We start from the raw sequence: 288,358 nt of genomic DNA on the forward strand, positions 1-288,358 counted from the left end.
GATCGCACACTCCATCATTAAAAAGATTTGCAGCACACCCCCTGCACATTTTTATTTTTTAATGTTATATATGTTTACTGTTGTACTATTATGCACACTCTAAGGCACGCACAAAAACAGAGATTAAAAAAGGATGGGATTAAGATAAATTTTGAGGAGGTTTTCTAAAATCTCTTTTATTAACAATACAAAAAATGTTTTCCCCCAGAATCTGAAAACGAGGACTTTTCTGTGCATGCTCCCCACTTTGGAGACTGGTGACCTTGTGAATCAGTTCAGGCACTTTAGAAAACTAACCCTGCAAAACAGGTAGATTGATTATTTCTGTATGAAATCTCTGAACAATCTTTCTAAGAGCTTACAAGAGACCTGGGGGATCAGGACACACCACATTAGAAACACAGAGGCGTGATCATCCCAATTGCAGCAGCTATGTCATCAGAGCCAGAGCATCATCCCCTGCAGGATGCTGCAGGAGCCCAGAGTCCCAGGCTCACTTCCATGTTTTTCTCATTTGCAAACTGGTTGAATTAATCCTTCTTGGGACAAAATTACCTGTATGGAACCCTATGTTTATGATTATTGAAGTCCTAGTCCTTGAATCCTGAAGGAAGCTTGAACTGCAGATTTTCAGGCGCTTCAAAAACTGGAATTTACCCTGAGAATAATAAAGGATAGCTTTATGTACTGAACTCTCTAAGAAAAAAAAGTGCATTACAGACAAGCTTTAAAAGCATAAAATAAACATTTTCTATCAAGGTAAAGGTTAAGAACATCATTAGTTATTGTAAAACTAGAGTCTAGGTAGACTCATTTGTCTTGTCTCTATCATCTTTATTTTCATCTTCCTGCACAGAGAAGCAGACAGCTCTATATATCATCACTGAAGCCAGAGCTCCTCTTTCCCTTCTCCCTGTACTTGCATGAGCTTTCTGCCCAGCCCCAGCAGTCAGGGACAGAGACATCACAAAGAAATTACCAGGACATGGCATCTCCTCACAGTAGCACATCACGTTTAGCATACCTCCACAAGAGCACTACCTGGTGTCACAGCTCCTGCTGCCCTCACACCAGGGAAAGCAGCTTAGATCTACAGGAGGGTTTAGCACTCACAGCACTGGATGTTGCAACATCTTTTTTTTGTCACATGCCTCAAAGAAATTTATAGAAAAATTCATCATGGTGATTTAGGAACCACCTATACTTCCATATGGCACATTAAGATTTCAGTCAGGAAATACTGAAGACAGTGATACCTGGAAACTTGCTGCTACCATATTCGAAAAGAATAATTGCAAGAGCTGCCAGTGAGATGAACTCAGACATTCATTTAAACTAAGTGAATCTGTTTCATTTGGGCAAAAGCAAATAACGAAGAAAGGAACCTCTGCCTTTGGGAACTGACACTACCCACAGTCTAATTCTTCTTCCTGACCTGCAATAAGACATATCTGTTCTTACTGCCTATCTACACTGAAATAATACAATGTTTCCCACGGAGACAAAACTCTGTTTTTCATGGACTAGAAAAGATAGTGGTGAAATGGAAGTACTAACAGTGAAAACACAGAAAGACAACTTGATCTGGACACTTACAAATATTCTATCTGAACCCTTTTTGATGAAACAGATCTCTGCCAGCTGATCATACCTCTTTGATTCTGCAGTCATAAAAGAATGCCCTTGTTCTGATATTTCAGCTTCCTGTCACAGCTCATCCTTTTCAGATTCATTTGGATTGAGAAAGTTATCAATCCTGTGGTAATCAATGTACACTACTCCTTACATCTGTCAGTGCTACCTGAAGTGAGTCTCATGCATATTAATGCTGAAATTTTATTAAAGCTTTTGTACAGATAACATGATACCTGGTGGGACCCTAAGTAAGAGAATATGAGACATCAAGACTTATAAGGAAGAGTGGTGCAAATGACAGAATGATAGTGAAAGTCCTTTATTCATTGTTCAATTTCTGTTTCTTGGTGGAGAAATAACAGCACCAAAAGCAACCTCCAAAAACAAGACCCGAAAAACCCCAAAACCTCAAGCTTGTGAATAACTTCAGCATCTCTTCAATAAATTATTACCAATTTGATATTTCCCTCTTTAATTGCTAATGAATCATATAAAATATTAATTACTGCTCTTGTATCTTAGGATGGACATCTGTGAGTCCATTACAAACATGCTGCTGCAACATTTGATACTGCAGTGAGATTATGGTCATTTTGAAAAGCAGTCTCTGGGGATTCAGAAAAACTGCTGGTAAATTGGAGAAGACAGAAATTAGAGTGATTTCATTGGTTAGGTCAGCAGAGAGAGGTGGCTCGCAGGCTGCACACTAATGTCTATGCTGCCTTCAGGTCTGTCAGCTAAAATTAATGATTCACTGCAAACTAGAAAGGACTGTTTTCTGTGAGCTGCTGGGGGATAAAACAGCTTTGCAAGGTCACATTCTGTGCACATTGTTCCTCATTAACCTCCGCCTGGCCTAATCACCAGTGAAAACCAAAATCCCCATGTAGACATATGATAAAAGGCAGTAATACTGATTATATTTGGGAGACCAACAGGAGGTCGGAGAGCTTACTCTATGAACAATGTATTTAGCTAGATAAGACCTGGCAGAGCAAACCTGGGTTTTAGTGGAATTAATGGAAATAAAACATTACTATATTTCATATCTAAGAACAGAGTATGGTCCTACAATATTCACTTTATTATATGCATTTCTTGTTGTAAAAATGCATATTTTGTATGCATTTCAGCTTGCTTTCTTAATTTTCCACTGTTCATCAATATTAGCATCAAAGAAATATTTTCTGTATCTAAAGTGATAGATATCTAAATTACCTAAACCATTAAAACTACCTTTTTTTTTTTCTTTTTTTCCTTTTTTTTTTTTTTCTATTGAGATTGCTACAAGAGAGTTTGTAGTAAGAGAGAGGAGAGAAAAAGATGGTGGCAGAGACTTTAAATTCTTTGCCAGAAAAGAGTATATTTTGACCTTTAGCCAGGATACTCATCCCAAACCAAATGCTGTATTCAAAAAAATGGACACATTCTGACTTCATGTCTTCCAGAAATTTAGACATGGTGTTATAGACCTTCAGATATGAAAGTAATTGTGTGTCCTTCAAGGAACTGAGAAGAAAGCACATAAAGCAAACTTAAAAAAAAATCCATAAATATTTTAGAACTAGAGATGTTGAAGACTTAAAAAAAAGCCCAAATAAAGCTAAAATAATCAAGAACTATTTCAAATAATAGCACATGCTTAGTCAAAACAGTCAAAAACATATACTGTTCACACTATAAATTGAAATAATGATATTTCACATACCACATCCTTAGCCAACAAACTAGAAAATGTACACAGTTCACATGATACACATTGCTATAATGATGTTGCCCAGTTTTCAGCAAATTAAGCCAGGCACTGTACACACAGTAACAGCCCATTTTCCAGTGAACTCAGCAGCAAAGCGGCCACATTTTGGCAGCCCCTTGGAACTGCTATCTTTCCCAGAAAGGAGGAACCTGCTGAGAGCTCCTCAGGAACTTCTGGCTTTCTCAGTTCACAGCCTCTCTAGTGGGATGCTCTGGGGTCTAAATACATTTTGAGTATGCTGATGGGATTTTTTCTATTTGACCCATTGTATCTTATAAAACAGACATCATCATTCTCTCCAGAAAAGTAATGAGAATCTGATATTTAGTATGATGTGTAAGAGCAATGCTTCCCTTTTTTTTTTACACTCTTTTTAAGATTTCCATAAAGCATTACTTAAGATAGTGAATTACAAGACCTCCCTTATATCTTTGTAATATAGGTATGAGTTAGAGAAAGAATCTGCCACTCTTTCTATCACAGTGGAAAGGATAAAACACACTCGGTGAACTTTATTGTTGTTCCGAAATTGAAATATAAGGAGCCATTTTGTTGCAATGTATCATAATAAGTGAAAGCATAGCAAACAGTGGTTTTCTGCATATATTATATATGTTACATATTTATGCTTTTGTACAATTCTTGCGCTTGTCTGATGCTTCATTAACTGTTCTGGAAGGTCATGTCTTTTGTACTGGCACAGCACACTATGAACTAACATGGTTGACAACAGTGAGTTATAATGTTGGAATAGCACAGTGATGTTATTCACAGTGATTCTAATAGGATCTGACAGGGAAAGTGTGTGAAGGCTGTGCAGAAGGTGATTATCTGAAAACTGCTACTCCATGGAACATTTGCAAGGATGTTTGCACAGATTGGCTGCTCACAGAGTGTTTCTTTTGAATAAAGTCTGTGATGATTGAAAACAGTTGTGGAAACAAACAGAGCCTTGCCAGGGAAAAAGAGATCTATACCTTTTGCAACTGATATAGATCAATGTTTCAAGCACTGCATCCTTGTCCTTCCTTGTTGAAAAAAGCCAGTGAAGAAGAGGTGGTCCAGATTCATCCTGGTGCTATCTCCCAGTATTTTACTGTGATGCTGAACCAGGGGGAGTCCTTTAGCTCGGGATGCTTCACAGACAGAGGGCGGTTTTATGGCTCTGTTAACTCTTAGTTGCTACTGGACACATCTCTCTCTCTCTCTCTCTCTTCATGAAATCCAGATGGAGGAGGATAAATTAATGTCTAAGCTGGGAAGCTGACTGAAGTGCCCAGCAGTAGGATAGAAAATGTCAGGTCTGAGAATCCACTGCTGTTCCTCCCTACCCTCCCACTCGCTTCTCAGTAACATTGCTGCCTTTGGTCTCACGCTTCCCTGTCATCTGTCAGCTGACAGAAGCAGCACTGTCTCTTGCAGTTTAAAACAAAACAAAATAGTTCAGAAACGTAAGTAATTTAATTCTTTGAACAGAAAGCAGTCCTGTCTCCTGTGATGTACATCTTGCCAAATGCTGGCAGAAAGAAAACTGACTGATAAAGTTGATGCAGACATTTAGGAATATTACCTAATTCTCAGATAGAAAATAGTAACATTCCTTAGAAGCTTCAGGAATGAGAATGATGGGCACACTAGCAGTGTCTTTGCTGTCAGAAGGCTCAGCGGAGTGCCTCTGACTGGTGTTCAGGGAACCCCTGTGTTTAGGGTATCCCTCTGCTCAGTCCATCCCTGTGCGGCCGCCGCTCTCGAGTCTCTGGGCACTGCGGGGCTCTGCGGACCGACAGCAGCGCGTCCCAAACCTGCAAACAACGGGGACAAAGTGACACCTTCCGGCCAAAGGGAAGATTTGCAAGACGCCCAAACACTCCTGTAGCTCGGATGCTGCGGGAGTGAAGAGAGACTAATTATTGTCTCCCCTGCAGTCTCTGTTTTCTTTTAAAATATTGATAGCTAATTGTTTTCTACCGATATCACTCCACCGCCTAATGCTGCCAATCCTAATACTGCACTGCTGGTATTTGGCCAGTGATATTTTAGGATTGGGCTGAACTAAATAAATCAACGCCGACCATTTTTTTTAATCCCTTATGAATATTGGTTTAAAACCTAATGAATATTCTCTACCTAAGGAAACGGAGGATGTGAAGCTCTCTAGAGATGCGTGGTGATGGTGTCATCATTACCCGGTCCCAGTGCTACGTGGCAGGCACAGAAGTGCTCCATGTGACACACACTGAACTTCTCAAGCAACGTGGGGTTGCACAGACTGTGACACAGGTGCCAAACACCAACACCCAATTTCTTTCAGAATCTAAAAATGGATGGGTGGTAAGGCTGCTGAGTGTCTGGAGCATTCCAGGATCAGCTAGTAACAAAAACTTTATATTATTCTTTCTACGTACTGATTTTGCTAGAAGTGTTTAGAAAGTCTGCCCTTGATTGAAATGCTGCCTATCATCCTGGCCATTGATGAATAGAATTGGTGGTGAGAGCAGCAGGAAAAGGGCAAGATGAGGTTTTGGTTGGTTGGCTTAGCTGTGTCAGTTCTGTACCTTTACACCAAGTGAGAGCTTATGAACTGCTGTAATGGAAAAATACCAGTCTTTGAAACATGATCTGGAACTTAGTAAGTCAGCCAAATGGCTTTAACTGGACTTGTAAAAAGTCAAGGGGGGAAATGAAATAGACTAGTACCTCATTTTCTTCTAACTTGTGTAGTTGGGCAGGTCAATGGTTAAAAAAATATTTCCCCAAAGCAAGCAATCAATCTATGTTAGTAGTGTATTGATAACCAAGTAAGAGCCCATGATCATGTTCTGATTCAATATATAGGTGCTTTGCCATTGCCCATAATTTTACCCAGGTATACCTTATAGATCTTTCCCTTTGGGGATCTCCAATTATTCACCAAGCCACTGTATGGCAATCTCACTTCTACTTACAGGACTTTTTCCAGATGCTATGTTAATGTTGTCTGCTTGCAGAAATCTCTTCTGTTATATTCTTTTCAGCAGCAACCTCTGTCTGCAGTCATACCATAAAACCACTGCACCATGTCTCATCCTAGGCTGCATTTTTGCCTTCTAATCATCCTTCTGTGATCCATTCTGTGATGATAATGAGTAACTCTATAACTAAGGGATACTGGATGGTTTCAGTAAGAAATTGAATGACAGTATGTGCTATCAGCTATTTCTTCGTTGTCATTTGAGCTACAGCACTGACAAAGACGCAGTATTTTTACTTCAGTTATCAGGTCTTGATAAACAGGATGTAGCATTTCTTTCACTGGTACTTTTTGCTTAATTGCACAGTAGTTTAAATATCCTGACAAATTCACATCAAGCATCACATAATGTTTCCTGACTGGAAACATATAATGTTTCCTCCCTGTTAAAATAACTTCCCAGCTGGCTCACTTGGTCCCTGTGTTTTGGGGCACAGTTTATCATATACTCTTCTGTATCTTTCAGTATTTTGCTACAAAAATCTCCTTTTCAGAGGCTGGTAATCCTGTTACTCAGGCTCCTGGTGAGCAGGAGAAAGGAATTTTTGTGACCTTTATACTATTGCAGAAACAGTTCTTCCAGTTCTCCATAAGAACATCAAGGGTTTTTTTTTTTTTTTTTCTGAATAAATTAATTTAAATATAGGTTACATTGGTCAATGAAATTATTGGATTGACAAATGAGTCAGCAGAGGTACACCACTCTGACACAGGTACAGTGATTCAATTCTGAATCAGTTTTTTGATGTCCAGGTTCTAATCACCAATGATAAAACACATTGCCTTTAGGTGCCTTTACTCTGATCTAACTCTAATCACATAGGGTATAAATATATACTACTTACAAGGTATGCCTTCAAAGCACTGTGCAATGTGAGGTAATTTGCTTTCACAAATAATTTTATTAAAGGAAATTATAATCTTGAATTCCTATTTGTGGAGTACAAAATTATGAGTAGTTTATTTTGCTTGATTTCCTCCCACATATGTAGATAATTATTTAGCACTTTTTTGTGCAGTTTTAGCACTTTTTTATTAATAGAGAGATAATTATGAATTTTTACACCATATGAGAGACTAAGGATCAATATCCCAGCTGGATCTTAAAGTAGAAGATTAGATTTCATCTTCTGCTAAGATTTGTGGAAGAGAGATGAAAAATCAAATAACAGCCTTGAAACTGACTATATTGCTGCTTCATCTTGCATGAAAAGTCTTTACTTCCAGAAACACCTCAAATCTTGATAATTACCAGTGGCAAATACGGATTATTTGAAAAGCTGTAAAATCCCAGAATAAGTATATTTGCCTTACCTATTGCCAACTGTTGAAGGATATATGCCTTAAAGAATGATATATTTTGCATTCAATATTTTCAGTGGAACTGGAGAAATTGTATTGCTTAAATAGTTGTTCTCATTACTTAGGCCTCTGCCTTTTTGACTCCTGCTAGAAATTTACAGTCAATTAACTCAGTGGGCAAGAAGTTTGATAAGTTTATGGCAATTGTATAGGAAAAAGAGAGATTTTATATTTTGCTTTAGGCCAGCAAAGAAAGAAGAAAAGAGAAGAAAGCACATAAAGCAAACTTTAGGAAAAAAACCCCATAAATATTTTAGAACTAGAGAGGTTGAAGACTTAAAAAAGCCCAAATAAAGCTAAAATTATCAAGAATTATTTCAAATAATAACACATGCTTAGTCAACAGTAGAAAACATATACTGTTCACACTATAAATGGAAATAATGATATTGGTATAATGTTGGTGTACTGGGTCTGGATGGGATGAGTCAATGTCCTTCAGTGCAGCCCATACAGTGCTTGCTTCAAAAGTGTGGCTGAGTGGCAAAACAATGTTGATAACACAGCAGTGTTTTGGGCACAGCTGAACAAAACTTGCACAATGTCAAGGGTTTCTCTTTTGTGCTCTGACTCCCCAGAGAGTAAATCCAGGGTGGGCAGGCATTAGAAGGCCATCTAGTCAGGACAACTCTCTAACTGACCAAAGGAATTTCCACCCCACAGAGCATCCCTCTCTCCAACAAAGGCTCAGAGAAAGTAGGAGATATGACATAGGATACAATATCTGTCCTCTCAAGCAGCTGTTACACATGCTGAGGCCCTGGTTCCTGGAAAGAATTTGGACATCTGCCCACCAATGGCAGGTAGCAAATGAATTCCTGTTTTTGCTTCATTTGCACAGCCTTTGCTTCCCTACTAAAGTGTCACTGTCTTGTTGCCAGAGTGGTTTTGCCTGCCTTCTGTTTCCTCTGTGTCTCACAGGAAGCAGAGAGAGTGAGCAGCTGTGGGAGTTTTTGGGTGTTGGCCAGGGTCAAACCATCCCCACAGCCAGCTACCCAACAACAGAAGCATAGACCTGTGGGGCATGTACCCCATACAGCTCTTCCAACACAAAAAATACAACCAAGGAAAAGAAAATCAATAGCATTTCAACTGTCTCTTCTGAAATATTTACTATTTCTCCTCATATGAAGAACCACAAAGCACACAGCAATACAGGTGAAGAATCACACACTAGTAAAAACACTGGTGTGTTATTAAGGTATATAAATCTTTTCTAGATGGCATTTTTCATTGGGAAAAAAATACAAAATGGACAAACTGTACCTTAGCTTTTTTTGATCTAAAGAGTCTTTTAGTCCTAAGTGGTGACAAGCAATCCTGAAAAAAAGGAAATATGTATTATGCAGTTTTTCTAGAATTACTGCGGCATTAACCCTGAAGTAAGGGAACATGCAAAAATTCAGCATGTTTCTGCTGCCCTTAGCATATCATCAGAAAGGGTATGAGGGTATGTCAGCACACAGTGCTATACTTCAGGGATATCTGCCACGATTAGACCCATCCTTGAATTAGACTGTCCTTGAGACAAAGGCTCTAATCAGTACTTAATATTGGCAGACTTTTCATTTGTGAATTTACATAATTACTTTTTAAGCTTGTCTAAGCTTTGATATTCATAATATGCTGCACTAGTTCTCAGTTTAATGACATCTCATGGGAAAACTAGAACCTAACAATCTGTTACATAAACTAGCTATTTTGTTTTATCAACTTCTGTTATCTGCCACCTAATCTTGCTTAAAATGTTTTTCTTCTGCAACTCTGAGAACTCATTTTCAGATCAGCTCACAAAGCACCCTTCTTGCTTTTATTATGTTGAACATCATGGATCTTGGTGTTGACCTCTGCACATTATTCAAATTTTTCTGTTTCTTGTTAAGTCAATTGTACAATAGGTCTGTTGTTTTTCCCCTTGTATTTTCAGACACTGCTAGTACAGCATCTTGTAAAAAAAAAATTTGGAAGCTGAACACACCACTTCATTGTTTTCTTGAGTTTCCTTGGAACAAATCCTATTCCTTTGTCTGGTGACACTACTCCTATACTGACTTTTCATCAGTGTACCATCTATACTCATGTCTGCCGATTTTAATTTTTACTGATGTATCAACAAATCTAAGCATGAACACTGGTCTTTAATCTGATAAGATTTCTTACCAGATGCTTTCCAAACTTTAATTAATAATGAAGAGGGCAGGCTCTGATCTGAAGGAAAGGTTTTTCCAGATGTCTTACCTGGTTTATTCGTTCTAGCATTTCTGTGGTTCTTTGGTATGGAAGATGCTGTTCTGAAAGAACTGTTTTAAAGTGTGCTTGAATTCACCCTTGTGAAGTGAAAAAAAAGTGTTAGCTTTTGCTATTCATCTCCCTTGAAATCTATCAAAACCCTGCAATTTCTTTGGCACATGTCTTTAGCCGGTTCTCACTGGCTCTCCTTTCTGAAGTCCTGTCACTTCTGCCTCTCTGCTCACTCATGATGTTCTGAGGGTGACATCAATTTTCCTCACTTTTCCTGCAGGTTATGCTCTCCTGCTTGCCCTACATAGCTGCTGAATCAATGGCCAGCCACACGGCTCATTTGTAGTGTGGTTTGTCCATGCCGTGATGGATTAGCGCCACAGAGTATTTTAACTTACCTTTTTTTGGGAGAGGTCACTAGGAGGACATGATCAAAAGCACATCATCCAACTTTTGTAAAGGGTATCTGTGACCTTGCAAAAGCATACATAAAACTCTCTAGATTCAAAGGAAAATTCCAATGATACACAGTTGTTTTGTTTGCTTTTCTGTCACTCAACATACATATTATGACCATGATCTTAGAAAAGGCCATTATGTTGTGAAAAGACAGCTTCTCCCAGTGCATTCTTTTAACTGTCACCTAATGCATATTGTTACTGTACGTGTAAGACGGGGCAGAAAAATAAATTGTCCTGTTATTAAAATTTGGCATCTGTTTTATCCAGTAATAAACTGTCATGTCTTCTGCATTAAAAATTTTCACAGGGGTGACTACTGCACAGCACTTGAGAGCAAGTTCTCCCTTCTCTATAAAGCCACAATTCTTCCCCTTGTTCCACCATTTACCAGGACCTTTTACTTTGCATGCAGTAAGGTAAGAGTGCCCTAAGGTAGCCTGCAGGTAACTGGACACCACCTGTGTTCCTGCAGAACAAAGTGAGCATGTCATCCCTAGGATCTTCGATCTGACGTGCCCCATTATCATTTCAAGCTGAAATAAGCAGCTGATGTCATTTTTTCCAAAACGTGAGTTAGGACAAAGCCTGCCCTTCTCTTCTTTGCATATTTTTCTTACTAGCAGTACCAGAAAGGCAGAAACAATATGAAACGCTTCCGAAGGCAGAGAACTGTGAAGGGTTACAGGAAACAAAACTCTGACATTAATTCATATGTCTGCACTGTCAAAATCTGAGGCACGGCAGAAGTGAAAATCACCTGAACAGCTTTTAAGCATTTTATCTTATTTCCTCATATCTCAGAGCATACAGACATGTGCAGATCCTTGACTAGCTTGATGTAACAAATTGATCCCACAGCTCAACTTCCCCAGTTAACAGACATGACAGAAATGCTTTTATTTGCTTCTCCAAAAGCTGGCTATGCTTTTGCATTGCGTTTCTTAGGTGCCTAAACACACATGGATGGAAAAAGCCCAGTAAGAACTTTTTCATACACTCAACATATGGTTTAAAAGGGTTAAAGATTCGATGAAGAAGAAGGAATAGTTTTTCTCAAAGTGACCTTGCAGCTGGGAATGCTGAAATTGCCAGTGTGGGAAAACTCCCATTTCCTATGCCTATTGTTGCTCATCCTTTGAGAAGCAGAAATCATACAGATTTCCAGAAATGTGCAAAGCCTTTTGTTATACAGGTGAAGGGAGTAGGGCACCCCAACTGTCCACTAGGATGAGTGGAGCCTGATGGGGCCTGTGGCCCTGCATGTCTCTACTGCCTGGCCTTGTTAGCATGGTAATGAGATAAATCTGCTCTCTGCTTTTTGTCAGTGATTTTTGTCTTTGAGTACTTGTGTTGATTCACACACTCAGCTTTCTGAATGGGTGGTTTTACCTTCTGGGATTTGGATTTCTTTCTTACCGTTTCTTTCCTTGATTTCTGAGTCATAAAAGTTAGCGGTTACAGAGACGTGTGTGAACTCTCTGACCAGAACCACTGAACCTGAGCCTGCAAGTTCTGATGAAAAAATTGCATGCAATGCCTGATTTATGCATCAAATTGAGATCAGCTCACCAATGGAAATACATCACTATTAAAAAAGAATCCTAATTCTCAAGTTTCGAAGGGTAATTGCATAACCTAATTTTGTCTGACACTCTTAGAGGGAACTGCAAGTAATGTAGAGGTTAATGTATTTTAGAATGTCAGACACGAGTACCAGCTCTTCATCCACAAAGAGAATGCAGAACAGTTGTGCTGCAATATGGAAAGGCTATTGCTATTTTACTTGCACTGGGGAGATGTTTTCTTTCCAATCCATGGTATGTATTTGAGCTGTCAAGTTGGTGTTTTTAAACAATACTGTTTTGCATGTTTTCCTTTATGTTTTTTGGAAGTATTCATGCATTTAGAAGACTCACAACCCTTAACAGCAAAGGATACAAACTCCTTTATTCCCCTTTTTCAGAAGAACTCCAAGCTTTTTCTCCTTCTGCTATTATTCTCCATTTTCTACAGTGCCTTTTAAATAGTAGACTTAAAAAAAAAGATAATATAGAAGTATTTGGTACTAAAACCACACAGATTCACTTTTACTCTATTGCAATTAACTTGTCCACCAAGTGGTCTTGGCTGCATGTCCTACATCTGCTTAGGATGTGACCATTTATTGGATGTGATTAGCCTCAGTCTTTCCTATTTTTGTACAGACTCGTCCCTCCGTAGGGCAAACTCCAAATGGCAGAAATACAGGTAAGGGTACTCAATCCTCTTCCTAAGGTCTGCCTGTCCTCTGCTAGGGGGGAACAAGCTCACAAGTATTCAAAACAGCTGCCAAAGAGGGAGTACCAAATACACATTTGCTGCTGTGCAGTTTACTTATCTCATTTGTGCTTTTTTGGGAAAGACAGCAATGAGCAAGGATGTGTTACTTCGTACATACAGTGTATGTACTAACAAAATGTCCTATTATGCCTTTATGATCATAGAAGGCAAACTAATGAAATGCTCTTAGGTTTTCCTTCAACTGGTAACTGGAAAGAAAAAAAAACCAAAAAAACAGTGTTTGCTTCAATTTCCAAAGCAAGTGCAGAGATTTATCTTCATGAGACAACAAACACCATGTAAATGTGTTTTGGTATCTTGTGCTTTTTAACAAAATTAGGACTCATGCATAGTGATATTTACCCTGTTTAATGCAGATTCTCTTTAGGCTGCTCTTTTCTGCTGGAAGATACCCTTTAGCAACACCTCCTATTAGCAGTGACTTACTAGATGCAGCTTCCTAACTTGTATGTCCAAGTTAACACAGGACAAATCTAGGCCAGATGCAGTGTGTGCATTTAAAAAAGAATTATGTGGATTTTACTTCATTTCTGGGAATTTCCATCTAGAAGGTTACACATCTAAGTGAAGACAGTAGGGTAAGCATCCAAATGAGCATGCTAAAGATCTGAGCATCTAAAGATCTGAGGGTACAGAGAAATTAAAAAAAAAATCGAAAAGAGGGAGTTTGATTTTGCGTCTCTTAAGACACCAGGCATAAGATCACCATCACTTTATGGTTAAATTTATTGAAATTATTTCTAAGTAAACACATCAATTCACACTACTCATAACTATCATTCTTATTATCTGATATAAATCAAACAAACAGGGCATTTCTGCTTGCTTAAGAAGTACAACGAAACAGTTGAGTGAGCACGGAGTGTGAAATCAGAATGTAAAATAAGGCAAGCATGAAAAAAGCATGAGGCTTAGTAGTCTTTTACTAGAAAAACGTATTTTGATGTCAAGTTTCAGAGCAAAACTTTTAAGAAACATATTGCAAAAGAGAAAACCAAAATTAACTATGGTAAGCAAATTTCTTCCTTCAAGGCATTGTTAACTTTTAATGTCAATCTAAAAATAATTCAGCAAGTCAGTTGATAGAAAAATTAGAAGTAATAAAAAATCCCCCAAATCTCTTTGGTTAAATATAAAGCTGAACACAAAAACAAAGCAGATGAAGCTTCTATAAGGAAGTAATTTTGTACATGGCAGAACATTATACAACCGCAAAAATGAACTCAACTGCCAACAGTAAATTTTGACAAATAAGACCTTCAGTTACAAGTTGTAAAGTTTGGAACTTGGGTTATTTTTTCACTAAGAATTATGTATGCACATTCTAGCATAATGAAGTAGCAAGACTATAAAACTGTTAAACTAGCAGAGAAATATTTTCTAAGTAACTTCTAGTTCTCTTATGAGACATTTCATCTGTCCCAGTGTCCAGCAATGGCAGATTGTCTTCAGCTGCTGTACAGAACTTCCTACACAATCTGAGTGGTACAACTGAAAACATGTTTTCTCCTACAGATTTGCATTCAGTCTTCCCCACATATGTCTAACTGCAAGTTATCTCAGCTTCTGCTGTCTCTCAGGACCCCTAGAGAACACCAACATGAAGTTCCTTCCCATGTCCCTACAACATTCTCAACTGCTTGCTTCCTCACCTGCCTGTTTCAGGGGAGCTTCCATCAAATGGCTAACTGTGGTCAGACAACACATGCTGGGTAGCTCAATAATTAGGGTACCACTTGTCTCAAAATCCTCCCCTACCCTTAAAGTACCCATCAGCTTATTTTCATTTTTCATTGCTCAGCAGTTAGTGCTCAAAAGTTCTGAGGCACAATTTAAAGGCAGAATATAAACCTCACTTCCTCTGGCTGAAAAAGTGAGTTAGAGGCACATGCATGCTGATTCTAGTAGCAACATCAGTACTGATGCATCTTCCCTCTCTTCCTCAGGACTATGTTTGTCAAAGGGGCTACAGCTAATCAATTTTCTTGAACAACTGCAATGTAATGCTTAGGTCTCCATACTAAAGCAATATAAATACAGTTCTATTTGAACCCCCAGTTTGGAAGCTCTTCTAATATTTGTCCATCTTCACTAGGAATTTGGTCTCAGAGCTGCTTGTGTCTACTTTGGACCTAAGGGCAGGAAGAATTAGCAGTGAAGCAGCTTGAAGCATTAGAAAACAGCCCTTCAGGATTCTTTTGCAGATTTCAATCTTCTCCTCTAAGAAACAGGTAAGGGTTTTTTTTTTTGCTGGTCTAAAATCCAGTAAAATATCCCATCTTGCAAGAAATGGTTTTCATCTTAGAGGATAAGATTTGCAAACAGTTGTAATTATTAACATTGGATCTATTCACATAAATCAGTTATTATAGATTAATGTTTTGTTATTAAAACTAATTTTGTGGATCCTTACACTCGGCTCCAACTGCTGTTTAAAGGAAATTTCACAATTGTTTTGGATCTTATTTAGTATCTCCTGGCTTGAATGTAGTAGAAAAAAAAAAGCCATCACAGCCTGGAATTTTGGGGTGTTTTGAAGTTAAAAAGTTTTTGTTCCATTCAATGCTAAGATCATAAAGCAACTGCAATGGGAATGTTTTGAACATACGCAACACATACTTCTCAAAAGATAAATTTCAAGACTTCCAGAGCTCTTGGACCAAGAAAAGTAGAGTTTATGCCTTTGAAGTTGACCATTAATTATGCCAATTACTTAATATTTACCATTTAATATTATTTGCTATTCCCCTCCACAGAGCAGACCAAAAGGATTTAAGTCTAGCAGAACATGCATAGAATAAAACCACTTATAATAATGAAAAAGCTACCCACCAACCTAAAAATAAACACCAAATCCCTCAGACAAAGCAAGGAGAACATGCTAGATGTAGGCCAAGACAACGCTATAGCTTCAGCAGCCAGTCTGACCAAGCCAATATAGTCCTGATAGATCTAAAATGTGTTGCTTCTAAAAATCCATGCTTAATCCAGGTTTTCCCTGCTAATGCCAAAAAACTATCTATTTGTATGACTTGCCTATGTTAGCCAAGAATTCATAGCCCAACTGCAAGATCAGGTAAGAATGCTAAGTGAAGGCAGAAAGATTGTTACTGTTGCTGATTAAGCAGCAGGATTTTTCCAGACAGTACCTAGCCTCACTTCTATTGCAAAATATATTAATGCTTGCTTTATTCGGAATATAATTGTTAGATCTCTAAGTAAGACTACGTTTTTTACTATTGAACTACCTACAAGAAACAAATTACTACAAACTCTGAAGTGTGCCAAACAGTATACAGAAGTAAATGTTTAAAAACTGTCCATACTTAGTTGCTGCAATAAAAATATCAATTATATCAATGAGAAATTTATATAAAAAACTGTAAATGCATTCTGGTTTTAACAGTGCATAGAAACTCCAAGGCAAAATACAATAAACACAGTATCTAAGCAAGGGGAATCTTTATCAGTGTTCACTGCTTAGAGTCATTCATCCAGTACTTTTGAAGTTCTCATTTGGACCTTAACTTGTAGTTCTTCAAACTGGGAAACAAATTATGAAAAACAAAAAAGCACACATGAAACTGGATTTTGTCTCCCATTTCCAACAAAAGAGCCAATGCTAGGATTTCTGATATTTTTCAAACCCATAAGAACACTAAAATAGAAAACAAAGGAAGGGAATTAAATCTGTTTTATCTATTTGGTTTTTTATACATTCCTTTATGTTCAATGGAAAATTACAATTACAAAGAAGTTCTGTGTATTTTTTTCTTCTTCTTTCACTTTCTTATAGAGTCTACAAATGCTGTGTTTTTCCTTACATTTTTATGGAGAAAAAAAGATTTTCGGAAGACTCTTACTTCTTCCTCTCAAAACTGAAGTTTTAATTATTTGAAACAAAAGCAACTGATGCAACCGTTTTCTTATTATCTGAACATTTTTCAATTGGTGAATGTAACTAAATGATATTATGGCAACTCACTCTTCTAAAGCAGTACTACAAGTCATTAACAGCAGTGTTGAATTTTTAATGTAAGAGAAATAGTGGTATTCATGCTGCTTTATCCTATTATCCTGAGAATTTTAGCTGCTCAAGACCCACTCTGTGCTTTGCAAGGTGTATAAGAAACAACAGTGTGCTGAAAGAAGCAGAAGTACCAACTAGACAGTATGTATCATCAGAAACATATACACATATTCCTAAAAATTCAGCATATCACATAAATTATAATAACCAAACTGGCTTTGCAGGCCCAGAGTGCAGTATGTTTTTCAAGCATAAGGAATTATTGCAGCCATAGTCTGAGAAGGTACTGTATCCCCAATACTTCTTTCATCTGCTCTGAAATATCTGAGCCCTAAGGTGTCTAAATGTTTACCCTACTAAGGACCACAATGTAACAGAACTGAGAATGAAGCTAAGAAGAGTTATAATGAAGACATTTTACTATTCAGAGTAAATCACAACTCCCTTAATGCTTCATTTAAGTCCTGATAAAGATTCCCCTTTCACCATTTCTTTGGTAAAAATGGCTATATCACATTTGCTTCATCAGCTAGTAAAAGCCATTTTCTTTGGTGGAAATACTTTTTTGATCTTATGTGTCCAGTTTTATAACACTCAGATAATATGCCTACTCTATATTAACAATTTATTCAGTGAATACAACACCAATTCAGTTTGGCAGATAAAAATCAAACAGAACAATCATAAACCAACAGTAAGCCTAATTACATTAAAAAACACCTGCTAGTAGTAAAATGTTACATATAAAGGTCTAAATACAATGTATCATATCATCTGTATAAAATGAGTACTTTCAGAGCTATTTCAAAAGCATCTTATTACTCAATTGTAGAAGACTACTTCAAAAGACAGCAAATGTTTAAAATGTATAGTTGCATACATCTTCTGTAGCTGTGATAATTCGCACTTCTGTTGGCTTAAATCTCCTGCAATAAAAAAGAATAAACATATTTTATCATAATATGAATTGTTATTTTGCCACTTAGTAGTTTCCCATATTTGTTTGAAAATAAACTTTATTCTAATCAATACATAATTTTTTTGTACATTCCAATTTGCAAATCAAATCACAGAGTCATTTAGATTACTAGAAAAGACCTCTAAGACCATCAAAGTCCAGCCCTTAACTCGGCACCATCACATTTACCCTAAGTGCCATATCCTCACACCTTCTGATGTGGGTTGCCCCGGGTTGATGATTCCATCACTTCCCCGGGCAACCTGTTCCAATGCCTGACCACCCTGTCCGTGAAGAAAGCTTTCCTAACAGCCAATCTCAATCTCTCCTGATACAACTGAAGGCCATTTCCTCCTGTTCCACCACCTGTTACTTGGAAGAAGAGACTGATCCTCACTTTGCTACAGAGTTATAGAGAGCAACTGACATTTATCCCGTTAAGACATTAAAACTTCAGACACTGTATATGAAGACAAAGCAAGTGAATATCAGAAGAATCCTTATTTATTAACTGAGTGCTATGTGTCAAAAAAACTTTAAGAATGGAACCTCAGATCCAATGTGAGATAAATCCTTGACCAGAATAAAGTTATTTTTTTTTCTACAGCACGTGGTATAGGGCTAGGTTTGGATTTGTGCTGGAAACAGCAGTGATAGCAAAGGAATGTTTTAGGTACTGCTCATCAGTCCTTGCACAGTCACAAGGCCTTGTCCTCTCCCTCACCAGCAAGGAGGCTGGGAGAACACAAGGAGTTGGGAGGTGACACAGCCAGAGCACTTGCCCCCAGTCAATCACAGGGATTCTCCATGCCCCAGGGCATCATGCTCAGCATGTAAAGCCAGGGAAAGAAGGAGAAATGGGGAGGGGACACACATTCAGAGTCACAGCATTTGTTTTCCTAATTAACCCAAGCAGCTACTACACATGTTCGAGAATGATGATGCCCTTCTTTCCTGGAGATAGCTGAACACCTGCCTGCCCATAAGAAATAGCAAATGAATCCTTCCTTTTGCTTTTGTGTTCAACTTTTGCTTTCTTCTGTTAATCTATCTGTATCTCAGCCCCTGAGCTCACCCATTTCTACTGATCTGATTCTCTCCTCCATCCCACCAGCAAGAGCAAAACAGTGGCTGGATGGGGCTGAGCTGCTATCTAAGAGAAACAGAGACCATGTAATCTTGGAAAGTATTAACTCTGGGTAATTTTCTGACTTGTTGCGCTCATTATGTGAGCTCTACCTGACATGTTTCCTTCTGTTCTTTACAATAAAGGGTATGGCAACAATCTTTACTTGGCTAGATGGCTTGTGGTGAGGATGAACTAGCAGTGGCATGAATGCAAAGCCACTCACACTACTCATCTACAGATCTGAGATTGAGATGCTAGATGCAGAAGAAAAACAAGCGTGTGTAGGATTGGTTCTCAAGTGACAGACCATCCTCTGACAGCCATTTCCAGATGGCATAAGCAGAAACAGCCTATAATCCGACTGTAAAGAGGGTAGAGAATCAGGAAGTTCATTATATAGCTTTCATGGGACTACATACACTCTGGTTCCTTATTGCACAACTAGTCCTTTCACTTTCATCTATTAAGCCCTGTCTTCTTTCCCAGACTACTCTACATCTCTCCAGTACTGTCATGTTCCCCACATGCTACTATGCAGGATTGTTCCTCCGTAAACTCACTTGAAAACCAAAATACAGCTGGAAAAAGTGGGATTTTGAACACAGCAGCACCTCTTATGCATCTCAGCAACTACTCTGCCATTCACTGGATTCTTTCATGATCAGGAGTCAAGCAGATTAACCTGGGTCCCACTTAAAAGACTGAATGGGTTAGCAGAACTAGGAACGATAACACAATTGACAAAACAATTTGGACTTGATTTCTTGTTCAATTGTATCTTACTTTACCTAAACAATGATTTAATCACTATGTTGCTCCCACATAGAAAAAAAAAGAAAAAAGAGATTGGGATGGCAAAGTGGACTTCTTTGTCCTAGCATTAGGCTGCTCAAGAGAAAAGCAAACTCTGGTATCTTTCATCTCCTTACCTTTCAAGGAACCTCTTACTTACTTTTTCAAGGTTAACTTCTCTGCCTAGAACTACTTGCGTCTGCTAGTACTGTCATCTTCTGATTTACTACAAGAAAAAAAGGGTAAATTCCAAAACTGAAGTAAGATAGCACAGTCCTTTCCAGTCTCCTTCTGGAGTAACTGCAACTTGAAGAAATGAATTTGAAGTTCTCTTGCCTGTGATTCACTAGGCTCCCACCTAAACACACTGTTGGATGTGGTATTTAACTGTAGCCTCATCAACTGAATACAGCTGTATTAGTCACCCCCTGACATAACAGACCAGTCGTGTTCCTTTGGAGCCACTTTCTGGTACACAAATCCATCTTCTAAACAGCTAATAGTTGAAATAACTCTCAGTTTTTGAATTGGGGAAGTAAATAGTTGAATAAATTTTCCACATGTGTTTATCTAAGAATTACACAATAAAGATTAAGCAGCTGTACAGAACCACATCCCACAAGGACAAAATTGTTTAGTGCACTACTCTGTGTTACCACCCTGGTATTTTCAGCATGTTTATGAAAAGTGGGCTGTGCAATAAAGGCAGTTTTTCAATTTTCAACCCAAGACATCCCCAAACATTCAGCAGTATAATAGTATATTATATTCCCAAGACATACTCCCACTTTATTCCGTAATTGAATTAGAGTTTTAAGTCTGTTCAGATAAGTGGAAAAGCACCACAATGTATTTTCAGCACTGAAAAATGGAATGAGAAAGTGCATACAACAAAGGAAAACAAAGAAGGTCACTGCAGAAAAAAAAATTCAAGGAGGGAAAGAGAGCTACTCAGAATAAAAAGGGAGACAAACACAGCAGGAGAGAAGGGATCAAGAGGATAAAAACTAGAGTTGACTGGACACATCTGAAGTGAGGACCACGGCCAATATATCAAGCAGCAATTTAATAATTAATTAATTAACATGGTAAAGTGTGAGCAAAGAGGCAGCGCTGGGTACAGTGGCAGGGGTTTTCCCTTCCAACTGCACACCCATTGCTGGTTTGATGGTATTTTATACATATTCATAAGCTTTCTCAGCAGTTTCTATTTCTAGTCTTAACGTCACAATTCAATACCTAACAGCCATAAATCTATAGATTGTCCTGTATAATTCTATGGACTATTGTGATCTATTCTGATATTTCAATACTCCAGGATGTACTTCCAGGATATGTTTTTCTAGGTGGTGGGATCTGGCTTCCAGATGTGGGGTCCCATCTCTATTTTCAAGCCCATCAATCTCTAAGCTGATGTCCAGTTTTCCTCTCCAGGAGCCATAAATCAGTGAGCTGAAGTCATATCTTCATGTCCAGGATGTTTTCCCACCTTGTGTGAGGCTTGAGCCCCCTCCTTATTTCCTTCTTTTGTCTAAAAAAACCTTTTTGCACTCTAAAACTACAGTTTAAAATTCTTTAATACAAAGCAAGCTTCTAAAGTTATAATTAAAGAATACTAATTGCAGAATAGCTTGAGACTTATAATAGATAATTGCAAGCAAAAGATTTATTCAAAAACTTCCTTCCATGCTTTCCTCAGCTATTTATTAGAACTCATCTTTATAACTGTCCCATGGCTGTGTTCCATCACTATGATTACACAGATTTTCTTCATTTCCCTGACACGAAACATAACTTTGTATTTCACAGTCCCCACTCTGCTTGTATAAATTTTTATTTATCTTGCTTATTCGTGTCTGGGTTTCGAACCTGGCCAAAACTTTAGCAACTTTTCCCTCTTCATCTTTCTTCTTTAATTTCATTATTTTGGATATTTTAGATGTTTTCCCAAAATGGCCAAATTCCCCTGTAGCTAGTTCAGGGTCTACTGGCATCACAGCGACCTGCATACCTTGTATTACAGAGTGGATAAGCCGAACAAAGCATGGAATTAAGCAAGGTAAAAACAACAATCCAGTCAATGAACATAATATTATAAATACTATTTTCTTCCACTAAGCCCCTCTTCCAAACAACTGGTCTCACCATGAAGCTTGAAGGATAGAATTCTATTGTTGAACAGGCACTTGTTTGTTACTTAAATATCCTTCAGGGTTTTGTGGCTACCACTGATTTTAGAGAAATTTGTGGTATACATTTTCCTGCAAGGGGTTTCCCCTACCTTTGTCCCAAAAGCTTTCCCTTTCTTGGCTATGCATTCTTGGCCTATCACTACATTTGTCAATACCCATCCTTCTGTCCGTTCTTCAGGTTTTGTAATTCCTGTTCGCTTCTACTTTAAAATTTGTGCTACTTCTAACCCTTCTCCTCTCTAAGGCTATTGCCCTGTCATTTGGGTCTCACCACAAATCCAGCACTTGGAAATATTTAATTCTATTACAATTCATTGCATTAAATCCATAAACAAATTCTCCAGAAGTGGAAAGGTCTAACTCTGGCAGCTGTTTCCTTAATCTATCATACAAATTTGGGGAAGCAACTTTAGATTCAGAGTGGGTTTTCAACCCTTCTACTGCTTTCTGCACTAAATTCTCCCTATATTGAACTCTTTCCCCATCAGTGTATCCCCACATACTTGCTTTGGTAAAACATATATATTCTTCTCTTCTTGGACATGTCTGGTAATTACAGCCAGCTCCTCTTCTTGCTCTTAAATTCTTTTACATCTAAAACTCCCTTGCTCTTCACAAACACTTAACTGACTTTCATCATAACTACCTTTGTTTATATGGGTGTGACCAACAAAGGATACCGTTGTGACTCCTCTCCATTTCACTGACTGGTGACATGGGTGACAATTGTCAATTGCCGTGGCAGTGCTTACACACATGATCAGGTATATAATGAGAGGTCTAGTATGACATGCCTTTCTACCCCTCCAACCTATTGGGTTGCTGCCAACAGTTGGGAATTTCATCTTCTTGGTGGCAAAGGCAGAGGTCAATCTGGTCTTGCCCTCTATTTATTCTTACCTGTGAATTGTTGCCAGGCTCACTGAAGCTTAGCTCTGTGCTACTCCCTTATTTCAATTTGGTATCCGTCTGGTATCTAATTGTTGTAATCACACTCAATTCTTTCCAATTTTGCCTTTGCTTCTTCCTGCAGATCGATCTCAGCCCGTGTCCCGTGCAACCAGGTCTCCTACCAATCCTTATCACCTACTTTGATGTATCTTTTCTCTACTGCAGCCCTTAGTGTTCTATCTGTCTCTTTCTCTGTCTCATCCCTACAATTCCAGCAAAGGGTATTAGGGATCTTTGCCCCCACCAAGTTTGTATACCACAATTTCTGACACTCAATGCACCTGAAACAACCCCAAGGAAAACATTCACAATTTTGGTTAGGACATTTCACTTCTCTTGGAAGGTTTTGATTCTGAAACCTCAGGTACAAGAGTTTCTGAAACATGCATCAATCCTTTTTAAGTCTTATTTTCAGTTCTCTTAGGAGCAGAGGAGATGTTCCACTGAAGCTCGGCCGGTGCCTCTGTTGGTGGTCCCACTGGTCCTTTAATCGTGATGTGTGGGTCCAGCCTTTCTCTGCAGTCTGGATGGCTGTATCAGTGGTTAAGGGGTTAAATATGGGCCTTCCTATTTAGAAGATAAGGTCTCCTCTTTGCAATTTGCAGCTTTTAACTAGCACTCAATCACTTGGTTTTATTTTATGTATGCCAAATCCTAGAGGGGTAGATTGAGCTAATATTCCTTTTTCTCTCAACTCTAATACATGTTGTCTAATTGTTTGGATATATTTTCTGAATAGTCATATCTTTAACTATTACTGATGTTTGGGGTATCTCCTGGGAATATGGCATGCCATAAAGCATTTCGTATGCTGATAGCCCAGTATCTGCATTAGGAAGTATTCTTATATTAAGCAATGCTAAAGGTAAACATTTTACCCAGGACATTCTGGTTTCAATCATTAATTTGGTTAAATGCTGTTTTATAGTTTGGTCCTTCTTTTCTACCTTCACAGAGCTCTGAGGGTGCCAAGGGGGTATGGTGTTCTCAGGAAATACCCATGGCTTGTGTTACTCTTTTGATGACACTAGAGGTAAAATGGGAGCCTTGATCAGAATCAATGGCTCGAATAACCCCAAATCGGGGAATAATTTGTTCTAGTAGTATTTTAATTACAAATTTGGCCGTGGCCCTTACAGCTGGGTAAGCTTCTACCCAGCGAATTAGTTGATCTACTACTACTAACAGATACTTCCACTTACTGACTTTTGGAAGCTCAGCATAATCTACCTGAACTCTTTCAAGAGGTTCATAGGCTATTTTCTTACCGCCTCCCCCCGCTGAAGTTTGCCTCATTACCTTTTTGTTGACTCTCTGACAAGTAACACGCCTCTGTGTTGCTTGCTTTGCTATTTCAAAAAAATCCCAATACACCCATCATATTTTTAAAAAATGATCACACAAGGCTCTGGTTCTTCAATGAGTATGCTGATGTAATTGGCTCAAAATCTTTTGTGCATAGGCTTTGGACAAAATTTCCCACCTATCTAAGAGTACTCCTTTTCTTTGTTCTTTCTTAGTATCTAATTTCTTTATAGCTTCTTGGGAGCTAAAAAATTTTTTTGGACTTCTCTTTGAACTTTTGTTATAATATTCAACTGAATTGTTTCTTTCAATTCAAAAGCTGCCTCTTTTTGCAGCTTGGTCAGCTATGTTATTTCTTCTTGCTAAATAGTTTGTGTTTCTTTGGTGACCTTTTACATGTGTAACAGCTATTTTTTCTGGTCTTTTTAATGATTCAAACACTTTAAGTATTAATTCTTGATAGATCAACTATTTTCTTTGGGTATTGATCAAACTTCTCTCTTTCCAAATCTTCCTAAAAGTATGTACAATTCTAAAAGTATACTTTGTATAAATAGACTCTACTTTGTCTTTTAACAGTTCTAAAGCCTGGTATAAGGCATATAACTCCCGGGCTTGTGCGGGCCAGCTGGAACTTAACCATTTCCTTTCTACTATCAACATGTTTCCTCCCTTTACAATTGCATATCCTGACTTCTGCTTCCTTTCTAATACTTTGGAGGAGCTATTGATGAAATATTTCTCCCCTTCAGATAATTTTTTTTTTTTTTTTTTTTATTTCAGTTAAATCTGGTCTTACTTTAGTTTGTAATTCAATTAACTCTACAAAATCATGAATCTGTTCTCCAGTTAACTTCTGATATAAAAATTTTGCTTTTTGACTATACTTTTTTATCTACTGCCTACAATACTTTAATAGCTTTACCAGCTGTATTATCTCTCCCTTTGTTCTGGGAGAAGGTAAGGCAAGTATGCCCGATACTCATTCGGGGTCCAGTTTCTTTGTTCTTTTACTTAACTAATGACCCAAATACTTCATTTGTGCTTCTGCAAATTGCAACTTGGACATTGAAGCTTTTAAACCCTTTTTCTCTAAGAAGTTTAATAGCTTAATTGTGACTTCTTGGGCCCCAGGAACTGATCTAGTTTATCAGACATCCTCATTTCCTTTTTAAGGGCTCTCACATCCCCAGTGTTCAGTGGTACTGATACATATCTAATAGCTGTCCTCCCCTTCCCCCCTTGGTATCTTGCTATCAGTACCTTCCTTAATGGATCTAACTGGCCCCTTTTGCTCTCATCATCACTGTCCTTGCGCCTTTCTGCCCGAACTGTCTCCCTGCTTCTATGTGCAGGTGGTGAATCTGGAGGACGAGGCAGAGCCACAGGGGCTTGAGGTGCAAGCAGTGCCATAGGGGCTTGAGGTGCTGGGGGTGCTGGATTAGGCACCTCTGGTGGGGCAGCTGGTTGTGGTAGATAAGGGGGGAGGTTGTGTAAGTGGCCTCATGGATTCTTCTCCTTTTTTGGTTTTTAAAGCATACAGGGGAGAAGGCCAGGACTTCTGCTATAAAGCAGCATAATCGCTCTCTTGGTTAATTGGATCCTTTTTATTTACACAGGCATTCAGGGCCTGACAGATCCACTCCTCAGATGACCTGTACATTGGCCAGTACAAATTATCAGGTCGTGTCATTTCTTTAGTCCATTCTATCATACAGTATTTTATCATTTTCTCTTTACTTTTTCCTTTCCTGGATTTACATTCATCCTAAAATTTTAACATTAACCCCAGGGGACTGTCCTGTGGTAAAAAGCTCCCTCCTTTCCCAGTACCTTTAGTACTTCTATTTGCCTGTTGGTTTATACCAACCCCTGGGTCCTTGCCTTGGCATTGACCCACCCTAAGAAACGGGTATTCCCTCACTTGCCTCGACCACACTCTTTCTGACTTCAGTAATGAAAGGCCTTCCTATTTTCTCACTTGTCTAGGATTTCTTTAATAAAAAGTCCCTTCAACCAATACCGCTTCCCGCCTCCGATTTACTGTAAAGAAATCCCCCCCAGCTATTGCTGCATCCCGCCCCCGACCTTTTTATATGAAAGAATTCCCTTTACCAACACTCGCTTTGTTCCTTCACCTGCCGCTCCCCTCGCGGAGACACGGAACCGAGGTTAGAAGAACTCCACAATCACTTCGTGGTCAGACCACGTCTCACACACACACCACTCACACTCTCACACGTGTGTACCCGTTCTTAGCCCACCTAACCAAGCGATACTTACAGCCTCCTTTTCTCGCCTGGGTCTCTGTGCACGAGTTATTACAGGTGAATTTCACTGCAGCTTTATCCGGGAGCTCAAAATCCTTTGCTCACAATTTACCTCGAGGATCTCCTTCTCCCTGAAAGATTCCCCAGTCACTCAGGGCCACCTGAGGCAAAAGCCTGCAAGGTGGGGCGCCTCCCCGAGATCAGGGGCCTCCCTCAATGGATTGGAGATGCCCGCATTCTCCACCAAATTGTTAAAAATGAGACGCTTGACACGGCCAATATATCAAGCAGCAATTTAATAATTAATTAATTAACATGGTAAAGTGTGAGCAAAGAGGCAGCGCTGGGTACAGTGGCAGGGGTTTTCCCTTCCAACTGCACACCCATTGCTGGTTTGATGGTATTTTATACATATTCATAAGCTTTCTCAGCAGTTTCTATTTCTAGTTTTAACGTCACAATTCAATACCTAACAGCCATAAATCTATAGATTGTCCTGTATAATTCTATGGACCATTGTGATCTATTCTGATATTTCAATACTCCAGGATGTACTTCCAGGATATGTTTTTCCAGGTGGTGGGATCTGGCTTCCAGATGTGGGGTCCCATCTCTATTTTCAAGCCCATCAATCTCCAAGCTGATGTCCAGTTTTCCTCTCCAGGAGCCATAAATCAGTGAGCTGAAGTCATATCTTCATGTCCAGGATGTTTTCCCACCTTGTGTGAGGCTTGAGCCCCCTCCTTATTTCCTTCTTTTGTCTAAAAAAACCTTTTTGCACTCTAAAACTACAGTTTAAAATTCTTTAATACAAAGCAAGCTTCTAAAGTTATAATTAAAGAATACTAATTGCAGAATAGCTTGAGACTTATAATAGATAATTGCAAGCAAAAGATTTATTCAAAAACTTCCTTCCATGCTTTCCTCAGCTATTTATTAGAACTCATCTTTATAACTGTCCCATGGCTGTGTTCCATCACTATGATTACACAGATTTTCTTCATTTCCCTGACACGAAACATAACTTTGTATTTCACAACCTGTTATGCAACTTTCCTCTTGTTTTAAGACGTACACAGGCTAGATAAGGGGACCAGGCTTCAGAGGACAGGCAGAGAGACAACTATAGCATAATTTAGCAAGAAAGCCTAAAGCTTCCCTAAGGACAGGGACGCCAGCACGGAGCAGAGACTGTGGAACAGCAGAACAGCAACAGGAGTGTCTAAACCTGCTCTGTTGGTTACAGCAGCACAGCCCAGGAAGCTCAAGCTACCGGCACAGTGTAAAATCTCCTGAGAGGTTGGAGTTAGCTCCCAAAACAGCCAACAATGCCAGCTCCCAACACTCCAGCAACTACAGGCTTAGCTATGAGAGTTAGTGTTTTGACCACATGCAAAGGAGAGAAATGTATGTTAACATGAACAACTATACTTTGAAAAAAAAAAAAATCAGAGCTATTTCTGTTACACTTTCACTTGGAAGTTATTTCCATGCACTTACAGTCTTCTAGAATGATCTTATAATGAGAACACATGGTGCTTGCACAGGAAAACCAAAACAACCCTCAAACCAACACAAAACAAACAAAAAACACCAAAAAAATTTCCTAATTTCAAAATCAAGTTCCAGGTAGAAAACAGTGTTCGGCTCACTCTAGAATTAGGAAGTCTTAAGAAAAAAGAATAAACTGTTCTTTCACATTGACCGTCATCCCCCTTACCAATGGGCTCAACAACAAGGTATAATTTTGTACAACATAAAAACACATAAAAACAAATATTGAATTACAGTATAGGAACATTTTTGCTTACAGTTGCTCAATTTGGTCAAACTCTTTTTCACCTCCTGCAGAAAAAAAGAAGTACTATATAGAAGTATCCATTTAATAAACAATAGAAAATTTGTTTAGTACATTTAGTAATTGTTCAATCAGAACAAAATGTTATTTTTTTATTTTGTTAGTTTTCTTAAATATGTATTTCAAATTACCTTGCTTATCTATTCAAAGAAATTATCTCCAAATTGGTGAAAATGCTGATTTTGATAGTTTCATTATTCTGATTTTAATACAAATCATCTTATATATAGGCTTATACATTTCTGTATTATTTTAAAATATAGATAACGTGCATTTATGTCTGTATTAGACACATGCATTTCTCCTTCTTATGTCTTTAAAGAAATTTCTCCCATCAAGGCTACCAAGAATTGCTTCCATTCCTAACCACTCTCCCAGAAATGATAACCCCAGAATTCTCTTGTATTGCAAGGAAAAAAAAACACCCAGGACTACATCAAAAAATGTTATGGGTAAGTACTGCTTAGTGAAAGCTCTTTTCATTGCAGTACTTTAGATGAAGGAATTTTATCAGAAATACAGATGTGAAAACTACCTGTCTTCATATATGATGCACTATGAGTCATACTTTTCTACCTTTGACTGCAATTTCAACAGAGAACTAGAAATTAATTAAAGAAACCAAAACAAACCAACCAACCAGAAACTTACTTTTTTCCTTCCTTTTTGAATACATCTCATAGAGGACAATAGTAGTTACAAGAATAGCAACTTCAGCCACAACTGCTATGAAGGGCTTGAGAGGTTCTGCGATGGACAGAACTCTAACTTCAAACCTCGATTTACTGGGCCCTAAATCAAAGGCAGCTTCACACCAATATACACCATGATCTTCCTTGGTGAGCCTGAGTATCTCTAGACGGCTTACACTGGCAGATTGTCTCATAATTTGAAACTTGCCTGCAGGCAAAATCTTATCAATGGAAACCTGAAAAAAAAAAGTTTCAAGTCTTAATAATGTAATGAGAATATATTTAAATAAACAGTATCATCAACATTCATTTCTGTATAGATATGTACAAGTCAGGAACAAAAGGCATTTATGAAGCATGATTACCCCACCTTAAAGAGAAGGATTTGTTTTAGCTGGACACCCTAGTTTCTTCTAGACCACTGGAGGGAAATACAAAGTTTCAGTGGGCAAGTTGTCTGACCTGTTTTAGTTCATTTAAAACCAGGTAAGAGGCACCTTTGGCTCTATTGACTCTCCAATGACAAAAGCATCCTTGGCTGCCAGATCTAATGCATGGGTTTCACTAGAGCAGAAAACATGAACTTTCAAGGAAGTGGAAGAGGGAGCTCTCCTTCACTGGGAAACATACTGATACTCTTAAAAGTCAGTGCTGATCTCCAGTTGTATAAAGGAGACCAATCTGTTTACCTCCTCTCAGCTGATAGTGCTGCCCTCAGAAGAGGGCCAAACAAAGTGTTTCAGGAAGCTGTGCTTTCTAGATAGGTCATAAGGCTAAGAAATAGAATTACTTGTATCTGGAGGAAGTTAAGGGTCATACAACATCTTACAGGTAAAAGCATATCCCGCTGTAGGATTTTTTTTGTATCCAGTAGCAAGATTTGAGTAGTATAACCAATATAAATATAATAAAAACAAATCTCTCAAGACTCACCTTACTTGGGAGTATGGCAGGGCCTTTTTGAAAAAGAAGTATACAAACCAGAACAAAAAATTACATCCCTGTAACAATGAGTACTTGTAAATATTAAAGATTTTTTTCCGTTTCCATAAAGAGATTTCTGTTACAGTTAATGGAAATGCAATTTGTAGAGCTTGCAGTAAAGTACAAAATTTCTGCACTTATTTCCTGTCACACTGTGGTGCTTGGCCAACAGAGGGAGACCTTACCAGCTCAGTTCCATTGGTCATGTACCAGGTCCAATTCTTGGGATTATACCCAATTTTACAAACCATTACAGCTTTATCTCCTTCGTAAGTGATTAAGGGTCTTTCTTTTCTTTCAATCTTTGGTACTAAGAACAAGGAGAAAAGAACTCATCAGCTGAGAGATACAGGTCTTTATTAAACAAAAACATTCATGTTACAAAGAACATATTTAGGTATTTCATTTATGCTCTATTCACTTTTTCTCTTAAAACCCTCATGCTTCTATCATTCATGACATGGTGTAAATGAGGAGTCATTTCAGGCTGCTAATCCAGATATATAATCTGTGCAGAAGACTAGGGGAATCCTGTTTTCAGTTGCCATGTGATCTTGAAAGGTGCCAATTAATACCAAAAGTCAAGTGAAAAAAAAAAATCAGACTGCGATTCCTACCCTTGCCCATTTCCTCTTTCCCTTCCTTGGTAGCTGCAAGCTACACGTTTCAGTTCTAGTACAGTAGAAACAAATACAATTTTCCTGCAATTTCACTCAATCTGCAGAAACTGCTAGAAGTCTATTTCAGCCACAGTGTGACTACATAATGATTTCTGACAAGTTATACATAGAGAGAGTGTTTCTGTAACTAATAAAAACACTGCAGATTGATGGAGATTTGTAGTTACAAACATTTTCCAAGCTGAAACAATGACTTTTGGGTGCATGCCAATAAAAAAAGACTTCTGGTCCAATCTTGCTGAGGACAGAATACAGTCAACAAGAAACAAGACATCAGTTTTACTTTAGAGCTCCTTATCCTAGCCATCATAACTTCTTGTGCCCCACAAGCTTCCAAAAGCATGTGCCCAGAAAGGCTATTGAATGTATAGATACTATCCCAGAGGTACTCTCAGAGTTTAGCAAATGCATTATGCTCAAGTATGTATTTCCTCTTCATTAGGATGTTTACCAATATGTTTTCCTCAGATCCACTAATTTTGAATTTTACTTCAAGTTTGATTGTTCTACTTTTTAAGTACAGATCCAGTACATACTTTAGGTTTTACTGATCACACATGTCTAAACAGGCCAAGTATTTGCTTTCAGCAGATACAATGAACAATTTGATACAAGCTAAAATCGTTCTTGTCTCCTCTCCTTCTTGACTGGTGAACATAAATTATTTTTTCCCCAAAAAAGTCAGCTGCTCATGTATTCAAATGTAAGTTTCCTATACAAAAACATATACGAAACCAGTTTGTTAATAAGAACGCTCTTTTTAGTCTCAGAATTTGCTGCATTATAAATCAAGACTACTAGTGAAGTTCTCATATTCCAATGTATATGTTTTAATCATTAAACACTATCCTTTTAAAGAGTACTGGCAGAGTCTGCTGTCATTAAAATGGATGACCTTACTAATCACTGCTGTAATCTCCCTTGCAATTTAGAGATGAGGACACACAAGCAGGTTGGGATAAAAAACTCTGTATACCCAGCACAACAAGCTTACATGACAGTCAGATTTAGCCACACTGAGTGGCAAAGCTCAGCTATTGGCATGCCACGAATACATGTGACCACATTAGCCATGATTAAGGATATGAATATCCATCACAAACTCTTGGATCTGGCTCTGTAACAGGTAATCCTTGAATACATGCAAGGCTTGTCACAGGTATTTTTGCACTTATGGATCACACCAAATTTGGTGACACAATGCTTCTGCTGCACAGACAAAGCCAACTTTTGAAGAAATAGACAGGTGTCAGCACCAGCATGTACACTAGCCAGATATCCACACTGTTTCAAAAAACAGAGCTATTTCATGGTGCACATACCTCAACTGCTGCTTAATTATCCCTGAACAAAGGGCAAAGAAGTTAATCTATTCTATCCTTTTAGATGTTAGCAGCATTCACAACACTTCATAATACCCATGAATATCCTCCGTGTTTATTAACTTTAACTTCCTGTAAATATCTCATTGTTTTCTGCAAACCTAGTATAAACATAACTCCTCAAAATCTGAGGGGTTATGCCAGGCCAGGAATCAGGGGGGAAGGAGAAGAGAGGTAACACACCCAATAATCCCAAACTGCCTTGTGGAAAAGCTACTGCAGTTAGTTACAGCAGTGATGACTTAAGCCACTGAGTCTATACCAACACATCACTCATCTTTCAGTTTGAAAATTGTTCTCCCTGCATTATTGACTGGAAGATTCAAGGACTTCTCTTTCCCATTTCCTCCACTATTGCATTAATCTTAAAAAGCATCAAGCCAGTACTTTTTATGGCATCAGAAGTGGCAGCATTCAACCATCGTGCAGCAATTCTCTGATCTTCTTACAATAAATCAACCAGTCCTATGCAATGTTCTGGAAAAGATGACTTTCCTATTGAGTCATTCCTGCCCTAAATGTAATAGTTATCATGTAGCTACAGAAAAAAAATAAGGTCTCCTTGGACTTTTTTCCATCTACGCCGACTTGGTTAGCCATTAAACTAAACCTTACCCACATGCTGACAAGAAAAGTACATAATTATTTTTTAGAGATTAAAAAGCCTGAATAAACTATAACTTTGTCTTTGTTCAGCAGTACAAGCTAGTTTCTCCCAGCTGAAGGTCTGAAAGCATGTTTCTGTATTTGATATTTGAACCCACAGAAGTTTCCTCAAGTCCTATTACTGGACATCCCACTGAACAAAGGCAGCTTGCAGCTGAAGAAATTAGGGAGCCCCACTGCTTAGTTTAGCTGAGGTTAGGGTAATGATTTGAATAGTTAGGTTTCTCAGAGACTGTGTTTAGGGAAAATCTCTCCTGTATCAGCCTTCGCAGAGGAAATGCTGGCTTTGCACTTTGCAAAATGTGGATGGTACTAACAGAGAAAGGAGTAACTCCCATTAGAATTGTTCATCAGCTCAGCAGCTTGTATTATCATTTCCATGCACCCTCAATGCAACTGAATTTCACCTACTACTTCCAGGGTAACATTATTGGAGAAGAAAACACAAAAAAGAAGAAAGGGCACTCATACTGCCCAATGAAGCACACTAATTTTTCATCTAAGTACTGTTCTGATACTATTATAGAATAAAAGAAGCACTAAAGCAATAATGCAATGTTTCAGAAATACAAACAAAATTTTAAAAATCCTGCCTCCATTTTACCAATCATTACTTCACTTTTAATACCAAACCTCAGCTACAACCTGCAAATTACTGGCTCTGTTTTTTGAAGAAATTTATCTGAGACAACATCCTTTATTCTCATGCCCCAGAAAGGGAAGTGTATTCACATCTACTGTAGAGACGGAGAGGGAAGGGGATATCATTTAGTCAAGACGAGTAAAAAACAGACTTGCACATTCTTTTGGTTATTGGAATTTTTTTTTAAGGCTTTTAGTTTTTGGTTCAATATTCTTCAATCCATGGTACAGAAATTACTTTGACAGTTATTCTCACTTATCCTGACTGTATTAGCCATTACTTATCAAATCATATTGCAATTTGCATACTATCCAGAAAGAATACTAATAGAGCTTTGCAGTGGTCAGCTGAAACAAAAATTTAAAATAAATACAAATTAATTAAATTACCTTGCAAACGAAATATACCACTGACTTCTTTATCACCTTTCAGAATACAAGTGTAATTTCCCAGATGACTGCTGTCTGAGATGGTCAATCTTAAAAAAAAAATCACAGAATTGGGGAGCTTTTTTAATACTTTCTTTTTGTACCACCACAAGTGACCGCTAATTAGCATTCTAAAGAATACAGTAAGGATTAGTAATGGAATAGAGAACATACCATCACTGCAACACTGGGATTCAGGTTTAGTGCAATGCAGAAGCAGTGTAATGTTTTCAAGAAAATGGAAGAGCACAAGCACACTTCGGATCATAACCACCATTTTCACCCTTCATGCTGACAGTAGGCTTATGCAGCATTATCCACAGATTATGAATTAGACATGTGAACTATGAAGCATCTCCTATGTAGGGCTTTAGGAAGAACAAACTATTTAAGTAATCTCTTCAACACAAAAAATAGTTTCACAGAGCTTTCATCTAATGAAGTCTGGCATCCTCTCCACTGGCAAACTATACATTTTACTGTCACTTTGAAATATCTACATATCTGTGTATATGGAGTATCAGGAAAGTGACAGTTATACTCTCATCATATTTTCTAACAATAGAAATTTTATATAAGCATTACTGTTCTTAAAGCTATACAGAAATCAACTGGAGACCAATGAGTTAAAATGTGTAACTGGCCTAATTCTAACGAACAACAATAAATTGTATCTACAACATTTTTTAAGTTTCTGTGGAGGTCTGAAAGACTTAGGAAAACCTTCAAAATATCTTTACTGTAAAATCTCACTTCTACCTTTTCTTAACCATGAAGGAAAGAAAATGACCACTGATGCCTTCCAGACTCTTGCAAAGCAGCAATGAGGTGAAAAAGTGCATGTGGAAAATGAGGGAGTGGAAAGAGAAATCACTAGAATATTTTAACGAGACTGATTATTATTTCATTTACTGAACAGAATTATTGGACTTCAAGGAACTGTTTCCTTATTCTATGTTCTTTTTTCAAAAAAAATCTTTGTTTTTCATGCACTAGAGGAAAAACAGGGGCTCCTCCTCCAGGCCTGAGGTACCTGCAACCTTTCTCCTTTCCAGCAGCTTCAGTATGTTGATTAATCTTTGCATTTGTCTCCGTTCCAATACACACATTACTAGTATTGGGCACTGTATATAACATGATAACTCATCAGAATCCACAAATCACAGTGTAAAGAATGCTACTTACTCGATGCTCCAGCTGTTCGCAGTTTTAGTGGTGTGACTGACTGTTTCACTTCCCTTTTTCCAAGTCACCTGAGGATTTTTCAAATTGGAATTCTCATCTAATTTGCATGTAAGTTCAACTTTAGTTGGACTGGGCAAAGAGATATTTTTTTCCACTGGAGCACCAGGCACACCTATAAGAAGTTTTCACAATATTTAATGAAAAAGTATATTTCCTCATTCTAGCTGAAAAAACTTCAGAGACTGTGTTCACATATACAGGATTACAGGTGGACACAGGTGCTGTTTATACTCTCCAGGGCAAAAAAGACCCTGAAAACTCATAGCTTCAGAGTAAGTTTCTTAAGTCACAACTGAGTTAAAATACTTATCCCCTTTCCAAAAATCACACACTCCCATTTTGTATGTAAGCTTCCTAGAAGGCTCTAATACAGAAGCATAGATATTCATTTATCATGCACACTGAGAGCAAGATAGACTTAAGCTTTTCCATTATTTAATCCAAACACAAAACATTAAGTATTTAATATATATAAAAATGATATTATTAATTAGAAGAGTTAAGACACAAGCAACTATAACAATCTGGATTTCAGCCAGTTGCAGATTTGTATGATACAGTGAGATCACAGATATATCCTACTGCTAGAAAAGTTATAGACTGCAACCTTAACATTGGATCATGCCTTTCATGCTACAGTTACTCAAGCTGATATCAAATCCTCTTCAAACACATTTAGGGCTGCCTTTGCCCTCCTGGCAAGTCAGTAGAATTACAGTGGGAAAATATTCCAATACAGTAGAAAAACTTGTCAGTTTTTTTGCTTTTCATGAGCATAGTTTCATGAGCATAAAATAAGCATACCCAAAACATAGATAATAACAGTAAGTATCTTCTCTGATCCAGAGAAATAGTCTTTTATAAGAAAACACTTTAGATGTTGTACCCATTAGCACTGACATTTTATTTCATAACTGGCCTTTTCTTTCCTGCTTTCTAGATAGAAGTGTGGGTAGTCATCCAAATACTCAAAAAAATTTATTCATGCCTCACTTCAATTCTAGATGTATCCTGCAGTATTTGGTGGTCAAAAAAGAGTAGGTGTATCACACAGCTCACATTCTTTCCAAGAGAAAATGAAGTTTTAAGGTACAGCTCACTGACTTACTAATGCAAGCCATAGCTATGCAGCAGCAAGGTCTCACTGGAGTCATAGCACCAGAGCCAGAGTAAGTGAACTTTAGTGGGTCTAGCAGAGACACTTACAACATGAAGAACAGCATATCCAGAACTGCAAAATACAGCTAAAATACTTCAGATCTGTTCATCTGGAGATGAACTTACAAGTGCAACAGCTTAGTCTTGCATTGCAGAGAAACATCAGTTACTGAAATTCATTTATTAGAGCAATTAGCCTGAATAAATGAGCCACGCATAACTCAGCTTGTTGGGGTTGTTTGTAATTAAAGTAATTTTAAACCAGAATTGGTTTCACAGCAGCAAAAGTTTTACAGTCAGACTAATTACACCAGCCGAAAATACTATCCCTTATGAAATTATTTTAAAATTAAATCCATCCTTTGAATGAATGAAACATAAAACTGATGATGTTGAAGGTTAACCAATAGCAAGACTGATGTCTGGGGCATCCCTGTACTAAGAGTACAGATACTAGAACAGGAAAAGGACAGTATTTAAAGCTTCCTGCTAGAAGAAAATGCAGCATAAATGCTGCAAAATTACACCCTTACAATATTGTGCCAGTATTTTGCAAATCTTCTAGAGATACTTCAGTTAGATCAGCTTCTCTAGCTGTCCAAGAAATTAATTCTAGAATATTATTTGGCAGCTAGGAACCTCATATGTACTTTTGAAACACATTTATTTTTGCTGTTCTCCATGCTTTGACTCCTGCAATGTTATTAAACTAACATCTGCTGCTCAGCAAGTACCCTAGCTTAAGCTTCACTTAGGTGGAGTCACTAGTGCAAAACACCTAAAATTTTAACTGATTTGGAGGAATAGAGTTATGAATTAGTTTTGGTTTTAATGAATGTAGGAATTTAATTCTTCACTGCAAAATAGTTATTATTAGAACAGTGAAGTTAATAACAGCAAAAATGTACTTACATTTTACTGGGCTCATGACATGCTCACTGAGAACACCATTTTATCAAAAACTTGCCATTCTAGATGCTTCTACAACTCCTATGAAAGTTTGTGTGTTCTCATATTCAATATGAAATAACTAGAAGACAAAAAATAACATACCTGATAGGAGTATCTCATATTCTGTGACATTTGTGTTCGCCTTGCTTGCTGGCTTGAGCTTTTCTGTAGCAGGATCTAGACCTAACAAGGTTTGGGTGGGAACAAAATTAAGTTATTCTATATAAGTAACCACACAGTAGTGTCAATATGGTTTGGCAATTATTAATTATAACAATCTGAAAAGGAGAAAACAGATCTTGCCAAATGCTGACTACTGTGGAGATCCTTTTATAGACCTGTGTTAGTAGCCACAACCTTAAAGAAGCAGTGCTGTAGGGTTGCTGTTATAGCAATTACACTGTTAGATAATGGTTTCTAGCTTTATTGTAACATTGCAATTATGAATGCCAATATCTAAAAATGTTATAGCTACTTTACAGCCTGACTCAAAAAGACACCTACAGCTTACATACAGGGCTACATCAATGCTTAAATAGTCTTGAAAAAGTAGTATGCTTTAGAAAAATTTTAAAAACCCAACCAACCAACCCACCCCACCCAACAAAAAAACCCAGAACAACTGAATGCTGCCATTCCCAAAGCTACTACAATCTAACAGCACAGCCAGGAAGTCAGAGGCAGACAATCATTAAAGGCTGCTTTAACGAATGTAGAGGCAAGAACACCCTGTGGTCCATTACAAAATGGCCAGAGATCCTCACTGCTCCCCAAAACTTCTGATATACACCAGGCAATGCCCTTCTACAAAGAAAGGATACCAATATCAACCATCATATGCCTGACCTAAAAATCTCCTCCTTTTCTGAGGAAAATCAACATTTACAAGGTGTATGGTCACCAAAATGCCTTTTTGCTACGGCTATGAATCACATACCCTTCAGAGAGTCTCAGATCTTTCATAAAGCTCTTACTAAGCTTGATACAGCAACTATTAGCACAGTCTGTTTCCATCGCTTGTTCTCATACCCATCAAGAACAAAGAAAGAAAGTAAATTTTTAAGCTGCAGCTCTAACAGATGTAACCCAGCTACAATAATCTTCTCTTAATTAAGGTGATGAAAAGAAAGAAATGGATTCCACCACCACCCTGGAAGATACACTAAATTTTTTACGCCACACATGCTTTTATATGCTTGGAAAGTAACTTCATTGTCAAATATTTCATAATGCATTGCAGAAATATATGAACAGAAATTAAAGACTGACTCTGCCTAGTCACACAGCATTAAAAATCATTCTGGTTTTTGCAGAAGGAAAGGGGCTTGATTACATCTCCTGTTCATGGATTGTAAAGATTCCCAATCACAACTGAGAAGATAGAGGACTTGGGCTACAGCTTTAGCTTTCCCACTGAGAGATTCATTGGGTGCATCACTCTGCAGTGGAAATAGCACCTCTGAAAGCCTACATCTCATCAGAACTACTCCTTCTCTTCCCTTGCATGAAATACTGAACTCTCAGGTAAAGCTCTTAAATGCATGCCTCTGTGCTACAGTTGGGAGGATCTGGCTGTGCTGAAAGAGGGTCCTGCTAGTGGTTTGCAGCTGAAGGCACAAGCAGAGGTGCATCTGCCTTTTCAACTTGCTGGCCAGTTTCAGAAAACATACTGTCAAGCTCACAGCACAAGGAATTCTGTGCCACAGGCAATCAACCTTCCGCTTGGGTTGCTCCATCTGCATTTTCATACTTTCCTTCAAGCTTCAATCAGTTTAAGTAAAAATAAACCTGTATACTATGGTGGTTGGAAAGGAAGAACAGAACTTCAGGCTATTTCTTTTGGTTGTTGACAGCAGATGGTTGTCAATCTCAACTGATAGGAGAAAAATGACTTTTTAAGCAGAGAAATCAAAGCTGTCTTTAGCAGCAGACAATAGTCCTGTTGGGTTTAAACAGGAATACAACAAGCCTTGATCTCTGCCCTATGGAGAAATAAACTAGTCCCTGTGTTTACCCAGGAAATAATATCAAGGGTGAAAAGTTCTGGCAGATCTTAGCCTGCCTGTGTGTGCAAACACTCAGACAGCATGCCAGGGTTGTCATGGATCACTCAAATTTATGTCAGTCCAGTACCTGCATCACCTGCTTTATTACTGAAATCCCTCACAACAACATGTTCAGAAGGCACCAATGCTACTTCATATGGTAGATCCAGCCACAAAAACCTAGATAGCCTTTAAAGTATCTTGCAACAATCAGGATTTTCATATTGACTTTCTTCCTCAACTCACATATCAAGTGAAAATATTCAGATGAGGTCCTATTATATGAAACACTTTCTATGTTTAATATATGTATGTAGAGAGTTATTGAATCTATTAGCTATTGCACTCCTAGTTCTCACATTGTGCTAAAAAGCTCTGAAGATGAACACAGATAAATACCACTATCTCAAAAAACCCCCCAACTTTAGGTGAAATAACTTGCCAGAACTCAATTGAGTTCACACAGAAATATAACTCAGCTCATGTCTGACTTGCACTAATCAACTGATGAGGATGCAGCTGAGGATGAATTTCAGGACAGCACTGAAATTCTGATTCCCTGATCTTTATGGAGAAAGAAGTAGAAACAACAATCACTAGTTTATTGTCCTGCATGGAATTTTTTCTCAGCTCTCCACTAAAAATAAAGTTGAAGTCTAAGAGACAGACAGTTTTGATACAGCCATAATTAAGAAAGGTTAAGCTAGCAGGCACAGTGATACAAGGGCATTTTTATATCTTTCACACGGGCATAAGGGCATTTTTATACCTTTCACATTTTTGTATTAAAAACTGTCATGGCTAAAGGCTAGAACACAAACTCCCTAACAGTGGTACTAGTTTGGGTACTGCCCGACCTACAGGGTCATTGCCTGCTTTTAAGGCATTTATTCCTAAGGGCAGTATGTTATGAAATTGGCAGTCGTATAGCTTTTTCCAGTTTTGGAGATACTTAAAACACTCAAGCCCCTTGCAGTGACCTTAAGTGACCTAGGTGCTATATCTACTTCTGTTTCTTCCAAAAAATCATAATCTTATTTCAAGAGACTTAAGTGTGAAAATATAAATTCTGTAAGACAAATGATTATCAATAGGAAAAAGGACTACAGTTTTAAGTGTACTGAAATAAAACAATTACCAGATGATTCATGTCCAGATTGCATCTTAGTCACGGAATTCACCTCAGTCTGATTGGAATCCTGTGTTGTCATAGCTGGATCTAAAAAAACCCAAACAAAACATTAGAAAAAGTTAAAGGAAACTTTGAGTTAGAAAAAGCTAATTCATGAAAATAATTCCAGCAGAACATCCTCACCTCACCCTTTCTCCCCCATTTTTCCCCCAAGTTCTGAGCATAAGCATTAAAAAATGCGCAAGAACTGTTTTTCATTAGTTGTTTCGCTCACTTTAGGCAAGAAAAGACTAAAGAATGGAGGCAATATTTATTTGATCTCTTATTTCTGTATAGAGTTCTTTTCTTGCAGTTGGTTTATAGCCAAGTAAATCCATTCCTCAGAATGTTCCAGCAACTTTTTCAGCTGTATTCACATCCTTTTTGTTCATGGGCTTCAAACACCACTTATGTCACTGAGACTGGTCAATTACTTTTAACACAGATTAGCAGATTTTCTAATAGATAAGGACTTCATTACAACCTTACAGATTTAGTCTGATGAACAAGCCATTAAAATAGCTCCTTTGCTCCACTACCACCTCAGTAAGCAAAAGACATCTTTATCAAACATTAACTTCAACACCTAATACTAACAATTATTTTCAATTTTCCTCAGTACCACTGCAAGTCTGATCCTCCTCCTACAATACAAGTTTTTACAAGAAACAGTTAAGACTACAGTTTGCTTTATGGTCTTGACTGGAAAAAGAACAGCAATGGTAGAGGCAAAGGACTTGGTTAGTAGTTGTGTCACTCTTAAGAATGCAAGGTATCTAGATGATCTGGAAGAATGGAAATGTCTCCTCATTCCTTTATTTCCACATTTGGGTGACACAACTAGTGTTTATTTTGTACTATCTTCACTGACAAAGGTATTCCAGGTGATATTCTAGTGCCACAGCACTCAGAGAAGGTGATTCAGCCACACGAGGAAAATAGCACATGTATTTTGCATTTGTAATTAAAGTATTTGGAGGGAGGTGGAATTGGGATCATGCACTCTTCTGGACATCCAAGACAGCAACGAACATGCCCAGATCACAAAATCACAGAATACTCTGAAGTAAGGGAGCCACAAGGATCCAGTCCAACTCTTAGGTGAACACTGAAAAGATACATCGTATTTTAAATGCATTCAGACTTGAGAACCACATACTTTCAGCAGAAAGTGAAGTCAGTACTCTGCCATTTCCTACAAATGAACATTACTAACACTTCTACCCCAGTTCAGCACCAATAGGCACAGACAACCTGTAAGATTCTCCACTGGCACCTCCAGCACGCAGTTACTCCACCACAGCCACGTTCTGCTTATTACACTCTGCTGTCTCAATCTGCCCATTATACTTCAAGTTTGAATCAAGAGTAAAACACGGTAGACAAAAGATATGATTAAAAGAATTAAGCATTAGTGGTTCTTAACAGCATTTTTTATCAGTCAACTGGTCCCACAGCCAGCTGTTCCCTCCCAGCCCTTCAGCTAAGAACTTGAACCTGCTCTGAGGATATCCTGGCTTATAAACCAGACAATACGAAGACTGAGTCTTATTCTTTGCCTGACAGAGGTACTGAGCAGGGAGAGCTATTAATTTTCTGATATTCATAGCACAACTGAAGAAAGGTCCATGAATTTTTATATCTGCAGCATCTTGAGGTGTGCTAAGTATGTCATGGATCACCTGCACATTAATTAAAATCCCCAAAGATGATAAATTTAGAAGGTGACAGTGCCAAGCTGTACAGCAGCTCTGTTATCTCTCTGCAATGAAGGCACATAACCTGCAATGTGGTTTGCATACTAACAGGGTTCTCATCTTGACTTTCTTCCTTGATTCATGTATCAAGTGAAAGAAGTCAAGTAGTGTTATTTTTGTCACCCCTGCTTCTAGATCTTACATCTTATCTGTCAAACTACACAGAACAGAGATAACACTGCACCACTCTCTTCCTCTCACACTCAGCAAGTATTTGCTAAATAGCACTGGAAATCAAGATGGGCCAGCACTGCATCATTAGTGTCATCCAGCCAGGCAATGATGTAAGCAAGTCAGTGGAGTAATTTCTCAAACTATTGAGTCATAGCTCCCTGCTTCAGCCTATGACTGTTTTGTATTAGATTTAATCAATAGTGTGGTAGCTTGTACTCATTTCCCTGATTTCCATGCAGGAAGGAATACGCAAGAGTATGATACAATGAATTTCGTTTTTTACATCATCTCTGTTTCACATGGCAGTCAGTATTTTGGGGGGGGGGGAAAGTATGGACATATCATTCTTACTATTATCAGAGTAATTTCAGGCTTAAAAATTTACTTGCTCTCTTTCAGCCAGAAAAGCAGCTGAGCAAGAAAAGGTTGAAATACAATTTGATTTAATTTAACATCTTTATTTTACTGTTTAATCCGTTTTACTGTTTAGTATCAATCCCATACTTTTTAAGTTCACATGCATTCAGTAGCATCTAAAACCACCCACCAGAACCTCCTAATGCCCCAGAGACATAAGAGAATCAACATTAAGGCCTTCCAAATACCCCGATAAAAGCCGTTCTCTGAGGTCAAACCAGGAAAGCCCACATTGGAAGCAACATTTGCAAGGAATGAGGTATATTCTACGCTCACAGCTCCTTGAATTCTTCAGGACCAGAAAATTAAAGATGAGATGTGATGGGATTGCTTTTCCTAAATCAATCTGGCAGCACTTAATGCAACCAAATTAAATAACCACAAAGGTAACCAAACAAAGCAGCAAGCTCTAAAAAAAAAAGTGCTCTGACACTTAACTAGAAATTACTCTTAACTCAATGCAAAATAAAAGTAATAGCTTAGATTTTTCCAAAACAATTAACATTACATGTCTAAAATAAGAGTAACAAAATAAATACCTTCTTCAAGATATTATCTCAAAATAAAAATCTAATAGGGTTTTTGGCGCATCTGCCTGACCAGCTGCAGACTATGTAACCCAGTCCTTGTGTAGTAAGTGCTCCCTCTGCTTACTTTTACTGCAAGCATTTCTTTTGGTTGCAGAACCCCCACATCTCCAAAACAAACACAGTTTCTGGACTTCACTGGAAAACAGTTTTAAGTTCTTCTCCCTTCAGGTGACATGAACCTCCCTTTATTCCAGCTGTATAGATAGTCCTTGTGCTTGACTAGCTTCATACACATTTAGTTTACAACCAATGAAAGAGTAAACTACCATTTCTCTTTTAAATCATCACAGAAGTCAGAATATGATGCCTCCCTATCTAGCTCACAGAGCTAAAAAAACATTTAATGGAAGTCTGGAAAACAGCAGCTTCACTCTATACAGATGAAAAGTACTAAAGCTAGGGACTTATTTCTGATGCCTGCTCTAAACCACACCATACCCACCAGTTGAGGAAGACGGTAGATTTATGAAATTTTTGGAAACACAAAGGTTGTGCTGTTTGATTCACTTGTGTTGTTATTTTTTTTCTTGTGAGAGGCTATCATTTCACCAATGGCTTTACATAAACTTAAAATGGCTTCAGCCACCATCAGGTACGATTTTTGGCATTAATGGCTATAAAAAATAAATATCTTATGGCAATTAGCCACATCCTGGTTGACTCACACATTCCTACAAATATCAGACTATTTGCACTCAAATTCTCAATTAAACAAACTGTTAGAAAGGACTTCAATTTCTGTGTATAGATAAATCCACATGTATTTTAAAGAAGACTTAACTACAAAGTAATTTTTTGTCTGTGTACACACTTAAATACACATTTCAAACAAGACTTTAGAAGCGCAAATTATGTTTCCTTCCACATTATGTGAAACTACTAGAAATTTTACAGAAGGTAGCATCACCTAGCAAGCAGACTGGTCCTCTCAGTACTAGGAAGTGAAACAAGACAGGAGAAAACATAACTATGTGTATTCCCACATTGGAAATGCAGCTAAGCCACAATGAATTCGAGTCACACACTGATGTTCACATACAGATATGTGTATGCACACATATACAGGACAGAGCTCTTGGCCTTCGCAAGACCTACTCCAAGAGAATCCCACCCTGCACTACAAACACCAGAAATGTGGTAATTCCTACTACAAACATTCTCAACTACTCTGCGGTGCCTAAAAAAAAAAATTTAAAAAAAAAAAAAAATATATATATAAAAACAGAAATCCTCTAGTTTTAGAAAGACCGTATTTCCTGAGAAGCAGCTGGCCTGCTCCTGAACTGCTGAAAGCCTCTAGAGGAGGAACAGGGCGCAGAAGGCTCAAGTCCCTCCCTCTTCATGGATTTTAAATGCGACATTCAAAAACACAGTACAAATCCCGAGGAGCATCCTCATGACCCATTAGGCACACTGATATCTCAGTAATGTAATCTATCGATCTGTGTAGAGCTTTTGGTTGTTTTGCGGTTTTTTTCAGCATTTAAGCGCTTTACTCAGTAAGGACAGGACAGAAACAAGACACAACACCACACCTTCCCAATTCTGCACCTGTGAGCTAACAAACCCTTCGGTAACTGCGGGAGAGGGTGCCGAGGCTACGGGACGGCTGACGGCCGATGCGGCTCTGCCCCTCTGCCGCCGCCCACCACCCCGCGGTGGACAGCGAGAGCCGACCCCCGCTGTCCCACGAGAACCCCGAACGCTGAGAGACAGAGGTCGGACAGGGTCGGAGCCACTGAGAAAAAGAAACGCCTCAGGCACTCCCACAGGCAAGGCCGAAGGGCAGCTGCCCTACGAGGGTAGCGCTACGTTCCCCGGAGAGCCGGGGGGATGCTGCGGGGCACGGAGGACCTTTGCTCCCAGGCAGTGTTCCGGTCCACCTAACTCCGGCCCGCCCGACACGGAGGGGGCCCGGCCCGGGGAGAGTTTACATTTACCTGGAGGCCTCTCGCCCGAGACCCTGTCGCAGAGCAGCAGCAGCAGCAGGCCCCCCAGGCACAGCCCGGAGAAGGTGGCAGGCATGGTGCCCCCGCCGCGCTCCCCTGCCTCGGCGCGGATCCGCACCCCGCCGGCTGCACCACCTGAGAAAGCCTCAAGCGGGCCGGAGCGGCTCTGCGGGAGAGCTTGCTATTCTAGCAACGACGGGGACCAAACGCAAAGCAAAGTTGCCCCAAATTCTCAGGAAGGAAGAGGCAGGAGGCCAGAATAACCACCGAGGAGGCGCGGGGACACCAGCAGTTCCCTCTGAGGGAGGATGTGCTCTGGAGGACCCGCGCTTTAAGTGGCGGCGGGAGGGCGGGGGCGCGCACCGGAGCCTAATTGGGCCGAGGCCGCCCGGAGACTCCCGGGGCAGCCGCAGGCTGGCGGGGCAGGTACGGAGGGGCACGGGTCGGGACGTATTTGTGGCCCAAAGGAGCAGTGGCTGCAGGAACACCTGGACAGGAGCAACCCTCGGCGGCGAAAAGCTCCGTCCGGCAGGGCTTGCCCGGAGAAGGCTGTCTCGGGCAGAGCCTGTCTGTCCCTGCCCCTTCGGCTGGCGATCTTCTGCGGGGCCCAGCTTCGAGGGTCACTGGCTCTAGGACAGCTGGGTTATACTGTATAGGAGCTGCGACTCTTTCGCATTCCTTTTTCTAAATCTCTAAGCTTAAGCAGCAGTGTCCAGGTAGCAAAGTTTCTAGCAAAAGCTCCTCAGGTTTTTGATTATGGCTAAGCAAAATTGTCTACACTCTTTTTTTTTTTTCTGTATATATGCGTGCTTAGCTAGTAAGCCCACTCATATGTGTGTGTATATATATATATGCACTATATGCATTTCTGTTTGTTGCTTGGTAAATAACTGAATTCTGATGGTGCAAAATGGTCTCTAGCAAGGTGGCATTCTCTGAAAGAATAACTTTGTGATGAGGTACTTCCTGCTTCTTCCTTCTTGCTAGCTTCAGCTAATGCAGAGGTTGTATAAGAGGTTTGTATCAATGATGCAAAAAGGTCACTGCAAAAAAGCCTTTACATTATCTTAGCTTACCATGCTCAGAGCTGTAGGAGTTTATGCAGAGTAAATACCCTGTATGTTGATTTTCCAGCACTAGACATGTTCATGCTTCCATCCATATTTTCCAATACTAGTACAGTGACCTTCAAAATAAAACTTTCATTCATAAAAACTTCTAGTAAATACAGCTAATGGCAAAAGAGTGGGAACAGGACTGTTTTGTTAAGCCCTTTGCCATGTGTTCAGGAGTACTCACAATGCAATGAGCTGCAAGGAGAGATTTATTTGTTAATCTGCCAGCATGCTAAAACTGCAGAGAGCGATGGGGTTCAGAGAGAGAATCCAATTCAGATAAAGCTGTTTAGGAATGGTAGATGATCTTCAGCCTTTAATAGGAAAAAAATTGGCTAGCACTTGGAAGGTGTTTTATCTGAACAGGTTAGGACTGACAAGACTTATCTCATGGTAGTGGCGAAGGATGAGGGAAAGGAGAGAGACGGGGAGGAGGACAGGTAGAGGAGAGAGGAGTTCAACCACCTAAAGATATGAAAGGACTGGTTTATAGTTCCAGTTAGCTTTCCCTGGAATGGGTGAAAAGAAAACTTTGTATTAACTTTATTTAGCTGTTGGTTATACAGCACTTTTTGGTAAGACAGATTTTATCCACCTGGAATCAACATGGATTGGTTGGTAGAAATGTATGACTAAACATTGGCAGCTGGCACAAACGGATCTGCTAGGGCAGTCCCAACTAGGACCTAGCTGTACCTTTGTTAGCTCTTGCTCAGTGGAACTGCAGAGGTTCTGATCGAGACAATTTGAGTGACTTAGTGTTTAGTCCCGTATAGGACTGGCTTTGATCTTTTCCACCAAGTTAACTTTGGTGAGCAGTCAGAAGATGTGATCAGCATCTTTGCAGGATTCCATCTCAGCTCTTGTCATCTGAAATGGTACATCCCACACTTATTTAATGCTGAATTGAAAGAAAGCAATTACTGAACTGCTGCTGAGGAAGCTGTTTTTCCTATGCTCATAGTATGAGATACAGAAGTCCAAATGGAACAGTATGAGAATACAATAATAAAGAAAAGGCAAGAGGAAGGATGACAGAAAGAAGGCAAGGAAGAAGCAGAATTTAGAGGAACTGGTCAAGCAAACCAAACAGCCCTTTAAGGATTTCCATGCTCCAGAGTTCACCTTATCATTATAATATGCTGTTAGATTATTTCCTAAGAACTACAGCTGTATTTGGTAAGATCAATGAAGGAGTGAGAGGCTTCAGAAATTAGAAGGTTAATGATAACAATGATAAAGTAGAAAAGTTGGAATATTAAAACAAAAATCAACTATTAGCTTGCATTTGGAAACATTGTCTGGTGAGTAATTAGAAATTTCAGGAAAAATATTTAAATTTTACATACCAAGTTCTCATCTATACCACTTATTATTCTCCAGAATAGTTTCCTCTTCTCTCACTTCCATAGAAAAACTTGACTTATTCTCACGTGGTAGTTGCTTGGCAAATATGGCAATTGTTTTGGAACAAGAATGCACCATAACCTGGCTTATAAAACCTCTTATATTTAATACAACCTCTGACACAGGGAAATTTCTGGTTTATTCAGGTGATTCAGGAAGAACTTTGCTGAAATTTTTCACAGCAAAAGTAAAGTAAATGAAACTCCAAATACTGATATATGTTGGTTATTGGCTGAATAAAAATGTGGATTGTAACTTGTACTTTTACAGCTCCTTTTCAGTAACAACCAAATCCTGTGTTCTCAAAGCCCAGTCTTTGGCATTCATTTATATCTGTTAAAAACTAAAACAGTAATAACCAAAGGACATGTGATCCAGGAGTTTTCTTGGCTGGAGGTTTGATTTTTATAAAATACACTCAGCTTGTGAAAAGGTAAATGTGTATGTGAGCAGAACTGTGAAAGTGAGGGAAATGCGCAAAATGAACTGAAAACCATTTAAGGTGGAAGTTGACTTCAGGGATGGTGCTTAGCAGATATCAATATCTGAAGCTGAATCATCAAGACCTTAGCAGGCTTTAGCTAGATTTCACTTTTTTTTTTTATGGCCATGAAATTTTTAATTGTAAAAGCATGAAAATAAACAGTAGTAAATAGGAGACACAATTTCAAATTACTTTAGAAATAAGTCTTCCAAACTGTCCAGGAAATAATTTTTCACAGCCAGGACATAATGTGTTACTAAACTGTGGATCATTATCAAAAGGATGTGCTGAAATAGATGTTATGCAACACATGCATTGGGAAATGATTTCTCCGTTCTGTGGTAACAGTCAGGTTATAATAAAATTTTTAGAAAACAATGCAAAATGTGCATTCTTCTGAGAGCCAAAGTAATATACTGCATGCTAGTACAAGACTAAACCCCAGGATTTTATTGTCACCTTCAAGCATTTATCGTCTGCTTGCTCTCTTTTAAGGATTTAACTAAACAGAAGTCTTGTCTGGTTTTAAAATTACAGGCCAGGTTATGCAATCTGCATATTCTGCAGTTGCCTTCTCTGCATTATCTGCATCCTGCTGAGTGGCTGTAAATCCAAATATCTACTTCTACCTCCTTGAAGACAATTTGCAAGATTAAGCATATAATCTCCACTGAGAACTCTGCCATTTATCAAATGTTTAATGTTGTATTCTAAGATCAGAGCTGTATGTGGAACAAAAATTTGGGCTACAGTGCTTTAGAATCATATTTTTTGAAAATTTTAGATTGTTGCCAGTACAAATTACTGAGATTGTTGATCCTGATTATCAATACTCTCAATACTCAGTTGTTACTGTGCAAGATTGCAGATTATGCAGTAAAGGCTTTATTATTTACTGGAAAACACTCTATCATAAGGAACTTGCATCCAAAAATTCAAGCAAGATTTTTGGCAAATAATTCTTTCTGCCCACCAGTCCCCTGCTTTCTGATGTCTGAACAAAAATTAATTTTTAAAATGGAAAATATAATGGAAAAAAAACAGTACTTTGTTAAAAACAACTTAAATTGCAGCCTTATGCAGAGATAAGAAATGTCTACAATCTGTTGGTTTAATGTAGAATTAAAGTTCACTGTAATACAAATGGATACCACATCATCACAGGGTTTGCTTTGCAAGCTGTGCTTCAAGATTTGCAGAAGATATTTTAAATGACTCAAACAGGACCAGACTTCAAGGGAGGAAGGAAGGCAGTATCCTTCTTTGCAGTAATATACCTGCAAAAAGTAAGGCAGACTCTGATCTGAATACAATTTGAGAACAATTATTCTAAATCTGAATGCAAATTAAGAACAATTATTCTAATTGTAATTATGATGAAGGCACACAAGTGAGTCCCACCTGCTGCTTTAATATCAGCAGGAAGATCACCCTTGATAAGTCTTTCCTTTTTCACAAATTCTCAGTCTTCCAACCTTTCAGACTTATAAAACAGCCTCTCTTTTGTGGCAACGATAAAAAATCATGAAAATTTTATATATAATATAAATGATAAATGAAGTTATCCTCCATTCTGCTGCAGTACTTGCTTGATTATTACCAATAAGCAGGAGCACTCAATTGTCTGAAGAACCAGGCCTTACTTATGTAATTCAATTTTGGCTACTTAGGGTTCTGTTCTGGGGTAGTCAACATGTGAATGCTTTCTGTTTCTTGTGGGTATGGTGACAGAATGTAGACTTTTTCTCATCCAGATTATATGGTTTATGGTTTTTCTGGGGTGGGGGGTTTTGTAGTTTATTTGGGGGATTTTTTTTTTGGGGGGGGGTAGTTGACAGAAGCTTAGTTTCATAATTTTTTTTTTTTAATTTGGAAATATGTTTGTAATTCTGAAGATAAAACTTGAAGAAAAGACAGCATAAAATAAGTAACAAGTTAAGAGGCGTAAGCCTTCCCTGGCAGAGGGAAGTAATCAAGTTAAATGCCACTCCATTTATTTATGAGCAAACTTCAATAAACTTTAAAAAGTCTGACAGCATCCTTTTGTTTTGAACATTTTTTTCCTTCAGTCTTTATGTATTACTTTGGAAGGGGAAAAGAGGGCTTCAGTGAAAAAAAAGTGGACAAAGCTATGTAACTAAAAGTGTTATCAGTAATTTCAAAATCCTGAGTCTTTAAACTGCTTTTTTTAGTCTTTTGCCATTTGAATCTTTTGTCTCTTATACGGAAGCTAAAAGTTTTGGGTTTTTTCCCTAATGACGGGACTCCTACTCCCAATGAGGGAGCAGAAATAAGAAAGATGAAAAAGGTTGCAAAACCATAACCCAATCTTCAGCACTTTTACTGATTACAGAGCCATCATAACCAAAAGTAAGGAACTGAAGTGGAAGGAACTATGCTGTCATTTGGTCACATTAAAACTTTGCAGAAGGCAATCAAGATATGCCCCTGTCCTCATCAGCAGAGAGGCACAGACCTCAGTCTGTGTGCATTGGACATACCTAACAGTAGAGAGTCTGAATTAATGTCCATATTCACTCTCCTAAATTTTAAGAATACATACGCCTGTTGGTAGAACAACACCATCTAAGACAGCACAAACAAATGCACCCTGGAATTTCCATGTTACAGGAATGTATCCATGCTTATTGTACCATACTCTTCCTGTTAAAGAGAAAATTCAGTTTCAAGGCGAAATTAAAATGGTAGTTCAGCTAGTTTTTAATTCATCCAGATTCAACATCTATGTCACAGATTTGAACAGTTTAAATACTCACCGAAATTATGCATACTTAGAACTGAATAGCTTAGTACTTTAATTAAAAAGAAGTATGTTGGTTCAGAGAGAGGTCTTGGGTAATTGTCTTCATGTGTGAAGGAAAACACTATTTTAACACAGTACAGTCTGCAAACATTTCCACTTCTTTGCATATGGAAGGGCTGTTTTCCAGTCTGCAAATACTTTGTTTGGAGAAGTGGAAAAATATCAGGCAGCAAAGTTCAGACAAAGGAAGGAAAGCCTTAATATTAAGGAAATTACTTGCTTCTACCATAAGAGTGATTATCAGGACTCAGGTTTTGCATGCCAAGAATCTGTGGAATACTAATTTTTCCCTTGTTTGCTTTTTCAGGCTGAATATGCATCATAATCCTACTGTTTTTCTGGTTCCTAAAGTGATATGTGCTCTGTACTTCTGCATGGAAATAATTTTCATCCAGAGGTGTAAACCACTTCGTTAGAAGTATCCAGTGGGATCAATGAGAGAAGCTCCTGTGCTATGAGTCATCTCATGTATCTTTTTAGTCTTGTAAGTACATAAATTTTGACACTGGTAACAATAGAGATAAAATGACTTTTTCAAGTGAGATTATGTCACACCAGAGGAGTTCAAAGATGAACTTCTGAGTGTGTCTTTCTAACAGCAGATTTGTTCTGCAACACATTTCCACAAAAGATTCATCAGGGTTATATTACAACTTGGGTAATATTTCCAGAGGCAAAACACATTTAGAAGTGAAAGTATCACAAAATATATTGGTGTATAGAATGTGACTTTCAAAGTGAAAAAGAATAATCACTAGTAGTTTTTAATTTTAGGTGTGATTCAGCAATTTTGAATATATTTCCAAATACTTCTGGTCTTGGTAAGATGTGGGAGGATTATACAAAGATAACTTATTTTAATTGAATTTTTTCTTTCAATATAAAAAATAATTTAAAATATTAATGAAGAGAAGAATGTGTGCAGCATATCAGTAGTGAAAAATCTACAGAGCTAATATAAAATTTTTCCAACAGTAACTCTTACCAACTTATCCTGGCTGATCTATGAATTTTATTTCCAGTTTTGTAAACCTCAGAAATGCCATGGGAAAAAAAGGCATATTTTCCTTTTTTCATTGCTCCAGCTTCCTCTGTAGTGTGTTTTGCCTTCTTTCAGTTGTGAGAGTTACTGGAACCAATATTTAAGTGTATTGTAGCATTTCAATTACTAGTGTAAGATTTAATTTACTGTTATTATTGAATTTTGATTGATTTAGCCACAAATTAGAGTTAGTACCACTAAGACAGTCTTTTATAAGAATAAAACAATTGTATTTGGTTTTTAAATAGCTCATATAAGGAGAAAAATAAATTGTATCTGACAGTGGAAGGGCTTAGAAAACATAGTGCTAAGGGTTGTTTAGCTATTTACTAAAATAAATTATTGAAAATTATTGTAAATTTATATTTAATTGTATTGATATTTATATTTAATATCAATAATAGATTAATCTATAAATAGATATTAATATTTATAATTTAATTTATGTTTAATTGTATTGAAAATCACGTTTCAGACAAAACTGCTAAACATTCTACTTCGATGATATTGGGTCATTCTGACTATTTTGTTTACTTATATTCCTCAATATGACTCACAGGGTTTGAAGCAAGTCTGTCAGAGGGAAATGTGATCTTTCCATGAGGACCCTGTTCCCATGCTTGACAACATTTAACGTGTTTGTCCTCACATCAGCCTCGTGGGCAGTGTTAAGTCCAGTGAAATGCAAAGTGGCTCACCCGAGATAACCCAGAAGAAGGGTTATGTTTAACTATTCTTTCCTAGCTTTTTCTGCCCTATGCCAGGTTCTTTTTTGATTCCAAGGACAAAGCTGAGTAGATAGAAAAGCCTACTTAGGGTGCACTGAAAAAGTCAGAGGCATTCCCTGCTGACCTTTATTACTCCTCTTTCTTTTAGGAGAGAGCAAACCATGGCTTTCGTACAGACAGCATGCTTGGGCTTTGCTTGGGAAAAATGAGAGTTGCAGTCTGTAGCACACAGCACAGATTGCAGGTGACCATCTGAGGCAGCAGACAGCTCTGTGAACACAGTCATTTTGATGAAAACAAATGTTGAGCACTTCTGGCATTGTTGGATATTAGATTTCAAGTGTGAGTGACCCAAAAACTGCTGTTCCAAGTTCTTTTATCTTCTAGGCCCTCTGCAAAGGATTTGATTGTTTGTAGATCTCTAGGAGCTTCATGGTTACAGATCTTCTTGATTTGTAGCTGGTGTATCAACTACGAAAACTGCTTTCCTGTTAAGGCAAAGCTTTTTACAGAGATGTCTTTTCTAGGTTTTCAAAAAATACTGTCCAGCTTTACTGTAAAAGTGATGTGCTCATTTCTACATTTGAACTGTCTTGGGATTTTCAAACCAGAAATGAAATTTCAGTTATAGTTTTGTATTGATACACACTTCTTTTAAACATGCTTTAAAGTTTCATTAAATTATTTTAAGCTTCTCATAAAGCTGTAAAGACAAAGCTTTTAAATTCTAGATTACATTGAGTCTTTTCTTCTCTCAGTTATACACTCTTGAGGATGGTGGAGCTTCACTAGTATGATGCATCAAGCCAGGGGCAGTGCAGGTGTTAATTACATTTTTAAATGTAATAATTAAATAGTTTTCTCTACACAGAGACCATGAACTCCATGCAGTAAATTAATTGAATTTAGGAGTAGAAAAATAAGAGAATAAATTTAGATTGCAGAAGGCACTGCCAGAAATCTGTGACTAGAGTGGTTGGAAAATAAATTATACTCTTTTCACACACCTTTCTTAGTCACTGTTTCATTTAATCTTGATAAGGGAGGTTGGACTAGATGTCCTTTTAAAATTCTCTTCCAACCCAGTCCATTTTGTGATGATTCTATATAGGCATGGACAAGCTGCCTGCATCATCTAGTACATAACAGTTTTATCAGTGCAGTATAATTCATCACTATTTCTACAGCTCCTCTGCAGCCTCATCCTTGAGCAGTGAAAGAGAAAACAGTTCTCAGGCAGTTCTCATGACAGTGCACTAATTTTTCCAGCTGTTGTGTACTGCAGAAGGTGCTCTGCCCACTGAAACTTTGTGAATCATATATTTCCTTCCAAGTAGGGAAAAAAAAGGCCCATCCATTGCCCATGAAAACCTTTGCACTATTTAACAGACCCTCAGAGCATGTTGTGTGATGTCTGATGTAGAAGCAGTACAGGTGTTACTACTGGAGAAACAGAGAACCTTGCAAGAAAATCTCTGTATAGGATTGTGACAAGGAATATAATGTGGTCCATAAGACAGTTTTATCCCATGTGCTGAATGCGTGATGAATGTGCTGGCTTTGACTCCAATAAAGTTAAATTTTTCACAGTAGATGGTATGGGACTGTGTTTCCAATTTGCTGAAAACAGTACTGATAATACACAGATGTTTTACATAGTGCTGAGCGGGGCTTATACATCATTAAGGTGTTTCTGCACCTCACCCCATCCCACCAGCCATCCTAGGGATGGCTGAACATCTATCTGCCTGCCAATGGAAAGTGGTGAATGAAGTGTTGTTTTGTTGTTCTTGTCCTTTGTTGTGATGTGCATGGCTTTTGCTTTCCCTATTAAACTACTTTTATCTTGAGCCATGAGTTTTCTCACTTGTATTCCTCTGATCCACTCCCCCATTCCACCGTCGGGGGAGGAATGAGCAAGCATCTGGAGAGGACCATGACGCGACCTCTCAGCTACCTTATTTCCCTTTCTTTTTTTCTTTTTTTTTTTTTTTTTTTTTAATCATTCTCTTTTCAAGTACTTTCTTTTACAATACTAATTGATATCAGAATAAAGGAGGAGGTTTTTATTTACATTTTCCTAAAACGCATACTGTGTAATGCTGTGAACACTCAAAAAATTGACACTCGGAGATTTTCAGAAGAGAAACTTTGCAAAAGAGACAGGATCTTGTACTGGCAACCTGAAATCAACTGAAGCCAGAAGCAACACACTTTCCAATTCTTTGCCTGCCAGGTATACAGCTTATCTGATCCACAGTATGACTGTCCACATTTAGTCCTAAACAGAAATCCACTGTAGTTCAAAAAAAAATTAAAATTCTGGGCATTGAAAAAAGGAAGCAAAGTACAAAAGGGAGATCTCTCATAAAGGGGCTGAATTTCTCTGGGAACTGAGCAAGTATTTCTCCAGAATATTCCTATTGAGAACATCAGGACTATCAAGTAGCACTTTTATGTCTCTTATTCAGATAAGGCCTTTGTTCAGTGTTTGCTACATTTTCCCTCTTACAACAGAAGTTAGAGAAGGTTTCTAAACTGTACATTTGTTGATTTCTCTCTTGGTGTTACCTATCTGCAATAGCTTTTGCCATTTTTTATGTGTGTGCATGTGGATATTATCTGAATGAATAAGTACAGTCATCAGTTGAAGTTCTTATTGGAAAAAAATAGATAGGGAATGTGAATATCATCCCTAATGCTAGGTTTATACTTTGGGTTTTTTTTTTAATCAGTCTTCTTCCTTTATAGACTTAGAAGGAAAATGCTGTCTGTAAAATACATTTAGAAAGTGAACTACAGGCATAAAAAAATCTCTTTTTGGAAACATCCACTGTTTTTCACAGTTTGAGGTAGCAGTTTTACTGTCAGTAGGCACTGATTAGAGAGCAGGCAGGAATGTGCTTGGGGTCATACTGAACAGTGGTGTGTCATTTGCTCTCCTATTAGCAATAGTTGAGTCTTGCCTAGAGTCCATGTACTTCTGGCATGGATGAACTTTGACTTGTGTGCAGGTTTGGGTCTGTAACTGGAAAACAGTGCAGACATATCTAAACTAGTCACATTTAGATATGTCTGCACTGTTTTCCAGATACAGACACAACAAATATGCAAATCAGGCTAAAATTGAAACAAAGATCAATTTAAGCTCACAACGAATATGCAAATCAGGCTTAAATTGAAACAAAAATCCTTTATCCAATGCAAGATTAACTTTTTGAATGACAATGACAAATCATTAGTTTTCTTTCACAGATACCATTAACTGCCCTGGGGCACAACTCTGCAGGAAAGAAAACCTCCTTTTTTCAGGTTTTCCCTTGTTATCTCTAGATAACTTCACTGCTGATAGGATAGGATATACTGACATACATGCAAGCATGCAGGATTCAGTGACAAGAGAGTAGATGAGTGGTGACAGCTATTTTATTTTGGGAAGGAAGGTAATCTCAACTCACCTGGAAGATAAATTGACTTTTATCACAGTCTCTGTCTTCCACTAAACATATTTTTAAACAGTCTCTGTTTTTAAATTCAGTAAGCTCTGTTAACAAATTTACATATCTGCAGTGAATCAGAGGTGGGTTAAATTTGTGTATAACAGAAATCACTGATACATACTAAGAAGAAGCTTTCTCTTTCAAAAGCCAAGAATAACATGTATCTTAAAAACGTACCGAATCTGCCCTTCTCTGAGTTCCCACCAAATCTTGTTACAAATGTTTTTTATTAGAAAATAATAAATTAGAAAATAAAGTCAGAATTGTTTTGACCATTTCCCCGCTTTGTGTTTCACTTTATGTAGGGCACAGTTACACTTTCTGGCTAAACAAATGCATTTCTGCACCTTAGCTCTGTCTAATGAGCTAGCAGACTATCCTATTCATAGCATAACAGACTTCTTCAGGTTGGAAAAGACCTCTGAGATCATCATGTCAAATCCTTGACTGCTCTCCGCATTGTCAACTAGGGTGTGGCACTAACTGACACTTCCAGTCATTTGCTGAACACCTCCAGGCATGATCACTCCACCACCTCCCTGAGCAGTCCGTTCCAATGTTTAACAACCGTCTCCATGAAGAAATTTCTTTTAATGTCTCAATTCCTTTTGATGTCCAAAACTGTCACACCATCATTTTCCCTCTATTTTAGACACAAATCCATATTGGAAAGGAGTCAGCCCACTTGGGATAATTTGATCTATTGCTGATACTCCCAAATTGTGTCTCTCCTGAATTCCAGCTCTGAAAAACAGCACATCCTGATTTTTGCCTGATTGCAAACATCCCTACAGCTAGGCTATGTTTGGACACCACATATCAGCAGCTTAGCATCCAATGCACTTGTAGCTGGTTGGTCCATGGTTACTAGGCACTGGGAACATACTTTTAAACTGCAGTTCCCTTGTCTGTGTTTGTCTTTGAAACAGAAGAGAAATTCCTGGGACTACAATGTATGGTACTGTTTCAACAGATGAAACTCTGATGGCATTACAATAAATAATGTACTTTTTGTGTGTAGTTTTCAACCAGGTTTAGCATCCTAGTTTTGTTATTACATTGGACATTCACATATTTACTCAATGCATCCTTTCATTCTAAAAGCTATCTTCCTCCAGAAACAGATTTTAAAGGCATCCTTCTTCAAAAACAGATCAGCAGCCCATGCTAGTTTTATTTTTTCTGAGCTATTTCTTTTAGGTGGGACATGACTAAAAGTAAGTATTCCAGTTGTTTTTAAAAGTGCTAAAATTATCCCTATAAACTGCAATGTGCTTGCACTCCATATACTGCAATAAAGTTTTGGTAAAAAGGCTCAGAATGCAACAAGAATTTATAGTGCTCTGTATAAAGTACTGAATACTTTCATGACAGTAAAAGCATTCAGTCATTGCTTAGACAAGTTCATTTTGACTGTTGACCAGTAAGATGAAGAGAGGTCCTGATTCTTTGATGACACCTAAAAATCTGTGTAGTTTCAAAAGTAAAGAAGTATTCTTGATCCTTGCTGGAAGATACTATATGTTTGTGGTTTTTTGAAGATCAATTTTTTTGAGTGGAAGATTTACCACTGGTTGAGGTAAATTTAGTAAAATGCCATAGTCATAACGCAACAGTGTTCCTAGTAACTGAACTTTACTGACAATTTTGAATCATAGAATGGTTTGGGTTGGAAAGGACCTTACAGATCACCTAGTTCCAAACCTGTCCTGGGTAGGGACACCTTGCTCTAAACCAAAGCCCGATCCAGCCTGGCCTTGAACACTTCCAGACATAGGGAGTCCACAACTTCTCTACCCAATCTGTTCCAGTGCCTTCTCACCCTCACAGTAAAAATTTTCTCCCTAACATCCAATCTGAACGGACTCTGTTTCGTTTGAAGCCATTCACCCTTGTTCTGTCACTGCACACCCTTGTCAAAAGTCCCTCACCAGCTGTCTTGGATGCCCTCATCAGGTACTGAAAGACCACAGTAAGGTTTCCCCAGAACTTTCCTGTTTCCAAGCTGAATGACCCCAACTCTTGGCCTGTCTTCATAGGAGAGGGGCTCCAGCAGACTGATAACCTTGGTGCCTCTCCTCTGCTCTCACTCCAGCAGGTCTACATCCTTTGTGTGCTGTGGACCCTTGTCATGGGCTGACCACTGAAAGCCGCAGATGCTCTTCAGGGTGCCGTGACCTTCCTTGACAATTTTGTCTTTAAAATTACGCCCTTTGTCTCAGGGACACCAGCACACCTAGGTGACAGTCAGCTCTCTTGTGATGGTTTCCTAGGCAACCGAGCACAAAGGCTCTCAGTGATTTCAGGGGCAGAGCAGTTGGGTCAGTTCAGCCAGGCAGCTTCCTCAGGGGCAGCTCCTTCCAGGCGGTGCAGGAAAGAAGACAGAAGGCCAGGACATCCTCCGGAGCCCTCCTTTATTCTCAGCAACCAAAGGATCCTGAAGTCTTTAGATGCCTTGGTTATATAGGAAACTGAGGGGGCGGCTTTTGCCACATGGGCCAATGGGAGCAGGGAATGGGGAACAACCAGTTGGGTGAAGGATCCAAATTGAACTAATGAGGGAACAGAAAAGCCAGGAAATGTGAATTAAACCAGTGGGCGCTGAGGGATTTACATGCTGGCAAGTGCTCACTGGTTTTTGCTGCAGTTTACTCACCCTAACCAGCGGTTATGTGTCTCTAAGAGACTCCTAAGGAGAAGTCCTATTGCTTCATACCTTGCTTTTCCTCCACGGAAGGGCACACCTTCCTGTGGGGCCCTCAGGGTCTCCTACAACTTCCCTTTTTTTATTTATTATGAATGCTTCAGCAACAGCTTTCTTAAAACCCATCATCAAACATGAAAACACTAGTTAAACCCATAATAACAACAACAATCCAAACTAACTGATTCAACAACAAAGCAACCCAACCTTTAAATCCAAAGTGTCCAAATAGGTTCTCGAACCACTCTGGATCCTTTTCAGTTTTTAGTCCTTAACTCCTTCCTTTGGCAGTTGGATGCTCTTTGAGATGGATTCACTGTGGTAGGACAAGTTAAAACAACACAAGCTCTCAAAGTTTTGCCAGCCGTGTCCATGGACTGAAAGCAGGAAGTCTATTGCTGCTCTGTTTTGAAGTGTTGCATGCCTGGTGGTCTCCTCATCCCTCAGGTCGCTCAGCGCTTTGGATGTCCTGCTGGCCTGCTTACTCAGCCAGCACTCCAAATGGTGAAGTTCACCTGAGCTTTTTGCGGCTGCCACCCATGGTAAAAATATTGAAATTGCCATTGTCTTACCCTTGAGCCAATCAAAAAGGGTGGCATCACAATTTTCATCGAATTGAGCGTAAGATCTTTTGGGACCTGCCAATTTATTATTGTTTTGTTTCCATTCTTGTAAGAGAGTGATATTTGGGGTGAGAGTCATAAGCTTGCCAAACGTACAAGGAACTCCTCAAATGCGGGAAGAGATTCCTGCCCATGCCCAATCACTGCAAATCAGGAATATGCCTTTGGGAAGTGTCCTGGGAATAAGAAAGACAGAGGTATCAAATGGAATTTTCGTTGTGTAATTCCACCAGTTGACTGAAGTATAAATTTTATTTAGAAGGTTGACATTAATTTTATATCTAGAGGCTGTATTTTAGAAGTAAAAATTAAAACAATAGCTGGCTTTTGCCAAGCCAAGTAGGTTGAGTTCCTATGGCTTGAGGTCTGCTGCTGGCCTTCCTTCATGGGTGTCAGGCGCAGCTTTAGATATTATTATGACCCATTTTTTCCATGCTTCCCGGGCTGGTCCCTTTCCTGCAGTGGGCAGGGCAGGCCATTTTCCTGCAAAAGGATGTGGTGGTGAGAGTTCATTGATCTTAAACCGGATTCCCACCAGGCACAACAACAGTGGACTGTTGATTGAGTCCATGGACAGTCATAGGTTTTCTTGCTTGAGGGACTTGGCTAGTGTCACCCACACATTTTCCGGGGGTTGTCCGACCTTCCATGCCTTGATGTTTGGGAACACAAGGAGCATCCATATCACGATAACACTATAATTGCTTTCCATTCCAGAGTGGCTTTTGGGGGTTTGCTTCAAAAAAAAAAGGAAAAACTGATTTAGACCATCAGCATCAATTCTGTATCAGGTTTGTGAACTGGGGTGTTTTCAGGGAAAGGGATAAGGAAAACGGGTATTTAGGGAAGTTTTGAGATAGGCAAAATGAAAGAAAGCTTAAACTTTGCTGTCTCTCCAAGGGGGGATGTATCTAACTGGTTGTCTGGATCTTCATTTGATCCTTTACTGTTCATTTCCAGCTCACTCTCCTCTCCCTGTTGTAAAACTTTTGTTCTGCGACTTTGTTTTCATCTTTGCATCCAGAATCAGTTACTTGAGGCTTTGGGGTGGTTCTTTCAATCTTTCTCGGACCCGGAGTGCTAACTGGGGAGTCGCTCACTTGGCATTTGCCACTTATCATTTGTATTGTATTCTTCCATGGTGTATTAAGCACCACAAAACTACACATATTATATTTATCTTCCTGTTTTAACTTCAACACAATGGTATATCTGATTCCTCCCACAATTTGCTTTTCTACCTTGATAATCTTTATGATTTGGCTTGAGAGTGAATGATGATTACGTTTATTGTGTTGAGTGACAGCAAACTGCAGCATCTTTTGTATGGTGGAGTCCATCTCCAGGAGGTCCACAGTCTGGTGACTCTTGCTTTTCATCGTGTTTTGGATGATGATGAGTATGATGATCAGCAGAAGTGTTTATTTTGTCATCTTGATCTGGCTCTAATCACAGGTGGGTAAGTTGATATTCTATATCAATAAAAGATAACAACTGAATAAACTGATAAACAAAAAGAACACTTTTTTACCCCCTTAACTCGAATTTATGGTAGGGTTAGGGTAAAGGATATAGGGTAAAAATCTATGGGATGAGGTAGGGAAAAAGCGGTAAGGAATCAGGGATAGGGAAAGAAATTCTCAAGTCACTCCCTCATCTGGTGGGTTTTGACTGCTTTGTTTGTTGAATGGTCACAGGGAGGCGTGCCCTCTTCTGCAGAAATGATCATCTTCATCTCCTCTTCCAGGCAGCTGTCCTTTGTACTTCTGGTCACCCTGCATTTTGCTCAGAAGTGATGGTATTAGAGTCTGTGGATCCCAGCTAAGACTTAATGTTTTTTGCAGGAATCCACTTGAGGCCTGTTGGCTTGGATACACATGCGTACCCTCTACCCCAGACAATCCACGAGTGCCTGACATCTGGTGTGTCTCTGGGTCCTTGATCAACACAGGCAGCTTCTCATCGAGCTTAGCTCGGGCCGAATTTGAGAAGTGCCTGATGACAGGGGGGTGAGGCTCAGTACTTGAACAATTTAGGAAATTAATCACATAAAGTGCCTTACAGAGCCCCTCAATGGGAGGAAGTGTCTCTGTTCCTCCCTGCTGTTGATGAAGGACTCTCTTAAGAGTTTGATGTGTCCTCTCAATGATTGATTGACCCGTGGTATGGTATCCCTAAATTATGTTGGCTACTTCAATCTTGAAAGAATGCTTTCAGTTGTTTTGAGGCATAAGTGGGACCATTGCCAGTCTTAGCTTTCTGGGGTACCCCCAGTGTAGTAAAGGCCAGTAAAAAATGTCTCTTGACAAAGTGGATATTTTCATCAGCATGCGCTGATGCAAAGACTGCACTGGAAAACCTATCTACAGATATGTGTGCATATTTTTGTCTGCCGAAGGATGCGACATGCATAGCATCTGTCTGCCATAATTCGTTCTATTAAGTCCACATGGGTTGACACCTCTATCTAGAAATGGCACCTGATAGGACTGGCACTGCGGACATGATCCCACCACAGCCTTCGCTTGCTCCCGGGTGAGGTGGAACATCCTCACTAGGGCTGGGACATTCTGGCGATAAAACTGATGGGAGAGCTTGGCTTACTGGAAAGTGTCCAAGAGGGTTGGTAGTTGTGCTGCCATTGCCAATGTGTCTGCTCTCCTGTTATGTTCCACGACAGCACCTGGAAGGTCGGTTTGTGACCTCACATGCATGACATGGTATGGTTGCTTTCTGTGGGAGATAAGATGGATCAGTTTAGAAAGCAAGTTATAAAGATTTCTTTTAGACACCTCCTTTAGAAAAGCATGTTCAGCCCTCATAGCTATTCCAGCCACATATGCCAAATCTGTAATTAGATTAAGTGGTTGATCTTTGAACCTTTTGAAGGCCCTGATGATGGCTGCTAATTCAGCAGTTTGTGAGGATCCTTCTACCACTCGGATGTCAGACTCCCACTTCTGGTCTTGGGGTCTTTCCAAGTCATAACAGACTTATGAGAAGACCCTGAGCCATCTGTAAAAACTGTCACGGCTTCGAGAGGAATTTTACTGTGGATAAATTTGGGAATCAAATGAAATTCTGCCTTGAATAATTTATGGCCAGGATAGTGAATAGAAATTTTTCCTGGATAGCTATCTAGGGCGAACTGGAGATTGTCATTGTTTTGGAGCAGGAACTCCAGCTCCTCAGTGGTTGCCAACAGCATGTAAATTCATGCAAAGTTGCACTCCGCAAGAGAGCGGAGGCAAGTCTTACCTTTCCTGATGATTGCTGCTGTAGTTTCACTGGTCACTGTCTTGGTTGGCTGGGCCTGAAGGAAGACCCCCTCAAGAATGAGTAGTTGGTCTTTCAGGTCAGCATCCCATTGGAAAATGAGTCCGCTGCAGTGTGGAACCCTAGCCAGGACTGAGAACAGGAATGGCAATGATGGTTCATACCTGTGGGCTTGTCAAGTTGACAGAGCCTCTTGAAAGCAGGTAATTGCTTCCCGTGCCTCAGAGGTCAAGATCCTAGGTGAGCTGGGTTCCCTGCTCCCCTGCAGCAAGTTGAAAAGCAGAGCAAGGTCCTCAGAAGAAATCCTGAGGAGGGGTCAAACCAAATTGATGGATCCATACAGTTGCTGTAGTTCATGGAGCGTCTTGGGGTTATTCTTGATGGCAATTTGTTGAGGTACAATGGTCTGTTCTTTGATGCACAGTCCCAGGTAGTTCCATGGGCTGGTGAGTTGGATTTTGTCTTGTTGGATTTCAAAACTCACTTCTTTGACAGAGGCAATTGTGGCTCTCAGCAGACAGTCTAAGTCCTGTGAGTCTTTAGCGCAAGAGATCATCTATTTAATGCAAAAGGACACAGTCTGGGAACCTTTTTCTGACCAGTGATAGAATCTTGGTGATGTACTATTGACAAATAGATGGGCTGGCCTTCATCCCTTGGGGGAGCACCAGCCAATGGTAATGCCACAAAGGAGCTTGACGGTTGAGCGATGGAATGCAAAAGGCAAAGCACGGAGCGTCCTTTGGATGAAGCGGAATATTGAAAAAGCAGTCCTTGATATCTATTACTGCCAGGGGCCTATTTCTTGGAAGCATTATCGGGGGTGGCATTCCAGGCTGGAGGGGGCAAAAATCCTCAATCACTGCATTCACCTTGCGGAGATCTTATAGAGCCTCCACTTATCCCTCCCCGGCTTCTTGATGACAAAGACTGGGGTGCTCCAAGGGCTGTTGGACGGTGTAATGTGGCCCTTGGTAAGCTGCTCAGCTATTAGGGATTCTAGGGCATGCAGTTTCTCCTCTGAGAGGGGCCACTGATCAACCCAGACTGGATGGTCTTTTTTCCAGCTGAGTTGAGGGACGTCGAGAGCGCGCTTCTTCTTAGTGGTCTCCACTAAAAATCCCTAGAGCTGATCTGGAGGGAGGCACCCCACTGTGACAACACGTCTCGACCCCACAAGGTGATGGGTGCCCAGATGACGAAGGTTCTCACCGTTACCACTTTCCCCTCTGCCCTGCTGATGAAAATATTCTGCTTCAACAACCATGAAGTGGAGACTCCACCAATCCCTGAGATGAGCCCTGTGAATGGCTCCAGCTCCCAATCCGAGGGCCAGTCTAATTTAGCAATCAGTGTGACTTTGGCCCCAGTGTCCAACATCCTTAACCTCCTGATTTTTTTGCCTTTGGAAAACAGGGAGCATTTCATGATGTATTTGTTGGCTCCCATCCATTGTATCCAAAAGGTGGCAGGGTTAGGGGAACAGTTCTTGGGAAGTCTTAAGCAATAGAAAAGCTTGTGCCAGTGGGACTCCAGCAGGCAGAAAATATGGATAGTCCAAACACATTACAGAAATAAAAATATCTTCACCAGGTTCAAGAGTTTGAAGCTCGAAGATCACCGCCATGGCACTTGAGGGTGCCCAATAATTAAGATATCAAAGGGTCCATTCAGGGGTGCATATTTCCCTGTGGCAATCTTGAATGCAGTAATTTTCAAATTGCACTGAAAGATCGCTTATCAACTTGTGTCGGATTCCCACCTGTACCACGGAGTAAACTGGATCTTCTTCATCTCCAGTGGTACTTTCAGTGCTGGTGTCTTCTGTCCATGTGGGAACTGGTCCTTCTCCTCTCCAGAGGCATGAGTGGCACTGTGGAAGTGAGGCGGCTGGGCATTTGTTGTTTTCACACAGTGCCGGTCTGCGCTCTGTTGAGAGTTTCCCGACCATCACCATCTGTTCAGGTTGTCAAACAGCCAATCATGGTCCCTGCGATGTCTTCAATGACTTGTTTTTGGGGGCACTCAATCATGAAGTGTCCATAATCTCCACAGTTAAAACATCTTTGATTTTATTTTGCTGCCCCAGTGGCAAATGCCCCTGACACCTCTTGAGCAATCCCTTGGACCACTGCTTGGGCCACAGTGTTTTTGGTGGAGTTATGTTTCACACAAGCTTCAATCACTTGATCTGTAGTTGGCTTAGGATCAATGGGCAGCAAGCTGTCTTTGTTTCTGAGTTAGCATTAATCATTGCCATTTTTACCAGCATTTCTTTTTGAGCCTCTTTACCTTCTATCTGCTTTTCTAGAGCAATTTTGATGCGATCAACAAATTTATAAATTACTCATCCACCCCTTGTTTAATATTTGTGAAGCTTTTTGAGGGTATGGTGTCATCAGGTGTCAGGAGTAAAGATGTCTTTGCTGCAATAGTGATGTCAAGAAGGGTAGCTTCTGGAATGGCAGTCTGATCCTGTGGTTTGAGGTGATTCCCTTCGCTGACAATCTGCTCTGATATTAAATTTGGTTTCTAGAGGGGCCCAACACAGTTACAGTATCCGGAGCGCAAGGGGAGGAGCAAGGCGCCTGCACGACAAGGGGCGCTGGAAAAGATGGTGACATAACCTGGTTGTGGCCATTTTGTGGGGACAGGGCAGGAAAACTTGGACAACGAGAAGGGAAAATGGCTGGGCTGGCCACCGTGCTGGCGCCATTTTGGGCAATGATTGAAGTTGGAAGCAGAGAACCTTGAACTTGAGGGGGAGATAAACTGGTGTATGTGGGCATTGAGAGGAGGTTGAGGGGAAGGTCAAGAAGTCTGCAGTGTGGCCATCACTGTCCTGGGAAGGGCAGAAAGAGGGTTGGGGGGTGTCCGGGAGACAGCAGCAACCTGGCGCAGGACCGCGAGAAACGCCCACGGACCCACCCTCAGGAGGGAAGAGGGTTTAGAATCACGGGGTGAGGGAAGAGGGAAAGGGGATTTCAGCTGGGGTCTCCCAACATTTCCCAAATCATTCCCAGAATTTATTCCCTCTAAAGCTTTTATTATCAATTTAAACAAAGGAAAAACTTTGCAACTGAAAGTTCCCCCTCAAACTGCACAACATTCAGCTTTTTCCCTACTTTGTCCTGAAAAGCGTCTAAATAAACATAACTCAATTTAGTATCTTGAAAACATTTAAAAATGCAATGGACAAATCTCTTTAAAAGTCCTGCACTTAACTAAAATTTTGCCCCAACAAGGATATCTTTAACTTGGACACAGAACTCCTGTTCAGATAGTGTAAGCAATGGATGGCTTATTTGATTTCCCATCCTGATTTCCACTCCCACCCCAGCAATAAAATGTAAAATGGAAGTGAAAAGACCAGATGCAATTCCAACTTACAATCTGTCTTCGCCCGATGGTGATGGTCAGCTGAGGATTGCTGGGGGGTGGCCGCCTGAGCCAATTGGTCATTGTCTACTGGTCTCGACAAGTCCTGGTCAGCACCTCTCTGGTGCCTCCTGGTAGAATACAGGAGGGTCCCTTCAAGGAAGTGGCTGACCCAAGGTCGTTTCTTCCACCAGTGGCCGGAGCAAACTGGACACGACTCGCCGAGGGGAGACCGAGGTCCACCCCACTTTGGGCACCACTTGTCATGGGCTGACCACTGAAGGTTGGAGATGCTCTTCAGGGTGCTGTGACCTTCCTTGATGAGTCATCTTTAAAACAACGCCGTTTGTTTCAGGGACACAAGCACACCTAGGTGACAGTCAGCTCTCTTGTGATGGTTTCCTAGGCAACCGAGCACAAAGGCTCTCAGTGATTTCAGGGGCAGAGCAGTTGGGTCAGCTCAGCCAGGCAGCTTCCTCAGGGGCAGCTCCTTCCAGGCGGTGCAGGAAAGAAGACAAGAGCCCAGGACATCCACCAGAGCCTTCCTTTATTCTCAGCAACCAAAGGACCCTGAACTCTTTACTTGGTTATATAGGAAACTGAGGGGGCGGGGTTTTCCACACGGGCCAATGGGAGCAGGGAATGGGGGAACTACCAGTTGGGTGAAGGATCCAAATTGAACTAATGGAGGAACAGAAAAACCAGGAAGTGTGAATTAAACCAATGGGGGCTGAGGGATTTACATGCAAGCAAGTGCTCTCTGGTTTTTGCTGCAGTTTACTCGCCCTAACCAGAGAGTGCATGTCTGTGAGAGACTCCTGAGAAGTCTCCCTGCTTTGTACCTCACTTTCCGTCCATGGAAGAGCACATTTCCCTGTGGGGGCCCCAGGGGGTATCCCAGAGTGGATGCAGTGCTCCAGGTGGGCACTTGCAAGAGCAGAGCCAAGGGCCAGAATCACTGCTCAGCCTACCAGCCACACTGCTTTTGAAGTAGCCCAGGTTGGTTTTCTGGGCTATGAATGCACATTTTCTCCTAACAGCAAGATGTAAGATGATGCACAACAGTTGTATGACTAGATCAAGAATTGTGAATGTTTTAACATGATCTGTGTGATTTTTAGCTGTTATTTCTGATTATTGTAATGAATGAGCATGGTTCGTGCTAAATTGTAACTATATATATACTCAATATCACTTAATATCAATAGGTTAGTATTGTAACTTTATATTTAATCAATATTAGCAGAATTAGTAAAACTAACTTCAGATAAAGACATAGTGTTAGAAGAGCCCCCCGCCCTTTTTCCTTGGCAAAATACTATGAGAACAGGACATGAGACCAAGGACAGTTCAGGAGTGGTGTCCTTGAAAGATGCTAAAAAGGGATTGAGAAGAGTCCAGGAACACTGAGATAAGCCCAAATGTCCAGATGTTCATTTCTTTTTTTGTTATAATGGTACTTAACTATTTAGGCACATATATATAACTAACAAGGTCATACAAAGGACATACAAGGAAGAGGAGTAGCCTTCATCACCTGCGACCACCACAAGGAGTCGAAGACCCTCAAAAACAACTGGAGCATGCGCGATGAAGAAAGTGACGCAAACTTCAAGAACTGAAACTGGGAGGAGACAATCGAAGATGGGAAGAGATGGGGTGCTGGCTACAGTATAAAAGTATTGATGAAATAGGCTTTGATTCGTACATGGGGTAGGGTCCTGAACCCTGCACATGTACCCTGGCCTGGCCAGCCAGCCTTTTGCTCATGCTTTATTGATACCAGGTCCATTTACTGTTAAATTACTTTAATAAAGAATGTAATACATTTTTATTTGAATGTATCCTTTTATTTAATTATATTAATCTCAATTAAAATTGCTGCTAAATTTTAACTTGGATGTTTTTGGGACCTCTTAATTTATAACATTATGGTTATATCAACTCAATGGTTTTGAAACCATTATTCATCTCTCTTGCTTATTACAATAGTAGGTTAGATGGTGACAGTGTTAGGTGAATTTAAAACACTTAGAAATCTCAGAGAATGCTCAATACTGAATGTAGCTAAGAGTTTTTTGTTGCAGTCAATACAAAATGAAATAGCCTTAGAAACAATGCCTTGATTCTTCCTTGTGAAGATTAAAGTGCATTATTTCCAACACTTGAATGCTACAATTAATCCTAGCATATCTACTTAAATGCTACTACTAATTACCAGATTACAGACCTTCCTGTAATCTCGTAATTAGTAAAGCAAAGCCTTAGTTATCTAATTGTAGTTGATAATTCCAGAGTTCTCATGATAATGATAAATTGTGAAAAACTTCAGTGCAGGAGCTTTTGAGAGCTTTCATTTCTTTTAAGGAGGAAAAAAATGCAAAAGTCTGTTAAAAGATGTTTAAAGTTTGCTTGGCACAGTATCTTGAAGTTCTGCATGCTTCATGTTGTATACAGCATCTAACAAAAAGAATATAGTGGGAAAGGTAGAAAAACCATTTTTGGGGAAAAAATACTTGCGTATCTCAATATTTTTTGGTGTGCCTAGTTATTTTTCTCTTTTTTATTGTTATTTTCCTTTTGCTATGTCTGCTCAAACCACCCTGAATTAAATGTTTTCTTCATGGTAAGAAAAGTGGAGACTTGAGAAAATTGTTCCTAGGATAAGACTCATGTTCTTTTCTCTGGTTTTTGCACTATGTTCTCTCTCTGTTTACAATCCAACTGTTGTTCTACATTTTGCCTCAATTGTGTATTTCATAGAAACAAGGAATTTATGTACTCCTGCACATAAACATCTGCTCATCTATCATGCCAAATTCAGTCAGCAGTTTGCCTATGTTTTTATGCTTGTAGTCTCTCATAATTTTTATCTTCTCAGGTCTCACATTCCCTCTCTCAGTAAGCGATTGTCTTTATTTTTCACTATTCCTCAAGTTAATCATAAGACTCTTTAGAACATTGTTCTTTTAATAGAGTTCTTTCTGTCCTAGGTTCAAGAATGCTTTTAATTTTGTACCAATCTGGTTTTGTGCATTTTTTCATTGTTTTGGTAGTTACGCTTGTACTGACATTTTAGTATATATTTGTTTTCTTAAGGAAAAAGCTAGAACAAACCTGGCTTCGTCTCTCTAATATGCTACTTAAAATACATAATAGATACTGCATGCTCAAGGTAAAAAATATTGATACCAACATCACAACTAAATTGCATGTTCTACTTTTATAATTAGAGCAGATACAGAGCTGTGTCCTAGGGATTGACCCTGGCCTGAGTTGGTTGATGAATGAGAAACTGTGAAATGACATCCTCTCAATGTCCAAAGTGGGATAAAATCCCAAAGTTGGATGGCACTGAAATGGTACTGTTTCTTGCACCACGTCAGGCTCCAACTCCATCCCTGTCTCTCCATCCCTTCTGAAGTAGCTTCCATGTTTGTTACAGCATAATTAAAGATTAATTGGATGAAAGAGGTAGACTGAAAAAGGGCATGAATCTGTGGCCCTGTGGTCACTGGAGAGTGACTGGAAATACTCTAAATCACATTTATGTACTTTGTTCAGTAACATTTCTTGAAAGAACATCAGTTATCAATTTTTTTATTTTATTTCATATTTCAAGTTTTACTTTTAGAGCGAAAATGTTATCAGTAGCTATCAATTCATGTGTTTCCTGTGGTGGAAACATTTTTCAGCCCTTTGATGGGAAGCAGAAGAAGCCTCATTAGCAGGGGAAGATGCTGAGCCCATGCCCCAAGGTGTTCAAGACACTCTGGGTTACTCCAGCACCACTGAGTACTCCTGTCACTACATAAGCATTTCATCTAGTGACAGTTTAATTTATTACAGACCTTGAAACACACATCAGAAGAAGGGCCTTGTGACATTAAATCTGCTTCATGTTCCTTCCAGCCCTTGAATCTCAGCTGTTGAACAGGGGCTTGGCAGCGGTGGGGAGCCCTCACCTGCGAGGTGAAACACGGGCTCAGGACCTTCACTGGGGGAGGAGAACCTGGGGCAGTGTCTGTGCCTCACAGGAGCCTCCCACCTGCTGATCCCTAACTCTGGCTCCTGGGACTCACCGCAGGGCTGTCCCCCAGCTGTCCTGCATGGAGCTAGTGTTGGCAGACTGGCTGCCCTTGGGAAGGGAGCTGGTTCTTAGCAGTGCTGAAAACCCACCCTGGAACACAGGCACGTGCAGGAGGATTATGGTGCAGTCTGACTTGGGATGCTGAGCACCTCAGTGCCATCAAAATGAATGTGTGACACACAGAGCCCTTTGGAGCGACGCCTGTCTAACGCACAGCCCGTGGCTCTTGGTGGCATTTGACTGACTGCAAAGGTAAGGTACCTGCTAAATTGTGTTTTCAGGCTGAGTAGATAATTCCTCTCTGAACACCTACATGAAGGACCTCTCTCTTCCCTGAATCTGGCCCATGTTTGTGCTAGCTGTAGTTTGATTGCTACATACCTCCTAAGGGTTACATTTTCTCTAAAGGAATCACACACTGATTTATTCAGAAAAAGTAATCTTCCATTGCCTCAATACATGCAAACTCTTTTATTATTGTCACTGTGAATCTCCTCAAAACTTAAGCACTTTTAAGTAGTTCAGTCTTTAAATATCCTCTTTTATTCTCATTCAAGAAAGTCTGGTGGTGATAACATTCAAGGATTTTAGTTTTTCATTTCTGTTTAAAAAAAAAAAGGTCCAGGGAGAAATATGGTCGTTTTTATTCCTTTAATTATGGAGGTATTTTCACTGATATAAAGCAGGGAAATCTGGCTAACAACATATAATTGAAGTAAAATAATTTTATCTTTGATTTTACTGTTTTAGTGATTCTTGAAGTAAAAATTCACCTCTGTATATGATTTTGCTCACCCACTACTTTTAAGCCTCAGTAAGAACTGCTCATTTTGTACAATAGTCAGCATTTTGCCTATATTTTTATGCATGCAATTTGTCATCAGTTTATGCCTCTTTAAAGCTTGGCAGCGATTCCTTAGAAAGTCTCTTCTAGTTGTAGTGTTCAAAAATTACTTTTTCTTCCCAAGGCTCCTTGGTAAAAGACAGAAGAAAGCATAGTGGCAGAAATATTATAAACTGAAGCAGATGGCATTTTGGTTTTGTAGAATATAATGAAGCTTGCACATAAAGTTAATTGTCCCATAATCAAGTACATTTCCTGAACTATGATGAGAATCAACCAGACATTTTCAGGAAGAAGGATTTTCACATAATTTAAAAAGTGCCAGTAAATAACATGTAAATAAATAGGATCATTCCAAGCTGGGAAGACTTGGGGAGGTAGACAAATAAGCTAATGCAAGGAGTTTAGCTGGCTGATGCTCCTGAAGATGTCTAGACCTTTCTGAAGACCATGTTTAAAATTCTCATGCAAGTCAGAAAATGTAAGTAATTCCAAGTACTGAAACATCAATATTAAGAGAAGCATTGAATGGACTCATTCCCAGTCGCCTCCTTTGGGACCTATCAGTAGAAGGATTAAATCAGATTAGACAAATATATCATAGTCATTTGAGAAGAGATTTCTCCATTGAAGGTGAAATAAGTTTTATCCACGGAAAAATTGTAAATGCCTTTTCAGATCAAAAGGTAGTTTGAGTAGGGTTTTTAAAATTATCTCTAGAGTTCTACCTCTAATAATCTCAAGACTGTTGTATTTGAACAGAGAAAACTGCTTATAGTTCACTTGAGAGAAGAAATAAAATATGTGCTGCTGTGACAGAATAAACAGTGGTGGTAAACTTATTTCTTACCATAATTGGCTGTAATTTTAGGGATGAAAAAGATGGTATTAGATCTGAGAACTTCTGAATAGGCATCAGAGACTATTAATATAAACTACAGAGGCAAAACTAGTGGTTTTAGTGTAAAACAATAAGCATACAAGATCTCCCTTGCTTGTTTTTAATTTTTTTATGTTCTTACTAGTGTCTGAACTGTCTTATCTCTTGCAGTCTTTCCCTTTTTTTTTCTGTCTACATATTCTTGGATTATAACTATTTGTCATGATACATATTTAAAACCTAGTAATTTTTTATTCATTCTTTAAGAGTGCATTACTAAATTGTATGCAACATATACCATGAACCTTATATAAAATACAGAAAGAGTTGCCAGCCATAGTTCTTGCATGTGTAAGGGGACAAAGTGTTCATATCTGATTATGCTTCATCAATATTAGTGGAACTCTCATTATAACCCAGTAGTCTACAGTCTGTATATACAGATGGGTCCTTATTAACCACAAAATAATAGTTTACAACAAACCCTCCTACTTGGTTTTGCTTAAACTACAAGTGGTCATGTTTATGTTTTTTCAAACACTCAGGATTGTATTTGAAAACTCAGGTTTTTCTTTTCCTCAGTACAGAAAGTGACACTGAGTAGTAATGATCTAATTCAGAAAGAGGAAATCTCTTGTGCATATGAGATAGTAAAGTAATATTTGGAAGATATGTACATGATCTGGAACCTATATGGGGGGGAAGAGGGGAGTTATCACAGGTGCTTCCTTACACTGAGAAATGTAATAGTACTGTTTTTTGAAAGATAATATACTTTTATCAAGGAAATGCTACTGAACTAGAATATCAGAGTTAAGCTATGATACCAACAATGGAGAGTCAGACTCCATCTGGTCCTCCACTCTCTGTAGGAGGCTTTGCTACCTTAATTTCAAAGCACAGATTTTGGCTGCAGCCATGTGGGGTATTTGTAGGTTCTTTCTGCAACAATTCATCCAGTGTATTTTCTACCAGCCTGGACATTGTGTAATCGCATAGTCTAGGCCCTTGTTTTGCTGTACACTTCAGCTGTATGAACTTCATGCCCGTGGAAGGAAATCTGTCATTGCTTTTTGTTTCCCCTCCCCTCTCTCTACTCCCACTGTTGAAGGAAATCTGCACGATGGAGTTCTGTATGACTGGTGCAGAGCTCACAGCTTGGCAGAAACAGCAACAGAAGAATGTGTGGAACTGAAGGGGTGGCAGGCAGAAACAAACAGTAGTCTGGGGACATCTCCAGCCCACAGCAGTGAAGGAAGCTCTGGGTACCTCATGACATTTGCAACTAGTCAGAAAAAGGGAATGGGTTTCAGAACTGTACTGGTTTGAAAGCAAAACCAGCGAGACTCCAAGTCAGAAATACAATTTAATAGAGAGAGAAGAACAAACAACAAAAAGAAGGTGAAAATAAGATAAATGCAATAGTACAAAGGACCACTGACAGAGTCAGAATGCAAACCTGACACCCTGTTGAAGCAGTCCGAAATAAGTTTTCCTGGAGTGACAGATGTGGCTCCATTGGAGTAGAGATGATCCTCAAGAAAGGGTCCAGTCTTCCTCTGGGAATCCAGTGGAAACAAGCTCTCTTGGTGTTTGGGATTGCTGGTTTTATGCCAGTGGAAAGGCTTTGGCTCCTCCCACTGGGTAGAGCATCTCACAATGGAATGAGGTGATGTTCTCAGTCATGTGAGAGGCCTTAAATGGCCCATTCACAGGTGATGTCCCTCAGAGGAGGATGGGTGGAGGAAGAGATAAGAAGGCACTGCCTTATCTGGTGTTATCAGGTGTCCCATTAACAAGAAGGCATCCACCCTCTTCTTCCTCTAGAGTTACAAGAGATAAAGAACAATATGTCCCAACCAGTTTCAACAGATGAAAACAGAATGCACATTTTTGGTTACATTCTTCAACCCAAGACAAGAACACAGACATGCACTTTAGCAGGACAGGCAGCTTGCCTCCAGCTATAGATTCAGTAGCTATGGGAGTCTACAGGATTAAAACTAAATTATCAGCTTCTGCTGTCCAGTTGGCTTATGTACCTACCATATTTCCTTTCTAGTTCACCTGTTGTGTTGAACCCCACACACATATTTCCCAAAGCACTGCAGTCCGCCCATGTCTTAGAAGACTCCAAGAAAAACAAAATTGTACCAATCAACCTGATGCACAGTCATCAAAGTGAAAGAATATGTATAGTCCAAACCAAATTTTTAGCTTTCAAAAATAATGAATATAAAAGGTCTCGGATATCTGACTGAATAGTTCTGATTACTTACAATTAAAGAGCTTCTTACTCAAATGTCTATTATTTGCTATGATCTCAGAGACATATATCAAGATGGGATTAAGCAAATCCTTTTACATTTTAGTAATGGGATGAAGTTATGAAGCTTTTCTACTAGTTACATCTGGATGTAAATGAGAAAGTAAACACAGGGGATAATTAGAGAAAGCTGCAAACAGCCACATAAAAAGTTTTATTCTTTGTATTCACAGTGTGAAGGTTGATGCCAATACACTGTCTTACCTGTTAAAAAATATTTCAGGATAATGTAGATAAATTGGCTAAATTCTTTAGCTGAATACTGCAGCAGTCAAAGAATGAATGCAAGTGTACAGGTCTCCACACTCATTTATTCCCAAAGAATTAAAAATGCTACATTACTTTCTTAAAATGTAATAAGGCTATAGGACAATATGTAATTTCAAAATGTGAAGAATTTAATGGGGCATATACTACTAAAGAAATTTAGTTTCTTTACTGTGATCAAATGCTTGTACAGCAAGTAACTATGCCTCTTTTCTCCTGCAATACTTCTTCTGAAGCATGTTCCTCACAAATGGTGTTTAGAACAATTTGTTGGATAGTGTTGCCACTCTGTAGGTAGCAAGACATGTGAGGGACAGCCTTAACAATGTTTGCTTCTATGGATCATCAAGTGGGAAGCTCACATAATCAAAACTGCTGGTGCCTGTTTAGGTGAGACAGTGACATTTGTTATCCAGACCACAGGGAGGCTTGACTCGAGGCTCTGTGGACTGGAACAGAGACAGAGACAGAGAACTGGAACACACAGATCTGTTCCCAGATTATCTGAAAATCAGGGACTGATATTTACATTATGAGGACCATTCCTTCCTGGTTGTTTGTGTCCTCTCCCATTTGGCAGCTGACCCATCTCCAGATTCCAGCCCTTCTGATCACCTGTGTGTTAAGGAGGTAACTGAGACAATTGCATTGTGTTACATGGCTGCCTGTTTTCTAAAATCTCACTTTTGATGAGTTACTTTGTCATCACATCAAATGTTTCAGCAGTACAGCTCAGCTAGCATTTTTTCAGGACTCCTGATGTGACGTATTCTGTGCTATTGTACTAGTAGGTTTATATTTTAGATCCTCATGTTTATGTTCTTATGCAGGGGGTAAGTAGATTGCTTGGCTCTAATTAGTGTATGCACGATGACATTTGGACTTGAGAAATGTCATGGTTTGACACTGGCCCAATGCCAGGCACCCACGAGAGTTGCTCGCTCACTCTCTCCAGCTCCAGTGGGCAGAGGAGGGAGAAGGCAAAAAAATTAACAAAGGTTTCATGAGTGATATAAGGACCGGGAGAAATATTTCAAGGGAAAAACAGGTTCAACTTCAGTTGCAAAGTGAAATTTATTACTAACAGAATCAGAGGAGGATAATGAGAAGTAAAATAAGTCCTTAAAATACCTTTTCCCCCCAGCCCCTCCCTCATTCCCACCAACAGGATACAGGATACAGTGCAGGATACAGGGTCTGGGGGCTTTGGTCAGTTCATCAGTGAGATTTTCTTCTGCTGCTCCAGGAGAGGAGTCCATCCTGTTCCAGGAGAGGAATCCTTCCCCTGTGAGGCCACGGGGTCCCTCCCACGGGAGACAGCTCTGTGTGAACTTCCCCAGCGTGGCTCCACTCTCACAAGCAGCAGCCAAACCGCACCTGCTGCAGCCTGAGTCCCCCCCACGGGCACAGAGCCCTCCCAGATCTGCTCCTGGGCAGCTCTCTCCCATGGGGTGCAGCCCTCCAGGGACAGGCTGCTCCAGCCTGGAAGCAGGGCCCCCTCTCTCCACTGGATCTCCCATGGGACACAGCCTCCTCCAGGCATCCACCCGCCCCGGCATGGGCACCTCTTCCATGGGCTGCAGGTGGATCTCTGCATCCCTGTGGATCCCCATGGGATGTGGGTAGATCTCTGCATCCCTGTGGATCCCCACAGGCTGTGGGTGGATCTCTGCAGCCCCTGTGGATCCCCACAGGCTGTGGGTGGATCTCTGCAGCCCCTGTGGATCCCCACAGGCTGTGGGTGGATCTCTGCATCCCCTGTTGATCCCCACAGGCTGCGGGTGGATCTCTGCATCCCTGTGGATCCCCACAGGCTGTGGGTGGATCTCTGCAGCCCCTGTGGATCCCCACAGGCTGTGGGTGGATCTCTGGATCCCCACAGGCTGTGGGTGGATCTCTGCATCCCTGTGGATCTCCACAGGCTGTGGGTGGATCTCTGCATCCCCTGTGGATCCCCACAGGCTGTGGGTGGATCTCTGCATCCCCGTGGATCCCCATGGGATGTGGGTGGATCTCTGCATCCCTGTGGATCCCCACAGGCTGTGGGTGGATCTCTGCATCCCCTGTTGATCCCCACAGGCTGTGCGTGGATGTCTGCATCCCCATGGATCCCCATGGGATGTGGGTGGATCTCTGCATCCCCATGGATCCCCATGGACAGTGCATGGATCTCTGCATTCCCGCAGATCCCCAGGGGCTGCAGGGGCACAGCTGCTCCACCATGGTCTCACCACAGCCTGCAGAGGAATCTCAGCTCTGGGGCCTGGAGCAGCTCCTGCCCCTCCCTCTCCACTGACCTTGGTGTGTCTTTTTTTTTTCCCTCACATGTTTTCACCTCCTCGTCTTTGACAGGAAGCAAAACCCCATGACTTTGTTCTGATTTTCTTCTTAAATGTGTCATCACTGAGGTGCTACCAGCCTCTCTCACTGGGCCAGCTTTGGCCAGCAGCATGTCCATCTTCAGAGCCAGCAGGGTTTGACTCTGCTGGACATGATGGAAGCTTCCAGCAGCTCCTCACAGGAGCCACTCCTGTGGCCTCCCTGCTGCCAAAAACCAGGCTGTGCCAAACAAGTACAGGAAACTTCTCAGGGTAGCTACAGTGGAATGGTGTGGTTTGCTCTGGTCCTGTCCTCTCTCTTGAATCAGCATGTTACTTGGCATACAGTTTTGCAAAATGCCATTTCAAGAGCTCATTTTGCTGAAAATTGCTTTTGATGTATATGTGTTTTTTGGTTCAATTCCCTGCATTAGCTCACTGTTTCCACAAGCTCAAATGGTATACATAGGCAAAGGTAGAAAATAAGTGGACTGTGGAAGCTTGAACAGCACCTGTGAAATTTTATCATCATTCCAGGGGAGGAAGTGGGGAGGGGAAGGAAGGAACTGCCTTCTATAGTATGTTGTTGTGGCTGTTGTTGACATTCACATAAAAATTCACATTCAATCTTTAGTCTGGATTTTTTTTTTCTTTTTCTTATCTGCTTATTCTTTTTTCCATGTTTGTTGTCCTGCTTGAGTGTATGCTTAAAAAATTTGTATTTTACAGAGATTTTGATTGATCACAGTTTGACCTGCTCAGTGTTCTAGTTCAGGGAATGTTGCCTTGAGAACAGTGATGACTATGTCAATTAACAAGTTTCTGAAAATTAAGGATTTCCAAACTCCAAAGGTGCTTGAATAATGACTCATTTTCCTGGACATTCTTCTTATTTCTTCTTAGTAGACTATCAGAGCGTATGAACAATCGGTCTTTTTAACAAGTAACAGAAATGTCTTCTAAGGGAGATTTTGCATTTTTTATTCTGGTTAAATGCATGTATAGGTTATTTTTTCCCAGCAGAACACAATCCTCTCCTTCACTGAATTATGTGTCTTGTGCATTCACTCCAGATATGGCAAAGTTGAACTGAGTTCCTTCCTCTTCAGGAGACAGATCTTATAGTCCTGAACAGAGTGCCATAAATACACAGCTCTCAGATGAGTGCTTTTGCTCTGTGTTTGTAAAGTTGACTCTCTTTGTCTAAACCAAAACACTGAGCAAAGGGGTCCTCCTGAGGGATTTCAAACAGTGAAGCTGAAGGTTCATTGCTTCTCATTGCTTGTCTTGATTGTTCCAATCAAGGCAGAAAGAAAACCAAACCTGGCTTCTACCAAGTATTCTAGCTAGAAGCTGATGGGATTTTCTAGAGTGGAGGTCTTTTGTTGAAGCTATTTTGCCTTCTGTAAAATATTTACATACAGGTCAAGAGGCATTCCATAAATGTGATGCATTGACATGAGGTGTACTCAGACTCTGTAATCCTGAATAAAAGAATGTTTCTTCATAGGGCAGTTTTATGAGCTTGCTTTTCCTCAAATGAGTGTCCCAACCCAAAACTTTCTGTTTTGGGCTTAAAAGATCAAATTTTTGTTAAATGGACCAGAACTTCTCTGTGTCCTATTTCAGTCTCAAGAAGAGTTGAGAAAAATACATTTAATTTGACAAAAACCAAATATGATTTTCCTTTTTTTGTTGATTCAACAGCAAAAGTCTCAGATGAAACAATCTCAGAATACCAAAAACCATTGCCCTTCCATTTAGATGAATATATGTATCACTTCTTCATTTAAACACCTTTCTGTGGACATCTGTTGAGTACTATATTGTTTGAAATTACTTCACTCTAAAATTTTTATTCATTTACTTACGGTATATTTTGTGATTATGTTACATAATACTGTGTCTTTCTAGACCATGTAAAAAGAAAATAATAATTTTCTCGTTCAATGTAAATGCTGTTACTGGTACTAGAATTATCATGTCTGCCTACTGATATCATCCAATACAACAATCATGCTGAATATTTTCTAAGATAAGCAAGTATAAGGGGTAGGATTATAGTCAAGGGAGGGATTTGTACATCTCCATGAAGATTTTTTTATACTGTTTACTCAGCTCTGCTCTTTTGGCCATGCTTAATGAAATGCATAAATCAGACCTGAGTATTTTAGAAGTCTATCCATCTGTATTTGTCTTTTAGCATTCTCTTTTCATTAGGAAATACTGCGTCAAGAGCTACATCTGTGTAGTTTACAGAATTCAGATAATTATGTAGGAAGATGAAAAACTAATAAGAGAAAAAAAAGAGCTCATAGTATAGAAATGTCCATAGTGGCATTAAAAAAATCGCAAAGACAAGAAAATGAAAGTAAATCTCCTTTTATAACATTTTATCACTGTTTTGCACAGCAGACCTAATGCAGCATATATATAGAACCCAAATAAAGACAATGATGAGCATATTAATTCAGGTGGATGCAAATGCATAAAGGAAATTTGCTGACTTATTATCAACTAATTATTTTCACCCCTGAAATATTTTACAAATGTATATGTTTTCAAGATTTGAAAGAAAAACAAAACATCGAACATAAAATGCTATATAAAAATATAAACCAACTGAAGATTACACCTAGAAATGATTAATAATGACCCAGTATCAAGTGTGGCTGCTTTTCCATACTACTTGCAAATAGCAAGAATAGTATAATTGAGTTAGTCTTTTTAGACAAGTACATACTTTATGTTGTGAATACAAGAAATCGGTCTTATTCTACACAAGCTTTAGTATAAACACACTGTAAGCTTTGTAAAACAACCTCATCAGACACAAGACAACTTGTCTACTTTTTATTATATATTTCATTAGTACTTATGGGTTTTAGATGGGACAAACTAAAGACACAGTTGAACCAAAACAGATGGAGCTACAACAGGATTTGTAAAATGGGTTACTTCACTGCTGGCAGCCTAGATCTCATTTCAGAGAAAGAATCAAAGCAGAACTGAGAAAGAAAAAGGAAAGCTGAAAAGGTCACATAGAAGATCTGAAAAACAAACTTAGTCCAGAAAAAAATTTTGCATGTTTTTCCTCAATACTTTTGTGGTTTTGAATTAATATGACACCTTGCTCTCTGAGCTAAGGTAGAGAAACTGCCTACAAGAGTGTATTTTTACTTTTAGGATATAACCTTGTTCTTAGTGCATGTTTTGTGTATCAGGGAAGTAGCAGAGAAGGTAGATAGTACTGTGAGTGCTACATCCATACACTGCTCTAGGCTTTGCTTCATTAGGGGTCATACCATGGAATCATAGAATCATAGAATGGTTTGGATTGGAAGAGACCTTAAAGTTCATCTAGATCCTACCTGCCTGCCATGGGACATCTTCCACTAGACCAGGTAGCTCAGAGCCCCATCCAGCCTGGCCTTAAACACTTTCACTCCATATTCATAACCCCCCCCCCCCTTTTCTCTTGATACTTTATTTATTTGGCTCATGCAAATGGTTCTCATTTCCAATTTTATGACAACATTTGAAATTTACTAACCTCACATTAACCGTATTTACTTGAAATTGTCAAGCTTAACATCAACCATTTTACAACATTTGATAATACAACGCAAACTCATATAGTGTCTAGTAAAACCAGCTTCTCTTAACTTGTTCTTTTTACATCTGATTATATCAACTTGGACTATACCTGGACATGTCCTAATAGTATCTGTTGATGTGATTAAGGGCGGCAAAAACCTTGGGTCTCCTTGAACAAAATGATTGATGGCCTCTGTAATAAAAGGCAAGTGACAGACAAAAACGGGGGTGACAGAGGTCTGGTATGGCTTTTACTTCCACCTACCATGCCTTATGGGGCTGCTACCCATAGCAGGTGTCTATGGTCTTCTTGGTGGCGAGTACAGAAGCTAAACCTGGTCTTGCCATCTGTCTGTTGTCACTTCTCCTGATTTTTGACACCTTTTAATTTTAGTTGCCTTTAGTACTTTTTCTATTATGGTCTTTTCCTGGGCCTCTGAGCCCTTCCCATTCAACAGACACTAGTAGTTTTTATCCACAGGGAGACATAACCACAATAATACATGTTACATACTATACTGATGTTAATACATTACACCCACTTTCTTTTGCCTAATACAATCCTGGTCCTTCTGCTGGGATCTGAAGTGTCTTTCCCTGGTGTGAAATTAAGGTCCCTCAGAGTCTTCTTTCCCATCGCTTGTGATCCTTGAAACATTCTCCAGATTATTTGGATCATCTCAATTCATTACCTCTTAATCCTTGTTTAAGAGTCAGTTTTGTATCACTTGGTTCAGAAGTTATAATCCACACCTCAGGTTCTTCTACAGGTCCTTTGACTCAGCAAGTACAGGTTCAGCAGTTCTGACAGCTCTCTCATTTGTTACTAGAACTGAAAAGGGACCTTCCCATTGTGGTATCAATGGTGGTTCATTCCAGGATTCAATTAACACCCAATCCTCAGGTTTTATGTGATGCATTTGGAAGTCTAGAAGGGTAGTTTGGGAAATCATCCCTTGTTTTCTTACCTCCTCTAGATTTTGGGCTATTGTCTTAACATATTTTATGACATTTACTTCCCCCTCCTCATAGGTCACAACTTCATGGGTTGAAGCTAAAAAGGGTAACTCAAACATCATCTCACAAGGGGATACACCTAGGTCAGACCAAGGTTGTGTTCTGATCTGAAGTAACACTAGGGGTAAACATCTTATCTAAGACATTTGAGTCTCAATCATTAACTTAGTCAAGGTTCTTTTAAGGGCCTCATTCATCCTCTCAACCCCTCTGGAACTTTTTGTATGCCACAGTGTATGTAAATCCCATTTTATTACCAGTGCTTGGACTATTGGTTGTAAAACCTCAGGAGTGAAGTGCGTCCCCCTATCTGAATCAATCCTGTTCACCATCCTATACTGAGGACTAATTTGTTCCAACAGCACATTGGAAACAGTGTTGGCCGTGGCCCTTACAGCAGGTACAACTTCCATCCAGTGAATGAAATGATTTACTGCTACCAGTACGTATTTCCATCGCTGGATCTGGGGAAGTTCGATAAGGTCCACCTGTATACTTTGAAAGGATCTTAGGGCTAATTATCCACCTTCCATGGTTACTTTTCTCATTACCTTTTGGTTCACTTTTTGACAAACTCCACTTCTACCAGTTACCTGTTTTGCTATTCTAAAGACTCCTATACATCTATATTTCTTTAAAAACTTATCACAGAGAGCTTGGGTACCTCAATGTTTTTTTTTATGTATTCTGTCTAGTACTTCTTTGGTAAGAGGCCTATTTAACATTTGCCTTCCATCTGGAAGCCTCCAGATGCCTGCATCATCCTTCTCTGCTCCTATCTTCCTCAATCTCTCCTTGTTTACTAAACCTTGGAATTCCTGATTCTTTGTCTTTTGATGTAAGGACTATCATTAGTCTCTCCTCCCCATTTTCTGCAGCATCCTTTCCTTCCCTATCAGCCAGATAATTTCCTGTGGTGGTGTGTTTTTGTTAAGTTATTCTCATGATGGTTTGTTACTGTTACCCCCCAAAATGTTTGGTTTTACCTCAGATTTTCCCCTCCCTTGTCCAGCTGTCATTCACCCCCAAGACACACCTGTTACATCATTCTCCTCATGTCAATCTTCCCTAAATCCCTACCCCTTGTACCAGAGAAATCGCTGTCAGTCCTAAACTCCACCCTGCGATTCCCCATTTCCTGGACACCCCAGTGGTGCACATGACCCTTTCCACTCCCCTTGCCTTCCCTGTTGGCTGTCAGACTGTGTCCCTTCTCACATCCCTCCCTGCTGTGTCCCTGGTTAGCTGGAAAATTGTACCTTCCCCCGTTACTACCCTGTTTAAAAGACACTGTAAGCGCAGGATATTCAGCTTTTGGTGGCACCCCTTGGGAGGAATAAACCTTTGAGATGCCCCTGAGAGACCCTCTCTCCCTGTTCCTTGTCTCGATCCACGGCGCAGCACCATCAGCTGCTGTTTGAGAGCAGCCTCGCTGCTGCAGGCCTCAGCAGCTTTGCTGTACCGCCACCCAAGCCCGAATCAGCACGGGGCAGCCCCACACGACGGCTGCTGGGGCAGTCTGAGCTAGCTGGGGTTTATCCTGCATCCATCTCCTCTGATGTCTATAGCCATTCCCTTCTGGTCACCCTTAATATGAACTAGAGCAATCCCTTCTGGTAATCTCAGGGCCTCCAAGACCTCTAGGATCAACCTTTCATGTATCAGTCCCTTCCCTCGTGAGTTAAGCAACCCTTTTTTTTCTTCATATTTCTTCAAAGGTGTGCACTACTCTAAAGGCATATTTTGAGTCAGTATACCATAACTGCTACCATAACTTTAGCTTTCACTTTCATCTTCTCTTCCCCCCTCCCAGCATAGATCTTTTTAAGTCTCTGTCAGCAGTTCACTCAATCCTTGTTCTTGCCAATCCTCAAGCTTTTGTAATTTCTTCTGAACCCAGGTTGGATCTAGATCCAACCTGCCTGCCATGGGACATCTTCCACTAGACCAGGTAGCTCAGAGCCCCATCCAGCCTGGTCTTAAACACTTTCACGAACAGGGCATCCACAGCTTCTGTGGACAACCTGTTCCAGTGTCTCACCACCCTCACAGTAAACAATTTCTTCCTAAAGTCTAACATAAACCTACTGTCTTTTTCCTGTCACTACATGCTCTTGTGAGTAGTCTCTCTACATGTTTCTTGTAGGCTCCCTTCAGGAACTGGAAGGACACATTTAAGTCACCTTCTCATCTTCAGGCTGAATATTCTCAGTTCTCTCAGCTCTTCCTAATAGGAAAGGAGCTCCATCTCTTCAACAATCTTTGTGTTCCTCCTCTGGACTTGCCCCAATGGGTCTCTGTCCCTCCTGTGCAGGGACCCCAGCTCTGGATGCAGAGCTCCAGCTGGGTCTCAGCAGAGCAGAGCAGAGGGGCAGAATCCCCTCCCTCCCCTGCTGCCCACGGGGCTCTGGATGCAGCCCAGGACACGTTTGGCTCTCTGGGCTGTGAGTGCCATGGCCGGGGCATGTCCAGCCCCTCACCCAGCAGCACCCCCAAGTCCTTCACATCCCAACACCCTTTCCAAAGATATCAATGAATCTTTACAATAAACACAGTGAATTATTTTGGAATCCTTTTCAAGAATATGTTGTACTTATGAAGGCTTGCTTTTAGTATTAATTTTAATTAGATAGATAGATTTATATAATATTACTGGAATAGACAAAGCATCACTAGATTTACAGAAAATGCCACCTTTTTAATATGTTTTTTTAAAAAAACACAACGAAGTATGGATGTGGCACAACTAAGACTTGTTAGAAACCTAATTAATAATTTAACTTTAATTCATAACTTGTCTTGCTTGCATCAGTGGGAGACTACTCATACTGAAAGCTTAGATATGCTTTGCAAAAGCAAGGCTTTCATTAATAGTTAATACCCATGGGCATTATTTTATTTAATGAGAAGCAAAAATACTGACATATCCTTTAAAAAACCCAGAGTACCTAAATATTTCTTCTCTTCCAAGTAAAATCCATCCCACTCTTTTGCATCCAGTTATTTCTTAAATTTTTATTAATTTTGTTTTTTACCTCCCCTTCTTCTCTTTCCCTTGCCACATTGTACAGTTCCTTGGTACAGATTTTTTGTTTTAAATATTGCACACTTTCTTTTACATTTGATATATTTGTGGCAATCGTGAGCATGGCTTGCAAACAAATTGTCTGCATAATTACCAAAAGACATGGTCAACGTGATGAATACTTTACATGTTTGGCTGTGTTTCCTGTCAGTTACAGAAATAAGCAAAACTCCATACAGTGCACTCTCTTCCATGATTTTAATCCTAAATACAATGTGCAAACTATTATTTATAAAGGAGAAAAAGCTATTGTAGCTCCTGCCACATGACACAACTGTTCCACCAGATGAGAAAGAACCATAAAAGGTGACCTATAAACAGTTAAAAAGATAAAACTCCTAGATGTTGAGGCACTGGATGGGAGACTGTGGGAAAGTGACCAAGGAGGACACCCTTATAGAGTGTGAAAGTTTGGCTGTTGTATATAAGATTGGGATGCTTTTGGTTAGAGTTAGATGAGACAGTTGCATACGCTCATTAATTATTATAAATGTCACCTTCTTTTAGGTTTAGTTCCTTAAGATTAAAGAGAGCCGTGGTTTAAGAAGACTGACTGAACATTGCATTAACTCCTGGTTCCAGTCTTCTGAAGGGAACAAATGCAGGCACCCAAATCTAATTATGTCTGTGAAGTTAAGCATGGTTGTGCAGCGGTGGTTGAGCAAACACTATATGACTTTGCTTGGGTACAGGAATGAGTAGAGCTGCAGCAGCACAGAGGCTAATTTTCCCTCTTCTTCAGGCTCTCATTTAGAGTTTGGCCAGAGATCAGCACACCACAGCCTGCAGAGTAAATGAGACATGGTCTACTGATGGAATTAGTCCTCAGTTTCTAAGGGTTCATCTTGCAGGGTGCTGAAGGCTTCCCACACTATCAATTCCATCTAAACAGGAATACTTTGCAATCCCTTTTAATTTGAGGTTACAGATTCTTAGTTAAGGTTAGGCACAGGCTGGCTGCAATGGAGGCTGTTACAGCAGGAAAGCATTGGTACCTGATAACAGATGGTGACTTCATGAATGATATTTACTATAGCAGAAAATGGACTAAACATTATTTTTAGCAAGGTAAGTATTTTATAGTTTGAGTACTTTCTGGCAGGACTATTTGATATTCAGAAATTGCATCTGGATAAGAGAACAGAGTATTTTGTTTTAAGGCTTTTTAACCATATGTTTGCTCAGAAATGGAGAAATTTACCATGTAGTAAGTTCAGCTGTGCTTAATAACACCAGAAATAGTACACATTTCAGGAATTGTGTACCCTTGGGCCATTCACTAAACTTCTGGGACCACGTGTTAACTGGGAGCAGTGCTTACATGTCTCAGGGTCATAAATTCAGCTGTTCTGTGCGCATAGCAAAGCCATCGAGGTTCCCTGTGAAGTGACTGGGAGCAGTAAAGCTCTTGCGAAGGTTATTTAGATGAGTTGTAAAGAGGCACAGCCTATGGCCAAGTAAGGAAAGGAGCTGAAATTCTGCCTGTCCCCTGGGCTTAGGTGCTTATCTGCATGCTGGAGACAAGTGCCTCAAACTGATGGGAAGGCTTTGTTATGCTGAGGCAGGAGGGTGGTCCTTCAGCACTGGTCATGCTTGGCCTTAGGCTGTAACTGCTAAGAGGCAGTAAGTAAGCTCAACTTAATGTCAGTCTATTATACACTCAGGACTCTCAAATTCTAGAGAAATATGTTACCTACCCTGGCGCAGACTAATTGAGAATTGAGGCTCCATCACTTCCATTAGAGAGTGTAATACATGATGTGAGATAATTTGTGTTCATATAATGTAAATGTGAAATCATTTATGTTCATGTAATATAATGTGAAATAATTCACATTTGTGATCGATAGTGTAAAATCAGCCGCGTTTTAAAAGGAATATGGTAACAGTCACTCGGCTTGGAAATAAAAATGTTCAGGAATTGCAAACACCCTTGCCCAAAACTCAGACAAGGACCACAATTTGCAACAGAAAGGAGAGTGACTCCGAGAAGAGATAAGCCCACTCCGGAGATGAACTTGATTATCGCTTGATATGGATCTAGCCTCCATTATCCGGGTGTGCATCCCAATACAAGATTTCCAGAAATCATTCTTCTCTATTTGGAAATCCAATCAACTGTCCAGTAGTGAGGAAAGGACTACACGAATATGGAAAAGAAATGGAAAGACAAAGGAAATATGAGGCAATGCCCTGTCCAGCTGAAGAAACTGTATATAAACTGACCCTGCAGAGACTGAAATTGTGAGTAGGGGAGCTCTGGTGTAATAGAGGCCAAAGCTAAGTTCACCCAGTGCCGACCCCGGGCTGGACCCTGATTTTTGCTTGTGGCTTTTTCTAAATTCTATTTTGTGAATTATTAATATTTTTTTTTATTAATCTAATTGGCTATGCATTTATAACAGAGAGCATTGCCACTGTGCAGTCTGTGGAAATAGCAAGGTTACTGGAAAGAGGCAACTCAGCTTAGGAACTGGCAGGTACTTTAGGGTTTCTCTCTGGACTTGTTTGTGACTGACATCACAAAGTTGTGTACATAGCATTTAGAAATATTCCTGCTTGCCTTTCTTTTAAAACTCCAGTTTCTGTAAAGAAAGTTCCCTTTCAGCTCTCTTAATTCGCTTTGCTTAAGAAGTGAGACACCAAGAGAGACCTGCAAGAAGGGTACTGAATGGATGCCATACACAGAAGTTCAGAGTTGAAAAGAAGGAATAATGAGATGCACTAGATAAAAAAGGGTCCTAATTGTGTAAGAGTTAGCGAGGAAAAGAAAAATAAACAGGGGAAGTGAGACAAACAAGCAAAGACTAAAAGCTGAACTGATATTAGTAAAGGAGGAAAAAGAAGAACAAGTTAAAACCATCATTACAAAGAATAATACTGAGTTACAATGAACTGTGGTGTCATTTGGAACTCTAATTGCATGCTTTACTGAACATTGCTAGGAGCATTTATCATGCCAGCAGCCATAGGTTTAGCTACTCTGGGCCTCAGTGCCATCTGGAAGGATGAGCACTCAGTCTTTAATGGAAAGTTAGAGATCATTGTCTTAGCAATTCACAACAATCCACACTACATCTGTGTGTAGCACCTATACTTGTTTGTTTTGTTTGAAGTTACTATTGCTGCTGTTTAATACATATACTTTTTTAATTTTAAAAAGTACAGTTGCTTTGGAAATTTCAACAATGAACTGAAAAAAATAAGGCTTGGTCCTCTATCACTTCAATGCTTTTTCCTTCTCTATTACTATTTAAAAAAAGTAATGTGAGAGTTTTTACGCTCTCTAGGCTATGAGACAGCTTAAAATAATTCTTTAAAACTTACTGAGGATTGGACAGCTGATATTTTAAGCTATTATTTCATATTGTAATTGAAGATATTCCTTTTTAAAATCAGAAATATTTGAAGTTTTTATTAAGAATAAACAGTATTTTAGGTCATGTTACTAATTCCATTTTAACTATTTTTAGAAGTATAGGACTTTTATCAATGGACCAGTGCTAGCTCACTCCAAAAATCAGTAAAGATGCTTTACTTACAGCGAAATTCAGTCTGAAATCTTGTTAAGTTCACCATGTTAGTGTGTTTTAAGCCAAGTAATCAAAGACTTGCAGTGATGACCCAAAGAAGTCAATATATTTATAGCTTCACCAGGAACACATCACTAAGGATTGTATGGAGTGCCATTGACTACTTGGATGGACAGTGGTAACAATTTAGAGCACAGCTGACTTTGTATCTCTCTTAAAACTTATACAGGATTAAAGAAAATTACATAAACTCTGAGCATTTATACTTGACTCTTACATCAGAATATTAGAATGTAGTTGCTAATAATGGAAGCCTAGTGAAAATTATACCAAAGATGCCATGTGTCACTTCTCTGTTAGCGTGAACAGGTAAGTATTGGTCCTACATCTCTCACACCTTCGTGCTGTGTTTTCAGGCTAATCACAGAAACAGAGAATGGGGCAGGCTGGAAGGGCCCACAGCAGGTCATCTGGTCCTCCCTGCCCAAGTAGGGCCATCCTAGACCACATGGTATAGGATTGCATCCAGATGGTTTTTTAATATCTCCAGTGAAGGAGACTCCACAACTTCTCTGGGCAATCAGAAAGAATTTCCTCCCTATGTTCAGGTGGAATTTCCTGTGCATCCCTCACTGCCCCGTTGTCTCCTGTCCTGTTGCTCAGCACCACCAGCAGAGCCTGGTCCCTCCTCTGACCCTCCCTGCAGGCACTGGCAGACACTGATGGGGTCCCCTCTTGATCATCTCTTTTTGAGGCTGCAGAGGCCCAGCTCCCACAGCCTGTCCTCAAGTTATCCCTTGTTAACTTCGTAGCCCTGAGCTGGATGTGTTGCCAGGGCTCCATGTGTCTCTTGTCCTGAGGAGCCCAGAACTGGACAAAGCTCTCCAGATGTGCTTCACCAGAGGGCAGGATCACCTGCCTCGACTGCTGGCATTGTTCTTCCTAATGCAGCCCAGGATATCACTGGCCTTCTTGGCCACAAGGGCACACTGCTGGGCTCATGGATGTCTTGCTTTGGAAATTACCGCCTCCTTTTAAAGAAGCTTACTGGAAGGGTAGCACTGTGTTCTTTCTATGCCTTAAGAGTGAAATGCTATTGACTCTTTAAATGTTCTGTCCCCAGGGGTCACCACAGACACCTCTGAGTTACCCTCTACTGGTGACTGGCAGCAATAGTCCTGGATCTTGAAGAAAAATTAGAGGTTTGGTTTGGTTTGGTTTGGTAGAGCTTTTTTTTGGAGCATACAAAAGTGGAGAAGGATTTTTGTTGTTCTTTTACAGTGTTGATGGCCGTTTTGTGGTTTGGGATTATTTTTCTAACCTCTGCCCTTTTGAGTGCTCTCCTGCACTAGAGATATTAGATAGATGCCAGATACCATTGCCCTAAGTTCTATATATTCCCTACAATGGCAAGCTTTCAAGTTTGTTTTTTTTTTTTAAGTTTTTCTTAAGACTTCTAGTGTGTGTTTATATGTCACATGAATGTGTTTAGAAAATTATATAAAGAAGAGAGCTGGGGAGAGAACAGGGTGTCCTGATGCTTACAGAAGTATTTCTATCAGCTTTACTAATAGGTGGGAAGGGGGGTTATTTCTGGCATAAAATGAAAGCAATCTGCTTAGTCTAAAAACGGCAGAACCCATTTATGAGCAGAAATTGTCTGACCTATGCATTTCCTCTCAGTCACTGTTCACACATTACTGAAACACATTCACTGTGTTGTTTCTCTTTTATTTTCCCCTGTTACATTTTGGGCCAGTCTTCTCACATAAATTTTCTAGTCATGTGCCTCCATTAATTTAATTTCTTTTCACCTCATTTGCACCTCTGTAAATATTTTCAGGTTTCCAGGAGCACAAACATGAAAGTTATTTGTGTTTCTTTTTTAATCAGTTCAGTACAATGTAACTGAGCTGAGCTGATCTTGGGACAAAACTGGAAATGACATGAACCACTTTTCAAGACTGAAAAGCAACTGGAAAGACATATCCTGAATTCACTTGAGCCATGACAGTTACTTTCAAGGCCAACTATCCTACTGTTCATGAAATTACTTGTAAAGCTCTCCAGGAAGTTTCTTCATGGCTATGTGTCTCTGCCCCAGCCAAAACCAGCACAAGGGATACATCCCCTGTAGAGGGATTAGAACATGCATACAGATACCTTCACAGTAACACTTAGGATATCTGGATGCCACCATCTTGTCAATCTTTACAAATGTAGGGATCAATTCTGTGGATTCACTTTGACTTTCCAACACCTTATGTTCAGTATTTTAATAAATCGAATGACCCCAAAGCTATGATAAAGCTTTTCCTCACTGAAATCTGCAATTCCTCCAAAACTACACTGAAGTCATCTGGTAAATCAATGGCCAAACTGACTTAAGAAAACAGGAATTGAAGAGCCATTTACAATAAATGATAATTAGTAGAATAAATAACTGTATTTGCAGACTTCTTGTTCAATTCAGTTGATGCTGTGAGGCCAAACATAGTAACTTTATTGAACATGGTGTTTTTTCTTTGTGGATGACTTTTCAATTCACTGTTACCAAGCCTGTGAAAACAGACTGAGGCTTAAAAATGCAGTCAAGAATTGTGCTAATTGACATGACACTGAAAATAACCCTGGTTAGAATAAGCTATAAGCAGAATTGTCAGCATAAATATCTGGCAACTGACTAATAACCTCCCCCTTTCCTGATCCACCTGGGAGGGATAACAGAGACCTTTCATGACAAAGTTCAGGACCAAAATCCCACCAGAATAAATCAAGTTCTGATTAAATCTTTAAACTGTGATAGAGGAGAAGGCAGCAAACATGGCTGCTGATACTCTAGTTGGAAGAGCTAGAAAAACACCTCAAGAAGCAGCACTTCTTAACCAACATTTCATCACTTGACATAATGACAGTGTCTTACCATATTATATTGTATTTGGGACTACAGTGACAATTTCTGTGTGCCTTGAAAAAGTCTTGCTGAGTAAAATTGTAGAACCATAGAATGGTTTGGCTTAGAAGGGACCTTGAAGATCATTTAATTCCAAACCTCCTGCTATGGGTTCCAGTACAACTTCCTCATATAAATCTCCTGCCGAAAAGCATTAGCCTGGTGCTCCCTGTTACCAAAGAAGAAGGAAAAAAGTATAAGCTTTTATGGAAAAAAAATCTGTTCCTAACTGTATGTAAGTTTTATCCAAGGACAGACTCACATGAAAAGCAATCTCATACAGTTTCCACACTAAAAACTCATCTGGAAGTTTCCCTTCAAGATAAATTATTTTCTTAAGAGGCAAAAAGTCTTATCATGTGATGGATTAAAAGTTCCCTTTTATCCCCACCTACAGATAAGAAAAATGATGAAGTTAATTTTTCATAAAAATACTGTTTGTCTTCTGTGTTTGAAATCAATAATCCACGATTAACACTGACTTCCTAAATGAAAAAGAAAACCTAAATGAAAAAGAAAACCACCCACTAGAATAACTGAACTCAAGAGTGGATAATCATAGGAGCTGTTTAAAACAGGGTGAATATATAAAACCTGAATTTTGTGGATATTCTTTCAATGTTGCAATCAAATCTGTTTCTACTACTTTCAGACCTGATTTTATTAACTATAACTACTGCACTTGAGTGCAAGAGTATCTGTTTTTGCGGACTTTATGTTTATTTCCAAGTTGTATTATGGTCATTGCTTATTCTGGACTAGAGCCCCAAGCCTGTAAATTGGATGAGCGCCCACTGCTAGGCACTGGACTGCCTGAGCCCTCTCCGGAAGCCCTCAGGTCTGCGAGAGTTTTGCCGGAGAATGAGGGGCAAGGAGCGCAATTAACACCACGGTGGGCACAGAGAGGCTCTAAATCCTCCTTTTACTTCTTCCACGGGCACGCACACCCGTCGACAGGTCGGAGGCTGGGCTGCCGGGCTGTCCTGCCCGGGCACGGCCGGGCACAGCCCTGCCCGCGGTACCGGCCAGGAGCGCAGCCGCCGGGGGAGCCGCAGCCCCGGCAGCGCAGCCCCGCCGCTCCCGGCGAGGGCGGCGCGGCCCGGCATTCCCGCATTCCCGCCGGGGGCTCGGAGGGGAGCGGGCCCCGCAGCCGCCCTTCTCCGCCGCCGGCCTTGCGCAGCACGGCGCTGCCCGCTTCCTCCCCGGTGCGGCCGGGGAGCCGCCCCGCCGCCCGCACATCCCACTCCTGGCGTTTCTCCCTTGCTCAGGAGGCGGCAGCAGCCTGGGCCCGGGGCCCGGGCGGGCGGAGGCGAGCGCCGGCGGCGGGGCCGGGACGATCGCGCCCGCCGCCGCCTCCCGGGCCGTCCGCACGGCTCTGTGCATCCGCCTCTTCCTCCCCCCGCGCCGCCTCCGCCGGGGGAGCCGGCGGGGGCCGTACGTGCCGGGCCGAGAGCGAGGGGAGGGTCTGCGGCTCGGCGTCGCTGCAGCAAGCGCCGGCCCCGCCGCGCCGCCAGGGACCGGGTGCGGGTGCCGCCGCCGGCTCTCCGCGCTGTGCTGCTGCTGCGCGGCGATCGCCGCTGCTGGCGGGAGGGGCAGGGATGTGAGCGGCGGCGGCCGGGTCGGCTTGGCCCCCCCGCCCTTTTTTTTTTTTTTCTTTTTTTTTTCCTCCTCCTTTTTTTTTTTTTTTTTTTCTTTTTCTCTCGCCTCCAAAAAAAGACCAAACCAGCCAACCAACCCCAAAAAACCCAGAGGGCGTGGGGGGGTGGGGGGATCCCGTGTCGCCTCCGCCACCCTTCGCTGGATCCATTGTGAGGAAATTGCTATTCGCCGGCAGCGGCGGCACATCTGGGCGGGCGCATCTGGGCAAACAACATCGGCTCCCGCCGCCTGCCTCCAACGTCCTCCAACCGGCCGAACGGATCTCACCGGGCCGCCGGGGAGGCTCCTGCTCGTCAGCCCCGGGCTCCTTCTTTCGGGCTGAATCTTAAAAAAACCCTGGCAGCGCGGGGGGTGGGGTGGGGTGGAAATAAAGGCTGCTGGTTTTTTCCCCTGGGATTTATTTCATGGGGATGTGTTCAAGACAAGAGAGGATTCAGAAGGATATTGACGTTGTGATCCAAAAGTGCAAGGCGGAGAAGGACTGCCTGTTTGCAGGTGAGTTTGTCCCCGGGCGCCAGGTTGGCGGCGCGGAGGCTCCCGTCGCCGTCGCCGCCGCCGCGCCCGCCCCGGACCGCGCTCCCGCCGTGCCGTGCCCTTCGCCGCCGTTCCCGGCCGCGGGGCCGCCCTCAGACCCCGTCTTCCTCCCCTCCTGCCGAGGGCATATGAGGGCAGAGCAGACCGGGCGCCGGCCGGGAGAGGGGCGGGCGGGGTGGGGGCCGGCATCCCGACCCGGGGAGCGCGGCGGTGGCCGCACGCAGCACCGGGAGCGCCGGGTGCGAGCCCGCCCGAGCCCGGCGCAGCCCGCGGCCGAACCGTTCGCCCGCGGCACAGAGCCTGCCCCGGTGCCCGGCCCCAGGCCGCCGGCACATCCAGCCGCCAGCGGGGCCCTGTCCGTGCCAGCAGCCCCTGCCGCCCTCCCTTGGGCGTTCGCGGCGCCCCGGCGCTGCCGGTCGCGGTGAGCCGCGGCAGGAGCCCGGCTGTCGCTGCCTGTTGCCGTGTGTGACAATGGAATTCCCTGCCGTTGCCATAGCGCCGGGCACTTGTTGCGAGGGGCTGGGGGAGATGCTGCATTTCCTCTGGCTCACCCCGACTCCCCCTCGGCCGCCCCCGCGTCGGGAGCTGAATGCTGCTCCGTAAAACCTCGGCTACTTCAGCCGAAATAAAGACAAGTTGTAATAAAGCGCCTCTTTGTCTTTCAGATTTCAGGTACTCAGACTCCACCTTTACCTTCACCTATATTGGAGGCTCCAAAAGGTACTTCTTTTACAGTAATGACTCGATTTCCTGGTGGCAGTAAAATGCAGTGGTTCAATACGGTGGCACGTTTGTTTCTTTATCTTTTGCAAAAGAAGGACGATTAAATCATCGACCTTCGAGCAAACGTAAACCGAGGAAGAGGTGTGGAGGGAGGTGATGGGAAAGGTGATCCTAGTCTTCAGAGGCTCCTTCCTCACAGTCCTGCTCTGTGAAGCTTTTTGTCTTTTTTTTTTTTTTTCTCAATTTATATAGAGATGTAGAATTCCTGCCACATGTAAATCTAAGAGACATTGCAAGGCATCAGTGTGTGGTGTAAAGTTAATTCATGTTAAAAAAAAACTAGGAAAAGTTAAGACTACAGTAACAAATAGGCCAAATTTAACATCAGCAGCTTACTTCGATGCGTGAGAGCCATATTTGGTCCCACGGCAGATGCAAGGCTGTCTGCAGTTGACCAAATTAAATTCCTGAGACATTAAATGAAATGTCAGTGTAATTTAGAAGGCTAAAAAAATGTTGCTTTGAATGTTTAAATATTATTTTAAGTGGATCCAAACTTGTATTTATGAATTGGATTGTATCGTACACCTTTTCAAAATATATTTCAGCATTTGTTGGGCTTGTCAGTTTTCAAAAGGAAATATATGGAGGAACTTGTACACATTATTTTGTTTTCCCTGATTGTTAATTAGGGATTAGGATTAATAAGGTGCTAAAAGTAAATGGTAAATTGGTCTCTTTTAGTTAGATTTTTAAAATTCGATACAGTGAGAAGTTTTGGGGGTTTTTTGGTTCCTTTTTTTTCAACAATTCAGTTTCTCTGGTATCTTTGTCAGTTATTTTTCTCTCTCAGGGTACATCACGTTAAAGTACTGCATTCTTTCGTATTCTTTGCAAGTGAACCTGTCAGCACTCCCACAGCCATCGATGGTCCCTCTGTGCATGCTTTGGGATCTGCATGTAGGACCAGACTCCCAGATGGTCCTCAGGCTTCAGGATTGCTCAGAAAAATGTTTTTCCACCTCACTAACCTACTGCTTCCTACTGAAGGAAAGACAGCTTCTGTAATTTTCAGTGAAGTAGAATATTTCACCCAGTAGCTGAGAATCAACATATTTTTAGGTTGCTCATAGTATAGTTTTGTCTGCAGTATTTTAATATATGTTGTGTTTTGTTGTGGGTTTAAGACAGTTTCAGAAGGATTGATACTGAAACACGGGCCTCACTTGACATAAGCACCTTAGCATAGGTATGAATTCACAGAACCGTAAAGGTGTGGCTGCTGTGTTTAGCTGTAATCATTTTGCAAGTAAGTCCTAGACCTGGTGGGCTAAGGTGATAGGAAGAGGCATGTTAACAGTCACAAAAGGCTAGAAAAATGCAAAGTCGTAAGTTTTAAAAGATAGAAAATGAAAGAATGTAATCAATAAAGCACAGCTATAGCAAAGCATGGTATCAGTTAGATAAATGTGATGAATATGATAGAAACTATCCACCATGTTTGTAACCCTCAGGTAATGAAACCTTACGTAAGATCCCAGCCCTTAAAACTGTACCTTTTAGATAAGTAAACAAACAAGGGCGGATCCAGAATAGTAAAAGTATAAAAGCCTGTGTAAAGTGAACCACGGTCAGACATGCATGTGGAGGTACTAACCCTGCATGTTCTCTTGCCATCCATCAATAAAGGTTTGCTTTTCTTTACAGTACCTGCTGTGGAGTAGATTCCTTTGAATCAATACAGTAAAACTATTTAACAGAGACACTATTTATCCTTTAACTAAAATGATTGAATTTGAAAGTTACTTTGAACTGTTCTCTAAACCAAATACCGCAGCAAGAAAACAGGAAGTGAAACCTGTCTATTGTTTCCATTTTCTGAGAGGAATAAAGTAAAAAGCCTGAGGGCATTACTGATGGCAAACAAACTGGTTTATCAATGTTGAAACAAAGTCTTGGCACCTGCTCAATGAGAAACGGAAGAGGGCCTTACATTCCCCAGCCTTGAATTTTAACAGGGGTCAGCATCTGCTTAGGAAACTGGTGGCTGAAAACCAGTCTCAGGACCTTAGTGATTCAAACACAATTGAGGAACAATTGTAATGCTTACAGAAATTGGTGGAAGTGGGTTGTTACTTACAGCACACTCAAATTCCACTTTCCTTTTCACATTTTAAGGACATTTAAAAAGCATCCTTTTAGAGAGAAGTTTTGTGTTCTCTGTGTTCCCTCCTTGTTTGTATTGTGATTAGGAAGTTGTTTTGTGGTATTCTTGGTGTACAGTGGTGTACTGAGTGGCAGACTTATGGCAGTAAGTTCTGATACATATAAAGTGTGTAAAATGAAAGCTATTCAGAACAAAACTTCAGCTTCTTACATCAACGGTGCCTGAGTGGTTTCTTAGAGGAGGTTGAGGAGCAGCAGCATACTGCAAGGTGTGCAGCATTTGGGCAAGGCTCCAGTGCAGGGTCAACAGCTGTGACTTACACCTGGTAACAGTTTAGGAGAGCACAAGGTCATCCTAGGACTTTCTTTTGGCCTTTGGGTGTGAGTTTTTTCTTGCTGACACTGCTGCAGCTGTGCACTTCCTGAGTGGTAACACCATTTTTTGATTATTGCACTCAGGAGTTGTGCTGAAATGATACAGCCTCTTTTAGATCATGGTCAAGGACTCATCAACCAACAGGCCTTGTTCAGTTTCTTCAGATACTCAGCCCAATGACTTTTGTTTTTCCAGTCCACAGGAGCACAAGCTTTAGAGAAATGGGCAAAAGAGTGGATGTTCACTGAATGGGTGTTCAAACCAAGGAAAGGTTTGAATGAGTAAGAGTAGAAGTGGTGTGTAAGGAAGATTACAGTACTTTAGTACTCACTATTAGCCATGCCTGGAACTAAGAGTTTTTCACGCTTTGTTTCCTTTAAATATTTTTTTTTAGGTCAGTGTATAATACGGCCTTGGTTTAGCCTTAGTGGTTACATGGAAGAGCAGAAGCCCTTGAAAGAAGGCAGCCTGTTTGATAAGTGGGAATTTTTGGCAGATGACAATACTAGCAAGTTAAATATGTCTCTGGGTTTTCCTTAGTCTACTGTAGTTGCCTCTAGTGTCCATTATGCCAGTTTATAAGTGATGTTAATTAATAAATCCAGAGCTATAGTCACAGTACATTAGGCTAAGTCCATGGAAGTCAGTGTACCAGTATTATTTCAGTTATTATGAGAACCAAAGGTTTATGTGTGTTTTTTTTTCTTCAAACTGTTAAGTTTATCTGTGTGAGATCTTTGTCTTGGGACCAGCTTCTCAGACTTTATCTGATTCTTCCCTTGTTGCTTGGATTGATTGCACAGCCTCTTCCTGCACTTTCGAATTTTTAAGGTAGTACATAAGCATGCTGCAGATCCACCCAAATAGATAAGCCTGATACAGAGGACAATTATTATTGCTTGTGTGGAGTTAACCTGTAATCCCATAGAAAAGCAGTAGTAGTTCAGACAATCCTTTTAGCCTGTATTCCTTAATGCATTGTGTTCACGCTTCCAAACTATTGGATGTTTGTCACTGCAGAGATGTGACCTGTTTCAGGAAGGTTGTAATTAGCAATTTATTAGTAAAAGCACGTTTTTGTGCAGAATGTGGGCAGTAAATAGCAGGTAGATTGTTTATCAATTTAATATTTTTTATTTGATTGTCAGAAAGAAATAAGTATGTTGATTTCTTACAAAAAGAGGTGTTCAGTTCACAGACATGTGCTGTGACTGTGCAAGATTTACTCTCCTTTAACTATATCTAGAAGGAAATTTAAAAATTACTATATTGTTAATGTTTTTTTTTTTTTTCTGAAGGATCTAAAACAGATATTAAATTGTGAACATGTAAAGTTCTCCATCTTAAAAGAATATCTAGTTTCCTTTTTCTGTCACTGTATGAAACACTGTTCCTCCAGAAACCATGCAGACTGAACAGATCTGCTGATCTGTCATCTTTCAGATAAAAATGCATGGTGCCCTGAAGTTGTTTTCACTTTATATGTCATTTGACATGCTTTACATAGAAGCAGTGCTTGGTTGTCCTGAAAAAAGATATTTTCTCTTTAGTATTTTTCTCATCCTGCCTTTTTTTTTTTTTTCCCTGAGGCTAAACGAGGACATCATACCAGTCCTGAAATAATTCTTCATCCAAATACATTCTTAGCTCTCATTGGCTGTGAAGGACAATGATGATAAGGTTGTGCCTGAGGACTAATAATGAGATCTGCAGCATATTGCAAATAAACTAGATAACACCTGAACATAGAGATTAATTTTACCAGCAAGGTTCTCATCTCCTATTCACACAGTGGACTTACATTCTTCCTTCTGTACTTCAGCACCATGATTGTAACAGTGGCAGTTCTGAAAAAGCAAGGAAATTTTAATCTGAAATATCTGTTTGTTTTTGCTTAAAATAATGACAGTTTGTTATCTTACATGGCTTTCATTTTGAATATTTGGCATTTTGTGTTTTATTCATTAGGTTATTATCACCGTGGAGGCCCAACCAGGAACACAGACTGGGGACACAGATCTGGGTGCAACAAGAGCAGCAGGGCAGAAGCCCCTGCCCTTAGTTTATTTTTCCATTATATATCTGTGGCAAGGTGACCATGGATTGGAGAAGGGTATCGCTACCTCTCCTGTCACATTGGTCCAGGAGGCTGTCATTCAACCTCCCCTTGTCTTGGAGAAAGTATTCATAACATTGCCAATATTTACAAAACATGGTCCTGTGTTTACAATTCACCAGCGTGAGAAACTGCACGTTTCTCCTTTAATATGAACGCTTAGCAAACCAGGAAAATTCATGGCAACAGGTTATTGCAGTATCAGAAGCTCTCCTGTAAAATGAGGAATTAGTTTCCACTTTGCTGTAGTAGTGAAGCATTTCACAGATGTGGAATGTCTGTGCCACCGAAAGAGTGACTAAATTGCTTGTAACTTCATAGCTAGAGATGGAATCACTATGTCCATTGTGTCCACTAGGTGTTTAAACCTCTTGACAATAAATAGGTATAGGTGACCTTTTTTTCCCCTTTCATGGTATGCTGTATTGCTGCTTCTGTGGATTTATAGAACTGCCTACATGAGAGATTCCATTTGGCGAAGAATTTTGAAATTCTGGTGTAACGTGGTAACACTGAAGTCTTTGGTACATAGAGTTGTAAAGAAAAATGTGTTTGGGGTAAATGATATGTGTTCTGATATTAATGTTCAATTTATGTAAAATACAGGAAAAAAGAAAACTGAAAAACAGCTTTTAAGCTAAAACACATTGACATCCATCAGAAAATACCTAAATGAAACATATTTGTTTGGTTGTTTTTTTTTATTTCCAAAATCATGTAATTTAAGACCAGCATGTTTTGGATTGGACTCGGCTCCTCTGTCAGTTTGGTTACATGGCAGTGTGCTTACTGGCTGTGCAAGGATTGGAAGGGGAAGGTTGGACTGTTCCTTTGGAAACAGTGGTAACTTACATAAGGTGAAAATGTTCTTGAAAATATGACTTGGGATGGTGAGAACTTGATTTTAATGGAATTCATTGCCCTGAATGGTTTTGGTTTAGATGTAATCAGTTTTATGCAGAGCTTAGGAATGGCTGGTGCACAGTGCATCTCCTGATGCCTGTGTGTAACTTTGTGTTCAGGTTATTAAGTAGGTAATTACATTCCTAAAATCTACTCATACAGTAAGAGGGATGAAAACTAGATACACAGCTTTTACCTTGCCATCTGTTTATTGCTGTTTCAATATACCTGGGAATTTTTACATCTTTCAATTTTAAATTTCCTCTCAAATATGGCTTAACATTTTTTGCTGTTACTATGCCATTTCCTATACTGTTTCCATGAGAGAAAAGTCTGTGGTATGAGATAGGAATCTAGTTTAGCTATAACATGGCAAGAATTTTAATGTTCATTTTTTCACTAAAGATTCGGTTGATAAGGTAATCTTGAATACATCCTTGGGTACTTGAAAAAAAGCAGTTTGGGGTCAGATGTTCCTAACAATTCAGTTCTAAAATCTCTCTAAGACAAGCATTTTCTGTTCTATGGGCTTCTGTAATGTACCTTCATTCTAATGTACCTTTATACTACTTCTAATATTGTCTGTGTAAAGTAAGTTCATGAAGCTTATCCATACATTCCTATAGATAGTTTTTTGGTAAATATTGCAAGAAATTCAGTAGGTGTCATTTAACAAATTACTCATCCTAGAAAGAATTCACAACAGTAAAATTGCATCATTAAGTGTAATATTAAAGGACTGTGAAAAGCAAAATCACTACCAACCATTCCACTCATGGTGTTACTGAGCTTGCCTTATTTTGCTGGTTTTTTGTCTGACAGCTCCTTCGTGCTTTGCTATTTCAAAGTCTCTCTGAAATTAACTCTGTCCCCATCACTGCATGAGGTAGAAAACCATATTCTTCAGGGAGAGCATGGTCTTGTGGAGATCCTATATAGGTCTGGTGAAGCAAGCTGCTGTCCTCTTTCAGCTGCTTACTGTACCAGTACTAAGAATGATTAAATTGTGAACCTCTTCCTTTCAGTGAGAAAAATGTGGCTTTAGGCATTTAAATTAATGGTCTAGTTTTCAGAAGTGTCAAGCTGCCACACCACCTAGCAGTCTTGGTATTAACAAGGGTTGTTTAGCACTTTTTAAAAGCATCACAATTTTTATCGCAGGTGTTTCTGCCATACAGATGTATGCACTGTTTTTTGAATGGTTTCCCAGCACAGAGTTGGGGAGAATGCTTGAATGTCTTTACAGAAAACAATTTCAGTAACTTCTTTCTCTACTTTCATTACATATTTTAACATATTAGTACCTAAAAATAAATCTGTAGGCTGTCAGTGTTAAAGTGTTAATGTGATAAGACAAATAAATTTGAAAGCAGAGTTCACTCTGCCAAAATTAATTTAGATCATTTTTCCCTACATTGGGACTAATGCCATTTCTGCCTTTTCCTGTTAGTTTCTACTAATTTCCCATATATTTCATGGCTCATAAAAAAAGAGCTGAAGATACCTATTGGCATGTTTTCTTCCGTGGATTACTTACTGTATAGAATGTGAATTCTCATTTGAGTCGGAGTCTAACCACTCTTGAGTCAAAATAGTTTCAGCACCTAGAGTGAAAATAAATCTAAGCCTCCTGAGAGAGCTCACTTAAAATTAAAACTAAGAAAGGGATGAAATATGAGTAAATCTAAAGAAAGTCCAGTGTATGATTCTGCTTTGGCATAATTAAATAAATCCTGTGGAAGAGGACAATTTATGTCCTCCTTGCTACAGGAAGGTGAAGATTTTTACAGGTATTTCATGGAATGTGCCTCATCTGAGGAAAGGGAGCTCCTTTTTAACAATGTAAAATTGACTTATAAGGGTAAACATACTGTGCTATGTAGAAGTAGCTAGAAAATCTTACTGAAAGAAGAGAGCCTGAACAAGGTACAGAATTAACATCTCCTTTCCCTGAGAGCCTTCTGCATGCCCACACAAGGTAATCATCCCATTTCTATGTCAGGAAGACCAAGGAATGGGTGCAGTTGTTTCTTTTACAAGTCAGAGCCCTCCTGGGAGTTTCACATCAGCAATTGTATTCCTGGACTGCAAGGGTGTCCAGGTAAGCCATGGTATTGCACATGCTCATGCAAGGCAGCAGGCAGAAAACAGCCTTGGTCCAGTGCTGGTGGGTGAGCACCTTCCTGTAGATTGCTTGAAGGCAGAGGATCTGTGTGAGCCTTCCTTGTCTTCTCCTGTCTGTCACAGGAAATGGTATCCTGTCCTGGCAATTAGGATGGAACTGAACTGTTCCAAGGGAGGGTCTATAGTGCTCAGTGGGAGCCCATCTGGAACTGGGCATTAAGGGCAAAGAGGAAGCTCAAACAAACTAACTAACCCTCAAACAAACCAGCCAGCCCTTGAGATGTTTCCTTCCAGCCTCAAGCCCTTGATCAGAAATAAAAAGGGCAACAGTGTGTCAAATGCACTGTTTGCCTAAACAGAGTGCAAAAAATGGTCACATACCATTTGTAGAAAGTAGTATGTAATTAAAAGAAATGTTCCTTTCAGATTGTGTAGCATTCTGCATTTCATCTTCTGTTGGTTGTTATCTTCAAATCTTGTTGCTTTAAACCAGTGTCCCATTTTAAGTTTATAGAGAAGAATTTTTCACATTAAGAGCCAAGCTAAAGACAGGATTACCTTGCACCATCAAGCTGTCATGTTTCTACCCAAAAAGCTGCAAGGTGTTTGTGACAGACACTGGTTGCTCTCAAGCATTAAAAATAGGCTATGGACACAGTATTTCAGGTCATTAGCTTTTCAGCAAAGCACATAATTTGTGTGTGTATGTGTGTGTATGTGTGTGTGTGTGTGTGTAATCCCTCACTCTTGCTTATTCCTCTTCCTTAATACTGAAAAAGTCATCTTGGATAGGGAGTTCTCACCCCGGAATACTCACATACAGTAAAGTATTAAAATAATTGGGACATTCTTCTGTCTGGCTGGAGTTGATAAAGGTGTTGAAATCAGGAAGCATCTCATTGTAGTAAAAGCACCTGTTGACAGTCAACTTCTTGATCTGATTTAGATCTAGCTCTGAGTCTAGAGTAGTTCTGATGTGATGAGGCCCACTTATGTGCACAGTGATACTACTGAATACCAGATTTCGTGCTGACTACTCCTAGTGAATGACAGTGAGTGATTTGAGTGATTTTTTTTCATCTGAGTGGGGGAAATTCTGAAGATCAGAATTCTGTTTTCTGTCATCTTTGCAGATTTTCTCATTTTTGAGTACTTTTATGGATGGTTGGAGAGCTGCAATATATCCATTGAAAAAACCTTCTGTTTCATGCATGCTTGCCAGGTTGCTGATGTTGCTGAGGGCACAGACAGATGGCCAGTTGTGAAACTTCTGCTCGTCCTCTGTCTTTTTAGCCTTAACATCTGAAAATCTGGTTGTCACAGAGTTGTCTTCTAATAATGTAATCTGCTGGGCCACATGAAAAACCTCTTCCTCTTTACTTGTCATTCAGTCAGAATCAGTATCAATTCTTAAGATGAGTCTGAAAATGGTTGAAGATGTTTTTGTAGATATAACCCATTACTTGAAAGAGAAATGATGATTTCTTCTCAAGGACTATTCAGGGAAAAACTGAAAAGATCATACTGATTTTGTCTGTATTTAAACTGTGTGAAAGCTGGTCATTTCAATTTATATTTTTGAAAAACAGTGGAAACATAGGGAAAAAAATTACAGTATTTCAGACCAAAAAAAGTGTTACCTTCAGGTATTAAAAACTTCTGGAAAACATACTTGGTTTATGCCTTAGTGCAGCAGTTACGAGCACTATCAATAGCCTTCCATTACAGGTAGGGTATTATATAAAGTAGTTTACTGTTTTAATGCAATTATATGAATATTACATGAACTCTTTCATACGTGGTTGTAGCTGTAATAGAGTTACAGCTGAAAACTGAACATACTAATTCTGTTCTTTCAAGAAAGTGTAATGTTAAGGAATTATTTTTCTGTGAAGACTTTTAACCATTCTGTAGAACAAAGCTTATTAGACTTGGCATAAAATTTCAATACTAGGGTTTTGTAGGCTCATGCTGAAGAAAGACTACTGTTTTATCAGTGGGTGACAATAACAGTGAAATTGGATATGTTTAAGTGGCAACAGGAGAACATAACCTTTGCCTTTGGTATACAGTCCTGCTTTCTGTGTGTCCTCTGTGCCAGTTTCAGCTGTTGATGGAATTTTTAGAGAAAACTTTGGTGTTGATTAAAGCATTAAGTAAAATTACATGGGGTTAGCACCTACCTAAACTATGTTTCTGTGTAATCTAAGGACATTTACAATTCCATGTTTTAGCTGTTGCATTTTATTTGGGTTTTTTTGGTACTCTATTTTTAAATAATGAGTTGTGAGTGATTCTAATACTTCTTTGGTTTTACCTAGATACAGTGAATTAGAAGAGTCACATTCTTCCTGTGAATCACAGATGGGGAGGACGCAAGTACAGGGAGACTCCAGGCTCTTTTTGTACCTGAATGTATATCTTACTCATAAGCATTTACTTGTTATGGATTGTTGTGAGGAATAATTGCTTACTATGTTGTTTCTATGTTTAAACATCAATGATTAGATACCAAAAAATATTACTTCACTAAAATGTATGCCCTTATTTAAGGGATGGAGAAACACATTCATCCTGCAGTTCAGCAGAAAACTGACCTTTGCCAAGGGCAACAAACACAAAGAGATATGTCAGGTAAATGCATTCTGCATCTAGCTCTGTCTGGCTTCAAGGCAGACATGGATGTGTGGAAGATGCTGGTCTCCCAGGGGGCTCCTGAGGATTAGGCATTTGCTGTCCATGAAGAGAGCAGGAGTTGTAGTTAAATGAGTCAGGATCAAAATTACAAAAGCTATTGGTTTTATGGAGGACCTAAATTGATCACAAATCATTTGGGGTCAAGAAAAGCTGGCTACAGTCTTTACTTATTTCACCTATTAAAAAGGTATAATCAGCCAGCAGAACAGTGAGTCAAGTCTTTGACTGGAAGCCCACTGTGAAAGGTGGACTGTCTTGTGTGGCATGGCAATTTCTAAATTTCTAAAGAACATTTCCAGCATATCTTAGTGTAAGTACATTGCAGAACTTTTGACATAAGTACTGAGAAGATCATCATAAATTACTGTTATTAATGAGCATTTTTTCCTTCTTGTGGCTGCTTACAGCATATTCTTGTCTTTATTTTGTCCCAAGTTAATTCCTCTGTTGTACTTTTTGTGATGTAACGTTATTACCATATTCTCAGCTAATTTAAATTGACAAACTGCCACAGAATTTGGTAAAGTCATGCCAACTTACAGCATTGCGGAGCTGTCTATAATTATATTCATCTTGTTAAGGAAGTTTAAATAGAGCAAAGCTAAATATAAATGCTATCTTCTTTGACTTCTAATAGAAAAGTTTAGTATATGCACAGTTAGTTACATACCAAAGTGAAATTACACATTAGTTTTGTTTGCTTTTTAGGTGACAAGAAAGGGCAAGTTTTATCGAGGCTGATGAAGAGAGATACAAAGTATGGTTTTTAGGAATGGCTTGTAATGAAGTGGGGAGGACCAAAGTGGTGCAGAGATGCTTGAAGTGATAGGGACTTGAGATGTTCTCCCACATAGTAAACAGCTGTTTTCAGCAGTGTGGCATTTGAGGCTCAGGTTTGAGTGTGGTGCAACTTGTAGGCAAAGGATGAGACACCACAGTGGTCTCTTTTTTTGTTTTCAGTGCTAAGCTGAACCTGGCAAAGCACTGACTAGTTTGTTTATAACAGTGGTGGTCCCACGGGATACCTCTGGCACAGGGAAGACCTTATCCCACAAAAATAGCACCTCTGTACTCCCCTTTGGGCCATAATGGTGACTTCAGTCTGCAGAAGTTAGAGACTAAGTTTGACACCAACTCTGGCTATTTTAATTTTGTCTGTGCCACTGGGGAGCATAGTCTCCTTGCAATTGTCTTCCTATTTCTTCCCAACTTGTCACTTTCCACCTTCTTCCTTACAGCCTTTTGTTTTCCAGAGGTGCTGTGTGTACTGATTTATTCTGACAAAAACTGCTGGTTGTTGTGTTCGTATTGTTGAAGTAGACAGATACAGAACAGTTGGTGTTGCACAGGTGTGCCATGAAGGTTAACAGCATGGAGCAGCTGTAGACCATGCATCTCCCAGTTCTTTTCAGTTTAGATACAGATTCTGAAACGCTTGTTTCTGTTCTTTGGAAGTTTCACCAGAATAATGGATGCACGTGTTCACTGCTGTGTGTCTAGGAAAAAAAAAATCACTGCTGAAATAATTGCAACTGCTGTCTGAGCTGTTTGCTGGTTTAGGTTTAAAAGTCCTTTTAAGCTGGAGTGCTTCTGTGGTTTCTGTTGTACCTAAGTAAGTACTTAAGAGATGTTCAGAAATGGTATGTATTTCAGATCTTCAACTGTAGATGCTGCACAGGTGTAAGCATGAATTTTAGCCTGAACCAGTAGAAGTTGTATGCTCTTAGCATTACAGAAAACGTAAAACAGAATGGCAAAGCAAATAAACCCAGTGTTGCCTACACAGTTGCCTGTTCTTCATATTACAGGCTTACTCTAACAAGCAACCTCTGTGGACCTTTATGAGTATCTCTCCAGTAACTATTTTTTAATTCTGTTCCCCCTAAATAAAGGAAATCTGATACCTCTATCAGTCACAATGCACGGTTCATTAGGTACATGGTGCTCTTAATTGTCTCTTTGAACACTGAGGATGTTCAGTACTCACTTTGGTGATCATGACGATGTTCTTTTCATGTATTTGGTCAGTAATAGTGCTTGATAGTGACTTTCTGCTCTCTGTAATGTTTGAGATTTTTCCTTGATTGGAGTCTGCTTTGATTTATGATAGTATAAGTCACAGATGAATTACTTGTCCTGTTAGTGGAGTCCTGATAGTGGAGTTTCACTGCTGTGAACCGGACGCCTTGGGTATGTGTGATTTTTTAAGGGTCAGGCTTGTAAACCAGATTCTCCTGTTGTGCAGATCAGCAGCCCCGAAGGCAGAGGGTGGGTGAGGTGTGCCCCTGTATTGCCCAGGAAATCTGCCGGGGGTGTGTAGCAGTAAGTACAGCTGGAGGGGGTGAGCCATGGGCAGCTGTGTAAATGGTGGGGGTGTGGAACTCCTGTGCCAGCACCCTCCCCGAAGGCTGCCCTGTCACACCCGGGTAGGGCACAGGGATCCACCTGCAGGGGCTGTCCTTTTCAGAGCTGGCAGAGCAGGACAGAGAGCTCTGCTGTCTGTGGGGCAGGGCCTGACAGTGTCCCACAGGAGCTGTGCCTCCAAGAGGCTGCCCTCCTCCATTCTGAGGGCAAGGGGGACCTGTGGCTAGCGGCAGGCTGGCAGACAGCAAAACCCTGCAGGGCAGTTCAGTGGGTCAAATAAAAGAAACATCCTAAGAAATAACACTGAGGCTGGGGGAAACCTTTTGTTGCCAGCAAAAAGCTTGCCAGGCAAATAGAAGGAATCCTGTAAGTTCAGTATTAGTGAAATCTGGGAAGAAAGGAGTTGAAGAAGGATCACAGACCTCTTTTATTGCCTCTGCTTCCCAGAGGTCTTGGGAGTCCTTCAAGTTAAGCATAAAATATTTGCTACTGAAGAGGAACTACGGAGAAAGTATACTTTGGCATTGCTAATTTTATGCAATAATCCAGCATGAACCAACCTGCAGCATATGCAGTCACTCCAGACCATATCCAGTGTGTGCACAGACATTGATTTTTGGCAAGTGGTGTCAGCTTTCATGTTAGCATTCTGTCCTTTCTCAGAGGATTTATAGATCTGAATACATCTGAGCTCTTCATAATAAGGTTTTTTTTTTCCCTTTCATTTTTTCTGGTTCAGATCTGTGTTGTTTTTTAAAGTACACATGCAAATGAGTTTTGCCCTTCACTTCCTTGTTAAGTTCTCACAGTGCCCTGAGGCTGGCAGAGGTTCTGCAGCATTGCTTAGGGTGTTGCTAGTGTGGGACTGAAGATGGAAGATCCTTGTCACAGGAAGAGGTTCACTGTTTCCTTTTTGTTGCTGCTGCTGTTGCATGAAGGACTGCAGAAGTGAAATCAGGAGGAAGTAGGGCAAAGAAAGACCACAGGTCGATATTCAGTTCTGTTACATCAGTTTAAGGTGCAAGCCTGCCTGTGTGGGGGAAGGCATCTTTATTAGAGAGATTGTGTTACACAGCAAAGACAGAGTAAGATGTACTTTCCTCTACAAGTAATATATGTTAGAAGACAATAAGGACAATGAAAAATCTGTTTTCTCATTATCTGTGTACCTCTTCTTTTCTTGGAGTTTTTTGTAATTTATTTTAATGGCAGTACATAATTCTGGCAAGAGTTTGAAGCCGGATGTGTCATGTGCTATAGTGTTATTTCCTTAAGAGATACAACACTAGGTTTTGTCTTATTTCAATCTGAAGGGCTGAGTATGACTAATACCACACTTCATTCAAATTTTCTAACCAAAATTCAAAAAGCAATAATTTATGCATCTGATTGATGTGTTGAGCTGTTCTACCCCTAATATACTTAAGTTCCTTGTTGGGTGCAGCCCATGGCTCTGCAGTGGCACATTATGCCAGTGATTGGGACATTAGCTGCTGCTGACTGAGTGAGAATCCTTTACAGCTCTCAGACTTCAGTGATTTCAATGTCTAATGATTGCAATATGCTCATGATTAACTGCATAATATACTGTACTAAAAAATGCTTGGTTGGTGAGGTGGAGTCGGCTGGGGTGATGTTGGGACTTTCATGCCTAGATTGTTTCAATTTTGAAGTCAATTGGTCAGAACTGCTAAGATTTTTATTATTGTACTTGATAAGTTTCAGGAGATTATCACAGAAACATTTTCATTTGGCTGCTGATCAGTATGTTGACTGAAACAGAATATATAAAAGATTTCTTAATTTAGCCTGATCCTCTCCACCTCTGGACTATGTAAAGTGATGAAATGACATAAGCCTAACTAATGAGAAAGCACAGTTTAGTTTCTTTTATATGGTCATTTTTTACCATTACTATTCCATTTTTTTCAGTTAAAGTTTATTGATGTAATTGAGGCAAATAATCAACTTTTGGCCAAATTTAATTTTGAAATAATCTCATTTATAGTTCAAATTGCTGTGATTAGGTCTGTACCTGCAGTCATCTGCATGAAGTTGAAGCAGTGATACTGGCTTTATTTACACTCCAGTAACCTAACCCAGTGCCTCTGCTTGGCCATCTATCTAGCTAAACTGCCATCCTAATGTTTAAGCCTAGATTTATATATAACACAAATATAATTATTAATATGATAATAGATAGATATTAATATTTAATAGTAATATATATTTATTTACAGATGCTCAAGGTACTATCTGATTCCTTCATATAGTTTTCATTAAGATTGACCAGGTCACATGGTCAATGTCATCAATAGCATTTTGAGAAGTTCAGTGTCTTGGATTGGAAAGACAGGTATCTGTCAGGGAAAACTGGAGTTTCCCTTGGAATGGAGAATGTAAAAACTCCTCCCTCCAAATTATTACAAGTTTGCAATTAGGAGCTTTCAGGCAAAAAATGTGGGAATAGGAATAACTGTTCTTTACTAGGAATATTAAAAAAAATACAAATGCGGTAGTACAAAAAAACAAGCAAACAAACAAAAGTCCTAGAAAACCCTGACAGAGTCAGAGATACGACCTGACACCCTGCTGTCAGGGTGTTGGAAGCAGTCCAAGTCAGTCTTCCTGGAGTAACAGATGTTGTTCTGTGAAGTAGAGATGATCCTGTAGAAAAAAGGGTCCAGTGCTGGTGAGATGGGTCCAGTCTTCCTCCAAGGATTCGGTGGAAAACCGGCTGCATTAGTGTTTGGGATTGCAGATTTTATCCCGGTGGAAAGGCTTTGGCTCCTCCCACTGGGTGGAGCATCTCACAGTGGGATGAGGTGATGTTATCAGTCATGTGAGAGGCCTTCAATGGCCCATTCACAGGTGATGTCCCTCCGAGGAGGATGGGTGGAGGAAGAGATAAGAAGGCACTGCCTTATCTGGTGTTATCAGGTGTCCCATTAACAGAAGGCATCTGCTCTCTTCCCTCCCTAGAGTTACAAGAGATAAAGAACAATATCTTTCAACCAGCTTCAACAGATGAAAATAGAATACACATTTTTGGTTATATTTTTCAACCCTAGACATTCAGTTTGCATTATTTCATAACCAGCTGCTTCACAGTTACATGTAGTAAAATGGCAAATGAGCCTGCAGAGGTGTCTTACAAAACAGCATGGTAGAAAGATTCACCTTTTGAAATAAAAAGTACAACTTTATTTTCCACTGACAGTGAAAATGGACGAACCTATCAAGCAAGTGGCAGTGTACTGGTAAGAAGGCAGAGGAACATTTGGGTCAGAGAAGCTTACACTTGCTGGTCTTTTGAATAATTTGCAAAATAACTGTGGAATTTACTCAGGTCTTACAGCACCTATCTCGTGAGTGTAGTGTCCTTCCTCTGGTTTCCTGTGCATGGAACTGACAGTATGGGGGCCCAGCTGTGGTGGGACTGTCAGGGGGCTGAGGAGGGGCTGTGCAGAGAGAGTGTCTTGAGGTGTCCAGTAGGAAAAGCTGCCAGGTTTGTGTCAGGACTTTGACTCCCAAGGAATTTAGGTGTCTATGTAGGTGCTTTTTGTTTCAAATTATGACTAAATGTTTTGTTCCAATGGTTCCCCTCCATTCCATGGTGTATGATCCTGCTCTTTTCCCAGGGTAGAGGTGTCAGGGTGCTCAACATGCTGCACTGGCAATGGAAACAGAGACTAAAAATTTCTTAAAACCTTTGCATTGTCAGGTCCTTTCTCATTTTTACCTTTTACCTCTTCTAAACTTTGGTCTCAGGATTCCTAAATCCTTTTGTGAGGATTTTTGGGTGTGACTAATTGCGTAGGGCTGTTTGGATGCTGGCAGCTTGGATAAATGCTTGGAAGCAGCAACATAGGTGCTTGGTGGAGACAGCTGGAGATGTCAAAGACTTCTTAATGAGCATTCAATCTTTTGTCTCCTGGGTCAGCTGAAGAGTTCTGTTGGTGAAGTGAAACTCAAGTCAGTCAACATTGGTTCTTGTAATTTTCAATGGAACTTTGCTCTAAATCCATCTTTTAATACAAAGCAGTTGTGAGCTTTGTGTCTTATGGTTGTGTTTTGAGTAAAATGAACAGTGCATGTCCAGCATACTCTCTGTGTGAGATTCAAGTGCCACTGAATTGTGACATCAGGACTTCGACATCTAAGATATATTTCCCACATCACAGATCACAGGATTTTGTGGGCTGAAAGGGGTGACCCACAAGTATCCTCAAGTCCAGCTCAGAAGTGAATGACCCATATGGGGGTTGAACCCACAACCTTGGTGTATTTAATCGTCAAAGAAAAATAACAGTTGATTTTTTGCCTCCCATGCCTGTAAAGTCTGTGCATTGTGATCTCCAAATCGATATATCTCAGTTTACAATTTCACCTCAGGCTGCCTTGGTATATAACCTGGTTTATATGAGCATGGTTTATAACCTGATTCTGCTCTTGTGTGTTCTCCTTCTCTGATGGTATGTTTAAAAAGGTTAGAGATAATGGAAGAGAAGGTCTGGATGAGATTGTCTTTCACAGCTGGGTATTGCACTGATGACATAATGTAGCTTATGAGCTCAGCCATCTATGCTGTGTGAATGCATATATTTGCATTCAGGTATTTGAAATTATGGTTAAATTTGTATCTAATGGAATGGGGAAAAGTCATGTACCCTTGCATCAGCATGAACATCTGTGGATCTTGATGAGAAGTGCTGTTCTACCAATTTTAAAACAATATGATTATGCAAGTCTTGTCCTAGTGTAGCTTTGGTGGATGTCTGATGACTCAGTGAATGCTGTTTTCTCATTCCATCATGAAATCTAGGGATGAAAAGGTTCAGTGACGTCAGGGGGTGTCCCTGACTTTACTGGAGTGCTTTGGGACACTTCAGGAATAATGAATGATCTTTCATTGTCTCGTGTCCAGTCCCACATCTTTCGGCAGCTACACATATGCAGATTAGAAATCTGACTTGGGAGCACAGCTCAGACTAGACTCACAAAACTAGTGCTCAGGTGGGTGTGCTGGAGCTGCCTTACTGATTGGGAGCCAGGGATGGGTGCACGGGAAGGGATAATCAGGAGACAGCACTGCAGAAACTGAGGGAACTGAGGGTGGCTGGGTATTAGTAGAACGGGCAGAGGGAGTGACAAAGGAGATAAACATGTGATTTGGAAGGGGAAATGGAAGGATGGCTGTGAGAGCTTGAGTTTGAGTCAGAGAGAAAATGATGGCAGTATGAGCATGTCAGGAAAGATGATGTCTCAGGGAAAAAGAAAAGTGACACTCTTGAGAAAAAAATAATGTGTTATATTCTAAGGAAATGTAGCATTCTATATTGAAATAATTAAAATAGGCTAGGAATAAAAGGAATAATAAACTTTGATGCTTTAGGGAGAAAATGGACTATACAGCAATAAAATAGAGTAAAAATTAGAATCTGTAAGTGCATATGTATTCAGTGCTGCTGTGTAGGGTAAGACAGGTTTTATCATATATTATGGACAGAAGTCTGTATGGACAGATACCTGGAATATCATCTTTCTCTTACCATCAAGTTCTTGATGTAAAGCTTGAGGCCTCCAGGTCTGGCCAATTAGTATATATTTTTTTCATGTGGTAAACAAATAGTCTTCATTAGTCTCAGTCTTAGAAATAATTGGCCCATTTTAGATTTCACTTTTTTTAAAAAAAGAAAACTAAAGATATTTTGTTGGAGGAAGTGCCCTCTAAACATTACCGTTTTATTAAATCGTAGGATATTTTTAATGGTGGCCATGATCAGATTCAAAATTGGATTTAAATGAATTTGTGTTCCTATAGCTTGTAAGTATGATTGCAAACTGTAATATAATCACTAGATCTAACTCCTGGCTGAACTAACAGTTTCCTTTCAGGCAAACAAATTAAAATTGAGTTAATTATATAAAACCATTTGGGTGTATATAGCGTAGGTTTCTTATTAAAATACTTTGCTTTCTTGTCTGCAGTTTGAAAACAAAACCCTTGCATATTTGCACACATAAAGTTGAAGCATTTGTAATGTTCGTAACATCTGTCAGTGGGATTTTAAATAAGCATTGTAATCCAGATTCACATAAATTTACTCATATAACAGGTTACTGCAGGGAACGATCAGATAACGTTCACAACGAGGCCTGCAGTGATCCATAGGATTTTAGCTTTTTTATTTTTTGTGTGTTTGTAATCCTCCAATTCTTCTGTGTATAACTCTAAAATCTATATAGTGTTAGCTACAGCTTTCCCATTTTGGTCAGACAAAATAATTCTTCTCTAGGCCTGGGAATCATGGACATCTTAGTGTCTCAGGCCCCAAGAAATGTAAACAAAAGTGAATTGGGGGGAGCAAACTTGAGGTGAATGACTTCATTAGGTGAAGCTGTAATTGGAATATTAACTCCCAATATGCAAATGGACCAGCCTTATGAAAGTATGAAAACCTGTGACCCATCATCCATTTTTGAGTATAGTCCCTGAGTGGGCTCTGTCTGCCCTAAGTGTACCTGAAGGCCCTTCAATAAATGTAAGTGCTTTTTATTATCTTAATTTTGTCTGGCCTCTGTTTTTGGTAGTCCTGAAAAGGCATCAGCAGTAGTACATAGGGACTGTGGTGAGCCACAGTAGGGTGTGGGTCTGTTGCTGGTCCTGTTACTTGTATTTTAAGAGCAGCTGTCACAGTATGCCAAAAGTAACATCTGAAACAAGACTGGCTATCATTGAAAATATGTTCTCCTTAATGGTTTTCAAAGTTCCTTCAATACTGGAGGTGCACAGTCATTCTGGGTCCTGCATGTGTTCAAGTGAAGAAGGGAGGTAAAAAGAGCACACCTGGATGTATTTGGAGTTTTACATAAGTACTTGAAGTGCTGCTATATGAAATCCAAGTTCACAGCATGTACTGTTAGGAGCATCCTCCTTCTGCTGTCCCTGGCACGGCTCTGCCAGCCACTTGCTGGTCCCAGCCAGCGCCACTTGGGCTTGACTGTGCTGGCTGTGCCCCCTCCTAGACTCTTGTCCACCCCCACTCACCTGATGCTGTATAAGCTCTGCACAGCAATGCCTAGGAGAGCCCTGTGTTACCAACCCTGGTTATCATGGAATCACAGAATGGTTTGGGTTGGAATAGACATTAAAGACCATTTGTTTCACGATGGGCAGGGACATTTCCCTCCATACCAGACTGCTCACCCAACCAGGTGTTGAACACTACCAGGAATAGGACATTCACCACCTCTCTTGGCAAGCTGTGCCAGTGCATCACCACCCTCATAGTGAAGAATTTCTTCCCAATACCTAATCTAAACCTATCTTATCATTCTCCCTTGTCCTGTCCCTATCTGCCCATGTAAAAAAAAAAAATCACATTCTGTCTTTTTTATAGGCCCCCTTCAGATACTGGAAGGCTACAGTAGGGTCTCCCCAGAGCCTTCTCTTCTCCAGGCTGACCCCTCAACTCCCTCAGCCTGTACTCAGAGGGGTGCTCCTAGCCCCGTGACAGTTTTTGTGGCCTTCTCTGGACCCACTCCAACAGGTCCACATCTTTCTTGTGCAAATGGTTCTTCAACATCTTTCCAAGCAACATGAATTGCCTTTTGATATTTTGCCATCTTCTTGTTGCAGTCTCTTTCAACGTTACATGAAAGAGTCGGACTGGCCTCTTCTGGTTACATACCCAAAACACAGCATCCTGCAATTGTGAAGAAAATTAACTTGAGCCCATCTGTGCAGTACCATACTTTCACATGTACAATTCAAGGAATAGGTAACACATAGACTAATAAGATCTGTGTCAGTCTGCACTGACACTGGTATTCCTGGGAGTTTTTCTCCCTCCAGGAAGAAGGAAATAAGTTGGTGATTATTCACAGCTCGGCAAGTCCCTTTCTGCCCTCAATAACAACATGTGAATTGTGAGCAACTTCCTTTGAAATCGATAAAATTTGAAGGAATTATAAAAAAGTAAAAAGAAGAAACTTCTTTCATCTTCTGTGCTTTCTTTCCCACATCTTAGACTGCAGATCAATGATCCTCAATTAAAACCATTGCTAGATATCTATTTTTGCATAAAATCCTAAAAATGTTTTAAAGTGCAATTAAAGCATGTTAAACAAATACTTGTATCTGTTTCTAAGATTGCCTTAATTTCTATCCTTCATGTTTCATGCAGGTCTAGCCACTAAATCTGCATGAAACTAAACTGTGGTGAAATGAGACACCAGGTGCACTTCTCTGGGTTCAGGGAAATCAGGTCAGGTCAGGACAGCATTGTGCATTTTATTCTTCAAAGGATTTGTTCATAAGACCAAGAGCTATTTTCCTGTACTGATTCACTTTAAATTATTGTGTTCGATATAGGAAATAATATGTCTGAGGGAGAATATTATTTAATTCAGGTCTTTCTTACTTCAAGACTTCTGGCAACCCAGAGATACATAGTACACCTGAAAGAAGGATGATTGACATTTTAATGTCATATATTTAATCCATAAGTGCTGAGACACTTCAGAATTAAAATATATGGTCCCATTATCTGTTTATGTTTCCTAAAAAAAAAAAAAAAAAAAAGACTGTGTGATATGCATCTGTAGAGGATCCACAGGCTGTAGATTAGAGGCAGCATCTGTGTGCTCTCTGAAGGTAGCATTGGGAATGTCAACCCCTCGGCTCTTATTCTCTGAAGAGCTTCCAGAGTTTCCTGCTTTCTGCAAGAGGAATAAATGTATGTAAATGGCTGCTGCCAGTGCTGTTTCTTAACAGCATCCCTTCCAAACTGTTAAAAATCTGCTGCTGAAATGATGTGATCAGTGAGGTCTGCAGGTAGTCACATTTGCAGGCAGAGCAGCAGCTCTGTGTTCCAGCTGTGCAGAATGCTGTATCTGGAGGGTAGGGAGGGTGTAATGGTCATGCTCTTAGTCTGCTCTTTGCTTGCTTAGGAATCCCAGATGTGTGTTTTCTGTACCACATCTTATGACTCCTAACCTTGCTCCCATTTAACCATAAGTGCTGAAATTCTGCTGGGAACGTGGCCTTTCTCTATCTGTAGATAGATATATGTTACCAAGTCTTTGGGTTTAGAAAATATTAGTAGATATTTGGCTACTCTTCCTACAGAAGCTGAGGCTGTTCTTTACAAAGCAGTTCTCAATACTGAATACTTCTCCTTTCACGGGAAGTGTTTCTACTGCCACATTTTCTGCGTAGAAGACATTTTATGTTGTAAATGTTGTTTTGTATAGGAATAGAAAATTGTGTTAGAAGGACTCTGACAGCAGTGGGTTATTGTATATCCTAGAGAGGCTCAGAATGTGGATTCAGCTGATCTTCCTTAAAGAAGGGAAGTGTTCCCAAGTTATTATTTTGTCCTTGTCTTTCATAAAGAAGCCTACCTGGTCACCCATGGTGGTTTTGAAATGCACAGTTGTCTCACCTTTGACCCAGCACTGCCTGACAGGTCTCCCTGGCTAGATCAGGATCTTTCAGAGAAACAGTTTCTCAGCCATGTGCTTTAATTCAGAAGAGGCCTTTTAGAAACAGGTCAGATGTAGTACCAGCTTCAGCTCTTGGCTGGTGTGAGTCCTCTTCCAAAAGCAAAGTGGTGGGGGTGGCAGTGAGAAAATGGTAAACCAGGGCAGTGAGTTGGATTCCAGGATACAACAAGGAAAGCTGCACAGCTGCTGTTACCTCTGCTTGGTACTGCACAGACAGTAGGAGATGGTGTTTGGGTCATATAACAGTAACTTCTGCCTTTCTTTGGGTTTTGTAGAGGCTGCCGCACTTCTTTTAAATTTCCTGTGTTCCCTGGGAATGGCCACTCTGTTGTTACCCTTCCACATTTGGAACCAGCCTGCAGCTCATGGAGCACCTGCTGATGCCTCAGACTCTGCACTGCTGAGTACCATTTGTTTCCAGACCTTCATCACTAGGGAATTTATATGCTTTAATAAGTAGCTGTCAAACGAGAGGTAAAGAAAGCAAGCAGAAGGTAGTTTCAGCATGATTTTCTTGTCTGTTTTGCTTAATTTAGCCCTTTTAGACACAGAGACTGACTGGCTTGTTTTCATTGCTGCTGTGACCATCCCATGGCCCTGAATCAGGGCAGGTTCTTTGCTGATTTATAAACCACCTTCCCAGAGTCCAAGCTGATCTTGAAACTTGAGGCCTGCTGGAAAAGCCCTACTTCAGCCTGTCTGTGGCTTGGCACTTCTGTCCTTGTATTCTTCCCCTCACTCCCCAGAGATTGCAGAATTACAACACTGGAGCCTCGAGTCTTTATGCTCTTTGCAAATTACTTTTTTCCAGACTTAACACCTTTTCCAGAGAAATCAGAAAAGCCATTTTGTGTTGAAGTAACCATGCTCATTACTTACTAGCTCTTAATTACTGTGTTGGCTATTTTTTTTCCTTGACAAATTAGTAGTTGTTATTTCTCTTCTTTTAGTGGAACAGTTCAGTATGTTGTGAGGGTGAAAAGCAGCTGTTAGACATAAAAATAGAGGCAATTCATAAAGGCAGAGCAGAATTCTTATGTTTTATGCACTCAGAATCACCAACAGCACTGCAGACAGCGTTTTCAGTTTTCACTTGTGCCATCTCCTTCCTTCCTTACAATTTTTGCCACGCTTTCAGTTTTTCGTGCATTTTTTAAAATCTGTAAAACTACAGGCTTTAGATGCCCAATGTAGATACTCTTTTTTCCTCATGCTATCTCCCTTGCATGTTGCCTCTGCTGTCTTGTGCTTCTTTGGATTTTATGTGCCTGCACGGAGACTGGGAATTTGGAGAGGGTGTACTCCTAATACTGTGCAGTGCTCATTTCCTCTAGCTGCCATCCCACACAGCAAACCACACACAGAATCACAAAGGTCCTGTGTCTGTGGGCTGAAAGGAAGGCTGAAACACTTGTTGGGGAAGATGATACCTCTGTGTAGCAGTTTTGAGGAAGGAAATGATCGGTTTCAAAGGCATACATGGGTATGACCTCATAGCGTGTTGCCAGAATTAATGTGATGAGCACAGAAGATGTGTAGTTGTTTACGTTGTGACTTCACAGCTGAGATTTGGTGGAAAGATTAGTCTATTCTAAGCAGCAGAGTCCCTGTTTTGTAGTATATGGTATTCAACCGTGTTGGTAAAATATTCTCATTTTTTGTGCCTCTCAGCTGTTATATCCCTAATCTTTGTACAGTCACAGAAAAAATGATCAGTCTGGTGAGTTCAGTTTGTTGCAGAAAATACTTGTTCTTACAGAAACAAGACTAGAGTAGATACCTGACAGCCAGAAAATAGTGTTTTAGCTATCAGTTAGTACCTCAATTTCGCCAGAATTGCATGGGAATAATTTGATTTTACCTCATAGTGGTATTCTGAGGATAATTAGTTTATTTGCCTTGTTAATGCAAAACCATGACTGTCAAACATTGTCATTGTTATGATATCTGAGGTTCAGGCAGCAAGAGCAGTTGCAGTTTCAGCACCAGATGATCTCTGCTTCTCCAACTGAAGTCTGTACTCGCCTGCTGTGGTTATTGTGAGAATTGTAAAGTAGTCCATTCATCTGTCTAGCAAACATCATTGCATTTTTATTTTCTTTCTTTGAGCAACATTTACATTTCTTTTTTGGGGGGAATAACTACGAATTACATATGCAGTTGGTATTTTTTAAATCTCTGTGGATATATATACCTTAGGACCTGACATTTCAGGGCTTAGCTTTTTGATGACTTATAAGAAGAAAATTTCACAGTTCATGCTCATGGCCATGCAAGTTATTCTCTCAGGCGTTCTGACATACCTTGATACATCTGAAAGCTTTTCGTTGCAGTTTTGATACCAGATGGGGGAAACATCTTCATAACCAGGATGGTCTCTCATGTGTACAGCTTCCCACACTGGAAAATTTAAGGCAGATAATGCAAATGCAAGGTTGAAATGAATGAAGTATTTAGGGGAACGTGGGTGCAGAGGCTGTGCAGTTCCAGAGAGTGGTTTCTCATTGTGTGTAATCCAGGCTAGCCCCTGACTGCTGCCCAAAGGCAGATTTTTCATTGCCTCCTAGTAAAGAGGAATATATGGCTATATTAATGCACTTTCACATCCACCAGTGCCTTGATTTGCTAAAGAACTGGTGATTATGGCTACACAGTTGTTAGATGCAGTACAAGGGAGAGATTAAATAGGTTGCTGGTTCTTGGGAACAGTGAGAGTGATGAGGGGAGAGGAGGGGGTGTTTCTTGTTGGTGGCAGCCCGGTGTTAAGGTCAAATTAACCACAGTACAAAACTGCTCACTTGGGTGTCTAGTATTTAGTTATCTGTGAGATCTTTTAGTAGCACTGTAACTCACTGCCCTTGCCTGCTCATCTGCCCTGTTCTGTCAGTCAGAACATTTCCTGCTCCCTCGGTTTTAGCTTGCCTTGCCTCATGTGTTGTATTTATGTATTTGCCATTGCAGACATAGCTGTATGCCGTACGCATTCTGATAGAGAAAGCCGTGAGCGTCTTGCCTTGCTCCCCTGTGGTCTGGTTTGGATTTCAGTAGGCATACACCCTCTGGTTCCTCTGATGGCAGAGACGTGATGCCTGCTGGAACATCTGCTCCTTCAGACTCGTGTCTTTATGCAGAGAGCACGTTCAGACAATCTCTCACTGTCGTGCTGCAGCAGCAGGACCGGGCGCGTCCCTGCTGCGCACAGACCCGTTAAGGATTCAGGAGCAGTTCTCACACTAAGCTCTGGTTGTAGATGTTAGGGTGAGAATTTGCCATCAGGAAATATTTGTAGCCTTAATATTAATCACTGTAGGGCAGCAGTGCTGGCATTATGACTTCCAGCTGCTTGTGTTTGTGAAGCAGGTAATTGTGGTAGCTAGATAGGCACGTGAAGAGAGAACTGGGAGAGGAGAAGGCATGTGTTACTGACGTGCTTTGGATTTGCTTGGCTGTAATACTGCTGAGATTGAGATGGGCTTCCTGAGGGTGATGTATACTGGTGAGACATCTAGCTGGATCTTTGAATGCAAGGTTGAATAGATTCTGTAACCAACTGAATCCAGCCTATTTCTGAGCAACACTTTTGTGGTAGTCCACTTGGTAAATGTATAAATCTCCAGAGAGAAATTGATGACATTGGGAGATAGTTTTAGACATCTTCCTTTTAATTATTAGATGTTTTTCCAATTTCTGACCACACTATAGGTAGTGAACCAGCATCTCTCCACTTGTTCTTGCAAAAACATATTCCTTTACATTAAACAGTTGCTCTTCCCTTTGCAATTTTGTCAGGCACAAGCTACACTTATAACTGCTTTGTTTTTGCTTGGCCTCCCTGGTTAGATCCTTGTACCTCATTTTTCAGTATGGAAATGAATTCAAAGAGCTTGCTACTTGACATCTTATTTCAGTCTGAAAAACAAACTCTGATCTTTGTCTTTGTACTTTGTATTAGTGTGTTTTTTTGCTTTGGATTATGTATTATTATGGATTTTGCTAGGGCCTGTTAAATTGGTAGTGTTTGTTAACTGCACCTTTGATGAGTGTATATGATTAAAAGAAAGAGACTTCTAAATGAGAGGGTTGTAACTGAAGGGCATAGCTTCTTGTTCATGGCTGCATTTAATTTATTCTGCTCATTTTGAAAGAATTCAGTGATTTAAAAAGTGTCAGCCATTTAATATGGCATCTTAGTGTTTGCATTTTTGTTGAACCATCCATTCTTAGTATAAGCAAATAATGTAAATGCAGGAACTCGGTGTTCCCTAACATTGTGTACCAGTCTTGTTTGTTGGACCTGGTTGTTCCATTGTAAGGGCTAATTTATAATACAGTTTAATGTATTGTAGATAGACTATTGTGGGTAGAGGTGGAAGCAACAGCCTGTGAGAGACGTTTTTCAGTACTTCAAAGAAAGTACATCTTGCACAGGATTCTGCTAATAAAAATTGGATTAAAAATCTATTGTGGTGATTAAGGGCATGGCTATCCTTTTATATAAAAAATGGAAATGTTAGGATAAAATTAAAACAAGTGTAAGTGTGTAAGAATACCTGATAATCTGCGTAGTTAGTTTTCTGACATTGGTGGAGAGTCTCAGTACATGGAGTGTAAACACAGCTCCAAAATGGCTGTGGAAGTGCTTTCTTTTCTCACAAGGCTGGCTTAAAAAAATGCTGCACTGGCATATTTTTTCTTTACATTGGTGTGTATTTTGTGCTTGCGTCTGATACACTATGCCTGATAGGCCTATACTTGAATTTATATTTACAGTTTACCAGCTTCTACTTTGCATATTAAAGAGTGCAATGTACCCAGCTGCAGGCTGGGCCCTCAGCCAAGACTCGTTTCACATGTGTGTATGTCTTTCTGCAAGGGAGTGCCTTCATTTCTCAATGCATGTCTTCAGATTAGGGTTTCTGTGTGACACAGATGTATTCTTTCTAACTTCAGCTACTTGCTTATGCAGATACTCCAGTGAGTGGAATTGATTGAAAGGTGTATTATTTAATACAACTCTCTAGATTTCTTGAATTATTATAGCATTTTATTCTTCAGTCTCATATTTGATGCTGTGATGTTGATTATGTGAACAGTGAATGTTCAAAATAAGGTGATTTTCTCCATGCATTCTCTTCTCAACTGTTCCGTTTTCGTCATGGGAAAATAACCTGTTTTCCCATCTCTCTGCATTTTAGAGAAAGCAAAGAGTTGCAAATCTCCTCTTGTGTCTTTCAGATTCCTGCTTTAAATCAATAGGTGTCCTTGCCTTTGAAATCCATGATTTCTAGACTGTTTATTGAAGTAGGACCAGTTAGACTGTTGTGCTGTATCGTATGGTGTAGTGCTATAGTTTTTCTTTCCGTTCTGCATTGCTGTAATGAAGATAATTTAGCATTGTTGACACAGTGTATACTTCTGTTTGAGTTTTGTCAATAATATATTTCCATGTGTAGAAAGATGCATTAAGAAAAGAATTTTAATAATGCATGGAGAAGCCAGGGGTTCTGCTAATGAACAGACTCCAAAGTAACAAAGGCAGTTACATAGCTAGAATCCATTTTATTGTATCTGTAAGTAGGCAAATGTTTGAGTTGTTTGGAACTCTGGAATGATCATATTAAATAGCCTTAATAGCTTTACACTAATATAATTCAATCATTATGGAGACAGTGGGATTTGAGTTTTGTGCTTGATTTCCTTACTAGACCAATACAGCCTATGTGGAAAGTCTTAGGGCATATATCTTCTGTATACTCAGGTTGTGGTGAGTTTCCTCTGCTTCCACTATCATCATTATTATTATTATTATTATTATTATTATTATTATTATTATTGTTATTGTTATTGTTATTGTTATTATTATTAGTCAGGTGGTGGTTGGTCTCTTTCTCCAGGCAGCAACTGGCAGAATGAGAGGACACAGTCTCAAGCTGCACAAAGGGAAATATAGGTTGGATATTAGGAAAATGTTTTTCATGGAAAGAATAATAAAGTACATGGGTCTGCAGAATGGTCTGCCCAAGGAGATGGTGGAGTCATCATCCCTGGATGTGTTTAAAAAAAAGATTGGATGTGGCCAACTCGGTGCCATGGTTTAGCTGAAATGTTAGGGCTGGGTTGGACTCAATGATCTTGAAGGTCTCTTCCAACCCAGTCATTCTGTGTGATTCTATGTGATGATGATGATGATGAGGAGGAGGAGGAGGAGGAGGATGATGATGATTATTAACCACTGGCACTTAAATGGGAATTGTTAATTCTGTGTCCTAATGTGAATTAGGAAAAGAGGGGAAATATTAATTTGATACAGAAGTCTGTGTTCTCTAATGAGGTGCATGCATCTCATCCCTGTTAGTACTTTGTGTGTAAAGACTCTTGAGTACTCGAAAGTATAGCCCAGGGAGGATTTTAATTGTCAAGTGCAGTTTTCAGCCAAATTTTGCTTTTTTCTCCCATGAAGAAGCAAAGAAGTCCCCTGTTATAGTGGTGCTGAGGTGGACTGACTAAACTGAGGGGATGGAGCAGTACTAGGCCTCCCTCACAACTTAGGAAAGTCCTGCTTTGCCAAATACCTTGTTTTGTTTTTCTGTCATTGACATTGACTGAAAACTTGTGGAGAACTGGTCCTACTTGCCTGGCAGTTTTTATTGTACCGAAATAGTCATGCAAAGCCAGTACACTTCTTTTCACTGTTTAGTCTCCAATGGTATTAGCTTCTGTAGTGAGGTTTTATCGGTGGTTATCTGCAGGAGTTTGAAAAGATCGTCTTAGTGCCTCCTACCAGGGTGTAGAATGTGACTGCTGAATTTCATGGCTGTCATCTCTAGGTCGTATATCCCAGCAGAACAGAAAATAATTGAAAGGTCTAGATAAGTTATCTGTCCAGTGTATGTAGGTGAACCTACATGAAAGTCAGAAAAGGCACATCATTATACACCTTGTGTATTTGCCAAGTCCTGGTATGGCCGTTCTCTTCCTGTTTACCTTCAGTAACTCACATCTAAATCCACAAATTCTCATCCACTTTTGCTGTGTATTTGTGTGTTCATGTAGTAAGAGACCTTAATAGAACGAAAAAAGTTGTAGCTTTGCTTGGATGGGTAGTCTTGAAATATATTTCTATACAAGACACAGGGAGCCCCATTTTTGCCTCATTTAACATTGAGTTTATGTTATTGCAGAAGTGCTTTATTTATACTCTTCATAATAAAATTCATTTTAAGTGATTTTTAATAAGAAATTATAAAAGTTTGTAAACATTTCAGTTCAGATACTGGCCTGATATTATGTCTTGTCTTCCTTACTGTGTTGTTGACAAGGAAATGATGAAGCAAACAAACGTCACTGCTCTGGTGACCCCTGGGCTTTTACTGCTGTGCCCTTTGTGCTTGGTCTGCCTGGCAGCTGAAGGCAGCAAAGTTTAAATTTCTTATTTCTGCCCAAGATATTTTGCACTTTGTCTCCTGTGAGGCTTCTGCGCCTTCTGTCCCTCTAGAGTTTCTTTTATTATCTCTTTGCAATGAAATGTGGGGTGGGTTGGTGGGTTGGTTGGTTGCCTGGGGTGATGGATCATGTGCAAGAGAGTCTGACACTGTGTTAAATATGGGATGCTTACTCTGTTCAGGCCACAAAGGACATCAGGTTTCTCAGCTCCAGTTTCCAGGATTCACTAAGGCCATATAAATACATTTCAGCTGGAAGATATTTACCATTTTGATTTAAAACTCATCTGCATTAAGGGTATGTTTCTCATGGAATTTTTTGTTCTTCTGGAGACATGATTTTCTCTGGTTAAATAAATTATGGGGAGTTTTAGAATCCATTCCATTTTGCTTAATAAAGTATAGACCTTTTACAGCTCTGTGCAGATCACAAGAGAAGAAATGGAGGTAAAAAGAAGGTGAGAAAATAAAATGCAGAAGAAAATTGGAAAGAAGGAAAGAATCTGGTATGCAAATCAGGAAGAAAGACTTCACAGGGGAGTGAGGGAAAGGAAAATTTGACAGTCTCACTATAGTAGAGTGAAATTAAGTTTGTCTGTATATTAATAAGTGATTAAAATAACATAACAAAGAGAAAAAATTACCAAAGTAATACTAAAGCAATGCAATTTTAAGTGCAGGAATCCTTAGCAAAAGTAATTTTAATGATTTAATAAGTAAATGTGTGCTTTAAAATCATAAATGTGAACTATTAAAAAATGCTTTGCAAATCTTCTCTTTCTACAAAACCTATAGACTTCTATTTGTATGGCCAGAAATGGTTTCCTAATGTTATTTTGTATTTGAAATTCAGACTTTAGAAATGTCACATTAATGCTACTAGATTTTGCTTTTATGCTGAAAATACAGTAACTTGCACATTTTTAAGTTAAAAGTAGTCCTGTATTTATTACCACTTTATGGGCATTTTTTACAAGATAGAGAAGCACATTGGCATGGAATATGAACAGTATTTTTTCCGTCTGCATGGTCCTGAGAATTAAATTGGTAGCAGATGTGAAAAACAAGTGTTCTTCTGTTTGATGGCTGAGGGTGACAGAGGCCCCAGGTTGCCCAGGCAGAGCTCAACTGGAAGTCTTCACACCAAACCAAGAGCTGCACTTCATCTAAAAATCCTGCTTTAACTGGGGGAGAGGGACGAGATTTTTTTCTTTTAATCTTAAAAATAATCTCCAACACCCTAACACGATTGTGTGCCATGTTTGCCATTGGCTTCTTCTGGTTTTCTTTCCAATGAGTTTCCCTCCCACACACCTTTTCCTCCTATTAATCACTGTGAAATACACATCAGCAAAGATGTTTCTGTCAGACTTCTGACCTCACCATATCTAAGTGGGATGTCAAGGGTGAAAAGTTTATCTCTCTGCAAAGGAGGTAACAAGCTATCAGTGAAAGTACAGGATTGTCATCCTGATGAGTTTGAAATTAAAGAGAAGAGGAGTAAGCCTATCTCCATTCCTGTTTGTGTTAGGGTGTAGGGCATGAACAGATTAAAAAACCCTCTGAGACAAGGATGTGCAGATCTTTCATATTCACCAGGATGGTTCTGTTCTGACCTGCTCTTAAAAGAAATAAAGTACAATACCTTGAAAGAATGATAAATCTTTAAATTCTGTGCACGCAAATAGTGTTCTTCAGTGATATATTGTTTTGGAAGTTCTCAGCTAAGGAGAGATTTGTTATGCCTGCAAGTATTTCAGATGAATTATGATTACTAATAAGAAATCTGAATCCTGAATGAAGACATAGTTGGACAGTGGTCCAGTGACACCAAGTTCTTCTGATCTTCACAAAATAGTTGTCTCTTGTCTCTTGTTTAGCGGAGGATAAATGTTTAATTATTACTTCTGTACTACAAACTCAAACAGATCTGGACAGTGTGTGGTCTGTGTTTATAACTACAGATAGTGGATGTGATCTATTTATTGTGACTTTATTCCTAATCCTGGGAGATACACAAAGGGTCATTTCTTCTGTAAGGTCAATGTAGAATAGCACGCCATACAGATTTTCTTGGTTTAGGACCTGCATTTGTCAAGATTTCAGAAATAAAAAGTTTTACCAGGAGTAGTAAGCCTCCATATATGACAGCTGTCAGTGACTGTGACAGCAGGTTCAAGAACATCATGGATGTATTGGAAATGCAGTGAACAGAAAACCTTAGTTCTTCCAGTGCACTGTTTGGTAGTTTGGAACCTCTCATGTGCCTCTGTTGTTTTTGATTGTCTGTTTGTGTTTTTGTGGGGTTTGGTGTGGGTTTTTTTGTTTTGGTTTGGTTTTGGATTTTTATTTTTAAATTTTTATTTTTATTTTGTTAAGTTTTGTTTAGTTCTTTCATCATATCACACAGAGACATTAGTCTGTTTGGTGTCACCCACTTTTATGACTGCCTAGAGTAAGAAATCTCTAGGTTATTCTCATGTTGGGAAGTCTGGGAGGTAATCTATGGATGTGTATTTATTTGGTAGTGACTTGAGAGATGAAGAGTATGAAAAGGCATCTTCAGGTCTGTGCTCAGACCAGCAGTCACTGGGCTGAGGAGTTTATGCACACAGGAGACTGATTATTCTGTCTGCATCTTTAGGGCTGCTCACACAAGTGCTCTCTGAAAGCACTGCTCTTGTGGGTGTACCTGTGGCTGCTTCTGAAGCACTTTTTGTCTCTGCCTGAATGCACCTGTCCTCTCTCTTTGTATGATCAGACTTTGATCTTTTCCCCTTGTAAGTGTAAAATCACAGGCTGAAGGACTGTACTATCTCAAATGGAGAGCTGTGAACCATGTCAAATATTTGTTATTGAACAGGTTTAGCTGGATGTTTTCAATGGTTCTAACAGAGAATGGACTTGGTGCTGTGCAATGTTTAAACTTGAATAAGTAAGTTTGTCTAGTAATTAAAGAGAGAACATGGGAAAGAATTCCGGAGTTGCTACAGACAGCCTTATAAAGCAGTGACTTTGCAACATAGCAAAGCACTATGGAAAATTGTCTCAAAGTAACAAGAGACACTACAGTTAAATAATGTATATTCCTATTTCATTTAAAATGAGCATATATGGCTTCCCTCTTAAGCTAAGAATAAGGCACATCATGATTTATGCTTACATACAAAGCGTAGGACCACTTGGGTTAATCTGAATTTGGATAACCTGCTCTATGGAGAGAGTAACTTCGCCTCTTGCAACTCCCAGAAATACTTCCTTGTTATGCTTGCACCTTTCTTGGTGGCAAAGAGCAAATTGTACTACTGGCCTGCCCCTTGTCAAGCCTCTTCCTCTGCTGTCTGTGGCAGCAGGGAGGCACCCGGGGGTGATGGCAGAGTGGATATGGCAGAGTGGATGCTCAGAGTGTGGGATGCAGCTCAGCTCCCTTGGCTCTGCTGCAGGGAAACTGCATACTGAAGCTGTATAATGACAGAGGTACTGGAGAGAGAGACCTGTGCCCAGTCCTTCCTTCCACCTGATGAGAGTTTTCTGATCCACCTTGAAGTGAGTTTCTTCTAGACCCCAACCTTTCAAAAAAACCTCTGTTTTTCTGTCACCCCGTACAAATCACTAAAATTTCATTACAGTCACTGCAGGATGAATGCTTTGCCACTGCTGGGAAAGACTGTGCCTGTGCTGCTGAGAAACCATGAGTCAGCTTGCTCAAGGGAAGAAAGAGGAGGCGAGGAAATCTCCTTTTATGATGAATCTTCCCACACTTCCTGCTGTTTCTGTTTTGGGCACACTGGTTCAGAAGCTGTGGGCTGTTTTCTGCCTGGCTCTCAGTGTGTGAAAATTGTTCCTTCCCTAAGAGGGATCACCTACTTGTCCTGATATGAGGTGACAGTATCCCACGCCTTTCCCCATCTAAAACAAAAGGGATAATCTTCCATCTCCACTCGAAGCGAAGCGTGGTGTCATGGGGGTACTAGGACAGGAGAAAGCCCTTGCTGAGCTGTGTAGAATTTCAGAGTCCAGCAATGTTGGAGAGGTTTTCTGAGTCACTCTTTACTCTGAGAGGCTGCTATTTAGTCTAATCCTGTGGGATAAATATATTCTCATTAAATTCACGGGGACTCACATCCTAACTTAACTAAGGCGTGACTGGACTCACAACACCAACAGCAAAGAGTTTTTTGCAAATAACTTACCATACGTTTGTGTAGGTTATGCAGTGAAAACCTCCAATTCTGCCTCTGCTTGGAAGGTCATATTCTGAGGGTGAGCACAACAGTGCTGAAGCGGTTTAAATATAATATGATTCTGGATAAAAATGATGACAAAGAGGTAACAAAACAGTGCAGTTCACTTGCTCGAAACATCTTGCAAGTGCTTCGATTATATTTCATGCTCGAGTTCAGAGCTGCTACAATAGTGACAGAAGGAGAAAAATAGAATTGCTTCATTTCTTTTCTCCCACCCACGGATGTTTCTCAGTGTGGAAAATGAGTCATCGAGAAGAGGTATTTTTACTTTGCAACAGACATTAGAGAAATGTTGATCTTCAGGCAAACACTGTGTCAATTGGTCTACTAGGCAAGAGGTCTGATCCTGCTCGCACAGATTCCATTTCCTCTGGAACCTCTGTGGAGTCGCAGCGAGAAGCAGCCAACACGAACGCCCCCGAGTTCACGATCAGCCCAGGTGTGGCTGCCACTGTGGCACGGGTGACCTGAGCTCTGTGCCACGTTGCTGGGGTGTGACTCTGCTTTGATGGAACCGGGATAGATCCTCAGCAGAGACTGACAGTCCCGGGCACCTCTGCCAGCACTGCCCCAGCCCATTGGCCGTGACATGATCTGTCTGCCAGGACAGGGCCTGCTTGCCAGCTCGGCCTCAGCTCTGCCAGGGAGGGCCAGGGACATCTCTTACTTTTGGAGATGTAAACTGACATATTGCAGCTTTCATGAAGTTTTTTAGAGGTCTTCTGTCACAAGTAAAAAGTTAGCACCAACTAAATCATGTGGTGGCCTCTTGGTTTGAGAATATAATCAGCTGGGTTGTCTGGGGATGCTGCCATTTGCCATCTGAGAATTTGTGCACTAATCTACTTTTAGTTTGTATCTTATTTTGGAGCGTAAGGATTCAATATAATGTGTAACAAACACAGGGATTTTATCTGTCATTGTCAAAGCATTTTGCAAAAAGAAACTTGAGGCTCAAAGCCATGTAAAGGAGTTAATCAAATCGATCTGCAAAGCGCAGACCTCATCCTCATTGTTTTTCACTAGACCACGCTTCTGTTCCTCTAAGCACTTCAAAGGTGCTGATGGCTCACATTAGCTGAATCAGAGGAATGTAAAGCAAGAAACCTGCAAACACAAACTAGTATTTCTCACCCCCAAACTAGTATTTATCGTCCAAAATATGGTTTTCTGGCTAGCCAATGTTTTTTCCTTTTACTACCTTGTACTTTTGTTAGTATTTATTCCCAGATACCAAGTTTGCAGACATCTGGAGAGCTTTCTGTGTTGTTCTGTATAGGGTTTGCACAGCCAGGTTTTGGTGGCAGGTGGACTAATAGGAGTGAGAAGCTGGCAGCAGCTTCTTCATCCATGTCCAACAGAGCCCCTGCCAAGTGGCTGCAAGATGAATGCTGCTCAAAGATGGGCCTGTCAGAAAAGGTGTTAAAACACCTTTGTGATATTTAAGAAGGGAAAAAAATTATTGCACAGATATAATTGCAGCCAGAAAAGAGAAGAATTAGAAGATGTGAGAAGAACAGCTCTGCAGACACCAAGGTCAGTGGAGAAGGAGAGGCAGGAGGCGCTCCAGGTGCCAGAGCTGAGGTTCCCCTGCAGCCTGGCGTGCAGACCATGGTGAGGGAGCTGTGCCCTGCAGCCCTTGAAGAACCACAGGGATTCAGAGATCCACCTGCAGCCTGTGAAAAAGACCTGCAGTGAAACAAGTGGGTGCCTGGAAGGAGGCTGTGACCCTGTGGGAAAACTCTACAGGAGCAGAGTCCTGGCAGGGACCTGCAGACCCTTGGAGACAGGAGCCCATGCTGGAGCAGGTTTCCTGATAGAACTGAGACCCTGTGGTGGACACACACTGGAGCAGCCTGTCCTTGAAGGACTGCACCCCATGGAAGAGAACTGTTGCCCATGGAATGGTCTCCTGTTAAAGAAGTTCATGGACAATTCTCTCCCATAGGAGGGACCCATGCTGGACCAGGGGAGGGACTCCTCTCCCTGAGCAGTGTCAGGAGCAACGTGTAATTACTGACTGTAATCCCCATTCCCTGTGTCCCTGCAGCACTGTAGGGGAGGAGGTAGACCCCAGGAAGGAGGGATAGGTGCAGGGAAAGTGTTGTTAATTTTATTTTAATTATCCTGCTCTGATTTTGATTAGTCATAGAATTCAGTTAATCTCCCCAGTGCAAGTCTGTTTTGCCCATGATGGTGTTTGGTGAGTGATCTGTCTCCCTGTACTTATCTCATGAACTTTTGTCCCGTTTTCTCTCCCCTTTGCTCTTGTGGAGGGGAGTGATGGAGAGATGTTGGTGGTACCTGGCATCCAGCTGGGGCTAACTCACCATGGTAACTGATCTTTGGAGGTTTGTGAACTGTGAGGATTGCAGTTAGGATATCCTTAACCATGCTTTGGTGTCTATATGGTTTATCCTCTTTGGATAGCACATAAGGAGTTGACACTTATGTGTGTAAGTCCAGCATAAAGACTGTGTCTGCCAGTAGCTGTCAATTGTGGTCACCTGCCAAAAGGGAGGCCCACACAGCTCGATGTCACTGAGGCCTCCTGGTAGTGAGGTTGGGCAAGTATTCCCAATAGGCATGGTCCTCATCTCATCTCTGTGTGACTGTCCCCCCGTCCTGCTCACCAGCTGGGCCAGCTTGCTGCTCAAGGGGGGCTTGCTGCTCATGCTTACCCAGTGCAGGGCAAGAAAACAACAGTTCTGGTGACATGGACCAGCCTTTTTATTCCCTTGTCCCTCTGTTTTCCCCGTGCTATTACCCTGTTTCTCTGTTTTGTTGCCTTCAGACCACCTTTGCCCACATTTGGTCCTTACATTGCCAGACTTCAGGAGTTCCCAAGTGCATTTCACAGGAGCCTCACAAAGGTCCCCTACGCTGGCATAGCCTTGCAGTTTGGAAGATACTGCAGGAAACATCTCCCATTGACCCCGTGTTGGGTGTAGCCTCCAGCCATGGAGCCAGAAACTCCCTGGCTCAGCTGTGGCTCCCCTGGGACTCCCTTGGTCAGACCAGGCTGTTGCCCTGCCTTCATTGACTGATGTCACTGTGAATGGAGATGATCACCCAGCTTAGCAGCAGCCCAAGGGAAGTGCTGACAGTCCCCTTTTCCAATACATCTTGTCAGATCTTCCCCACTCCCATGGAACTGCGTGTGGCCACCAGTGTCTTCAGTTTTAGATCTTGTCATAGGTGTCCATGGTATGTGAAAGCTGTGGAGATCTCCCCCAGCTGCTGAGTTGTACTGAGGCATCAGGCTGTTGCCATATGTTTTTATTTGTCTATTAATAACTTTTAGTTTCATTTTTTTCCTAGGCAGAACTGAACTTCTTTGAAGCCTTGTGTCAGTTTATTTAAATTAAATGTGAATTGAGTGCAAAGTGGTTTGGAAAATTTTAATATTTTTCTCCTTTTTTTTTTTTCTTCTTTGGCTAGATCTCTTAATGGATCATGGGGCAGACAGCTCACTTGCATTTCTTGTGCTGGATTTTCACTTATTGAAACATCCCCTAGCCTGATCCTCTGTGCAGCTTTGTAACCACATGTCACGATCTGATAGACGGTCGTGATGGTTAGTTTTGATTTCAAAGTGCAAAAGAGGCAAAAAGAACTTAGTTTAACTAAAATCAATGTATCTATTCTGATACACACAATCTGCAATAGAGGAAAAGGGAGGGAGAGAGAGAGAGAGAAAAGCTACCAACAGCAGACGTGAGTCCTCGTGGTGTGCCAGTAGATCCGTCTTGTCCGTCGAGGAGGCCTCAGGGGCTCTCTTTTTCAGGGAGTTTATTGTCCTTTTTCGAGGCGAGGGGCAGCAGGCCAGGAAGGGGGGGAGGCCTCATGAGTGTTGCAGGTTTTCTTGCACAATGAAGGAGCAGGGCAGGCTGGACTCGGTCAGTCCAGAGCAAACAAAGCTCCACAAACACGGCTCAGATACCATGACAGTCCCATTGTTTCTGCATGGGTTTCCAGGGGACGTCTTGGTCCAGTGAATGCACCTGTGGGAGAAACCTGGATCCCTCCTCAGTCAGGCCAGAACTCCTGTGCTGTGGTTTTAGGGTCCTTGGGGTCTCAGCCTCTGTCCTTGTTTGACAGTCGTGAGGCAGATGAGGGAACTTATGCTGTCTCTTACACCACATGGAAGCAGTTTTTCCCTATGGAAATGGATGCCAGGGCTCCCACTAGATTTAAGAAGAGCTCTATTTAGAAACTTAATTGCTAGGCATTTCCAGTTCATATTACTCTCCGTGTCTTTTCAGTCCCACATGTTCCTTGGGCTAAAGCATACCCTCTCCTTGCCCCTCTGTTGCAGAAGAGGGTTTGGCATGTAGTTCTCAGTTCTGCCTTTAAGAAAGGAGGTCCATTTGTGTCTATGGATTTGAAAGAAGAGGTGCAAATAGGGAGACAAAACAACTTTTGCCCTAGAATTCTGTTTTTCTGAGGGCGTAAGATCCACCGAGGTCACTGAAGTGATTGCATGACCCTGAAGAGAAGAATGGAGTCCTGTGTTAAATACTTTATAGCCTAAACCTTCAGGTATGCCTGAAGCAGCTGTACCCTTTTTTCATATTCAGATTTAGGTTTAGACTGTAGTTTCTGCTTGCACAAATACAGCTCAGTGGAAATACATTGTGAGAGTAGTTCCTGCCTATGTTTGCCTACTTTATTAGGCACATTTACAGTACGCTGAATTTTGGTTTCTCCTCTGATCTAATATACTAAAAATAGTACATCAAATTAAATTAGCTTCATTTTATACTTACTCAGTAGTGGATGTAGTGTCTTGCAGGATTTTTATTTTTAAAACAAATCAAACAAATGAAACGTTGTTATTTCCCAGTAATTTAATTTGTTTTTAATTATAATTTTCAGAGGCAAGTGGTTTTTATATTAGAAGGATGTAGTATGCATTGTGCTGATGTTCACTAGGTTAGAATGACATGATGAATTCACAGAAGGGGAGGGACAACAAATTGTTTGAGAGATTGAATTTGAATTACTGTAATTTCTCATTAAAGCCTGGATTCATCAGTGAAGTAGATCAAACAAGTGCAGTTGTCTTTCTCACATTTCAGTGTGGTCTGTGTTGCAATGAATGTTTTCAAAAAAACCTAGAAGAAATTCTATAAAGCAAAGGATTTGTTTGTCTGTAGATTAACATCACATAGCTAGCTTTGTATGATCTTTTTTTTCAATTTTGCTTACCAGTTTTTTGTAGCATTGCTACACCTATGAGTTCTGCATTGGCTTTGCTGCTGCTGTAGAGCTTTTGGCAATGTGGGGATGGTGGCTGTGGAAGTCTGCTCGGGTTCAGTGAGGTCTTGTATGATTGCATTGTCCCAGTTATAAGAGGTATAGCTATACCTCTTCTCCCAGAGGAATGGCTTCTTGTTCCCATTGTCTCTTAGGCTATTTACAGACATAACATTAGTCAAATTTAAAGTTTTTAAAAAATCAATCTGGTTAATGTACATCTGGTTCTCTTTGCAGACAGTTTAGCAAATGTGAGGACAGTAAAATCCCTTTGCTCTGGGAAGCAGTGGCAGTTGCATGAGCAGCTGCCGGGACCTGATGTTTAGTGGAAGTTTGGTAAAAATGTATAGGGAGTGTTCCAAAGGTAAAGCTCAAAGTCTTTATTTTATTGAAAATGCAGTCGCTTTCATGTGAGCCTCTTTACTCTTTTGAAAAATGGCAGTGGCAGGGTTTTTGCAGTGTGCAGAGGAGCAAAGCTGTGTTGTCTGTATTACGTGGATTTTTGTTGCCTAAAGCAATCATGGTTGAATATCCCTAGCTAAAGTAGGCACATGGTAGATGAAATATTCTGCTTATGTATCTGATGGCTTGAAAAACTGTACCAAAAACTCGCTCAACCTACCTGTTGGGAAATAGATAGGAAATCATCTATTGGGATTGAAAGTACCTGTATTTGGCAGGAGACAATCAATGTGAAAGACTGATAATCTGTGGATAACAATGGTTTTGCTGTCATTGAAGAATGTGCTGGGAGCAAGAATTGTGTCTGTCTTGTACCTGTGATAGAAGAGATCTTTTGTTTTCTACCACAGACTATCTGTGGCGCTTACACGATTCAGTGTCATTGCTGAGTATTTCTTTCCCACTCACAGAACAGACCCATCCAGGAAAACACCTCCAATATCAAGCCCAACCAACAACACAGCACTGCAAAGCACAAGGAGGCCCCATTCCCATGTGCCACATCCATGTGTACCATGTGTACCCTACACTCCCCTCAGAGATGGCATCCCCACCATCCCACAGGGCAGCCGTGGCCTTCCCACCAAGGCACTGTCCCAGCACCTTAGCACAATTTCCACAAGTGCAGAGGCCCAGACAGAATGCAGCTGAGAACAAGAGCAGGAGGCGTGTCCTGTGGTGGTCCACCACCTGCAAAAGCTGGGAGGAGGGAAGGAAACATTTATTTCTGTCCCTTTGATTCAGAGTTTTGAATCTGGTTAACTCGGGGTGAAGTAGTCAGTGACTGGTGTGATGGTGGTTGTAGTTTGGGTTTCTGGGTTTTTTTATAAAGCTTGAAATTTATTTGATTTTACTACTAACGCCATTGTTATTAAATGTTGTTATTTAAAATTCTTGATCTGGTTGAGTCATTTAGGATAAATTTTGTTTGGATTTTCCTTTGAGCACATAGGATCTTACCCTGCAAAATGCTAAATAATGCTATGCTCCCACAGCCTTCTCAGTAGGAGCTGAGAACACTGCACTGCCCCGGGAGGTGCCTGGAGCTTCATGAGGCCAGGTCACACACAGTCTAGCATATTTTAAAAATAGGATGAAGGCTTTCAAATGTGTTTTGGTTAATGCGTCATGGCCTCTCCTACAGTAATAGTTCCTGTGGCTTAATAGATCACCATAAGTATTTTGCTAAACAGTAAAATCTTGCTGTATTTTTCAGGCCCTCTGTTACTCGTGTCCTGTTATGAAAGAAGGCTGCTATTTTTCCTTTTAATTTTGCTGGTGCAAATAAGTGGTACTGCTTTACTGTTCCATTTCACCACAGGCAGTAATTTCAAATGGTTATACCACTTCTTTTGGGCTTAATGGCACTATCAGATGATGGAGTGTGAGCGACCTTTCAAAACAGAGCAAGCTATAATCACTCTGCAGCCGCGTTCCTGGTTTTCAGTTCTGGAGGGAGCAGCCTCCCCAGTAACCTGCCAGCACCCGAGGGGGCTGTGAGAGAGGCAGGGGGGTTTACTGGTCAGGTGCTGGCAGGACTCAGTCACCAGTGCCTCTGTAGCAAACAGTCCTGTGAGCAGGTGAGCAGTTTGACCCCTGCGTGCCTGCCTGATTCCAAGTTTTCCAGGGGAATTCTTTTGAGATGAAAATGTGGTGTACCCACCCACTTATGTCAGTATTACCTGGAGCTTTTTCTGTGTGAATTCTCTTCCCTCAATACCCCAAACCTCAGATTTGAAAAACAATCTTCAGATGTGCTGATACTTAGGTTATTTGGGCTTTTCCTACTTGTAACTATTTGCACTTTGGTGTTTGTGTGTTTTGTGTGTCCTGACATGCTAAGGTGACACTCAGTTATCTTGGTAAAACTGACCCAGATTTTAAAATGTAGATGCCAGAATCTAAATGTGGATTAGATTTTAAAATGTAGATGTCTAAGTAAAGGGATTTTTTTAGTCTGTATATTTAGGTTCCTCTGTACAATGGCCTCAGTAAACAGGATGACAAGCAGTTGCAGCTGCATTACTATTTCCTTTGATGCTTTCTGTGGAGTCTGGACCACTGCTAGCTGAGCAGTCCTTCAAGTCAGTGCAAATGTATGTGGTGTCAGTGAGACATCCAGAAGGAGGAGTTACTCTTTGGTGCTTGATCCTGTCTTCTTTCATCCTATTGGTTAATTGGTTTTGTTCTCTTCAAGCCATCTAATTTTTCTTTACATTAAGTCTTCATAGCTCTGTCTTTATTAAAGGCTCTGAGGAGATCTTCGGATTAAGAGCTCTGTGTTAGTGAAAGGCTTACTGGTCTTAACCTCCCATTAGTAGAAGACTGAAATTTTCTGGCTATGTTTGCTTTCATTCTCTAAACTTACTAGAAATGCTTAATAATAGAACACCCAATTACAAAACTTACATTTTACAGGTTGTTTCTCATCTTCTGTATGCTTTCCAAATTTCAGTGATAATTTTGGTGGGTGAACATGCTAAATAGTGCAGTCAGAGCAAAGAGTAAGGAAGAGATGAGGGGAGTACATTATGTTTGACAATTTTTAATTGAAAATTTTCTCACAAAGAAGCTGACAGAAAGATAAACCTTCACTTTTTTTCCTGGGATTTTTGCCTATGAGGTTTCATGGGACCAGGATTTCATTGTGTGCTTTGAAAAGCATGCACCAATTTGAGTACCTTTGCATGACTCCTGTTTTGCCATTTCCTTAAAGGTGTTTAAATGTTGGCCTCATAAAAACTGCTTAGGTAGCCAGATCCCTTTTGAGATACCTAAATGTTTACCAAAACAGAATGGAAATTTTTATACCTTAGTGAGTACATTGCATTATCTAAAATGGAGGATATTTTCAAGGGAGTATAAAGAGTTTAGTTTTCTAAATGCCATTTCTGCACAATTATTTTTGACTAATTATTTTTAAAATTGTGACTCTAAGCCCTTTTTTTCAATGGTTCCTGCTGGTTTCTCTTGGAGATGTAGTGGTTCAGCCCACATGAAATGTAAATCAGTGACTATAAAGCTTTGTAGTTATGGATTGCTTTTTGAGAAAGTGTGCATTTTTTCTTGCTGGGAGGCCTATAACAAGACACAGCTGGGAATAGAACTATCTCTGCCTTTGCAAGAATACAGGGGCTTCCTAAACCAGTGCTTCATCTTACATGTAATTAGTTTTTTGAGAAGACAGGAATCTAATTAAGACTGGTAGAAGGTATCTTTAATTTTATCTTTACAAATTAAAATGGTATTTAAAATGGTATTTAAAATCTTAACTAGAGGTTGGGGTAGGGTACTAACAATGTCTGTTGTTTTTTGTTCTATAGTTTGCTTAGCATTTTCTCTAGGCATGTCTGCCAGGAAGTATTCAAATACGGTATGTTTGGGTATAGTATAAAATTAATATTCTATGAACAGTCATGCATCTTGAAGCAGTCTTTGGCTCAAGAACAGCCCATATAATTAAAATTGTTCTTTATTAGATGAGCTGCTACTAAATGTACCTAAATGGGAAAAAAAAAGTTCTGTATGCTTCCTATTGCTTTCTGTCATGAAGAAGAAACAGATTGTGTGATATTCAGGACTAGCTAAAATTCGTGAGAAGGTGGAAGAACTGTTTCAGATCCTTGCCAATGCTGCCACTTCAAATGTATAAAAAGCTCTTGAACTAAGATTCCCTGCTGCTGTTATTCTGCACCCTATTGAAATATACTACTGGGTTATGCTTTGAATTTTTTCCCTGAGTCACATTGAGAGTTGTCAATGTCGTATTTAACCTACAACTTTGCTCTCTGAGCTACTAGTGAGAAAGGGAGGTAACATTTTGCTCATTAACATTTTACTCATGGAAATTAGCAATAGGAAACACAGTTGTTAGTAACCTTGCCAATGCAAATTTTTTCCATTAATTTTACTTTACTCCATCCTGGCTTTAACTGATTATGTGATTAACCCTCTACCCATTCCCTGGAAGACTAACTCAAAGTTTAATGGGGTTCTCCATTTCTGACACTTCAGTCAAATTATACCTTCTCCTCTAATTTCACATGGATATGTCTTGCCATTTTCCCATGGGCCATTGTGTAAAATTACACCCATCTTCATGCTGGCACTCTGCAAAACATGTTGCAGCAGTCATCACATCTCCTACCGTGCTTGCTCATTGATTTGCCATACTCTGTGTGGCATACCTGGCTGCCTGGACCCACATAAATATTTTTGATCACTGGCCGTTCTTCCAGATTTGAGATGGTTTCTTTATGATTGCTGTATTCCCTTCAATTTTCTGACATCTTCCTAATTTTAAGGATGCTTGGACTGAATATTATGTTAGAAGTGTGCCAGTTTCAGTCTGTGCCCTCAGACTGAAACTTTCCTACCTGAAAAGAAAGGAATAAGAAAATGTTTTCTAGTATTCTCATACTGAATATACCATTTTATTTGCTGTTTGTGAGTGTATGCTATTCCATGACCATGGTGTAGTGGCAGAGATAGGTATCCCAGTGAGGCTGGGATGTGAGGAGTAACCTACTCTGCTTTTTATGTTGCACCTTTCATCTCTGTAGTTCTTGGGTCTTTTGGGCAGAGATGACAACCCCCAATGGCATTGCCCCAGCCATGTAACATGTCCTTTTGTGTCTCTAACCACAGAAGACAGAATGGTTTTGACCATGTTAATGTAATGGGACAGGAGGATGAGCCAGCCCTTCAGGTTTGCAAGCAGGCCTTGAATCTGTGTTCAGGAACAGCAGCTGTTGCCCTGGATTTAAATATGTGCAGGATATGAGACAGTGCCATACAATCTACTCATTTTCAGAGGTACTGGACTTCATCTTAATGATTTGAAGATGGGACTCTGTGTACCTGTAAGCAATAGATAAATAAATGGCTGTAGGTATTAGGTCCTGAATTACGTGAATTGATTCTGTTGGCATAAATAAACTGCTGGGGGCAATTTCACAGGTAACACGTGTTAAAAATCTTGCTCTGTAGGATTTTGTCCCTTTGAATGTGTGCACTTTTGGTTTAGAGTAGTTTTAACAGCAATGGTTTGACATTCAAATAATACATTTGGAATTTATATAATAAATTTGTACTAATGATAATGGAAACTGCAAGTATTGAAAACAGAGAAGAGAATAATCTTAGTTCATAAAGACAGTATTTCAGCTGTACCAAGAAGTATTCAGGGCTGACTTTAGGGGCAGGGGAAAAATTTGAATTCTGTTTTTGAGATCTATCAAAGCATGGATGACAAAGAGTATTTGAATTTGTTACTTTTCCCTTACACAGTGGTGCCTATTGCACACCTCATTGGATAAACAAGCAAAATGCCAACTAATTAATAATGTGTAGAATGGTCAAAGAACAATGCCTAAGACTTTCCTCCTTTTCTGAGCACTGCATGCAAAGGAAAGGATCCTTTCTGCTTGTGAGGCATATAATGAAGTTAAACAGTGAGTATCTCCAGGGATTTATATGGGCTTAATTTTGGTTTTCATAACTGCTAAGACGCTGAAATTATAAAATTATCAGGTAAAATTTCTTATGTCAAGCTTCTTTCGTCTCGGATTCTCGGGGCTGTTTTTCCCTGAGGTATGTAGGGTTTTCGAGCTTTTCTTGCCTGAAAGGTCCCGTGCCAGAGCCAGAGAAGACAAACAGAGTCTGCCAGTCCGTGCCTCCAAGGTTGTTTATTCTTTCATTATCTCTCAGTTCTTTCTCAGCTCTGCAGGGCGTCCCCAGCAGAGCAGGACACGCGGCAGACTGGGCAGATCAGAGGGTCCCGGACTCTATTTACTGTCTCCTTGACCCAACCACTGTCCACAATGTACTTTTTATTTACAAAATGTTACCAATACGTACTACCTGTGTTAACATGTCAGTTCTACTCTAAACCAATCCTTGAGATCCAGCTCAGCAGAAAATGGGGGACGAGAGCAAGAATAAGGAGCACAGGGGCCACTCCCCAATTCCTCCATCTTGCCTCTTCAAACCCATATACTAAAAATCCTAAATTTTACATTTACATTCTGTGATAAACTAGCTACTACTTATTTTGAATTCTCTCGGCTTGTGATTCTTCATACAATGTGGGCATTCACTCCCATGGACAGGGATCAGAGGCAGTGTCCTCCTGGGCTCTGTGTGAGGCTGGCTGACCCCCCTGTACAGATCCCAGACCCCCCTGTCCGGTCTCCAAACCCTCCAGGGAGGCCAGAGGGATATCCTGGACTCCGACATTGGATAGTTGTTACTGTTCAGTTTACAGTTTACCCTGTGTCTCTGCTTTGGGTTTGTGGTTGTTTCTTTTTTTTTGTCCTTTTATTTTAGTTTTGAAAAATACCAACACAAAGGCTTTGTACAGGGGCTGGACAAGGTGTTACTCTTCAGTCAATCTGAACTGCAAATCCAGTTACTTGAATTAGAACCACAGGAGCCTCAAAACAGCCTTCTAGTAGGAACAATGTGGATCAGACCCTCGTGCCTTTAAGATAGCTCTTAACTGGCTTCAAAAAGAGCATATTACAGTATCTTCTAACAGCAGTGCTCCAAAATTGGAAGACGGAAGCTGAAGAGAGAAAAAAATTTCTTCTGTAAACCCAGTCCCAAAAAAACCCAGTCACAAAACCATGAACGGCACCAAAAACCCCCTGAAACCCCCCAGAAACCCAAACTAAACCAAAACCAACCTCTAAAAAGCAAATGGTTGAACAAAATGGACCCCATCATGTAAATAAGGTGGCCAAAAGCACATGATACTATGTGCTGCTCTGGCTGCTGCTCAGCTGGGCCAAGAGGTTACTGTCCTGAGGCTTTTCTAGTGCTCTGTTTCCTGGGGAAGATGGAAATGGGACGAAGAGCTAATGGGGAATACACAGGGAGAATTCAATAGCACAGAATCAGTGGAGAGAAAGAAAAATACAGACGGAGAAGTATAAAATGTATCTATGTTGACAGGAGGGAGCTGCACCTGGTTAAACGGAGCAACTTGACAAATGGGAGGCTTTATTAGTTCTCAGTGAAATGGCTAGATTCGGGCATGGTCTGGTTTTGGGGAACCTGATTTTGCACATGTAGAGGTACTTGGATGTAACTCTTTCCAGAGTCACATTCCGCACATACTCCCCCCCCCCCCCCCCCCAAAGTGTTCCTGATTTGCTAATTTTACTTTTAGTAAAATTTTTACTTTTACTTTTAGCCTCATGTTTGCTAGAGTGATGATCAATCCTGTAGAGTTTGATGTATTTACTAGAAATTTTTGTGCCTTTCTCGTTGGAAGCTTTGCTAAAGGGAAATGTTTGAGCTGCAGTTTTCTGTGTTCCCTTTATTTGAATGCTAAATCAAGCAGGGCTTTATGAGTAACATTCCTCATTTGATTCAGGTGCACCTCAGTTTCATGAGAGGGCCAGTAGCTCAATTATTCTTAGTGACAAATGCAAGCTATAATAATTTTGACTCAGTGCCTCTGTACCCCCAGGTAATGTCAAGAAATGAAAGCAGTGCTGTTTTTGACTCACTGACACTGCTCATCTCTCTTTGGAGTAGTTCTGATCTGTCATCAATAGATGTGCCTGGGACTGCTCATATGTCATCACACACGCACATTCTCCATCACCCAGAGGAAAAGATTACTCAGAACCACTTGTTATTCCTTTTTGTATAATTGCTGGTGCATCACGGGAAGTTAGAATGTATGGTGAAAGGGGCTTGTGCACAAATCTCAATTCTTTACAGGCATCCATCTATATCGAGTAGCAAAAAATAGCTGTGACTAATGCTGGGTCATCAGTTGTCAGATCACAAGGAATACAGAAATTCACTGAACTAAAGTGTTTCAGGAGATCTAAAGTCTGAATATCTGTAAAAAAATCAGCTGAGATGCAGATGTGTACATTCAAAACATTTTAAAGGGTGCTTCAAGTTGTTCAGAAATCCATGAAGATTGTTTTAATAAAGAATCTAGAAAACAGTAATGATGTGAAATGGTTGCAAGTCCAGTTGTGTAGCAAGATGCAAATAGTAAAGAAAAAAAAAAGGAAAAAAAAATGCTCAAAAATATTTGTAACATTTGGAATACATATTGACATTTTTAGCAAAGCGATGAAGTGCTTGTTTCTAGAAAATAACAGAAGTGTGGTAGGGGACCAGAAGTCTTTTATTTTCTGTTCAACTTGCCTGTAATCTTTTTTGACAAGTACTAAAGCCTCCCTTGGACTTCAGTGGGATTTACTTCAAGTTCTAAATCATGTAAAAGAAAATAAATCAGTCTTTAATATTGTGAGGTTATTCTTGCTGCACTTGACTGACAGTCACTTTTTCCATAGCTGTGTAAATGTATGTGTAAAAACCCAAGTCCATCTCCTTGTAATTTTTGTCTCGTTTGTGGCTTCTGATGCTTTCTCCCAGAAGATAAAGTTGTTTTTCACAAAGCATTATTCTATTTAATGGCACCAGTTTTAAAATCGCTGCTTTAAAGAAAGTTGGAAGTCCTGTGCTTCAGTAGTTATTTCCCCATGTGGAAGAGCAAAAGCCTGTATAATTATTTGTATTTTAAAAAACATTATGCAAATTTCAGAAGTATCTTATGAGATAGGCTCTCTTCTATATTTCTGACTCTTATGATTCTAACACTGTTTGTCTGTCACTGTGTTTGGAGACACACATCACTTTGTGGTTAGTGTTTTATGCTACTGGAACATTTATACTTAGTTCTGCTTATGATTATGTCACGTTACTGAGAGTGTATTGTGTTGTGAGTGAATGGAGTACAGCATGTACTGATCTGTATTAGCTAACAGTATTCATGGATTTGCTAAGTTTTGTGAACTTTTTGTATTGTTTCCCTTAACTTTAGCAAGGCTGTGGTCACTGTGCCTCACAATACCCTCATGGCAAGCTCAGCAAGTGTGGACTGGATGAGAGAACAGTGAGGCTAATTGAGAACTGGCTGAACAACTGGTCCCAGAGGGTTGTACCAGTGGCATGGGGCCTTGTCACTAGTGGTGCCCACCAAGGGTCAACACTGGCCCCAGTATTGTTTAACTTATGCATCAGTGGCTTAGAGGAAGGGCAGATGCCTCCTCTCATTCACTGCTGACACAAAGCTGGCAGGGGTGGCCGATACCCCAGAGAGCTGTGCAGCCCTTCAGAGGGACCTGGACAGGCTGGAGAGATGGGCAGAGAAAAACAATCTGAAATTCAGCAAGGGAAAATCCAGGGTCCTGCAGCTGAGGAAGAATGATCCCATACACCTGTACTGGCCAGGGACTGACCTGCTGGAAGCAGCCCTGCAGAAAAGGCCCTGGGGGTCATGGTGTCCATGAGCCAGCAGTGTGTCCTTGTGGCCAAGAAGGACAATGGTAACCTGGGCTGCATTAGGAAGAGCATTGCCAGCAGGGAGAGGGAGGTGATCCTGCCCCTCCACTCAGCCCTGGTGAGGCACATCGGGAGAGCTGTGTCCAATTCAGGGCTCCTCAGCACAACAGGGACATGGAACTCCTGGAGCAGGTCCAGTGACAAGGATGATCAAGGGACAGGAGCATCTCTCTTACGAGGACAGGCTGAGGAGCTGGGCCTGTTCAGTCTCAGGAAGAGACAACTGAGAGGGGACCCCATCAATGTCTGCCAGTGCCTGCAGGGAGGGTCAGAGGAGGGACCAGGCTCTGCTGGTGGTGCTGAGCAACAGGACAGGAGACAACGGGGCAGTGAGGGATGCACAGGAAGTTCCACCTGAACATAGGGAAAAAATGCTTTATTTTGTGGGTGACCAGGCACTGGAACAGATTGCCCAGAGAGGCTGTGTAGTCTCCTATAAAGGAGATATTCAAGAACTGTCTGGACACGATCCTGTGCCATGTACTACGAGGTGATCCTGTTTGGCCAGGGAGGTTGGACCAGATGGCCCACTGTGGTCCCCTCTAGTCTGACCCACGCTGTAATTCTGTAGGTAATTCTGTGTATTCTGTGATTCTGATAGGTAACAGATAATAGCATAGCTGGGGTTTGAAAAGGCCTCTAAGATCATCAGGCTCAGCTCTTAACACATCACCACCATATTCACTACTAAACCATATTCCCAAGTGCCACATCCATGCGTCTTTTGAATACTTCCAAGGATGGTGATTCCACCACTTGCCTAGGAAGTCTGTTCCGATGCCATGTCACCCTTTTAGTGAAGAAACAGAATAAAATTTGTTTTATATAGTTATGTATGTACATTTGTAAATACATTCTGAAAGTCTCCATATTGTTTTGCTGAAGACAAAAGTGAGTGCCAGCAATAGTTGTTTACAAAATCTGGCAGGTAAGAAAATGCATAATGCTGCCACAATTCTGTGTGTGTTTCTGAATATGAGTTTCAGTGGACCACTTGTTCAGCTGATGTGTGCTGCGTGGGATACAATCTTGCAAAAGCTCCAGACTAGAAATCAAGATTATTTTCCCCGTACTTCTGGGGTTTTTTTTAAGGGCTCCACTGAGATGTAATGGAGTGTTTCTCAGCACAGCACTCATACATACCAAGTGATGGAGTATCTTGCTAATTTACTTGTTCATAATCTGTTGAGAAACCCAACATTTATCATTCACTCATACTTGTGGCCGTTGAACACCAAATGGAGAGGTTTTGTTACGTTTCTTTGTCATAGCTGTACATAACACAGTATTTTTTGCTTATTTTTCAGCTATTGTTGAAGTTATTTTGTATGTTGTGTTTTCAGCATAAAATGAAATGGTTGTCTCCAGGTTTTGACTTCATAAAGCTTATCTTTTGGTGGTGCCTGTTAAACAGGAGATACCTTTTTTGCTATAGAAAACTGCTGCTTCTGGCTTCTAAGTCTCTTCTGCTGTTATTTGCAGGCATGTAATCTATGTACAAATTGGAAGAAAGACTTGGCATGGGAGTCTTTTGCAGTGTGTTTAAGTATTAGTTTTGAATTATACTTCTCTTCACATAGTCTAGTTCACATGAGGTCAGTTACCAAAAAAATTTTTTTTTTCTGTTAATTAATCCAATTTTTTTGTGTAAATAGTGTACCTAGTTTTTCATCTGGTCAATAGCTAAATACCTTCATCTTCTACCAGTTCTCAAGTCACTTTTACAAAAATAATCTATTCCAGAAATGCAATTTGAAGGTTTTGTTTGCGTACAATCTCACAGTATGTCTTCTAAAAATCATAGCTTCTACCCTGTGTATGTGATATGATTTATTGTCAGGTTATAAGGTTTCAAAGTGGATCTCAGAACAGAGAGTGTTGAGAGTGGCTTGTGTTCATGATGAAAGGCTTTTTGGAACCAATTCTGTTTTGTTTGAGGAAAAAGGCTGGTCAGAAGTAAAGGCAATACGAGTGGTCTGGTTTCAGGATCAAATGGTGGTCATACTGAAGTGGAAAAGGAGACTAAAGGCTGTGTCAGTAATAGGAATCCACTAAAGAATTGTAAGCATTTTCAAAGATAACAAAAACTTGAAGATGGAAGTATTTACTGTATAATTATAGAACAGCCATGAAATGTTGATCTGCTGTGGCATGTTGTGTCCAGATACTGAAAATGTACGAATGTTGTGCTTTTATAGCTAGTAATTGTGAAAGAATACAATTCCAGTTGCATCTTTTCAGCTGGATCTTATTCCTGTCTACTGTTTCATCTAGAAAAGAGTAAATCATCATGTCTATATCATGTTGTACTTTCATAAATATTATGTAGATCTCTAAAAAGTCCTTTGGCCCAAAGTTGTCACCAGCATACTTTTTTTTTTTTAATCAAAATTTCAGTAATATTTTTTTCATCTCACCAACTTGTTCAAAAGCTGACCAAGAGATATAATCAATACCACAGTAGCATTTCATATCTCAGGTTTATCTATCACTTGCTTTGCTGAGTTTTAGTATTATTCTTGAGATACAGATTTTGTGCTGATTGCATTACCTCATTGATGAGCTAGATCTGAGATTTTGGCATATCATAAACAAAATCTATTGTGAATTCTGTAGCTTCAGATGTATTACGATTAAGTCCTATTTGCTCTGTTTTTGTACTTTGTTATAGATTTGCCATCAGATTCCATGACAAAAAATCTTGTTTTCTTTCTTCAGCAAGTTTGCAAGTGACAACATTAGGACATAAAGCTTTGACTCTAACAGAGATGGCTAAAATTGGAATAGAAACTAGGTCACAATTTCCACACTTAATAAGGCAGTAAGTCAGTTGTTACCATGGGACAGAGCTGGTTGAATTGTCATAACTATTCCATAGGCATAAATCTTAGACTTGCACCAGATGCTTCACACTATTCCTGCTGTGCGAAACAGCTGGAAATTCAGCTTAAAGGATTTATTTCCTAGAGAGAAACAATGGGTGGCATGGAGCTGAGATAACCTGAAATTGATGGGAAGCCACATCCCAGATGCAGCATCACTGTTGTGTCTTCAGGATGCGTATTTGATCCTGGGGTTTGTATCATGATAGGTAAAACTGCAGTTCAAGGCTCAGGAAGCAATCTTACAAGTGGATATAAGGAGGTGAAGCTGGTTGGTTTGCTTTTTAGGAAATGTGCGTTGCTGCAGTAGCTTTTGCTTTGCTCTCTTTTTCAGTTTTCGTATTTTTTTTTTCCCTGGAGATGTGGTTTTGGGATAACATTTTGCCTGCTAGTATAATCAGTTAAGACTTTCTACTCCTTTTTAACTAGCTTTGAGAAATTGTAGTAATATCAAATGCAGATGAATCTGCTTATTTTGTATTCAGTTGGGAAAGATTAATTTGAAAAATAGCAATTACATGGTGCATACCCATCTAGTTGATGAATTAGTTCTCCAATGGAGAGGAACTCATGCTGAATAATTTTTCTGTAGAAGGAATAGATGTAGTTAAAACACATTGGAAAATTCTTGCAATGAGATCCCTGTGGGTAAAATAGTTACTAAGCCAAGGCTGTTGATATTATTTCAAGCAATGAGAATTTTACATTGAAAACATGACAATTCCTCTTAATTTCTCACGTAGTACTTTACTTTTTGTTAAATAACAAAAATTTTACTAGGCCATTTCAAGTATGATGTTTGTTCTAAGCTTAAGGGTTGAGAAACACATGTACTGCAGGATGTCTTCTGCAGAGGGCCTGACCTGAGTAAACAGGAATAGCACCACGGTGGAGGCTTTGTTTACACCCAAGAGTTTAACCATTCCTGTAGGTAAAGCAGTATAACTGAACGAGCAGTGGTGAGTGCGTTTATGGGAAGGGGAATAAATTATACTGCTGTAAGCTGTATTTAGTAACTGCACTAAGGCTGTACAGAGCAACTGCATTGCCAGAAGGAAAAAGCACTTCCCTCACTGGAATAATCATGTTGTACTTCTATGTGAGGGCCAGGCCTAGATTAATTCCAGTTGCATTTCTGCTTTCTTAAATGAGAAAACTGCTTCAATAAAGGCTTTATTTGGCTTTGGGAGGATTTGACACAGAGAGGTATTGAACCTCTGCATCTTCACTGGAGTCTGTGCTGTTTGAGGTGTTGTAAGTCGTCACATTCTTGTGTTTGTGGCTTGCCTCTAAATCTTGTTAAAGTCAGTGGGAAAATGCTTGGGTGGCTGGAGGACAAGGAGCCCTTGGAGACCCTTGTTTGCCTGGTATATCTTGTTCTCTGACAAATCAGGTGTGCAGGCAGTAGGAAGCAGTTTATCCTGAGAGCAGAAAAATGTGCCGAAGGGTGACCATGTGTGACAATCACAGAGGCGAGCTGAGATAAAAATCCAGGTTTTGTTTTGGTCAGTAGTTTTATTTCCACTTTTTGCTTCCATGGTCTACACACAACTAACATAAAATGACAAGCTGAAGCAAAGCACTACCACCTCTCTCTGGGTGGGGGGGTTTATTCTCCCTATTGCTGTATTCACTGGGGTCTGGATCAGATCCTGAGTTTGAGCAGTCAGGTTTGAGACTATTTCTAACTTGCACTTTCATTAACCATTTAATTTATTCCACCTCACAAGACAAACAGTATGTTGTTTGGTTACTAGTTTCTGTTTGGCAGCACCACAGCTGCTGCTGGCAGAGATAACCACATGTTGAAGAAAAAGGAAGAGAAAACTTGGTTCCTTCGGGTTTCTGCACATGTACTCATCGACTACGCAGAAGTTAATTTTGAGTTCAAATCCAGCTTCAGAGTTATGTTAGGCTGCTGAGGGCCTTACCCAGCTGAGTTTTGAGTATCTGCGTTCATGGAAGTTGTGAAACCCTTCAGCCCCTGCTCTTGTTCTCAATATTAGAAAAAACCCATACACAGAAATTCTGGAGGCAGCAAAGAGGTGTGCAAGCAGCCAGACTAAAAGAGTAAGGCAGAAGTACCTCTTTCAGTAGCAGAAGGAGGAAGTCATGGTTACAAACATGTCATGGTTACATCTCTAGAAGATGGGGTTTGGTGAAAACAGGCACTTGGTTAAGTTCTCGGGAATTTTGGAGGGTATTCTTTTTTTTCTACATCACAGAGCAAAATTCTCTTTACATGGCTGTACTGAGAGATAACATTCCCTTATTTTGAAATATTTCCTTATTTAAAATAATGATATTTTACATGATGACAGCTTAATTAACCCAATCCTTAGGGAAAATATTCTAAGATGAGGGCATACAGATGCTGTCTATTCAAAATGCCTAAAATATAATTAAAACAGAAAAGTCATAAAATGTTGAATTTGTACAGTGATGGGATTTTAATCAGCACTTTTGTGGCAAAATCCATGGTCAGCTGTAATAAATGCTCCTTCTGCTTCAATTTATGAGACTGTTTGCAGCTGTTGAAGAAACAGGCATCTTTGTGTCTTAGACAAACAATACATAAAATGTGCTAGAATAGATGGTGTGCAAAAACAGGAGACCGAACTGCGTGTTAATAGATGGACTTGCGGAAGCAAGAGTGAGGGACCTGCTTCTCCATACTGATTGCCTCTTACAGTCACTGGATTGTGAAAGTGGAACTCATTTAATGGAAACCCTTGAGAGAGAAACATTAAAAATCATACCTGGCTTCAGTTTCTTGTCTATATGGAAGCTGTATTCATGTCATTTAGAAAGACTGTCTGGACCAATTTTCAGCAAATTTTCAGCAAGTCCAGTACATACCAAAATTTCTTAAGAGGACTGTACTAGCCTGCTTTGGCTTAACTCACTACAGACATGAACCAATACCATATATTATTTAAATGTGTAAGTTGACACAATATATAGCATTTAGAATTGGAAAGAATATGAGTTATACAACAGAGACCTTTCAGTGTGCTTCATAGTTGAATGTTTTTAATGCCAGATTAAGATGTACACTAAACTTAAAACCAGAAGGACCTGGTGAGTATTTAGGTAACTGAGCAAACCATCATGGCCATTTGTCCTGCTCTCAGCAGCAATCTTAGTGAAGATCTCACAGGAAAGTAGGGAAGGCAGATGTGAACTGAGCTGCAGAACCAGGATGATGCTTTTAAGTGACTATTTTCTGATGAAACAGATTCAGGATATCCACATAGTGAAGCTGCTTTTCAGTGTGACTGTGGCTCTCTCAAATTTTAATTTGAACACAGCTTGACAAAAAAGTACAGATACTACGTAAAATACAAAGTTTTAATGGAAGAAAGGAGCCCAAGACATCCAGAGCCTTTGCTGAAACTAAGAGAAACGCATAACAATGAGAAAGGCGTCCTGCTGAGTCTTGAGTCAAATACAAAAACCAGATAGAGGAAAAACTGGGCTTTACTAGTTCTCTAGTTCTGGTGTTCAAAGAGTGACCTTTTTTTTAATCAGACGTACACATATTGTGAAATGTTACTCTAAAGGGAATATAATGCTGCCTTGATACTCCTTTTAAGAACACTGAAATCAGGATGTGCCAATTTAGCAAAGTAAGCTTTCAAAACGAGCATGACGCTTTTCATTTTCAGCTGAGCACTTCAAAAGCCATCAAAATAGATGTTACCTTCTGTTCTGGAAACTGTCAGGAAGCTATAAATAAGCATAAAATAATAAAGAAGCAGGAAAAAAATGTTGTGCCAGCAGTTAATGTTGTTGTTTCTAATTTTGCTGTTGTTTTTTTTTTTTTTTTCTTTTTTACAGTGTATCCTATTCAGTGCATGTCTCTGAGGATTACCCAGGTACAGTAAATATTCTTGCCCATGACACATGTATGCATGTTACCACAATTTGCTGTACTCGAATGAGACTATCTGAAAGGGTGTTGATGTATTCCAGGTGCATCTTGTACTAATCGTTTTCCATTAGTTTAGATCATTTTCACAGTCACTTCTCCTTTTCAGGCATCATTTATCAGGTGGGTCAGGGTGAGAACACAGGTTCACGAGTTCAGACAGTAGCTTGGGGTGCTGGAGCCAGCAGGGATAGGGGTGAGAAAGTGCCCAGCTCCTCTTTGGCACGGCAGACAAAGCTTGATCTCTGAAGAGCCTGAGCAGGCTGGCGCAGGGCCAGCAGAGCCCTTGTGCCTGACACCTGGCTGAGGCTGCTGGTGCTGTCCAGGCTCAGCCCTGCTCTGCTCTGGCGGGGCCAGGCGCTCGTGCGCGGCTCTCGGTGGCGCTGGCTCACAGGGAACGCACTGCAGATCTCAGCACAGCCCCCCTTTGGTACCTTCAGCTGGGCTGGCAAAGGTGCTGGCGTGACCACGTGGCCGGTCTTGACAAGGGGAGTTATTCATAGCAAACAGAGGCGGGTAAGCACAAAAGCAAGTCTTGAGGGAGCCTGTTTCCCCAATTTCCTTCACAAAGACACTGCACAGATACTTCAGGCAGCACAGGCTGTCAGAAGCAGAAGAGGGAAGCAGGGGTGACAGGTGCAAATAAAGGTTTATGGTCATACTGTTGGATTGCACCACGTTGTGCACCTGTGATAATTTAACAGTGTAAGAACCGTGAATGATATGAAACCCTCTGTCCTTTTTCAATCTTTATCTGTAGCTTTTCTGAAATGTTTATCAAAGAAATATTGTTTCTTTTCGAAGCTCTAAAGAAGTGTGACTTTGACCTTCTTCGCTGATAAGCAGCAGATTCTGATCAAAACACGTGTTTGAAGCAGATAGAGAAGAAAATCAACAATGATGATAAAAACAATGGATTCTGTGAAAGAATGCTAACAACCTTTATTAGATTTATTTTTTAACCCATAAAAAACATGGAGTAGAATGATACTCGTCTATTCAACGTTTAGAAATAGGAGAAATTGAGATTCATAAAATGCACAGTCATACCAGTGATAAATGGATTTACTGAATATGAATACTGTATTGAGCTGACAGTGAAGGGAGGGACAAATAGTTGAAAAAAATCTTCACTATATGTTATTAACAGTTTATTCCATTAACTATCAAAATTTGACCTCTGGGAACCTCTAAAGGGAATCTAATGAAGGCTTAGTAAATGGTAAGCTGAAGCACTGAACCAGCAGCAGTTACTCGCACAGCTCATTTGAGAGCTCATTTCCTGGCAAACTCTTCTGTCTGATAGACCTCAGAATTTCCTTGTGGGTGTTATTTGCAGCATGTCCTGATAGCCTACAAGCCTGAGTGCCTTTAGTGTTCTAAACATGATGAATATTCTGTGCCATCACACCCTATATTTTAAAGGCAGATAGCATTTGAACATTTCACACGGAAGTTAGCTAGGAGCAGAGAGTAAACCAGTACATGTTTACTGATTAAAATCCAGCCCTTTAGGGCTTTAGAAGAGCTGATTTCATTCACATCTCAGGCTTTTGCAGGATATATATTTGCTTTATGATGAAGAGATGTTCAGTGTGTTGGGAATAATAAGGACTTTTTGCCATTTTGCAGCTTTGGTCATAAAACACTCATTTTGACTCAATGAGCCTGATTCTTTGTTGCCTGATTTTGTCCTACATTTCTAACCTAACATTACTGCTGACTGTCTCCCTTCTCCGAGATGTATCTTAAGGAAGATTTCAGGCTATGATGGTATCAAGAGTGAGAAGTTCTGTGCTGATGTCCTCAGCTGGAAGGTGTTCTTCAAGTAGTGCTGCAAGTTGATAGAGTTCAGAGCAGCACATGCTCTCAAATTGAATTTCTCACAGTAGAAGTCTTTGCAGATTAAAGTTTATTAGTACATAGCTACAACAAACTTTTATCCTGTGTGGATTAAGACTGTAATACAGAGTGGATCAGATTTAAATCAGTAAATCCAAGACAAGGCTGTCTGAGTTGATCATCAAATAAGTTGCTAATGCATGCAATAAATATATGAAAATAGAAGAGATGAGGGCATTATACAAGTGATGCAATTCAGCTAAAATGATACCACCAAAAGTAAGTTTTGGATACCGAAAGAAGAGACTTGGGTAGTGTACATACTCCCACAGCCTGCTTTGCTGTAATGTATGCAGCCATCACCACTTTGGTACTGACAACAGTGTGTAGCTGTTGCTGAATCACTTCTTCAAGCATCAAACACAGGCAGCTGAGTTTTAAATCGTACCTATGGATTTATGACATGACAACTTTCAAAATGGAAGGTGTTTGAAAGTTTTGTATTTGAAAGTGAAAGCTAAAAATGTGCTCACAAAGGCACACTGAGGACCTGACAGGAATAGTGTTGAGACAGTAATGTCTGAAACTTACATATCCATTGCTGGAGTTGTGAAAACATAATTAGAAAGTTTAGAGTCAGGTAATAACAGTTTCAGCAAAGTATTGCTGCAACAATTTTCTCATACCATTGACACAACTGTGGAAAATAATCCTTCTAAGGAGCAGTTATAGAACATAACATCAATGAGTAGACCAGAGTCCCACTAATATGAGTGTATCATGGCTCCTGCAGGAACCAGCAGGGCAGCAAGCATTTTGCTAATGAATTTATGTTCAGAATGATTTGTGTTGGCTGACAAACTTACAGAACTGCTGTATTCTTTTATCCCAGTGATTTGTAGGTTACACACCCCTCTTAGACCTCAATAGATTGCAGCAGACATGGAGAGAACCAGTTTGGCAACACGTAGTTTGCTGCATCCCTCTGCTAGGTCCAGGCAGTGTCCTCCAGTGAAGAGGACACGTATTCCTATGTGTCAAATGTTAGAAACAAGTTATTGAAGAAAACAAATCAAAGCCATTATCTTAATTTCAAGTCTCATCATGTGGATGGAAGGAAAAAAAAAAAACCTAAACCTAATAGCTGCCAAATAACAAAGGAAAAAACCCAGTTTGGCAGTGAAAATCATCCTGCTGCCAAGAAAGAATGGCAGTGGACATAAAAATACAATTAAAAACTATAAAACCTGTAGCTGAGCAGTCCTTTTTCCATATATGTATGTCTATTCTGTACAGAACATACTCTGTTCCTAGTTTTCTGTACAGCAATCAAGCTATAGCACAAGGATTTCCTCTCTCCCTTCCATGTATGTGGTGTTAGGTATATTTAGAACCAAATGATGGCCTCAATTATCTAATCTCATCAGACTATAGCAATAACTTACACTCCCAAACTGGGAAACAGATAGGCTTGTGCTGCATGTGCAAGATGGATATGGAAATGATGGTGACAATAAGGTGGAGACCATAAACAGAGGCAAGGCTGGGCTCCTTGCAGAGGGAAAGATGCAGCTGTCCTGTGGCTATAGCTCACAGTCCCTCCTGCCATCAGACAGAAGTGGGAGAAGGAGTGACAGAGGGGACCCTGCTTAGTTCACACGATGCCATGGCTGTAAAGCATGGCCCTGTGCCCAGTGTGCAGCTGAGCAGCCAGGGGCTGATGCTGTGCAGTGCCCACAGGAGTGCAGGGCTTGGGCAGCGTTGTCCTCCTGCAGCACTGCTGCACACAGCCTGTGTGTGTGGAGCACAGCTCCCTCAGATTGCAGGACAGCAGGAGGGGGACACAGCCAGGCGTGGCAGGTGTGTGTGAACGTGGCAGAAAGGCTGTTTCTCAGGTGGCAGCCAGGAAAACCTGTCTGTGTGTGCAGTGTGGCTGCTGCCCTGCCCAGCCTGGTGCAAGGAACGGCCACTGCCCCACGCTCCCTCTTGATAAAGGTGGTGAGGAACTGCTGTGGCACGAAGGATGGCATTACTGAACCTTCTTCCCAGTTAGTGTTAACACCTGTTGCACTGGGAGCTCTCAAAAGCTTGGAGGCTGCAGCAGTATGCTTAAAGTTGTGTGTGATTTTATGCACATTGCTGATGTGGGATCAAAGCGTTCAAAATTATAATACGTAAGTCTTTCGTTCAGTCCTTTTATGTCACTTTATCTGTGTTTATCTTCATTGTCAGCCTTCCTGCTCCAGGGCATAGGTTTCAATTCAGCCCAGATCATTAGAAAACCAAGTATCATTACTTTCATAAGCAGTTCAGCAATACATGCAAAATTAGCTCCTGCCAATAGTACAGAAAACCCTGCTGCTTTCTGGTTTTCGTTAGTAAACATTTAGTTGGAAAGAAAAAAAAAGAAACCAAATCAAAAAAACCAAGACACACTTCTCAGATTAATCCCTACATTTTAAAAGGAAATTTGGTGAAATACAGTTATGATACTCATACATACCATTGTTTTTATTAAGTGGGAGAGATTTCTTTTCTCCCTGAATCAGGCAGAGGAAAGGTAATCCACTGATTAGAAGACACTTCAAATAACCTTTACGTGACTAGGCAAAATGAGGCACAGGTATTTTGCATAATTGGCTGTTAACACCCAGTTCTCAGTGCAGCTTTCACTCTGCATATCAGATCTATCTTGAGTTTTGGTGTCAGACATAGCAAAAAACTTAGAACAAGTATTAATTTTTGAAAAGATTGGCCACTCTAAGCCTTGTGGGTTGGTTCCGAGCAGTGCTTGGTGTGATTCACAAAAGCCATGACATCAAAGGCCCTGGTTTTGCTTTATAAAGATTTGGTCTGAATCTCCCATACTTACAATATTTTTCTTTTTGTTAACAATTTCAAGGGAAAATAGCCAAACACACCAGGAAGGTGATAATGTTCAGCTTCCCTTAGCATCTAGGGAGTGATTCCTTGTGGTACAAGTCTGGGATAGGAAACATTGGAAAGGGCTGACAAAGCACAATGGAACTTCACCATGCAAAGTGTTTTTCTTTCGTAGATAACACTTACGTTTCCAGTTCTGATAACGATGAAGATGTGTTAGTTACAACAGAGCCAATTCCAGTAATTTTCCACCAAATTGCTACAGGTAATCCTATGTCCGGAGAGTTTTATCCAGTTCATAATTTTGGAGGAAAGATAAGATGTCTGCACTTAGAGGGAGATATGGTGTTAAAGTGTTCAGCTGTACAATTTGCTGTTTTCTTTGGTCTTGTTGGTCTCTGGTCTAGTAAATTGTCATACATTTCAGAATAGAAGAAATTAAAATATTTATTTTGGGGATCACCACAGTTGTGTGCAGAATGTATTTTTTGCTTTTAATGTCTTGCAGCCTGTGCTAGAGCAATTCCCCTTGAATACAGCTAGAGGTGTTTAATACTTTGCAATTTTGAATTTTCATGATCACTTGCTCAAAACTTCACTAAATCTTCACCATTGCAGATAAAATAGTCTATAACTACCAGTGCTTCTGGTGAATTATTTCAGGAAATGGTTCAGCTGTTTCACTAAATTCAACTATAGAAAAATGATTTGTTTTTTCCTAATGATTTTGGTTCCCTCTCATTATAAATTATTTCCTTATTTTCAAAAAGTACTTGATACATGAAAGGGTATGCTTGTCAACATGCAGGCGCATTTATACAGTATTTAATAAAGATTTGTGCACACTCTGTGGAGACATTTTAAAATTTAGCAGAAAAATTCCCTGATTATTTCAGGCTGCAGAAGAAACTGCACAGAGCACTCTTAATTCTGGCAGTTCTTCAGATAGGAACACCTGATTTTGTAATTTTTTATTATTATTATAAATCTTTGGGGTATTTTTTTTTTTTTTTTGCATAACATAGAATTATTTTGAATTCCACTGGGGGACCAGTATGATCTTCAGTCTCTATCTCATTTATACAGATGTAAATCAAGAGTAATGTTACTGAAGTTATTGCAGCAACACAGAAATGAAATCTTGCTATTATCATCAGAAGTTTGTGATAAATTTTACTTACAAATATTTCTTTACTTTGAGAGGAAATTAAGCCGGTAATTTACAATAGAGTAAAAACCTATCTTTTATATAGAAGATTTTATTTTCCTGAGGGGTTTGATTTGTCATTCTTTTATAAATTTTATGGAATTAATGAATGACACTAAATTGTAAATCATGAATTGGGAAAAACAAATCTCCTAGATGGATCAAGTGAGTTTCAATTCACACTTAAAAAAAGTCTTCTGGGAAGTAGGGGCTTCCTAATTTTAGACTGTTGCATTGTAAACTCTTTGAGGCATTTAATATCTGTAACTTTTTGTTCCTTATTTGCTCTACTACTGCAACTAAGAATTCCAAGTCTGCCTGTGCAAAACTATTTCACTTTTTTTTCCACACATATGTTCCTTGTTTTCCTTTTCTTTTTTTTTTAAGAATTAAGAAAAACCAGTGATGTCAACTATTGCTTATCCATAAAGTCAAAATTACAGAGGGAGAATGGAGAGGTATGTATTTCTTGTATGCATGTTTTAACAGAAATTATTTTCAGAAGCAAAACAAAATAATAGAATATGAATGTTTATCATAGGCTTCCTATCAAAGTGTGCTTGTTCAGTCTGTGCATGTTTACATATTTTAAAAGGTGACCATATATCTCTGGGTTTCATAAATGGATTAACCAGTGATTCACTTAGTTGGGATAGAGATTCTCCTCCTATCATAGGGAATATGTTTTTGGTGTTTCATTTTTGGTTCAACAGTGTTGTAGGCCCTGTTGGCCCTAAATACACAGCTCTCCTGAAAAAGTAAATAGTGATTCCATTACCTTTTAACCTGCTCTGGCACATAAGACCTCATCTCAATTACTTCCTACTCACTGCTTCTTCATGTAGCCTGCAGCAGTCCCACTGCAGGCTCTAGACCTGCAGGAATCCTCTCACCCTAAGCAGGGTCTTGAGAATTCGGGTCTTCCAGGCGCTGTAGTATTTGCCCTGTGCCTCTGGCACAGGTCTGAGATGATAAGAAAGAAGTGACACCAAGGTGAGATCTGCACTTGGGGTTTGACAGTGCCACGGCCTCAAAGAAGGTACCACAAAGGCTCCTGCCTCGAGCCAGAGATGGAGCATTGTCAGGGCTTCAGGTGCTTGACTTAAAGTCTTCCTTTGGTAAGGGTGTGTGCTGAGTTTCTTGTCCTGGAAAGGGGAGGTAAGCATGCCTAGATGCTATATGTATTGGGTTTTCTAGTAAGTAAAATGTCATGGTGGGAGAAACTGCACAGAAAATACTTTCCTTCTACTGCCTCATCATTGTATTCAGTGCTCTGTGAACATAAGAAGAGCAAGTGTGGGGAGAATTCACCCATTTTTTTAAAAGCCTAAAATATAGTTAGCTTCTGTGGGATTGAGTTTGAACTTGTATTTTGTTTCTAGTTGAAAGTACTGAAAAAAACTCCTCTGTAAAAAATCTCTCAGCATCAATGATTTCTGTTGCCTGGACAGTTCAAGGCTTGGTTAGGATATTATGGGTTTGTCACTATTCTAATGTGAGAGTTTCGTGTGGAATTTTTGTTCAGTTCATTTCTACTTTGAAACAGACTTTCCTCTGAAGTAATTTTATTATAAAACAAAAAAGACTAAAGTTACTTCATTTATTTTCAGTGAAGTAGAAGCAGAAATTATTTTATGCCTTGCCAGAAATTGCCATGAAATTGGATAAATACACTTTTACACTGTATGTATGCATACAGTGAATACAGCAGGAATTTAGAGGCAGAGGTAGGAAAATGAGATTACAATGTCTGACCATAAGAATTGGTGGTAAATGTACTGATATTTATGGGTGTGGAATTTAGGGGTAACTGCTATTTTTTTGATCCATATTCCTGATTTCTATTCCATTATGACATGTCTGTGTAGGACACAAATAAGAATAAAGGGCTTAATCCATTATGTTCAGGTTGAGATGAAGAATGATGATTTTACCAGGTGTTCTTTAGGGGCTACTAGTCAGCATAGGGCATAGAAATAACACATGCATTGTGGGAAACAAGAATTATTGTCTCAAGCAATTATACAATTATAAATAAAGGTTCCAGTGGTGGGAAATTAAGTAAAACATTTCATCTCATGCTGAGTTGCAGTCAGTACCAGCATCAGTTCAGTTTACTTGATGATATTATTCACAAAGCAGCCTATTTGGAGCAGGTTTTACTTAGGTAAGCATAGGACTTTCTAATCCTTACTTTTCACTGTCTCAGAGCAGAGCTAGTCAGAAAATCAAGTTTGAAACTTTCCTCGCACCAAGATGGGACTTCTGTTAAAAATAATAATTAGGCAGCAGAGTGTCAGGTTTTCACAGAAGGAATCATTAGATATTCCATGCATAGACTTGGCTTATTTCCTGGAACTATTAGGGTTCAATTTTGAGAATAAAATAAAATAAAATAAAATTGTCATAGGTTGCTGACACACTAAAAGATCTATATCCAGAACCAGTCTTGATGGGAAAGTTATGCTTTGTTTAGCAAAAGCACAGAGTACCTCCACAAAGTCTGCTGAATTATCCAGTTCTTTAAAATACCATGCTGTGTTTGTAACCACACAAGTATTATTTCTCCAACACGTATTCAAGGTGTTTTTATGTACCCTGTATTAGGTGCTTTTTTCGTGTGATATTTCATCATTCTTAAAATGGGTCCTCTGTAAAAATCGTACTAAAAGATCTCTCAAGAAAGGATGCTATGAGCTGATTTGTAAAATCATGATTCCTGTAATTACATTTAGAGCTATACATGCAAGATTAACATATTACTTTTATCATTGTTAACTTTCCTTTTCCATTAAGGAGTCACGGCACAGCAGCACAGTTGAAGAAGACTCTGAAGGAGATAATGACTCTGAGGAATTTTATTATGGAGGACAGGTAATGCAGGAATTTTTTTGCACAGGTTCCAAAAAAGCAACATTTGAAAGTTCTTATGTTCATTGCATTACAAATTTATAATAATATTTAATTTCCTATGTTTTTTTCAGTACTGAGTAGAGTGGCATGTGTATATATATATATACATAGCATTTTATGGCATAAATATTGAATGTGTTCAAAATTTTAATTATAACATATTCAAAATAAGATTACTTTGCTTACTTTTGCAAAGCTATAAAAATGGAAAAAGCAAATACCCTTCAGAAATCTTGAAAATAGAAGGTAGTAGCTTACTTCCAGGAAACAGATAACTGACTCTGTAAAGCTTACTCCATTATTAATACAAATGGGAAGTCAGGCTGGATCCAAATCTGTTTCCTGCTGGAGAATTGCCATTTTTTAAAGTAAAGAGCACTGCATTTTTAGAGTGAAAATCATTATAACAAAACAATTTTGGTCTAGGCAACAGTCCATTCTGTTTCTGAGCTCTAGAGTAAAATTTGCCTTGAAAAATGCTGCATATTTTAGATGACTGTACTGCTCAGTCTCTTTCCTTCTTGTTCCCTCAGCAGAATTAATTCTTACATTCTCTTGTGTGTTGGGAAATAAAGTCTTTTCATGCCTTTCTCTTTTGCAATGTGCTTCACACTGCTAGTCTGTTTATTCAGATTCCTCTTATTTTTCGGCCTCAGTGCTGCCCCAGGGTATCATTCCTCACTTGCGTTATTAGAACTGTTTGTTTCGATGAACATTTTAGCGAATTAGGGTTGCTGCTTGTGAGGGTTGTCCCTTGCCCTGGGTGCAGAGCCAAGGCTGCAGGAGCACGCCAGCAGGGCCAGCAGGGTGGGTCAGTGCAGAGAGTGAGGGATGCTGGTGAGCAGGGCATCGCTGAGCCTCTCCTTTTGCAGAGCCAGCAGCACGGTGGGGTCGGCACACCAAATTCACGTTGAGGTGCTTTATGGTAAAAACAAAACAAAACAACAAAAACCCACAAACAAACACACGACCCCATGCCCCTGAAAAGCTATTAAAAGTTATATTGAAACTGGGACTGAAATAATGTGTTTTCGTTGTCTGAAATAGCTAACATGGGGAATTGACTCATGTTTGCTTTAGAAATAACTGCAGGCATTGCCTTCCTTCAGCTGCTGACTCCTACAGCTCCATGCTGGGGAGTGCTGGGGAGCACCATGCACATAATTCACTGCAAGGAGCAGTGTTTTATTTTAATCTGCCTGAGAGGAAAAAGCTTCTGGTCTTGTCCTGTAGTGATGAGCCGCATGTACTCGGTTCATTTTTCAACTCTGAGGAAAGGGCAGTAACCTCAAGGAGAAGGAAAAGGCAGAAAACAGCTGGGAGTGTTTATTTCTTGAACTAGGGCAGATACATTTGGTAAAGGATGCCTGGCAGTGCCCAAATGAATTAATAAATATTAACACTGCCTGTGAGATACAAATGCAGATAGCAGTACATCATTTTGCAAGGCATAAAAGAGCTGTGTAATAGACAAGACTGGTTAGAATTTAAGTGCCTTCTATTAAAAAGAAAACTAGATTATATTGCATTGTCTTCCCTGTGAGGTAATACATTTAACTGAAGGAACAGTAACTGGCAAAAAATAATCAGGTCTGCAATAAAAATAAAATATCAGTTGATCATTATTGTCTTGAATATAGAATATCCATAAACAAAATATAGTGAACAGGAAAAAAAAAAAGAAGACATCACAGAAAGTGTATTTAAAAAGATGAAAAAAGGACAATTTAATGAATTTAAAATTTCATGGTCAAAAAGACAAAGGTCTAACAAAGACGTTTAGAGTTAAAAATAATACTGAGGACTGAGAAAATAAATAGGAAATCAGGTAATGAGCGAAGTCCCTTGAAAGACAAAAAAGAACAATCCTTTTTCAAGCAGAGTGTTTCTAGGAGTTGCCAAGAGAGCACCAGGTGTATTGGGGAGACAAAAGACCATGTATGTGAGTAACAAGCAGGGCGGGCTCCCTCATTTCAGACAAGTGTCTGCTGTGCCCACAGAAATACTGACTTCAGCAAACAGAGGGAAGAGATGCCAGGGTGATTGTGTGCAGTACAGTTGGGAAGGATAGAGGTCAGGAATAATTCTCAGTATTTCCAAGTGGCTACAGCTGGAAAGACAGGAGAGCTGCTGCTGATGAAACAGGGCCCATGGAAGATGGGAAATGGCATTTGATGGGCAGTGTAAAGAAGATGCAACCTTTTGCTCGTAAATTAAATGTTTGTATTCACTCCCTAGGCACCTGCTTGTAATCCTCCCTAAGGATTTAATGGATAAATACTTTAAAGTAGCTAAGTGGTTCAATGGTCTAAGACCTATTGATTTTCAATGGGATTTAGGTTTGTGAATCACTTAATCTCCTTTTAAAAACCAACCTTTTGTCAATCTGAATAAAGTCTTAGATTAAAAACGGAGACTTTCTAAACATAGACCTTTCAGTCACATCAGTTATCAGATTTTTTAGCTGTTATATTCACTTTTTCTGCAACTCTGTTAATTCTTGCTTTGAATCTCTATCTTCTACATTTGCAAATAAGAACAGGAGATGAAAACAGAAATGCTGCTGCCTTTGGCTTTCTCTGTGCATGTCTCTTGTGCTTCAGCTACAAGACATACTTGAAAATGCAGAAATACAAAACTCTGACAGCCTCCTCTGTACATCGTCTGTGGCACTAGTTCAGGGGTGAGAAGTACCATACTGTGGTCTTAAAATTTGCCAGAGCACTGCTTTATTTCCTTTCTGAGTTCATAGCCTCTTACCATGAGAAAATAGATTAGAAAAAAGTATTATATGGAGCAGTGTAGTGTCCTGCATAATGTTGCTTTTGTATTTTACTGTTATTGAAACATAAGACTAATTTTAAAATCTGGTTTAGTACCAACAAAGGTGGCAAGTGCACCACAGCTAAGATTTGTGAAATGGTTGCTGTGCTTTCTTTGGAAGCAGGACAGCAATTATTTATGCATCTTTAAAGAATTCTTCTTTGAGTAATGAGCATGTAAAAAGGATTGGTTTCCCCCTACCTAAAGTAAAAAAAAAAAATTACAATAACGATTTTCTTCCTGTGCTCTGCCACTTGGAAAATTTTTCTGACATTTCTGCCCAAACAAAGGAAGTATACTTTTTTTATAACCTTCTTGCCATGAATATCATTGATATCTCTGAAATCTACATGTCCATGCCATGCTGATGAATTCTGTGCCTTACACTTAAAGAATTTTAGATCTAATTCTAACCAAATTACTCTCTGCTGATTTTCAAATAGAAAAAGGTGATTATCTGATTATTCTCCTAATACTACTGAAATTTAATTAAATTGAAAAGCACATCTAAGTAGCAGAGCTGAAAGTGTCATAGCACTAGTTTCCTGCAGATTTGGGTGTCCAAATGGAAGAAACAGTAGTGCAATTGGATGTGGCTCTGCAATACCAAGCATTCTCTGCAGGATTCCTGGATAAGGTTATAGAGATGTGTGGATCTAAAGGGATAAATTACATTCTGCTGCTTTGCTCTCTTGTCAAACCTACAGACCAGATCCTACACTCATTTTCAAATCTGCTCAAATCTAGGGAGTTCATTGACTTCTGTGGAATTACTGTCATTCTAAGTGTTGTGAAAACACAGATTTAGGTTCACACAATCAGGATCATTTTTCTTGAGAAGAAGGTACTAATAGACAGATGGTGAATAGATTTTTGTCTATGCCTCTTTATGCCGAAAGAGATATTTTGGACCTTGTAGAAGATAGGAGGATATTGATTATTTTGCCTTCATAGAATCCAACCAAACCAGCTCTCAAGTTTTGCTTTTTTAGTGTAAGCACAAACATAACTTTTTCCATTTTTTTTTGTAGAGTTTAAAAAAACAAGCGGATTGGTGTCTAGATGTGTACTTCTTTATACCTTTTCTGGTGTAATACTTAACATGGGAAGGTGTTCTTTTAATTTTTTTTTATCTCCTATTATTGCACTGGTGGGCAGAATGCAGCCAGTGAGTAAGCTGAAAATGTAATTTAGATGCTGAGGTGCTGAGTATAGAGAGTAGTTTCATGTTTCTCTTGTGCCTGTGCCATTCTGTGTCTAGTATATACTAGAGTGTGACAACAAACAAGAGCAAGCAAACCTTTGTGTTTGGACTAGGATGACAGGACTGGGAACATCTGGTTCTTATCCTATTTAAGCTTTTTAAAATACACAAGTGTCCAAGAAAAAACCCTGGGGCAAATTAGGACAGATGGATGAGTCCTTTGCAGCTTCTCTTCCCCCAAATGAGAAGAGAACCCTCAAAACACTTTAAGGCAGAGGTGCCTGCTTTGAAAATCTTACTATTTTTGCAGATGAGGTGGCCTCAGGGCTTCAACTTGTCCCTTCTGAGTGTGGCATTAAGGAATCTTAATGCAATGTATTTTACTGAGAGAACCTTCAAAGACTAAATCAGGTGCCAGAAATGAAATACAGATCTCTCAAGATACTTTTCTTTCCCTGACAGGTTAGCTATGATGGAGAACTTCACAAGCACCCACAGCTGGAGGCTGATTTAACAGCAGTGAGAGAGATCTATGGACCTAATGCAGTATCTCTCAGGTATGGCACTGGCCTTTCTGTACTGTGGAACCTTTAACGTTCTGGACTTTGATTTCTGTGTGGAGCTCCCCCGGCTACCAAAGAACAAGTCTTTTCTGGTGATTTCTCTCTGTTGTGTGACAAAAGGAGGGAGCACTGCAAACAAGCATCAATGCTGGGTTTTGGGGGGTTCTTTTGTGGTTCAGCTTGGTTACAAGGAGCTGTGCTGAGAACAGCCCTGTTCTAAAACATGATTGTCTTCTGCAGTTCTAGTCAGGCTGTTGTGTTTTGTTGTAAATTACTCTTCAACATTTCTTTAAACCCTTGTTAAATTCTTCTTCTGTCATATTCTGTATTTTGCCCTAGAGGTGAACAAGTGGAATGATAAGAGATTTAATAAATACTTTCTCTAGGGAGCAAGGAATTGGATTTGTCTAGTCTAGGAGAAAAGGAGAGGAAGAAGACACAATAATAGTTTTTCTTCTTCAATAAAGCTGTTTGTAAGTAGAATGAGTGATCAAATACTCTGCCCTGTCATCATGAGAGAGACACTAAGAAGCTAGGGTTTGATCAGAGATTAGGGAAGTTTTCAGACTGTGGGAATCTAAAGCATCCTACACGGGGAATTAGTGGAACCTTGGTCAGACGTGAATTGCTAAGAGTAATTACACACAAATTCTGTTGGGCACATAGGAATGCGTATGATTCTGCCATAGTGCATATCAAGGTAGTATATATGTTTTACTATGCCTCAGATATTTTGTAACTTCATTTTCTATCAATGTAATCTTAATAATTCCATAAAAATAACAGGTAGGTAAGATGTAACAGACATGTCAGATGTATTGTAAGGGAAATATCAAAGTTGTAATACAAACCAAGTAGGAAGAAGAGAGACCATACCTACAGCTATGGTGTACTATACCTTTTCTAATTAAATGGAAATTTGTTACACCTAAAGAATCCAGGGAATTAAAATCTGAAGAGCTGTATATAGGTTTAGGAAATGAATAAATGTTTATTTGCTAAACTGCTAACTATGAAATTCCCTCAAGCTCCTAAAATGGAAACATTATATGTAACCTTTTGAAAACTTAAATGCATGTAGTATATTGAATCAGCTGTTTCACTGGAAACACTGTGATCCCCTTGAGCTCACTACAGTAGGAACTGGCACCTGTGGCTGCTTTTGGCATGTGTAAAACTTCAATCCTTTATCCACTCTACTGCAGCTGAAAATATTTACAAATTCTTGTAAATACACTCCACAGCTTTAAGCATTTATTTTCATCCTTCGTATGCAGCTCCACTTCACTAAGAAGACAGAAGTTTGTCTGACCGGGGTATCCACTGAGAGGCGCATTTCCTAGACAGTTGGCCCTCCTTTCAGTAATCTCTTGCTGCCAAGAGTCATTTTTACATGTAAAAGTGAAGTTTCTGTACCAGCATGCTTTTCAGCACTGCCCTTAAAAATCTGGCCACAAAAGCCCTGAGAAAGTGATCCATCCAGCTGATCCAAACTCTTCCCTATCTCTTTATATCGCTTATTCATTTATGGGCAGAAGCTTTAAAATCAAGATGTGTTGATGAAGCCATTGTAGACAGCAGATCATAAGATGCAGTTTTTGGAATAAAACATGATTTCCTCCTCATGTCAGCTTGGGAAATTAAAACTAGAGTTAGCATCATGTGTCTAAAATCCATATTCTAGGATAATAGTGGGGTGGGGGCAAAGGGATTTCATGATTATGGAGATGTCACAGTTTAAACTAATTTTATAGTACTTGTTCTTCACTAATATTTCTATTCCATTAGTTTAACCATTCCTCTGTTTAATTTATAAAATTATTCTTTTACAGCCTTTTGCATCTCAGTTATGTAACACCAGCCTGCATTCATGAAAACTACTTAAGATAGAGTAAAAATGTTTGGACCTTGTGGAAAGTGAACAAAAACACCTGATGCCACTGTTTAGTAGGGTAGTGGCTGAGCCATTCAGTGGGGGGAGAGCTTCCCTGCTTCAAGGCCAGGTTTTCAGTGAGCTCTAGGAGGTCAGCGAGTGCCTGTGGAGCTCTGGGTGAGGTGACACTGGAGCAGCTCTAAAGGTGGCTGGGAAGTCTCCTGTCCTGACATTCACCTGCCCTGTGTGTGCCATGTATGCACAGGCCTGATCTGGAGACAGAACTTGGTTTTTCCTGACCAGAGAGAACCACTGGGTTGCTGAATTTTGGTGGAATGGGCTCCCTTCACTGAACTTTACAAGAGCTCAAATGATTTCCAGTGCAAACTCAACCCTACCACAGCTGAGAGGTGCTTTTGGTAGGAAAAAGTTACATTTTAGTATTTCAAAACTGCCTTATTGATTGATTTATGCACAACTGCTGCTCTGCACTTAGTCAAGTTTAATAGAAAAGCATGGAAGTCATGTGAGAACAAGCACAGAAATGCAGTTTTAAAGGTAAAAACACCCCTGTGACTGGAAGCTAATCTTTGCAAATTTGAGACATAGTACTTTTACGGTGTTGTCCACTTAAGTAATGTAAATGAAAAGGAAAACAGTTTTTTTGTTTAGGTGTGTGAATAAGTATTTTTAGCTCTGTTTTTCAGGAGTCTTCAAGTACATTGGGGGAGGGCAATCAGAATGAGTCAGAAAATAAGAAGCAGAAAAGTCATAGTTCAAATGTAAGATTTTAGATGGCAATGTTAAATCCAAATCTTGCAATACTAAACATATCAGGTAAAAAAGATAACTGTTGCCTTGAGCACATTACAGGGCAGTCTTTATTTCTGACAAACAAATGCTTGAATGTATGAAGCAGTCCTCCAGGTAACATGCCATCCTCTAGGCGATGTTGTGTTTGTCTTCAGTGGTTTATCTGAAGCCTGTTCTTAGGTTACTGGCTGTTAACCAGATATACTTTTGAAAATTAACAAGGGTTTTCTTGTTTCATAAATAGGAGCAGCATGTGACTATTAATTTTTCTTTCTTCATCTGTGCAATACATGAGACAGAAATACACAGTAGCAGTGGAGAGATTTTGGGGGAATTAGTGAAAAAGACAGCCTACTTAAGCAAGATCCTCTGAAAAAAGCTTTTAAGTGCAGCAGACAGTCACCCACTGGGAATATTGATCCAATCTATGTAAATGTGTATTTTATAACTATTCTGATTTTGCAGATAAGATAATCCTTTATAAAATCTTCCATGTTGTAAGCACTCCTGGGTTGAGGAGTATCTTAAAGAGCTCTAATGTAATGTAATTATTTCCTTTCAGGGAATATGGAGCCATTGATGATGTAGATATTGATCTACATATTGATGTTAGCTTTCTTGATGTAAGTAATCTAATCGCAGAATTACATAATGAATATTAATACCCATTTAATTTTGATACACATCAGACTCTCTAGACAACCACTGATGCTTTCCTTTTTTTGGGAACTTGATCTTCACAAGTGGGTGTCACATTATTGATTCATACATGTGGAAAGGTTTTCTTTCCTTTTGTGACCACATTGTTAAAATGCTATGTTAGGCTTTCATTTGCCGCATGTGCATTTCCTTCCAAACATTTTTGTGAGTGGTAAATGTTTTAATAAATATAAATGAAACACTGTTATTTTTATGTTAATCTAGATATGAGGTGAAAGCACTTCTTACAGTCCTGGAGGGAAGAGGACTTTGTCAGGAGTGCTCCTGTACACTGATTAGAGACTGACAAAGGGACAGTGGTGCTGTTTGTTGAGTGGCAGCATGGCTTCTCCAGCTGTTGTGCTGTCATTCAGCTTCACACTTCCTAACCTCATCGGTGCAGCAGCTTCCTGGCCTCTATATAAAGAACAAAAATGAGAACTTTTAAAGGCATGATTAGCTTCTGCACATATATGTTGTATTTTCAGGTCCACACAGCATATAAGACAGTCATTGGTCCTTACTAAAATTTTAAGAAAATCTGATCATAGCTTGAATTACTTAGACTGGTTTTAAGGAGCAAAAGGTTCCTTAGCCCTTAGTTATGGGGCTAATTTCTATTCTTTTTTGCTCCTTTGCTTCTCAGCTTTGAAGCAGTAGATGGGAATGTGTCTGCCTGTACTGTGCCTGCAGTGTTGTGTATAAACCTCTGCTTGTTTTAAATTATCTCACTCAAGAACTGGAGGCAGCCTGACACTGCTCTTCAGGGGATGTTGATGTGCCATAATTTCTCCTAAGTCTGAAGTGAAGTGTTGGCATAAATACTAAACAGCTGGGTAAATGGATGGATGGTGTTTTTAGCAACCCTAAGGTAGAGTGACAAAAAGCAGTAGTTCCTCGCAATGGCTAATGATGTCTGTTGTTTTCTTTTTGTCTTAAACTAGGAGGAGATTGCTGTGGCTTGGGATGTAATTCGCACAGAGCCTATAATAGTGCGACTGCACTGCTCACTTACACAGTACCTGAATGGTCCAGGTTGGTCAATTGTGTGTTCTTCTTGTGCCTTGTGTGGTGTCCAGTCTGAGCCACGGGGTAGACACTTACTCACTACCAAATCTGTGACCCTGCATGTGCTCAGTTCTACTGCTGAGAGCAGTCCTATTGATTTGAAATTAGGCTTACATGTATTTGCATGGCCAGGCCCTTCCTAGTGACACAGGCATCTAGTTTAAACTTTCATAGGTTGATTTTGGGAACTTGTTTTCCTGATATCCTTTGAGACAGGATACCAGGGTTAAGGAGTAAAGATTGGGAGTTTCTGATATGTGATTTCCTCATTCTTGAAATCAAACATCATGTGCACAGATGAGATATGACCGATAAGGAAGACATACACAGGCCTGGTGCAGCACATTAACATGCCCTTCTTCATTTAGCTTTAAAGAGTCAGGCCATGATAATTGCCCTTTCAGCTCTGGTTTCTATATGAGTATGTGAATTCTGGAAATCTTTAGATTTGAAAGAATTTTTAAGTGAGTAAAGTTTCCTCATGAGAGAAAAATGGTCAAGCTCATGAAGAATCAACTGATTTTGAAGATCTGGAAGCGTTCATGTATGGGAGTCAGCTTCAGATATGTTTTACAATGCAAGTCAGACTCAGTTTAGATAATAACTTGCCCAGCCTTGGAGACTTGCAGTACAGGCTGTCATTTCAGACTTTTATCTGTGGGAGAATTCTGCCTCTGGAAAATGAATAGATATTTCCAGTCCTGTTTAGCAAAATCTGATCCAATGAGCTATTTCTATAGGCTATGTTGTCTGACAATTCTAACTATAAGCTATATTCTGTTCATTCAAATAAGCATTTCATTATACCAGTCTATTTTTCCCCCTTGACTTTGGTCTTTTTGTCAGTGTTTTATTACCTCAATCATTTTTGTTAATATACAAATCTTAAAATACGCATTTGCAATAGCAGGAAGCAGCATTAGTATTCAGAACATTTCTATCAAAATGCAATTTAAAAAATAAAGGAGTGCAGCACATAAGAGAAGGTGAAGTGTGTAGAGCAGCATGCAGTGAGAAATGAGAAGTAGCAGGAATATACACTCTGCATGGCTGACAAGGTTAAGGTGGGAAACACAGTTCCCAGTGCTGCAGCTGATTGTTTGTGGGAGTGCCCGAGTTCTGAGAGAGGCAGGAGCAGGGCCACAGGCAGGAGCTTTGCTGACGCTGGTTTTATGAGCTCAGCTGCCATTGCAGCCATGTCTCTTTACTCACTAGCAAAGCACAGTGAGATCCACCATCTTTTGTGTTAATTCTGTGAATTCCTCCTCTGTTTTCTTGAGAATACTTGGCCAGAATTTTGTGCTGTATCTTTTTCTCCTATGCTACATTCTATTGATTGAGAAACAGGAGCACGGTACATTCCAAAGCACAGTGGGGGATATGAGTACCACTCTGTAGCTGTGTAAAATACTGATTTGAGATAGTTCTTCTAGTTAATAGCTTGTCTCAGTAGTGTCTGTGTGGGCAGTCTGTCCCTCGTGCCTTAGAAATCTGTCTTAGAGAGGATGAATCAGCCAGTGGAGGTATTGGCATGTCTCCTCTGAATGTAGGGTCTAGAAAAAAATTTTGGTCTAGATATCAGGTTTTAAGATTGCTGGTTGTAGGTATGATACTTAAAGTATTCCCCATCCCACCAGCCCCCTACAGTGTGTCTGAAATTTGACAATCCAAAGATACTGTTGTACTTAATGAAATCATTCATCCCTTTTGAAAAAAATCATTAGTTTGTATTTAAAAGATGAGTTTATGTTTGATGTTATTTGGATAATAACATCAGAGAAGAGGTAACTACTGACCTTTGAACTAAGTTAAATTGCATGGCCAAGTTACATATATTTTATTTTATTATCAAATTTAATCTATTAAAGCAAAATTAAAGTATGAACTTTGATATTCTGAATAAAATCTGGCTTTCTAAGTGGTCAGAATAACATCAAAATACTGATTCACTGTTTCTAATAAAATTTGAACAAATCCCACGCTTTTTGCTTTGATTTTACTTTAGTCATTATCACTGTGTGCAATACAAAGTATGCGGTCTGGTCGTGCTTGTAAGATGCTTTGGCTGCTGTCCTTGAGGACCTGCGGCTCTCTCAACAAGTTCTGGGTTCCATCTGCCACTTCTATCTAGCAAATGTTATTGAGGGATTTCAGTAATGCCACTAGCTAATTTCCATCCTTTACCCTGTTCATTTGCAATTTCTGACATGAATATGGATACCAGTGTTAGGACAGGCCTTGAGGAAATTTCAGGATAAGCCTTGGCTGCTGTAATTCACATATCAGGCACCTCGATGTTGGTTTTGGATCTTGTATTAAAACACCCTCAGAAACAAAATTCAGATACTAATTAATTCAGTTTCAGTCTGGGCTTTCTTTGTAGCCACGGGAACTCTTTATTTACTTGGGAAAAAGGTTTAAAATGTTATGTGAGATGAACTGCCAGTCAGGATACATTTAATCTGATGCTGCTTGTTACTTACATAGTGTATATGTAAAAAAAGATACATTTTTGTATATAAAATGGGAGGTAAGAAATACATTTGGGAGAACTCCATTTGTAAAATTACAAGTTATATTGGCTGATATTCCAAAAAAGACCATTCCTTTCTTAATATGCTTAGATGACATGTCCACTCTTGCCATTGCTTCAATTTAATTGTCTGTAGTCAAGCTCCACATAGAAGAGGGTCCTTCGATAAGACTTACGTGGACACAAGCTTGTCATTACTGCTGTAATTTCATGTATCAACAAAATATCCTTTTTCCATAGTGCCAACTGTGGATGTATTTCAGATCTCAACTAAGGAAAGATTTGGGCTGGGACATCAGCTGAAAAAGTAAGTATAGGAAAGTACAAACCCCTGTTTTTAGGCAAATAGTACACTCTTTAGTTTCCAGACCATGTCAGATAGAATAAAATCCATGTTGTCAGGTTGGTTGTTTGTTGTTCAAAGTACCTTGAAGTTGTTTTTCTTTAAATAAAAGTCAATATTTGCCATTTTAAGTTTGGGGTTGACAGCTATTGATGAGAACTTGATTTGTGTTAATTGCCAGTGTTTTCTGTCACTTTGGTGCCTTTTAGGAGGTAAGCTGTAAAGGTGTTAAGGACCATATCTAGGAATGTTCAATTTCATGTTTCTGCTTAGGTGGTGAAGCCTCTAGAATGAGAGTCACTTTGAGCTTCATGCATACCCTGAGGGGGCTATGCTTTCATGGTTGCCTCTAGGATATACTGCAGTAATTAGGCCATCCATGTTCTGAAGACACATGGAAGAATAGTCAAAAAATTGGCAGTTTCATGTGGTCATAGTACAACTCATTTAAATACAATTTTGCTGAATCATCTCTTTGCATGTGGTTTTGTATAGGTAATAAATTTTTAAGTATATAGGCTTTAGTATCTCACCATTACAACATTAAGAAACCCCTGAGGAAAAAAAACCCATCTTGTTTAGTGTTTTAAGACATTCACTGCAGCATTTTCGTAATCTTGCAACTGAAGCAAGCTATTAAAATCTCTATGGTTCATGACCTTGAAGAAAAAAAAATGCCCCACCAAAATGAATAGTCTCTTAAAATGTTTTGCTATTTACCCTGTCTGTGATTTTTGCACCAGGTACTTACTAAAGGTTCCCATATGACATTTTCAAGAACATAGCTGCACAGTTCACAACTGAGCAGGAGTAAAAATACCTGTGGAGCCCAGTGGTCCCTCATGGCTGTGGCAATGGGATATTTCTTCTTCACACCAAATTCAGCTTTGACTTCCATCGCTGTTGAGACCCCCCACTGCCAGATTAGAGTCAGAGAACAAGGTTCTGCTTAGCCATGCAGAGGCAGTAGCCTGTGGTCGTGTGAGAGGCAGACCCCTGTAGCTGGATTTGATGGCCTGGACTCAATTTGTCTCTAGATCTCCATGAGAGGTATAGTCTGCATAAGTTTTGCAGTTGCAGTGGTTCTTTGCACAGACTGTATTCTTATTAGGAGTCCCATGTTGAAGTAGTTCTATGTGGAAAAAAAAGAGGTTTTGAGAACCTGGAGCACCCAATCATTAATCTGCATATGTGACAGAAAACCAGCTGTAGAGTGAGAACATTGCATTGTCACCTGCATGGTGACCACTGAGACCATAGTATTAAAATGAATATGTCCTGAATGGAATAAGAAAACCTTTCTTTTTTATCTTAATTTGCAGAATCATGCAGACATTTGTTACACAACAGTGGAAGAACAGTAAAGAAAAATCTAACTGTACGCACAATAAAAAGGTGTCTGACAAAAAGGTGAAATCCCCTCTGCACATCTTTTCTACATTGCGCAGGTAATAGCAAGGAAAATGAGCTGTTATCAACCATAAACTGTTCAAAATCCACAGCAGACTTCACAAGGTGAAATCTGGACTTTTCTCCACAGAGAGGTTCTCTATTTATATCTTACCTCATGGGCTTTCAGTCCTTGCATTGCATGACATCAGGAGTGAACAGTATTGCTGCAGCTTCTAAGATTATTAGAAGCCAGAGCATTTCAGTGCCCAACTGTCTGAAACAGCCACCTTCCATCTAGAACAGGAAATAATTAATTTTATTTTAACTTGTGTTTGTATTTTTATTTTATCTTTACTTGAATAGCAAGAATAAAAATACAAGTAATACATATGTATAGCATATGTTATGTCTATTTAAAAAACTCTGTTTGTCCAGCTCTTCTTTGTACAGCAGTTTGTATATATCGTTTTCTAAAACTGGAATGGTCATTAATGAAAGACTGATTTTTGAAGATGCTGAGCACCCTCCCCTCTCCAGTATTTGACTACATTAATGTTTTCCACTTCTGAAATGCAGGCACAGAATTTCAAAGAGAAAAGGCATTAGAAAGCGTAAGAAACAGTTTATGAATAGTTTGAATGAATTTGAATTTAATACGATTTCTGCCAGTTGCTCATACTCGTAAGTATATGTAGAACCAGGCTCTGATTTTACCTCTTTCAGGAATGTAACTATTTACTATAGTGTATTTTCCTGATTATTGAGAGTTCACAGATCACCCCTTCAATTCAGTTACTGAATTTGAATTGAATGCTTCTTTGAGTATTCCTTCTTTTTGACGAATTTTGCCATTCGACATTCAGGGTATGAAAAAGAGATAGAATACAGAAATCACTCAGATTGAAAAAGGAGGGAATGTCAAAGATGACAAAAGATTGTCTATTCAAAGGTAGAGGAGGAAAGATGGTGTTTTAAGCAGAAGTCTTATCCATTCCCTACCACGGAACACGGCCCTGCCAAGCACAGGCTGTAGCTTGGGGTTTGTTTTTATTCAGAAAGGACTTACAAAACCAGCCCATTCTTTTTCCTCTTGGTTTGGGAGCCAAAGTCCAGAGATGGCTTGGCCTAAATGCAGGGACCCTCTCTGTCCCCAGGGCACCATTCCTACCTCCCATCTGCAGGGGGGTGATAGTGAGCCAGCTGCTTACAGAGAATCAGCAGCCTCCACGTGCATCCTCCACTGTCAACACCTGCTCACAGGGTGGGGAAACCTGTCAGCTGCCCACTTGGGTTTTTACTTTTCTATTTGATGGGGAAAAAAAACCAACACAAAAAACCCAAACAAACAAACAAAACCAAAAAAAACCCACCATCACCAACTCCAAAGACTGGTGTTGCTTATAAGAGATAGAAAAGTCAGCATTCAGCTGACCTGTTACGTGTTCTTTGCATGGACAGGTGAATGTGACAGAAATGTGACAGTTTGTGTGAATGTTGTTCATAAAAACATTTTGTTCTTTGCTTTCTGCATTCGTAATTTAGATCTCTCACGTTCTCATTTCTGATGTTACAGAGTTAGAATTTGTCTATAACCAGAAAAAAAGGTATACATTTGTCTTTCACAAGATGCCCAAGTTACTATGATGTTTTTAAAATAATATCTTTTTCATCTGAATTAAATTTGATTTAGTGTCTCCAAGTTTCACTGCTCATTGGATCTTCCATTGGATCTGAACACAGAATTTGTTATGCTGTGTCCAGAATATAATAACTTTCATGGGATCATGCTGTGATCATTACATAGAAGACAGATTTTGATAAGGAAAATGTCTTATAAGTGGTGGATTTCATTTCAATGATGATTTCCTGAATAATTGGTTTGTTTTGAGACACAGAGACCCTTACAAAAAGTTTTAAAGACCACAGCTCTAACTTCTAGTTAATTGTCTTTTTGATTTGATAAGATTGTGTGTAAATAGGAGTAAGTTGTTTGTTTTGGTATTAGAAGATGTTTTATATACAATTGTTCATGTTCTAAAAGTTTGGATTACATTTATCACTAGTGAAACACACAAAGACAGGTGACACTTAAAAGTGTTTACATTTGTGTGATCTTGCTTGATTTGGCCAGGAGTTTGATTATTCTACAACTTTTCTTTGTTCTAAGGTCGCCAAGTTACCCTCCACCCGGCTGTGGTAAAAATAAATCGAAACTGAAGTCAGAACAGGATGGCATCTCCAAGACTCACAAACTACTGAGAAGGACTTGCTCTAGCACAGTGAAGGCAGAGGATGTGTGTGCCACAAAATCTCACAGAACCTTTGGCCGCTCGCTGTCGAGTGACCCGCGGGCTGAACAGACACTGGCTCTGAGATCGCACAAACTGCTGAGCCGTGCGTGCTCCGCAGCTGTCAAGCAGGAGGAGTGCATCACTTTAAAGCCCCATAAGGTGTTAAATAGGTCGTGCTCTGGGGATCCTCGATGTGAGCACAACAGCACCTTGAAGCCCCACAAACTTTTAAGCAGATCCTACTCCAGTAACCTTAGAATGGAAGAATTGGATGGGTTGAAGAATCACAAGTTGGTCAGCAAGACTTACTCCAATGCCCCTAAATCATCCAAAATGGAGCCTTTCAAGGAGTCCACCATGGCAGAGAGCAGGAGGCTCTCTCTTACCTCAGGGCTTATTGGTATCTTAACACCATCCTCATCATCACCTTCACAAGCTGCTGTGCGTAGTACTTTTTATGTTCTGCTCATTTTCCTCCTATTATTTTCCAAATGTGCTATTATGCTTTTTGCTTGAAGGCATTAATACTTAAGATATTAGTGACTATATTGGATATACTGGGAGACAAGAGCAATGAAGTCAGCTTTTTAAGGAGGATTCAAACAGCTGTGTACACATATACTTAAGCTATAAAATCAGAATTTTCTGGGGTCAGGACAGAGATTTTATGTGTCATGTTGAAATGCAGCTACATGGACAGCTGCTAGCCATGGAAAAATGCAGTCACCCACTTCTTCCCTGCATACTTCCTACAGAAAAAAGAGAGGGTGCACTTCTGTGCTGCAAATTAAGTTGGTTTCCAAGGACTTTTCTCATTTTCCTGCTTGCTTCATGGAGGAAGCAACTGTCCATTAGAGGGTTTGAGTACCACGTCACCCCTCCCTCTGGTCTCTGCATCCACCATCATCATCATCATCCTGGAATGAACTCAGCCAACGGTTCCACTCACCTCTTGCACATTTGTGATTTGTGAAGGGTTAAACCTTCAAATGTGCTGGGGGACATCCACACAAGGGACTGGGTCCACACTGGCACTCTTGCTTTCCTCAGAGACATGATCAATTAGGAAAACAAAGGGTAGCATATACTCTTGCATTTGAAAAAGCTCTCAAAATCAGTTCTTCTGCCTATACCTCTTAAAAGATGACTTTTTTTTTTACTTTAGAAGGAAGAGTGGGTTTGTTTGCAGTCTTTCAAGGCAAAAGCCTGGTTTTTTAGTGTTTGATCTGGGGAGAAATCCTTAGAAAATTGTTCTCTCCACTCCCTGGTGATACCTTGGAAGCTGATTCTTCCTTCAGATACCATACATATGTTTAAAATAGTGCATTCTAAATAATGAAATTACATTGAGTGCTCTATGTTTCATGGTAATTTAGTTTAATAACCTTTAAGCTATACTCTTCAGATCTAAAGGCAGGGATACACTATCATAAGATCATTTATATGTATGCTGTGTGGTTGATTTATGTGATGTGCACAGCAAAACTAATTTAAGATGAGCCATCAGACTTTCTACTTGTTGCAGTTTAGAGATGCACTTTTTTCTGATTCAGGAGAGGATGTATTAACAAAGCAAGACTTTCCTACCCTGACATTAATAGGAAAAGTCCCTCTGGTTGTTATAAGATAATGAAGAGCTGACTAGGTTTCATTACTGATGTTATCAGCTGATAGGGAAGAAAAGCAAGCCCTGTTTGGCAGCCTATAAAAACTACCCATAATGTATTCCTCCAGTGCACTTACTTTGAGGGAAGATCATCACATACATGGTCAGATGTAGTTTGACTGATGTTAGTGGAAGGGCATCAAGAGTCTGTTTCACATTTTAGATGCAGCCACCAGATATATGGGTAGCCTGGGTGCCTAAATGCAATTTGAAGTCAGTGGAATGTAGAAGTGGAGAATCAAGATACTGAGTATCTTGAGTATTTTAGATTCTCAGCTAAAATATTAGTGTGTCATATATGAATACAAGTAGGATTGTTGCTCAGAAGAAAAATGGAAAAGCAATTACGTCATTAAACAGCAGAGAAATGAAAGGAAATAACCCTACTAAAAAAAAAAAAAAAAGAAAAAAAATACCTGCCAAAACACCCTAAGTGGAGCCTGATCTAACTCCATTCAAAACAAGGTTTGATTGAAATAGGTGTCAATCTGGTAGGAAGTCTGAACCTTACTGACTTTTGTAACAGAAATTACTTCTAATTTGTGTTGTTGTGTGCTGAAAGAAACAGAATTTGGGTAATATCTGAGCATAAATATCTGTTAGTGCAGTGTTTGCAGAAGTGAGACCTTAGTTCATATAAAATAAAAAGGTTGTCAGCCTTACTCAGAGTTATAGTAGTCTTTCAAGTCTTAACATACAGCTCATATTTGGATAGGCAATACACAGTGGAAACAATGGAAATTACCAAATCAGTTTATTAGGATGGACTGAGAGCAGTGGTGTTTCTGAGATTAAAGTTGCTCAGATGGTGAGACACAAACCTTCATCAGATTTAAGAACTAGAAAGAAATACTAAAAACCTATTCCATACTCAGTAAAAGGATTGATTATTTGTAGTGCTGGTTCATCCAAAAGAGAGATATCTTTAGATGCAAATTTCTTATATATTTACATGCAAAAATTTACAAATGCTTTACCATTTCCTTATAATCAGTCTGCCAACACTGAAGTTGCCTCAACTTTTCCCTTTGCAGCAAAATTATGGTGCAAAATGCATTCCGGTGCGAGACCGTGGCTTTCTTGTGCAGGTAGGATGTCATATCCTATTCATTTATGAAACACTGCAGAGCATGAGCTGACTGTTAATTATTGTTAAGCAGATGTTGTTATTCTCATTTTCATTGTTCTCAGACTATTGAATTTGCTGAGCAGCGGATACCAGTATTGAATGAATACTGTGTAGTTTGTGATGAACCTCATGTGTTCCAGAATGGCCCTATGCTGAGGGTAAGTGGTGTGCTGGTAAACAGTGCATTTTATAGTGCCTTGAATAGCTGTGGACCATACAAACCTATTGGAAAACTGTTGAATTATTTCAGATGGGTTTCATCCTAATACTCTTCTGAGATGCAAAAATACTAAGCATATTAACTGGATTTTGCAGTAAATTTGGGGAAAAAAAGTCTTAGAAGGGAGGGAGAGAGAAATTAGGCTTGTATCCTACCACAGAAATGTAAAGGGGCATGTATTTCACTGAACACTATTGTGCTGCAGTAGTCACAGCCAGATGAACAGATGAACACAGAGAAAGAAGTGCATTAGAGTGCTTTCCCAGTCTTCTGAAAGCTTAGGACACTTCATCCCTGAGCTTTTATCAAGCCATGACCACGGTACTTGCATACATCTGTGTTAGTGCCAGCACTCTGTGAAATTAGTCTGGCCTTGTTTTGCTCACAGGCTGCTGGAATGAACCATCCTCAAATGTGATAAAAAAGGCAGTAGGAGAGGATGCTGTGTGAAGTGCCCAAGCTAGCAGTGACCTAGTCTGGGGGCACTGTTGTGGCTCAGTATTCCCAAAGTCCACCCAGTTAGGCAGCTCTCCCTTTCATTCCTGCATGACCAGGGTCAGAATTTTGCCTGCTGATCATTGTAGCCTCTCTCATGCTGTTGGTGAATGCATACAGTGGAAAAGAACAAGACTGATCATGAAGGACGCACTGCCTGGAGCTGATGGATCAGTGCAGCTTTGTGAAATATTAACAGAATACAATTCTTAGCTTTAGCACTGGTCTTTAGAATCCTCTTGTTTCACCTGCCCTTCACTCAGTAATGAAACATGAGTAACCTTAAAAGATTAAAGCCATGGAAAACTAACTCCAGTGAGTGAATGGTGTGACACAGGCAATTTTTCCACGCTGTGGCCAGCAACCACGCATAAACTGAAGCAGATCTTGTCGATGATAGTTCCATGGAACTAAATTCAGGAGGATTATTGCTCTGTCTGGTAGCAGCAGTTGCCTCAGTGTCACTCCCCATGACACTGACTGGCACCAGGGTCAGGCGTTCTGGCTGCATGCAGGGCGTGCCAGTGGGCTGCTGGTAGGATTTGAAAAAGCATTATATGTACGCAGTTAACTCTGGTTTACATCATGGTTAAACCCCTGTGGCTTTGGATATCCAATCACTGTTATTTTTGCCTCTTCAAGCTCATATCTGTCTTTGAAAAGCAATGTTTTCTGACAGATTAATCAGTAGCCAGAAATGATTAGAAGCCTGTAAAAAAGGCATCAGTTCCTTACTGTTTGTGTTTGAACACACTGCTATGTGTATTACCTGTGACAGAAAGAGATAAGACAAAATCAGTAATGTTTGAAGAGTGATTAAAGTTTGAAAAACATAGTTATTTAAGTTATTGGATTTTATCTGTTATCCATAGGTCAAAGCAAACAGTAGAACTTATTCTATTAAGAAAAAAAACAGAATGGAAAGTTATGTGCTCTAAATGAAAAAAATCTTAATTCCTTCTTTCCCACCATAAAGATTAAAATCTCTCAGAATTACTCTTTTGTATCTTCAATTTAAAGGAGGGTCATTTTATAGCTAGCTTTTTAAGAGTTTGTCAGCATTTCACAAGATAAGAAGCTGCAACCATGTTTGCCCCTGAACATATATTCATCAATGCCTTTGAAGTAGCATAAGTGGGCAAGCTTGGCAAAAATGAAAGACTGTCATTATATAACCTGGAAGAATTAGATACCAGGAAGAAATCCAGCATGCTCTGTGTATGCTTGAATGACTCAGTAAGGAATATAGAGCCATTAATGGTTTTGCAGTTCTGTAGAAGGTGAGAAATGATCTCAGTTTGAATTGAGCATTAGCTTGCCCTAGAGAGTGTTAAGGAAATTTATGCTTCACTCTACTGAGAACTCTGGCCAGGGGCAGCCTAAAGTAGTCAGTTTGTGGGGTTTATTTGTATGCTTCAGCTGCAGACACACATACACATACATGCATACATACATGTGTGTGTATATATATAATGTACGTGAAGGGAAAGAGCATTTTCTCCTTAGCACAGCTGCAGGAGTAGATCTCAGAAACTGAGTACTTTTGTTACAAGAATGCAGCAAGCTTTTATTTTAGGGCACAGCTGTGTGCAGTGTAGCCCTGTTGAGGATCCCTGGCCTTTGTAAAGAATTCTCTCTTTAAATTCCACAGTGACCTCACCAGGTTTTGTAACGATGGGTGCCTTGCCATGGTGAGCTTAGCAGGAGTGTCCAGATCTCGTTTTCTAGGGATGCCTGCATCCCAAAGGCCTGACATGCACAGGCTCTTTCTGTGGCAGGTTGTGTCACAAGAGGTGCCACAGACTAAACAGCTCTGGGCCATTCACTAGTTTCTCCCTTTAAAGGTAGTTCCTCCACACAGATGCACACAGGTTCATGTCTGGGGGTGGGTGCTCTTCATGGTGATTTTCCCTTTTACATTTTGGACCTTTTTTTTCAATGGCAAAGAAGACCTATAAATTTATGAAAGCATAATAAAGCTACTGTATGAGAAGTTCCTTTAACATCTACAGAGGTTTGATTTTCTGGTTTTTTATGGAGTTTTATGCAGTTATAAGGAAACCACAGAAAAATTTGATTCTTTAATCCTCCCTTATGTCTGGGACCTTTCATGAACTATAGTGTAGTGTATTAATTGTCTTAAATGCAGTTAAAAAATTCAACAATTGCCATCACACAACAATTACAGTCTTTTAATACTGTAAAGTGCTATATCTACTTACAAACTCTAAAGCTAAAACTCTAAAAACATAGTTTTTCATGCTGCTTATTACTAACCTGCAAAATTCAGTTGTCTTATCCTCACAACAGCTGAAGAAACCATCTAAAACTGAGAGGAAAGCTTTTTTTTTCTGCAGGCTATCATTTTATCTTAGTTACAAAGTATCTTTAAATCAATCTCTCTCAGCAAGCTATCTTCTCAGTATTGTGTTTCATTTTCCTAAATAAATTTTTTCTGGGGGAGTAGTCTGGCTTTAATATCTATTTCAATTTGAGTTACTTTTAAAAAATTCTGTCATCTTTTTTCCCATAAGATAACAACCACTTGATGGCAACAAGATGTCTCATTTTGTATTACTTTATTTGGGCACTAAATCCACATGGCAGACGTATGACTATATGGAAAATTCTGTTGCAGAACAGCTGAATGACACGATTGCCTGATTTTGACTTGATGATTTTACAGTGGACATCTGTCTTGCTCCAGAGCCCTCAATAATTATCTAATCATGCAAATGCTCCCTGCTGGTTCAGGGATCCCATTGTACATTGAAATCTTTGGATGTTTTAGACCTTCTTGGTCCTTTATTGAGGATAAATAAAGGGACTGCTTTATTGGCTTACTGAAGATGAATATCTAAGAAATTCTTATATTTCTCTTAGGAATTTCTTTACAGAGCAAAGTGAATATCTTTGAGACTAACTGGTTTTCTTTTAAGCTCCAAAATTCCCTGATATACAGAAGACCAGAGTTAAATACTCAGTTCTTCTTGTACTCCACAAGTTTGTGTGTGTGTAGAAAACAAAACAGATTAGGTAGATGGGGTGACTTAGAACATGGCCAAATCTAATGCCCTCACAAGGAACTGCACCTGTATTACTGTGAAGGGGAAGAACAAAGGTTCTCTTGAATGGAAGGAGTCTTGGAAAAGTACTGTAACACATCGTGAAGTTGTAATGCCTAGGCTGGGTACGGGTATAAAGTCTCTAAAGATCTTACCACATCTTGATTTCTAAATAGAGTAATTTATTTATACAAAAGCACATATTCTAAGAGCGGCCTTATTCTACAACCAATTACAAACCTAGGCAAAGAAAGTCTAAACAAGACAATAACTAAAGCATAGAAATCTTAACACACAGAGTTCTAATGAAACAGCAAATAAAGCACTGAATTCCTAACAAACAAAGCTCTAATAAAACTATAGACAGAGCATATAATTCACAGCCTCAGGGTAAAGCAACCTCTTATTACTGTCTGCATTTTCAATCGCTGGGATCACACTAACAGAGAGGAATCGATCACAAATTTCAGACAGGAATCTCAGCCACAGGGATCGTAGTAACAAAAGGGACCCCGAAATTCCAAACCCACACAGAGCCCTCGGCCACAGGGACGCGAACGCAACGGGAAATCCCGAACCGCACAGAGCTCCCGTCCGGGGGATCGCGAGGGCAGTGGGGGCCCCGAGCCACGCAGGGTTCCCGTCCGGGGGACCGCGAGGGCAGATGGAGGGTCCGAGCCGCGCAGGGTTCCCGTCCGCGGGATCGCGAGGGCAATGGGGGCCCCGGGATCCCTCCCCACACAGAGTCCCCGACTGTCCCAACCAGCGCACCGGTAGCAAGTGCTGCAGGGGAAAAGGGGGGACCCCGGGGCCCAGGTCCCTTAGAGCGGGGACCGCGATGTATAATACCTTAAAATCCCGTCTCGGCTCCCTGTCAAGGATCGTTCCTCAGGTTGCAGAGAGTGGAGGTTGGATCGATGGATCGAATTGATCAATCAATCGATGCCTCCACCTCTAACCCTGAGGCTTTTTATCCCAAATTGCAAAATGCATATTCATATTTTTTATCTACACACTAACCAATCTAGGTACAATTCTAAAGTTCGTAAAACTACGAAAATCAGCGTCAAAACCTACGCACATAGCATATCTATTAACGTAAAACTCTATCTTACTAGCATAAGGTTCTACCTTGCTGTACATAAAACTCATACTAAAAATTATAAACAGTACCCTACTCTATTTTTGTTATGTCTATACTCTATCACTAAGCCTGAAGCTGTGTCCTTCTACACTGAACTAGGACTTAGGGCATGCAAAGCTTAAAGCTAAGGGTTAGATTTCTACTTTGTGCATTTAAAGCTTTTATATATTCTAATTTTTCTAAAGGCTTTAATTCTATCTCTGTACTTTTCACTCTCTGTGGAGGATCCATGAAAACATGGACTCCGACATTGTAACACTCTTCTTTATAAAGGCCCATGGTCAACTGCTTCATTCCATCCAATTTAAAACCCACAGTAGTAAAGTAGGCAGTGTTTTCCTGTAAGTATTCACAGCTTTCCCAGATAAGATGGGGATGAAGGAAATTTCTCATCATAGCAAGTTTCTTTTGTATTTATTTCAAAAGCACAGTGAGATCTAAGGATTGTTTGCAGTGCACCAGAAGTTACAAAAGCCAAATTGGATGTTTAGAGATATGCATACTTATATAGAGTACCACCAAAATTACATGGAATGATTTGCAGTTGTTCTACAAAGCAGATGAAAAATGCAATGAGTACATGGATCCTAAGAATAAAAAATATTATTTAAGCTCTTACATAACAGAGACCAATCATTTCTAATGTCTCTAGTGAAAAATTCCTGAAACTGGAATTTGTTTCATCTACTGCTTTTTCACTGGCTTTTGGAGATCTCCAAGGATGGCGACTGCACAGCCTCTCTGAGCAACATGTTACAATGCTTGATAAAGCTTTAGGAAAAACTTATTTTAGCTTTATCTAAAATTTTGCATAAGGTTTAGGTAAAGTTATGACTGTTGAGAGAATAAAAGTACTGACTGACCTCTAAAGGTCCTTTTCAACCATCTGTTTTGGTTCATCTAGCTAAAAAAATTATCTTCCAAAGCATATCTGAGAATATAATAAGGAAACCAAAGCAGTATTTGGTTCAATGTTAGAAGGCTAGTAACTTTTTTTAATGCTGTTTGAAAGTCTTCCTTTTATTATTACTAGAATATTCTAGGGAAGGACTAAGTTGCATTTTAATAATGCAACAGTTTTGCCACTGTAACAGTAGAGAAATAAGTTGTTTTGGGAATTCAGCATGTACTTTTATTACAAACATTTAATGTAATGAGATCACGAGTCATTAACAAAAGTGGTTATTATATTTAAGGATCTGAATAAAAGAAGTGTAATAAAAATGTGATATTATATATGAAGACTGGAGTAAAGAAAATGTCAGTCCTCTCTTAAAGAAGGGCAAGAAGGAGAGGATCCAGAGAACTCCATCCTGGTCACCCTCACCTTGTTCTGTAGGAAAGTGATGAAGCAGCCAAGCCTCAAAACTATCTCCAGGCACATTAAGGACAAGAAAATCATCGTGAAGAGTCAGCATGGTTTCAGCAGTGGAAATTCATATTTGACTGACTTGATTAAACTTCTTTGAGGAAGTGACTGGTCTGGTAGATGAGGGGAGAGCAGTGGATGTTGTCTGCCTGGACGTGAGTAAGGTTTTTGACAGCGTCTGCCCTAAGATCCGTTTAGACAAGCTGTTGATGCATGGGTGATGGAGGAGATGGGGAGGTGAAACTGGCTGGGTGTCTGGGCCTAGAGTGTGACGTTCAGTTGGGTAAATCTGCTTGAAGACCAGCAGCTCACGGTGTCAGTAGTGGGTCCAGTCCTGTTTCGTACCTGCATTAATCACCTAGATGATGGTGCAGAGTGTATCCTCAGAGAGTTTGCAGATGATGAAAAAATGGGAGAAGTGTGTGGTACTCCGGAGGGATGGGCGCCCTTCAGAGGGACCTGGACAGGCTGGAGCAGTGGGCTGCCAGGAACCTCATGCAATCCAGAAAGGAGAAGTCAAAAGTCCTGCAGCTGGGGAGAAACAAACCCAGGCACCAGTGTGTGCTGGGGGCCACCCAGCTGGAAAACAGCTTGGCTTGGGCAGACAAGGACTCCAGCTTGGACACGAGAATGCAATGTGCACTTGTGGTATGGAAGGCTAATGGTTTTCTGGTGTAGGGGAAAATGGGCAGCTGTACGACCAATCAATATGATTGAGCAGAAGCCCATCTATTGTCTACATTAAACTCCAGTTGTAGATTCTAGCACTACTGTCCACGTGTTCACGCATCATCTCATTTGCTGGCTCCCCTGTCCATGAGGCAGGCATGCATCCTTCAGGACATCTAATTGGACAGGGTCTACCATCACGTTGTGCCTCCTTTATCTACGTTTAGCATTCCTGGTAGTCAGTTTCTCAGGCTCTTCTTTTCTTATTTTAGCCCTGTTTTTCTCAGTAACCTTGACGAATTCCTCAGGGTTCTAATAACAAAACTGCAGGTGGTTAAATAGGATTACTCACAAACAGTTTGGCTGGTGCATCAGAATGACCTGGTTATACAGATGCATTGCTGCATTCTGGGCAACACTGAACAGTAGAACTGTGTGTGGAGAGAGGTGATCCTGCCCCTCACACAGCCCTGGTGAGGCCCCACTGTGCCTGTTCTGAGCTCCTCAGCAGGAGGGGATGGCACAGCTGGAGAAAGTCCAGAAAAGAGTGACTAAAATGATTAAGGGGGCTTGGAGGGAGGGTGCAAAAAGGATGGGGCCAGGTCCTTTATGGTGGTGTTCAGTGGTAAGAAACAGAGGATACAACCTGAAACACAGGAGGTTTCAGTGAAACAGCAGGAAACACTTTTTACCTTTTCACCTTTTCTGAAGGTGACTGAGCATGGGAATAAGTTGCCCAGAGAGTTTGTGGAGTTCACATCCATGGAGAAATCCAAAAGCTGTCTGTTCAGGGCAGCTGGCTCCAGGTGACCGTGGTTGAGCAGGGATGTTGGAGTAGATGACCTATGGAGATCCCTGCCACCCTCAGTCTTGCTGTAATTCTTTGATCTTATTCAGCTTTTACACAGTGTAATTTGTAAAGCTGATGCCTTTCTTGTTGTTCTGTGCCTTCCGAAATTCTCCATTTGCAAATACTAAGGCCATTGACAGAACAGCAGAATTGAATGGGTTTTAAAGACCTATGAGAAAATTATATGGGACAGAATAATCTCAGAATATATTCAATAAGGTAATTAAAAGACCATCTGTGTATCAGTATTTTTTTTAGTAAAGAAGTCTCTGTAGAGTGCCATCTTGTGTTGAAACCCCAGACTGAAGCCTCCTTAGAACAAAGAACGAATTAGTAAAAGAAATCAACTGTATTAAGTATTACGGCTAGTTTCTTTGAAATCTGGACTCTGGTACATACATTTCCACTGTTTAATATTTTTCCATAAAATGTGAACAGTAAAATACCATAAAGTAATATTTGAAACACCTGTTTTTATTATTTAGCTGTAAAAATAAGCACAGTCTGGTAATGCTGGTACATTTCTTACATTAGTGAGCTTGCATTTTTTTAAATGTTTTTCATCCCAAAGTGCTCTCAGTTATGTTTCATATACTGTGGGTGAAATCTTGCCCTCAGTCAGTTCTTGTTGACTTAAAGAGGTTTTGGATTTCTCTGTGCTTTGAATACAAGAGTCTTAGACACCACTGAAGCACACAGAAGCATTGAGTGTGCTGCTTAGTCCTGGGAAATTTCTTGAACAGAATGAACTTTACTGAACTGTGGAGAAAAGTGTAGATGTAAAAATACATCTAGTCAGACTGGAGTTACGCCAAGATGTTTATGGAATTCCAAGATTTTTGTGGAATTACACTGTGGTCTTTCTAATCCTTATGCCACAATATAGGTTGGTTTTATCTCTTCTTATGAAAAAAAGCCTTTCCAGCTACAACGTGTATTTTAAAAGAATAGATTTCAAATAATTCATATTTTACTGACAGAGTAAAATGGCTGCAGTGTAGTTTTTCCTGTTGCCAACAAGTTACCAAGTGCACCATGCCCATCTAGCATTCTATAAAGCTTGTTTGCTCACCATTTTTTTCTGTATCTATGAAGTAAAAATATGTTTTTAGAAGTGTGTAAGATGCAAAAAAACAAAAAAAATCCCCCAAAACCCAGAAAATAAAATTTGTATCAGGCAAAATGAAGCCAAATGGAACAAATGACATTTCTTACTGAGGCACAGTCTACTCTTATTTTTCTTTAGGTTGTATCTGATCACCACTGTGGTATCTCCCATGTCTTTGAGCAGCATGTTCCATGTAACACATGAATATTGAGAGACTATTCAGAAAGTTGACCTTACAGTAAAACTAAAATCTGGCATGGTGGAAAGTAGGAAACAGAACAGAGATTTGAAGTTCCGTTTCATCTCCTTGTCTTTTGCTTTCATTAAGAATAGTGTGATGGTCACTAATGGTTTCACCCTACCATTTGTTACATTTGCTGTATGTCAGGCAGTGAGCCTTCCCTGAGCAGGTCCTGTTAGATGAATAGTTTTTAGGTGTGCCAGTCACGTTACAGCCTCACTAGTGTCTGTGATATCCCTCAGAATGCAGGAAAGCCTGACACAATGCTCTGAGCACAGCTGCAGCCCACATTAGAAAGTTGCTAGATCGATATAGACTATGAAAGTTTCAGCTTTTTCAAATTGAAAGAATGTCTAGAAAACAGTTTAGGTAGTGTATTAGTCCGGGAACCAGGATATGTCATAGTGCGTAGGTGGTTTGTGTGTCTGCCAGTCTCAGTCACTGCGGAAAGAAATGACATTTGCATTGTAACACGCAGGAACTCTGTGCTTTTTTCACCACAGCAGCAGTTGGGTGGGAGCTACTGATCATGCAAAGAATGGGGGTGGCTAAAGGAAAAGTCTGAAAACTTCAAACATTCAGGAGATGCTCTCAGGTTCTGTCATTACCTTCTGCCTCCAAGGATTGCAGTCTCAGGTTAATTGCCCATGTCTTATTTTTTTCTGTTTTTGTCCACACTGGAATAATGATCCTCCTAATAATGTTTCAGCACTGGTGATCTTCACTTAGTTAGTAGTTCTGTGAAGACTGATGGCTTTATGTTAATTTTCTATTGTCAAGAGAAAAAATGAAGTCTATGTGAGACCTTGGTAGCTGCTGTTGCTGAGAGGAATTACGGTTGCCTTCTTCAGGCAGTGAGCAACAAAGTCCCCCACCCAGACAGCTCATATCCTCAAGGTGGCTGTAATCTGTGGAACTGTGTGCACCTAGGATGAAATTTATATTGAGAAATAAATGTTTAAGGGTCGAATTCCCATTTTGTCATGTGTTTTCCCCTTGAAAACAATGAAAGATAGTAATCCAAGAAAAGGTGATTAATCTGTGCATTTGTGGCTGTGAGTTCCACATCAGTTAAGAATGCGTCTATATTTTGTGTACAGAAACAAAAATTCTTAGAAAGTTTAGCTTGTTGAATATTACATATAAATGAACCAAAGTAAGAGTATCCAAAGATGACATTGGAACAACATAGCTTTTATAACTGTGTCAGTGGTGTTCTTGTTTGTTTAGTGTGGCTAGGGACTTTTCTCATATTTATGATCTGAAGTCAGAACAATACTGTTCCTGTCCCAAGGGCTCACATCTTATGACAAGAGAAGAGTGGACACCATAAAGGGAAACACACTATCAATATACAAAACATTAGCAGCAGAGTAGGAGCAGCCTTGAATCCCAGTTTCCCCATAAAGCTTGTGGTTTTCTTTAAACTCTGCCTTCTAGAATTGATTTAATAACTTAGTTTTCATACATTTTCATTGGTTTTAGCGTGCACAATTGCAGGAAAAACATGAGTAAGGAAATGTAACACTGAATACGTAAGTCACAGAGTGTGACAAACAAGAGCCCCTCAAATTTGCTTCCTAATTGCAAGCTAATATTTTTGTTATGTAGGGATTTAAAAATTTAAGTGGTTGAGGTTAACTAGTGACTGGAGTAGAGGACAATGAAATGACCATACCATCTCTTGGGATACATTGTTAACACCTGTGGGAAATTTAAGTTTAAAACATCTTATTTTGTTAAATTGAGACAAATTCCAGGAACAGAATTCAAAAGTACTTTTAAGATGACTGTAGAGTGGGCTAAAAGGCATCCAGGCTAGATACATGAAGACAGACTGTTGAAATGTCCCTTTAGCTTCAGAGCTGGGATTATTTTCCCCATCATACTGTATTGACAAAATGTGTAGTAGACAGAAATCATCAAATGTGTATCATCAAAAACACAAAATGAGAAGAACTGTATAGACCCTAACAGAAGTATTTGTTCCACTTCAGGGCTGAAATTCTGCTGTCTTGATCATCCTTATATCTAGAGTTCTCCAGTGCCAGCTTGAGGGGAAAAAACAAAACAAAACAAAACAATACAATACAATACAAAACAAACAAACCACCACAAAAAACAAACAAACAAACACCACCAAACTTTCAAAAGTCGGCATAAGTGCAATGACTGTTTTCTTAATTTCCCTCTCCAGGTGCTCAGACACTTCTGGGATCATAGCAGAGGGGCAGAAAAAGGAGAAATGGTGACAAATTGTGTGTTCCCTTTGTCATCATTAAGTCTCAGGATAATTTACTCTGCTGAGACTGCAAACAGAATATAGAAAGAAAAGTATTTTCTTACAAGTTTTCTTCATGACAAGCATGGTCAAACTTAGATTGCTCTGCTATTTAAGAGTTATTCCTTGCCCTGAAATAAAGGAAGTCTGTGTATACTGCTGATTATGATAGTTACCCCAACTAAACAAATGATTTAACCATCTTTTAAATGTTGAAAACCCAAGAATAATGACAATAATAGATACTTCTTGTGCAGCTTGCCATGGCACAATGGATTTGATCATGTTTGGCTTCATCTGCTGCCCAATGCAATGTAACATGACAGATAAACTAAATCAAATGGGTAACACTATCAGACTTGAAAGATGATAGCTCTTGTAAAGCAAATGAAGTGAGACTGTATCAGTCCATAAGATTTCAGATGTTTATTGAGGTCTTGAATCTTTGAAACCCAGCAAATGAATGCTTTAAGTGCTTCAAAGCAAGTAACTGCAAGTACAGCAGTATGCTTATTACTGGCAAAGCTGTTGCCTGAAACAGAATTTGGCTAAATTTTAGGTTTTCTTTGTGTATTTAATTAGTTTTTTCATTGCTGCAAATGCTTTATAGAGGCAGTGGCTTGAACTTCAAAGCGTACTACTACAAATGCTTTTGTACTCAATAGAGTTATGATCACTACACTCAATATTCTTAGTAACAAAAATAAATTTAAGTTTCAATGAGCTGGGATTTAATACTATGCATTCAAATAAATAGTATCCAGGAAGTATTTTTGATTGTTTTCAACATTGTTATAAAAGGTTGTGTTTATTGGGTAGTTTGAAGAAAGGCTTTAATTCATATTTCCTTCAACTATTTGTTGATTGTGAATACTTGTAACAATTCACTGTGTGATATTACTTGAGCCTTTAAAATGTTGGTCTGCTCATTATCTTTCAGCAAGTAAGATGGAGTTGCTGTAAGGGTTGTAAACAGTTAGGAAACACATGAAGACATGCCTATTTTCGTTACCTAAAGCTGTGTTCCTCTTTGTTTCTGCTTTACTTTATGAAGGCCAAATGTTCAGTTCTCACTCAATATGCAGTTTAGATAACATTTTATTTGTGATGACATGATGAATTCTTTTTTAATAGGCAAAAGCTGGTTCAGCAACGAATTTTTATTTTTTGTTTAATACTTGAAAAAAACACTGGAAGTACCTTTATTTCTTAAAATAAGTAAGCTTCAAAATGCAGTGTTTATGCTGCAAAAATGTAATGGATTTGCTTAGAGTCTATCAGTAATTTGTTAAATTGTCAAAAATTAAAAATAGCCTCTTCAAGACATTTGTCTTCCAGATTTTTATGTGTGTTCTGAACAGCAGTGTAAGAAGCTATGAAGGGTAAGCCTGTGTCCATTAGCTTCAGGACTTAGTCTCCATTAAGTTTAATTATGTAGGAAGTTTTCAAATAGATAGTCCTAAGACCAGAGTACTATGCCTGTAATTTTGGTTTTGTAACTGTGCTGGGATTTCTTTTAAATTTAGCCTCTCTGAGTATTTACGAGTTTTAAAGTTCTTCACTCTTGCTCTTCATATTATTAAAATGTTTCTCTAATGTATCTTCCTCAATAATTGATATGTATTAATTATTTAAAACTAATGTTGCAGTTAAAATTTGAAGAATCAGCATTAATTATGTTTGGGTTTTGTTCTAGGTGACATACTAAAAGCAAGAACTCAAATCAGAACAAAAATAAAATTAACTTTCTTTCTTTGTGTAGCCCACTGTTTGTGAACGAGAACTCTGTGTATTTGCTTTCCAAACATTAGGAGTGATGAATGAAGCTGCTGATGAAATTGCAACTGGGGCACAGGTAGGATTATCTAATGTTTTCTGTAGTTTACTCAGTCTTCTCAGTCTCTTCCAGTATGTTTTTTGACTTGTATGCACTATATGAGTACTGTTTGGTAAGTATTATTTATTTGTCCACTGTTATAGCTGTAAATGCACTGGTTTATGTGTGGTGTATTCAAACAGTACTAATGAGGTGTTTCCATTGTTTTGCTTCCATGTAATTAGAGTAACTGTGTTTTCATGCCCTGTTGTATTTAATTAGGTCACCTGGGTTGTTAATAAAGGCAGCCATTGTAATCTGGAGATAATTCACATTTATTTTCACCTAATGAGCCATTACTACTCTCATGCAATTAATAAGTTACTTCCTGTTCATGGTCTTAGGATGCAGGGATCTACTGAGCATCTGTTGTTTTGATCATTACACAGCAGTGGGAAAGTCCTTACTGATATTGTTACATAGGGTTCTTTCTTTTCCTGAAGGATCATGAATTTAATATAAGCCTGCTTCCTGACTTCAAATTCAGTTATTGATGTACTTATAACCCTATCATTGTTTTCTTAAAGTATTTTAAATTATGCTTCCAAATCACTAAACTAATGTTTCGTTAAAAGCAAAAGTTAAAAGATCTTACATTTAAGGTCCCTTTGAGATCTTATGGTAAAAGTTTTCACATTTTAAAGAAAAGTGCACTTATATGCAATTTTCTGGTTACTGTGTTTCTACACAATAAGCAACATGAGTTTTTTGGAAGAGCAAACTTTCAGTTTATTTAACTAGCACCAGTGAGTGTGAAATAGTGGAAATAAACTGTTCAGGTAGGTGCCTGAATACAACCATGAGCATATTCCCAAAGGAAGAAAGTTGCAACAGTATGGATCAGCTTTCTCACTTGAGAATATGACTGTGGAATCAGAACAGCACCTCTTCATCTCATGTCCAAAGACCATTGGGTAGCTGTTTTTGTAACATCTGGGTACCAAATAGTGGGATAACAGTTTAGGCTTGCAAGAAATGGAAGGAGGTGTGCAAATGAAGCCCCACCTCTTCCTCAGTCTGAAGTCCTGTGAGAAGTTAATTTTTTTAAAATTCAGGCACATGTTATATTATATGTACATTTAGAATCATAGAATAGTTGGAGTTGGAAGGGACCTGTGAAGGTCATGTAGTCCTATGCCCTGCCATGAGCCAGGACTACTTCAACTAGATCAGGTTGCTCAGAAACCTGTCCAACTTGACCTTGAATGTTTCCAAAGATGGGACATCTACCACGTGTCAGTAACTCATCACCCTCACTGTAAAAATCTTCTTCATATCTAGTCTGTATCTCCCTCCTTAAGTATAAAACCTTTACCCCTGGTCATATCACAGCAGGTTCTGCTAAAAAGATTTTTCCTATCTTAACATCTGTAGGTACTAAAAGGCTGCAATAATGTCTCCCAAAAGCCTTCTTGTCTACAGGCTAAACAACCCAGCTGTCTCAGCCTATCTTCATCAGGAGGGCATTCCAGCCTTCTGATCATTTTTGTGGCCCTCCTCTGGACTTGCTTCAACAGAAATAGGTCTGTCTTATGCTGGGGACCCCAGAGCTGGACACATTGCTCAGCTGGACTCTCATGAGGGCAGAGGGGCAGAATCCCCTCCCTCCCCTGCTGCCCACGGGGCTCTGGCTGCAGCCCAGGACACGTTTGGCTCTCTGGGCTGTGAGTGCCATGGCCGGGGCATGTCCAGCCCCTCACCCAGCAGCACCCCCAAGTCCTTCTGGGCAGGGCTGCTCTGGGTCTGTTCATGCCCAGCCTGGGCTGACACCAGGGGTTACCATGACTCAGGTTAAGCCCCTTGCCCTTGGCTTTGTTGAACTTCATGAGATTCCCATGGGCTCACTTCTCCAGCGTGTACAGGTCCCTCAGGATGGTTTCCCATCCTTCAGCTGCACCATTTAGCTTGTGTAATGTACAGATTTGCTGACAGCACTGGAACTCTCTATGTCATTAAATAGCACTGGTGCCAGTATTGGCCCCTGAGGGACACCACTCATCACCAGTGGCCATCAGGACACTGAGACATTGACCTATACCATCTGGATGCAACCACTGAACCACTTCCTTATCCACAGAACTGTCCATCCATCTAATTGATCTCCCTCCAATTTAGAGAGAAGAGTGTTGGGGGAGACTGTTTTAAAGACTTTACAGAATAATAATGACATCTGTAGCCCTTCCCTTGTCCATTGTTGTGGTCACTCTATCACAGAAGGCCTCTGGACTGGTCAGGCAGGACTTGCCCTCAGTGAAGCTGTGCTGGCTGTCCTGAATCTCCTCCCTGTCCTCCTCGTCCCTTCCTGGAGGAGCTGTTCTATGATCTTCCCAGGCACAGAAGCTGACAGGTTGGTAGTTTTCAGAGCCCTCCTTTCTACCCGTTTTAAAAACAGGTGCTGTATTTCCCTTTTTCCAGTTACCTGACTTCACCTGACTGCCGTGCCTTTTGAGTTAGTGTGGAGAGGTAGCTTGGCAACTCTGTCAGCTGGTTCCCCCAGGATTCTGGGACGCATCTTACTGGGTCTCATAGACCTCTCCATGTTCATTCCTCAGGGGCTCTCAAATCTAATCTTCACTGACAGTGGGAAGGACTTTTCTTCCCTACTTTCTGTCTTTAGCTTCATCCACTCTGGAGGTGTGTGAAGGGGAGACTGCCACTGAAGACAGGCAAAGAGCTGTCAAGTTCCTAGGCCTTCTTATTGTCTGCCATTGCCATTTAGCCTGTCGTGTTCAGAGAGGGGTGCATTTACTTTGACCCTCCTTTTCTGGCTCACATGCCAGTGGTTATTTCTCCAACAGTCTAATAAGCTTAGGCTGACTAGTAAAATGTAGGTGTTCACATTTTGTCTGATTAATCCTCCTCCAAATCATTTTGTCTAGTGAAGAAGCCTAAATACAGGTTCCATCATTAGAAATCATATCCTCTTTTGAATTTGTGCTTTTAGCTAGTTTCCTAAGGTACACAACCCTACTTTGTCACTTCAAATGATCCAATGGCTTCTCTTTAATAATAAGAGATTGTACTTTCTAAAACTCTCCAGCCTGAACTCAGGTTGCCTTGTATTAGTCATGTAGGCAAAATGCTTAAAAATTAGATGACTGATTTCTTGATAGCTCCTACTCCCTGTAAAGAGTCTCTTGAGAGTGAGAGAGGCACTGTCAGAGGGACTGATGTCATAAGAGGGATTGTCATCAGCAAGTGCTGTTTTGTCCTTCATGCAACTATTTTAACCTTCCTTACTTACTTCAGCACCTCCAGTTGAGGAGGAGTTCATGCCCAGATTTAAGGACATCTGATATATCCACAGCACTTCCTGTTCCCAAGGAATGCATATGCAAGGCTGTATTATATGGTTTCTATTTGATTTATCTCCCAGTTTAAGTTGTTTTGTATTGCATCAGCTCAAAACTTTGACCTCAAGGGAATTGAGGTGTAAAAAAATGCAGAGTTGGAAACAATCTAGGAGTCAACAGTTTGTTTAAAGGAGAGATTATGGATGGTGTCTGAGTAGAACTGTGCCAATCTTAAGACAGCATCCCATCATGCAAATCATAAGGAATACAACTTAGAGTCTCTGCCTTGAAAGATCTGGAGGCTCTAACAGCTCTTCCCTAGCAGTATTTTGCAACAGCAGACTAGGAAGCGCTTCTCAGAAGCAGGGTGAACTCATGCTCAATTTCACAGCAATACATTTTCACAGGGGCAGGTCTGCTACCTGATCTGGTTGCTGATTTCCTTTGCAAATGCTAGTGCATATGCCATATTTCAAAACATTCATCACACATACAGATAGTATAAACTGGAAGGTAATCAGAGAACCATTGGGGAAGGGATCATTATTAATTTCATTTTTCAATATATGTGAGATATTTAGTAACTGGAACTAACAGAATATATTAAAGCTGATGGAGAAAATTGTCCATTCATGCTGAAGGAACAGAGGAGGAGAACGGCAGCTATATGACTCACCACAGCACAGTTCTTTTTCCTTTTCATCATTATTCCTATTTTCATTCTGGTTCTCTAAAGGACCATAATTTTTTTCCATCCAAATGATCAGACACAATGACAGATGTAGAAAATCTTCTAGATGAGTGTGAGCTGTGAGATGAGATCTGATCCATGTGGAGTTGTGGGGGGAACTAGGGATATCTACTAACTCCAGCTTGTCTCAGCTTTTCCTTTCTTTTGTTGAAGAGTCTGTTTTCACACAGGAATGTTTTCAGAAGGCACAGAAAAAACATGAGGAAATGAGTAAATCTGCAGCTACTTTTTAATGTAGCAATTTTGTATTTCATTGTGAGCTGGATTTATATTTCACAGCTGCCAGAAAGCTGCATTCCCTCATGTTTGTTATTGCTGTATTCTATTTTTAACCTCTGACTTACGTATTTTGAAACAATTACCTGGGAATCTGTGTCTGTGGTGTATGCGCTTACATGCACACATGTCTATGTGCACATTACATGCACAATCCTGTGGAGAAATGGTGAAAATCATAGATAATCAAAGAGGTGTTGTAATTTTGTACAACAGGATGGAAAGAAGAGCGTGCCCCAGTGTGAGCTGTGCAGATGACTGTTAAATCATTGCAGTATTCTGGCTTTAGAAGAAGCAATGTTTTCAAGTGTTTCTGTGATTGCAGTCTTCAGAAGAGAGCGGAAAGTGGTACAAATTTGACGGACTATTCCTTGTTCTTGAGCAACATTTTTACTGGCATGTCTATACAGAGATACACAGATCAAACACAATTTAATTGCCTTAGTGAATAGATTTGATACAGGAATTTACATGTATGCGCAAGATAAAGCAATACTTCAAGTCATATATTTGATGTTATAATACTTTTAGGACATGATAATGGTCCTACTTGTATGCACATGGCTGAACCCAAACTCTTTTGAGGTCAGTGGAAAAAATTTAGTCCTACACTATTTCCTATCCTTGGATAACACAGTTTGGTCAACATAAGTAACAATGAAATATAATATATCTGTAATGTGTAAAAAAGGAAAGACTCTAAGAATCAATATAAAAGTACATATTTTGAATAAACATAGAATAAATATGTCTTTCTTTATTCTCAGGTGGTTGATCTGTTGGTATCTATGTGTCGGTCTGCATTAGAATCACCTAGGAAAGTTGTCATTTTTGAGCCATATCCTTCTGTAGTTGATCCTAATGATCCTCAGATGCTGGCCTTCAACCCCAGGGTAAGTAGTTGCCTTTAATTATGTCACCAATTGGTTTTAGTCACACATGAGATTTCAAAGCAAAGACTCCTCACGGAGGAGTCCCTTTATTAGGTGATACAGCTCCAGAATATAGCTCAAATGTGTTTTTAAAAATTTGCAGCTTTTATTTATTGTCTCTGAGAAGGTACTTGAATATAGACTTGTCCTGGTTCTGGCCAGGACAGGGTTAATTTTTGCAGTAGCCAGAATGGGGCATGGCTAAGACCCAGAGATTATTCTATACCACCTCACATTATTGCTGGGAGCAGTGGGAAGGGAATCTCTTCCAGGGAAAAAAGGGAAAAGAGTTTCCATTTCACTTGGCAGAAGGAGCAGCTGGCTATTGTTTGTTGCTGGTTTTCTTATCTCATTGCTGTTTCCAGCTGATTGTTCTAACCTTGCCCCGTGATTTTTACCTATGTGCCTCCCAATTCTCTTCTCTATCCAACAGCAGGGGGAAGGTGAAGGAGGAGGGGCAAGGAAACAGTGAGCAGTGCTTGGTTTCAGTAGGAACACTAAATTGGAGAATACCATCCCTAAACCATGACAAAACTGTAGGTTATGTTAAAGCCAGGAAACCCTTCTAAGGGACAAATCCTGGATGGAAAATTTTATCTTCTAAGTGTCTTACTCAGTGTGCACATTGGACACAAAAGGAAGGATAGTCTTTGCGAGATACGGGTCATGTAAGCCAGGGGATTTCCAGTCCATCTTTTCATTCTTAGAAGCGTCATTGCTGTCTTTTCATTTTCCCACTGCAAGTAGTTATTTCCTTGTATCTAATTTTATCAGATGTTGATAGTTGAGTTTTGCACAAGCATCAATTTTGAAGTAAAGAATTGTGCTTGCATTACCTGCTCCTTGGGCTCCAAATGCTGCCTTTTAGGAAAGCCCTCAAGCCATGAATATTCCATCTCCCCAAAGGCATAGTGGAGAACTTGTCATGTCCTGCACTGGGATGCATTTCATTCTGAACAAAGGCCACCTAGCAGGGGTTCTTTCTCAGAAGGGGCTGAGGTGTTCTGAAGTGTGTTGGCAAGACCCAAAGAAGGGGTGCAGTGGAGCTGCTGAGGGTCACATGTCATGTGGACAGGTGAAGCATGGACTGTTAAACGGGGTCACTCAGTACAGGTGGAGCTGAGCTGGTGGCTCCCAAGCAGTAGGTCAGCAAAGACAAGGGTGAGGCAGAGGGACACTGAAGAATCTGTGAAGTTTTATAGACTTGCTAGCAAAGGAAACATATCTGTTTATACACATTCTATTTAAAATCTATTTGAGTCACTGCATTATTTACCTCAAGAGCATGTTGTCCAAATAACTGTGTTTAGTTACAAATATTTGTTTTAAAATGTGCTGATTTTTGGAGTGTTTTGGAGATCCCAGTGAAATTCAAAGAAGAAAGATCATAATATTTTTTAAGGATTTTTCTGGATGATGAATTAGAGTCTCTGTACAAGATGGAAGAAAGCTAATGGTTAGAAATGTTTGAAAGAATTGATTTGCCCAACATGTCTCCTAGCTTTGGTTTTATACACACTCAAAGAATTCAAGTTTTTTTAGAGCCAAAGACTAATACTCTTTGAATTTATTTGTGTATTTTACGCCATGTCAGAAAAAGAACTATGACCGAGTCATGAAAGCATTGGACAGTATCACTTCCATCAGAGAGATGACACAGGTAAATTTAAAAATACTTAAATTAATTACTGTTTCTAGATCTTGACAGAGGTTTGTATTGCCTGCCTGTGATGGATTGGGAAGTCCATAGTATCAACTCTCTCCTATATAACTGTAATAATATTGAAATTTTTATTCAAAATAACAAAACTATCCCTAATACCAGTTAAATAAAAGTAGTGAAGTAGAACTCAGATCTTTTGAAGTTTAAATAAGATAATAACAGCAGAATCAGACATTGTAATGAGGTAATCACTAATTGTTGCATTTCTGGAAATATCAAAGCCAGAGACCTTTACTTCCAAAGCACAAGAACTTGATCTTCTGTTAATGTTCTGAATGGTATTCCGAATTACATGATATTTATTTCTATTATAGCAAAATTCTCAATCAACTAAGTATAGCTGAGGACTTAGAAGGTTGGGTCTCTGGGGTTTACTTTCATATTATTTCTCATCTCTTATATGATGATCATATTTCTGTTTATTTTTAAGCTCCTTTCCTAAACAACTCAGCTGATTATAATTTGTTGTTTAAGTCTCTTCCAACTGCTATATAAATGTATCCTCACAATGGTTTTCTATCTTGCTCTGTGTATTCATTCACAAAATACTTTGAGATTCTTGAGTGAAGAATGTATAGAGAGGAACAAAATAAATTGAAAATTGAAATTTACATTTATTTGTTAATTTGTGTAACATCTTGTAAAAATTTTAAAAATCAAGTGTTTCTATGACTTCTTATAATGTCTTTTAAAAATAAAAAGTAATTAACCATTCTGGGTTTTTTAATGTTAAAACAACTCTGGACTAATGAGTTTTAAAGGGATGTTTTGCATTGTGATTGAAATCAAGAATGGTTTTCAAATAAATTCTAATATGATATGGTATTTATACCTTGAAACAGTTAAAAATACCAAAGCAAATTATTTGGATTTCTTTGAGAGACTTAATTTTGTGAAGTTCCAGTCCAATTTCTTAATCAAGATCCACACAAAAATAGATGTCTTCTGCTGTTCTCCCTGAGATCACCAATGTTTGCTATAATATAGTCATTTTGATGCTAATTATATACTTATTATCTTACTCCAGGGAAAATAATTGCTATATTAATTCTTGTTGTCAAAACATATTTAAAGCTCTACTATGCTGTATATCAGTAAAGCTGTGATTTATACCTAATAATGAGTCCCATATATTCATTTCAGTAGATGAAATCATGGGCAATGTAACATATAAAATTCAACCTAGAAATAACATAATTACTCTTTTCTAGGCCCCTTACCTGGAAATAAAGAAGCAGATGGATAAACAAGACCCGCTTGCACATCCTCTTCTACAATGGTATAAAGTTGATTCACATGAGATAATAGTTATTAAAGTATCATTCGTAATGAATAGTCACTTGACCAGTGTAATGGGGTATAAGGTCAGCCTAATAATTAACATTGATATTTTCAACTGCAGCTATTATGGACTGTTTCTGGACCTCATCTGAGTCCTCTGATCTCATTTTCTAGCTAAGATTTGGCCTACTTCCATCGGATAGGTTCAGAGGCCTGCAGCTGGGTGCTTTGTGATAGCCATTCATAATACATTTTAAGAAGTTAGGTTTGGTTACCACATCTAATACATCTGTTTCTTATTTTAGGGTTATTTCTAGTAATAGATCACATATTGTGAAGCTACCAGTGAATAGGGTAAGTGTCTGTGGGTTTTCTTACTATTTTCTGATTTTTTTATGGCTTGTATTAGCATTTTAGGTGGGAGTTTACTAGCAAAATGTAGGTGTCTGCATTCAAACTGATTGCATAGACTCCTTTAATAGACAAGGCAGTTTCAGGTCATGATTTTTAGAAACACGTTAATATCTGAAATAGTTCAAGGGAATAATGCTCATAAAAAACCTATTTGAGGTCAGTAGCTCAAATTCAGGTGTCTACCTTGTAATCATCTGAGATTAGGTAAGAAAAATATCAGGTTTTGTTTTGTTACCATATTGAATATTACATGCAGAATTGTGCAGAAAGCAGTGCACACAAACATGATGTACCAGGAGATATATATATAAGTATATAAGTAACCTCTGATTAAGGGTGTAACAATATGCAGCCTTCCAAATAACCTTAATTCAAAGTCAGCTCTGATCAGGATACTACGATGAGATTGTTGAGTTTAATTACTAGAGCTATTTTAAGTTTATATCTAGTTTCAAAAGTTTCCATATGTTTCATAAACTGAAAGTAATTTTTGCTATTTGATTTTAGCTTGAAACCGTGCAAGTAAGACCACTTTCAACTTAGTTCAGGTAGTTGTTTAGATGCAGTCATGTATTGTATGGAAAAGCATGATATCGTAAGGATTGCCATCAGATAATTACAGTACTGTCATATTAATAAACTTCTCTTCACATGTGCACTCATATTTTACAGCAACTAAAGTTTATGCACACTCCCCACCAGTTCCTTCTTCTCAGCAGTCCACCAGCCAAAGAATCCAATTTCCGAGCTGCTAAAAATCTCTACGGAAGTACCTTTGCATTTCAGTGAGTACATATATTCATAATAACCAAAGGTTATTGAAATGCCATGCTGTTTTTTGTTTCTGGCATTTGAGGTTTGCAGCTGTGAATCTACTGTTTTAAAGGATTTCTGATGTCATTTTGCATTTTATGCTGTGAATTTTACTGCTTTCTTTTTCATTTTATTCAGTGGTTCACACATTGAAAATTGGCATTCCATCCTGAGGAACGGCTTAGTTGTTGCTTCCAATACGAGGCTGCAGGTAAATAGACAAAATAGATTTTAGCTATATGCATGCTTGGTGATGTACTAGCTTTGGCAAGTTTTCAGGGGGTTTCATTCTGACAGCCCTATAGCTGGATAAAGGGATGATATCAAATACCGTCTTGTTTCCTGGAAAAAGTACTTTTCTGATGCAATTGAGATGAAGTAATGTGTGCTAAAACGTCTAGAAAATCCCTTTGTGGGAAATCAGTGTTTCAGTTTTACATTGCGGAGCAGCACCTCCAGGAGGCTTCGCTCGGTACTGCTTAAAAGCAGTTGAAGTGAAAGAGCTGCCTAAGCTGTCTCCGTGTCATCGGATCCAGGAACACGCCCGAGTTACGGGAACTGGGCTTGCAGCACTTTCTCTGCCCCTCTGATTTCTTTGGGAATGGAAACATGAAGTGTGCTGGCCAGAAGGGATCTAGTGCAAGCTTCTCAGATTGAATCATGTGGACACCACTATTGCAGAGCAAAGTAGGCACTGGGGAGCTCTAATGCAGAGAATTTTAGCATTGTGGTTTTGGTAGCTCTCTCCAGAGCTGTGCCCATGTACCTTGGAAGAAGATCCCAGGATGTACTTGGTCATGTACAGAAACACTCTTTGTAGGCATACTCCAGTAATATTAGATTTAAAAACAGAAACCACAGTTTTATACATAAATTTAAAGTAAAAATTTGTTTGGACATGGTTTCCAGGAGATATATATAGATATATATATATATGTATGTATCTAGATAGATAGATAGATACAGATACAGACATTAGATTTATACTCAAGGCATGATTTTTTGAAATACTTATTTGAACACTGTTAATTACCTGGCAATAAATTATCAGGGTGGACAAATGTCTTATGACTTGTTCCTGTAAATATTATTATTTTTTCCAGGTAACCAAATTAATGCTAAGTAATCACTCTACTCTTTTTCAGCTCCATGGTGCAATGTTTGGAAGTGGAATCTACCTTAGTCCATTATCAAGCATATCATTTGGTTACTCAGGTGATATTTATAAATCACTCTATAAAGTTGGAGAAATATAAGGGTGTATCTTATTCTACTGCTTTTCTTACGGCTTCGCTGTTTAAAAAATTGTATTCAGTTTAATCTTTTTGATTGTGATTTAATTTATTCAAAAAGGAGAAAATCTTTTTTTTATATAAATAATAAGAAATTAGAAAATTCTCTTGTTAAATACTGTCCTTATTTTCAAGGTGCTTAGAATTCTTAAACTGTGCTTGAAGTAAATATTAGCTAATACTAAATGCTATATGTAGTAGAGCAGGTCTTGATGATTCAGCTGAAATCCAACTTTGTGATTTTTGTCAATACCTGCCTAAGTCCATCTAACTTCACCTATGCATTCATGGTCTTTTATGAGTTCATCTGACAGAACAAGTATTGATCAATAGACATGTTCAACCCTGTATATTTAAGATTAAATAGAATTCCCAAGGATCACCATCAGGATAACATAGAAAGTATAGTTCAGCGTGTTTATTTTAGCCTGAGGAGAAGAAATGTAATTTGTCCCACTAGTGAAGCCTAAAGTGAGTTGTGCAGAGTTTTCCACGTAAGAATTAAATAACAAACAAAAGCACATTCAAAACAAGATACACAGATGTGTACATTGAGAAATCAAAGGGTTTTTAAAATATGGTGACTTTCTTCTTTAAGTATGTGGTATTTACCATTTCCTCATGTATGAAAGTTCAGGTGTATAGTTTAATGTGTGCTTGTGTGCATAAAGATGATTCTGAGAGTTTTAGTTATGCTTTCTGATACTCAGTGTTTCAAGGTCATGTTTTAGGATTTTAACTTGCTGAGCTACAATTTGAGGAACTTCAACATCAGTCGAAGATGCGCTTTTAGCTTTTCAGAGATTGTATGAGTATGAAGGCCTCTTAGGTCTCACTAAATGTGCTGGTTGAAGTATCATTACCTAAGAAAATGTCTTTCTTTTTGGACAATAGTGCTTTGTCAACTTCAATGTGTTATTGCTTCTCTCTCTGCCTGTCCTGGCCCCTTCCATCCTGTCTCCTCCAGAAAGGAGGCTTGTGTTCCAGTGAAGTCTGTAATTCTTGATGCTGATGAAAACCACGAAGGAGTCTTACACATTCTGTTCCTTCAAGGAGTTAGGCTTCCCGATAATTTAGTCATATTTGCAAAGTGCAAATAATGGAAGTGTTCAAGGTCAGGTTGGATGGGGCTCAGAGCAACCAGGTCTAGTGGAAGGTGTCATGTCATTTCCCATGGCTGGGTAATAGGGTTGGAACAATATGATCTTTAAGGTTCCTTCCAACCCAAACCATGCCATGATTCTGTGAAATACAGGATGCTGGAAACTCAAGGAAGCCCATAGTATCATGTAAAACAGGAATTTTACATAAACAAAAATGAGGGATAAGAATGAGATCTAAGGCATAAGTGTTTCAGTTTCTGAGATGGAATTGGATCAAATGTGACTGACAAATAATTTAATATTTTATGTGTAGATAAAGGGATCAAACCAAGGTAGATTTCAAAACTTAAATTGCCAACTCATACAAATTAATCAAAATTTTAATAAAATTCCATAAAGTGCTAAAGATGAATATCTAAAGTTCTTTCTCTCATGATTTTTGCCTTCCCATCCACAGTAAATCAGACTTTTATTTCAGCCTGAATAGGGTCAAGTAGACTGAGGACATGCTGACTTACAACCCCACTAAGCTGCCACATAAGAATATTCCTGATCTAAATTCAGGGGCATTTAGGCCCAGGTTTATCTGCTTTTGCACCTACTTAATGCTAACTTGACTTTGCTAAAGTCTGCAATACATGCAGAGGTACCTGTAATTTACAGGATTTATACTGTGATATTCTGTGACAGAGTTAACTGGCTTTTTGGGTGCCGTGCAAAAGACTGCGATTCCCACTGTGCTACCTCTTCCATTCTCATACTTAACTCTGCTTTTCATGGTATTTATAGGCCAGGGTATCTTACATGATTTTAATATTCCTAGGGATGAACAAGAAGCAGCAGAAGGTGTCAGCTAAAGATGAACCAGCTTCAGGCAGTAAGGGCAGTAATACTTCACAGGTATGGTAAATCAACAGTTTCTGGAAGATTTGTGGGATTTATTATTGGGAGCTCAGTAGCTGAAAGAGAGATAGTATTTCCTTTGTACAAGTTACCAGTGTTATTGCACTGAATGAAATCAACAACTTTAGAGACTGCAAATATCAAATACAGCCCAACTGCTAGAGTAAAAATTTACAGAGCATATTGCAGATCTTGTGTCATTCTTTTGCAAGCAAAACAATTGAGGAAGAGAATGAAGATGAAATACAGATTGCATTATGATCCCTAGCAACCTTTTCCCTTTTGAGTTTAAGACTTACAGAACTATGATGCAAAAGAAATTGAGAATGATTATTGGTGGGAAATGATCAACATTTCATTTATAGCAAGTAATTTTTTCCTTTTCACAAGTTTTACATGTTGAACCATTACAATTCTGCCATATCTAAAGCAAACTCATAGCATCTGTGCATAGGGCTAAATTTCAAGAAAGAAATCTTATATCTGTCTCCATAATTTGCACATAGAATTTGCAGAATAATCCGGCTTTGAAAACAGACCGGCATGTCCCAGTAGAAGTTCTGAGAAGGAGGAAGGCAAATAAACTATCTGGGTAGTGACCAAAGAATTAGTGATTAAATTCATCTTCCTTTTTCTTGATATCAATTTGTTTATGAGTAACACTGATATTTCTGATAATATCTTTAATTTTATGGTAAAAATGGGAGTTTTGGATATTATTTTTCTGGAAGTTTAGATCTCTCTTACAATAATGCAAATAAGTGATGGGGGGTTTTTTTAATCAATTGTATTACATTTAGAAATAAAATAGAGACATTATAGAAAGATTGCCTCTACCTTTGTTCATTAATGAACTACTGAAAATAGCAGCTGTCTCTTTTGTTGTTTTTTGACTCTGTTTTACAGTACTAATTCTGTTTTCTCACTTTTTTACATCTCAGTCACAGAAGAAAGGACAGCAGTCACAATTTTTGCAAAGCCGTAACTTAAAATGCATAGCCTTATGTGAAGGTAAGCTGAGAGCCCTTGTGAAACTGTTTTAGTCGTGGCCGCAAGGTGCACGGGTTACAGGGTCCAATTCAGAGGGAGCTTTAGTTGGTTGCTTAGGTAAGAAACTACTGGTAGCTGCAGAAGTACCTGCTCAACAGCTGACCTTGGTTGTAAGAACATCTCCCCTTTTTGAACAGGACCTGTAGCAAATGCTGAATTGTCATGGAATATCATATACAAATAGTGACTGATGATATGATCTGTGTTTCAAATGTGGTGTTCTTCCTAAGCCATCAAAAAAACCAAAGTCACGTTCTTTATTTGAGGCACAGACTTCTTGCAAGCTCTTGACAAATGCTTTAAATGCACAAAGGTCAGGGAAAAACACCTTTCATATAGAATTTCCAAATAATTTTTTACTGTTCAAACAAGCATACTGGTCATCTGGCACCTAGTATGTTCTCTTTGTTTGCTTCAGAAATTTTGGGATACTAAAATATAATGCTTGAATACAGTCATTCTTGAAAGAATTGGCTATTCTTTTAACAACTAGTGAAACCTCAGCAGGTTTTGAGAACAAATTGTGACATTTGAATAACAAGTGCACCTGTAGTTAAGCACTAGTTGTAGAACTTACATTAACCCAATTTGCCCATCATTTGGAGCATTTCTTTGTTTTAAAAAGTGAAAATTAAGAGAGAAGGTAGAAAATGTGTTATTTCAAAATAGAAGCTTTCCACTGTACATGAGTAAGGATCTGTCAGTCAAAATGAAAAATGCAATTTGAACTGTACAGAAAAATACAGAAATTTAGTCCCAAAACTTCCATAAGGAACAAAATTAATTACTTAGCCTTTATTGCCTGAATTTTTAAACACAAATTACAACTTTCACAAGGACTTTTTCATCCATTGTTCTTTCCTTGCACTTATTAATGGATTACCAATTTTGTAAGAGTGAATTTTAAATATTTGGTAAAATACATTTTGCAGCTTTTATATTCACTTCATTTCTCTGTGTAGAGAAGATGGCTTAGGGGAGATGATTAATAAAGATTTTATGTAAAATTAATTACAAGAAACGTTTGTTAAAAATCGCAATTCATGAAGGAAATAGTATCAAAACTGAATATGCACGCAGTTAGTGTTAGAATAAAATAAACCAGGCTATTTCAGTTGTAAGGGACCTACAACTGTCACCCAAGTCCAATCCTGACCATTTCAGGGCTGCCCAAACACTGAGGCATGTCATTAAGAGCATTGTTTAAATGTCTCTAAAACACTGACAGGTTGGGCACAGCAACACCTCTGTAGGAAGCCTGTCCCAGGGTTTGACCAGCTGTTATGGTTCAACCCCAGCCAGCAGCCAAGCCCCACACAGCCACTCACTCACATTCACCCAGTAGGGCTGGGAAAAAAAGCCCAAAAGGCAGAAGAAAGAAAGTCCATGGGTTGAGATAAAGACAGCTTAATAACAAAAGCAAGAGCCCTGCATGCAAGCAGAGCAAAACAAGAAATTAATTCACTGCTTCCAATGGGCTGGCAGCTTTTCAGCCATCTCCAGGAGAGCCCAGCCCCATCACATGTAGAGGTTACTTGGGAAGTCCAACACCATCACTCCACATGTGCCTCCCTTTCCTCCTTCTTTCCCCCCATTATATACTGCCCATGATGCCACATGGTCTGGAATATCCCTTTGTTCAGCTGGGGTCACCTGTCCTGCCCGTGTCTCCTCCCAGCCTCCCATGAATCCTCAGCTCTCTTGGAGCGTGGCAGTATGAGAACCAGAAAAGGCCTTGGCTGACTGTGTGTAAGTCCTGCTCAGCAATAACAAAAACACCTCTATACTATCAAGCCTATGTTCAGCACAATCCAAAAACTGCCCCATGCCAGCCACTGAGAAAAAAAAATTAACTGTACCCCAGTCTAACCTAGTATACCATCCTCTCAGTAAAGAAATGCTTCGAAATGTCCAGTCTAATCCTCCTCCAGCGCAGCTTTGAATCATTCCCACCCATGCCGTCACTGCACACCAGGGAGAGCTGCTCAGCACCTCCCTGTGCCCTTCCCCTCCTCAGGAAGCTGCAGAGGGTGGTGAGGGCACCCCTCAGCCTCCTTTTTACAAACTAGACAAGTCAAATTCCTCCACTAGCCTCTAGGACGCGTTTTCCAGCCCTCCCACCAGCTGTGTTTCCCTCCTCAGATGCCCTGAAGGACGTTCCCGGCCCGGGGCCGTTCCCTGTCTGTGCCGGGCGGGGCTTTGTCCCCGGGGCTGCCCGGGCACTGCGGGCCCACGCCGGGCCCGGCACGGCAGCCCCGCCTCCCCCTGCACTGCCCGGCCACTCCTCGCCCACTTTAGCCCGCTTTAGCCCTGTGCCCGGAGTTACTCCATCCCAGGTGCAGAATTCAGCATTTGGACTTGTCAAATTTCACCCCACTTAAGACTGCTCGGTGCTGATATCTGTCTAGATCCCTCTGCAAAGGCCTCTTGTCCCTCTACAGAACCCACAGCACCTCCGCGTGTGGATCATCAGCAAATTGCTGCTGGTGCGTTCCCCTGCTGCATCCAGATGTGGATATTTATGCACAGAAAGAGCTGGCCCTGCACAGGAGCCCTGAGAGCAGCCCTGGTGTGAGCCCTGCCCAGCCAGAGGCTGCCCCATTCACTGCAACCCTCTGGGTTCAGTCCCTCAGCCACTGCTTCACCCACCACACCGTGACCCTGCTCATCCCAGAGCTCGACAGCCTGTCCAGAAGGATGCTTTTCAAATGCATTTAGATATCTTCAAACGCAGATTGATGGTATAGCTTCCAGTTAGCAATAAAAAGCTTTCTTTCCTGTATTGTTCTCATTCTGCTGGTAAACAGCCTATCATCAAATACATAGAGCAAGTATTGGCAAGCTTTTTGAACATATTGAGTCATAATTGCTACTTGGTTTAAATGTTTGGTAGTATTGCACACCCCAAATTCACCATATAGCAGTTTCAGGCTTTGTCTTAAGCATCTTGGTTTTGGATCAGCCATCACCAAACACAAATATCTGTTCCAAATGCTGATTAGATGTCTCAGACTCTCCTTAACAGCCCTATGGGTTTTTAAATTCAGTTTCTAATAAGAGCATTTTTAAGGCTTTCATTCCATTTAAGAACTTGCTCCTATACAGCAAGCATGTGTGTTTTCAGAAAAGTGTATTTTGGAAACCAGAATCAAGTTCACCTCCCTTTTTGTACTAGCAGCCAGCTCAAAATCTGCACTGCAGCACAGACATGTAGACGAAAGCTGCACATTCCCAAAAGACTATTTAAAATGTGTAAAACTCAAAATCTTTTAGAGCAGTGTTTTCCAGACATTTTTTCATCACTCTGAAATTTATTCTTTCTCTGGCAGTGATAACCTCACCTGATCTGCACAAACATGGGGAGATATGGGTAGTTCCCAACACGGATCACGTGTGTACAAGATTTTTCTTTGTGTGAGTACAAAGCTTCTCTTAACATTCAACTTTATACTAGACCTTTTTCTTATGTTCCCTCCCATAGTTGTAATTAAGTAGATAAAAGGCATTTCTTCCTAATTCTGTTCAGTATTCCTTAATTTTTTATCTTTCACTGTACTTAATTGTGCTAGAAATCTATGGATAAGCTAGTGTCAGTGGTTTAGTAGATGTCTTGTTTTAGTACAAACGAACAGAGAGTTCATAATTTTTCCTATTCAATGGCATTATTTCATGTTATAGAAAGTCTGCCCATGTATTGTGAAACAAAATATCTATTTGGCTGTGTGTGTTTAAGCTGAAGAATTCCTTAAAGGCTTCCTGTCTGTGCTGTGAGCATTTCCCCCTTTCACCTAGTACTTGTCCCCTTTGGGTCCTAGTGCCTTATTCAGCCTCAGGGTTTCAGTGAGGATGGCAATCTTACCAATTCCCACTCAAGAGTTCAGTTTTCAGCCTGTAAAGAGAGGAAGCACAGCAGAGCACTTCGGTAGAAACATGTTAACTTTTAGAATTATTTAGAGTAAACACTTAGAGGGCGAGAGTTTTTTATGTTTTTACATAGACTAATAAAACACTAATATGTTATTATTTACTGTACTTTTTTTTTTTTTTAGTTATGAAGATGGTCAAGTGGGTGATACAAGTATAAATACACAGGAACCAAACATTCATAAAGAGATTCTTCGAGTCATTGGCAATCAAACTGCTACTGGTTAAAAGGACCACTCTTATTTAATTGATGTGAAGCCTTCCTCAGTCTCAAAGCTGGATTTTGAACTGAAGAAGATGCAAAAAACTAATTTATTATTACTACACTAAGCAAATTAACCATTTGAATACTTACTGTTTTCTTACTTAGTATTTCGTATCTCATCAAAATACCTGAGATGGTATCAATTAGCAACTGTAGGGGTGCAAAGTCTATTATTATAGTAAAACAATTAATAATTAAACAGGCATTTGAGTTGCTCAAAATAAACAGACATTAAAAAGGACTTTTGTGCTGATATTTTTATACTAAACTTCAATTGGAAGTTTTAGTACTGTATACTGGTATTTTAAATTTAGAATGACTGAATTACAAGTAAGAGAGAAGATTTTATAGCGGAGCACCTGTGTTATGCAGGATACTTTGCAATAAGTAAAATATTCTCGTATTAAAACACAATAAAAGGTTGTCTGGAACATGTAAAATTGAAGAGATTGGTTACCTGCAGCTATCTTTGATTCTTTTCATTTTACACAAATGCAGTTAGCATTTAGACTCGAAGGTGAAAACAACAATGCATTTTTTTATTTACTGGGTGAAACAAAGCAAAATGAATGTGATGATGTATGTTCAGTTTTCTTTATCTTCTCTGGAACACTGTCTTACTCATTAAGCAGCTCGGTTGCATTTTTTAATTATACAAGCCTAGGAACACCTGGAAAACCTAAAGCTGTTAGTTTCCTTTTTAGAATTTTTGTTTTTATACACTAGATTTTACAATTTCATTAGATCAACAAAGTTTTTTAATGTTTGCATCTTAACTTCAGTGAAACTGCTCTGTGATGAAATTCATCCACATTTTAAAGTATGTGCTGAGTTAAGGCTTTTACATGGTTGATTTGATTGTTGGTGCATCAGAAAATATATACAAATGCAAAATTCTACTGATTTTGTCTTGGTAAAATAGTTTTGTTATTTAATTTCTAAGCGATAAGAAATTCATTTAAATATCTCTGTCTTTTAAATTAACACCTGTTTTTTCCAAGTGAGTAGGATGGCAACACAGATAGAGAAGGGTCCAGTCTCCAAGACAAAAAGCATACATACCCTGTGCCCTGATGAATGCCCTTGGCAACCCTCAAGGTGGCTATCCTGAAGCATCAATCACGCCCTTGAGTATGGAGAGCAGTTCATCTTACCTATCTGTGCAACAGCTACAAAGCCACCTCAGAAAGCAAAAATAGACTGAAACTTCTCTTATGTTACTTTCATAATAAAGATACTAAAGCACCAAATAACAGCACAACAGAGCACAGGTGTGTTTGTTTCTTTTAAACAGAAGCGAATTAGCTATGCTGTAATGGGTGATTCCTACTTTCTAGTTTATGCTACACTCCTGTATTACTTGCAGCAGTTGAAGTGCCCTGCAGGTAAAATAGTGTCATTTGGCCTAGGAGCATATATCTGGGGATGTATTTTAGCATTTTACACTTACTTGCTTTATTTTTTAGTTTTTCTGGGTTTATATCCAGACTTGTAGAGCAAATTCTGTTTGCATATCCCCATTTTGCTGTTAGTTCTATTGATTTGCACCCTCATTTGGTGGACCTCTAAATTAGAGATGCACTACTCTAACTTGTCTTTCATGCTGGGACACAGGTTAATTTCTTGAAACAAAGAGATTTCCTGAAACTTGTCTGTCCACAAAGGACTGCCATAGGTTATTTGACTGCAAAGAGTCAACATACATCAGAAGTGGAGCTGAAACCCTGGCATGGCCATCTCTGTGTAGTGGTCCTGCCATATGTGTCTGAATCACTCAGTTTTGCCTAACAAAGAGAAACTGGGAAGCGAGCCCACAAAGATGTTCTGTTATTATTTGCTGAGCTGACAGTCCAGCACCCCAGGATGCCTATTCCAAAAAAACTAGGGGAAAAGAGAGATGACCATGAGTGAACTGGAGAAGCCAAGTAAACAGTCATCTTCCCCATCCCCTCAAGCTTATAGCAGGGTTAGAAATGAAACCCTTGAAAGAAGGAATCTGAAATGTAGCTAATGAGTTGACCTCTGTTTGCGTTGTGGAATCATGATACTGGTCATACATGGTGCCATCATAAGTATAACCCCAGAAAAGGGAAGGGAAAAATACATTGCCGCCAAATTTTAAGACTGCTCAGAGGTTTGTTTTAAATGGGTGAGCCATGGTAAAGGACAGTGTGGGGGAAAGCAGGACTTCAAATTGTATGGAGGCCTTGCTGTTGTAAGGTGCCTGTCTCAGGGGGTGCTGAGGTGACTGACATAAGGAGGTAGAGGGATGGTGAACAAGAGTAAAAGACAGAATGTGACAAGCCCAGGGGTTACAAACCAGTGGAAGAGGGCAAAACCTTTCAGGGAGAAAGGTAGTTCTGAAGGGAGAAGATGGCATTAGCAGCTCAGGTCCATGTGGTTCACAGCAGGAAAGCTACAGCATGAGCATGCACAGCCCGTGGCAGTGTGGGGGTGCACCACATAAACAGCAACTGAATTAGAGCCAAATTCTTTGGCCAAAAACTCAGTCACATTTTTTTTAACCAGTATATTAATGAGAAACTTCCAAGGCTTTGTATTATTTGCAGGTGAATTTGAATCTTCAGATCATTTAACGAAGTGTTAGTTCTCAATAATTTTAAAAGATGAGGGGAAGGAGGGATTTTCATTTGGCATCTGTCAAATAATCCACATATAGGAAATGTCAAAGCTGAAACAAAGCGTTTTATCACCAAGAACTGGAATGTAAAAGTCTGAAGATAAGATTCTCTTTGAAGGATTTGTCCTTTAGGGTTTTATGCAAAGGTGGAAGTTGCATGTTGTCAAACGCTTCCACATAACTTACCTTAGCATGGATTCTGGGGGATGAAAAATAAAGATCCCAGGATGATTTGAGCAAGACCCTGTGCTATGCCCAAAGCCCTTGCATTTCCCTTCATCAGTTACCATGCACACAGATTGGTCATGGACCAATCATTCTAACTCCTGCTGTAAAAGAGGCAGGCTTTCCATAGATGAATTTTAATCAAAGCAAGTAGAGCCCCAGGCTCTGCCATCTCAGTAGAAATTTCCATGAAGTTTTTGCTATCGCCATACTCAGTGTGGAGCAACCAAGGAAGTTCTTGGTAAATAACTTTCTAACTTCTTGCTATATCCCACAACAAAATGCAAGCCCTCCTCGTGGTGGAAAGGTTTGACAGAAAAATTATGTTAGTCCTTTAGTGTTGCACCCTAGTTATGAATTGCCGTATTTATACTGCTGAACATCTTAAACTTTTAGAAAGGAATCCAGAAAGATGCTTTTAAATCTTCCTTGAGATTCAGGCAAGTATTTAGCATTCAAGGGCTAAATTAAGCAATTTGAGGTATCTTTTTCTATGATATTAATCAATAGGGTCCTGTTTTCTTCAACAGTGCTACACTGTTTTGATAACCCGAATCTTTGGCTTCCTGTTACCATAAAGTGGCCAGGTTGTGTAATATTTTGGTTAATGTTTTACAGGAACTAGTCAATGACACTAAAATTTTTAGGCTTAAATTTTTACACTGCCCTTGAAAAAACTCTTAATGAAGCTGGATGATTTTAACATAATAGCTGTTGGTACTAAAAACACATCTGATTAATTATGCTAAGATTATCCTTTTGTTAATACAAAGTCACTCCAGATTAAGACTTTGTGCATAGATCAATTAAACTTTGTTTATAAATCACTTACTACTGTGAAAACAATTAGCATAATTCCTACAAGGATAAATACAAAGTAGAAAAAGAAAAAAGCCAAGAGGGAACAACTGAATTAAGAAATTCATAGTTTAGAAGGAGATACTAAAAAACCACAAACCCTAAGTAAATCAAAAAATAATATCTAGTTACTTAAGAATTATATTAATTTAGATAGATTTTTTTCTTGGCTCTGGGAAATGGAAAGTGAGATACAAAGAATATGAGCCATGACTCACCACATGCAGCCTCTGCTGGCAGTGCTGCTGCAGCTGGAATGGCCCTGGCCACCCATTCTCTTCTCTCCTGTGGCACACAGCATCCTGTGGTGTTTCATTTGCAAAACTGAGGTGTCAGTCTGGTGTCTGTGCAATTTCTTCATTACAAACACCACCTCAAGGTGAAGGATGAGCCTGTTAAGTAAACTGAGCAAGGTCTATTGCTTGTAGAGCAGATACAATTCTGTGAAGCACCGGATGTTGTTCAGAAAGGATCTTGAGTCCGGTCAGATGAATTTATTCCTTAAATAAATTCCACTCAGGATGGGGTGACGCGTGCTTCAGAAGGGGATAAATAAAAGGGGATAAATAAAAGGGGATAAATAAAAATGGGAAAATTTGCTCCAAGCAGAGCGTCATTCCGTGTGCACCGTGCTGTGTGAAATGCACAAGGATGTCGCCAGGAGTTTAATTTCACCATTTGTGTTTGGAAGCAGGTCTGAAAGCACTGACCTCCTCTGTCTGTCCTGGCATGTCAGTGTTGTACTCCTGCTCACTGGCTGCAGCAACAGCCACTGACAGGAGCAGAAGGAATAAGACAGCTTGAACTGCTGTTCCATAGCATTTTGATTGCATGCTCCTGCTAAGTTTCAGTCTGCCACACAACAGCTACAATGTAAATTACTGCCCATTACACTTTGCATTGGGATTTTGTATATCTACTAGACATGAGGCTTTTGTAAAGGGAAAAAAATAGTTTTTAGATCAACATATCTACTGTGTTGAAAACCTGTTGAGAAGATTGCATTAAACATTTATCAAAAAGTCAGTAAAAAATAGTCCTTATACATAGACATTTAATTTAATGTTCTAAAAATAATTTTTGAACTTACCCAGTGTATATTGTATCTTTGAATTTTAACAAACAGCCACTCCTTTATGTAAACATAAAATATGCCAATGTTTCTTTTAACTCCATAGCCTTTTTTTTTCTCCAGATAAATTTATTAAATTATGTGCACAAAATCATACTGCAGCCTGCTATTTAGCCTATGGTGCCTTAGAGTTACTCAAATATTTAACAAAATGGAGATAATGTAAATACTGCCAGAAGATCACTAAGGCCAAATATTTTCTCTATTCACTTTTTACTGCACTTGCTTTCTATTGCTATTTAAGCCTCTTTTATTCAGCTTTGTAACAGCTATAGCATTGTAGCCAATGTAAATGTTTACCTTCAATAAATCAGAATTTGTTCAACAAGCACTGGGCATTTGGGCACTATTTTGAGAATTCTGTTCGAAGTTAAAACAGCCATTTAAGAATTAAACTGCATCTGAAGCAGTTTCTTGACTTTTGCTAATCTCAATGACATCTAAAAGTTATGTCGTGCTTTTACACATGTTTTTGAAGTAAAATTTTTTTGCAGTGATCTTTTTAAAAACACTTAGATGAACAGTAAAAACAGCTTTTCTTGCTGTGCTTATCTGAATGGGTTACCCAAGTATAATAAAGGCATTATTTTGCATGTACAGTATCATAAAATGCAAAAAGATGTCTCAAGATGCTTTTTATAATTGCTTTTAAAGAAGTCCTCTGTTTTTCTTTAGAGCTGTTTTTGTCATGAAAACACAGCAAATATATGACAAACCGTGTCATTCTTTAATGTGGCTATGTTTAAAGTATAAATACACATCTGCAACTCATAAAATATGCAGACATTCGTAGGACTGGTTATTCAGTGAGTGTACTGGTTTTTTCACTGCCTGTGAGCTCATTTTAATTATATGGGTGGATGTAGCTTGCAACTTTCGAAAGTTTTACCTTTTGTTTGTTAAATTTATTAAATTATGATTGCAGATTTTGAATTGAAAGAGTCAAAGTGGTACTTAGTATTATTTTGACTTCTGTGAAGCATATTACACAAATATGACTATCAGAGAGACAAAAAGATGCATCATTGCTACTCTAAATGACTGATAATTTGCCTTTGATTTAAGTGTAGAGGCTGGAGCTTGCATTCTCTAATGGAAGAGCTATTCCAAATTTTGGGGATCTTAAATTTGGAAGCAGTAACTTACAAACTCACAAAAGAAGAGCTGAATCAGTGGGGAAATCTCAGACCTCTGTAGAATTGGTACTCACAGAGAGCAGGAGGGACAGAATTTATGTTTGCTTTGATTTAACTTACTTCATCTCCAAGTGGCTACATCACAAGTTCTCTCAATATGCACCGGTATTAAGTTTTCTGTTGAGGTCTTTGGTACATTGTATTCACCTGTTGAACAGTTCCATGTGGGACCCAAGAGATTAGTAATTCAAACAGTAATTGACAGCAGTAAAAAATCATTGCTATGGACAACAGCTACTTTCAAATGCATACGTTGCATTTTTAACTGGGGGAAACGCAGAGTATCTTCTAAGAAAATACTACCATTGCAAAAAGGGCATACTCTTTTCATTAAGACATGTTTGCACACTTGAGCAAATTCTCTTTTGTGGAATTAGTGTGCAGTGCAGTTGGAGCAAGTGATTTTGCGCAGGGGTCACAGCCTTGGTTCCTCCAAGAGGGATTTGTTCTCCTGAAATACTGTGAGGCAACTTAAATAGAGCTGCGTGAAAGGAATGAAGCCAGAAGTAGCCCAGGGCCTCAACTTTGCCATGCCCCAGATCTGAGCACAGTGCAAACACTTTAGGAGAAGAAAACTTAAAGAATGAAGCAAAGGCCTCTATGCCTTTCAAAAACCTAGTGTCAAAACAGGTGAAAAAAAGGAACAGCACTTGGAAAAAATATTAAATTGGCATTTCTATTAAACAACATTGTAGAATCCCTCAGGCTGATTTTCTTAAATGTTGCTAACATTTCCCATTCACAGTTAAGGGAGAGAAGTGTAATTTAACACATAGAAGTTGAAGCCTCTGAACAGGGCATAAGACCCTTTTAGCATCAGCACTGTCTGTAGTAAACCCAAGTGCTAGGGATCAGCTATTGGATTCCAGCCAGTTCCAGAAAACTGGCATTTTGCAAGATGCTGAAGCTGTGGGAATTACACTAGCAGCAGGAACAGTGACTGCTGCAGAAGCAAGAACAGCACAAGTCTCTAGGGATTGTGTCTGGAACAAAATACAGGAACTCCTGGCTTATGGTTTGCTCAACAAAAGCCAGAGCTTATCATCAGCAAAGCATTTCTAATTTGTAACTTTTAAAGAGAAAGCCCTCCATTGTTTGGGAGAAATGAGAAGGGGAAAAAAAAGAGTAGTTTTCTTCAACCTGTTGGCCTGTAGCTGGATAGTTCAGTCTAGTGGCATGTCTGGGGCAGTGTCCCACTGTACTGGCATGTAGCAGGTTTACATAGAGCAGTCGTTAGGAACTTTCTTAGAGATCTCAGGCAGAATGAGGAATGTCTCAATTGGCTGACAGTTCCTTGGAGCCAGTCATATATTTTATGTATATTTTAATGGAGTCTTTATAGGTAACATATTCCAGAAAGGGAATAGGTGGCTGATACTGTCCTTTCTTCAAGGCTGGTTTTCAAGTCTGATCACACCATTCTTCCTGTGTGAGCTGCTGAACAAACAGTTTTGCTGATTGTTTGTTTTTTTTTTTAAACTTCATCTCTCCTGATCTTTCTGTCTCTCCTAGACAATAACTTGGAGTTTGTGTGTATTTCTGTTCACAACCATCTACAAAGGTTAATTCAGTATGAAGAAGTTCAGAGATGAGAGGAGTCAGAGGCTAAACTAATTCGAATGAGTATAAATATAATTTGAATGAATATAGATGAAAATATGTAAGTGTATATTTCAAATTTTGTATATATTTGTAGGAACGTAAGTTGAAACAGAGCTTCTGACTCAAAATAAGGATCACAATATCACTGTTTACAACCCTTCTGACAAGTGCAATGTATTACAAACAGGTTTTAACTACCCTAATGTGATAGGTTAGCAAGATCTGACTTGCTGACTTTTTGTCAATGACACATTTTGCTAGTGGCTTTTAAATTTTTTGCCTGTGAGGAATTCAGTCACTCCTCCTCTGTATGTGTTATCACATAGCTGGCAGGTTCTGCTTCATGTGGTATTCCATATGTGTGAAATTGTATTATTCCACTCTTTGGCTTTTTATTGTCTTATGCAAACTTTGATTTCACGCTTGCCATTCTAATCAGTAGTACATGAATATCAAAAATCTAAAGATCTCCTCGCACCAGTCTGATTTCAGATTCCGGCAGATACTTTATACTTTGGAACTTTGCAGGGTTTTTTTTTCAGCTGCATCTCTTGACAGTACCAATAACAGTCAGTCCATTTTTTGCCCTGGTTACAAGGGTCTTTTGGTGGTTACTAAACACCTTGTTAAATCTGAGAGGTGGCACTTCTGTCTCTCTGAGAGTTGATTTATCTTTTTTGTTAAGATCTCTTTTCTTTTTTTAAGTCTCCAATGGCCACTTCCACTACAAAAAAGTTACAAAAAATTAGAGGACTTGTTCGGTAGATGATAATTTTACTGTTTGTTATGTTGTTCAATGACTTCATATTCTGTATATCTATACCAATGTGACCTGAATTTCTGACCATTTGCAAATCTTTTTCCTGTTGCTCTTATTACTCATTGAGATAGCCTTTAAAAAAAAGTAGGATATGAGCATTAAAGTACAATACTGGTATGTTTTGGTTAAAATGTGAAAATGTGCAGCCATGAATAGTAAAAAAATTATTGAAATTATAGTCCTTCAATATGAAAAGCATGTGTACAAACAATTTACTTACACATGAGAACAAGAATGTGTGGCCAAAAAGGTATGCCAAAAAGGCTGCTGGTAAAAGCTAAAGAGTTTTATAAACACTATTTCCTGTCTTAATTTTCTTTCATCTAAGCAAATTTGGCAGTCTAAGTTCAAGATACTCCCTACCTGTAGTTCTGGCTCTGTTTTGAAACAGGGGTCAAATTGAATTGCTGGTCTTTCCTTCACAGATTCTTCTTTTCCTGAGTTTTTATGAGGAAAGCTTACTGGGGTCTTAATTACTCCAAAGAGTGTTACTGATCTCCTAAATTACTCTGCTTGAACAATTTCCATAGATTGGTTTAAATTGTATTTTTTCTTCAGTAAGCTACCATAGGCATTTGCTTCTTTTCCATGGAGATTTTTTATGTTTGTAAACCTCAAGTCTTGAGTTTTTTTACTTGAACAAATCTTTTCTTACGGGGATTGAAAGACTTGATGGTATGTGTGCATGAGATTTATTATGAAAATTTTACTTTTGTCTTTGTAAGTGGTGTCTCAGTGGCCTGGGCAGCAGATGCTTGGTGTAGTGCAACAATTTATGAATTGGTCCCAATAAGGACTGATTTTGATTTTGGCTTTTAGGGTATCATTGACCCATTGGATAAAGCTAAAAATCCTGACTATTCTGATCAAATTCTGTTGTCTGTAAATTATGTTACTTTGTGTAAACTGTTCCTTTACATTATCTGCTCTGTGAATCTCTATTCATATATATTCCTGCCAACTCTACTATGCATGAATGCAAAGAAAGAAACAAAGGTACAATAAAGATGTGGTTCATGGTCCCTGCTGACTGGAAATTGTGTGTGGGTTCATGTAGGGTAAAATTGTGCAAGAGGTCACTCTAGCAGTTTTGTGAGCTGAACAGTTGCCTTTCATGCCCAGCAATGGTTGTGGACCTGTTCATTTTGCCTGCGTAGGCACAGCCATCCAGGTCAGACTTGGTCTGTTTGTTTGTCTGGATCAAGATGTTTGCTCTGAAGAGTATTTGGTCTTCCAAAAGTATTCCTTTGTGGAAGATTACATTTCTTTGGGGGCACTACTGTGCTTGCTTTTCACTTTGTACAGTTTCCTGTGATGGAAGCAAGTGCAAAATGGATGAAGGATAGTATTATTTTGATTTGTAGAATTATTCCTACAACATGAGTAAGTACAAGTGAGCCCACAGCATTCAGGCCTCTACATACACTTCAGTATCCACAACAATAGACTTCAATTTTCTCTGACTAGATATATATGTATATACATCCATGTATCCTTTTTAGTTTTGATATTCTGATTGCCAAGTAGGTCTTTGAATACAAAAAAGTGGGGACCATTTTTTTATATACACAGAGATTGTCTAGACTTGCTAAGAAGGCTGAGCAAGTAGAGATCAGTAGTGAACAACGATTCATTTCAGTGCTCTGCTAAACAGAGACTACTGAATCCTGTGGGTGGTTTTACAAAAAACGTGAGCAAATATTTACTGGAAAGGTAATTCTCTCTGATCAGAACAGATTCACAACCAAGCTTCTTGAGGTGCAAGGCTTGTTGTTCAATATATTCCATCCCACCAGACCCAAAACAAGGATTTGATTAAATACTTGTACTTGCTCTTTTTTTTTTTTTCCTTCCTTTTTTTTTTTTCCTCCCCACCAGAAACTTTCTCTGGGCAAATAACTGTATCCAAAAACTTTTCTAACTGTAAAAGCCATTGCCAGTTAATCACAGCTATGTCAGTTTAAGGATGTGATTTCCACAAGTTAGTCCCTTAGATTTATGGTGCTCTCTATGATTTTTATTTTCTCCCCACATTATGAATGCCTCATTTCTCTTGAGGGTCATAAAAACTTGAAAGGTATAGTAGCAATATACAATGCAGACTTCCTTGCACCCTCTTGCTGGTCGGCATAAAACCTGAATTGAGGTACTCATTTCCTGCAGTGATTAATCAACATAATGTGATCACTTGATGAAAATCAGGCTATAGTAGTTAGATATTTTTAAGAGGAATGTTGAGCTTGAGTTTTTGTTTCACAGTCCTTTCAGCATTGAGTGAAATTTATTCTTGTGATTTGAGCTCATCTCTGTATCTTTAATATTGATATTATTTCTTTAGGTCAGGATTGGGCCAACCAACTGAGGGCTACTTAACTGAGGAAGCAATTTTGCTTACAGTATTGTTGCTTCAGTGTCAATACCAGACCAAACTGCTGGTATGAAATGCCTTTCCAGCGTACTTGTTGGTGGGCAGGGTACTTTCCTTGTACTTGCAGGGTACACCAGGCAGTGTGCCTTAAAATTTGTCCATTTGTGCAAATTTCATCTGAATTGGGTGCTGTCTTCAGTTACACCTGAGCCACGGGGTCCTTCACCTTCTCCAACTCAGCCCAGATGCAATATACTTGTCTCACGGAGGTTCAAACAGAACCATTTTTAAATTCAGCTCCAACAGCTCCAAAGGCTCATTTACAGTAGAACACATATTCTTGCTCAAAAAAATACTTAGTTCTATGCTTACATTTTAAGTATTTGCATAAATCCTGTCTTGGAGCTATACTGTGTTGTTGCCACAAAAAGTATCAGAGTGCCAGAGGGCCCCTCTCATGAGGACAGGCCAAGAGAGCTGGGGCTGTTCTGTCTGGAAAAGAGAAGGGTCTAGGGAGACCTTATTGCAGGTTGAAAGGAAGACAGGGAAAAGCTTTTTACTGGGCCTGCTGCAATAGGACAAGGAGTAATACTTTTAAAATAAAAGACGATTGATTCAGACTATATATAAAGAAGAAATTATTTACAGTGAGAACATTGAAACACTGGAACAGGTTGCCTAGAGAGGTAGTGGATGCCCCATCCCTGGAAACATTCAAGGCTGGATGGAGCTCTGAGCAAGCTGATCTAGTTGAGGGTGCCAAGACTTATTGCAAGGAATTGGACTAGTCTTTATAGATCCCCTCAAACCCAAACCATTCTATGATTGTGTGGAGAACCTTTCCCAAAATGTAATCACCTGGCTTCCTGGCCAATCTCTGAATGCTGGAAGCCTGCCTCCTCTATCTACCCAGTACTGGCTAGACAGTATTGCCTCTATCTTTTCTTGTGTACACTTAAAAGAGTTTCACAGGAAAAGCTGCCATGCCACTGGGGCACAAGCTCTAGCCCAGCACCAGAAAACCTGGTTTTTCTACTGGCTGGGTTTGCTGCATTACCAGAGAAGTCACCAAACACAAGCTTTTGTTCCAATGATTCTTCTCCTGCATAAACAAGGTCAGCTGGTAGAAAAATAAAATGTGTGAAGTCTTTCATGGACTTAGGGAGTGATACTTTCAAGATCTAACGCCAGTGCTGCAGTAGGAAAAATATAACAGCCTGAGCTTTCAAACACTTATCAAACTCCCTGCTCATCTCAGTATAATCAGATTTGGATTCTCATCAATGCTATGTGAGATGAATGCACTACACCCTTTCCTCCACAGTCCCATTAAATATGGATGTGCATGCTAAATTCAAGTCAAAGCCTCTCTTCTACGCAGCAGTCCTGAGAGAGTTCAGCCTCAAAAACTACTGAAATGCATACAGTGTGTTGTACCTAAGGGAAAATAGTGCTATGAATCTGTAACTGTGAGGATAAAAACTTCTTTCTGAACAGGGAAAAAAAAAAAAGCTGCGTGTCAAAGATGTAGGAACAGATGGTAGTGATTTATCCTAAGTAGGATGTGGGATTTGGGTTCTTCCCTCTGTTCCAAGAACCCCTTTTCCATTATCCTCCTTGTGGTGCAGGGCAGCAGTTCTCAGTTCATTACCCACAGAAAACCAGGCACACCCAACTCACAATGCCAAAAGGAGATGAGGACAGTGGCATAAAGCCACACATGTAATATACACCAAAAAGAACCGAAAGCAGAAAGAGTGCATCTTTTACAAAATACAAAATGTTCTTCAGCTGATAAAACTAGTACAGTAAAAGCAAGTATTTTCTGAGTTATCTCACTGGTTGCATGGGCAGAGGGAGGAAAGTTCTTCCTCAACAACACTGACAATGCAAGCATTTCCTGAGGAAATCTGGCTCAAGCACTATGCTGATGACCCATTCCTTCAGACCCTCACAGTGGACTCAGGACTGACAGTCTAAGCCAACACCAGCTATCAGTAGAAGAGTCCAGGAGAGAGGAAACAGGTTGATCTGTGAAAGGTAAAACCATAATTTAATAGAACAAGATCTGCAGGAAAGTGAGTGTGTGGGCAATGTGTTTCCTACCAGAAATACACAGAAATGGATTCTGGGTAGTGTTCAGCGGGCAGAGAAATGTGTGTGCCATGTTATATTCCCACTCATTTTCCATATAAACGACAGGCCTATCTTTATTGTTGTCCTTTTCTCATAAAACTCACTCAAATGAGTCATTGTCATAGGACTTTCTTTAGCCCTGTTTCTAAAATTTGTGAGTATACTAAACTGAGAAAACTGGCTGCTAGAATTTCTATAGAAGACTGGATATCAATACACTTCCCAAAGCCAGGAAAAGAAATAAGTAATGTCAAAGAAAGGGTGATACAATATGTGTGTCCCTCACAACTGTGTCTCTTCTTCCCGGTGGAGTAGATAGGAAATTTAATTATCTCAGTCTAAGTAAGCAAATCATAGAACTGAGTTTTCTACTAGTGATAAACTATGTTGTTGTTTCATAAAAGCCAGTGGCCTTCTTTGACAATCATTATTAAGGAAAATCAGATTTTAAAAATCAGGGTTTTAAAGAATATCTGTATAATACCTCTGCCTTCTCTGCTCATTGTTTGTAGAAGTATTTTTCTGCAGACATCCAGCAGGTATCTAATCTCTATAAAAATGCTATCTAGTTCATGTTTTCTGAGTTTTATGTTAATAGTTGCTTGAATAGAGGTTTATACTGTCATGGGCAAAACAGACCCCATCTTCAGGATATTCATTGAATGTATTATTGACAAAATGCGAGCAGGGAGATGAGGAATAAAAGAAACCTTTAAAACACCATTTCCCAACCCCTTCATCCTTCCCAGCTCTACCTCCTCCCCGCCAGAGGTGCAGGGACACAGGGAATGGGGATTACAGTCAGTTCATCACACGTTGCTCCTGACACTGCTCAGGGAGAGGAGTCCCTCCCCTGCGGGTCCATGGGGTCCCTCCCATGGTAGAGAATTGTCCATGAACATTTTTAACAGGAGACCATCCCATGGGCAACAGTTCTCCACAAACTGCTGCAACATGAACCACTCTTCCATGGAGCGCAGTCCTTCAAGGACAGGCTGGGTCCCCCACAGGTCACAAATCCTACCAGGAAACCTGCTCCAGCATGGGCTCCTCTCTCCAAGGGTCCGCAGGTCCCTGTCAGGACCCTGCTCCTGTAGACTTTTCCCATGAGATCACAGCCTCCTCTCAGGCATCCCCCTTCTCTGGCATGAGTCTTCTCCAGGGGCTGCAGGTGGATCATTGCTCCTCCTTGGACCTCCATGGGCTGCAGGGGCACAGCTGCCTCACCATGGTCGGCAGCAGGGGTTGGGGGGAATCTCAGCTCTGGAGCCTGGAGCACCTCCTGCCTCTCCTTCTTCACTGACCTTGGTGTCTGCAGAGCTGTTCCTGTCTCATATTCTCATCCCTCTCTTCTCTGGCAACAGTTACCACTGTGCAATAACTTTTTTACCTTCTCTAAATACCTTATCACAGAGGCATTACTAGAGTTCCTGATGTGCTTGGCCTTGGCCAACACCAAGTCCACCTTGGAATTATCTGGGATTGTCTCTGTTGGACATGGAGTAAGCTTCTGGCAGCTTCTCACAGAGGCCACCCTTGTAGACTCCTCGCTACCAAGACCTGGCCAGGCACACCCAATACATCAATACATCTTCTTGACTAGAGTTGGATAAAATAATTTATCTCTGTGAATAGCTGAACATTTACTCTGTGTCTGTGAAATGTGCAGACCAAAAATGTGTAATATTTCTGTATGTTCCTTCAGCATGAGACTTGGGAGATTTGATTCTCTTGGAATATGATATGATTTTCTTTCCATGTTCTTTTGGTGTGAGAATAAGTGTTCTATTTTTCTCAACTGAGATGTTGCCTAGAGTAGGACTGCAGAAATATATCAGTTAAGGTTCACAACATGTCCTATAATTTGCACATTTGTATTTTATATTATTTACACTTTAGAGGAAGGATTATTTAATAAGATTTTTTAAAATTTTATTTTACTTGGAAAGAACTCTAGCAATCATCTTTAAAAAATAAAGATGTATATTGGACTGCAATTGTCAAATGAGTACTTTTGTTTATATGAAATCCTGGCAAAGACAGACAAGGTTTTTGCCATGGAAAGATTGGCCCTGACATCAGTATGAGAAGTAAACATGACATACAGATTTAGCAAACCTGACTTGCCAAAATGTACTAACATCTCATGGGGTAACTAAAATGCAGTAATATAAAAGACAGCCACTCCCAAGCACTCTCTGGATGGTCCTGCCCCTGTGTTTCCTCTGATATATATTTTTTTTCTCTTCACACGTACATAGATGAAAAGATACATATACAAAAGGATAGGAAAGCTAGACTGACACCAAAAGTGTCAAAACGAAAAAATTATCTTTAGCTGCTGGGAATTGATATCCAAGGCGTAGGAGTAAATATATCTCTTCATTTAAACATTTGCTTGTCTGGAACTTTAGCAGAGACCATGTACTTCCTTCTGCATATTTCAAAGGACGCAGATTTAGCCAGGTGTTCTTGTTGGATTGGTGGTAATAAAAATTATTTCCAAACACAATGACTGTGATATGTTAAATACTTTGTATAAACAGGGGAGGAAAATCCCTACCATATATTTGTCTCTCATCTATTTTAATTAGAAAGGGTTGCTGCCTCCTAGGATGCCCTCATTGTGGCAATGTTTTGTTTGACTATGTCTTGTTCATGAGTGGATATTTCTTTTAGTTAAATCTCATAGCTATGAATTGTAACGACTACATTAAAATATGCTTACAGTACTTCTAAGGCAACTATTATTGTGTCTTTCAGAAAGGGCAATTGAGAGAGAGAAGAAAATTTCCTCTGGTGTAAAGGCTCCAGCATATATGCTGTTCCACAGAGAGACAGTACATCCAGGGGAAAAAAAATGTGATTACTGCAAAGTTGGAGGTAGCAGTAGGTTGATCAAAGGGACACAAAAGGAGCGTGCAGCATCCAGCTTGTGGTTCAGGGCATCTGCATGTCTGACACAATAATGTTTCATTTGTGGCAGAGTTTTCTGTATGCTGGCACTGGACAATTAAATGACATAATTATGTAGCCTAGGAAAATTCCAGTTTGTTCTGCCTCCAGACGGAGCAGCAAGGGAACTTCAGAGTTCTCTACTGGGGCTCAGGCATTTGGGCCAGAGCTCCTTACCATTTATGAAAAGACACAATGCAGATTCATGCAGCAGAACAGACTCTTCTGGCACATCACAGCAAATTTATGTCCTTCATTAAACATACATTTAAATAATCTTTGAAATGACACCAGGGTCATCAGTTCTCATTTATTACTTTATTCCTAAATAAGGTACTGAATTCACAGAAAAGTATGCGGAAGAAACAGAAAAACCAGCAAGGTTTGTCCATCCCCTCTTTTTTTCTGATAATGACTGAAAGGAACCATTTCCTTAGAAAAAGAGCCAAAATTCAGGTCAAATGTCATGAGCAGTGGGTACGTGCTGCCACCCTGGGAGCTGGCTTACCTGCCTAGCAGTTAGTTCTGTGGGAGGGGCAATTAACAATAGTGTATCACACTATTAGAAATCCTTGACAAACACATTTTCTGGTTATGCAGATAGAATGAAATGGAGGCGACAACATTTCATCTTGAAAATTGTGCTGAGAAGCAGCAGGACACCCTAATGGAAGCCGTGCAAACACAGGAAGAGAGTATTTCTTGGATTGTTTTTCACCTTAATTTCTATATCAAAAGGGTGCCCCCCTCTCAGCGGCACAGTGAGCAACATGCACTTCCTGAGAATCCATGTCCAGGGTTAGACTGCTTCCCACTACTTTTTCAGCAAGAAGAGACCTTCAGTCTGTCCAAAGATCAAGGGTGAAGTTTTCATAAGCATTTGATGTGTGGGAACCTTAAATTCCATTTTAAAACCCTTTTTGCTTACAGTACTTCTGTAACGTCTTTACTGCTTCAGCATGTTGATTTTCAGAAGAATTGCATTTCTAAACTTCTATCATTTCTGGGCACGAACAAGGACAACTGCAGCCAGTTAGGTGCTGGTGTACATCATGATAGCTGATTTCTTATGCCTCAGAAACAAGACTGCACAGGAACAATTGGAAGAAAAAGCAATTTTATTGGGAAGGGGCAATTCAGTAAAGTTTAAGAATGCTTTCTGGATGCCCCATCCATGGAAGTGTACAAGGCCATCTTGGCAGGGCTTTGGGCAACCTGGTCTAGCGGAAGGTCCCTGCCCATGGCAATTTAATTCTATGAGTCTATGTTTCTATGTATTGTCTTCTGTGAATTAATATTAAATAGAGATAGCAGAAGCACTGTCAATGCACAGTTGAGGAAGCTGTGTTCCCAAATTCCTCTCTGCTGGGCAGTCAGCCAGCCCCCAGCAGTGTTAAGGATCTCTACTTCCAAGGACACTCAAGGATTCCTGGGACTCTGTCAGGGCATTAGGAAAATAGGAGCTGGAGAGGATTTCAGGGTGCAGATGGTCAGTGTCCCAGACTTGTGCATGTTGAGCTACCCTTGAGAGTCATTGAAACACTCACCTCTAATGTTTTATTTTAGAGATTTTGTGTCACGTTTTCCACTGTGGTAGCAGTTTTGTAATGCTTTTATTTCACTCTAGGAAACAAGACTTCTCCTCGAAGAACTCAGTGCTGAATGCAAACTTGGCCTCTGAACCAGAAACTGCTCTTGAGTTCAGTAGGTGCCTGTAAAAGTGTTGGAGCAAACTTGACCATCTACAGTGCAGCTCAGAGTTCTGTGAGAAGGACATCCAAGCATTGTAATAGGTCTATTACTGCCACTTGTACAGCCAATAGTCATGTAATGTAAACTTGTGCCTCTAGTAATTCATACCTGAAAAATTTTGCACTCAGAGTGGTTTTTTTCCCTTTCTGCACTGCTTGAGGTCTTCTGAGGATCAATTAGACCAGTCTTCATAAACCAATTTATACACAATGCCACCCAGAGTCACATTTTCTTTGTTTTTAATGCCCCAAAATTAGTGTAAGTTAGTACCACCCCCAAACCCTTTAGGGGGTAATCTGTGTTGCATTCATTTGTAAGCATATTTCTAGCCTACACAAAACACATTTCTTTTTCTACTACAAGCCTCTTATTTTACAGATATTTTGTTTTCCTGGAAAAAAATCCCAACCACTTTGAGTTTATAGCTGTTTTCTTCACAACATGTTATTTCAACACATATTAAAAGAAAAATGTCTCCAAGCTTAGTGTCTTGGGATCTGAGTCTCAGTTACCTCCTCTTCCATAGCTGTTCATGTATTGTTTTGTATTCCACCTTCTGTCCTGTACCTGGTCTGCATGTGACAGCATGAAAAATACGTGGCATGGGTGAGAGCTATTTTTAAAAGATCAATTTGGAATTAATGTTGTTGGACAAAATCTTTTCAGATGTATTGCAAAGAGAAGCCAATTCTCTTTACAGAATTGACTAAATTAGTTAGGAGATGAATTGCAGTGATATAAAGCTGATTTTGTAAATTTCTTTAGGAATAAAACTAGTAATTCTTGTAATAGGTTTTAAAGCCTGGACCCTTTTCTTCCTCTAGACATGCTTACCACTGTTTTCTGCATGGTTCCATTTTGAAATCTATGCTGATTTTTAGAGGCTTTTGTAATATATAGTTGCTAACTCCACATGGTTCCATAACATCAGCTGCAACATGTTTGAAAGCAGTAACTGGACAAGCAATCCATCCAGGGAAAAACAAATCATGTCTGGTTGCAATGGTCTAAATAGCTCTTATTTCCCATTCTGTGTAGTGTTTGTGATATTTTTGTAGAAACAGGGAAGTAGGTCTGCTAAAAAACAACTGTGAAATCTGGCAGAGGAAGATCAAGACAATTTTACCCCTAGAAGATGAACAGCATACAAAATTACACTCAATTTTTTAGCAGATGTAACTAATGGGAATGCGGTGAAGTTATCTGTAGTTTTCATCCAAAGAATACACGCCTTCCTAAAAAACATCTATAAGGCTTACAAGACCCACAAGGGGAAACATAAGGAGTTCTGCTGTGCAGGAACTGAGATAAGACAGGTATGTCTATTTTTCACAATATTAATTATATAAAACTCTTCATTAGTCTTTCCCTCTTCTTGTCATCTGGTTAGACGAGTGGTAAAATTGGTATCTCACAAATTTACTACCCCAGACATCTTCCTGGAAGTAATTGATAACTATTCCAATGTACAAGAACTTGCCCACTAGGGCCATTCCAAGTCCATTGACTATAAACCAGAATCTTTTGGAGGATTTCAAGTATGGCAATATCGAAATTAATGAAAATATTCCCATATGTATTCCCATACGAGGCTAATTCCCATAGGTAACAAATTCTATAAAAGTAACTTAATTTGTTTTTCACAGGAGAATTTGTTCTGAATGAGACAAGGTTTTCCCAAAAGAATAATAAAAGGGTGAGAAAATAATCCATTATTTTCAAATTATTTTCAACAAGAAAGAAATTGTGGGGTAATTGTGGATAGTCCTTTGAGAATATGAGGTCTGTATTCAGGGTCCAGAAGACAAATTAAGTTTTAGGAATTACTAGGAGGAATTTCAGAGTGAAACCTGCAGTCTGTATACTGTTCAGATACTGAGTGCTACCTGTTTTTATAACATAAAAATATATATAATTATAATTAGATATTGCAGAAGGGCAGGCATGTGGCTAGATGCTCCACAAAAAAATAGGCTTTAACTCTTCAGCTTGTGGTAAAAGTGTCCTTAAGGACAAAAGCTATGTGAAGTTGGCACCATGGAGAAGGTGAATAGAAATGATTCATCATTATTTTACAACAAGCACCACAAGGCACACAGTAAAGTATACAAAATCAAACATAAAAACCGAGGTACTTTCCTCATGACTCACAATAATATTATGAAATGCATTGCCACAGGATCTTATAGAGGCAAAAAATATGAATAGGATTAGATAAGAGAGTGTGAATCCATCAAATGATATGATCCTACTTCAGTCTGTAGTTCATCAGATCATTGTTGTTCTAGTCAGAAGTCAATAGAAGTAAATCAGGAAAGAATCAAAAATCTCTTTTCTGTATAGGTGCTACCAGGCTTTGCTGTAGACAGTCTTCTGAGAAAAACATGGACTTGTGTCAGGTCACACTTTTCTTACCAAGTTATGTATCTGCTTTCAAATGCATCTAACTCTTTCTGGTGATATCAGTCTTTACAATTATTTTCCTTTCATATTTGAGTCGTGGCAGGAAGAAACATTTTCAATACCCATTATATATCAAAGTTTTTCTGTTGAGTATAAAAAGAAATAATTTAATAGTTGTGTTTGTAAATGTGTTTATAAATCTATATTTTAATTGTTACATAGTTTTTGAATAGAATGTAGAGAGGGAAACCTGGCAGGTAAATGGAAGAAGCAGGTAGTTGCTGCCTGGATAAATTGATCTGGCTTTACTAGAAATGCAAGGTCCTGTGCACACTTTGAAAACAATTATTTTATATGTTGGCTCCAAATTTGGTTTTAAATTGTAAAATAAAAGTAAACCAGATAGTATATTTCAGAGAAAATGAGTTCCTGAAGTATCATGTGCATACATCAGGTGTGCATCCATTAAGAGCAAGCTTCTTGGCAACCATATGAATACAATTCCTTTACTCATGTTTTTTATAATAATCTTTTTACAAGAAAATAACAAATCAGCTTCCAGTTCCTGTCTTTTAATTTTCCTTCCAGGTCTAATGTTGCTAATGGAAAGAAAGATCCTGACTGATTTTCATCCAGCTTTGATATCTTCCTGCATCCTTTCATCTACTCTAATTCACTGCTTTCCCTTTATTTTATTTCTCTTTCCCTCTCTTCCCTGCTCTGTACTCTCCTCAATTTCAAAGCAAAATGCAACTTGATCAAGTGAAAACACCATCATGGTGTGTTTAGCTAGCTGTAAATATAGAAGTAAATATACAAAAATCTAGGCACTGCATATCTGATAAGGTTCCAGTCCTTCTGCTCAGACACCCAGACCCTGGTACTTGTTTTGAGCATTGTGTAAAAATTAAGCAGGCTTTGATATGCCTTATCAAATAATTGTTTTGAAAGGGCAAGCTCTCATGTCTTCTAAAGACACTAATCCCACATTCACATTGAATCATGGGATGAGAGAGGTAAGTACAGAATGTAATTTAATATCAATTATATGGAGTATGTCTCAGTTCCACTTGAAGATAAGAATACAGATGGAGGAAGAGTTTGTAAATGATCAGGAAAGTGGTTCGGGATTTTAAGCCAATATTAGAGGAAGAGTGAAAATCCCTATTTTAAAAGAATAGAGATCATGAAACAGACATCATTATAAATTGAAAAAAAACCCTGATTCTAAATCTCAGCATGAGCACACACAAACTGGATCCCAGCAGACCAAAATGAAATGTCTAAATCAGCAGTGTGCTCCTGGGTTTTCATAATACCTACACTGAGAGAATATGAAACAGCAGGGCAATTTCACAACTCTGTCCAGTCAAAACAATGGAAAATATTGTGAACCCTCCTAAGCAGCTGCTGCTCAGCTACTGCCAAACACCTGAGACACATTACAAAAAGGACTAGACAGTCTCTGTTAAACCATGGAAAATATGAATGATTAAGGCAGCAGAGTGCATCTGATCTCTGTAGCCTGAGCTGAAGTGCCCCAAGCACTACCTGAGATTTTGTATGGCAGGAAGAACCGCAGTATGCTGGTAGGTGCCAAGTCCTGGCCTTTGCAGAAGGAATTTGGTGATGACTTTATTGTTTGTACAGTAGCCACCACAGTAAGACAGTTGTTGAGAGATGAAACAATAGGAATAATAACAGCAATAAAAGTAAAATATTGTAATGCACTTACCTTTCAGAAGTAGATCTTAGAGTCAGGAACACAAATACTTACAATTAGTATCAAATAATGCCTATAGTAGTACAAATAGTATCATCACTTCCCAGTTCTCCTCAGAACACACTTCTGCCTTGAGGATTTAAAAAAAAACCCACCAAAACACACATGAACAAAATAATAAATAGCTCTGATAACCTAGAACAGAAATTGAAAGCTCTAATATTAGAGTATGTGTCTTTCTTTGTATTTATAAGGGACAATCACTTAATGGATTGATATAATGATACTATTAATTTCAGCTTACATAAGGCAGACCCTGGATACTGTCCAATAAACAATCAAGTATTACACTACAAATTTCTTACTAGACCACTGGAATTATAGAACAATAAGCTTTGCAGTTGGTGAATACTTCAGTAGTGATACTGGAATTACCCATGAAGACCCAAGCAGTTGCCCTAAGTACTACCATGACTGCTAGGCACTTTACCTACTAAATTGCTCAAATCCTGGAAAGTGCCTGTATCTGTGTCATGTCTATGTCTTTTCAAAACGGTTGAATTTTCTTTAGAGAAAAATAGATAATTCTGATCATAATCCCAGAAAATCTCATATTTTAGGAACATTGTTTCAAATTCTTTTTTTCATATTAGTACTGATTAGCTGCATTTACATCCACACTACCAGGATATTTTTCCATTGTCAAAATAGTTTGCTTGTATAAAGACTGTCACATTTCTTTTTTATTTATATTTTTGTATCAATCTGTCTGGGACACTTCAAGATCTGGAAAGGACCAATGCAACACTTCTGCAGAAAAATTGACAGTAATAATGTTGGTAATAATGTCTCAGTGTTGACTGTATTCTGTAATGCTGTTTCCTGTGTGGACCTCAGCTGCAAATACTTCAGATGGTTTTTTTTCTTCCATGTGGCCCATCAAATCCTCACACATTATGTTCTTAGTCTCTTAGGGTAAGAAAAAGCCTCTTCATAAAACTAAACAACCCAACCCTCTATTATTCCTATTTGGCAGTTTACATCTGTATATTTAACATACATCTAAGGAAAGCAAGCATAATTCTGCCAACATGAACAGCTGCTGATATATTGTGATTCATTTTTGTGATATGAGTCATTGTAAAACATCCCATTTCTTCAGAAATCATCAAATTCTACCATCAAAGATCTGCTTTTATATTTATATATACACTCTTTGATAAAGCATTTACAAAACATCTAATCTCAGGCTCTGTTCACTTACCTTTGCAGAGTAGTCCATGCTCTATAAATCAGGTTTCTCATTCTCATGTTTTGCCAACAGCACTCCCACAACAAATGTGGATGTGTCTGTAGTGACCTCCAGATTCTTATTTTCAGCTGCTTTGGTTCCATAGGCCTCTAATGCATAAGTGCCAAAAGCCAATAGTGTTTATTTGGCACACAGATGTTCTGAAATCTGTAACTGATAGAACTTTTATTTTTTTACAGATGCTTTTGTCACAGTGTTTTTGTTAGCATATGCTCTGTTATTGTCTACCAACCCTGACACAATGTTCTGACATGGTTTGATATGCATATTTAGATACAGTTTATTCTCTGCCTAATACTTTTTGTACTATCTGTTCTGTAATACAGATTATCACATTTGGTCTGCTTTGTTTCCTGTCTTCCATGAGATTTTGTGCTGTTTTGGCACTACTGATACTTTGCCATTAATTTTGGGTGAGGGGTATGTTATATGCAGCTTGGAAATGAACCTAAGGCTGTCCATTTTGCATTTTAGATTTTCTCACTGTTGGAGACTTGCAGCTTTCTGGGTTCTATTTCACAATAAGACAAATGTTACAAGGCAATATTGTAATTAGCAGGTCTGGCAAATGTTCTATGAGCAACGAAGGTTTTTACCAGGATGCAGGAGTCATAGACTTCTCAGATATTGAGGGTTGTGTGCATTGTCTTAATTGTACTTTCAAATCTGTACTTGGAACATATTAACTAGCTAATTGGCTAATACAATAATACTGCTGTACTTTTAGGCCTAAAATCTCTAACTATGGCATTAGTAGTCTTGTCGAAAGGATCCTGCACTATTTTCTATCCTTTTAAAATACTTCTATAACAGCAACATAAAGTATCATGGAATGCTGGAATGGCTCATGTTGGAAGGGACCTTATAAATACGTTAAAGATCTATAGTGAATAATTGCACAAAACATTACTCTTGGAACATTTGGAACAGTTAAATTACTTCAACTCTTTTAAACAGTTTGCTAAAAAAGTGGACCACTTGAAAGATTAATTCTGTTATCTCTGTCAATACCAGCTAAACTAAAGCATACCAAGCATGAAGAAGGGGAAGTCAGTTTCACTGTTCTGCTATGTGAGATGTTGCTTCTGTCATTTTCTTGAACACCTAAACCTTTTGGAAGGTTGCAGTGGTCTGAACAGTCATGTGATGGTGTTCAAGCATGACAGAACTGGAACCTGACCAAAGCTGCAGTGAACTATTGCTACCAGAAAACATCTACTACTACCCTATTTCATGGGGACTTGATCATGAAGGTTTCTGGATCACTGAAAGCAGGTCATGCAAACAGAAACTTTTCTGGCTGAAGCAAGTCAGGACTTGCTGAATATGACCATGTTCACAGTGTGCCCTCTGGCATATCCCACATTGGCAAGCCTTTGAGTAATAGAATGTCAATCACTTCTGCAGGAAACTGGCAAAATCTAACTTTGTAGGCTACTTCAAATGTTGATGATATTTGTGGCATTTATTTTGGACCTGCTGTGTAACAAGCTCTGAAAATCTCTGCCAAAGAGTTCTTTTTGGTTTGCTCATTTTCATAAACCTACCACTAAGATTTTGTGAGATTGATTCTTAGAGACTCAGCTCCACAGTTATAATGTGATAACAAATCCTGACATTATTCTGTGATATTTCAGCTACTCAATCTAGCAGCCACATATCTGTCTTCCTCTCAAAGACTGTTTTCTGCACTGCAAATGCATTGTCTAAAGTTATTCTGATGTCATGATGCCCCTTCATTGCTCACAGCCACAAAGAGAAGTTTCCGTAGATTGATCTCTGTTCTTGTCAAGAAAATCAATTTCTGTGATTATGCAATGTAGTTTACTACCGTCAGAGAGACTTTAGTGAAGTTATTAATGGCCCTGATGTGCCAGTAGATAAATAGAAACTCTTAAGTTCTGTTAACAGAAAAGTGACCCAATTCTCTCCTCTTTTACCATAAATTACCCTTCCCAAATGAAACTGGTCAGGGAAACCATTGTTTTTGACAACTGAATTCAGAAAAGCATGTTAATTTCTTTTGCTTGTATTTCTGGGTGTTACATGTCTGTCATTAAACCCCAGCAATGCAGTGTGAGGGAGTAGTTTCTGCTCCTTGCAAGATGTCACACCACATCAAATGTGTCTTTTTCACCCTTATCACTTGTAGTGCTGGAGATGTTATAGCAGTTTGAAGATGGCATCCACCACTCCCAAATATTCCTCACTTCACAGATGTGTCATCAGTAATTTTCAAAGTCATTCCCATGCCTGCCAGTGACAAAAGTATTCAGAGTCTCAGTAGGGATATGAGAGTATCTTCTGAAGAAAAAGCTGGTGCAAACCAGCTAAGAAATCAGGGTTTAAGACTCCTCTTCCAGCATAAAGAATAACATTGTACTTGGTCATGGCATTGTTTGTTCATTTTGGAACACAAAGGAAATATTGACTTCTTCCCATGGAGTACAGAAACTGAATTATGATTAGTGCCACCAAAACCAGAGGATTCTAAGAGCAAGGATGGAAAGATTTTCCTATAAATTGAGCAATCATTTTAAGAGGCAGTAAAGAGTGAGACAGTGTGGTGCCATTTGATGCCTCTAGAGGCTGCATTTAAATCTTTTATTTCAGTTTTAATTGCATTATTTCATGCATAATTTGCCTCCAAGAGGCTAGGACATTTCCAGAATAAATACTAAAATTTAGATTGCTTTGTGACAGGAAGAAAAAAAAAATACTCCTATAGCTGGTTATTTATTTCTTTTTTAGTACTTCACATAATACATCATTTTCCATCTGCATCATATTATAAAATAAAAGCTTTTTTTTCTTTTTTTTCTTTTTTTTCTTTTTTTCTTTTTTCTTTTTTTTTTCTTTTTTTTCTTTTTTTTCTTTTTTTTCTTTTTTTTCTTTTTTTTCTTTTCCCAGAAAATACCGTTAGTAGGTGTCCCATGTCATAAGAGACCTCCTTAAATAACAAAGATGTTGTCATCTGTCTGGTGCTCTGAGTACTCACAACGTTATTGATCAAGATAAAAGTGTAAGACAGTTACCAGAAAGTGGAAAACTGAATCAGATTATGGGGGGAAAGGGAAAATTAATTTACAATTATTAAACTGAATCATTAGGACTTTGCCATAACATGTCAGTCTAGGGAACTGTGACCTATTCAAGGTTATTCCTAGTGTCAGCTGTGAAAATAGCAGAACTGATTAATGGCACTAGGTGCTGTCCTGTAGTCTGGATTAAGTCTGAGGAACAGTATTTTCAGATACCTTTCTAAAAGCAATGTTTCAAGGTACATATCAACCTTGACACATTGTTAATCTGCTCTGCTAAAATTTTAATCTAAATTGGGCCAAATTTTCTGTGTTTTACTCCTCTTTGTCCAGCAGTCAGAACAAAACCCCTGCCTGTCACTCCTCAGCATGGGATATGAGCCTGAAGACTGAGGCTGTGCAGAGCCGTGCCCACAGACAGCTCTGTGGTGATCACAGAATTTTTAAATTTTTGTGACAAAACAATCTAAGTTGTTTATACAATTTTCTCTTCTTGTCTTTTGCATTTGAATCTGCTCTGCCTTTTCTGAAGAAACCTTTTTCTTAGGATCTGTCATAATCTCTATACTTTCTGAGGACCTCCAGGAAATCATCAAATACAAGAATTCCTCTTCTGGTAATGAGTAATCAGAATAATTTTTAGGTTAGTGTGATTCCTGAGGCAGTATTCGGGGGTTGGAGTTAGTTATATAAGGTCATTTAATGTGAGTGGCATGTTAAGAGTTTAAGTAATTACCTACTTTCTTCTGTCAGGGTAAAAAGGTAAGAACCTCTGTGGAATAATTTAGCCCATCCTAAGGTACACACATTTAAGGCAATGAGTCAGCATCCGGAGGTACTTTTTGCAGGTAGGAATCACGTTGAATTCCAGGTGGGAGTTGGATGCTCAGCTAAGTAATGAAGAAGGTAAAGCTTTCAACTGTCATCTAATCACCTTAATAGCAAAAATAAAAACAATCAAAAGAAATTCAAAAGAAGTTAGGATCCAAGTCTGACTTTTCTCTTTTGAACCCACTGTATACTTTGGTATGCCTGGAGGCTTTTTATGTTCTGCCTTTGACTTTGCAAATTTTATCTTACAGTTTATCTTTAGAAGGGAGCTAGATATTTTGACCTAAACTTTTTAACACATTTGAGCATCTTTCTACTGAAGGCATGACAGAAAATTAGTAACATTTTCCAAACCCCCAGCTAAGTTCAAGTATCTTCACTGATCCCTTAAATCCAGTATATGATGTTTCTGCTTAGCTAGATCTAGATCTCCAGACCATGGAGAGCACTTGGGTTAGGGAGAGTCCAGAACCAGCTCCTTAGGGCCCTAGAATCATAGAAGAATTAAGGCTGAAAAGGACATCCAAGATCAGTGAGTCCCACCTTTGAATTATCATCAACTTGTCAAATAAAGTGTAGCATTTAGTGCCACATCTAGCCTATTCTCAAATATATCCGGGTATGGTGACTACCACTTCCGTGGGCAGTCCATTCCAATGCTTTACAAGACTGTCAGAAAAGAAACTCTTCCTGAAGACCAAGCTGAACCTCTCCTGTTGCAGCTTGAGACCATGTCCCGTTCAGTCTCTGGTTGCTGGAGAAGAGGCCGAGCCCCACCTGGCCACAAACTCCTTTCAGGCAGTTGTGGAGAGCGATAAGCTCACCCTGAACCTCTTTTTCTCCAGGATAAACATCCCCAGCTCCCTCAGCTGCTCCTTATTTGACTTAATCTCTAGACCCCAAGGCCTAGGGATCCCCTAAGGCCACTGTATCCTCTGGCTCTTTGAGTCAGAGTGTAGTTTTTATGCAATCTGAAATAAACACTTTAGTTGTTGTTAGTTTGTTGGGTTGGGGTGTTTTTAATTACAAATTGGACGTTACGTTTAGTTTGGGAGTTCCTTGAGATAAAGCCTGAAATAATTACAAAGCTTGCAGCATGGATGCACAGTCTGCCTGAGAAACACTTGCTGGTTCAGCAGGGACGGCGAGGGGGGGATTCAGAGGGAGGGGAGCAGCCGTGTGCCTCGGGGAGCGGTCCCCGGCCGCGGCGCTCCCCCGGCCGCGGCGCACGGGGGGTGTCAGGCTGCACCGCCACCGCGGACCGGGCTGGCTGCACCGCCTCGGCCTGTCTGCCGAGGGCAGGCCTGTCTGCGGGGAAAGGCCCTGGAGTCATTCGTTGTTCACTCTGTTAACCTTCTTTCCAAATACACTCACTTTTTCCCTTGGTCGGTTCGCATGCTGTACTTACTCTGCGAGAATTGCTCTGGCTTTACAGTTCACTGACACCTCTTTTTAATTTTAAAAACAAACTACAACAGCAACAAAAGTCTTTACAGGGGATGTCCCTTACACAGAGTGTGAAAAATGTGCAGACACGTGCTTTGATTTTATTTTTGATTCCAAATATACTAAATGAGTATATCACACCTCTCATCTCATTTTCTATTTGCAGACAACCCTGCTTCCTCAAAATTCCTTTTTTTTTTTGAGTCCTAGGCCATCAGCCTCCCTCATTCTCTTGACTGTCATACACCATCTCAAACAAGAATAGCAAAAGTTTGGAAAGATCCTGTTGAATGCTTCTGACTGTCCAGCTCTAGGACCTCAATGGATCTATTTGCCACAATTAAATATATACACTTGTGCTTTGCTTGCTCATGAGTGTAACACAATTTCAGTGATCAAACTGAACTCATGAATATATTTTTTTTAGAAAGTCTATTTTAAAATCAGCCAGCAGATAACACTGCAGATATAAAGAAGTAAATTATATATGGAGTGGAGATAAACATTGAAGATTAGGATGCTTTAAAGCATTTAAGCCAGTGCTCTGTATGAATATATATTATGCCAAGCAGTGTACAAATGCATTTATTTTGGTGAATATTTAGTATTATGCATATCTCTGGGTTAAACAGCCATGTTAGAAGACACCCTGTATATACATACATGTTTTGTTTATGAAATAGCAAGGCCTTTCAAAGTTTATTTCAATCTTTCATGTTACTTTCAGAACTGATATAGTAAAACAGAGTCTATACTTGACCAAGGTTTAAATAAGATTTTAATTTTTTAAAATACTGCATTTTAAATTGACTTAGACTTCCCCTTGTCTTTATGCTCATTTGGTGAAGCTCACACTGTCATGACAGTGGTTGACAATAATAGATAAAGTGCTGTAGATAAAAATGAGGTTGATACATTTTACATGAAAGCCCTAAAGCAACTGGGTTTTTAAATCAACTATCTAGCTGGGATTGCTTTCACTTTCCTTTTTAGCACCTCATTAGGCTTACAGCAATTTTCCTGCAGAACTGAACTTCTGCCCCAGTCACAGTTCATTTTCCTCCTCTAATGTCCAATTACTCTGTTTACTGAAAATTATCATATTTTAATTTCACAATAATTTAATTAAAATATTTCATTCTAGAATATAAATCAGCAACACAGAGCAGCATCATTTGGCATTCTTCTGTTACAGCTCTGTGGCATCCTGGGAAACAGCGCAGCTGCCTCAGCTTGAAGGGAATACCAGGAGAGTTTTGTTCCATCCCCTTCGTGTTTTATAATTTCGCTGAATGCCTTACAACATTTTTAGGCTTCTAACGTCCCAGAGCAGTAGCAGCACCTCTGCAGTGTGCCCTGAAATCCTGTATGAACACCCAGTTTCTTCTTACTGACACTACTTTTTTACTGGGCTTCCTTTAGGCTTAGAATTGTGGTGCCTCTCTTGAGCTCAGCTCCTCAGTGTTCCTCTTCCTGCCTGTCTTCCCCAACCCCGTCACCAAGGAAAAAGGAGTTTTAGCAGTCTTCAATATAAATACCTGGGTTTTGCAAACACCTGCTAGTACACTGAGATGGAAAAATGTGAAATTACTTAACAACTGAAAGCTGCCTTACAAAGAGTACTGGAAGTTCTTGTGTCAAGATTTCAACACAGTAGTATTTGTGGAATGAGGAGAGCTTCCACATATTTTACTTCCTCAAGGAGGAATATAATTATTCCTGTTTGGAACACTTTTCCTTGACTTTAAAAATGGTTCTTTTTCACCCCTGTCCCTTGGGAAAAAGAACTTTTTAAAAACTGGGATAAGCTACCAAGCCAAGGCCAGGGGTTGCACACCGTGGCTGATGATGAAGTAGAATGTGTGGTCAGTTCACAGACTTCTACACCACTAAGTTTCACAGACACAAAAAGAACAGCTTGCATTTGTGAGGCCTCTGAAACAAATCTAAAATGAAAGCTTTTGAAAAAAGAAGTACTTAGGAAAAGCTCAATGCCAGAGCATTTCAGTGAATACTTTTTCATAAGGAGAAAGAAAACATGAACAGAACTTTGAGTCCTTCATAGGAATCTCCACCCATAAAGAGCTTCACTACTTGGATATAAAAGGTCCTAAGGAATCTCATTGTACTTTCAAGTTATCCCAGCCTCAGGCAAAACATGAACTATCACGTCTAGACATCCCTTTCAAACTAGACTTGTAGTATGATTTGGTGAATGAGGTAAAATATTTTATGTTGCATAATACCACTAGGCCTGACCAGGTTATGTTCTGATTTTTTTTCCTTTTGTTTTCTTCAGTAAAGTAATTGTCTTGCTTTTTCCATACTTTTGAATTAAATGTGAGACATAAATCCACCCCCCCTTTACAACAGATATACTTTCATTTGCAAATTTGCCCTTATTCATTTAAAATAGGGAATTTGCCTTACTCAAAAGGATGTTATCCTGCAGGACAGTGTTCCTGACTTCATAGACACTAACTTTGGCTTGGGCAGACTCACCCTCAGGCTGCTGAGACAGGTAAGTCAGGACTGGGATACACTTGGGCTATGGCCAAAGATGCCAAAAAATGATCTGCATAAAGACAAATATTTTTCTCAGAAGTGAGCAAATGTTTTACAATCTCTCTTTCTTGTTGGAATCTAATCAAGGTTTGTTTTGTTTTGGTTTGGTTTTTTTCCATCAAATAAGACTGAGATGTAAAGGTCAGTAAGAGTGAACCAATTGACTGGCAGCAATCCATTAGGGAGGAAAATGCCCCTGTTTCCAGGTGCTCCTGGTAATCATGACACACTCTGATATGATAGAACAAGATTCACTAAAGAAGGGAAAGCCTTCCCATGTTATGTGAACATTGGATCTCCTCAGGGCAGCTATGAAACCAAGGTTAACCAGGGAAAATGATACGTTGTGGGAGGTTGTAACTATGGAGAAATGGGGTGGAATGCAGTTTCTGAGTCTGTGGTCCTCTTACATACACTTTATGCATAACTATGGCTCTATGTATTCTTACCTGATATGTACTTATTTATTAAGCATACTTTTTATTTCTTGTCAAAAGTGGGTGACATATTCACAAAAGAATATGAGAACATTAGTATCAGAATCTCAGTGCTTTTGTCGAACTTACTTACAAAATTGTTTTTTATATTATGAGTAGGTGTTCTTTGACACTGGCAATAACTTAAGCTGTAATCAGGGTAACTCTGCTGGTTCTTAATCACAGCAACAATGAGAGGGAGAGAACTAAAGTTCTGTATCCAAAAGTCATTTCTGTACAGGATGTCAATACATAAAAAATATAAATTTTCCATCCATTATTGTCTTCGAAGAAAGAAAACCATTCTTTCTTATAAATAGGGACTTTTTTCAGAAAAAACCCTTCTATTTTATAAAATCAGATTACATCATCCATTAATACTATATATTTATTCATAATCCAGATGATTATGGAGGTTTTGGGGGGGGGATGTGTGCTCTCTTTTTATGTAGGTTATTTTCTGCATTTATTAAATTCAGGTTGTGTAGAATACTTTTCATTAAAGAAAGAAATTTTGATGATTTTTATCCTCTTTTCTTTTACTTCTAATCTAGGTGGCCACGATGGAAACAAATCCATAAGAATAGGTAGATGATGAATAGAACCACACAGTGATTGACCAAGGCAGTGGTCAAAATCCAGAGTACCAAATCAGCACACTGGGGGGATGATCAGCATGCTATAAAAATGTTGACTGATGAGCACCTTCCATTCTTCAGCTCCAACACATGCCATTTCCTTAAACTGGGATAATTGAAATACGAGGCTGTACAGTGAACTTGACTCTAGGGGAAGGTGCATGCTGGAAAGAACAGAAAAGAGAGAAGTAACAAGGACTGTTGTGATTAGGCACATGAGAACTATAGTGCATGATACAGGTAGTGGTTATTTTCGGGTATCCAGAATTGAAGTTAACTGGACATAATCTGAACCTTAGCAGCTGCTAAACTTCCAGTTGCATACATAACAGAAGATCCCTATATGAAAAAGAGTCTGTAGTTCTCTCTAGTATAACATTGTAAGTCCCTCCAATACCCAGACTCACAAAAGCCATGGTTTCATGACTGATTTTTCAAAGGATTTTAGTTCTGCTGTACCAGGGAGCTCAGCCTTGAATTGCACATTAACAGTCCCAAGAGTAAGAGACTGGCAGCTGGTTCCCTTTTTGAAGGTAAAACCCGTGTCACTAGCAATCCTGCACCTTGCTACCATTTCACTTGACTTGGTATGTTTGTATGGTCACCAAAAACATCTCAGAAAATAATTACAGCTCTGGAAAAATAATCATGAATCGCATTATGTATTCAGTTATTTTCAGGTTAAATAACTTTGTTAGTATTTGCGCGGAATTACAGGAACCCCATGACTCTGATATTGATAATAAGGCAGAGACCACAGAGAAATCTCTTTAGTAAGCTACACACAAATCTATCAGGAGCTAGAACTTTCTAGTGTTACTGAGCTGGAAATCCCATTCATGACTGTAAACATTGCTGCATCTTGAACTGACATTAAATTAAATAATATCCCAGATGCAATATGGCTGAGGAAGTTATTCATAATACAGAAGTTATTGGTTGAATATTTAATGTAGACTCTCCAGCACTTTGGTCCTTTCTCTTACTTTTGGCACATAAATCTAGCCTAAAAAGCAAAACTTTCTTGATTAACCAGCATGTCTATTTCCTTTCATGTTGTTTTGCCAACGAGGTACAGGAGTAGAAACCAGGAAACTTACACAAAAGCTGTTGCAAAGAGAAAGACCCGTATTTTTTAGCTTTTGAGAGAGGGCAAGAGCTTCTTCAAATACACCAATAACCAAAGGAGTACTATGGAAAATAGGGGCCTGCTACTGCAAGGAGCAGAGGTTGCAGAGGACTCAACCCTCATTTTGCTTCAGTCTTCACTGATGTGGTCAGCCCTCAGGAATCCCTGGCTCAGGAGGCCATTGATAAGGTCTGGAGAAAAGTTGACGCCACCTATGGATTGCATTTATTGTAATCTTTGTATTAAATTGTGACTCTGACCTGAAATCTCTCACAAGGTAATTGAAAGGGATTAATTTCTCCCACAGGTTAACTTTCAAACCAGTGCAGTTACTGTTCCATCCGGCTATTCCAGCTGTTCCTTTGGGTCAAGGTACCAGTCCTCTTGCAGGTCTGTTGTTTTTCTGATTGCTACCTATCCAGTAATCTTTAATTATTTATGCAAAGTGAAGCTATACTCTCTAACATTCCTAAAAGACAGGATGAGCAAGGTCCATGTATAATTTTTTTGTATGTCAAAGGCAACAAATCAGTTTTTTAGCTTCTGAAGTGTGAATCAGTCTTTAGGTCACAGATTTTAGACTTTGTAATTGCATTCTGGACACACAGCTGCAGCTGTTAAGCTCAAGAGGCAGATACACACATGAAAGTCAAACATTACAAGAGCAAATATATCTCCTGTAAAACTTCAATCCAGTAGAATTTTTTTCCAGACCTTTGCTAGGCAAAATTTCTCCTGCTATCCTTTGATTTATCTACAGAAAGCATTTGAAATTATGGTACAGAGAAGGCAAGATTAGAAGCTTTTCACAAATCCTTTACCATTTGGAGAGGAAAGGTATTTTCTGAGCCAACATGGCTCTCAAGAAGAAAAAAATTACAGTTCTGTACTTGATTTGCTTTCTGTGAAGTATCATCCAAGCACACACACTTAGGTACAATAATCTGCAATGTAATGTACTGTTTTGTTTAGCAGCAAATAAAATGTGACCTCTTCACTTTAATGAAGAGACATCTGGAAAACTTCCCATAAATGCATCTTTTCTTGCACACAAATGTAAGGAGACTACAGTACCTAGCTAATCAAGAACCTTAAGCAATAATTCAAAGCTCCTGGCTTTTAAATCATCACTACTGCTCTTCTAGTGACATAAAAAGAAAATGCTGCCAGCATCACTCTTTAGCAGATAATAAAAAACTGTTAGCAGTGGAAAATTTTGGACACAGTGGATGTAACCAACATCTCTTAAGCAGGTGCCTATCCTGCTTGTGAAAATTACTCTCAATGGGAGGTTTGGAGGTTCTGCTGCTTTGAACAGCCTCAAGCATGTTGTAATTGGATGACCCAAAACCTAGAACTAAATACCCTGACTGAGGTTCCTCATGGCTTGTATCCATGAGAAGAATCTTGTTTTGAGGTTTATAGCTTGGTTTTCAAAAAATACAAAGGATAAAACTCTCCCAAAACAAAACAAAAATTGTTCAGAGTTCTCTGCAATGTATTGGTATAGGAAAAGTTTCAATGCTTGGATCAATTTCTGACTCTACCCAGGTAACTTTTTTGCCCTCTTCACCTTTATTTAAATCCCAGTGAAGCATGAAAAGTTGTCAGCTGTTTGACAGGTGGTGGGGTTCACCCCCAGCCACAACCAAGGCCCACACAGCCGTTCACTCACTCCCCCACCAGCAGGATGGAGGAGAGAATCAGAGGGGTAAAAACTCGTGGTTACAGCTAAAGGCAGTTTAATATAGCAGGCAAAAGCTGCACACACAAAGAAAGCTAAGCAAGGAATTGATTCCCCATTTCCCATGTTTGGGTGGGCATTCAGCCATCCTGAGGAGAGTCAGACCCCATCACACATAACTCAGGAAGATGAACTTCAATGCTCCAAATGGCACCTCCTTTCTCCTTCTTCCCTCCACCTTAAATACTGCCCATGATGTCACGTCTTCGGAAAATCCCTTTGGTCATTTGGGGTCACCTGTCCTGACTGTGTCTCCTCCCAACCTCCCAGGAACACCCAGTCCCCTCACCACCATGGCAGCACGAGCAGCAGAGAAGGCCTTGGCTCTGTGTGAGCTCTGCTTAGCAATAACAAAAACATCTCTGTATTACCAACCTTGTGTTCAGCACAAATCCAAAACACAGCCCCATGCCAGCCACTGGGAAGGAAACTAACTCCATACCAGAGAAACCACAGGAAGTAATCATGTCATTGCAGATGGCCCATTGGTGCTTCAAAGGCTGAAATTTAGCCACCTCCTTTATCTTCTGTAGCATACAAAAACCTTATGAAAGAGAAAAATCTAGTGCCAAAAAGGTGGAAGATGCCAGCATTTTGATGAGAAATATAGAAAGTATCTGTTACTGATGAAAAATCTGTAGCTTTTAACAGAGAATAACTATAGTAATTTTATTATGGCAAATATATATTATAGATGAGCTTCTGATTTTTATGAATTATACAGTTTAGTGTTTACAAACCATTCTGAGAATAATATGATTTAGCAAACTGTAGAATTTTAGACTGACGTAATTGCTATTCTATTAGTGTTGGTGTACTTCTTTTACCTCACAAAAAATCAAAGAATTGGGGCAGGAATTCACGGCCTGGATCAGGTCTGCAAAGTTCCTATGCAGGCAAGTTATGTCTCACTCAGGATTAAGATTCTGTTCAGGGGCAAGCAGACAGGAAAATAAATTTCAGTTGATCCCAGTGGCCAGGCAAGGTGGATCAGAGATGGAGGGATGGTGTGGTGCAACCCTATTGAGAGAGTTAATAGGGTATAACCCTATTAAAGAGATTTGGTATACAGGGTGGGGACTTCCAGACTGGCACAAAGCAACAAGGAAAAGAGAAATATGGTTCTGCTCCCAGCCAAATCCTGGCAGTGTCCCTGACTGTTACTGACTTAATTCTGGGCTCTTGTGTACTCTGCCTTCCAGCAGAGACACATGTTTAATTTTCTCCCCACAGTCCCAGCGGGCTGCTTGTTTCCATGTTCTCCCCTCAGCTGACCAGGGCTGTGCTGCCAGGGCTCAGTTCCCTTTTTCCTCACCTGCCTTCTTTTTAACCTTGGGAAAGTCACAAGAGAAAGTGATCCTGATCCTCAGGTTTAGGAGACTAATTCTCACTCTCTCTGTTTCTTTACATGTCCTAAAGTCTGTCAGTCTTGTCAATACAGACCAGCTTGGTCTCATGCCAAAGCCAGGAACACTAGGTGCCTTGTAACGAGCCTCACACATGCCAAGTGGATGGGTGGAGGATCAAAGTGAAGTGCTGATGTCAGGGGTGTTTTATGTCTGACTCAAAGACTTCAGCACTCAGCTCTGGGATGGTCACAAGCTAAAACACTAACCCACACATTATTTATTCTGCAATTTCTCAGAACACCACTTTGTGTGAGAACATCCCTTTTGTACTTCAAAAGGGACAAAGGAAATATTAAAGATGTCCATAGGATTCTCATTGGTGATACAGATTCTTAAAAGAAGGCAACTAGAATACAATTATGTTTCAATGGTGGCTGTTTGTCTGGAGAAGATAATGTTGATACTGACTATATGAAGTCTTAAGGTATAAGGGAGACTGAGTTGGCTTTTAGGCAGAATTAGAATGTAGACATCTAGGAAAGCAGAAAGAAAGCACTGTAACTGTTTATATTTCTATCAATGGTAGAAGTGGTCATGGGGTTTTCAGTTCTTTCAGATATTCTGGAGGTTGCCCAAGGTTTGTCACTTCCAAACAGAGCTTATCAGCTATTTACCACTCACAGCTGGTTTGATCCTGTGGAAAAAATTTTACAATAATCTTCTGGTTTTATTCATAAAACCCCTTTATCTGGGATACATATGGTACTTCACAGTCTTTGAATATTTTAACATATTGATGTTAAAGATGTTGTGTGATCTCAGTGTCCTCCATAGTCCAAATCTTATTTGGGGACTGTGATTCCAGTGCACTGCCTTCTCCTGTTGGTGTCTTTTATGTCCTGCATAGATTTTGACTTGAATTGATACTGTTCAAGAGTCCTGGAAAGTTGTACACTCAGATAGACCATGTTTCAGCCCTTTTAGTTACTTTCTTCAAGGATTCAATAGTAATTTACCTTGAAATGCACATTTAGTGACTTGAGTCAAAGGAACTCTTGCTCTTTTGCTTCCAGGAAAATGGTTGCTTGGAAATACAACATATGGAATCAATTTGTATTAGCTGGAAGAATTACTAAGAAAAAATTATGAGGTTTTTTTTTTTTACACCATAACCACTCTACACTAAACAGCTTTAACAGGCACTCTTAATGATTACCGCACATTTAAGGCTAATGAATAGAAAACTGTATTTAGGCATAGTTTTTTACACTTTGTGGGAGTTTCACTAGGCCTGCTGTTTTTATGTACTTGTGAGGTGATGACTTACCTGGCCTTAAAGCAGCTCTCTGCAAATGTTGGAGTGCTGAGAAATTCGGCGCAAGATGAAAAACCTCCTGTGGAAAACACTAGGACAGTCAGAGTGTCCTGTGCAATTTTAGCCACTGGTCTATCTGTAATTGTGACCAAAGCACTGACATTACTTACTTACTTACTCAGCAGTGATGCTGTCAGTCTTCCTGACTAGTAGCAGGAAGACTGTCTCTCTCCTGTCGTCCTCCCCAGAGACAAATTTGCAGTAGTTGAATTTTCTCCCGGGTTTCACAAAATCCTGCTAATATATGCAGAAAACAAAGCAAGATTTACCTCACAGGCAATCCAGTGTTAAGACAGTCTGTGAGTAAGCTACAGTCAGTGGAGGTACCACAGACTTCCTTCTTTGCACAGCTACTCTTTTTATACAGCAGTCATCTCCATGACAAGCATGTGCAGCTATTAAGGATTTAACTTATATGCAAATTTAAAGAAAAATAATTGATTCTTTTCTGCATGGAAACATCCGGACAACAAAATTTTAAACTTATTGTTGTTTTTCTTATTTTATTCTACCTGTGTCTCACTTATCCTGCTGGTTGAGAAATATGTCACTGGGCATACAGTAATAAAGCAGGAATATTTAGACTTTTTAAGAAGGCTGTAATCTTCTGATTATTTTTTGTTTTATTTTTGTTTTGCTTTATTTAGTTGTTTATTCATATGGACAATGCACTGATTTTGTTTTGGCCTATCTAAGCTCCATAAGGAAGCTAAAAGTAGAGTTATGACGTAACTGTCATATCTCTAGAAATAACTCTACCTGAGCAAATGCCATATGACGGGAATCCCTATTATTTTCTGTAACTCTTCACTTCACAGTTCTCCTTATTTACCCACTCTAGGTTTGGAATTCCAAAAAATCCTAAGATCTGCCCCAACACTGTCAAAAAGGGAAAGCACAAAAAAGCCCATGAAGGTATAAGACACTTCATATGTCAATTATGAGAATCAGTTACAGATAATCAAGTGATTCTCAAGGAAGGTGTTATTCATGTAGTTGTGATGCTATGCATAAGGCCTAAGACTTTCACAGCTTTGTGGGATATTAAGTCTTGTGTCCTGAATCCTGAAGATAGGATATATACCTGTTGTGTACCCTCCTACAGTCCCCGGGCAGGCTCCAAGCCTGCACAAGCAGAGGTGGTACTTGCCTCAGAGACTTTATGTAACGAAATGTCCGCAGTACTGTCCATAGATACAAATGTAGACACTGGCATGTATTAAGCTGAGGTTTTATATTTTATGTGGAATAGCTTTGCATCTTGTTAAAGGAAGGCTTTTTCTTTTCTCCTCATCTTTGCATATTTCATGGAGAGCAAATACTCTGGGCTTGTGTGCACACTGCTTCTTTCTAACTGGCCTGATCCCAAGCACTCTTGATTCTTATGAAACCACATCCTTCTCAGTCTCTCCAGTACGAGAGTGCTCTTGTCACTTCCTCCCTGTTCAGCACTGGTTAGCCTGCTGCACTTATCTCCTGCCCCTACCTGTGGAAAGGTTGTCTCTTCATGATCTCCTCTCTCGAAATCTTGCTCAGGGAATTGTCTCAGGAGCAGAACTGACGAGGCAGCAATGGAAAGGCGGTAGGAACCCCTGTGAGGATCCTCCCAAACCCATCTTCCCCAGGATAAAAAAAGAGCATGGATAAAAGTAAATGATGTAATATCCTTTTCTGCCACAGAGCACAAGGCGTAACTAAACCCTAGAGACAAGGAGGTAACACTGAAAATGCTAATGCCTTAGTGGATTTTTGAGACATCCTGATAAAAATTAGCAGCTAAAAGACAAATGTTGTAGAGTAGAAATGTCAGTGATACAGAGTGATCAAAGTGTAAAGAGAGCAGGTGAGGCACAAGCTTGCACTTGAATTAAGCAGGTGTGTTGGCTGAATTAATTTCTGCTGTAAGAGCATATGAAACATCAGCCCTCCAGCTACTGGGTTTGTGGGATATTTCAGATTACGATAGATATGAAAACAAAGAGATATATTAATGGTTATTATTGGTAAGTTAGTATACACATAAGAGGTGTTTTTTAGAGATTTTATTAATATTTAATTTGTAAATTAATGAATAAGCCAAAGATATATAACACAAAGCATGGGAAAAAAATCTTATTTCTATTGTAGTTGTGGTAGATGTTGCACTGATAGCTTTTACTGTAAATATTATTATTTTTTCTCTATTATAATATCTAATAGTTAATAATCTGTTCACTTTAATAAACATCTTACCCGTAGCCTAAATTGATTAATATACTATATAACTTTTATACATTTACACAAACTTTATATAGACTCAATATGTGTATATGTGCATATATGTGTGATAGACAAATATATTATATATATATTATATATTTTTTTTCTTTTTCTCCTAGAGAACTGATGAAACAATCATACAAATAGTTTCACAGCCTAATTTCTTTTCCAGTTTCAATAGAAGGAAAAGAAGAAGTAGTGATGGAAAGAAAAAAAAAATAGGGGTCTGTTTTACATTTCATTTGATTGCCGGAAAATGGCAAGTGAAATTTCTGTAGCTAATTAATTTTGTTACAGTTGTTTCTAGTTTGTATAGCCATATTCTGAGCAGGGGCAATTGCCCTAGTGCCATTGACTTCCCAGTCCCTAGTCCCCAATGAGTCTAATAAATGACTCCAATTTAAACGTGATTAGGAGCAATTCCTGCAGTGATACATTCTAAGAATCAAGGAACACATTCAAGATTTTTTAGACTTCTGCAGTAATAATGAAGAAAACATTCACCTCATTGTTTGGTCAGCTGTGATCCTCATCTTGCCTGTGGAAAGTATCTGTGTGGGATTTCTGGGGTCAATAAAATTCTTTATTCAAAAAGGGATAATGGGGGATGTAACAGAATGTATACAAGAGCTATCAGTCTTTGAAGCACAGAATGTCATTTGCATTCATCTTGGTAACCTATTGACAGGCAGTATGGCTCTGTGTGCAATTTACACATGTCAGTCACAAATTTTGCAGTACTTTAATGTAAGAATATTTAATAAATCCCCGTGACCCATGGATTTCTAATAGTATCTGGAAATAAATATAAATGTTATGAGCATGCTTTGTCCCTATTTATTTATGAATCCCTTATCTAAGATTTTAGCAAAGAGTTAATAAAAGAACTCAAATATATCTACCTATCGGAGGAAGGCATGGGCTGAACTTAAAGTCCACTGGAGACATATAATGGATTTTTGGCTAGTGAGTACTTCAAATATACCATCAGTTAGAACCAGTTGTGCCATTTGTTTACACAGAATGGAAGTAAGGATTATGGCTTTTTGTTCTGCCATAGAAAAATCCTTCTCAGAGTGGATTGTACCAAGCTAATGATAACTAACCATATCAAACTAATAATTAGACAAGACAATCACAAGCTTGTGCTGGAAATATCCTTAGGAAACCAGGTGTGATCTGGGACCCACTGAGACCTGGTTGCCATCAGGATGTGCACAGTTGCACGACAGTGTGCCTGGCAGGTGGAGCTGTAGTTTAAACACAGTGGTTTGCCAGATACCCATCTTGGGCCCTGTTGGAAGTGACCAGTGACTCTTTATTAGCTTAGATGGCTCATAAAGTGGGCTTGTGTTCATGTTCTGGGTTGTTAATTGCTGAGGAATTCTATCCTGGCACTCATTCAATACAGTAAAGTAGGATGAGCTTGTCCACAGTTGGACCTCCTGACTTGGCTATGGTCCACAACTGGTTCTTCTGAAAGGGCCAGCTCAGGGAAAGAGGCAAGAAGCAGAATTAACTAATCTCAGACTAGTACAAATACTGAAGGTACGCAGAAGACTGTATCTTTAGAAGAAAAACTGTGTTTTGTTCATCTTAGATACTAGTAGCACTGAAGATAACCTCAACTCATTCAGCACAAGACTTAAGAAAATTCCTAAAGGAAGGACTATTCTACTGAAAATTCATGTCTTTTCAGTCCTCTTTCTCTGCAATCATCATACACCACATCACTCAAGAGAGAACTGCATGGGTGCTGAGGCAGTAGGGGTGATGCTTCCTCTGCTCTTGTCCCTCTTCTAATCTGGCCCTCATCACAGTCGTATTTCCTAATGACTTGCTGTACATTCCTTCAAAACCATGAAGAAGAAAATGCAGCCTTGGCTAAAGCCTCCACTTGGCACTAAGCATGATGTGGCAAATCTGGTCACCGAAACGGAGGCAGAAGAAAATAGCGTGCACTACACCTCCTGAGACGGAGGTTGTCACGTTGTCCCTCGGCCCCTCTCTTTTGTCCACACCACTGCACAGGGCCTCCTGGAAGGAGCCAGGCTGACCCCCAGAGCCCTGCGACCGCCCGGTAAAACCGAGCCCCAGTTTAGTGCCCGGCCGGCCCGGGGCGGCAGCAGGAGCCGCCCGCGGGGAGCGGCGGGGGCGCACGGGCTGCGTGCCGGCCCGCCAGGTGGCAGCAGGACCCCGCGGACGGGCGGGCTGTGCCGGGCCGGGCCGGGCCGGGCCGGGCTGTGCCCGCCGCCGCCGCGGAGCCGCGCTGCTGCTCCGCCGCCGCCCGGGCACGGCGTTCCGCCCGCGGGCAGCGCGGCCCGCGGCGCTCTGACCTCGGGGGCTCCGCGGAGGGGCCCGGCCCGGAGCTCTCTGGGGAAGCCGGGAGCGCGGCGGAGGCCGGGGCGCTCGGTAGTTCGGTGCAATTAGCGGTACAACCCGCGCCAGCGCAACGCGCCGTAAAGACAAAGCTGTATGCAAATCGCCCTCCCCTTCCCCATCCCCCGCTGCCGGGGTCTGACGCCGTTCCCCAGACTGTTTTTAATGATACGGTACGCGGAGTAACTCGAAATTAATTACGAGGTTCTTGACTAAAAGGCAGGGGAGGCGGTGTCACCCGGTGGGTTCGGTACTCGGAGCTGCGGCCACCTGCGCCTGGCAGCGGCGGCCGGGCTGCGCAGCTCCGCGGCCGCGCTGTTCGGGCGGCCCCGGGGCCGGGGAGCCCGGCCGGCGCCGCGGACAGCGGCGGCAGAGCCCGGCCAAGGTACGGCCCGGGGCGGGCGAGGGACGCGGGGACGGAGGGGTGCGGGGTGGGGAGAACCGGGGCGGGGGCGGTCTCTGCCGCTTCCCAGGTGGAGAAGTGCTTTTTGGCGTGGAGTGCGTGTGTGTGTGCGTGTGCCCTGTGCGTGTGCCTGTGTCTGTGGGGGGTTTGAAGGTGTTCTGGCTGGGGCTCTGAATTTTCGTCTGCAGACTCTACTTTATCTGAAGACCTACATGATTTCTTCCCCTAGAAGGTGGCTTGCTTTCTGGCATGTACTTATCTAACTCCCACCCCCGAAGATAAATGTTTCAAAATACTGAGAGGACATGACTACAAAAACCGCTGTGGGGAGGACTGAAGGATGTGAGGGCTATTGAAATACTTAAAAATACGGTAACTGACACGAATGTTAATTTCTGTAAATATATATGTTATATACATATATAATACGGAGTTCTGCGTAAGCTAGTAACAGGAAAAATAACAAGGGGTCTTTCTGACAGGACTTTCATTTGCATCTCTCCTTCTCTCTCTCACACACATCTGTCTGTCTCCTCTATATTCTGCTATTATTACAAGAAGTTTGTTAATACGACATGTCAACGTTGCTGGCTTCAGACTGCAGCACTTTTTTACAAAACCAGACCGAAAAAATTTCCCCAAACCTCCACTTAATGGCACAACTGGTATGTATAAATAAAATCTTCATTATTTAAAGTGACGTGGATGTGGTTTACTCTATAGCCTCAGTAATTTAAACAGCACCTATCTGCTGCAGATAGAGTTGCTATGCACCTCTCTACTAGTGAGTTTGAAAATTCGAACCCGGCTTTGATTTATTTCCTCTCTATCAGTGATTAATGCGCCATAATTAGCTAATCTCAAAGCCATTATTTACAACCGGGGCAGACAAAGGGAAAAACTGATGATCCAGCACTTAACTCGGTTTGAAATTATGAAACTGAAAAAAATGTTTAGGTCTTGTCTCGGAACCGGGCAGCCACTCTGACAGCAACAACAACAATAATAACAACGGCAACAACTTAATCCATTAATTATAGCTGATTCTTTTTTCGGCCGAGAATGTACTTGTACCATCTCTGAGGTTTTTAAAAAAAGTAAGCGTCTACTATCAGTTTCTGTCTCCCCCTTTGTTGCTGTGTAAGGGAGAGCACCTAAATCCGAGGTGCCCGAATGCGCGGGCGGTGGGCACGGGCACAGAGGGGGAAGCGCACGGCCGCAGGCGGGGGGAATGCCGGCCATTCCCGGCCCCCCAGCCCCGCCCGGGCCGCGGCAGCCCGGTGGCAGCGGGGCTGGCGGTGGCAGCGGGGCTGGTGGTGGCAGCGGGGCTGGTGGTGGCAGCGGGGCTGGCGGTGGCAGCGGGGCTGGTGGTGGGAGCGAACAGCGGCCGGGGCCAGCGGGACCCGCAGCAGCGGCCGCCCGCGGGGCCGAGGTCGCCGTGCGCCGGACGGGGCTGCCCGCCCGTGCCCGCCGATTTCCTCAACGTTTTGCGTTAAATCCCGAGATTCTTCCCTTTCTCTTCCTTTTTTGACTGTGGGAGTATGGCTTTCTAATAATATCCTAATCCCGCGACCCCAGCCAGCCCGGGAAGATAGGCAGGTTTCGTTTGATCTGGAAATGAGAGGGAAGAGGGGAAATAGAACATACGTGGAAATAGAAAGGAGGGAATGAAGAAAATTGATTAAGAAATATAAATGAGGGGGAAAAAAATAGAAAAAAGGGGAAGAAAGACAAAACTCGCGAGGCGCTGGGGTAGGGGCAGTGCAAAGGTGCTTGGCGTGAGCAGGCGCTGACTGTCCAAGAGAAGAGGTGCAAAGCTTCTTTGTTCCGAGATGCCTTGTCAGGGGCTCACACAAGTCATCCTTATAGCGAAAAAATATTAGCACTTTGAGAAAGAATAAGTGAAAAGGAAGAAAAAGAAGGGAAAACATAATCCATTAAACGCTCCCCACCCTGTTTATCATTCCTGGGGTATAAAACCCGAAAAACAAATCAACACCAACATAATCTGTAACCTTTCCAGTTGCTACTCGCTCTCCCCCTCGCTTTCTACGCTCCTTCCCAAACAAACAATGATTTGGAGATGACCGCCCCGTGCCCGCTCTAATGCGGCGATATGGAACAAGCCGGGAGGAACTGGGCTGGGGAGGGACGTGAAGAGCTGCAGGGATGGACACCCAGGGCAGTGCGGGACTAGCCCCCTCCCTCAGGGCCAAAATCCCCTTCTCGCTTTTCTTTTTCGTCTTCCTCCTCCTCTTGTCTAATGAAGGATTGATGGAGACATATGAGTAATGCCTGATGCTACTTAGCCCTGGAAATAAAGAATCCAGGCTCTGAACTCCGAAGAATTTTGCATGGGATTTTGGTTCTGAGAAATGCCCCTGTTTGTCCTAAATCCAGCCACAAGGGAGGGGGTTGGGTGAGGGGACATCTGTTTAATTTGAAGCAATAAATACGCCGGATCTGTGACTGTTTGGGTGTTTCCATTTTTAAAGATGATTAATCCCACCTCCACCCCCCCTTTCCAATTCGACTGTAAAGAAATGGATTAGGAATGGTATCAAGAAGGATTATTCATTTATATCAGGCAGATGGAGCTGTACAGTAGGGTTTCAAAGAAACAAAGAAAATGGTTTCTAAATGGTTGTTTGGCATGAATTATTTGGTGGATTTGCAAACAAGCAAGGCGAAGCACTGTACAGCAAGATGTAGAGGAAACCCATCTGGCACCTTTCCCATCCTTGTCTGGGGCTGGAGGGGTTTCCAGACAGGTAGCGGAGGATTCGCTGAGCAGACCTGGCCCGAAGGGAGCGGGCCGGGGAGCGTGAGGCTGCTCTTCTCTCTGGCAGCCAAGAGCCTCCCGCCTGCCCGAGCTGCCCGGGGCTTGAGGCTGCCCGGGATTGCTGGCCACTGCACCTGCGGGGCTCTGCACCGCCAGACCGCTGCAGGCTCTGGGGCACCACGGGACAGCAACCCGGTGCGCTCCTGCCGGCCCTCCCCGCTTCCCCACCCACCTCTCCTCCTCCCCACCTGGCCCTCTCGGCTCCACCGCCGCAAAGCTCAGGGCTGAGGTAGGAGGGGGGAAAGGGAGGAGGGCAAACAATAACGAAGCGACAAACTTTCGGAAGTGTTTTCATCGGATCCGCCCCTCCGAGAACTCCCGTTTCTCCCGGAATTTTTCAGTCAACCCCGCGCTGAAATCTCCGGCCATTTCAAACAGTTAAAAATGTGATTGACACGAACGTTAATAGTTTGTTTTTGTGCAAAGCGGATCTGCAAATTTCCAACACAAACACACTGTGTAGATCAGATGTTAGGTATAAAAATGGTTTATTGATTGAAATAATAGAAGCATTATTTTGATTTGTCCTGACACGCTGACTGATTTATAGATTCCTACCCCACTGATTTCTTCTTGTCCGGGCAGAGGGAAATGATCAAATCTCATGAAAATTCCCTGTTGTGCTAATTAAGAACTTGAGGTGCTTTTTCTTTTCTTTTCTTTTCTTTTCTTTTCTTTTCTTTTCTTTTCTTTTCTTTTCTTTTCTTTTCTTTTCTTTTCTTTTCTTTTCTTTTCTTTTCTTTTCTTTTCTTTTCTTTTCTTTTCTTTTCTTTTCTTTTCTTTTCTTTTCTTTTCTTTTCTTTTCTTTTCTTTTTCTTTTCTTTTCTTTTCTTTTCTTTTCCTTTCTTTCTTCCTTTCTTTCTTTCTTTCTTTCTTTCTTTCTTTCTTTCTTTCTTTCTTTCTTTCTTTCTTTCTTTCTTTCTTTCTTTCTTTCTTTCTTTCTTTCTTTCTTTCTTTCTTTCTTTCTTTCTTTCTTTCTTTCTTTCTTTCTTTCTTTCTTTCTTTCTTTCCTTCTTTCCTTCTTTCCTTCTTTCCTTCTTTCTTTCCTTCTTTCTTTCCTTCTTTCTTTCTTTCTTTCTTTCTTTCTTTCTTTCTTTCTTTCTTTCTTTCTTTCTTTCTTTCTTTCTTTTCTTTCTTTCTTTCTTTCTTTCTTTCTTTCTTTCTTTCTTTCTTTCTTTCTTTCTTTCTTTCTTTCTTTCTTTCTTTCTTTCTTCTTTCTTTCTTTCTTTCTTTCTTTCTTTCTTTCTTTCTTTCTTTCTTTCTTCCCCCTCTTTCTTTCTGCTGGGATTTACCAGAGTTATTCTCTGCTCCATGGAGTTGGTGCGTGTATGAGTATATTTTTTATCTTTTATACATCTGTTTTCACTTTGCACTTTCAATGAGCTGTAGCAGACAATAGTGAGAGAAACATCTGAAAATGCAAGGAGACAGAGTTGCATATGTGTTTCATTTCTGCCGGTTAGTCGGAGAAAACAACAAAAGGACACCTGGAGGGGGTGTGTGTGGAATAAACACAAGTTACAAAGGGGATTGTGACCCTGTAAGAGGGGAAGGCGAGTACAACGAAAAAGGACTGCAAAAAGTAAGGAAGAGCAGTAGAAGTGAAGCAGGAAAGAGAGTCAAGGAACACTGATCCATGGCAAGAAAAAGACGTTAAAAGCCCGTTCGGCTGGATGGTCCCTAACTTTTTTAAAAAGAAGAGTTAGAGGAAAGACATGTTGGTCCGGCTAAACAAACTAACAAACTGGAAAGACGCACCTGCCGAAAATACGTATGTGATCTATCTAAACAAATGTGTGTCTGTTTATCCGTCTATACATTTGTATAGGGAGATCTAGAGCATCCCAAGAATAATTGCAATCCTGCATCGAAGAGGTAAGTCTCACAATTCTCTCTCTTACGAGCGTGGAGTCAAATCCTCTGAGCAGCCAGCAGTAGTGACATCCCAGGCAGTATTAGTTTGGCTGGACTGTGTGTTTGCTTGGTTTTGTTACGGTGTTTGCCTTTTTTTTTTTTTTTTTTTGGTTGTGGAGGAAACAGGGTTCAGTGGGAGACAACCATATGGGGAGGGAGGGCAATCTCATTGTCTGTTCGCCAGAGGATCTCGTTTTGCCCTGGAAAAGACGATCAAACGGAGCCAGGGTCCACTCAGGAAAGTAAAAGGGATGACGGGGTTGGGGAGAGGAGGGGTGGCGGGGGGAGGGAATGCATGTGGGTGCATGTGGATTTAATACCAGTGAAAGTATTACAGGGGGATCAGATTTAGCGAGTGAGCGAGAGGGAGCTTTTGAACATCTGTCTAATGCAGCTAATAGAAGTGACATTAGTGATATTGGAGAGAGAGAGACACCACCGCCGATCGGGCTGGGATTACGGGAGTCTACCCAATCCGATTAGCCGCTGCCCCTCTCCTGCCAGCCGCCGAGCCGAGCCCGGCCCCGCGGCGGGAGCGGCCCCCGCTGCGCGCCCCCGCCCCAGCCCCGCACAGCGCCGGCCCCGGGCTGCTCCCCCCTTCCCGCAGCCGCGCAGACCCTTCGCGAATCCACTCCTGAGGGGCAGAGCCGCAGCCCGGCCGTGGCGATCAAGCCGCTCGGGTTTAATATTCATCAATACACCGCGATGAAATTCCACCCCGCTCCCGAGGAAACCTTTATTCTCCGGCTAATTGTAATTTACAATTACGCTTTACACCTCATCACGTAGGAGGTTAGGAAACAAGATTCTCCCATATAATTATTGTCCTCCTTAAACCTATTCCACTGCATATCACCTCGCAAGGCAAAGTCCTATTGTTCCCTCCTACCCATTGTACCAGTCACTTAAACTAGTATTAAAAAAAAAAAAAAAAAAAAAGAAAAAAAAAAGAAAAAAGAAAAAAAAAGGAAACCACGCAAAAAAATCCCAGTCTGCATAATTTTAGACATCACATCCACGCACGCCCTGAGCCCGAAGCAGTAATAACTTCGGTAGAACGGGCAGCCGGCTGAAGCGGGCAGGGTCAGACAGCGCCGGGTTCCCCTCGCCGGGAGGGTGGGCAGCTACCGGGGCCGCTGTGCCAGGATGCACTCTGCTTTTGGGTGGTTTGAAAGGTATTTTCTCTCTAGTTTTCTTATCAAGTCGACTAATTTAAAAGCTTTCCTTGATTAATGGCAAGCAAGTTAGAAACATACACTTATTAACTCCTTGCACCTAAGCAATCATCTCCTGCCCGTATGCCTTACAATCCTTGCTTAGCTGTGATTGCAGCCCTCAAAGTGAAGCGCATCTCTCTAGTTCTTCAGTGCAGGGAAAATGCCTGCAGTTTGTACCTCCAGGCATTACAACATGCCTCAGCCCAGCTGAAAACAACACTGCAGCTGGAGTTCAGCCGGCCGCAGAGGAGTGTCACTGCCGGCAGCACTGCCAGGGACGCTGCCAGGGGCTGCCGTGGGGCTCTCGAGTACTATCAGGTTCAGCCTTGTGCCTGACTCTTCACAAGCTGTTTAACCACCCGGTAGGAGCTACCCGAAGCATGACTCAAAGGCTGACTAGCATCCAACTCATGAATTACAGAAAATTGATGCCCTGCTTAAAATTCACAGCAGTGAATTTGTAACGTTCACATTTCTACGTGACAGTCATCTTGCAGGGAGATAACATCTAACAGCTCCTGAGTTTCCCCCTTGTAACACTGTGGGAATAACATGGCAAAGGCCAAAAAGTCTCTCTGTCGTTCATTCACACACAGTGCACACATCAGAGTATTGTGCAGCAGTTTCATGATTTGTAGCACATCAGTACAATATCTATCTCTGAGAAACTACACTAGTGGTTGTTTTTTTTTTTTTTTTTTTTTTTTTTTTTTTTTTTTTTTTTTTTTTTTTTGTTAATCTGTCTGGGAGTTTCTTTACTGGACATTAAAGCCTTTCTTCTTGTAAACATTTCTTGCTCAGGTGAGCAAGTTTTACTAATCTTTCATGTCTATATATCAGGTACCAAAGCTGCTATATATTTAAAAATCTCAAATTTTAATGGTAACAATCTAGTCTGCATCACCTTCTTAATTAGCTATAGTTGAGGCAAAGAGCTGGTATTAGAATTAGGAGATATCACCATTGAAGAAGGTACATGATGAGGCCTGTATAAAGTCTTGTTTTGTCATCCATTCATCTCTGAACCTTTGAAATTTAAACAAGAAGACAAAAAATGTTCCGCAGCTCCTAACAATCCTTATTTTCCATAATCTTCACCAATTATTTTCAGAACAAAAGTTCATAAACCTAAAGTGGAGATCCAAATAGTCTTAGAAGAACAAATTCAACCCTACCCTCAGGCCCTATGTTCATTTTGTTCTCATATTTCTGTTGATTGCAAAGTTGTGTTTCTTTTAAGTGACACAGTCTTGAGTTACTATTTTCTTATTAACTCTCTGATGTTCCTAATAAAACAAATAGCTTGCATCATCCAGGTCATTCTTTGTTCTGAAACAGAGGGTTTTATGCCAGGTGGATGTTAGATATGTTCAAAAGCTGGCCAGTAGGAGACAGCGACAGTTTGGGGATCATAGCATCTCTCTACTATGTGCATGTGCAGTTCAAAACACTAGAGAATTTCGGCACAAATTTATGCTCCTGTAGTGAAAAAATTATTTTGAATCCTGTTTTCTAAATCCCTAAACTTCATATGAGCTATGTTTATAGATTTCCTCCATTTCAGCATTTCTTAATATTTCATTGGAGTTTTTTAACCTTATCTATTTCTAAGTATTAACACATACTTAAATTAAAATATTGAAATAATATTAATTTTGTAACTTATACCATTTATAGAAAGAATATTGCAAAAACATCTACTATTTAATACAATGCTGGATTTTACCCTGCAGTGCAAGCATTTTTCTTTTTCTTGCATTTTCCACTATTTTCTATCGGTTTTAAAAATATATCTAAGACATTCCATATGAGCATGCAGTAGATTCCAAAGTACACCCGCTCTGATGTGGAATAGTACCCATTTTAAAGCTCTTTCGTGAGGTGCTCAAATTCCTGCTTACATCCCCGACACTTCAGAATGGCACATGTCTTGTACTGGAAACTCTGGGGCTAAGAAAATGAATATGATATTGAATATCAAAATATCAAGAGCAGAAACCATTACTCTTATCAGGGTAATTTTGAATTACCAACACAGAGACTATCTACATACAATTGTCTGCAGATGGGAGCAAGCCAGGCTGCAGGATCCTCTACTCAGATGAATTTTCTCGTCTTGAAAGAAGAGTTCTTTTTTCTTCTATTAGCTGAAGACCAGCATGATACAGTACACAAATTCCAGAGTAGTCATGGACAAGTGGAGTGGCTTTTAGAGAATAATTAATTGCCAGATTGTCTTTTGGATATTATTACATCTGTTCCTGCTGATTATGTCAGAGCCAAACTCTGGAGGGCCACACACTCTTCAAACCAGAATACTTGGCCCTGCTTGGTTGTTCTTTTGTAAGCAGGAGACCCTATCTCGGGGTTTGGTTGGTTTGCTTGTGACTCTGATGTTAAGAACACCACTGCACCTGAGCTTTAAGTGCAGTAGTACTAGCTAAAATGTCACAGATTAGATAAAATGTCTGAGGTAAAGCTTAGGAAAAAATATAGAGAAATGTAGAGAAAAGACAGAGAGAAAAATACATCTTACAGGAAAAAAAGATATGATGAAAAATATGGATCAGAAAGCAGGCAGGGGAATTTGACATATTTTTCTTTTACCAAGCAATATTTTCCAGTAGATCTTTGGAAGAGGTAATTCTTTGTCACATGATTCTCTCTTGTTCCTTAAATATTTATTCCCCAGGCTACCATGGCCAGCTATGCCACAGAACAAAGGGTCTGGGAGATATAAGAAAATCTCAACACAAAAATGGAGAAGTACAGATTCAAGAAGAGGTGACATGGTCCACATTCTTACCACTGCAGGATCATCTTTCAGTCTCATCTGTGTATCAATTGCACACACAGGCACACCACGTATGTCCTTTGAAATGCTTCTCAGCAAATATTGTTAAAGCAGCCAGTTGTGCCAAAATATCATATCAGCAACTCTACTAGTGCCAGGAGGGAAGAGTGAAGGAGAGATGAAGGAGTATTATCAACACCTACATTTGATTGCCTATAAACCAACCAGGTAAACCTCAACAGTGCTGTCTTTATACCCCACAAGGTGCAACGTGTTGACAGGAGTGTGTTAGAATGGGACTGGCCAGCTTATGGGGATGGATTCTTAATGGTACTTTTTTGTGTCCTTTTAAAATATGATTCAAAGGCTTGGGAAGAATACAAAGCAGATGTTTAGCATTGCTGTGGGCAAGGCACTCCCAGGGAGCTGATGCACCCTTACTCATATTGCTCTGCCAGAACAACCCCCTAACTTGCAAAGTAACTGAGTAAAGCTGCTTCTTGCTTACACTGGATTGAACTGAATATACTTCAGAAAAAATCCATGCAGTTCTACTGGTGCAAGCCTGCTGTGTAAGGGATGTGAGAAGCCCTATTTCACCATCAAGCCATTGCAAAGGGATAATATATGATTTGGGCTATTCAGCTGCTGCCACAGTGTTTGAGCCTGGGACCAATGGTGCTTGGGAATTAGAGCATCTTGTGCCACACACAGGGGTGAGAAGAGGGCTTGGCTGGGGTTTGTATTCCTGTTAAAATCAGGGAGTGAGTGGGCATTTCTCACAGATTCTGGCATGGTGCAAGGGGAGGACAGCTCTGAGCCTACAGGAGTTGTCCAGGATGCTAGGCTGTGTTTCTCCATCCCCTATTAGGCAGGCCATGTGGAACATCATGAAAGCCAAAATTTTTTATTATTTACTTAGTGAAAAGGTGTAACAATACTTTGTGATGGTCATATTAGTTGAAAACATGATCTTTGCTGTCATGTCTGAACTCCTCTTATCTGCTTACTATTACTTGTCACCAGGGACATCTTTCCAGTTCTGTTTCCTGGATCCTGGTTTCACTGTTTGGATATATTCTTTGGAATGCATACAGGATACTGAATCTTCATTACTAAAAGGAGAAATAAGTAAGAGAGTGAGAAGCTTGCTTTGCTGAGCAATTAAACTCTTTATTTTTGCAACGTGGATTCTGGAAATAGGTCTGGTTTTGTGTGCATTGGTCTAAATGTAATTTTAATTTCACTGTGTGTCTAAATGGGGAAAGAATGACTAGGGGATGTGACATCATACTCAGCAGTAGGACACAGTCATTCATTTGGAACATCATGAGTTGTGCTAAAAGGAAGAACTTGGTTTTAAATAAATTGTGTTTAGGCATTCCTGAGTTTTGGCAAGAGAATGAGGGGCACCCAAGTGAGATCATTGCAAGTTTCCCATGCCTGCCTTGGTTTGGAATTCACTCATCAGCAATAGAAACCAAGTCTTGATTGTGGCAGCACTGCATATAAGTAACTGCTTGGCCACCCATTGCAAAAATCATGTCCTACACTTTCTGCTGGTTTCATTCCCACAAATTTCAACCCACACAGTTGAAAGGAATTATCTGTTTCTAACAAAAGTCCAGGCATTTGGCAAAACAATAAGTCCCATTTAATCAGGTATATTTTTAATCTCACTATATTTTTGTTCTCTAAAATTGTTCTCTGTTCAGCTAGTGCTATTATTTGACCGTAGAAATAGCAGGGCTTTGTTTGTTATTTCCTGCAAATGTTTGTATCTTGAATGCTTGCGTCTCAGACGTATTCAGGGGTTGACTTTGCCGTATGTGCTTTCAAAATTCAGGAGATTAGCATTAAGCTTTGGCAAAGATTTATGCTGTTACCAAAGATCTTTGGACAAACATGGACTTAAAAAAATGAACCTGATGCTAATGACATTTGTAGGCCAAATTCAACTATGTCATAAATCACAGAAAAGGTTGCATGCAGTGTTAATCAGAGACAGAATGATGAGGCATATATGCTTACAACAGGGTAACTTGTCTAAGGCTGGCCTTGAATCTGTAAAAAGAGGGTAACTCCAGCTGGTTTGTGCATACGTGGTACGTGAACGTATGCATATCTGGGAAAGTAAAGCTTTATCCCACACTGGCTGTACGAAAAAACCTTAATCTGGATTTATTCATATTTCATTCCCAGAGTGATGTAAAAGAGCCTTAGAGCCAATCTGTACTGCACAAGGGAGTCAGGTGCAGAGATACATGTGCTAAGAGCCAGAGAGCTCAGTAGGCAAGCCATGCCTGTGCAGCAGTGGCACTGTGCAGGGGAGCCCCTTGGCTCCAGTACTGCAGAGCTTGGCTGCCTGGCCCCAGGTTGTGGGGAGGGCTCCAGTGTCACCCACACACCAGTCCTTCTACCACCTGCCTTCACATACTCACCACTTCTTCCTTTTGCCATCAGTGCTCCACAGTTTGAACCCCTTGACCAGTTTCAGTTTTCCACTTCCAAGCTCTAATCGTAGCCTTTGGATGCTCTATTGCTTTCTTTTCTTCCTGGATTATTGTAACTCTCCTAACCTATCTGTGCTACATAAATGACCTACCCCTTCTATCTAACCCAGATACCTACCACCTTCTATCTACCCCAGAAATATACCTCTGATGTTTCCAGAGCTTCACTGTCCCTACCTGTGCAGTCCAGGTGTGTAGAATACACAGTTCCCATTTTGTGACTCCAGCCTTGACCTAAAAAGCAGAAGAGGGATATGTTCGATATTGTCTCCTGATAAAAACCCTTCAGATTGGCTGAGGCAATGAAATACTTATTTCTTTAATTAAGAACAACTTCTCTATTCATCGTAGAGCTTTTCCATTTCTGCCCCAACAATGATTAAGACAGACACCACATGAACCTTTGAACTGCGGGCAAACTGCAGAACATATTAAGACCAACAGATGTGTTAAAACTCTTTCCTTCTGTGAAATGAAAAGCACAATTAAATGTCTAGTTATGAAATAGCTGCAGACAATAGAAGCCACAGCTGGAGGTATACAGACCTGAGCAAAAGACTGTTTGAGGAAGATTGAGTGAGCCTGTAATAGGATGCAAACTGAAGCTGCTGCTGTCATGAAAAGTTCTTGCCCATCCATTCTTCCAGCCTTTTATTCCTACCCTTGCACCTCTCCTCTGCTCTGTGTTGACCTGTGTGTTAGTGTAATGCACTGGTGGCTGAAACAGAGAACAGCATGGCTAAAAATCACCTAGTGAAAAAATACCCTACATTTATGGCATTAGTTCAGAATGTTGCATAAAACTAAATAGCCACCACTGTGAGGACAGCTAGCAAGATCCCTGGACCTAGTCTAAAACCCAAGGGAATAAGTAGTCATTTGGTATTCCATGTGCAGGTGGGAGAATGAGAGGAGTATAACTCTGGGTAGAAGCAAGAGAAGGACATTTTCAGATGCAAGGTTCACTGAGAAAGCACAGAGGTGAGGAAGAGAAACAACTTTATTCTTCTGAGCTGTGTGACGCACTGATACCTCACACTCATGCATGATTGCAGCAATGAAATGTTTTGTAGAATACATAGCCTCAGCCACCACAAACTATTTTATAAGAACTTGATATTGTATATAACTTGGTATTGTAACTGCTCATGTGCTAGAATTCAATCTAGGCTACACATTTTTAAAACACAATCTTTCAACATATGTTCCCACAGAGGCTGTCCTCAAAGCTAGTATCAGAGTAGAGACCTTTATATGACCCCTGTGACATCTGCCTTTGTATGACTTGAGAAATGGTCTGAGACTCAGAAAAGAAATGCTTCCAAGACTCTGCTTCCTTCTGCATACAGTGCTTAATATAAGATGTGATTAATTCTGTTTCAGTGTAAATTCAAATAAAATTTTCTTCATGCTAATATACAGAAATACACTGAAAAGTAAATATGCATGCTTTGACAAATATCAGTAATATATAGGTATATCAGGACACTTTTCCTAATCTTTCCAGAAGTAATTAAATTCTAACATGCCATATAGGAAATGGAATGAGATAAAACAAGTGTTACTATGAAATCATGAGGGTGATGCTGTTTTCTAAGGAACTATAGTCAAGATCATCTGGCTATTCTTATTTTTAACCGTGTCCTACCCTGGGTTGTTTTCCATGAGATTTCTGCAAGCTATTTTTCCCCTTAATAAAATAAATTCATATTCATTAACCATAATGAATTTCAAAGTAACTTTCAATCTAGAGTTTCAGCTTCTGATAATTTCTTATTTAAAGCAGCTGCTATTTTAAGTCCTTCTCTCTTGTTTGCTCAAGGAACAGTGTAATGGGCTGTGGCTGGCTATCTATAGCAACTCTAGAATGTTTGGCTTTTTTGTTTTAGCACACTGCAATTTAATTAGTTTATAATATTTAAGATATTAACACCAAAATCCACTTGATAAAATGAATTTCATGTGTTATTTATGGGGAAGACACTTAAGGATTTCAGTAATTCTTAAAAACATTTGTATTTTTTTCTTCTGACTTTTTGTTTTAGACTATATTTTATAGGTCTTCATTTGTATTTGATGTAGGTTTTGAACTTCAGATTTATGTCTCAACACCTCGCAACAAATTTTGTAAATATTCTGTGGGGGCTTGGTCCTGAAACATAAACACTTCTTCTTATTGAGGCATTGAAGGAAAACAGACCCCCTCATTTATTACATGATATCCAGGAGGCTAAGGAGATTTTGATCTCTTTTTTTTTTCAGGAACATCTTCTTCAGTAAGAATAATGAAATGTCATCATGCTAAGGTGAATCATAATAAATGTTATGTCTTTGTTGACACTGAAAAATAAATCAAAGAAAGTTGTGAGAAATATTGGTGACTTTTTTTTCCACAGAGATTTGGACCAGCTCTATAAATTAAACAGTACGCGATGACAGCTTTGAGGCGGTAAGTAAACCATTCAGTAGATAATCTCCATAGTAACAAAAAAAGTTTAACCATCTCAAACCAAAATAGCACATCTGGACCTGGCTGTGTCATATGGCAACAGGGAACATTTTATTGCTGTCAAAAGTCACAGCACACAAGAATACTGCACAGCTTAATCCTTGTTAGTAGAAATCAGTGAAGTACAAGCAATGTGCTTGGAAGGATTCTGATCCTATAAGACATTATATATTTGCTCACCTTTATGCTGTGTAAGGATCCTGTTGTGAACCATGTGCTGTTTGCAGTTAGCAATAAAAACAGGCTCTCCTTTAATGAGAATGGAGTCCAGTCCTAAAAATTCTTGTTCATGAGAGTAATCCTAAATCATTAACAGAATGCATTTGAGTAATAACTGATTCACTGCATTCCTAATTAGCAGTATTTGATTTTAATTGCACTAAACTTCAAAGCCGAAGACTATTTCACAAGACAAATTCTTTAGTGCTAAAGATGGAATCATTTAATTGGTGTGGGCGGGCACAGAAACTCGTAGATAAAGACTGATCTGCTGAAGGGAACACAAAATTTTCTTCAGTAAGGACAAGGCTGTGTGTGACTCTCCCCGAGAACAAAAGGGAGCAGGCGCTCCACTTTTCATCTTGTTCAAGCTGCACAAACTTTGGGTCAAGCCTGGCTAAACTAGTGCATAGGTGATGGTAGGAAGCATCCACAGGGAGGTTTTTAGGAACTGTGTGTGGTTCAGCTGCTCCCTTATCAAAACCCTTACTTTTGGCTTCAGTATGGGGTGTAAATTTTCCTCTTTCTAAGCCTGCAAGTAATCAGGGAAGACAAGAAATTCATTTTGTCTTTTTGGTGGAATTGCCATTTCAGCAAGAGAAATGGCATGAGGGTATGTAGCAATTTGTAGGTATGGGCTACAGCACAAAATGTCTCTGAGACAAGCTGTTCCAGAGTTTGTGCATTCTGAGGCTTTTCCTGGGCTGGAGTGTTTATGTATCTCCTTTTGCTCAGGCCCAGGCCTGTTCTCAAAGGCATGTCTTGAGTCTTCAAAGCAATGAAAAACTGTGTCAATAATCAGCTCTCTGGGACTCTGTGAGAGCTCTGCATCCAGTCCTGACCTCCTGAAGGCAGTCAGCTCTGACAGCCTTCCCTATCCTTTCAGCTCATCCCCATCCATACCTCAGTACAGGAGAGCTAAAAAGGGCCAAGATGGGTTCCAGAAGCAGGAGTAGACACGTTTCTGTTGCAGTGGGGATTTGGGGTGGCCCCGGGGATCCCTCCCCAGGGACCCCTCCAAATCCCTACTTGGACAGGAGATACTTAGCGGTATCGCCTATCCAGGAATACCTACGGCAGCCGTAATCGGACTCATCTTGAAAAGCTCCAGGAAGGATAAAGATTTCTAGATTTATGTCAATATAGTAACATGTAGTGATTTTCGCTCATTTCTGGTACCACCTCCTTCCTCGTGGTGCCACAGCATGGTTTATGTTTTTGTCTTTCTGTACTAACCTATTCTTCCTAAGTTCTACTGGTTCCCTTTTAGTTCTGGGACAGGTCCACGGACAGACCTATCTCCAGAAAGTCCTGTGGGTGGGGATGTCCCTGTGTGAAAGGATTCTTCTTCCCCTTTCTTAAAAAAGACAGACTCTGCCCATAGCAAAATCTCCCTGTGTAGTAATCCTTAAGTAGGATTCAGACCTCTCAAGAGAAGAGTTTAGTTTGAACGGAGAGTCATGTCTGTTTCCACTGCATGTACCAAAAATATTCCGTAATCCTGACCTAAAAGGATAGCTGCAGTCACAAGCCAGGATTTGCAAAGTCTTAGCACAACAATGTACGTGACAACAAATGATTTGACATAAATCCTTCTAAAACAAAAAAGACATGCAGCATAGAGACAGGTTTATAAAGCTGGGTGATGAAACAAGGTCAGTACCTCCAATCTAAATGCAACAATACTAGTTTTGTATCACAAAAAGCCTCCTAAGCAACCTTTCCACAGCTCACTGAAAGCATCTGCTTCACCATCTTCCCTTTTATGCTCCTTTGTGAAATAATTTAGTAGAGATATTTTGGGTGAGATTCTCATCTGTGCATGTGTATCTTTTAATGCAAATATTTCCATCATCTATGCTCTCTCCCTTTGGCTGTGTGAGCATGCCAGCCATTGTTTTAGGCTGGAGGGTATCTGGGTAATTATGACATTGCACAACAACATCCTTCACAATTTAAGGTTGACAGTGCTTCAGCAGCTCTGAGACCCCAGTTCAGACTTTAACAACATGTTGTTAAAAAACGGGGTTAAATGTTGTTTATACATTGCATTTCTGGACAAAGCAAATTTCACTTGCACCTGCCAATGGCCAACTGATAAATATACTCTGGTAGAAGTTCAACAGCAGTGGGCCAGTGAGTTAGATAAATACCACAAGACACCATAAGCACTGAAGGTTAGTGTTTTCCCAGCTCTCACACTCCAGTAGATATAAACTCTTTTCTTAAAAAAGATTAAAAATAAATAAATTCTCTTTGCAAGGTAAAAAAAAAAAATTAATATGGATATTCAAAACACAAAATAAATTCCTCTCAGGGTCTATTGTAGTTATCTGCTAGGTTTCCTGACTCTCAGATGTTAATTATGATTTAATCAAAATTTGTGGTCAATTTTTAAGTATAAAAGCATCTCATATGACTGGTTGCCAATTCTGAAGTCTAAAGGCCTTGCTTTATATTGCTCTAGTAGAACAGAAAATATAATCAAAGTTTGACCTTCAACTTTAATCCTATAAACAGAGAATTTGCTTACTTTACCTTGGAAACGGATGTGATTCATCACAGTAGCCCATAAATAACATGTCAAACTGTTAGACCGATCAATGAAAATAAGTTATTGAAAAATAATGTGATTGTAAAGTATCTATGTAAACTAGCTTAGTGTTATTTTAAAATGAGGAGGGCTTTCAGATTGAGGTAAATATTTTTTTAAGGAGAATAGTTACTATGTAATAAATGCAGTAAACATTAAACATATTTGCCCTACGCAAGATATTCTTTTCCACGAAAAGTACCTTAATGTAAATAAGCATTAAAGCTCCAGAGGAAGAATTGGGCTCCACTTAGATCAAGACTGCAAATGGCAGGTTACCTAAACTGTCTGTTGCTTATCACCAAGCCTGAAACAAAAACAGAGGGTGAACTCTTGTCCACATGGGAGCCCACAGGAATGGTTCAGTCATGAAGAACCTGCATTTGAGACCTCAAAGCTGAAATCAGAAGTTCTGGGGTGTGAACTGGATTAATTAGGTCTCCACTGTTTATTTGTGAGTATTGACTCTGAAGTCTGACAACAGCAATTTAAATAGGAAGCTGTTGTTTAATGGCTTATGTTTCCAACAGGAATATCCAGAAAATGAAGTATTTCACAAAAAGTATTTTTTGGATGCAAAAAGCTTGATTTTAAAATTATTTGATTTAGTAGCACAGCACACATTTAAACAATATGACTATATAGGCATATTGAACTGAAGTGAATATCAAAATGAATAACTTAAATTTGCTGCATATGTATTACCAAGTTTTACTGTCCAGGCAACCAGAAAGTTATTTTACTAAACATAAGGTTGAAGCTGATTAGCCTGCTGTGACAGAATCAGACCTTGTCTGGCATTTAGATCTGCCAGCTGAAGTTTGTTTGCACTCCTTGTATCAATAATAGTGGAGATAGGCAAGTTATTGTGATGCCAAAATATCAATAACATTTTTCATACTACTTTATTACAAAGCATTTGTTTGTCCATGATGCAGTCTTTCAATATAAATAATTAATGTATGAATAGATTGCCTCGCTTTTCAATGAGATTGGGAGGTGATGGAGTTATATCTGCTGACAGGTATGTACCTTCGTTTTTACATTTCACTGGTGCCGTAAAAATTATCGAAAAATTCTCTTTTTAGTTTATAAAGGAACCACTTTGCTGAGCTTATACTGTAAATATGTAAAGAAAGAGTATAACATAAATGATGATGATTTTATGAATAATTTTCTGTCAGAGCAGCTCTTGTGGTGGTGTTTTTTTGTTTTTTGGGGTTTTTTGTGGGTTTTTTTTGGTGGTTGTTGTTGTTTTCTTCCACAAAAGTGACTTTGTGTTTTAATTTGTTAATATAAATAGAATATAGCTGCCGTCAAAAGGATTCTGGATTTTCATGATGACAGCCGGAATCCTCTCCTGGCCTTTCTCCTTGTCATTTACAGTTTATTTATTTACTTGAACCTCAGACCTGGTGGGAGGAAGTGAGGAAATGTCAGGAATCCCACGTGGATTTAGCAAATCTCCGCCAATAAGCAGGTCCAAGGGAAACCCTGCCCCGGCGAAAGAGCCCCTTGCTCACCTTTCACAGAGCCTGGTCCGCGCACAGCCGCTGCCTGCGGGGGCACGGCGGGGCGACCCCCGGGACCCACCGAGCACGGGGCGCTGCTGCCACAGACAGCTCGTCCTGCCAAGCGGCCAAGCCAAGGGGACACCTCTGCTGGGGCCACCAGAGTGCAGAGGAGCAGCCCCTGAGGTACAGGCATGCAGGAGCCGGACGAGCAGAGCCCAGCCCGAGAGACTCTTGGGTCAGGTAGAAAACAAAGGATCCCCAAGGGCAGAGCAGAGGAGCAGAGGAGCAGAGGCAGGGCGGGGGAAGCGGGTGTTGCACCTCTTTCCGAAGCAGCCGCATTTCCACCCAAGCCCAGCTACCCCTCGTAGGCTGGGACGCTCCTGTGGGCCGTGACCCGCCCACGAGCAGAGGGAGGCTGCTGTGGCCCTGCACTGTGCCCTCTCCCCCAGACAGCTTCCTCACAGCCAGGGCAGCCCGGGGAACAGGAGCGTGATCTCCATCAGCCCCCAGCAAGGGAATGGAGCGAAAGACTCCTTCCAGAAGGTTGGAGCAATGATAATGGAAGAATTTTCAAACTATTTATGTATAACTTCCCGAAATGTGCAAGACAGAAAGAAAGAAAGCACAAAGGTGCCTTCCTGATGATTTAACAAATGGCGTTGCCACTCTCATTTGCCTGGGATCTACACTTCCAGCTTTCATGTCTTGGTTGTAAAATGAACTTAGTACTGCAGTCAGCATTTGCAGACATGCTTCGATATATTGTAATTGAAAGAACCTCTTAAAGAGTGATTTCCATAGACAACAAAGCTTACTTTCTATTTCCTTTTTATGGACTACTATTTTAGACAACTGAGTGTTAAAAATCATCTGTATGCTCACAAAACTTTTTAATGGCATCCCTTCTATAACATTGCTTAAAGCAAACAGCACATAATTCTCTGTGTTCTGCTTTAATATTGTTTTGGATTTTACAGATTTTTATTTTGTGTTTGACGATTAATTTGTGGATAGAGGGACTTCTGATATGACTACTGTAGTATCAGTCCTTCAGTCAATGGTGGGCAGATTTAAGCAAATAAATTCCACTTAAGGTAGAGTGAAAATTTAAATTGCTCAGCCTGGGAACACAGGAGACACTTCTTTAAAATATTTCAATTTCCCAATGAAACTTTTTTTTTAAAGAAAGAATAGTGAACTCTAAACATTTTTTTTTTGTGGTTACTATTCTTGTTTGATTAAAAGAAACATCTGTTTAAAGATGAAGTAGCAGTATCATGTCATCATTGCTTTCTCTTACATCTTTATCCTCTCACCCAAACATATGTTATGGGTCAGAAAACTTTTTTGTCATTTATACTGATAATGCAACTAATTCACCCATGCATGCTGTGCTGGTCTCATAATACATGCCAGTTTATCTCACACATTACTCATTGTGTTGTAGAAAAGAGAGCCTGAAATATCAGAAAGAAATTTGAAGAACATATGACTGTGGCTGAGCCAAGAGAATTGGTACTGGGGTTTATAGATGCAGTTAATACTACTGTGAGCAGTGCTATTGCTGGCAATCCTGACAGTTTAAAAAAAAAAAAAAAGTCACTTACTGAGTTCCTTGTGCTGGGTTGAGCAACTCACTAAAAGTAAATCATCTGTTCCTTTCTACTGCCAAGAAATAGAGGAGAAATATAAGCGCTGTAGTTAACAGAAAGGCTGACCTTAGAGATTCTGTTGCCCCAGAGCTGACGAGATTATAGGGAAGGGAGAGTTTATAGCAGAGATTTTAGAAACAAATGCTTTAGGATTTCATTCCACATTTGGGAAAAAACCCACTGAAAAACATTCAGTCCTTTGGGACATTTTTCACGACTTGTTTATCTTCCTCCATCAAGATTCAGCACTCATAAAATCTCATGCTGTGTTTGTATTGCTTTGTTGCAAGCTCTTGTTATTTTGCAGGAAAACTGCAAATAATTCATACTGGAGTAAGGTTGCTATTAAGCTAATTTTTCATAAAAAGCAGCAGAAAATAGATATACCGCTCATAGGGAAGTAAGCAAGATCGTTGTTCATGACGACTCTAAAAGACAAATCAATTAATTAACTTGTTTATAAAATCTAATTATTATTAATTGTTTTTGTGTTATTTTTCATGCACTGTGAATGGGAAATACAAAAATGGTGAGTAGCTATTTCATCAGAAGGATGACACAGGTACAATTCTCTGAAGGGCATGCTAACAAAATTTCATGTATTTCTACCCTAAAAGTAAATTTCTAACATTTTTGAATGTGCAATCCAGATGTGAGATACCACAGCACTGAGTAGATTCTATATAATTAAGTTTGGTGGGGTTTTGTTTGTTTGTTTGTTTTTTCCCCCAGAAAGGAGTTAATGAAATTATTTGCATTTTAAATTAGAACTAAATTTGTTTGGGAATTCATAATAAATTTGGTATTTAGCAGGTTTCTCTGACCTATCCTAATATGTCTGTTAAAGGAAAATACTTCCTTTGTTTATATAGATGAATCTAAAGTATACATAACATATTCCATAAGTTTTAAAACACCTCTAGAGCTACAGCATGACAAGGCATCATAACACATGTTCACATCATACTTGATAGAAGAAAAATCAAATAGACCATAGAATTTAACAATACCTTATATTCATCTTAAAATTCCTCAATCTTCGTCCAGGTTTTTTTCATGTTTCAGGCCTTCATTAATGTCACTGTTTTCTGGAAAGTATGAATTCTTTTAGATGAAACAGCAGTATTGGCCTTCAGTAATTGGATGGAAAATAATTCTAAAGTATATGAGAGGTAATAAATAAAACTGAACTTTCATTCCCTTTTTCAGCTTTGCTGTGATGTATTTTTTGGAATAGATTTACATTTATGACTAAGGATAGTGTCATCAATAATTTATCTTTCAGCAAAATGCATTATGTTATAAATTTAATCACACACCAGATCAGACTATTCTAATTTTAAGACTGTATCATAAAAAAACCCTTTTTACTGAGGGAGATGCCATATTTGTCTGTGGGAAATGCCTTAGCACTCACCCTTAAAGTATTAAGCTATTTCAACAGGCCACTATCAAGATAAAATACTAAAATAATTTTTGTGTGTTTGAAAACATTTTGAAGTTTGTTCCTCTGTTTCTGTTTTCTTTTTTAATTGAAAGATATAGATATCAATAACTTTTGGGTTTGGTATCTCAGAATTTTCATTTATTTAAGGTGGACATAAAGATAAAACCTCTAAGACCTTGAAATTGTCTTGACAGATGGGAAAAAGGGCTCGAAATTAAAAGAAACAAAATATTTAAAATAGAAATAATGAGCTAACTGAGCTAGCAGGAAATAATTTTCATTATCCATTAATTATTTTAAAAAGTCTGCCTGGCAAAGTTGACACTATAATTTATGAATGAAAACTTTTAATATTTTTATTTTTAATATCCATTTTGCATTTGAAAATATTATAATGTTGTTTCATGTTTTTAAAATAATGAAAAGATAATGAAAATAATATAAAAATTATAATTAGTTACCTTTTCTCTGTCTAGGAGCAAAGGACTTCCATCAATATTTTTGTGTTTCTAGAATTTTAAGCATCAGTGATGACAGGAGATAAATATGTATCTTTCAATCAAATTTTTAATTGTTTCTCCCTTTATAGCAAGAAAGATGGCAATATAGAAAAAATTAATATAGGCCATTTTAGCTATAAGTGAATCTTGTGGAACAACACTTTAATTTGCTATTTTAGTTAATGAAATATCACACTATTTCTTCTGCAGAAGCCATCTGGCAGATCTCTGAGTTCCTTAGCAATCAAAACAATCAACAAAACAATTGCACATTAAAAATAATTCAATACTTTTGTTCTTAGATGGTGTGATAGAATTACTTTTATGGCTAATTCCATGTTCATACTGCCTTTCGTCATGCCAGGTGACAGGCATTTTTGAGTGATTTATTTTGCATAAACTCCAGTAAGCCTTGCTGTAATTATCCATATAGAAATCTTTGTTCACTCATTTTAGAAAATGTAAAACCTCTTCCTCTGCAGTCTCTGCAGTAGAGACCTTATCTTGTTTATAGACTGCTATCGTGGGAGGTTTTGTCACTGCCATGATTTACCTGGAGCTCCAGCTAAGTCATGCTTGTATCATGATCATTGCTGGGCAGTTGTGTGGTCATATATATTTCCCAGATCTGTGTCCTGTGTAATCCATTATCAAACTGAAGACAATCAACCATTACACAGCTTACTGTGGTGCCTTCAAAAGCTTAACGGATTGATTTTGTTTTATCCTTACATATCTTATAAATTAATAAGTAAAGGATATTTCCTGTGAGTTAGAGCAAGCTGTTTTCCAAGAAAACCCTTTCTGTGGTCAGCGATTATAATGTATCCAAAGAAGGAATGTGTCAGTCTTCCTCATGAATGTTTGGTGCTACTGTAATATAAAGAGAATTTTTGTATTACTGTAATATAAAACATATATAAAAATATAGATAAAAGTATATAAAAATATAGAACCTAACACTATGCATTTTCTATTTTCAGCAAGGTTTATCTTGAAACAGTGATCAGATCTGATCAACTTCTACTGATATTGTTTATGCATTGTCAGTCATTTCTGAGTTGCATTCCATTTATGACAAGGTTTTTGACATTGCAATTCTAAATGTTTTACCACTAAAGTTTCACATTTTTTGCAACTATATAGAACTGATAAATGAACTGTCAATACGAAGATCAAGAATGTACCTGAATTTGGAGGTAAAAGAGAAACTTCTGAGTCTTCATGACCTTTGGACCCTGTTCTAGTGGAAGACTACTAAGACAAACAGTCTATCCTCATTTCTGCCTTCCTTTCAAAAAAAATCCACACCAAGTGAAACCTCTCCCTGTTGCTCTTTCTGACATTAATCTAAATGACTAGGAGAAAACATTGACCAGAGACAACAGATGGAAATCAACACAAAAAAAGTATCCTGATTATTTTTTTTGCATACAGACACAATCTCTGTGTTGTTTGTGGATGGGAGCGCAACCTCTCTTACTCTTTCTTTTTTAAGCCACTTTCTTTTTCCTGAGAGAATTCAGTTTTTTTCAGAAGGACAATGAGACTTCTTTCCTCCTGTCCCAATGTGTTGGGATACAATAACTGTCTTGGTATCTACGAAGGGCAGCATGATTTCCATCCCCCCATCCAGCATGGATGCCATGATTTAACCCAAACTGAAAGCACACAACCACCCATTCATTCTCCCACAGCAGATGGGGAAGAGAGTCAGAAGAGCAAACCTGAGAAAACCCATAGGTTGAGATATGGACATTTTAATAGGGAAAGCAAAAGCTGTGAATGCACGCAGAGCAAAACAAGGGATTAATTCACTGCTTCCCACTGGCAGGGAGGTGTCAGCCATCCTCAGGAGAGCAGGGCTTCATCACATGTGGCAGTGGTCCCTCTGATTGTCCATCCATTCTCCTCTGTGCTTCAGCTTTATACACCAAGCGTGACATCTCATAGTACACGATGTCCTTGTGGCCAGCTAGGGTCAGCTATCCTGACTGTGTTCCCTGTCAAGGCCTTGTGCATCCCCATCCCACTCAGTGGTGGAGGGGATGAGGAACAGAAGGCCTTGACTCTGTCTAAGAGCTACTTAGTAATGACAAAGTCATCCCAATATGTTCAAAGCTCATTCCAACACTAGAAACATAGCCCTGTACTAGTGTAATAAGCTAATATAGAAAAAATCATCCCTAAAAATTGCCCTTGTCCTTAAATCTTGCTGATGTCTCTTCAACTGGCAGTAACATTTCAGAGCTTATTTGGGAAGAACCAAAGACAATAATCAACTTTCAGTCTTCTGTTTTGATGGATGTCTTCTCCTTCTATTCAATGTCTATTGAACATAGATATTACATCTGTTCAAATTCCATTAACCAGAGGAAGCCTCCCTTAGGAGAGAAGCAGTTGTAGTATTTTAAATTCTAGAAATTTTGTAGCTGGTGATAGATCTGATCTACTTCAGGGTATGTCCTTGTATGCTTTTCTGAATCATGGGATCAAGATCTGTGCAGAATCATGTGCTGAGTGTTGGGGGACCATATCCACTGCACTCCGACATCTCTTAGGAAAGTGTTGCCAGTTTTCTGTGTTAAATTTCAGTTGACATATGCTGCAGTTGTTTGTTACTTGATTGTGACTGGCTTCCAGGGAAACTTATGGCAGTTTCCAACACTTAAAGCAAAACTTTTAATTTTTATCACTGAACTTCTGATTTATTCAAGATATTAAGTAAATATGAAATTTTTCCTATACATTTCTTTCTGATTCTGAGAAAAACACACTAAAATTTTTAATGAATTCTCCTCTTGCCCTGAAGTGGGAAGCCAATAACAATACATTATACATTTAAAAAGCATTTCATTAAAGTTAACATCAGAATATACTGCTAGTTATAGATCATTTAATTGTTATGTATTAAGCATAAGATATGTCTAACATTCTTTTCAAGCTTTCATATTCTTGAAATTTATTAGGTCAATCGTCAGCTGCTATGACATCACAAGATGAATTCAAAGCAATGATTACTTTAGTATTTAAAATGCTTGGAGTGTACCAATTATTCAGGCTGCTAAGTGAAAGTAAAAATGTCAGCTTAGCTCTCTTTAATCCCATAATGTTTAAAGGTTCATGAATTACACATAGACCAGAGAGAAAGAGAGAAGTTAGTTTGAGTAAAAGACATTTTGCCTGCAAAATGTGCTGAAACCAGATCCTTTAAAATATTCTAGTGATTAATCAGAGTGATTTAAAACATTTGATTACTTAAGTCCTTGTGTTTGAATTTACTTTCAGCATAAAGCTTTCCTATATTTATTGTGAATTGTAAGTAAACAGTGTGTGTCTAATGCTTTATAGATATTCATCTGTAAAATGTAAGGATATAGGTCTTGCATTTTTTGTTATTTGAACCAAGCCAAGAAATATAGGCACCAAAACCATGTGACTGAGTCCCAAAATCTTTTCTGTTTGTTTTTAAATCCTTTGTCATCGTGCCACTTCTGAATATCTTAGCAGATATTGAGGTGCTTCAGAAGTAAGGTTATGGTTTTTTACCATTACTGGTACCAGGTAATGGAAGTCTTGAGACTAGACTGAGTCCAGGAATATTACTATAGGCTGATAAAGAACTAGAGGGCCAAGTGATATCTTCATAGAATCACAGAAACATTTAGACTGGAAAAGATATCTAAGGTCTTATAATCCAACCATTGATCTAACACTGCCAAGTTCAACATTAAACCATGCCCCGAAGTACCACATCTACATATCTTTTAAATACGTCTATGGATGGTGATTCAACCACTCCTTTGGGCAGCCTGTTAAAATTTTCACAAAGAAATTTCCTCCAATATCCAGCCTGAATCTCCTCTGGAACAACTTGTTTTCTGAGACAAGAGATTGAAACTCCACTTCATTGCAACCTCATTTTTATAGTTCTGGAGAATTAAAAGTTCTCTCTCTGTATACTCCTTTTCTTCCGGCTTAACAAGCCCAGCTCTCTTACTCCCTCCCAGCCCTGGTGCTGCAGACCCTTCCCCACTGCCCTGCCCTTCTCTGGACTCACTGCAGCCCCTCAGGGTCTGTCCTGCACTGAGGGCCCAGCCCTGCACACAGCACTCGAGCTGTGGCCTCACCAGTGCCAGCACAGGGGACAATCCCTGCCCTGGCCCTGCTGGCCACACCACTGCTGAGCCAGGCCAGGATGCCCTTGGCCTTCTTGGCCCCCTGGGCACTGCTGCCTCATGTTCAGCTGCTGGCACAGCACCCCCAGGTCCTTTCCAGCCCCTCTGCCCCAGCCTGTGGCCCTGCCTGGGGCTGTTGTGAGCCAAGGGCAGGACCTGGCACTGGGCCCTGTTGAACCTCACCCCATTGGCCTCAGCCATGATCCAGCCTGTGCAGATCCCTCTGCAGAGCCCTCCTGCCCCACAGCAGATCAACACTCTCACCCAGTGTGGTGTCACCTGCAAGCTGACCAAGAGTGCCCTTGATCCCCTCATCCAGTCATCAGCAAAGACATTAAATATGACTGTCCCCAATATTGAGCCCTGGGGAACACCACTCATGACTGGCCACCAACTGGATTTATCTTCATTCACCACTTTCGGGGCCCAGCCATCAATACAGTTTTCAAGTAAATGAAAAGGGCATCTGTCCATGAGCAGGCAGTTTCCCCAGGAAATTGCTGTGGAAACATTGTTGGAGGCTTGACTAATGTCCAGGCTGACAATATTCACAGTCTTTTCCTCATACACTCAATTGGTCAGCCTGTTGTAGAGGGAGATTATGTTAGCCAAGCAGGACCTGCCTTTCATAAATTCACCAGGCTGAGCCTGATCCTCTGGGTGTGTTGCATGTTTCATGTGATGGCACTCAAGATGACCTCTCCATAGCTTTTTTCCAGTACCAGGATCAGACTGACAGGCTTGTGGTTCTCTTGATTCCCCTTCCTGCTCATCTTGTAGATGGGATCACATTTGCCATCCTTTGGTCAACTGGAGCTCCCCAGTTAACCAAGACTGGTGATAAATGATGGGAAGTGGCTCAGTGACAACTTCCATCAGCTCCCTCAGCACCCCTCAGAGGATCCCATCTGGCCCCATAGATCTGTGTGTGTCTAGGTGGTGTAGAAGGTCACTGACTAGGTAGTCTTGGATTATGGGACTTCATTTGCTCCCTGTGCCTGTCTTCCAGCTTAGGGGACTTAGTACTCAAAACCCAGTCAGTTTTACTATTGAAAATTGAGGCAAAGAAGATATTTTCTCTGTGTTTTTGTCATGCTTTTTCACTGTTTCCCTCCATGTCCTATAAATATGGACTGTGTTTCTTCAAATTTCCTTATAAAGTAAAAATGGGGAAGGATTGGTTCTTTGTTGTTTTATACTCTTCCTTTTCACATTGCAAGTGATAAATATGATTAAGCTTGTATTTGTAGTGATGGGAATAAAAACCCAGCAGTATTAAACTACCTATTTAAATAATCAGCAAATGTTCAGGACTAATTTTCATATTCACTTATAGCTCATATATATAGTTTTGAAAATGAAGTCAGTCCCTTCCTCTGTGTGGATTTGAAAACACTTTCATCTTCATGCCTACCTTTCTAGTGCTTTCTGTTGGAAATCCTAGATTAGCTGTGTTACTTGGTAATGAGTATTTCATACAGGGAACTGCCAACCCAAATCATTGAAGAAACAGATAAGACTTGAATTTTGCAGCTTTGCAACACTTCTGAAGAGCTTTAATGAAGCAACACAACTCAATGTGAATGCAATTTCGTCTTATTTCACAGACGAAATAAGCCATGCATCAGATGTATCAGGTGTGCAAACTTTAGTCTAAGAAGGTTTGAGTCAGTTTCTCTTCAGATGTATGGATAGTATTGTGGCAGATCTGGTTGAGATTATAAATACTTAATGAGTGTAACACAATTGTGTACTGTTTGCATTTGTATTTCAATAGTTCAGAATAAAAATTTCATTATGAAAGAATCATACTGTCTTTGATTATGAAGGATTATTAACTTGTCTTAAAGATCTTATCTGGTTACAATAAATTGGTTCTCAGAATGAATTTCACATTTTTCTCCAAAAAGTCTACCCTGGTCAAATATTGAGGAAGCATTAGTTGCAAGAGCAACTAGCTTGTAAAGGCTCTGATTTGAGAAATTATGAGATGTAAGCAGCTGTAATGCACCCACCAATGATATGTAAAATGTTGTGATCCACCTAGTCTTTAATTCTTTCAGGACCTCAGTAAAACAGAAAACTTTGGTGAGAGTTATACATTGAATGTTATTAAGAGCCTAGAAATATTATTGTTCTATTCTGTGTGTGCTTCCGAATGTCTTTAAAATAACATGTTATTATGATGTTGTGACATTCATATAGAACACAAATAATAAAGAATACACCTAGTATTTCCTGGGGAAATATTTGTAGTTTACAAGTGAAAAGGTATCACTCTCCAAGTGATTTCATTGACCAAGAAGATGATATTCTCTTTAATTCATATTATCAAGGCTATTGATGATGATTTTTGAATACTTTTGATTGTTTCCAAGTTTAATTCTATTTCTTCAGGCATATTCTGAATCTTCTTTGAAGACAGAACAGGAGGGTTTGAAGAGGAGAATCTTTTGCAGGTTATCACACTAAGCTTAGTCACACTAAGCTCATTGTGTTCTTTCGTTCAAGGTCAAAAATCAGCATGACTTTTGGTAAGATAAAATGATTTTATAAAGATTGGACTGTATAAAAGAATAAACTTTCCTGTTCATATTTCTCTGCTAGAGATAATAATAATTAAAAATGCAATTTGTCTACTCAGAATAATTTTGCTCATTGACTTTCTTGAAATACCTTTCAAAAATCTTATGAGAAATTAAAATCTCGGTTAAATTTTAAAATGCATGTGTTGTGGTTTACAATATTTTGTACTACATTAAGCTGTTATAAAAGTGTTCTAGTCATTCATAGTGTGAACCAGAGCCTAAACTTTGTATTTCTCTTTAAAGTTATTCATTAAAGACTGGAATCTGAGACAGCCGCATTCGTTTTAATAGGCTTTACTAGCTTTAGGTGATGTTACTGACTGATGATGATATACACTTACCAGTGTTGCCAGAATATCTACGATGTATATTAGAAAGACAGATTTATCTTATTTTTAAAACCTTATGAGGTGTTAAAGAAATACGCAAAAGTACCATTATACAAGGGCATTACATAATTTATAAGCAAAGTATTTGCAAAGTATTTGCAAAGTAGTGACAAGAAGAACCAGAAAAAAAGAACAAATTTCCGTTTCTTGGTGTAGAACTGCATCCAGGATTTTTCAGGAAATAGGTGAGGGTTTTTTTCCATGTACACTGTCTATAAAACGCATATTGGAAATGCCAGGAAAGGAGACAACAGTACTGATTCTGGTCCACTAACCCATGCAGGCAAAGGGAAAATTCTTGCAGCTCACTTCACTGCATTTTTACTGCAGGTATTGCAGTCTGCTCAGATTAGGGTTTCATTACATAAATAATTGGAATTATAAATCTTTTCTAAATTGTTCTCTCGGTCAGCTCCATAGATGGTTTCCATAATTATTGCATATGTTGCTGGAAATACTGAAAAAAAATTTAGAAAATTTAGAAGGTATTTAAAACATGATGGTGAATATTTCTTCTGAGATTAAGCAACAGTGAACAGCATGACAATTTCCTAGTGAAAGATAGAGTAAACCTTAAGATAACTGCAAACATGAAAACTTTCTAAGAAAAAAGTTCGGACAGCATTATTTACTGGCTAAATAAAAACTGAACAGAAAAGTCTGTACTAAGTAAAGAAAGCAATTCTCCTGGATTTCAGGAATATAAATTAAACGTTATGACTATGTTTTTTCAAATGAATAGGTAAGAAGCATTAATTAAACTGTTTAAAAATAAATTAGAAACACATGCAGACATGCTGTCTCTCCCTGGAGGGAGGTAGATGGAATAACAAGTGTCTGCCACCTTGAATTTGCCAACAAATCCATACAATAGGCAGAAATAAGCTCACATTTTATTTTACTGCTCAATGATTTAATGTTTTTTAATCCAATTCTTTGTCTTTTGCTGGACTTCTTCTTCAATAACAAGGATGCTATATTCCACAATAAGTCTTTTTTTCAGCCAAAATATATATATAAGAAAGGGGTGTCAGACTAGCTTCGAACATTAGGCAAGTATGAAATAGAATGACACCAAAGACTGAAACACATGGAAACACAACAAATTAATATAATGACACCTTTCTGCATTCAAGAAGAGAAATTGTAGAAAGCAGATTCAATTGTAGAAAGACAATCTGTGTGCAGGTCCTGTGCACATCATAATTAATATCTGTAATTTTTAAAAGTATACTTAGATTTTTGGGGTCATCATCAATTGTTGATATTTTGTCTGTTTTAGCAAGAGTAGATAAAAGGGCAGTGTTCTGATGAGGTGCTTCCTCCTGGCACTGGAAACAATTTTACTGTACCAAGTTGCTAGAAAATTTAGTAGGTGCAAGAATAATGTAACTCTTTAAAGCATATTGATGCACATTTAAAGCACAGAGTTAGATTTGCTCACATCTTTGGCTGTCAATAGACTTGAAATTAAATCTATTTCCTATTCTGAGGTGATTATTGTATCTCAAGATATTATGATAAAACAATGTTTTTGTTTTAAATGTTTTAAAATTAGAAACAATTTTAATTTATAGAAAAGATAAGTGAAAAAAACCACCAAATATATGCAATATTGCAGTGTAATAGTGTTATCGGCTAGGAGGCAGAAAATTTATATGAACCAACCACAGAAGCTGAATTTAAGTCATCATTCAAACAGAATGGAAAAACACATAAAATTCTTTTCTGTTAGGATGGAAGGTGAATTAACCATGACTTCAAGTCCCAAAGTATTTATGGGGATGAGTAGAAGGACACACAGTTCAGAGTAATTTTCTGAATATTTTGTCTTGTTTTATTCAATAAATTTAAATCGGACATTTCCCCCTGCAGCTGTGTGAATCTCACTAGTATTTATATTGACCTTTTAATTGTTATAAAATCACATATTTTGGTACAATTGTCATTAACCTGCAAGCAATAACCTTTTACATGTTTAAAGTGGTTGCAGTTCTTGTTATTATAGACCACTTTCAATGCTGTTCATTTAGTATGCTGTGTTTTTAACACAAATGTAATCCACTCTGCATTTTCCATTTAAAATGCATAAGGCAAAGTGCATCATAACAGGATGTAACTACGTATTAATCAAATTAGCACAACACTTCAAAGGCCCTGGCTTTTTACTAGGCTACTGTTAGACCACAATTCATGACGGAAAGCAACAGTGTAATGAAAGGCTTGGCAAGGGAGCTGTTTATTTTCTTTCCAGAAAGATATATGTGGGTTAATTTTCATGATGGGAAAAAATGTGGAGGAAAAGTAACAGTAAGCATTAAGCTAAAGTACAATAAATGGAATTTAAAATACTACTGTGGGTTTGCTATTGACAAGCATAAATGTAGTAATTAGTTGATGACACAACAGAGCTCAAACGACCTATTGTTTAATTATTCAAACTTCATGATCCAAACAAAGAAAATTCAGATTATCCAGTATTCACATTGTGAAACAGAAACAGCTGGGAAGGTTCCCTCCTCATCATATATTTAACTTACCACATAAATATAAGGCCCTTCAGTTAATTCTTTTTAACTACTGTTTCTCAACAATTTCAAGTATATGCTACCCATTTTCAGTTTATGATCATTTTAAAATTTGTTTCAGAATATGAAGTGAGGTGTTGTGTCATACTGACTCCTGCATGGAATATTTATGATTTAGGAAACCCAATCTAAAATACTTCCAATGTACTGCAGCAAAGCATCAGGAATTCACAAAGAAATGGTGTCTGCATTGCTCTCTTTGCAATGTAATAGCTTGTTGTAAAATATAGAAACAGTTTTCCTGCTTGAATGTATATTCTAACATCATTAGAGTTCCAGCTAAAATGAAAATCGTTTATGCTAAATGTTTGGAACTATTTTTTTTATATTTGTTTATATGTATTTGTCCCATTAACCCATTTCCATTTTCTTCATTTATGTTTTTGGGCTACAGGGTAGCTTGAAATTCAGTCTGAAAGCCAGGAGTGAAACTCCCATTGACGTTAGCTGAAGCAGGTCTGAATTAATGTTTTCACCCGAGTCTTCCCCAACACAGCAATAACTTCCTTGTCTTCTCAATCCAGCCATCCACTCTTTTGTTACTCATTTGTTTATTTATGCAAAAGCTTATGCATGCAAGCTATTAATGTTGTTTTCTAAATCAGTATGTAGTCATTACACCCACTACTGTTTTCTATTTATTCCCAGTAGATGAAGGAAATAGTATTCCATCCTCTCATTTATTTTTTGTAAAACATATAAGAAATCTTTATGGCCATATCTCTGTTTTCATTATTGAAGTGCATTAGTAATAACAAAGTCTGTTTGAGCACCTTTTTGCAGATGCTGAAAATGACTGAAATTTATCCTATGGAAACCTGCTTTGACATACTTGATTTGACATGCACACAGGCTCTTGCTAGAGAAAATCACTGAGGAAATGTTATTTTAAGTTATGATGGTAGTGCTTCCAAAAGGAAGATTGAAGGCGACAAGATAAATCTTTAGGAACCTTTCAATTATGAAAGAGTGCAGTCAGTGCAAATTCAGAGACTGTTCAGAGATTAAAAATATTAAAAATAGAATCTGTCTCTAACAGTACATACATTCTGTTTATGTGATATCTATATGGAAGGTATAGTACCTATATGAGAATTTTAAAAATAATAACATAAATTTGTATTAGCCATCCTTATATAGTGGCTCTGAGCATTAGGCAACAAACATTTCAGATGATACTGGAATCATCTGTTTCTTAAAAGCAATTTAAGTTGTTTTTTGAAAAAGAAACTTAGTATTTATATCTTCTGCAATCTGCTAAATAAAAAGTAAAAACCCACCGAACTGGGAACCTAAATCAACTACATTAATAATCCTTAATATTTGATGATTTGATGTGATATTTTTAATGATTATAATTTCAGAATATTTTGATTGGCTCATTTCTCTTTCCTGCTTGGGAGAAGCTGGCAAAAATCCTAAGCACATTGACAGAGATGAATGTAGTCACATAAAAAGTAGCTGTTGTAATAACTGTAATAGGAGAACTGTGCATGCACACACATACAGATATGTCCTTTGACTATAAAAATTTCAACAATTCAAATCACTCCATGAGCCTTCATTGTACCTGAAGAGCTGCTGTCCAGGAATTTGATACACAGTTATTGCAGTATTCACATTTAGTTTTGACTCTGCAATGTGTTGTATAAGAAATATTTTCATCTTAAAATTTTCAGCTAACTTCAAGTTTTATCTTAACCTTACAGGTTCAGTTATTTCTTTGTGTCATGTCCGCCACAATGGCTTCACAGAAGCTCCCTATATATTGTCTAGTGGTATCCTGTTTTCATTGTGAATGGCCAGGTTCAAATATGAGGATAAATTTTTATCTCAGTCATGAAAAACTCTCACAGAGATGGCTGAATAGAATTGTCCATTTAAAGAGAGAGAAATTTTAGATGGGAAGACCTATAATGTCATTTAGCTATCTCTTTGCATCATTCTCTGTGGTATAATATTCCTACATTCTCTCTAGATGAGATTTAGATCACTCAAATCACATCTCTAGAGAGTCTTTTTCATACCTGACAGATCTTGAAACATGAGAATATATCTTTGTTTTCATTATATGTTTTCTCAGTTTTGTTCTTCTAGGTTGAATTTTAGAATAACGTCAAATTGATATTTCTTATCAAAGTAGGAAAAGGATATTCTTTTTTTCTTTTGCAAACTGTGAATATTATTCAAACAGAAGATTAAGATGTAATGACTTGCAGGAAATCCTAATATGTTCAGTATGACAATCCTACAAGAAGGAAAGAGCAATTCTGAATATTTGGCTTCTTCGTAAAAATTTGTATATTAGAAGTCCAGTGAAATTTCAGATAAATGAAGTGTTAATAGGAAAATAAATGCAGTACTTTGAAATTTCTGCCATAGAGAAATCCAGCAATGGTTTCTGGAATGGGAACAGAGGAATCATACTTCTGTGCCTTTCTCAAGGAGAAAGGGACTATCCAGTCACTGCTTCACAAAAAATAAAAATCATGTTTAAGTTTAGATAGAGAACACATGTAATAATTTATCTAGGAAATCAGGTTGCCTGAACTGGATTTTTAGAGCATTGAATTTCCTCCTACAACAACAGCACAAGGACGGAGAACATCAAATCACTGAACAGATCTAAATATGAGGGTGCAGAACAATTTCAGCAATAATTGCTGTTCTGGTAGGTAAAGACTACTGGTTTTAAAGCTGTTTATCTCTCATATCACTATTTAGGCAGTATAGATCAAAAGACTGAAGGTACATCATCTCATGGAAAATTGTATTGCTTTAGCAGAAGGTTGAAACTCTTAAAAATCAATTTAAAAGGAGAGGAACAGTGCTGTAATGAACAGAGTGCTTTTTATAGGAAGGACCACCTGATGATGAGAAAAATGGTATTGTATTCTATTTATATGTTTTTCCTTTGGAGATATATCTAGAAGAACTCTTCCAAAACCAAGAAGTAGAATATGTGGTGAGAATTCAGGTATCTCTCTGAGAGAAGCTCTCATCTAGGAAAAGTCTTCTTTAGATTCTTCAAATGAAATTAAATTTTTAAACTCTTGAAATTCTTCTTGAATCATGACCATTTTCTCATCATATTTATTTTGATTTCCCTCTTTATTAATTTCATTCCTCTCTGAAATGCTATAGTCTTGGGTGAAATTCTTCAGCATTTATTCATATACAAAATGAAAGCATCCCATGTTTCTAAGATATTTATTATTCATTTCATCATGGGATAAAAGCAAATAATCTCACCTCATCCCACAGGATATCTTCAAGACACATCTAGCTTGCATTATGTGTTAGGTGTAAATATATTTGGTTTAATTATTGCATTTAGTGTTCTGCTTAATAATAGCTGAGAAATTAAATTATTAAATTAGTAAAAGAGGAGCCTTCAGGACTTTTAAAAAAATCATTACTTAGGACATACCACACATATTCAGGAAATTGTGATATTTATTTTTACACTACAAACCACTCAAGATCAAGTATTAAAGATAAGAATAAATAAACTTATTTAAAATAAAATCCCACATGTCACTGAAGTTTTATTACCCTAAGCTTGGAATTATCTCAGATGCCAGACAGCTGTATTTCAAATATTCACACAATTTGCCATATAGAAGGAGTATTCTTGTCCAATTCTTCTTCAGTCTTAAGGTTTGTAGACCTCCAAGCCAAATCTAATAGTTATGTTTCTAAATAAATGAAAGGGTTGCAATCCAACAACATTTTTAGCATGTAGTATTTTTAAGGATATCTTCTCAAGATGTAAACTGAGAAGGATAAAGATTCATTTCCAAACATTATTGCACATTTCTGTGTCATTATTTCAATGCTTCAATCATGCTAAAACTTTATGAAGTTTAATCTAAACCTGTAACTTTATCAAATTATCTTGTTAGCACATGTCATTTTTATTTCTTCTGTAGGTAATTATTCAGAATGGGAGATTTTTTGTATGTGCTTGCATAAAAGTGTGTTAACATCTCCTCACTCTCAATATGTCAAAATGGGACTTGTTTTATTAAATGTATAGATTTTACAAGGGAATCATCTGTCCTTTATACATGTTTTCCCATTTCTGTGTATGGTATGAAAGTATGAATAATATCCATTAAAACAGAGCATACAGCTTTTTAGAGTTTGGTGAATCCAGATAAAACTCACCTGTTATAGCCAGTTTGACACCTTGAGGTTCACTGAGCAGCAGATGTGGTTCTCTTCTGTTTTGTGATGGATGAAAAGCAGATTCTGATTTACTTGGTCTGCCTGTGAACTTTTAGTCATAAAATGAACAGAAGATAAAATACAATCTGGTACTGAAACCTTTGTTCAACAAAGCCAAAAAGGCTTTTCAAAAGAATTGTTTTGCTAATATTTTTCAGTAAAACAAAAATGGTTTTCAGGAAAGAAATTTGTCTTTTGGGAGGACTTTTAGCAGGACTTTTGGCATCAAACTTTACTATTTTCAAATGGTATCAAAATGCCTATTTTCAAAAATAGTTTACTATTTTAAAAATGGTATCAAAGCTATGGCAAATGATGCTAGGACATCCAATAATTACAGTTTTTTGCTTTTAGCCCTAGCTGAATCTGGTGTTTATCTTTGATATCGCTCTGTTGTTTTTTCTTCTTCCAACCAACACATGTTGCCATCCATATGTAGAAGCCAGTTGCTGGCCCTGAAAGATTTACTAAGACAGTTGCTCTGCTCTTCATTCTTCTCCTCTGGGCTGTGATATGACAGGTACCTGAGATGGATCTAAACAACTTATGTTTAGATCAATCTCATGGCTGGGAAAGAGCTTTGAAAAAATTTCCAGTATCCTTTCCCTCTTTTATTCACACTGTGTAATGAGATTCTAGTTCCTTCTTGTTTGCTTTCAGTCCAGGAGAGCAGGAGAGTACTGGTGATAAAACTAGAAGTCTTACTTCTGAGATTTCAAACCCAATTCCCAGAGCAGAAGGCTTAGATAATGTCTAGTGTCCATCTAAAATGAAATTAATCTCCTAAACTTTTGGATCATTTTGGTTACTGTGAATATGTATGTGCTGTAGTCAGCCAGTTAATATCCTTCTAAAATAAAGTTTACAAAAATATTCTGTAATTATATACAGCTATATACCATTAATATTTTTGTACAGAGCTTTTTGCATACAGAAAGATATAAAGTAAATGAACAAAACATGATGCAAGACAATACATAACTGTTTCCTCTAGTTCCAAAAATGCATTTATTGATTTTGTTTTCACATGGTCAGAATAATACAAGCATTTGTCAGCTGCATCCTTTAGCACTCAGCTCATGTAGAGCTATTAAAAGTTACCCTTATAGATTCCACCACAAATAAAATGCAGTTGCAGTACATACCATTATGTCCCTTCTTCAGATATACAAATAAATATAGTCTTCACAGGGTAGTGTTAGTAGTGTTAGAATACTTCAGTTGCCATTGTTAGCAATCGGCATGATAATCCTTTTGGGATGAATAAAGTATTAATTGTTTTGTTGAAAAATGGAGATGAACTTTATTTATGGCTGGGTTTCTCTAAAAGGGTTACAAGGGTTGCTCTTCTAT

General features: G+C 39.5%; 2 protein-coding genes and 1 long non-coding RNA gene across 4 annotated transcripts; 1 reads left to right on the forward strand and 2 right to left on the reverse strand.

Annotated features, from left to right (window-relative positions):
- Positions 1 to 13,513: 13,513 nt before the first annotated feature.
- Positions 13,514 to 45,984, reverse strand: EMB (embigin). Of its 2 annotated transcripts, XM_063422965.1 has the most exons (10): positions 45,214 to 45,980; positions 40,303 to 40,383; positions 37,222 to 37,302; positions 34,951 to 35,122; positions 33,727 to 33,815; positions 30,152 to 30,276; positions 28,942 to 29,218; positions 28,244 to 28,277; positions 19,875 to 19,940; positions 13,514 to 17,761 (listed from the first exon to the last, which is right to left on the reverse strand). In XM_063422965.1, exons 1-9 carry the CDS (start codon positions 45,296 to 45,298, stop codon positions 19,904 to 19,906), a joined length of 981 nt encoding a protein of 326 aa, XP_063279035.1. In that variant the 5' UTR covers positions 45,299 to 45,980; the 3' UTR covers positions 13,514 to 17,761; positions 19,875 to 19,903. The 2 variants fall into 2 exon arrangements, with proteins under 2 accessions (XP_063279035.1, XP_063279034.1); XM_063422964.1 differs by lacking the exon at positions 19,875 to 19,940 and having other exon boundaries at positions 45,214 to 45,984.
- A 27,616-nt stretch (positions 45,985 to 73,600) lies between these two features.
- LOC134563904 (uncharacterized) lies at positions 73,601 to 76,171 on the reverse strand. The gene is made up of 3 exons (XR_010083437.1): positions 75,891 to 76,171; positions 75,240 to 75,317; positions 73,601 to 73,940 (listed from the first exon to the last, which is right to left on the reverse strand). It is a non-coding gene; the product is annotated as an uncharacterized LOC134563904 (long non-coding RNA).
- A 16,755-nt stretch (positions 76,172 to 92,926) lies between these two features.
- On the forward strand, positions 92,927 to 218,056 carry PARP8 (poly(ADP-ribose) polymerase family member 8). The gene is made up of 26 exons (XM_063423388.1): positions 92,927 to 93,367; positions 94,072 to 94,126; positions 149,890 to 149,927; positions 154,881 to 154,970; positions 156,300 to 156,370; positions 158,709 to 158,786; positions 163,315 to 163,409; positions 166,664 to 166,724; positions 167,745 to 167,835; positions 170,642 to 170,708; positions 172,067 to 172,192; positions 174,304 to 174,868; positions 177,128 to 177,181; positions 177,285 to 177,380; positions 190,427 to 190,519; positions 195,628 to 195,753; positions 197,387 to 197,452; positions 198,727 to 198,794; positions 199,102 to 199,150; positions 199,883 to 199,995; positions 200,162 to 200,234; positions 201,169 to 201,238; positions 203,242 to 203,318; positions 204,263 to 204,332; positions 207,701 to 207,785; positions 208,421 to 218,056. Exons 1-26 carry the CDS (start codon positions 93,277 to 93,279, stop codon positions 208,521 to 208,523), a joined length of 2,571 nt encoding a protein of 856 aa, XP_063279458.1. The 5' UTR covers positions 92,927 to 93,276; the 3' UTR covers positions 208,524 to 218,056.
- Positions 218,057 to 288,358: the final 70,302 nt, after the last annotated feature.

The sequence above is a fragment of the Prinia subflava genome, chromosome Z, assembly GCF_021018805.1.
Source record: "Prinia subflava isolate CZ2003 ecotype Zambia chromosome Z, Cam_Psub_1.2, whole genome shotgun sequence".
NCBI lineage: Eukaryota > Metazoa > Chordata > Aves > Passeriformes > Cisticolidae > Prinia > Prinia subflava.

Coding starts and splice junctions, on each gene's coding strand:
- EMB (XM_063422964.1), bottom strand. CDS start 45,298: ATGCCTGCCACCTTCTCCGGGCTGTGCCTGGGGGGCCTGCTGCTGCTG. Junction 35,123..37,221: donor ATATGAGATACTCCTATCAG/GTATGTTATTTT, acceptor AACTTCTTATAG/GTGTGCCTGGTGCTCCAGTG. Junction 29,219..30,151: donor TGACCAATGGAACTGAGCTG/GTAAGGTCTCCC, acceptor TTTTTTTTTCAG/GTTTCCATTGATAAGATTTT.
- PARP8 (XM_063423388.1), top strand. CDS start 93,277: ATGGGGATGTGTTCAAGACAAGAGAGGATTCAGAAGGATATTGACGTT. Junction 149,928..154,880: donor TGTCTCTGAGGATTACCCAG/GTACAGTAAATA, acceptor TTTCTTTCGTAG/ATAACACTTACGTTTCCAGT. Junction 167,836..170,641: donor ACAGTACCTGAATGGTCCAG/GTTGGTCAATTG, acceptor CTTTTTCCATAG/TGCCAACTGTGGATGTATTT.